Below are 224832 nucleotides of genomic sequence, written 5' to 3' on the forward strand. Positions count from 1 at the left end.
ATAACGAAGAGGACAAATCGCCAAACGTGAACTATGCGTCGTTGAAGAGTTCTGTTCTGATCCATCATCAGCAGTTCCACTTCATCAAATGTCACTTTTTTTATGTATAAATAAATTTGTTGATGAAAATACAAAAATCTCTATACGCATGCCTTTAAGATTTGAGGAGTTCCCTCGATTCCTCATGGATCCCATCATCAGCACTCGAGCTTGACAAAAATGTAGCTTAAAAACTTAACTTGCTTAACAAACATAACGAAGAGGACAAATCGTCAGACGTGTGCTATGCATCGTTGAAGAGTTCCGTTCTGATCATCATCAGCAGTTCCACTTCATCAAATGTCACTTTTTTGAATGTATATGCTTGATTTGTTGATAAAAATACAAAAATCACTATATGTGTGCCTTTAAGATTTGAGGAGTTCCCTCGATTCCTCATGGATCCCATCATCAGAACTGGGTTTTGACAAAAACGGGACCAATCTGTATGCATATACATACAATCAAAAAAATAATTTTCAAAATCGGTCCAGTAATGACGGAGATATGGAGTAACAAACATAAAAAAATAAATAAAAAAAAAATAAAAAAAAACATACAACCGAATTGATAACCTCCTCCTTTTAGATTTGGAAGTCGGTTAAAAAATAAAAATTGAACCAGAGGCATTGACAGACGATCACACGGCGACACTTATAAAACTTACGAATCGTGCATAAGATTAACTGTTCGATTTGTATTTGAGAGTGCGGAGAACCGTGCAGTAGCTGCCTGCTGTCTGGATTAAAGTTTAACCTTCTTTAGGCTCCCTAATACCTAAACGCTGCAAAATGCTAACTACCCCTGCGTGTGGCACGCACGGGACATTCTCTGGCGCAAGGTCACTAAAAAATCAACACATGGACGTATTGCGCCTCACATTTACACGCACGTAATGTTAATGCATAGAAATATATAGTACAGTCAAGTGTAAAAATATGGGTGTAGACAACTTACTCAAAAATATGTCCCATATAGTCCTTAATTACAGATACAGATTTTTATTGGTAAAAATAAAAAGTACATTTTACACGTCAAAATAAAATACAAATTATACAAGTAATAAAATAATTATAGTTCAATATAAAACAAACAATAACAAACAATCATAATTTAATTCGCTGATATAAGAGCTATGGGACATATTTTAGACATGATTAAATTTAGGCACCCATATTTTTAAATACTGTAAATATGCAAAAATACCTAGGTACTGTAAAACCTGCACTAAGGTAGAAACTACTCCCTACTAAGGTAAACCTAGGTGCTCGACGCGGTAACAACATATGCCATCTTGAAACTTAATTAAGTTATTGTCAATAGAGGTGACAGTAGGGTGTCATCTATTGGGCATTAGCATGCCGAGCACTAGTACGTTTACCTTACTAAGGAAGGGTTGAAGCGAAAACAAGGCACGCACCTACCAACGTGAGTCACGCCGTGATACGCCAATCACCAAGTCGATCGTCAAAGGTCGTATCGAAACCAGATCAAACCCATATCGAATTGTTAAATTAGAATCTATCTTCGAGCCTCCGAAATGCTTCATAGACAAACCAAGATAACTCTGCAGCGATTTTGATAGCACAGACTGTGCAAGGGCTAGGTAAAGGTCATAATTTCATACTACGTCATTAACTGGGTCTGGCATGAGGGGTGGGGGAAATGACCGAGCAGAATAGTCTTATGTATCTTTCAGTAGGAGTAGCAGCAAAAGCGCTATTATTGTTTGTCACAGGTCTCGCTTTTTTTTTATTCCCCACCGTAAATTAGTATGGATTATGGTGGGCAAAAAATAGATTCGACCAATCATAGTGTCGCATTACGTATATATGTTTTGTCCCTCACGCACGCGTATAGCACATCTATTAGGATCCTCTACCATTCATTCGTCGTTCGTCATTTGGTCATAGTGTAGCTCATAGTTTGACGTTTAAAATAACACTAAACTTGCATTGCATTAGTCTAGGCTATCTAAATCGCTGCAGAGTAAGCTTAGTCCGACTCTACCTGTAGTACCTCTTGGTGGACATACTTCAACTAGACAATATGTGACGTCCCACGGGTAAAGGTACCTTATGGCGGTTAGCGCTTACGCTATTGCGGTGTTAAGCCGTATCCAGACGAGCTGATACTGGGAGCTGAGAATCGACCGATTTGATCAGGAAAATAATTGGCGCCAATCTCATCTAGCGTCCACACGTACACAATTTAATCACCAATTTGCATTCCATAGAACTTGGAAAATTGGCATTTTTGTGTCCGCTGCTGCTTTGATCGGGGAATCAAATTGGCGTTTACGTGCACGGCCTGATTCGATCGGAAAAATTGGCTCGTCTGGACTCCACTTTATACGACGTTAGCGCCAGCCGCCATAAGGTACTTTTTCCCTGGAAGGTCACATATTATAATGATACACAAAACACGATATCTTTAAACTCTACCCTATGCGGTTACCCGTCACCAGTTTCACATTTCAGCTCTGACAAGGGTCTGTTTTAAATAAATAAAACATTAATTTCCTATCCACAATCTACCTAACGCTACGGCTTACGTAGGCGGACAACGCGCGAACGCGGCGCGGCGCGGCGCGGCGCGGCGCGGCGCGGCGAGGATGAAACAAACCGTTGATACGAGGTATGTCCTACTAGTACGTGAGCGATTTAGACGCGAAGCGGCGCGGAGGCCGCGCGGCGTTCGCGCGTTGTTCGCTTACGTAAGACGTAGCGTAAGGCACCCGACACACACACGAGGCAATCTACATCTAAATACATACCTATCTACCTATTAATATGGTTTGTCTTAAGGGTGACCCACGCTAGACCGGGCCGGAGATCCGGCGCTGTCAAACTTAAAAAAAAAATTAATGCCAAGAAAGATAAAATTACCCAGTATGTTTTATTTTTCTAAGCGCCCTTGAAGTTGTGAACATACTGGGTAATTTTATCTTTCTTGGCATTATTTTTTATTTAATTCCATTCAAAGATCTAACGATAGTAAATGTTACCATACTGAATTGGCCTATCTATCAGCTTAGCACACAAAAAAAATCAAGCATCTACCGCAATAATAATTCACGTCACCATAAATAAAAATCTCATCGTACTCGGCGATAGGTGAAAAATTAAAAAAAAAACATAACTCCGAAAATACGAAAAATCGCGGAACATACATGGGGGTGATTCAGATAGCCCTCTAGGTCCTCTACCTCCCAGCTTCAGTATATCACTACTTCTTGGGACACCCTGTATTATATCGACAGGGATATGAATAACCGTGATTAGTGCATATAGATGTCGTGTGTGGCAAGTTGTCTGGTGCATGTTTCGCATTAAGCAGGTTGGCGCGAATCTTGCCTCACCAGCAGCTAAGGACTAGCTACTTCTCGCTGTTCCATTCGGTGATGTGCTACGGCCTAGAATTCTGGGGCACAGCTGCGGAATGGCAGCGTGTATTCATTTTACAAAAACGTGCAGTACGGATCATATCATATGCCCCACACGGAACCCCCGCTAGGCAACTATTCATAAATAACAACATAATGACACTCACATCACAATATCTATTTTACATAATTAAATATATTAGAAAAAACATACACCTATTTCCAATAAAGACATTTAAAAGTTCACGTATTACACAAAAACACAAAAATATGTTGGACTCGACATGTTGTCGACTTGCAAAATCCAATAAAACGGTATCTATTGCGGGGCCAGGTATCTATAATAAACTACCCGACAACATTAAAAATATTGAAAATGACCTGACATTCTACTCTCAGTTAAAAAAATGGCTCACTAGAAATGCCTTTTATGACATGTCAGAATATAATAATATTAATAATAATGATTTAATTGTAATTTAATTTATTTTATTTATTTGAATTATGTTGATTATTATAATAGTGTTTTATTTTACTGTAACTCATGAATATTATATTAATGAATTGAAATTGACTAATTATAAGTATACATTTTTGACATAAAGTTTGTAATTTTATGAATAAAGAAATATGAATATGAATATGAATATGAATACCTTTTGTCATCATCTTCCTCGCGTTGTCCCGGTATTTTGCCACGGCTCATGGGAGCCTGGGGTCCGCTTGGCAACTAATCCCACTAATTGGCGTGGGCACTAGTTTTACGAAAGCGACTGCCATCTGACCTTCCAACCCAGAGGGTAAACTAGGCCCGTATTGGGATTAGTCCGGTTTCCTCACGATGTTTTCCTTCACCGAAAAGCGACTGGTAAATATCAAATGATATTTCGTACATAAGTTCCGAAAAACTCATTGGTACGAGCCGGGGTTCGAACCCGCGACCTCCGGATTGCAAGTCGCACGCTCTTACCGCTAGGCCACCAGCGCTTCTACCTTTGATTACCTTTTGTATTGTTTATTTATTATTTGTTGTTGTTTTTGGTAATCACGGGCCTTAATACGTCTGTAGGTACCTATGTGTGGAAAAGCCCTTTATACCCAACATTTATTACAACACGCCAAAAGCACACTTGACCTCTCATCGCAAAAAAGTGTAGGTACTTACAAAGGAGTGCAAAAATCGCGCAGGGCCGTGTAAGAACAACCGAAATGAATAGAAAATGAGCCTCGGAAGGAAAGTAGTGCGCTTTTTAGCGAATAGAATTTCCTTCCATGTTTTTATAACGCGGATACTAAAAAATGTAAACGAGGAACAGGGACGGGCGCTTCCCCATACAAACGTAGTCCCCATTTTACTTCCTCTGTCACTCTTATTATGCCTTCATTCGAGTGAAAGAGAAAGATCCAGTTGGAGAGCGAGATCGGTGTTCCAAAAGGTCGCAACTTCGAATCTTGCCCAAAGTGATTTTCCTGACCTATGTAGCAGGGATGTTGCGAACATCCGCATCCGCAACCGCGGAACTACCGCATTATTTTCAACATCCGCATCTGCATCCGCATCCGCATAAAATCGATGCGCAGCTTATGCGGATGCGGATGTCGAACAAGTCGGTACAGGAACGTCTTAGCGGCGGCGTAAGCGCTAGGTAATTTCGTCATTACCTATACCGAAATCGTCTAGACTCTATATAGATCCTGAAAAGTCGGCGAAGTTACTGTTCTTGTTCGTTTCGTTTTTTTTTAATAAAAAAATACTAAAAATGTAATATTTGACGTTTTCTAAGTACCTAATCCTGACATCCGCATCCGCATCCGCGGATGTCAAAAAATCTGCATCCGCAACATCCCTGACCTATATCTGTCTAAAAATAGAGCTCAAATCAAACCAACGTAACCTGACAATCTTCCATTGATGAGTTCGGAAATAGGCCTGTCCCGCGGTCCCACAGATCACTTGCTCATTAGAATCTGAGTTCGCGAAAATCGAAGTTCGCAAATTGCGGGCATTTTTCTCTGTCACTCTTACTACGCCTTCATTGGAGTAAAAGTGAAAGATCCCCGCAATTTGGGAAATTCGGTTTTCGCGGTAGCACCTCTGTTTAAGCTGACTCTGTCCATCGATCTACGGGGCATGGCACACTGCGACCGATTCGCACGTCCGCCCGAAGTTTGAGCGAGACAACGCTATGCGTGTATTATAGCGACGTCACGCTCGCACGTACTAATTGGTCGCAGTGTGCCATGCGCCTACAATGTTCAAGGTTGTCTATCCAAATATCCAAAGTGCAAGTAAATAGGTAGTGCAACCACAATCGGAATGATGTCAAATGTCATTGGAAGTATTGAATTCAGATATCATATGTGATTGCGTTACTTATTTGTTTTTGTAAAGGCTCCTCTACACGATGGGCCAACGCCGGCCACTCCAAGGGACGCATTTATGCGTTAGAGAGAGCAAGTGATATTGCTATCTCATTCTACCGCATGGCTGCGTCCCTTGGAGTGGCCGGCGTTGGCCCATCGTGTAGAGGAGCCATAACAGTATATTTGGGGTTGCTTATGTAGATTGTAGGTATAATTCAAAGATATATTAACCACCCGTCACACTTTTGATATTTGACAGGCAATTTTGTACATTCTAGTCCTGTTCCTGTGATCCAGGCTATAACCGCAAAAATCTTAGTTCGCAAATTCTCTTTTACTTAAAATAAGGTGTAATTAGAGTGACAGAGAAAGATGCCCGCAATTTGCGAACTTGGGTGTTCTCGGTTGGCCCTCCGGAGTCCATGAGAGAAGGTCTGCGCCCCGCGCATACATTAATTGCCGCCATTGCCGGCAGATTCGCGATTCTCGGCCCGACTGGATTGCCAATAAACGTTCAATTGGTTCGAGGGCCCTCTATGAATATTCTGAATTCTGAATTCTGTAACATTACAGCAGCGGTCGGCATGTCGGCAACCATCAGGCCCATGAACCTGTCACTTGCGGCCCTCGGGCCTCCCTGGTTATTTTGTATGTAATATTGACAAACGACAATGTCTGATAAAGTCATAAATATTAACAAAGTACGGCCCGCGTCAACTTCGTTAAAAAACTATATGTGGCCCTTGGCTGCTAAAAGGTTGCCGACCGCTGCATTACAGTAATGGGTCAGTAACTATTAAATTTATAAAAGTTTTTGGCAAAAATTCAATTTTTGATACAAGTTTTTATTGCTGACTGTACTTTTCTTTCCACAGGCAACTAATACTCATCGAGCCAAATCTAAAAACCCCAAACACAATTAAGTAGGTTGCGTTGTTTTATCACCGAGTTCCCATGGCCACCCCCTGTCTCCATCATCAGATCAGCTCGTATGCAAATTTTCAGCTTCATCGTGCATAGGAAACCGGGAAGTGGGTCCAAATTTAACTTGCAAGATTGACCCGTACAAACATAGTTACATTGCAAGTTAATAAAAAGCTTGTATGTAATAAAAACCCTGGTTGATTCTCTTATAAATGGGGTGTGTGTACGATGCCACAGACAGACAGATATTGGCTACAAACCACTTTTTCCGTTGGGGGTTAAAAATGCACCAATAATCGACACATTTATTCGCTATTCTTATTCATTTACTTGTGACCGTAAACACATTGGTAGCGTTCAGTGTAAGATTAGTTTTATTTAATCACGGGTGTACGTGAAACGTGACGTCCCATTCGGCCCGTGGTAGGGTTGCCAGTGTAAGAAGTAATCCTGATTTTTTTATATTTCTCGGTACCGGTACAAATTCGAGAAGAAATGGGAATACGTAGTACTATTCTGGTTTGTGCCCAACGAATCTGTTATTTAGACATTTGTGTTTGTTAGTATTGTTAGAAATTTCATTATTAAATCGATATCGACGTTATTAATTAATAGAACTAGGTACTTTTATTATTACTCAATGAAAACATTTACACAAATAAGAAATTTGTTCTAACAATCCATTTTGTCTTTATACTGACCGTAATTTGCGGTTATGGAACGCGGAATAGAGAGTTATGATATGTGATGTGTGTAAATAAATTACTTAATACATTGAAGTGATAAATACTATGGATTATAAGACCGTGGGTAAGTATTTTAATACTATTACTTATTCTGTGCCGTGGGTCTTAACAGACTAAACTGGCTAAAGACAAAAACGAGTAAGTATAAAATATTTACGACCTTCCATAGTGTAGGTAGATGCTGTTAACCCTACCCTATGCACGTAGCTACAGGCCGATTTATTTCGTTTGCTGCAAATATTTGTTTCCCCCACATTGGCGGGAGTCTGGGGCAAAGCCCCTGCGAATACCGGACTTAGCTGCAAATCCAGAGAATCAGTAGAACTTATACCACCTTACGCGCGGTTCACACCTGTGGGTATGGGTGGGTACTTTAAATGGGAATAAAATGTTTAAATAAATGTTCGATCATTTTATTTTAAGTTGTACAATTTTTTTATGTTAATTTTTAATTTTCTACTCTGAATCACGAGTTCTTTCGATTCTAATAGGAAAACAAAGTGTCCGACAATTTCGATACATTTTTCGTTCCTTAATTCCATTAATTTTACACTACAATTCACTATATGAAATCTAAGTATTACGAGCTCAATTCTTTAGAGGAATTTATTGCAGTCTATTCAGTGCGGTCACAAATACCTAACTGTGTATGAAAAAATATATATTTGTAGAAACTTATATTAAACCAACTCAACGTATATTTCATCATTGGCCTTAGCGTCTATCGTCTATTACACCGCCTGGGACGAAATTAAGGAAACGCAGGGATGCCCAGCACCTGCATTACCCTCTCGGCTTCACTGTCTTATCCCACAGGAAAGGCGAGACAATACGTATGGAGGCAGGTCAGCTGCAGGAATCTGCCGCTTATTTCAGGTTGGACCCTACTCGCGCCTTACGGAAACTCCATTCCGGATTTTATTTTGGAGTATCCTTCTCCTAGATGGATTGCAAACCAATGCAGAGGACCATCTCCCCTGTAGCGTAATAGTACCGTGTAGGTATCTTTACTACTCATACAACACCTACAGGTCTGCTTTGCCTTGCTCACTGGTTCGGATAGCATCGGGAAAAATATTATGAAAACTTTTGCAACTTATCTATACCTACCAGGCTGGAAATCCGTTCTGCTTCTGCAATCATTTCAAGCCCGACGAGTTTAAACTTTGTGTTTCTGTATTTTGTATCTAATAAATATACCTATGCCGCCTATGCGAAGTCTTGTCACAATATTTATTCAATCTGGATGAGGTTGTTTTTACTAAGGGCAATGTGGCTAATTCCGTCATTGGGAGTATTCCGTCCACGAGCGTATACAGGGTGATTCAGGAGACGTGAGCAGGATCAAGCCTACGCATTCAGTAAGTTATAAACAACTGTTTCGTACCAGTATTTGCGAGATTAACTTTAATTAAATCTATACTGTTTAAAAAAAAGTTTTAATTTATTTACGACATTTATGGTCACCCTCTTTGTTTTATCCATAACAAATGCCCTCGGGCCTCCCTGGTTATTTTGTATGTAATATTGACAAACGACAATGTCTGATAAAGTCATAAATATTAACAAAGTACGGCCCGCGTCAACTTCGTTAAAAAACTATATGTGGCCCTTGGCTGCTAAAAGGTTGCCGACCGCTGCATTACAGTAATGGGTCAGTAACTATTAAATTTATAAAAGTTTTTGGCAAAAATTCAATTTTTGATACAAGTTTTTATTGCTGACTGTACTTTTCTTTCCACAGGCAACTAATACTCATCGAGCCAAATCTAAAAACCCCAAACACAATTAAGTAGGTTGCGTTGTTTTATCACCGAGTTCCCATGGCCACCCCCTGTCTCCATCATCAGATCAGCTCGTATGCAAATTTTCAGCTTCATCGTGCATAGGAAACCGGGAAGTGGGTCCAAATTTAACTTGCAAGATTGACCCGTACAAACATAGTTACATTGCAAGTTAATAAAAAGCTTGTATGTAATAAAAACCCTGGTTGATTCTCTTATAAATGGGGTGTGTGTACGATGCCACAGACAGACAGATATTGGCTACAAACCACTTTTTCCGTTGGGGGTTAAAAATGCACCAATAATCGACACATTTATTCGCTATTCTTATTCATTTACTTGTGACCGTAAACACATTGGTAGCGTTCAGTGTAAGATTAGTTTTATTTAATCACGGGTGTACGTGAAACGTGACGTCCCATTCGGCCCGTGGTAGGGTTGCCAGTGTAAGAAGTAATCCTGATTTTTTTATATTTCTCGGTACCGGTACAAATTCGAGAAGAAATGGGAATACGTAGTACTATTCTGGTTTGTGCCCAACGAATCTGTTATTTAGACATTTGTGTTTGTTAGTATTGTTAGAAATTTCATTATTAAATCGATATCGACGTTATTAATTAATAGAACTAGGTACTTTTATTATTACTCAATGAAAACATTTACACAAATAAGAAATTTGTTCTAACAATCCATTTTGTCTTTATACTGACCGTAATTTGCGGTTATGGAACGCGGAATAGAGAGTTATGATATGTGATGTGTGTAAATAAATTACTTAATACATTGAAGTGATAAATACTATGGATTATAAGACCGTGGGTAAGTATTTTAATACTATTACTTATTCTGTGCCGTGGGTCTTAACAGACTAAACTGGCTAAAGACAAAAACGAGTAAGTATAAAATATTTACGACCTTCCATAGTGTAGGTAGATGCTGTTAACCCTACCCTATGCACGTAGCTACAGGCCGATTTATTTCGTTTGCTGCAAATATTTGTTTCCCCCACATTGGCGGGAGTCTGGGGCAAAGCCCCTGCGAATACCGGACTTAGCTGCAAATCCAGAGAATCAGTAGAACTTATACCACCTTACGCGCGGTTCACACCTGTGGGTATGGGTGGGTACTTTAAATGGGAATAAAATGTTTAAATAAATGTTCGATCATTTTATTTTAAGTTGTACAATTTTTTTATGTTAATTTTTAATTTTCTACTCTGAATCACGAGTTCTTTCGATTCTAATAGGAAAACAAAGTGTCCGACAATTTCGATACATTTTTCGTTCCTTAATTCCATTAATTTTACACTACAATTCACTATATGAAATCTAAGTATTACGAGCTCAATTCTTTAGAGGAATTTATTGCAGTCTATTCAGTGCGGTCACAAATACCTAACTGTGTATGAAAAAATATATATTTGTAGAAACTTATATTAAACCAACTCAACGTATATTTCATCATTGGCCTTAGCGTCTATCGTCTATTACACCGCCTGGGACGAAATTAAGGAAACGCAGGGATGCCCAGCACCTGCATTACCCTCTCGGCTTCACTGTCTTATCCCACAGGAAAGGCGAGACAATACGTATGGAGGCAGGTCAGCTGCAGGAATCTGCCGCTTATTTCAGGTTGGACCCTACTCGCGCCTTACGGAAACTCCATTCCGGATTTTATTTTGGAGTATCCTTCTCCTAGATGGATTGCAAACCAATGCAGAGGACCATCTCCCCTGTAGCGTAATAGTACCGTGTAGGTATCTTTACTACTCATACAACACCTACAGGTCTGCTTTGCCTTGCTCACTGGTTCGGATAGCATCGGGAAAATATTATGAAAACTTTTGCAACTTATCTATACCTACCAGGCTGGAAATCCGTTCTGCTTCTGCAATCATTTCAAGCCCGACGAGTTTAAACTTTGTGTTTCTGTATTTTGTATCTAATAAATATACCTATGCCGCCTATGCGAAGTCTTGTCACAATATTTATTCAATCTGGATGAGGTTGTTTTTACTAAGGGCAATGTGGCTAATTCCGTCATTGGGAGTATTCCGTCCACGAGCGTATACAGGGTGATTCAGGAGACGTGAGCAGGATCAAGCCTACGCATTCAGTAAGTTATAAACAACTGTTTCGTACCAGTATTTGCGAGATTAACTTTAATTAAATCTATACTGTTTAAAAAAAAGTTTTAATTTATTTACGACATTTATGGTCACCCTCTTTGTTTTATCCATAACAAATGCCATATTGAATGTCATCGGAGTCTGGTTACTTCTGAAAAATCGTATCTCACTCAAGTGTGACATTTTATTTTCTTCATACTCAAAGCTGTCAAAATGGTTAAAAAGGTTTTATCTTTGTTAATTATTGTAGGGTATCCATGATTGTAGATAATTAAATTTGTCCTTATCAAAAAGTATAACAACAGAAAAAGCGTGATCGTTTTACGTAAATATTGTGGTGAACGATTCTTTTACATTTACTGATTGTGTAGGCTTTAGTCCTGCTCACGTTTCATGAATCACCCTGTATACTTATTTCTTTGATTTTCAATCGTAGGAAAAAAACTATCTGCTTTTGATTGCTGAAACTAAAAGCAATCGCTGCTTTGTCGATGAAAATTCGGTGTCGATGTTCGTTGTTCGAGAAAACGCTAGTAGACGGAATAGTCCCTATGACGGAATTAGCCACATTGACTTTACCACTTTAATCCCTACAACTATAAATGTCAAAGTAACTCTGTCTGTCTGTTACCTCTTCACGCTTTAACAGTTGAACTGATTTAGATGAAATCGGATATGGAGGTAGTTTGAGACCCGGGGAAGGACATATACAATACCTAGTTAGAGAAGGACACGAGGTAGTTTTTAGGGTTTCGTACCCAAAGGGTAAAAACGGGACCCTATTACTAAGACTCCGCTGTCCGTCCGTCCGTCCGTCTGTCACCAGGCTGTATCTCACGAACCGTGATAGCTAGACAGTTGAAATTTTCACAGATGATGTATTTCTGTTGCCGCTATAACAACAAATACTAAAAACAGAATAAAATAAAGATTTAAGTGGGGCTCCCATACAACAAACGTGATTTTTGACCGAAGTTAAGCAACGTCGGGCGGGGTCAGTACTTGGATGGGTGACCGTTTTTTTGCTTGTTTTGCTCTATTTTTTGTTGATGGTGCGGAACCGTCCGTGCGCGAGTCCGACTCGCACATGGCCGGTTGTATGAATTTGGCACCTCTTCATATAATAATACTTGTGTAGGTATACCTACAGTAGTTGTCCGTTTCCAAATGGAAATGTTGGATTGAACATATAGTTGGTCAAACCAGTTTGTCACTAAATAATAACAAAAAAAAACTATACTCATCCTTTACTTTTGGCTGCTAGTACTAGAGTAAGACAAAGATATTATGCTTCTCTCCGTCTATGTTTGAAATGAGACAGTCCTTTGGCAAACTATAATTTGAACCAACAATACTCTGCTAGGATGAATAAAGTGGAATTTTTATAATCCCGAAAAAAAAGTAAGAGTAAAACTTTTCAGAAACCGGTTTTTCCAGCATTATGTCATAGTAGTAAAGAAACCGAACAGAGCAACGTCTTCATACAAATATGTTGTAAGAGACAAAAATAAACAGAAATTTGTAAGATGTACTAAGCTAAGTTTAACGAATACGGGGCTTAAACAAATAAACATAACCCGCAAGCGGAACTAACTTTTTTAAGCACTTTTTGTTTTTTTTTAACTAAAAGTTACAGCTTAACAAATATTTATCAAAAACCTATCTATTTTCAGGGCGCCTATGTTTTGAAGCGTCTTGGGTTCTTATACTTACATACGAGAATAGGCACAGTTTATATGTATAAATAGAAAAAAATAATGTACCCTACTCGCGAGTCCATCTCGCTCGCACTGATGTATTAGTGCGATCGATTCACGCAGCGCAGTCGCCAGCGTAAATGTCAAATACCAACTCATGGTAGCCATGTTACTCTATCACGTTACTTTACTCCCAGTTACGCAATGGCGTCCCGGCAGAGCTTTAATAACGTTTACCGTGGCAATGATAATAAATATGGCCGGCTTTAAATAACATCTTTTTATAACGAAATAACGGAATATTTCCGCTGCATCAGCTGTTCCATAGGTATTTAGGTTGGTTCGTTGCTTATCCTTCTTTAAATGGGTTGCATCTGCGTAAAAACTTTGTCCGTAAAAGGGATTTAGCTAAAATGTATGATGCTGGTTTTTTTAAAGATTAACCTCTAGATGCGCAAAGACCTATGAAAAGGTCTCCCGTTCCAATGAATTTTGAATCTTTGATTTGAGAAATCAAAACTGCATATTGTTGCACATTTTCTGTTTGCACATCATAAATTGTTACCTATAGAAATACTTTTTAGCTTTATTATCAAGATTTATTTTTCATATTTTTTGGATCCAATGCAGCTTTCTAGCAGTCACGGAGCAAAGCCTCGGACAGACAGACAGTCCGACATGGCGAAACTATAAGGGTTCCTAGTTGACTACGAAACCCTAAATAATATGCTAATTTGACTAGTCACAATCAGTTATTTAAAAGCAAGTCGATCATCAATCATCATCCTATATTCAACTGATCTGCGACTGACGATTGGGCAGACCACCGGCAGACTATAGTTTGAAAATAGAATGCATTATTTTCTTACAGCGATTTGAATTAGGAACGTATCAATGCCACTGGAGATATTTATAACGGTATTCAAAACAAGGAAGAGGAACTGAATTCAGTTGATTAGTTTTTTTAACGTGTAAATTCGGTTGGTTGTTTTTAACGTGTGCTCCGAGATATTTTATTATAGCTTTTACAAGCATTTATCTTATTTTTTGCTTACCTTTAAACGCGCAAATCTTGTAGGTATATTTATTTATATTTTGGGGATCTCGGAAACGACTCTAACGATTTTGAAGAAATTTGCTATAAGTATGGGGTTTTCGGGAGCGATAAATCGATCTCTGGGAAAACGCTAATTTTTGAGTTTTTGTATGTTTCTCCCAGATATTATATACATGTTTATTTATTTATATATATATCGGAGACCTCCGAAACGGCTCAAACGATTTCGACGAAATTTACTACATGGGGGTTTTCGGGGGCGAAAAATCGGTCTAGCTAGGTCTGTGTGTTTTCCGAGCAAAGCTCGGTCTCCCAGATATTGAATATGAAGCCCTACATCGCGCTTACGGAGTTCTGTAAGTATGTCAGTTGTAATAAAAGGGCGAATCAACATTTTTAGACCGACACTAATATATATGTCCACGGCATTAAACTGACAGCCCGCATGATGGTAAGCAGTCTCCGTAGCCTATGGACGCCTGTAAAAAAATTTGGCCTTTGTATGCAGGGGAGGGTTGGCCAGCATAGAAAATAAAAACTTTTGTCGTTCAAATTTTTTTTCTTCTACTTTGTCCTACTCAGAGCACAATGGCGAATACATCCCTTAAACGGATCCCCACCATTTTAGTTACATCCTGTATAAAAGCAATAGGTAAGTGTTACTAGACGTAGTTAACGTTCCGCAGCTACCTGTATATATTCTTATTATTTATGACGTATGTCTACACATTATGAGAAAAAAGTCACCCCTAAAAATCCATTACAGAAAAAAAACAACTCACAAAATTTCACACAAATTTTAATTATAAAAACAACAGTAATTTAATATTTTTTAATATTGTTTATGCATGCAAATTATTAAATAAACACTTAATAAAATAAAATGCCAATTATATTTGTGATATAAAGCAAAATAACTGAATAAAAAGCAAAACAGAGTTAAAGCCGGATTATAAAAAAACTAAATTAGGGAAAAAATAAGAAAATAACAGATCTTAACCTCAAACAATACTTACAAATATCAAATCGGTATCTCCAAATCACACACATTTTAACATCGAAACCACAAAAATCCACCAGAAAAATCATTAAACAAAACAATATATTTTACAAAGGACTCATCTCAAGTGATACTAACAGGTTCTAGTCCTTTATATTTTTAATTATACACTGGATTTGCATTTGCACGTTTTTCTAGGTTTTTTATTCATGTTTAGGGCTCCGGAGCGCCGCGGGCGGGACGCGTGTGTTTTCAATCGAGGAGTATTTTTCTAATCGATACGGGAGCGTTGAGGCGACCGCTTAGCCCTGGGCGCGGGCTGGCACTGGCCCGGTGCTGCCCTCTGCTTTAAATTTATCGATGTTTTCCGAGTGACAGGCTGGATTCATTACTCGTTTGAATTTGACGTTTTATTGGAGTGTGTTTTTTGCTGAATCTTGATAGCGTTTATGATAGCCGAGTATTTTAGGCAAAGAGTATAATGCTCAATAGGAGATTTTATCCTCTATCCTCAATACATTTCAGTGTGATTCAGGATTAGCTATTTTCTAGTTGTGTATTAAAATCGTACATTATATTAAAGCATGCATGAATGAAACCTTTATCATTTGTACCTAATTTGGAAAAATAAATAAATAGAAAGGTTTAGCAACTCTCAGGAGCGAGGGATTCTAAAATATAATCTAGATCTTGAGCACAGTGAGGGATTCAAGTGTTAACGCTTGGAGGTAGAAATATTTAAGCCACCACGTGACACTGCTTTTCACGCTTCACGATTATGCTTCAAAATATTCGTTAAGCTAAAAAATAAAAACAGTGTCCTAGAAAAGTGCCACTTTGATTCCTCCTAGCAGGGAAGAAAAAGCCCTTTTCTGGATGTGAAAAATTCTATTTACAACATACTTGTGTCATTCTATGGAACTGGCTAACTATGTAAACAAAATTCACTAGTAAATTCATCATTCAGAGACAATTTCAATATGGCGGTCTGTTTACATAGTTAGCAACAAAGAGTAAAGTGAGTATATGGTTAGCAATTAAGTTCCATAGAATGACACTTTACGGCACATGATGTGCACAGCCCCGGATCTAGGGTAGAGCGAGTGGAGCGGCCGCTCTAGGCGCCGTATGGCAAGGGGGGCGCCAAAATTGCAAAACAGAAGAAAAAAGTTTTAAAAGACGCGAGTGTGGCGGGGGCCCAAAATACGCTTGAAAACTTCAACGAAGGGCGCACAAAACCCGATTTCGCTCTGCCCTGATCAAGGGCTCGGGCCGGCACTGGGCGTGCACTTTGACAGCCTAGGCCAGCAATGTTGTATGAAAATACTATACATTTACGCCGCTGTTTAAAAGCACAGTAACTTTGGCGTCGTTAACTTTATTAGTTACCTAATTAGAAATTTACAGCTCGAGATTTAATAAGCCTTGTAAAACATTATTATGCAAGCACGACAGGCCACTTTAATAAGATAATTGCCTGAACGTTTACCGAATGTGCGGCGAGAGTGCAGCTATTTGCACGACATCTCTGACGATGTGGCAAGTTGCCAGAGAGCCTAGCCAAGATGACAATCACTACATAGTATAAAACAAAGTCGCTTCCCACTGTCTGTCCCTATGTATGCTTAGATCTTTAAAACTACGCAACGGATTTTGATGCGGTTTTTTTTAATAGATAGAGTGATTCAAGAGGAAGGTTTATGTATCATTTGTTAACCCGTGCGAAGCCGGGCGGGTCGCTAGTCCTTGATATAAAAGGCCAATAGTAACTTAAATAATGTATGGAAATAGTCACGTGACATTTCGTAGTAGGAGTAGTACGTAGATAATCACTTTATTGTACCTACACAAACCCAGCTTTATATAAAATTTACAGAAATAGAGGTACAAAGGCGAACTTATAAGGGATCTCATCCAGCTAACCGTAATAGCATCTGGCATCCCGATACATTTTTTTTAATTCGTTTGGCATTTGTCGACTGTCATTTTGGCTAGGCCCCCTTGTCTCTTTAGTTTAGTTCCAATACTTTTTTTAGCATGGCACAGGTGGACAATAAAGAAAAAAGAGATAGTATAAATGCAAAATAATTTATTAATTTTGAATTTATTGTCTTTTGTAAAGGAATGTTTTTTCTTCTGCGTTGATTAGTGCATTAGGGCTCATCCTGAAAAGAAATACGTACGATAATAGGATAGAACAACATTGAGTTACAAAAAAAAACATTATTTCATTTCTAAACACACAATATACAACTCCGAGAAAATCGTCAATGTTTTAGATGACCTCAAAATACTCGTATTTACATTTTAGTATTTGCGTATGAAATCTGCACCAACTGCTATTTATAATTTCGTAATGACCCTAATGCCACGAGGCACCCACTGATCAGCCGGCCTAGCCAAGCTGACAATCGCTATCGCTTCGATAACGAAACGCTTTGTGTCTCTCTATCACTCTTCCATATTAGTGCGACAGTGACAGTTGCATTTCGATCATGTTTCGATCGCTAGGGAGCGTTAGCGATTGGCACGTTGACTGGGCCATTTTATTTAAAGTTGCCCCTACACTTTTTTTTTAATTTGTGAATTTCTATGTTATTGCTACTCAGCTCGTGAGAGCTCTTTCTATCCTAATAGGAGAAAAAAAGTGTCCCAAGGTTTTTTATTTCCATTCCGTTACCATTTTTCATAGACTTTATTTATATGGCGGTCACGGAATGGAAAGATCGAAAAATGTATGGAAATTTTAGGACACTTTTTTTCTCCTATTAGGATCAAAAGAGCTCGTGATTCTGAGTAGAAATAACATAAAAAAATCCCAAATTTGAAAAAAAGTGTAGGGGACAACTTTATATAAAATGGCCCGGTTACGCGGCGAGGCTCCTATGAACCGGGACAACGCTAGGAAGATAATGACTTGATGACATGCCAAATGACACAGCTCCCGTCACAAAACCACCATTTCGCGCGCACCAAATGAACGTCAAGTTCATATCATAACCAAAGATCGAATCGCCCCCCGATAAATCCAAGTTGTCGTAGCGCTACGATCGAGTTTGTAACCGTTCTACGTGCGCTACGCCGTAGCGTTTTACCGTCGTGTAGCAAAAACTGCGTAGAGGCAAAGCGGTCATGCTGGCCTAGAATTATTCTAGGACAGGAGCATGATTATTATAATCAAATCACGCATAACGCGGCGATAACGACACGCTTGAGCAATGGTTACTTAGGGTCAGTTGCACCAAACTGTTTGTCATCGTTAAAGAACTCGCTAAATTTTATTGTATGGAAAGTTTTATAGTAAGCCGCCGCGGCGCCGGGTGACGTTGGTCAGTCTGTCAAGTGCGGATGGTGCAACTGGCCCTTACTGACTTGTACGACCGATTTAATTTGTCATTATCGGGCGGTGACCATAACACAGAAAAAATCTTGAATAAGTATGTTATTTTACCGATAACTAAGTTTCTTACAATAATTTACTTCTGCTTCAATGTATCGATGTCGACAACAACATTGTCAAAGTATGATTAATAATTAATTCTTGTTTTTAAACGGTTTTATTTAGTTTGACCCCGTATATAACTAAATTATTTGTATATATGGACCTTCAAATCTTGCAATCGATTTTTCGGCCACTTCTAGTTAACCGATTTTGATGTTTTTTTTTAAATTTACGCTGGAACTCCCTGCCCTGTTCTTTTATTTATATTTGAAATTAACTCAAGATAGGAAGTAGGCTAATATTCGGTTTTGTCTGTACATTGTGATTATCATATAACTAGCGACCCACCCCGGCTTCGCACGGGTAAACGAATTATACATAAAGCATTCCTCTTGAATCACTCTATCTATTAAAAAAAAAACCACATCAAAATCCGTTGCGTAGTTTTAAAGATCTAAGCATACATACAGACAGCGGGAAGCGATTTTGTTTTATATACTATGTAGTGATTATGTAACCCATGGATATAATTACGTGAAAGCAAGTAAGTTACGCCCCTTGCGTGCAAATCGCTCGTTCTATGACCAGTGCCACAAAAATTAATGTGGATATGGATAGGTATTGGTTATCTCGCTTATTGCGAGCGAATAATTCCGTATACGGCGGGAAGAAGTTGATAACTCGAGATATTTTATTGAAGAAATTAGAACTTAAAATAAATTACATAAGGTTCAAATTTCTTCCATTTTTTCCCGCCAGTTATCAACTTCTTCCCGCCCTGTACGGAATTAAAATAAATCCCGACGCTTGACAAGCGAACCCTTTAGGCCTCATAATCACGAGCGCTTTTTCAACGCGCGTTAAAAAAACGTTTGAATGACACAAATGGAAACGTGTATTTATACACACGATGGCGTTTTTTACCAAGTGGTGTTGGATTTTCGACTTTAAGCCTTGGTCGTTAAATTGAATTTAGCGTGCAGACAGATTCAAGCGCTTTATTAACGCGCGTTGAAAAAGCGCTCATGTGATGGGGCACTTACAGCGTTCGAAACGTAGATCTGTTCGGAAAGAGATAGATTTTCTATTTTCCAGACGTGAGACGTCAAATAATCACATTAAACGTGTCCCATAGCCGCCACCGCGGCGCCAGTCATGCACACAGCTATTTAAATTGATTGCTGCAGTATAACAATTAAATTATATAAAAGCGACCATTTTCAGGTCAAGGCTTGTGATAAATTGTTAGAAATGCTAACTATTTAGGTATTGCATGCAAATAAAAGCCGTATTTTGTAAGACAATTATATTATTTAAAAGGTTACCTAGAATTACTGACTAAAATAATATACACAATACCTATTCCATGGCCAAAGAGACACATTTTAAAAATATATTTACATTTATAAAATATGTAATAGAAAGTCAATCATACAACTTTAAAGTTTATAGTAGGACGTACTAGTAAGTAAGTAAAAATAAAAGCTTTTATTTTAACATTTTTAATGTTGAAAATTTTATTTTTCTAATGGAAAAATCGTATTCCTAAGTTTTATAATTTAGTAATGCCACGTTCTTGATTCATTTTTAATGACATAAAAACTCAAAAACTCAGTGTAAATTATGTACTTAATCTTGATGTTAAATAGGCCGATTTTTTTTTCTATTGTTTTCCGTCAGTTTACGATAATATTTGATAGATAAACAGAGTTCTCTATTCTGTACAACATAATCGTCATTTCAGCATATGTCCTGAAAAATCTTCCACAGAGTTACGAAACAGTAACTACAGCATTTTTGTAACTCAACAGAAAATTACATAAGTTTTTTTCCGGGACTTGTTGTAATTTCGTATTTATTACGCCCAGAATGAAGATCTTTTCAAACCAGCCAAATTTAACCCAAAACAAAAAATTCGATAACGTAATGAAAATCGGCCCAAATACGAATTAAAATGTATATAATAGTACAATTTAAACCGATGGGAAGTACTTATTATTCATTCGTACATACAACGCATAAAATATGTCAGGGAGAGTATTATATATGTGACGTTATCGATGAAAAGGGACCTTATTGTCGATGGCGCTTACGCCATTATTAAAAATGCTCCGATATAAATACAATGCCACGCGACGCTTTGCGGCGTAAGCGCCATCGACAATAAGGTCCCTTTTCATAGATAATGCCCCATATATCTATAATACAGGGTGGGAGTGGGATCACCCAACACAATACAATTGTAAATACCGATATCTAACTGATAAAAAATACATATAATTTCGCCCAAAATATTCCCAATCGTAGAGTACACGATATATAAATATATACACAAATATAAAGCGTAGCTAGCATCCCTAGCGAACCAAAAACCATGAATACTCCAAATGTGTTTACCAAGTTTATACCTTTTTTGATACCTATTCAAAACTACAACATAGATTCACTAGTTTTTAGCAAAGTTGTTCTGATGAACCAATATTAATTATTTTAAACTAGCTTTTGCCCGCGACTTGGTCTGCGTGGAATTAGTGACAGCAGCTAAAGTATAGCGCCTGGATAATGATAAATAGCAATCATTCAATTTGCGCATTGCTTACTTCAATTATTAGGCAATTCATTAACTCTTTCAACTCTTTCATTTCAATTCCACCCCCCTTTTCACTCTCTTTACGGATGATTTCCGACATAAAAACTATCCTATGTCCTTCCCCGGAACTCAAACTATCTCTATGCCAAATTTAAACTAAATCGGTTCAGCAGTTTAAGCGTGAAGAGGTAACAGACAGACAGACACACTTTCGCATTTATAATATTCATTATATTAGTATGGAGGTTTGATGACATTGTACAATTTACCCAACTTTAGTTTATATGTTACAGTTTTTCATACCACAAAGTGGTGTCAGAATAATATTATATTTCGTCGTTATCAGGGGAAAACAACACATTATACTTTGCAAAAAATTATGTTTTTTATCGCTGTGAATAAAATCACAGATCAGGAATAGAAGCGATACCATCAGAGCAAGTAGTATATAATAATATCGTAAATCATCATCGACTATTACAAAAAGGAATTGATTTCCTAACTAACACTTATTTTAAAGTACTTTAACACATCATATAAATTTGCATTATATTGTATGTTTAGGATCAAATCACACTGACACATCCATAACCGAAACCGAACAATATTACAAAATTTAAAGGAAAATGGTACAGTTGGTAATACATTAAAGATTTTTTTTAAGTATCCTGGTCATGGGCACCAAATATGTAACCAACCCCCGGTCACGGTTTCGGTCTTGGACGATCAGGGGCCTTAGCCAGCATGACAATTGTTTATCGATAATCGCCAGTCAGAAAAAAAATCTGGATGACAGATGCCAACGAAAAGTCACGTGATCATTATTAGCCGGGTCCACACAGAACGCGCCGCCTCGTGAGGAAATTGTTGCGTAGGAGCTCGGTCTGTGTAGAGGTGTCTCGGGCCAAGTAATCGCACTCGCGACCGCAATAGGGTATTTTCCTACTAGTCAAATCAGCTTCTTTTTAGAACTGTCAAAACGATTCGGTAATATGGAGTTTATATGAAACATTACAGTGACGTCACGGTCAACTCGCCTACTTTTTATATTTCTATCCGATTGATTAAATAGAACTTGTGTAAAAATAACTGCTATTAATGTTTTCCTAGTAATTATCTGATCTTCTTTATTTCATGCATGGTGTGAAATAATTTATTTTATATACAGTCAAATACCCTATGGCTCGGGCGAGGCACGTCTCCGCCGAGCGAGCTGCTTCGCGCGGCAATTTCCTCGCGAGGCGTTTCGTTCTATGTGAAACCGCTTATTTTAGTTTGGATTGGCGTTTTCTATACACGATTGTCACTTTGCCATGCCCTCAGATATATCCGCACATCCATATGTACAGTCCGACACTAGAACTCTTTGGTAACACACTATCATACCATGTTTCGCCCGTTGTCGCCCGCTATCCGGTTGACGATCTGTAAAAAAGTGGTGTAATAAATATATTGGTGGCAAATAAGTACACGTTCCTAGTATATATATATATATATATCACTGACTTAATATAAAAGAAATAGACACACAAAGCAGAACAAAAACGTCAAGAAATGTGGATCCCAATGACGTTTCGCACCATTTGCATTGATGATAAAAACGCTTACGTAAATTTTGAGTCAAGATAAATGTTTCGTACAGAAAAGAGCTTAATGTCGTAAGCATTAAGTGTCAAATTTGCAAACATAAGTACCAACACTGTTAAAAAATTTAGTCCGATGGCACTAAACGTAACGTATTTACGTCAAACAACGTCAAACGAGAATAATGAACGAATGGAGTCACTTTGGTACACTTTAATATGTATTACTGTACAGGAAAATATTAAAATTGAAGTAATAAATAAAACAAATTTAATTTAATCGGGAGCTCAAATAGAATTAATTCGTGGTTCAAATTCAAACAAATTAAATTTTTAATTCGTAAGTATACGTCTTTAAATACTAATTTCCTTGAAATAAATTCAACTTATTAAATAAAATAACTGTGTATTTTAGATCTACATTTACTCATCGCACGGGTGCACGGGGACATTTAGGTACTGATTGGATTTTTTTTATAAAGTCTACCTATACTTTATAAAAAAAAATCCTGTGGTTGTCACTGTGTTCCGACAGGTTTAGCATTTACAGTTAGTCGATATAAGCCCTTATTGGTGGTGTATATGTCGGAAACAGGGAAATGGGCCAAACACACAAGTGCCGTTTTGCCTTGTTTAAAACTGCATCACCCCTATCTCTTGCTATAATTAAATAGCAGTCCACTTTGCACGTCGCATAGGTTTTCTTGGAAATCTTCAATTTAAACATAATATTATTTCTTATGAATTCCATATAAAAATATAAAAAAATATTGACCTCACATCGACTCAATAGAATTTTGTTCCTTGACATCCCTTCTTTGGTACTAACAAATTAATTTATTCAAAACCATAAAATTACTACCAGATTACATAAATTATGTAATGCTATCCAAAGAACTAACCGAAAGAAATACATTCCATCCTTTTTCCTTGTTTTATCATTGTTATTTTTACATATTTTAACGGCACATTTCGTAATTGTTGACAACTTCACATTTGAGCGTTTCAAACAAGACTAAACGAAAAAGTAATGCATGATCTGTTTTGACATCACTTTTGTGGGGCCATTTTTGGCGGCTGATTGGGTATCCAGTTCTTTATACTATATCAATGATATATATATATAGTCCTCCTCATCGTTTTCGATGACGGCGACCCTAAATAAACATCATGGACGTTGTCTAGCGTGAGCCCTTAAGTGGCTGGCCAGTAACAAACAAACAAACAAAGTATATCCGATATTGATTGATGTATTATTAAAATTCTTTTGCTTGTGTGTAAATTCAATGTTGAAAGGCAATGAAAGTGCCCTTGTGGCCTATTTGCTGAATAAATGTTGAAGTTGAAGTTAAATTGGATCGGACAATGTGGAAACGCTCTTGGGGTAGCGAGCAGGGCAGTCGCCCGGGACCTCAAGTCTTGCAGGCGCATCTCGTGCAACTTGCGAACAGATTTTTTTCTTAGTACAAAAGATGGTGGCACTGTTTATAACACTTACCCCGCTTATGATAGGCAGGTTGAGCAGCAGACCAAACCCGGGCACCATGCGGAGGAAGTTGATGGCAGCTGGTAGGAACCCTCTGAAAATAACAAAAAACTACATTTTATACATCATCAAACAACCTCGTGAATGAAAAAATATATCCCTTGTGTATTTATCTCATACCAAAGTACAAAACATATATGTACAAATCTTTTGTATTAGGGATATAAAAACTGAGCTCAAAATATAATATTATAATTTTTATTATTATTTTTTTTTTAATTTTGTACAAATAATGTGTGTTTTTTCATGATTTATGTGTCGTTTTGTACAATCAATCATGTGCTTTACTACTACTACTACTATTTATATTTAAATAGATAGATATAAATATTATAGGACGTTCTTACACAGATTGACTAAGTCTCACACTCATATTTAGGATTAATCAAGGACATAAACATAGCCATGTGTTACTAAAGTTAGAAGTCAACAATATTTTTCCATTCATCATTAAATCACTAACCTGAACAGTAAAAGAAACCCGTAGATCTCAGCGATCATGCCTATCATAGGCCAGCCCAGTAGCACTATTGTGATGCCTCCGAAGAAGGCTACGGAGGCCTTGATCTTGTGCCGTTGGAAGAAGAAGAAGAATGTCCGCTGGAGCCCGATCACACAGGCTAGACCACTGATGAATAGGATCTGAAATAGGATGTTTCATTGGGGCATTATCTATGAAAAGGGGCCTTATTGTCGATGGCGCTTACGCCGCACAGCGTCGCACGGCATTGTATTTATATCGGAGCATTGTTAATAATGGCGTAAGCGCCATCGAAAATAAGGTCCCTTTTCATAGATAACATCACAATTGTTTATATAACTTATAATGATGTAAATTGAAACATTAATAGGGCTTTTAGTAGTTTAATTTTAAGTAATAAAGAAACTTAGCCTAAACATGGGAAATTTATCATAATCTACATCTACATCATCATTTATTGCACCATGGTAAAAACGTTTTTATAGTTTATACAAGTACCTCATAAATCCTAAAAGGGTACCTATGACAAACGTTTTCCTAAACCATCCTAAACTAAGATTTTAAACAATAGTAAAGGATAATAAACAGGCAAAAGTACCTGTTCTATAATAATTATAATATATTATGTTAATTTTTTGTGACATTTGTTTCCATGGTTACATCGCCCTGAACAACTCTTAAAACGCTGAATTTATGGTATTTCTGTTCGGTTTCTATATGTCTGTGTCTCATGGAGTTTATTTTATTTTATTTATTTGGAAAGCAAACAGAAATAAGTGAGCAGGAGATAAGTTTACTAGTCTGTGGCCATGAGTAACCCCATTAATTATAAAAAAAAAACAAGGACACAATAAGGACATTCACTTATTTCCTTAACAGCTCTCACTAAGACATGTATAACAGAATTATACTACACTTAACTACTCTTAAGGTACTAAATACAATTATTAACTTACTAACACTAGATGCTAAGCTTTTCAGTCAGGTTTTGTGTATAAAACCTTTTTCTAAGAAACTGTGACACCCCCGCAAAGAAATTCATAGCTGTCCCACACATGAATGGGTCAAATTACTTACATTTCCTATAGCCAGCAGGCCCTTGTCAAAAAGCAGCAGGACTCCTAGGAACAGGAAGGCCATACCAAACCCCGCCAGACCCACACCGATCTCTGCAAATTTAGAAAATCACATTTTGTATTTTTTAAAGCCATTGTTTTTAATGATTCAGATCTAGAGTATTAAAGATCGTATTAAATCTTCCTACCAACATTTTCTACCTAACTTTTGTTTTATGAGCATTTCTCAAAAAAATTGTACAATTCGATCACATCTTAGATTTCTATAAAAATTGGTATGCTGGTAAAGTACATGAAGCTGAACAATTTCCTCCATATTTCCCAAAATGTCCAAGAAAGTTTGTATGAAACATCCTTTTTTGTTTCCAGATTTCCTTACACATTTGGTAACAAAAAAGGAATGTTTCATACAAACTTTCTTGGACATTTTGGGAAATATGGTGGAAATGGTTCAGCTTCATGTACTTTACCAGCATACCAATTTTTATAGAAATCTAAGATGTGATCGAAATGTACAAATTATTTGAGAAATGCTCTTATTATGTATTTTTTGTGTTCTATTGGTGACAACCAAAACACACTAATTGCTATCACAAGTTCAGACCCATTGTTAACCATATTAGTAATTAAAGTACATAGATTAATTTTTATTTATGTTTTTGCAATTCATGACTTTTGGTCACCTGACAATTTGTTCCTGAGCTATGGGTATTATCCATAGATAATATATCTAAGCATATATTTATCTGTTTAAGCATGCATATTGTCCTACCTAGCACCCTTTAAAAAAAAATGCTTTATTTTATGTCTGTGTAACATTTTCCCAAAAAACATTTATTATTTATTTATTTAGGACTTTCTTAACTTAGCTTATGTGATGTTTAATGAGATGCCTTGCATGGATTTATTATGAATTCCATACCAGCTAATAAAATACTATCTGTAAAATGCAAGGATTAACACTTGAAATGTATCCATAAGCTGATAGCAAGGTAAAGGTTTTAAGGATATATGATATATTTCGTGATAATGTGAAAGCATGATGACAAGAAAAATAAGAGTTGTTAGTACGAATGTCTAGTCATCAATGTTTTTGGGCATAAGGCAAACAAGAAGTAAAACTGTTATTCATGACGAATACTAATAGAATGATTGAATATTGCTTGTAACAGATATAAGGCATCTACTGTAGATTAATTAGAATTGATAATATGTCGTGATTACAACATAATAATTGGTAATAACTAAAATTGATTTCAAAACTGGAGCAAAACTTAACGTTATATGTTAGTGTATATTCTGGTACTATTACTTACTTTGTACATCACTTATCTCAATCATTGTGATTAATACTTAATTTTTATTACTTTAATTATTGAAGTGGATTCCTAATTAGCCATTAAATTAATTAATTTATCGACAACAAACTTATAACCTATCTCTCCACGTCATTTTTGCTATCGAATATTTGGACTGTCAAAAAAAGGTGCATTCAAATATCGAATCACTATTGTTTACATTTTGTTAATTTTCGAAACAGAAACTCACCTTGTTACCGATACATTGAAATAAATGTAGTGCTTAGTTTATTTTGTGGTCAATTCGTATATAATTATAAAAATCCTTTCATCAGTATTTAGTGATTAATAACATTTCCTAGCTCATATTTATGAACGCGTGCATAATGATTTTGCCACTGGCAACATGCTGCTGCATCAGTAAATATGTTACCAGCTTAAATGTTATCATTTACCTTTTTCTCAGGGTATAACTAACATAGAATTTGCAAACATTCATTTAAAATATTAATTTTAATATGGCTTTTTTCGATTCTTATGAGGTGTAGTATATTTTTATCGGAAATTTTAAATATTACTTTAAAATGCAGGCTAATAATAGTTATCACTAATAAAGGCTATCACTGTATTTTATTCTTTACAAATAGAAATGTGGTAAATATTATTAATAACCGGCAACATTGCTCCTAACCTCCGTTCAATCAATGGAAGACCGCGTCTTTTTTGCAATCTAGCATTTTTGCTTAATTCCTGTGTAAACGTTAATAATTGACGGAATATTGTGTTATAAAGTACATAAGTACTAACCAATACACTCGTCGCAACCTATTTGAGTAAAAACGCTTACCGACAGTATTATCGTGTGATTTATCAAGCGGTCGTGTCGGGGCCGTACTCTTACTAGTTGTAGTTTGTTTTCGCGTATCAGTGAAACATGGTTCGCGGTACGGGTAGAGGAGGCCGTGGTATGCCTGGGCGCGGTGGTATGGGCCGCCCGCCGTTCAACAGGCCGAGGGTGCTGCTGTTGCGCCCTCCTTTTGATCTGGTTATGGCCGAGCCTGCTTTCCCTAGATGTAAACCTGCCCCTGATGACTCTGCACTTACACAGGTACCATAACAATCATAAATTCATAATTACTGTTGATTATTCATATTGTACATGATTCTATGTTCATATATTGCTTTAGATTCAATTCAGCATGTTTATTAAAATTTGGATGAATAGTGAGTATTACATGAGTGTACCTATGTTAAACATTTATTTGAGTTAGACCCAGCTTACTTGGCAGCTTTTTTAATAGCCGAGACTGTGCAAGTGTTATTCTAAACATCAAACTTCTATGAGATTATGACATTTAAATAACACTTGCACCACCTGGACTATCAAAATCTCTGCGAACTTGGTCTAACTTTTATTTCGTTTTTATATCTAAAAATATTTGGTATCAACAAAAGTAAAAGCAACATTAGTGTAATGTGTGGCAGTGGCATGGTATTTATTTGTATAACAAGGCAAAAATTTACATGTAAATTTTTGCAGGCTCTGTTAAAGAGGCATGCAGAGCTGTGCCCGACCCCGGCGGAGCAGTCTGCTGTGCTCAGCCTGGTCACCAAGCTGCAGACGGTGCTCGACAACCTGGTGGTGGCTCCGGGAGACTTCGCTGCTTGTGTAAGTAAAATGAAGATTCGTATTGCATAATTTTCAAGCAAAACACAACATAAAGCCCCGTCTCCATATCGCGCGGCAAACCATCGAACATTGGCAGCCGCGCGCAATGGATTCCGGGCGCATCGAGTTGGCTCGCGCGGCAGCCCGGTATCCATTGCGCGCGGCTGCCGCGCGAGCCAATGTTCGATGGTTTGCCGCGCGATATGGAGACGGGGCTTAATGACAGTCAATGTGGAGCAGATTTGGCTGAACATAGCAAAAACCCTGAAAGTGAAGACAGTAGTCTGGTTGACAAGTTCAAAATAAGATACAGTCCTAAAAATATGTGTCATTGGATTCAAAATTCAAATGATGTCCAGAAAATGTATTCGAAGTGTTTATTAGCACAAAAAAAATGAAAAGTTATAAACAACCATCAATATTAAACTTTCGTGAGACATATTATAAACTGTTTATACGACAACGGTTTCACTCACTTCACTTGATCGCGCCGCCCGCCTCGTCATCAGCGGGCGGCGCGATCATCAGTGCACGAGTTGCAGTCGCCGCGAGCACTCGAGCCTGAAGATGGACCCCCGAAGGGCCCGAAACATGTCGCCAATAGCGACTAAAAATTCAAGTGAGTGAAACCGTTGTCGTATAAACAGTTATAAACAACTCGTAACTGTTATCATTGTTGTAGCAACTGGAGGAAGTGAGGCAGGTTGGCTCCTACAAGAAGGGCACTATGATGGCCGGCAAGAACGTGGCCGATATTGTGGTCATCATGAAGACGCTGCCCACCAAGGAGGCTGTTGAGGGGCTCTCCAACAAGGTATTATAATGTAGCCTAGTTTTATTCCTTCTGAGTACATTACTAAAACCTTCGCGTTTTGAACACATATTAACTCACATTTATAGACGGGTCTAACGCGAAATTTATTCAATTACCTTTATATACCGACGTTTCGACACAGGTTTCACTGGTCATGGTCGCGGCCAACTGATGTCCCAGCAAAATGTCAAAAACAGAGATTTGTGCAACTACCCGACGAAAAGTGTGTGTGTGTGTGTGTGTATTTTGCTGGGACATCAGTTAGCCGCGACCATGACCAGTGAAACCTGTGTCGAAACGTCGGTATATAAAGGTAATTGAATAAATTTCGCGTTAGACCCGTCTATAAATGTGAGTTAATACATTACTAAAACTTAAAGATTGCCTGAATTGCAGTTCAAGTGGGTGAAAATTAAAAATTGCTGTTGTAATAGGGAATATTACGCGAAACTCTGCGCAGGGGGCACCACTTCCACAATTAGTCACAATTTTAAACATAAACGAGAGAGTCGAAATTTTGTTATCTAACCTGTCTATCACTCTTGCATATTCAAGCAATAAAGAGGCAGATAGCTGAGTTTTGATTTCGCGTTTCCCGGTAGGCCCTTTGTAAACAAACCGCCTTCTAGTTTCAATGTCATATTTTATTGTCGGTGAAAACTTGTCAAAAAACAGTTTAAGGCACAGTATGTACAAGTTACTCTATGGTTTACGAAAGACGCCAGTGCTGCACTCTGGCGGCAAAACATTGCAGTAATACCTATTATAGTTTGTAGCTTTCTAATAGACCCCGAAGGCTAATCCTATTGTCTATTGTTAAGAAAAACCGCTCGTGCCACGTGCCACAACCACCTGCATAAAAAATCGGTACTTCGGTTACTGAGTGCCGGCGAGTCGAACGCTACAGAACCAGTCTAAAATGTGTCATCGAGATGCGTAACAAAGGCGCGTTATCGGAGAGCGCACCTACACTGGTTTTTTGAGCGTTGGACTAGCCCGCGCTCAGTTGCCAAATATAATAATTAGGACCCTTTTTGCAGGTAAGTAGCACGTGCGGTTTTACTGAACAATAGACAATAGGATTAGCCTTCGGGGTCTATTAGAAAGCTACAAACTATAACTGGCATTAATTTTCTGGTTCAACACTTTGTAGGTGACGGAGGAGCTGAACAAGTTGCTCGCAGCCGAAGGCGGAGGCTCCGTGACGTGCTCCTGCCACGAGCGGGGCTTCACCGCGCAGGGCGCCGCCGCCGCCGTGCGCGTGCTCGTCACCACGCTGCACCACAACCTGAGGAAGCTGGAACCGGAGGTTAGTAGCCAGGAGGGTTTGGTACCGAGTGAACCTATATCCCGGTAAGGTAAAAATGCTGTGTCAAACTTGAAAGCGGTCCAAATACAAGTCTGCAGGTGATTTAAGTAAGGAAGTCATTATTGTTCCCACATATTCTTATATGCCATAGCTACAATATCTTTTTAGATCTATCGAAGGCCTTTGACATTGTCACTTATCTGTAGTTTGTGTCAAAATTGGAAAAAAATTAAACCAATGTATAAACATTCGAAATATTTGATGATTACTTGCCAATACGTTAAAATTGGGTGTTATTTTGGTAGTAGAAATAATCTAGTCTAGTATTTCCTCTGGAGTTCCTCAAGGATGTCACCTAGGTCAAATTCTCTTTCTTGTATCACATAAAAAGGAACATGCTTTGTAGACTTTTCATAAAATGAAGCAGAAAAAAAGCAAGCTACATTTTACCTTGTGCTCTAAACCAACTTTGTTCTAAAGTTAGTTTTTGTTGTGCAGGTTCACTTGGAGTACAAAGTGATCAGCAGCCACCTGGCCGCCATCCGTCACAGCCGCTGGTTCGAGGAGAACGCACACCACTCCTCCATTAAGGTATACATCATTTTATATATAACTAGCGACCCGCCCCGGCTTCGCACGGGTTAACAAATTATACATAAACCTTCCTCTTGATCACTCTGTCCATAAAAAAAAACGCATCAAAATCCGTTGCGTAGTTTTAAAGATCTAAGCATACATACAGACAGCGGGAAGCGACTTTGTTTTATACTGTGTAGTGATTTTTAGTGAATTGAGGGCCTCCTTCAAAATTTTGAGGTTATCAATTCATTGACATCCTTCCAAAGGGTTTATATACTTTGTCCCATTGTCATCCGGTCAGTATCTGATGATAGGATCCTACTCAGCCATTTAAAGGTAAGATGAGATAAGATAAGAAAAATATCCAGCAATTAAAACAATCATAATACGCTTAAATAGTTACTTAATTAACATATTACATAAATGTACAATCATAGTTTAGAAAACTAAACATAAAATAAAAGATCTTGTAAGATTTTTTTTTAACTGGCTCTAACATATTTTACATCAATCAATACCTAAACTAAGTACCTAACTTAATAGGTACTTGTATCTTAGGTATTTCGCGTTAGTAGGTAAATGTAGTGCAAGTTAGGTAAAGCGGAACAGATGCTGAAGACCTATCATTTAATGGTCTTCATCATTTAAAACTATTTTATGAAGATGTTATCATTTTTAGGGTTCCGTACCCAAAGGGTAAAAACGGGACCCTATTACTAAGACTCCGCTGTCCGTCCGTCCGTCCGTCTGTCACCAGGCTGTATCTCACGAACCGTGATAGCTAGACAGTTGAAATTTTCACAGATGATGTATTTCTGTTGCCGCTATAACAACAAATATTAAAAACAGAATAAAATAAAGATTTAAGTGGGGCTCCCATACAACAAACGTGATTTTTGACCGAAGTTAAGCAACGTCGGGCGGGGTCAGTACTTGGATGGGTGACCGTGTTTTTGCTTGTTTTGCTCTATTTTCTGTTGATGGTGCGGAACCCTCCGTGTGCGAGTCCGACTCGCACTTGGCCGGTTTTATTTTTCAACTGCTATATTATTATCTTACACATTTTCTATGTCATCTACTCATCTATTAGGTGCTTATCCGGCTGCTCCGAGATATGTGCGCGCGCCACGCCGGACTCGAACCCCTCACCCCGTGGATGATCGACCTGCTGGCGCACCACTGCATCATGAACAACCCGCAGCGACAGGCGCTGCCCATCGCACAGGCGTTCAGGTACGCACGAAAAGCTAATTCATATACACAAGAGATTTGGGCCTAGGATGCTTCCTTGTGGGACTCCTAAGATTGACGGCTCAATTCGAATAATGGTTATAAGATGTCACAGCGATACGACATTGATCTGTTAGTGTGACATTTTATTAACATTGTTAAAATTGGGCCGTCAGTCTCTTGTATACACAAGAAAGGAGATTTGGGACTAGAATGTTTCCTTGTGGGACTTCAAAGATTCAGTCTCTTGTAAGACACCGTAAGATTGTGAACCCGTTAGTTTACAATTTAACGCAGGTTAGGTTAGATTATAATCTCCCTACCGTCAGTTTATAATTTAACTAGCGAGATTATAAACTGACGAGTGTTTACAATTTTAAGGTGACATATACACAAGAAAGAGATTTGGGACTAGAATGTTTCCTTGTGGGACTTCAAAGATTCAGTCTCTTGTCAATATAGACAAGAAAGAGATTTGGGCCTAAGATACTTCCCTGTGGGACTCTACATGACACAGATTGGGGCCTAAAATGTTTCCGTGTGGGACTACAATCCATCTAGTTCGCTGCTTGTGTGCGCTATCCTATTTTTATTCCGTTTGTGACATTTTGCAATGGAAATCGTAAATGACAATGATTAAATTCCTTTGTCATTAACACGCTTTTATTAGGTCGACCTGTATGTAACTAACATGTAATGGAATCTTGCAAGTTAAATTTGATCCACTTCCCGGTTTCCGATTGAGCTGAAATTTTGCATGCAAGTCTGAGCTGATCTGATGATGGAGACAGGAGGTGGCCATAGGAACTCTGTGATGAAACAACGCAACCTAATCGTGTTAGGGGTTATTAGAATTGTCTCGATGAGTATTAGTTGTCTGTCGTAAGAAAAGTACAGTCAGCTATAAAAGCGTGTACCAAAAATTAAATTTTTGACAAAAACTTGTTTTGTCTAGACGCTCGTTGTCCCTGCTAGCCGGAGGCCTGTTCCTACCGGGCTGTGCCGGCCTCTCGGACCCGTGCGAGGCCGCGCACGCGCGCGCGCACACCGCGCTCGACCTGCAGGCGCAGGACAACGCCGCCGCCACAGCGCAGACGTGAGTATCTGTCTCTGTCTCACCGTAGCCCGTCCCTCTCGGACCCGTGCAAGCACACCCTGCGCAGACGTATCTTTCTGTATCTCTAATTGTAACCTAGTCTATTGCAGTAGGGCTATAGAACCTACCTACTTTTCGTAATCAACCACATCATAACCAATTTGACTCTGTAGCAGGGATGTTGCGAACATCCGCATCCGCAACCGCGGAACTTCCGCATTATTTTCAACATCCGCATCCGCATAAAATCGATGCGGAGCTTATGCGGATGCGGATGTCGAACAAGTCGGTACAGGAACGTCTTAGCGGCGGCGTAAGTGCTAGGTAATTTCGTCATTACCTATAACGAAATCGTCTAGATCCAGAAAAGTCGGCCAAGTTACTGTTTATTAAATATAACGCACCTATATTCTTGCTCAAATGCTAAACGTTTCGTTTTTTTTTTAAATAAAAAAAATACTAAAAATGTAATATTTGACGTTTTCTATGTACCTAATCTTGACATCCGCATCCGCGGATGTGAGCCTTTAAATATCCGCATCCGCTTCCGCGGATGTGAGCCTTTAAATATCCGCATCCGCATCCGCGAATGTCTAAAAATCTGCGTCCGCAACATCCCTGCTCTGTAGTAAAATTGCCTATTATCAACATTGCAGACTCCTGCGCGTGGTGGCTCGCGGCGGTCACCGCTACGTCCTAGGTCTGCAGCTCTTCGAGGGTGGCAAGGACATCTCCGGCGAGATCACCGTCTGGGACGGAGTAGTGGTCTCCCCCCTGGCACCCGCTTACAGCGACGCCCCCGAGCCCATGGATACTGACGACAAAGGTACACACTAAGCCACGCGTACACAGTGAACCAATTGAGGTCACCGTTTGGGACGGAGTGGTTGTCTCCCCCCTTGCCCCCGCTTACAGGGACGCCCCAGAGCCCATGGATAATGACGACAAAGGTACACACTAAGCCATGCGTACACAGTGAACCAATTGAGGTCACCGTTTGGGACGGAGTGGTTGTCTCCCCCCTTGCCCCCGCTTACAGGGACGCCCCAGAGCCCATGGATAATGACGACAAAGGTACACACTTAGCCACGCGTACACAGTGAACCAATTGAGATCACCATCTGGGACGGAGTAATTGTCTCCCCTCTCGCCCCCGCTTACAGCGATTCCCCAGAGCCCATGGATACTGACGACAAAGGTACACACTAAGCCACGCGTACACAGTGAACCAATTGAGGTCACCGTTTGGGACGGAGTGGCTGTCTCCCCCCTCGCCCCCGCTTACAGCGACGCCCCAGAGCCCATGGACACTGACGACAAAGGTACACACTAAGCCACGAGTACACTGTGAACCAATTGAGATTACCGTTTGGGACGGAGTGGTTGTCTCCCCCCTTGCCCCCGCTTACAGGGACGCCCCAGAGCCCATGGATAATGACGACAAAGGTACACACTTAGCCACGCGTACACAGTGAACCAATTTGAGGTCACCGTTTGGGACGAAGTAATTTCCCCACTCATCCCAGCCTACGACAACGCCCCCGAGCCTGTGGACTCTGATGACAAAGGTACACACTTAACCACGCCAACACTGAACCACCGAACTGGAGGGTATCACCATTAACAACACCATTTTTCACTTATTGTCACAAAAAATGCAGTATTTCATCGAGGAAAACGGTTTAATCCTACGCGAAACCAATGTTTCCAAAATAGAAGCGCAGTGAAGGTTTATTCTAATGAAATCTACTTACGTCTTATAACTCTGTTACGTTACGAGCCTTAAGCTTTGGATTCCTCCGAAAACGGTGCCGTCATATTACGGCCGCTATATAGCGTTGACTGATGTCACTAGAACGTTGTCTATGTAAACAAGATGGCGCGGTTTCCTAGACGGCGTTACGTTACGTTGATTGTCAACGTAAAGATCGGTTTTCCTAGGATAGCGGTGCCGTCATATAGCGGCCGTCTCCATACTAAATAATACGGCTAAATATGGATGTCGTAGTATTTGTATGGAGACGGCCGCTATATGACGGCACCGCTTTCGGAGGAAACCAAAGCTTAACGTAAGATGACGGCCGTCATGACCTTGTCGATAGTTTCGTGAACGTTTTATTAGATAGCGGTGACGCCATTTTGAATAAATGACACGAGATTTGAATAAATGATTCCGTACTACGATTATTTTCCTCTTCTGATGATATTTCATCCTCCAAGTAAATTATAGATGATCAAGCAAATAAGTCAGTAGGAAAAGGCGCGAAATTAAAATTTTCTATGGGACGTTATCCCATCGCGCCTACATTTTTCAAATTTGCCGCTTTGACCTTGGTGGATGACGGTGTGTTATGACGCCGTGGTACTTTCCACATGTCGCCACCGTAAAGACGGCCGTCTATTGCTGCCGCTATATGACGGCCGTCATATTACGGCCGCTATATAGCGTTGACTGGCGTCACTAGAACGTTGTCTATGTAAACAAGATGGCGCGGTTTCCTAGACGGCGTTACGTTACGTTGATTGTCAACGTAACGTAAGATGACGGCCGTCATGACGGTGTCGATAGTTTCGTAAACGTTTTATTAGATAGCGGTGACGCCATTTTGAATAAATGACACGAGATTTGAATAAATGATTCTGTACTACGATTATTTTCCTCTTCTGATGATATTTCATCCTCCAAGTAAATTATAGATGATCAAGCAAATCTTGTCAGTAGGAAAAGGCGCGAAATTCAAATTTTCTATGGGACGCGTTATCCCATCGCGCCTACATTTTTCAAATTTGCCGCTTTGACCTTGGTGGATGACGGTGTGTTATGACGCCGTGGTACTTTCCACATGTCGCCACCGTAAAGCTTTGGTTTCCTCCGATAGCGGTGCCGTCATATAGCGGCCGTCTCCATACAAATACTACGACATCCATATTTAGCCGTATTATTTAGTATGGAGACGGCCGCTATATGACGGCACCGCTATCGGAGGAAACCAAAGCTTTAAGACGGCCGTCTTTTGCGGCCGCTATATGACGGCCGTCATATGACGGCACCGTTTTCGGAGGAATCCAAAGCTTTACTGTGGGACTTGAGTCAATTTGTGTAATAATGTCCTATATATTTATTTATTTTTATTTATTTAATTAATGTTTCTATTCTCTAACTATTATATCTTGTTTCAGAAGAAGAGCAAGACGGCGTGGCGGCTTGAACCAAACTTTAAGCAATACTTTAATTTTAGTATGAAATCTTTAAATAAGTATGACATGCGACCATACTTTAAGATTGTATGAGATCTTTAATAAATTCTTCTTTAACTTTATTCCTGTTTTACTTGTGTTTAGTTTCATCCAAAGAACCCCATAGCAACCGCGGAACTTCCGCATTATTTTCAACATCCGCATCTGCATCCGCATCCGCGTAAAATCGACGCGGATGCGGATGTGGAACAGGTCGGTACAGGAACATCTTAGCATCGGCGTAAGTGCTAGACTGCTAGGTAATTTAGTTATTAGCCAAAAAAACCTATTAGAAATGAGCAGTCAAGCGGGATTTAATGTACGGAACCCTTGGAACGTGAAGTCCAACAAGCACTTGGCCGGTTTTTGAAATAAAAATTACTAAAATGTAATATTTGACGTTTTTTTTATGTACCTATCTTGACATCCGCATCCGCATCTGGAAATGTAGCCACTCCGGATAAAATACCAAGACAGGCCCTGGGTAGTAGGTACCTGTCCTATATGCTTTCAAGAGTTCAGCGGTCAAGCTCTTACTTCAACTAAACAAGCAACAACGGTTGCACTCCGGGAGTGCCGATAGAAGTGAAAACTCACCTCACTATGTTACCGACGCCCGGTAACACGATACATACGTTTAGCGGAGGTATTCTATTTATTTATTATATATTATTATCATTTTCAAATAAGATCACATTTTTCATTGACATGTTTATTTACATACTGCCATGACAACGTCAAATTATTTGAACATAATTAAAGTCTTGAAAATGAGTCCGCAACATAAATGTCAAATAACATTGAGTTTTTCTTTATTGATTTAAATGCCATTTAAATTATGAGTGGCCACCTTACGGGGCTTACGGTCACGTGATCGCCTTACGCCCCTTACGGTCACGTGATTGCCTTACGCTGTTCGAGTTTATCATTTTTTCCCCTCTTCAAAAAGTGCCCAGCGCCGCTAAAGAAGTTTTCACTTTAAAAATGTGGACATGTATTGTTTGGAATGTCTCAAACGCGCCCTCAAGTCTAAAGCGGTATCCAGACGGGATGATCAAATCGACCTCCTAATCCTAATTTAATGTATTATAACCGTCACATTACCTAAATCACCCTCATCAGTTTTTTGCTTCAACTGAGTATAACTACATAGTATAAAACAAAGTCGCTTCCCGCTGTCTGTCTGTCTGTATGCTTAGATAATAGATATAGTGATTCAAGAGGAAGGTTTATGTATAATTTGTTAACCCGTGCGAAGCCGCGGGTCGCTAGTTACAAATAAATAAATACAACCTCCCTTTTTGAAGTTCGGTTAAAAAGAGATAAATAAAATAAAACCACCAGAATTTTATTTAGTTACGCCACAAGCCAACAATTACATGCTTGTTACTTTAGACCCCACATTCTTCGCTGGAACCTTCCTACCCCTCTTCGATGGTAAGCTCTGCCCTGGATGGTAGCTGTTCGTCTTGGTAACCATGGTCAGACGAGGCAGCTTGCTCAGGTTATCTGCGGGAACGTATTTTGGAGAACTGGAGATGGTGACAGGAGTTCTTTCGAATCTTCGGTCTGAGTAGTATGAGTTTTGTTTTCCGTAGATATCTGTAGATTCAGGTATTTATTAAGTGTCAGCCGCAGTCGAGACAATCAACATCAATTTATTAAACGTGATTAAACATAAATATGTTAGGTACTTCCTTTGCTGCCGTTATAAAAAATATACTACGAGGATTTTTTTGTCAATATCGACTGCGTTGCGTATAATTTTCAGGATACATTCAGATTTCAACCACAGCAGCGTTGCTGTTACATATGTGGTCATAAACGGGCTGTGAGGAAACCGCAACAATAAAAAAAGCCTATCTTGTAGGAGTTGTAGGTCAGATGGCAGGCGTTTTCATATCAATTACTGCCTGAACCAATTCTTGATATTAGGCTGCCATCAAGTGTGTCGACTTCTAGCCGAAAGGTGTCGTTTTTCGGAGGTTCCGGGTCATACTGCCGAATCCGACACAAGAGCAGTCGATTCAACGGAGTCACGCCGTTTTATCGTTTTTAGTGTTTAATTTTATAAAATGTATACTTACGTATACTGTATGGTGTACGAGTAAAAGGCAGGGTTTCCCAATCTTTTTTAGTCTGCGGCGCCCTAACCTAGCTAGGCTATTCGAAATAGAGGTTTGATAGGTAACATGGTGATGAGGATTGCCTCACGGCGCCTCTCTACGGTCGGCGCCCCCCGCGGCTCACAGTTTAGGAACCCCTGCTATAAGGTACCTATTTTTAATATGGGCCTTGTTGCCTGAATCCAATTTTAAATAAATACCTATGTGCTGAATGACGTCGATGTCGCAGTTGCAGAGCTTGCGGTCTGCCGGCGCGGCGGCGGCGCCAATGTTGACGCTCATCCTCGATCTGTTCGACCACCAGCAGGCTTAGAACGAGAGCAATGCGCGTGGTACATACATTGGCATAGATATCTAGGGACTGGCTTTACGGGCAATAATAATGAGGCATGACAGGGGCCAGTACAGCGGTGTGAAATCGGTACAACGCGATTGGTTGATGAGTTCGCATCACGCGCGCGATTGGTTGACGAGTTCGCATTACGCGCGCTATTGGTCGCAACTAGTCGCGTTAGACTGCACGATTGGCTGGAATTCGTGGGTAGCACCGCTGAACTAGTACGATGTCTAGTGCCCCATTAGCCCGTCCTTAGATATAATACGTCAATCGCGTGGTAGATTTGCAGTCTTGGCCGTACAGTGAGCAGCAGAAGTTGCTAAGCGGGCCAGGTGTTCAAAATGATCTTGACGCGACTTTATTGTTAAGAGAATAAGAGCGTGTCAAGGTAATTTTGAACACCTCGCCCGCTTAGCAACTTCTGCTGCTGACTGTACTAGAGCAGAGGCTCCTTATTAAGCTAGCCGCCCTTTTCACCTTTTTGTAGACTGCCGGCACTGCCGCCCTAGGCCCGGGCCTACTCGAGCCTTAGGGCAAATCCAACACTGTCAATGCGACAGCATCTCGCACGCGAGCCTTTTGCCCCCGTTCTGATTATTAATTAAAAAAGGACGGGTAGTCTATCTTGGATACTGATGGATACTGTCGCGGCGCTCTCGTGCAAAGCGTACTGATTTGGAAGATAACTCATTCTTGGTAACGGGGCATACAAAATAACAGCCTATTTATTGCAATAGGTATACTTAGGTAGGTATCACTTTACGTACTACTAAAGGTAAAGGTTACTTACATTTCAGGTCAAAGATGCTAGTGTTATTAGCAGTGCGTATTACATCTAGGTTTCTGTTCTAGACATTCAGATTAATTTTGTACTTGAATTATATTTTTGTGATACAGCAGTGTTTTGGCGTTTTTCTGTCAAACTTGATGAAATTTGACACAATTTAGTTCAAAAAATTTTAAAGGCCGAAGCACACTGGCTGCGTGCGTAGACGTGCTCGTGCAGTGGCTCCTGCGCTATATTAGATCACTGGTGTCTTAGGGGGATTAATAATTTATATTATAAATTTTATAATAAAACAAGCAAGTACAAAGTAAGTTCTTTATATTTTGGAAAGGTGTAACAATAATTTACTTTTCATTTTATATGGACAAAAAAAATTAACATTAAAAATGGCTACCTCGAGTTATTACTAACAAATAACATGTTCGACAATACTGTGGTAATCTCCGATAAAGTAATCCTTCAAAATGCACTTAATTTACGTTAAAATATTTACAAATTAAAATAACAAGTAGTTTTAATGTATAGGTACATACATATTCTTATTTTATTTTATTACGTCAACATTATTTTCATTTCATTTTACCGTATTTTAAGTTGGCAACTGTAGGAATATGATGGTTGCGATTTTCATGTCATGCGTCATCTATTACACCGTGATGGCTAAGATAAAAGCGTGACCATCATATGCCCGCTGAACATTTTAACAATACCAAAATAGACGAAAATGGTAAATATCGTTTTATAATGTTGCCTCAAAATTTCTATATTCGCAAGAAAAGGTCACCCGGTACCTTTTTGTTATTACACCACCTGGTTTCGATAAACTGTCTATACTGTCGGTAAATACATACACGACTAATTTAATAGCTGTTAAGCGTTGTGCACACCGGATGCGTGAGCGTTGGCGTGCACGTGCGCGTCGTAATATGCAGACTCGTATAAGAGACGACACACCGCTCGCGTGACGTGGGCGTGCACGGCTTCAACATTTTTGTGCACTTGCACGTCTACGCACACGCAGCCGGTGTTCTCTGGCCTTCAATGTGCGACAAACTGAGGTGACAGATGACATAGGTTCCATTCAGTGCCAATTGACATTATTGGTCATAAACTTACACACTGCGTTAAAAGTATCCAATCCAGAAAATGTGGAATTCAGATCAAATTTTCAGAGCTCATCATTCAACCTAATATAAAAATAAAAACATACCTGTTGATCATTGATGTAAACTTTACTTTTGACGCTAAAAACGGTTACCGAATTCAAAAAAAGACTAGCGCTTTTTTAAAAGGAAATAAACTGTTGTCTTTGGTTTCCAGTTCAGATAAGAGTTTATGGCAGACGAAAAAAGAAAAATAAAAACTCCATAAATTAAGTAGGCACATGTGCTTAAAAAAATACACAAATACTGTACATCTAAAAAATATTTTTCTTATATCTACAAGTCAGTCGAGCTTAACTGACTAATTTTATACTGTACACAATATATACATTATGATAAATCCTATATTAAAACTTTTCAACTTGTCTGTCGCAGCCATCACTTTTAAAAATATATGGGTTAAGTATCATTCCTGCAAATCAAATACAATTATGCTTTTCACCTCCAGTTTTTTTAAGACATCCATTTGTATTAAATACAGGCTAGCAATATTTTTTGATCTTGTAGTAGCTGTACCTGTTTTTCCTGTACGTCTAAATGCTACCTAGTAAGGCATACATTTTATTTACGAAATTATCTATCTACCACCATTTGACTAAGATCAATCGAATGTTGTTGTAAAAACACAAGCATTAAGTAATAAATTTACTCGTAGTCTTTAGCAGTATTTTAAAAATAAAATATCAAGAATAATTTGAATTTATTGAATTTGAATTTATGTACGCGTTAATGTTTAGCTTAGCGCTAAGGACATTGTAAGTTAATCTTCTATTTTTTTTTTCTAAGTTAAATACCTACCAACATCGTTCATTTAGTAGGGAATAAGGATACAACATCGTTTACTTAAGTCTATGGAATTGCTTTATACAGCGTAATTTAATTTAGGCCACTTTAATTTGACTCAATTTCTTTCACTTCAAGCCTTTTTCATAACTACAAGTACCACACTTAAGATTTTAATCAAAAATTGACCAGTCTTCAAACTTCTTCGATATGATTAGACACTGTTCCAATAATCACAATTATTTTCCCACTATCGTCCCACGTAACGGTTTAACTCGTGATTTTTTAGCTAGGTACTTACTTACTATTTTTAAAACTCGATGGGTACGCTGACAGGTGTCATTACAATACAATTTTGCGAGATTTGACGTTTAAGGTTTTATTTTTATATGGAAATTACACCTGTCACCCTACCCATCGAGTTTTAAAAATACTATACATAGCGTGCGACATGTTTCGGAGAGTTGACATAGTAATGACAGTGTCACATCAATACTATTTCAATCAATACATACCACAAGTAGTTTCTGAAACAATCTATTCAAAATTGACATCTTAACTGCTGAGAACTAATCTCGCGATACATAAGCACACCTAAATCGCTTCACATCCACAATAAGCACCTTCAAATAATACAATCAATTCCTTTTCTTTACCAAATACTTTATTGCAACTTAAATGCGTTACTTTAGCGCCATATTATTCTACACACCCACCAGACACAACCTTGCCCCAATGCCCATTTTCTTTACGCCAAAATAGACCCTCGCCTTAAACCAATTAAGTAGATATTTACTGATAAATTGTATAATTTTCAGTTTATTTGGCACTTGATTTAAATGTACCTATTCCAAAAATGCTAACTTTGCTCCTACTTTCGACGGCAATTCAGATTTATTTAGCATAAAACGTGCATTAACGTAATAATACTAAGCATTTCCTAGGTGCGCGTTGTAATATACCTACTAATATACACATCTTGAACACACCGCTTACGTGACGTGTGCGTGCACGGTTCCAATATTTTAGCGCACGTGCACGTCTACGCACACGCAGCCGGTGTGCTCTGGCCTTAATGCATTCACTGCCAACGTTTTTATAGCGCTACGCTCGTAACCGATTCCAGCGTTTTCCCGCTTAATCGGGGAAAGCGACTACGACAAGCGGGCGGGTTCCCAGCACTAATTGTATGTATCAGTACGCTGCATTACCCTTACGTAAAAAAAATGGGCGGCATTTTCGACTATCTATTCATGATTTACATATTTCTAATTTATTCAAATTAATTTGATACTTAGTCGCAAAATAACCTAAACATTTAAGCACCGCACGTGATTGCATAATTTTCGGGATTCTTATTCAGTTTATTTTTAGGGTTCCGTAGTTAACTAGTTTTTATGACGAAGCGCCAAGGGAACATGATTGGTATGCCTAACCTAAATTGAGCAACGTCACCCTACTGACCTTCGACACACCTTTTTAGCTAGAATTTATGACGCCACGTCTGTTACTATAGATGGTCAAGCAAATCGTGTCAGTAAAAAAAGGCGCGGAATTCAATTTTTCTATGGGACGATATCCCTCCGCGCCTACATTTTTCAAATTTGCCGCCTTTTTCTACTGACAAGATCTGCTTGACCAAGTATATCCATACATTCCAATATATTTTAAGAGCCAATAACTAAATATATCGTATATTTTTCACTCAAATGTATAAGGCTTTATTAGTTTCGTATTTATTTATATTTTAAGCGCAGATATTCGCGTCTACACTTTCAAGCCAGTCCAATATATTCAACCTAAAGAAAAAAGCTCCTAGATTAAAGTAGGGCTTAATTGGCTTAAAAACCTAAACTGAGCTGAACTGTTCAAATTGAAGCAAATTTCTTGTAATTATCAAGAACCTCACATTCAAGACCCTTTAGCAAAAGATCTAGGCTTTAACTTTAAATGTAAAGTTCTTAAAATAAACTAATGCCTTGCCTTTATAAACTTCGCTACGCACTGAATTTAGTGTAAGGCCTGAGTGGACGCTCGAAGCGGAGCGTTCGGCGGGGCGTGCAGCGTGGCTGTGGGCTCACGCGTGATGTGAGCAGCGTGCACTAAGGCCGCTCCTATACGCTTGCATTTGTTTAACATGCACGCCGCACGCCCCGCCCCGCTGCACGCCCAACTCGAGCGTCCACTCAGGCCTTATTATTTTTAAGGTGCATTCACATTTGAAACCACAAGCCTATCTGTTTCTTTCTCCGCATAAGTGGTAGGTTTGCCACATTAGATTAATTTATTTTGATGGTTTCCATTGGCGACACTGACACTTTCGTCAGTCATAATGGCTAGAAGCCAGGCTGGTCCGCGACGAGTGAAGCGCGGAGCTGTGTTGCGGCATGCTGGGCGGCGGAGGGGGGAGACGCGCGTTAGCTGTTTGCCGCTCCTGCTCTTCTAGCTGCGCGGCAAACTCGTCTTCTAAAGCCTGTTGGGGATTTGGCTAAAATAAATACTGTGGTTTTCACGTTACATGCTTTTTGAAATGTCAATAATACTCTTATTTTTACTGCAATATTGTAGATAAAAAACTTAAAGTCCCTCTTTCATGGAGTTGTGTACAGTTTACAAAAACGCATAAGGTGTATTGGGATAACTTCGAAGGGTAATTTTGAAAATGGCAATTTTCTAGAAAACTAAAAGCACTTTTTACTGTGGCTACAGTAAGTAAGTTGCCTTGGTAAGCGTTGCAGTAGCGTAAATGTTGCTAAAGTAAGAAGCGCTTCTGATTTTATAGATACTAGCCCAGTGGTTCCTAACCTGGGGGTAATTACCCTCGTGGGGGTAAAACTGGTATTTTACGGGGGTAATAAGCTAACCTAATATAACAATACAACAAACGTACACGTTTTATTTTTTTATTACCATTGGGAGGAGGGGTAAAATCAGGTTCCCTAGTTAGTCATAGGGGTGACCGGACTGAAAAGGTTAGGAACCACTGTACTAGCCATTCACAAAATTGTTCTCGCTTTTGTAAAGTTACTCTCAATTTTAATTTGATTATGATTAACTATAAAACTCCCGTGATCAAACAAATTAAAATTATGCGAGTGACCCGTTTACTACAATTTTTTTGCAAACATCACCACTACATTCAAGAGGGGCTTTCGCTAAGTTTTATTCCTACTCAATTTTAACTACCAAAAAACTGATAAAATCACTATTTAATAAACAAGGTTCAAAATGCATACCAAACACCACTCAAACCATGCTGAATATACAATTGATTAGTAATAGGAATCAACATACCGTATGGGCGTAGTCCGGTTAGGTACCTCGCGCAGTAAGCTCATGCCGCGTTAGCCGGGATGCTAGTTGCTTATTGGTTTATTTATAATATATGCTGGAACCTTGGCAGTTCAATTTAATTAACAAATTAACGGGGGCGCAGGCGAAATGACAATCGTTAGTCGTTAACACAACTGACGATTGCCACCTGTACGGCTGCCATCAGTTTGGCACTGACATAAACGCCGTCGAGAACGTAATTTACTTTCTATACACGCTCGTACTCGCATATTTGTGCAAACGAGATGTATAGAAAGTAAATTACATTCTCGATAGCGTAAATGTCAGTTTTGACACTGTCAGTGACTCATGGTACGGGCTCTGGGACCCGTTTCTCAAAAGCTTGTAACTTATAATCAGTGATCGGCACGACCCGTGACGCACCGCGGGATTGCGAGCAGAAATCATAATATGGACATGATTAGATTATAACATAACTCCGTGATTTTGTTAAATAGAATAATTTTATTGTATGATATATATTTGCAAATATACGATAAAGTGTTAAATAAGCTTATAAAATGTATAATTAAATATTAAATAAAAAAATGATATATTACTATGTGATTATATACCTATTTTGAACTTGATGTCGTTTTATTTAATGGTAAAAATCATTCATCTTCCTGTGTGGAATACCTTTATGTACTACAATCGGAAATACTGACTTCCTAAAAAGACCGAAATCTCGGGGCATATCCATGTTCACATAATGATTGAGGTCATTGACACCGTGCGACACGGGTCGTGCCGATCACTGCTTATAATACAAGCGGATGTCACTTTTTGACAGCTTTTGTTAGAAAGGGCCTTCCACTTGTATTACAAGTTACAAGCTTTTGAGAAACGGGCCCCTGACAATAATTTCTATGATTGGTATTTAGTGACTGATATAGGAATATTTGTTTTTTTTTTAAAGTACAATTTTTTTTACAATGTCCTTGGTAAATTAAATTAAATTAAATATGTGTGTGTGTGTGTGTGTGTGTGTATAATGTTGTACTAATTTATTTTTAAATTGCAATAGTTTGTAATGAAGAGGCCTAACAGAGCGGGCGAATTTTTACTAGATGCTACTTATAGCTGTAAGTTTTGTGTAGTATGTAATAGGTACTTATGGACAAAAGTCTGAAATAAAGAATTTTATTATTATTTCCTTTATTCATTATTATTATTATAAAAAAAATTGGACGAACTATTTTCCTAGTCGACTTTTTTAAAGAAACCTCTGTGGCGTAAAATTTAACCTAAGCACAAAGATAGAAAGAAATAAGTAAGCAAAGAATGCTCACTCCATACATCAGTTTTGTTACCAAAACGACTATTATTCTCATAGTCGACATCTAGCGTCAAGTAGCGGAATTATCAGTAACTGCTATTGGCGTGTCTATTGGCGTAGTTGCTTGCTAAAAACCTAACTTTACCTATACACAGCTGTATTATACAATCTTTATGCCGTACAGCTTTTATGTCTACCGTTCTCCAATTATCCCTCAATTGCTCAAGGGTTAACTGGAGATCCCTGAAAGGGATAAGTTCGCCTTTGTACTAATGATGTGTGTTCTTTCATGTTTTATGTTTCTTTTTGTACAATAAAGTATTTTACTACTACTACTATTATTTATTTATTCTTAAAAAAAACCTCAAATGTTAAAAACTTGGAAAAAGCAGTAAGTTTTCGGGCTCCGTCACCAAAAGCGTAATAAACAGCAATATAGTTAAGAAATGCATTTATTTACATACAATTATAAACTCCGGTTAGAAACAAGCCTTAGCTTTAAAGTATTAAACTCTCAAAATGCAAAATTATACATACAACTGGTAATAAGTTAACAGTTAAAATATCATCGGATTATATAGTCTATACAACAAATACCTTCTAGAACTTAAATTAATGATCTAAATGAAAACCTTAGATGATATAACCAAACGGAGACGCCTTGTCAGTAATTTTCTGTACAAAACAGTCTGCCGTTTTTTGCGGGGGAGGGGCACGTCAAACGTATACGTAACGTAAAAATAGCCATGTCAGATAAACGTCTGTCCATACATTGGTCGCCTATTTTCGACAGAGGGGAACGCCTGCTAATGGCTACTCCGTTTGGTTATATCCTCTATAATGAAAACAGTTTTTGTAACACCAATACAGTCTAGCGAACCACATTGACATCTAAATATTGTTTCAGAGTTAATCAAAAATGTAATATAATAAAGACATTTTTACAAAAAAGGGTAGGACATAATAAGACCCAGAATACGAGTCACGTACATATTCTAAAGCAAATATGTGTTCAATCAATATTTTTAAAATAATTTACAAAAATGTTATCAATCATTTACCCAGACTAAGTTTATTTTATTACAATTTGAGAAATACTTAATGAAAAATCGTTCAGTTATTATGGCAGTATGAAAAATGATAATTCAGTAAAAAAATGTAAAAATGGAAGAACTCCACTTAACAACTTTCTATGGCTAAAGTCAATGTGGGAAAGACCGTATACAAGCACTTTCGTCGCACTCTTGTATTTATGTCGGTTTTCAGAAAAAAAATTAGCACTTTTTTTTCGAAAAACCATCAACTTTAGACTCAGAATCACGAGTACTATTGAATGAGACAAAAAAAAAGTGTCCCCAGTTTTTCATGCAAATTTTGGGTGTCAGTTTTGTAACGGTCCAAACAAAATGTATGTGAAAATGCGTTACAAAACTGTATTTTTTTTGGGACACATTCTTTTTCTTCTTAAATCGATAGTCCTCGTGATTCTGAGTAGAAATAACCCAAAAGTTGATGGATTTTCGAAAAAAAGTAAATGGTACACTTTTAAGTGAAAATGCCCTTATACGCATACGTCCACTAACAGACGGTCGGTAGGGCAGAAGGAGTGAAGCTCATTCTTTCTGACCGTGTCAGAGCGTCGGTCTTCCCTCTTCTAATACATTTTATATGCCGGTATTCCCCGCATTGCCCTTATATTTTATGAATCCTGATCAATAGGAATGGCACTTATTATTTATCCGTCATTTCGTTTATTTATATTTAAATAATCTAAGGTGATATTGTAGGTATATTTAATAAAATGACTACCTTAAATTTTAACAATGATTCGTCATAATGGAATATATAAGGTAACCTTTTAGAAATACCAGCTCTAATGCTATTTATAAAAAACTCGGTTGAAATAATTTACTATAAACTAGCTTAATTAATTAAAAATATCTCCAACGTATTAATAAAACTCGTAAACAACGATGAAGGCATTGGATTCAGGCACATCGAATAATTTAATTCTAAGCACTCTAACTAAAATATAAATGTGCCATTTTCAACCAAAAGGGTACTTATTGTCCGTATTCAATAAGGCGCTATTTTCATATAGCTTCAATTTGAAATTAACCTTATCGACAATGTGGTACCTTTTGGTCGATAACGTCACAGATAATAACTTAAGAAAAGCCCCACGTCTATGTAGAAGTACCGTCATCAGTCAAGTGTTGTTAGTTTACAATACAGTGCCTAATATGTGACACATGTATGAAGTATCAACTATATTTTTTAGTAGTTACGTGTACCACTACATACACGAAGTGCCTTTTTTAAAGTTTTTTACCTATTGCATAGAGAAATTATAGTAAGACAAGAGTGCTCACTCCATACATCAGTTCAGACTATTAATTTCAGTGTCTACATCTAGCATCGAGTAGCGGAACTATCAGTACTGCTACTTGACCATAGATGTAGCACCGACCGGAAAGTCTTATCTCAACAGCATGAGACTTTCCGGTCGGTGCTACATCTATTGTCAAGTAGCAGTACTGATAGTTCCGCTACTCGATGCTAGATGCTAATAGTCTTTTTGGTACTAAAACTGATGTATGGAGTGAGCACTCTATGTATTTTTATCTCTATGCCTATTGTGAACTAGACTATCCTATACTTACTGAAGCCCTCAAAATATCGACCGTGACAATGATAATACTAAAGCAGTTCTTGAATGCAAAAATAGTCGTCGATTTAAGAGGCCGGTATCGATTTTAGTCGCAAAAATGTAAAATTGATAGATTGAGTCGATGAAATTGTCCACCTTTTGTTACGTAATAGAAACAACAAGTACGGGTATCTATTAGCACGTCTTCTTATCTTGCATTTGTACAGATCATTTTTTTGAAAACTGACTCACTAAATTAGTAATGATTTTTTTTCTGATGGACGTTTAGGTAAATGCGCGTAAAGCACTGATTTAGTCGATCTTATTTGTAAATTTCGTAAAGTTTGGACTGCTAAAAATGGTAATTTTGTATTACACATATCCTGTACTCCAACTTTCATAGACTACATTTTTGTTATATGATATTAAACAAGAGTAAATGAAAGTCCTGCTACTCGATGCTAGATGCTAATAGTCTTTTTGGTACTAAAACTGATGTATGGAGTGAGCAATCTATTATTTTTTCTCTATGTTAGAAGATAATACGATGCCAAAATTAACTTCTAAAAGGCGAGCAACATTGATGTAAGTACGCTCCAAATGAGTAGCACAATAGAATGTTACATTATTATTTATAATTAATTGATAGCTACTAATTTATTTAAAAGATTAATTGCATTTTGTTTAAGAACACGTCGAGGAAGCAAAGCGTTTTATACAATTGTAATTTGGCAAGGTAAAGGAAGATAGTGTTAATACTACTTAAACTACTATACTACATATATACTTGTATGACTATACTTTTATAAATTAACATGAATATAGCTGGTCAAGCAAATCTTGTCAGTAATAAAAAAAGGCGCGAAATTCAAATTTTCGATGGGACGATATCCCTTCGCGCCTACATTTTTCAAATTTGCCGCCTTTTTCTACTGACAAGATCTGCTTGACCAAGTATAAATCTAGCGTTGCAAATTAAACGTTCACCGAAGTGCGAAATAATGCAGTCCGTCTTATATTTATTTTAATAACCATAATATAATATACTAGCTAGACCAAAAACAGCACTATTTATCACCCAAATTCTTATTTTTCCTAACAGGATAACTTTTATACTCAAAATAGGAATGTATTATTAATTTAATTAATTTGAACATAAGGCACTTGTAAGCATTCTACTCAAGCCTGGCAAGATTTAAAATTTTACTGACTGGCCTTAGCCCTACACGGCTACCACGAGTTGGCGTTTGATATTTACGTTAGCGTCTGCGTGAACTCGATCGCATTCCGTCTCTATCGCACCAATACATCAGTGCCAACGAGATCGACCGCGATTGAGTTTAACGCGCTAATGTAAACATCAAGTGTTAACTCGTGGTACGGCTACTAGTCTCAGAAACTAGCTAAAGTTTTACAGAATCTATAATGGCGGGCGTTTATATAGCTTTGCACATATGCATTTATGTATGTATAGAAAATACTAAATACAGCCAGTATAAGACGTTAAGCCTGACAAAAAATACCTGTAACTGTGTTTCCTGTAACACGGGCAAATAATTAAATATTGTACTCCTCTTATGAAATCTTTTTTTTTCTTTTTCATATAATTTAGATATTATTTTCAATGTACGCTGACATCAGTGTGTGTTGGCGTTGTTTGTCACGCTTTAAACATAACAAAATTTGCAAAAATTGCATCTTAGAATAAATTTTAAAGTGTACTTAAAATCAAAACAAGTTATTTTTAAAAGTAGCTGAATACATGTTGGTCAGTTTGAGGAGTACAGTCAGCCTACAGTTTAATTTATTGCTCCTGTTATATGCCACACCCGGTATAACCCGGTATAATGGTATTCCCATCGTATTGACATCTTTATGCATATCGATTCCGCACCGGGGCCTAGCTCACAAATGTTGATAACATCACTAGATCCAAATTTAAAAGTGGAAAAATTACTGTCTTGTGTGAGACTTGAACTCACGGCCTCTGGATCGATACTCCAGCGCTCTGCCATCTGAGCCACCAAGACCTCATCCATAGCCAGCAAATCTTTCCACTCTATGGGTCTAGGGGACCCTAGCGACATCTACCGTAAGAGCGTTTTAAACTAGTCTACGCGGTCGTATCCGGGGGTCCGTCATTCTTCAACGTCTTCAGATTGACCGTGGACAGCTGACTGACTGGCACGCTCGCCGAATCACTGTACGTATTGGAACCTCGAACAGGCCCCCACCTACTAAAGTGCTTAGTCAACACTGCATCGTAGTCTAAATCGCTTCCTTCGTGCGAAGAGCACGTGGCTACAGTGCTGGTGCTTTTCACTGTGTCATATTTGCTGTCTATGGATGGGAGGTCTATCATAACCGCTTCCAGCGCTCTGTCTTGTTTCAAACTCTGCTGAGATATGCTGCGCTTCATGCCAGTTTCCTCAGTTAGTCTGAAGAGTTGTTCGGACATACTCTGCCTGTTAAGTTTCTTGTTAATGTTAGGGCTCTTAGCTCTTATTACAGGTTTATTAATAGCCGGTTTCGAGCGTTCTATTCTTCTAGATTCCTCGGCGATGCTGCTCTGTTTCGGTTCGAACTCGTTTCCGTAGGCCATTATCGGGTCTCTTCTCTCGTCTGGGCCTGAGAATACTGAGAAACCTGATATTTTTTCAGATACCAGCTTAAGATTAGATGTTGATCCGTATCTCTGTTCTTTAGTGAGCTTGCCGCGTTTGGTGGTGTTATTGGCGCTGGTCGCAGCGGATTTAGTAGCTCGGTGATGAAGAGGGCTGATGCTCCTGCGTCGGGTCGAGTTTGGAGTGCTAGCGATCAAGTTGAGACTTGTTCTTGAGCGGCTAAGGGAGCCCATGAAGGAGTTTCTCTGGTGGTAGGCTGTTAGGACGTGTTGTAGGACATTCTTGGGCCACGGGGCGTCTAGATAGATAGTGCGGTCGGGGATGGGCCTGCCGTACTTGGCCTCGTGATCGTCCAGCTGCTTGGCGAAGTTCTGAATGAGCGTCTGGAGAAAAGGGCCGGTTTAGTGTGAGCGGCGGTGGACGGCACACACATACAGCCTGGGGAACGTGGTTTGGAACGCGTATCGCGGAGGAATATTGGGTAAAAATTACTGAATTGTCCAAATAATTATATCATACGTATTTAATTCTTAGCACATTGTTTTGGCAAAAGAGGTTACCCGAATAAAAATGGGTCATTCTTCATTCAGTTCTGAGGAAATTTCTACTTTAGTGTAGCAAATCTGACAGCTTTTCTATCAAAAAATCTTCTACGCTTGTATGTTTCTTTGTCTAGTATCCAAAATCTATTTTATTATTGAAACTAGTGACACAAATATTGAATACGCGTTCCAAAACCACTTGGAGATAATAAACGTTACAACCTGCGACGTATACAACCCCAACCTATAAATAACAATACATTTCTCCTGGGCACCTGCAGAGTTCCTGTATGTTTGGACCCGACCACCAATTAGTGAAGCTACAGCATGCCACGACCATGCCCCGTGTCACATGCTCCACATGCCAGGTATGTACAAGATTCAGTACAGTCAACATCAATACAAGTTTATCAAGTACCTGATGTCTCAAATTGATAGTCCGTAAGTTAATTCTTTAGCCTTATCATGAATGTAACGCGACAGTTACTGGCAATTTTTGTATGATTGAAATTAGTAAATTTTGTACAACTAATGATGTTGACCGTACATGCATGGATACATCGCGCAGTTTTAAAACATAGAATATCGTCAGGTGACAAGGAAACGTCACTAAGTACCACCACAAGTTCATAGCCATAGTGAACCATATTACTACGAAAAGAAGGTTGATTTTTGTTAAAATATTTTTTAGTAGTTAGTGACTTTTGCATGTCACCTGACGATATATGGATGGATGGTCTTTTTACAATGTTTTGGTCATGGTAAGAGTGAAATGCGTAAAGTGGGCTAATCTCAAAAAAATGTAACCAAATCAGTGGGCTAATCTAATGACAAACAATATTTTTTAACAATCTATGATAGTACCATATTAATCTTTGTTTTTTATCCTGATTATCATGATATTGACTATCTTTCTCAATATTTACTGTCTCTGCAACATCAAAATAACGTTAAGGTTTTGTTTTGTTATATTAATGATACTAACAAAACAACTTGAGTCGGAAATTTGAGTTTTATTCAAAACTATTAAGGCGAAGAACTAAATTTCACGCTGCGCCTCCGCCGTGCAGCGTTGCCACACCGCTAAGTGGATTCTTAGCCCAAGTGATACATAATAGGAGAATTTGAGGGTTCTTTTGCTATAGACGCAAATACCTATCGTGCCGCTGAATAACGACTCTCGACCGGATGGCATTGCCATTTACATATGGGATATAACTAATGTACAGAAGTTTCAAATTTCTTTAAAGACAACTGATCTGCAACCGCTACTTTTTTTTTAAATAATAATCTGATCGGCGATTGGCTCTAGTCACACTGAGGAAGTGAAGACAGCCTAAGATGGCGCTCACCGATTCAGTAATAGCCTATTCACTCTAGCTTTAAAGAGACCAAGGTCATATTTCTCAGGGAATACAGATGACGGGAGCGCATTCCATTCCCTAGCCGTCCTGACCAAAGACTTGTAACAAAGACCATCCCTCCAAAGCCACAGTAAATTAGACCGTAACGGCTGGTAATAAGACTCACCATCTTGCGGTCGCCGAGCGTGGCGCGCCACTCCTTGAGCTCGTGCGAGTAGCGCTCCTCGACGGCCTTCATCTTGTTGCTCTCGTGGTTCATGAGCGCCTTGCGCTTCTCATTCTGATACTGTTCGAGCTCGCGGAGCAACGCCTGAGGGGCAAAGTTGTAATCAATTTATTAACACATTCATTGCCACCCAGCCAAACAAGACATCCGCGCCAGGCCACATAAATTTCGTCATATAAAGCTGTAGTACCACGATCCCGACTATCGGGTCGTCCGGCCTGGGAACGGAATCATAAAATACCCGATAGTCGGGTTTTCCGCACTGAATGTGTCAATGAACGAATGTTAGGATTTGCTATGATGTTAAAGCCTGACCAGGAATATATGATCGCGCCGCACGCGCCATGTTGCGGAATTTCACGACTAATTGTTTCATACTAAAGCCATGGTGTGTGTAGGTACATTATGTACAGTAAAGCTGCAGAAATGCATAGAAACTTGTTTGCAAAGGGGGTCAGTTATCTATGCATCTTACTGTATCTATAAACTGTTGATACTGACCTCTCCGGCAGCCTTGAGCTCTTCCCTCGCCTTGGCATGTTTGGTGGCCAACCTCTGCTGCTCGGCGCGGTACCGCCGCTTTTCGTTCTCTTGAAACTGTAATAAAATACACATTTAGTGCAGATAGTACTAATAGCACCAAACGTTGCTGACCGATATTAGACCTTATGTTGTTGGTACTAAATTCGGCTATACGATTGAGAAAAAAAAGTATGAAAACAGTAGAATAAATAAGATTATTCGTATGTATCCTGGTCGCGGCACCGCAATATGTAAACGACCCTTCCCAAAATAGGATATTCTTATTGTTCTCAATAAATTTGCTATAAATCTCACTTTCTAGTGCCGACGCAGTATCAGTCTCATAAACAGACATTCGTTGTAGGGATTTTATAAATATTGCAAAGCTAATACAGCCGTACGTTTAGGTTTCCATTCTGAGAAAAAAGTAATTTGTGCTTTATGAATTTGAACTCTATTCTAAAGTAAGTAGAGGCAACCTTCTGACCCGCTCGGACCATTGCCTGTCCTTTGGCTAGCATTTCATAGCTTCTTTTGCTAAACAGATCTGAACCCTATTGTAAAGCACTAAAGTACTTTCTTGAGCCGCTAGCGCTCGTCGTCATCGTGAACACCACCTCGCCAAGGATGTTGGGCCATTTGCATATAAACTCTATTCCAAAGTACTAAGACACCTTTTTCAGCCACCTCCTGTATTTTTACTGACTCTTCATTGCGAATGATTTTGCTGAACAGATCTGAACTCTATTGTAAAGCACTAGGGTACTTTCTTGAGCCGCTAGCGCTCGTCGTCATCCTGAACATCACCTTTCCAAGGATGTTGTGCCATTTGCATATGAACTCTATTACAAAGTACTAAGACACCTTCAGCCACCTCCTGTATTTTTACTAACTCTACATTACGAATGATTTTTTGCTAAACAGATCTGAACCCTATTGTAAAGCCCTAGGGTACCTTCTTGAGCCGCTCGCGCTCGTCGTCATCGTGAACATCACCTTTCCAAGGATGTTGTGCCATTTCCATATGAATTCTATTCCAAAGTACTAAGATACTTTCTTCAATTGCGAATGATTTTGCTGAACAGATCTGAACCCTATTGTAAAGCACTAGGGTACCTTCTTGAGCCGCTCGCGCTCGTCGTCGTGGTGCGCGCCGATGCGCAGCGACTCGCGGAACATCATCTCGCGCGCGCGCATCTCGCCGCGGATGCGCTTGGGCAGCGAGCGCTTCTCCACCGCCTGGCCTTTGGCTAACTCCTCCTCTTTGCGGGTGTTTTTCCTGGGAAACAGTGCAATGTGTTTTAAGATTTCTCTGATTTATTTGACAGTTGTCAAATAGCATGGAAATTTGATCTCACGAAAGCTTATATTTCTGTCACATCAAGCACGATCGTCACATTTGACGTCCTTAAAGGTTCCGTCACACAGGCGCGTCTTGCGGGCGGGGCGTGAGCGTTTTATATGTAAAAGCGGCGCGCCCCGCTCACGCCCCACCCGGAAAACGCGCCTGTGTGACGGAATCTAAACACCCGGCTATGTGTATGGTGTAGTGTAACGTAAGTAGCTTGAACCAAGATTAACAAATCCTGACACAAATTAAAGATGGCAAGGATGAAACTTGAAAATAAAGGTAGATAACCTTAAAATAAATTTAAAAGTGGAAAAATTACTGTCTTGGGTGAGAATTGAACTCGCGGCACTCTGATTCGATACTCCAGCGATCTGCAATCTATGCCACCAAGACCTCATCCATAGCCAGCAAATCTTTCCACCATATGGGTCAAGGGTCCGAGCGACATCTACCGTAAGAGCTTTACACTTCTTATACATCGTTCGGTCATTCGTTAATAGCATCGTTCGCAGACGTTTCTGCTTGTTAAAAATTTAAATAAGTACGTACCTCTTGATCTGTTCGAGTTCCTTGTCGTGTCGGACTAGCATCTGGTGTCGCCGCAGCAGGAACTCCTCCTTGAGCTGTCGCTTGGCCAGCTGGTGCCGCTCGTGGATCTGCTTCTCTTCCAACTCCCAGAGGGCCGCTTCGCGGGTTCGCATTATCTGAGGGAAAGTTCATTAGTTAGCACTTTCACCGCCAAAGACGTTAACAGTTGCGCGCTGCTATTGCCCATACGTCGGAAACGTCATTACCAAACTTAAATGGAGCTGGGCGGGACATGTTGCCAGGCAGAGTGATGGCAGGTGGGCCAAAATGTTAACGGAGTGGTGGCCGCTTTCAGACGACAGGAGTGCCTGGCGTCCGTTGGCTCGTTGGGTGGACGATATTCGGAAGATTGCAGGTCACTTCTGGATGAGATTGGCTCAGGGCCGGGATAAGTGGCGTACTAGAAGAGAGGCCTATGCTCAGCATTGGGCGATAAAAGGCTGATATGATGATTGCCCATTATCAAATTTCGTACTTTTCTACAAGATTCACGATGACACGATAGGCGTGCCGTTGAAAGGGTTAAAAGATGGAATTTTAGGTTAACATAGGTTATAAAGCCTCTCATAGATAGTTGTCCAATAGAAAGTTTGCCAAATGGACAACAAACCAGATCAACATTTTTCAGCTTTGCCACTCCATTATCATATGTGTCGTTATGTCGTCGAGCTAGGATGTAGTTTTTTTTGACTGGTCTAACTCAATAAAAACGTACGCTGAGCTATCGATCAAGGTGCACCTTAGCGAAGCCATTAAATGTTCATTTTTTAACTGAACGCACAAGTACTGCGACATATTTGCTGCGTTCGATTCGAACGCACATTCCTCGGCGGTATCGATATGTCACATCGACAGCTGTCAAGCGGTAGACCTTATGGTGTCGCAGTAAGGTTTACTTTGTCACGGCCAATACCTGTTGCCGCTGCTGCAGGTACTGCGTGTCGGTGAGCGCCTGCCGCTCGCGGTGGTGCTCGTGCATGCGCCGCAGCAGCGCGTCGCCGGCTTCAGCGAGCGACGCCACGAACGAACGCTCGCGCTCGGCGTGCTCGGCGTCGAGCCGCGCTCGCCGCTGTCTGTACGCCTCCTTGCGACGGTCCTTTGATACTAGCTCCACTTCCTGTTGACAAGGAATTCGGACATGAAAATTACACATATGCGAATGAACCTCTCTCACCTTAAGGATATAATTAAACGGAGACGCCTTGTCTGTAATTTTCTGTACAAAACAGTCTGCCGATTTTTGCGGGGGAGGGGCACGTCAAATGTATACGTAAAAATAGCCATGTCAGATAAACGTCAGTCCATACATTGTGTTTGACCATTAGCCGCCTATTTTCGACAGAGGGAAACGCCTCTTAATGGCTACTCCGTCTCTCACACATGAACTTGTCATATATATCATCATATGTGTTCTAAAAATGACGGATGACGGATTATGAACGGTTTTTTAGACCGCTTGACATGGTTTTGAACAACCCCATTACGGTGCAAACTGAACCGAGTTATAGAGAAATATAATAAGACAAAGAGTGCTCACTCCATACATCAGCTGTTAGACTATTAATTTCAGTGTCTACATCTAGCATCGAGTAGCGGAACTATCAGTACTGCTACTTGACAATAGATGTAGCACCGACCGGAAAGTCTTATCTCAACAGCATAAAACTTTCCGGTCGGTGCTACATCTATTGTCAAGTAGCAGTACTGATAGTTCCGCTACTCGATGCTAGATGCTAATAGTCTTTTTGGTACTAAAACTGATGTATGGAGTGAGCAATCTATGTATTTTTTTCTCTATGACCGAGTAGACGTACGAACGGCGCGACCAGCGTTAAAATGTGTTAAATATTGAAATTAACGCCATCTACCCGAGTGTAGACCAAAGGTTATGGCGCCATGACTCGAAAAGATTGCACCATACCTTTGGCCTATTCTCGGGTAGATGGCGTTAATTTCAATATTTAACAAATTAACACATATCAGTGAAAGAATAAGGGTCAAAGTCAAATGGCGTTCTAACCGTTTTAATCTTCGATCAAAAGATGGCAGTAAATTTACTGTGGCTACATAATTTACATTGACAATCCGCCTCTATTTCAAATTCTCTTTGTGTCTAGTAAATGATTACCTGTTTGAGCAGCCGCAGCTCCTGTTTGAGCTGGTCCCTGAAGTGCCTGAGGTCGCGCTCGTGCTCGGCGCGCAGCCGCTTGGCGGCCTGCCGCAGCTCGGCCTCCAGCTGCTGCTCGGCGCGCTCGGCGGCGGCGCGCTGCGCCCGCGCCAGCGTCTCCAGGTCGGTCTCGTGCGCGCGCGCTAGGGACGCCAGCTCCGCTTCGAATCTGAAACAAAAGGTTTACCTTATACTGATTTAAAGTACATGAATACGTGTACTACAAACCAAAGCAAACCCTATTTAATTTACCGATTTAGTGACCAAATTTAGAAAGCTAAAAGAATAATCAATTTCGTCCCCTAGGACTCTATAATTATAATGTTACAGCGCTGGTGGCCTAGCGGTAAGAGCGTGCGACTTGCAATCCGGAGGTCGCGGGTTCAAACCCCGGCTCGTACCAATGAGTTCTTCGGAACTTATGTACGAAATATCATTTGATATTTACCAGTTGCTTTTCGGTGAAGGAAAACATCGTGAGGAAACCGGACTAATCCCAATAAGGCCTAGTTTCCCCCCTCTGGGTTGGAAGGTCAGATGGCAGTCGCTTTCGTAAAAACTAGAGCCTACGTCAATTCTTGGGATTAGTTGTCAAGAGCCCAGGCTCCCATGAGCAGTGGCAAAATGCCGGGATAACGCGAGGAAAAAGAAGAAGATTAGTGGCCGGGCCAGGCGAGGTGGTGCACTCACCGCTTGTCCTGCTGCTCGCGCAGCTGCTGCTCCTTGGCGCTGAGGTCCTGGAACTGCTTCTGCTCCTGCTTCTGCAGCATCTTGATCTCACAGCTCCTGCCTGCGCCTGCCCAAGTGGCCGGGCCAGGCGAGGTGGTGCACTCACCGCTTGTCCTGCTGCTCGCGCAGCTGCTGCTCCTTGGCGCTGAGGTCCTGGAACTGCTTCTGCTCCTGCTTCTGCAGCATCTTGATCTCACAGCTCCTGCCTGCGCCTGCCCAAGTGGCCGGGCCAGGCGAGGTGGTGCACTCACCGCTTGTCCTGCTGCTCGCGCAGCTGCTGCTCCTTGGCGCTGAGGTCCTGGAACTGCTTCTGCTCCTGCTTCTGCAGCATCTTGATCTCACAGCTCCTGCCTGCGCCTGCCCAAGTGGCCGGGCCAGGCGAGGTGGTGCACTCACCGCTTGTCCTGCTGCTCGCGCAGCTGCTGCTCCTTGGCGCTGAGGTCCTGGAACTGCTTCTGCTCCTGCTTCTGCAGCATCTTGATCTCACAGCTCCTGCCTGCGCCTGCCCAAGTGGCCGGGCCAGGCGAGGTGGTGCACTCACCGCTTGTCCTGCTGCTCGCGCAGCTGCTGCTCCTTGGCGCTGAGGTCCTGGAACTGCTTCTGCTCCTGCTTCTGCAGCATCTTGATCTCACAGCTCCTGCCTGCGCCTGCCCAAGTGGCCGGGCCAGGCGAGGTGGTGCACTCACCGCTTGTCCTGCTGCTCGCGCAGCTGCTGCTCCTTGGCGCTGAGGTCCTGGAACTGCTTCTGCTCCTGCTTCTGCAGCATCTTGATCTCACAGCTCCTGCCTGCGCCTGCCCAAGTGGCCGGGCCAGGCGAGGTGGTGCACTCACCGCTTGTCCTGCTGCTCGCGCAGCTGCTGCTCCTTGGCGCTGAGGTCCTGGAACTGCTTCTGCTCCTGCTTCTGCAGCATCTTGATCTCACAGCTCCTGCCTGCGCCTGCCCAAGTGGCCGGGCCAGGCGAGGTGGTGCACTCACCGCTTGTCCTGCTGCTCGCGCAGCTGCTGCTCCTTGGCGCTGAGGTCCTGGAACTGCTTCTGCTCCTGCTTCTGCAGCATCTTGATCTCACAGCTCCTGCCTGCGCCTGCCCAAGTGGCCGGGCCAGGCGAGGTGGTGCACTCACCGCTTGTCCTGCTGCTCGCGCAGCTGCTGCTCCTTGGCGCTGAGGTCCTGGAACTGCTTCTGCTCCTGCTTCTGCAGCATCTTGATCTCACAGCTCCTGCCTGCGCCTGCCCAAGTGGCCGGGCCAGGCGAGGTGGTGCACTCACCGCTTGTCCTGCTGCTCGCGCAGCTGCTGCTCCTTGGCGCTGAGGTCCTGGAACTGCTTCTGCTCCTGCTTCTGCAGCATCTTGATCTCACAGCTCCTGCCTGCGCCTGCCCAAGTGGCCGGGCCAGGCGAGGTGGTGCACTCACCGCTTGTCCTGCTGCTCGCGCAGCTGCTGCTCCTTGGCGCTGAGGTCCTGGAACTGCTTCTGCTCCTGCTTCTGCAGCATCTTGATCTCACAGCTCCTGCCTGCGCCTGCCCAAGTGGCCGGGCCAGGCGAGGTGGTGCACTCACCGCTTGTCCTGCTGCTCGCGCAGCTGCTGCTCCTTGGCGCTGAGGTCCTGGAACTGCTTCTGCTCCTGCTTCTGCAGCATCTTGATCTCACAGCTCCTGCCTGCGCCTGCCCAAGTGGCCGGGCCAGGCGAGGTGGTGCACTCACCGCTTGTCCTGCTGCTCGCGCAGCTGCTGCTCCTTGGCGCTGAGGTCCTGGAACTGCTTCTGCTCCTGCTTCTGCAGCATCTTGATCTCACAGCTCCTGCCTGCGCCTGCCCAAGTGGCCGGGCCAGGCGAGGTGGTGCACTCACCGCTTGTCCTGCTGCTCGCGCAGCTGCTGCTCCTTGGCGCTGAGGTCCTGGAACTGCTTCTGCTCCTGCTTCTGCAGCATCTTGATCTCACAGCTCCTGCCTGCGCCTGCCCAAGTGGCCGGGCCAGGCGAGGTGGTGCACTCACCGCTTGTCCTGCTGCTCGCGCAGCTGCTGCTCCTTGGCGCTGAGGTCCTGGAACTGCTTCTGCTCCTGCTTCTGCAGCATCTTGATCTCACAGCTCCTGCCTGCGCCTGCCCAAGTGGCCGGGCCAGGCGAGGTGGTGCACTCACCGCTTGTCCTGCTGCTCGCGCAGCTGCTGCTCCTTGGCGCTGAGGTCCTGGAACTGCTTCTGCTCCTGCTTCTGCAGCATCTTGATCTCACAGCTCCTGCCTGCGCCTGCCCAAGTGGCCGGGCCAGGCGAGGTGGTGCACTCACCGCTTGTCCTGCTGCTCGCGCAGCTGCTGCTCCTTGGCGCTGAGGTCCTGGAACTGCTTCTGCTCCTGCTTCTGCAGCATCTTGATCTCACAGCTCCTGCCTGCGCCTGCCCAAGTGGCCGGGCCAGGCGAGGTGGTGCACTCACCGCTTGTCCTGCTGCTCGCGCAGCTGCTGCTCCTTGGCGCTGAGGTCCTGGAACTGCTTCTGCTCCTGCTTCTGCAGCATCTTGATCTCACAGCTCCTGCCTGCGCCTGCCCAAGTGGCCGGGCCAGGCGAGGTGGTGCACTCACCGCTTGTCCTGCTGCTCGCGCAGCTGCTGCTCCTTGGCGCTGAGGTCCTGGAACTGCTTCTGCTCCTGCTTCTGCAGCATCTTGATCTCACAGCTCCTGCCTGCGCCTGCCCAAGTGGCCGGGCCAGGCGAGGTGGTGCACTCACCGCTTGTCCTGCTGCTCGCGCAGCTGCTGCTCCTTGGCGCTGAGGTCCTGGAACTGCTTCTGCTCCTGCTTCTGCAGCATCTTGATCTCACAGCTCCTGCCTGCGCCTGCCCAAGTGGCCGGGCCAGGCGAGGTGGTGCACTCACCGCTTGTCCTGCTGCTCGCGCAGCTGCTGCTCCTTGGCGCTGAGGTCCTGGAACTGCTTCTGCTCCTGCTTCTGCAGCATCTTGATCTCACAGCTCCTGCCTGCGCCTGCCCAAGTGGCCGGGCCAGGCGAGGTGGTGCACTCACCGCTTGTCCTGCTGCTCGCGCAGCTGCTGCTCCTTGGCGCTGAGGTCCTGGAACTGCTTCTGCTCCTGCTTCTGCAGCATCTTGATCTCACAGCTCCTGCCTGCGCCTGCCCAAGTGGCCGGGCCAGGCGAGGTGGTGCACTCACCGCTTGTCCTGCTGCTCGCGCAGCTGCTGCTCCTTGGCGCTGAGGTCCTGGAACTGCTTCTGCTCCTGCTTCTGCAGCATCTTGATCTCACAGCTCCTGCCTGCGCCTGCCCAAGTGGCCGGGCCAGGCGAGGTGGTGCACTCACCGCTTGTCCTGCTGCTCGCGCAGCTGCTGCTCCTTGGCGCTGAGGTCCTGGAACTGCTTCTGCTCCTGCTTCTGCAGCATCTTGATCTCACAGCTCCTGCCTGCGCCTGCCCAAGTGGCCGGGCCAGGCGAGGTGGTGCACTCACCGCTTGTCCTGCTGCTCGCGCAGCTGCTGCTCCTTGGCGCTGAGGTCCTGGAACTGCTTCTGCTCCTGCTTCTGCAGCATCTTGATCTCACAGCTCCTGCCTGCGCCTGCCCAAGTGGCCGGGCCAGGCGAGGTGGTGCACTCACCGCTTGTCCTGCTGCTCGCGCAGCTGCTGCTCCTTGGCGCTGAGGTCCTGGAACTGCTTCTGCTCCTGCTTCTGCAGCATCTTGATCTCACAGCTCCTGCCTGCGCCTGCCCAAGTGGCCGGGCCAGGCGAGGTGGTGCACTCACCGCTTGTCCTGCTGCTCGCGCAGCTGCTGCTCCTTGGCGCTGAGGTCCTGGAACTGCTTCTGCTCCTGCTTCTGCAGCATCTTGATCTCACAGCTCCTGCCTGCGCCTGCCCAAGTGGCCGGGCCAGGCGAGGTGGTGCACTCACCGCTTGTCCTGCTGCTCGCGCAGCTGCTGCTCCTTGGCGCTGAGGTCCTGGAACTGCTTCTGCTCCTGCTTCTGCAGCATCTTGATCTCACAGCTCCTGCCTGCGCCTGCCCAAGTGGCCGGGCCAGGCGAGGTGGTGCACTCACCGCTTGTCCTGCTGCTCGCGCAGCTGCTGCTCCTTGGCGCTGAGGTCCTGGAACTGCTTCTGCTCCTGCTTCTGCAGCATCTTGATCTCACAGCTCCTGCCTGCGCCTGCCCAAGTGGCCGGGCCAGGCGAGGTGGTGCACTCACCGCTTGTCCTGCTGCTCGCGCAGCTGCTGCTCCTTGGCGCTGAGGTCCTGGAACTGCTTCTGCTCCTGCTTCTGCAGCATCTTGATCTCACAGCTCCTGCCTGCGCCTGCCCAAGTGGCCGGGCCAGGCGAGGTGGTGCACTCACCGCTTGTCCTGCTGCTCGCGCAGCTGCTGCTCCTTGGCGCTGAGGTCCTGGAACTGCTTCTGCTCCTGCTTCTGCAGCATCTTGATCTCACAGCTCCTGCCTGCGCCTGCCCAAGTGGCCGGGCCAGGCGAGGTGGTGCACTCACCGCTTGTCCTGCTGCTCGCGCAGCTGCTGCTCCTTGGCGCTGAGGTCCTGGAACTGCTTCTGCTCCTGCTTCTGCAGCATCTTGATCTCACAGCTCCTGCCTGCGCCTGCCCAAGTGGCCGGGCCAGGCGAGGTGGTGCACTCACCGCTTGTCCTGCTGCTCGCGCAGCTGCTGCTCCTTGGCGCTGAGGTCCTGGAACTGCTTCTGCTCCTGCTTCTGCAGCATCTTGATCTCACAGCTCCTGCCTGCGCCTGCCCAAGTGGCCGGGCCAGGCGAGGTGGTGCACTCACCGCTTGTCCTGCTGCTCGCGCAGCTGCTGCTCCTTGGCGCTGAGGTCCTGGAACTGCTTCTGCTCCTGCTTCTGCAGCATCTTGATCTCACAGCTCCTGCCTGCGCCTGCCCAAGTGGCCGGGCCAGGCGAGGTGGTGCACTCACCGCTTGTCCTGCTGCTCGCGCAGCTGCTGCTCCTTGGCGCTGAGGTCCTGGAACTGCTTCTGCTCCTGCTTCTGCAGCATCTTGATCTCACAGCTCCTGCCTGCGCCTGCCCAAGTGGCCGGGCCAGGCGAGGTGGTGCACTCACCGCTTGTCCTGCTGCTCGCGCAGCTGCTGCTCCTTGGCGCTGAGGTCCTGGAACTGCTTCTGCTCCTGCTTCTGCAGCATCTTGATCTCACAGCTCCTGCCTGCGCCTGCCCAAGTGGCCGGGCCAGGCGAGGTGGTGCACTCACCGCTTGTCCTGCTGCTCGCGCAGCTGCTGCTCCTTGGCGCTGAGGTCCTGGAACTGCTTCTGCTCCTGCTTCTGCAGCATCTTGATCTCACAGCTCCTGCCTGCGCCTGCCCAAGTGGCCGGGCCAGGCGAGGTGGTGCACTCACCGCTTGTCCTGCTGCTCGCGCAGCTGCTGCTCCTTGGCGCTGAGGTCCTGGAACTGCTTCTGCTCCTGCTTCTGCAGCATCTTGATCTCACAGCTCCTGCCTGCGCCTGCCCAAGTGGCCGGGCCAGGCGAGGTGGTGCACTCACCGCTTGTCCTGCTGCTCGCGCAGCTGCTGCTCCTTGGCGCTGAGGTCCTGGAACTGCTTCTGCTCCTGCTTCTGCAGCATCTTGATCTCACAGCTCCTGCCTGCGCCTGCCCAAGTGGCCGGGCCAGGCGAGGTGGTGCACTCACCGCTTGTCCTGCTGCTCGCGCAGCTGCTGCTCCTTGGCGCTGAGGTCCTGGAACTGCTTCTGCTCCTGCTTCTGCAGCATCTTGATCTCACAGCTCCTGCCTGCGCCTGCCCAAGTGGCCGGGCCAGGCGAGGTGGTGCACTCACCGCTTGTCCTGCTGCTCGCGCAGCTGCTGCTCCTTGGCGCTGAGGTCCTGGAACTGCTTCTGCTCCTGCTTCTGCAGCATCTTGATCTCACAGCTCCTGCCTGCGCCTGCCCAAGTGGCCGGGCCAGGCGAGGTGGTGCACTCACCGCTTGTCCTGCTGCTCGCGCAGCTGCTGCTCCTTGGCGCTGAGGTCCTGGAACTGCTTCTGCTCCTGCTTCTGCAGCATCTTGATCTCACAGCTCCTGCCTGCGCCTGCCCAAGTGGCCGGGCCAGGCGAGGTGGTGCACTCACCGCTTGTCCTGCTGCTCGCGCAGCTGCTGCTCCTTGGCGCTGAGGTCCTGGAACTGCTTCTGCTCCTGCTTCTGCAGCATCTTGATCTCACAGCTCCTGCCTGCGCCTGCCCAAGTGGCCGGGCCAGGCGAGGTGGTGCACTCACCGCTTGTCCTGCTGCTCGCGCAGCTGCTGCTCCTTGGCGCTGAGGTCCTGGAACTGCTTCTGCTCCTGCTTCTGCAGCATCTTGATCTCACAGCTCCTGCCTGCGCCTGCCCAAGTGGCCGGGCCAGGCGAGGTGGTGCACTCACCGCTTGTCCTGCTGCTCGCGCAGCTGCTGCTCCTTGGCGCTGAGGTCCTGGAACTGCTTCTGCTCCTGCTTCTGCAGCATCTTGATCTCACAGCTCCTGCCTGCGCCTGCCCAAGTGGCCGGGCCAGGCGAGGTGGTGCACTCACCGCTTGTCCTGCTGCTCGCGCAGCTGCTGCTCCTTGGCGCTGAGGTCCTGGAACTGCTTCTGCTCCTGCTTCTGCAGCATCTTGATCTCACAGCTCCTGCCTGCGCCTGCCCAAGTGGCCGGGCCAGGCGAGGTGGTGCACTCACCGCTTGTCCTGCTGCTCGCGCAGCTGCTGCTCCTTGGCGCTGAGGTCCTGGAACTGCTTCTGCTCCTGCTTCTGCAGCATCTTGATCTCACAGCTCCTGCCTGCGCCTGCCCAAGTGGCCGGGCCAGGCGAGGTGGTGCACTCACCGCTTGTCCTGCTGCTCGCGCAGCTGCTGCTCCTTGGCGCTGAGGTCCTGGAACTGCTTCTGCTCCTGCTTCTGCAGCATCTTGATCTCACAGCTCCTGCCTGCGCCTGCCCAAGTGGCCGGGCCAGGCGAGGTGGTGCACTCACCGCTTGTCCTGCTGCTCGCGCAGCTGCTGCTCCTTGGCGCTGAGGTCCTGGAACTGCTTCTGCTCCTGCTTCTGCAGCATCTTGATCTCACAGCTCCTGCCTGCGCCTGCCCAAGTGGCCGGGCCAGGCGAGGTGGTGCACTCACCGCTTGTCCTGCTGCTCGCGCAGCTGCTGCTCCTTGGCGCTGAGGTCCTGGAACTGCTTCTGCTCCTGCTTCTGCAGCATCTTGATCTCACAGCTCCTGCCTGCGCCTGCCCAAGTGGCCGGGCCAGGCGAGGTGGTGCACTCACCGCTTGTCCTGCTGCTCGCGCAGCTGCTGCTCCTTGGCGCTGAGGTCCTGGAACTGCTTCTGCTCCTGCTTCTGCAGCATCTTGATCTCACAGCTCCTGCCTGCGCCTGCCCAAGTGGCCGGGCCAGGCGAGGTGGTGCACTCACCGCTTGTCCTGCTGCTCGCGCAGCTGCTGCTCCTTGGCGCTGAGGTCCTGGAACTGCTTCTGCTCCTGCTTCTGCAGCATCTTGATCTCACAGCTCCTGCCTGCGCCTGCCCAAGTGGCCGGGCCAGGCGAGGTGGTGCACTCACCGCTTGTCCTGCTGCTCGCGCAGCTGCTGCTCCTTGGCGCTGAGGTCCTGGAACTGCTTCTGCTCCTGCTTCTGCAGCATCTTGATCTCACAGCTCCTGCCTGCGCCTGCCCAAGTGGCCGGGCCAGGCGAGGTGGTGCACTCACCGCTTGTCCTGCTGCTCGCGCAGCTGCTGCTCCTTGGCGCTGAGGTCCTGGAACTGCTTCTGCTCCTGCTTCTGCAGCATCTTGATCTCACAGCTCCTGCCTGCGCCTGCCCAAGTGGCCGGGCCAGGCGAGGTGGTGCACTCACCGCTTGTCCTGCTGCTCGCGCAGCTGCTGCTCCTTGGCGCTGAGGTCCTGGAACTGCTTCTGCTCCTGCTTCTGCAGCATCTTGATCTCACAGCTCCTGCCTGCGCCTGCCCAAGTGGCCGGGCCAGGCGAGGTGGTGCACTCACCGCTTGTCCTGCTGCTCGCGCAGCTGCTGCTCCTTGGCGCTGAGGTCCTGGAACTGCTTCTGCTCCTGCTTCTGCAGCATCTTGATCTCACAGCTCCTGCCTGCGCCTGCCCAAGTGGCCGGGCCAGGCGAGGTGGTGCACTCACCGCTTGTCCTGCTGCTCGCGCAGCTGCTGCTCCTTGGCGCTGAGGTCCTGGAACTGCTTCTGCTCCTGCTTCTGCAGCATCTTGATCTCACAGCTCCTGCCTGCGCCTGCCCAAGTGGCCGGGCCAGGCGAGGTGGTGCACTCACCGCTTGTCCTGCTGCTCGCGCAGCTGCTGCTCCTTGGCGCTGAGGTCCTGGAACTGCTTCTGCTCCTGCTTCTGCAGCATCTTGATCTCACAGCTCCTGCCTGCGCCTGCCCAAGTGGCCGGGCCAGGCGAGGTGGTGCACTCACCGCTTGTCCTGCTGCTCGCGCAGCTGCTGCTCCTTGGCGCTGAGGTCCTGGAACTGCTTCTGCTCCTGCTTCTGCAGCATCTTGATCTCACAGCTCCTGCCTGCGCCTGCCCAAGTGGCCGGGCCAGGCGAGGTGGTGCACTCACCGCTTGTCCTGCTGCTCGCGCAGCTGCTGCTCCTTGGCGCTGAGGTCCTGGAACTGCTTCTGCTCCTGCTTCTGCAGCATCTTGATCTCACAGCTCCTGCCTGCGCCTGCCCAAGTGGCCGGGCCAGGCGAGGTGGTGCACTCACCGCTTGTCCTGCTGCTCGCGCAGCTGCTGCTCCTTGGCGCTGAGGTCCTGGAACTGCTTCTGCTCCTGCTTCTGCAGCATCTTGATCTCACAGCTCCTGCCTGCGCCTGCCCAAGTGGCCGGGCCAGGCGAGGTGGTGCACTCACCGCTTGTCCTGCTGCTCGCGCAGCTGCTGCTCCTTGGCGCTGAGGTCCTGGAACTGCTTCTGCTCCTGCTTCTGCAGCATCTTGATCTCACAGCTCCTGCCTGCGACTCCCCAAGTGGCCGGGCCAGGCGAGGTGGTGCACTCACCGCTTGTCCTGCTGCTCGCGCAGCTGCTGCTCCTTGGCGCTGAGGTCCTGGAACTGCTTCTGCTCCTGCTTCTGCAGCATCTTGATCTCGCGCAGCTCCTGCTTGCGGAGCGCGTGGTCGTCCCACGTGCGGCCGCTTTCCTCGTCACCCCATATCACCTGAAAGTTAGGGTTTTAATAACACAATGTATAAATAAAATATTAATCGCAGACGAACCCCAAGGAACCTAAATTAACCCTTAAATGCATGAATTTTTGTATGTGGACATGGGATGATGGTATCATGACGTAGGAGGAAACGGGGTCATTCGAAGTTCGAAGCATGATTGTTGGATGATTTTAGGGCGGGGTGAAAATAGATGACATAATTTATGAACAGCCCCTAAGATATTTAAGATATACAAAACAGTGAAGTTAACCCTAGTAAGTCAGTAGTTGGACCGTCATACGGTTAAAATGCCAATCAATCGTCAGTCTTATTCATTGACCACAGAGCACATATTTGAAGTGTTGCATCATCGTCATAGTGTTGTGGAAGGAGTTTTCTCGACAATGTTATCAGTATCATCCAAATTTGATATGCTGCATGCACAGACACTCCTCCTAGACATCCTCTAGACTGAGCATAGTAGCGCTACCTCCTCTGCCATAAATATACGGTAGTTTTAGTCCATTTTCGAGTCAGTGTCTTTGTGTGACGTCCGTGTCTTTGAACGGACCAATCACGGCACGGGACTCGCTCACCTCGTCCCCCGCACCCCAGTATTTTTGGCCGCATCGGTTTCATGAAATAATTGCTCTAAACTCCGTCTAGAGGATTCCTAGTCTATGGCTGCATGTGGATAAGGGGTAACTTACTTTGGAAGTGGTGGTGGTGACCATCACGCCATCTATCTCGAACTTTCTCGTGCGTTTCCTCGTCTTCTTCTTGAGGTTAGCCATGTGGATGTCTTCTTTCGACCTGAAAACACGAATCTCACTGTAAAATAGATCTAAATACGTCCAACATAAAGATAGTTTTCAATTACTGCATAAGAATACTACTCTGTATAAAAAAAAAATACACTGATGTCAATTGAGTCCCACACATTCACGAAGGCATTTACGCGGTTATAACACAGAACCCGCCACGTCAGTATGTGCGCGACAGCATTATGCATGTATACAGGGTGGTGCCCAGTAGTTAATGGATAACCTTCTAACCACCGACAGGGCACCTTAGGCTGGTCCAGAAAATGCACTTATAGGTCTAATAAAAGTTTCGTGGTTTTCGAGATAATCGCACTTTTCTAAATTTGAAGTATGGTGCTAGCTATTAAAAAAGACAGAAAAGTTCGATTATCTCGAAAACAACGAAACTTTTACTAGACCTATAAGTGCATTTTCTGGACCAGCCTAAGGTGCCCTGTTGGTGGTTAGATGATTATCCATTAATTACTGGGCACCCTGTATAGCGATGTCCCGCTCGCACATCGGATCCGGATCTAATGTGAAGACCGCCTTACGACTCGTGCGTTAACACTACGGACATGTATGTGAAGACTGCAACATTTTAATCTTATATCTTTAAACGAGCAATTCTTGTTTATTTATAAATATATTTCAGGGATTTCGGAAATGGCTCTAACGATTTCGATGAAATTTGCTATATGGAGGTTTTCGGGGGCGAAAACTCGATCTAGCTAGGTCTTAGCTCTGAGAAAACGCGCATTTTTTATATTAGTATAGAACATGACACTATCATACTTTTGTATCCTGTTGTTTGGCTGACCATCTTGGTTTTTTCTTCGGAGCACTACATGTTCTTCTTGGTTGCCATTCTCTAGGACTTGGCTGTCCTGGTTCACTCTGTAAAATGAAAAGTTAGGTTGGTTTCGAAAAATTGCTTATCCAGTTTTTTTTCTGTTAATTGACGATACTACTAATACGCAATGTAAATAAACGCCACTGAACGCCACGCATGGCTCTGGGGCCTGAGAATTTTACAAATGGCGAAGCGTTGTCCAATGACCACAAACGCGCTCACTTGCACACGGAGTATGTTTTTCAAAATGGGGAAACCATAGAGTTTCGCGATATCCATAATGCAAAAAGCCCATGTCTATATTTTCGTTAGTAACATACCGTAAAGAAGCATACGCAAGTAACTGCAACTCCGACATACTTCTTGCGTAAGTATTCGGCCCTTTAGTTTGCTACAGCCACATGCGCCGTGTGCAAGCACCACACAATAGACTAGTATACATACATGACGCCGTTGTTGGGGTTAGAGTAGCGGCGCGAGTCGTGCGAGTGTGAGGTGGCGAGCGAGTCCGCGTCGGCGCCTCGCCGGGACCCTTCCGACGCCACCGACCCGCTGTCCGACTGTGATCTCCTGCTGTATAACGAAAATACTTGTGAGTTACTAACTTAAGGGCTAATTTAGACGGCGCGCGAACTCGCATGCGATTTTAGTTACATTGCAGACTGTTGGTTACGTCCAATTCAACCGACCGATCAAAAACCGCAATGTAATGAAACTCGCATGCGAGTTCTCGTATCGTCTAAATGAGCCCTAAGTTACGCACATGCTGCAATTTCAGGGTCGAGCCCTGAGGGTAATATTCCACCACCTCATGGCCTCATTTACAATAAGAGTTAAACATTCATAGGTAACCTGAAGCTGACTTAGGGTCGGTTGCACCAAACTGTTCGTATGTATGGCGTTTATGTATGGAAAGTTTCATAGTAAAGCGCCGGGGCGCGCCGGCTGACATTGATCAGTCTGTCAAATGTGGTTGGTGCAACTGGCCCTTAATCTTTCTCTTTTCTACGAGTTGTGTACTCACTCCGCCATTGGTGAAGTAGGCTCAACGCGGCTTACCCATAGACTAGGAATCCTCTAGTCGGAATTTAGAGCAATTATTTTATGAAACCGATGCTGCCAAAAATACGGGGGTGCGGGGGGACGAGGTGAGCGAATCCCGTGCCGTGATTGGTACGTTCAAAGACACGGATCAATCACGGCACGGGATTGACTCGAAGATGGAGTAACGCTACCGTATGTGTGGCAGAGGGGGTAGCGCGACTATGTTATGTCTAGAGGTTGGATTGTCTGTGGGCTTACCTCTCGAAGCTGTCGGGGCTGAGGCGCGCCACCCGGGCGCCGGCGCCGGGCGCGGCCGAGTCCCGCACGCGCGGTTCCTCGCTGCCTACCGTCACCACCGACACGTGCGAGGTGTCCTGGGAACATACATGCCATATTAATACATGGCCGGTGGCCAGTTGCTGGCGAATTACCCTGGCCAATAACTGGCCACCCTAAACTAAAAGTGAATTCTATTCATCTATAAACAGAATTCATTTTAGTTTATAAGGTTTCAATAACTGGCCAGCCTTCAATAACTAGCCACCTTATACTAAAATGAATTCTGTTTATAGGTGAATAGAATTCAGTTTTAGTTTAGGGTGGCCAGTTACTGGCGAATAGGCTAGATGACTGATTTTCATTTAGGGTATCAATCAATCAGGTTTGTTTTTAGGATCAAATGTCTATATGGGACCCATTGCATTAAAGCAGCGGTCGGCAACCTGCGGCCCGCGGTCCGCATGCGGCCCGTGAACCTGTCACTTGCGGCCCGGTAATATTGACAAACGACAATGTCTGATAAAGTCACAAATATTAACAAAGTGCGGCCCGCGTCTACTTCGTTAACTACTGTGGCCCTTGGTTGCTAAAAGGTTGCCGACCGCTGCATTAAAGCAATACAAAAGTCAGAAATGATAGTCTAAAGTCCGACAGTCGTACTTCACTCGCGAAACGCCCCTAACAAATCGCTATGTGACGTCAAGGTCACTGAGAGCGCATCTCGAAGTATGAACAAAACAAGAAAATTGCATTTTTGTCGGTTAAATATTGCGTTTATGTATATAGTTGCTATACAATCTTTTTTTGGATAAAATGTAAGGAATCGAATGGTAGCCTTACTTATTACGTTTTTGAAAGTAAAAAAAAAAAAACTTTAATTTTGAAGCTTTCTGGTGCTGTATTTTTGTATTATATCCATATATTTTTTTTATATCTATAATATTGTAATAAATTGCTCATTTGCTATCTATTTTACTAGATTTTGTTATAAAATTCAACATGTGTCATCATCCCTATACATACGAGTATATACATTTCTTTACAGACACAACTGTGACTCAACTTGTGCAGGCGTGGCTCACTCCGCGATTTCGTCGCTTTGCTACAGGTAGCTAAAAGTACATCCGTTCCACACCAATTTTGGTGGTTAGCCATAAGCCGCGCGTGGCGCTGTCGCCACCTAGCGGCCATATCTGTGCTGATCGTAACAGACGCGTTTTGTTAGAGAGTGAGTCTTCTGTACCTAGTTATTATTATTTATTATGTGACTTGTGCTAAAATGTATGAGAAGTCAAATACCTCCGGGACTCGAGGGGTTAACTAGGAAATACTCACGTTGATATTGACATTGTTGACGCTGTCATCGAATACGCCCGAGTCGCCAGCGGCGCCCGGGCTCAGTATCAGCACCTCGCTGCTGTCCAACCGGCGGCCTCGAGTTTTCTCTGCAAATAATAACACACCTTAAAAAAAGAACTACACAAAACATTTTGCTTCCCAAGAGCACATGAACAAGGTAATAAATCGATATAGGTGTAACACTAACACAAGCGTTTTGTACACATATTTAATTGTGGTTTTTGTGTAAGGCCTGAGTGGACGCTCGAGTTGGGCGTGCAGCGGGGCGGGGCGTGCGGCGTGCATGTTAAACAAATGCAAGCGTATAGGAGCGGCCTTAGTGCACGCTGCTCACATCACGCGTGAGCCCACAGCCACGCTGCACGCCCCGCCGAACGCTCCGCTTCGAACGTCCACTCAGGCCTTACACTTTCCGTGACCACAGCTGGTGCAGCTCAGCTGAAACGTCGGAATTTAGGGTAAAAACAATGAAACTATATCGCGGTAGACCCGTTTGTGTAATTAAATATCGGTATAGGTGTGCCTACAATGTGTGAAAATCTAAATTAGACAGTGCAGTCTAACGGCCCGGCCACGACATTGCGCGACCGGCGGCAACCATAGGTGGGAACGAAAGGTCCCGCTGTGTCTTAAGCTTTGGATTCCTCCGAAAACGTCATATGACGGCCGTCATATAGCGGCAGCAAAAGACGGCCGTCTTTACGGTGGCGACATGTGGAAAGTACCACGGCGTCATAACACACCGTCATCCACCAAGATCAAAGCGGCAAATTTGAAAAATGTAGGCGCGATGGGATAACGTCCCATAGAAAATTTGAATTTCGCGCCTTTTCCTACTGACAAGATTTGCTTGATCATCTATAATTTACTTGGAGGATGAAATATCATCAGAAGAGGAAAATAATCGTAGTACGGAATCACTTATTCAAATCTCGTGTCATTTATTCCAAAATGGCGTCACCGCTATCTAATAAAACGTTCACGAAACTATCGACAAGGTCATGACGGCCGTCATCTTACGTTACGTTGACAATCAACGTAACGTAACGCCGTCTAGGAAACCGCGCCATCTTGTTTACATAGACAACGTTCTTGTGACGTCAGTCAACGTTATATAGCGGCCGTAATATGACGGCACCGTTTTCGGAGGAATCCAAAGCTTTACTCCAACCTATGGTTGTCGCCGACGCTGGTCGCACAACGTCGTGACTGGACCGCACAGACAAGACATCCTCCAGACTGAGCATAGTAGCGCTACCCCCTTTGCCACAAATATACGGTAGTTTTACTCCATCTTCGAGTCAAAGTGTCTTTGTGTGACGTCCGTGTCTTTGAACGGACCAATCACGGCACGGAACTCGGCCACCTCGTCCCCCGCATACGCATCACGTTAGTAAATGGGGGTTTGACGTTATAGATACCTGTGTATGAGTTAGTGCAGTCGAGCGAGTCGAGCGACGAGGGAGCGAAACAGTCGTCGTCGGACGACGAGCCCGCGCCGACGATTACCACCTCGTCCGCGATGGGCGGCGTCGTTGAAATAGTGACGGCGTTGGGCGGGAGCTGTAAATACGTCATTGGGAGATTAGTCAAGCAAATACTATCAGCCGGTCTAGCATGAGTTGCGTTCTCGCGCGCGACTCCATACATCTAGTGCGACTTCAAGTATGAACTCGCGAGAACGCAACTCATGCTAGACCGCCTGAGCTGAAGTTACTAATAAGCAGGGATGTTGCGGATGCCGATTTTTTGACATCCGCGGATGCGGATTTTTAAAGGCTCACATCACATCAGGATGTCAAGATAGGTACATAAATAAGTTTTAGGCAAAAATTTCATTTTTGGTACAAGCTTTTATCGCTGACTGTACTTTTCTTTCCACATGCAACTAATACTCATCGAGACAATTCTAAAAACCCCAAACACAGTTAGGTTGCCTTGTTTTATCACGGAGTTCTTACGGCCACCTCCTGTCTCCTTCATCAGATCAGCTCGATGGTACCATAATATTGCATTGTCATCCGACTTACATATGTATGCAAAATTTCAGCTTCATTGGAAGTCGGAAAGTGGGTCAAATTTAACTTGCAAGATTTGATCCGTACAAACATAGTTACATAGGTACATTGCAAGTTAAATAAAAGCTTGTAAAAAACGTCAAATATTACATTTTAGTATGTAATTTTTATTTCAAAAAACCGGCCATATGCGAGTCGGACTCGCGTTCCAAGGGTTCCGTACATTAAGTCCCACTCACGCTTGACTGCTCATTTCTAATAGGTATTTTTGGCTAATGACTAAATTACCTAGCAGTCTAGCACTTACGCCAATGCTAAGACGAGTAAGACGTTCCTGTACCGACCTGTTCCACATCCGCATCCGCATTAAACTCCGCATCGTTTTTATGCGGATGCGGATGTTGAAAATAATGCGGAAGTTCCGCGGTTGCGGATGCGGATATTCGCAACATCCCTGCTAATAAGCACCAGTATTACAATTAAATAGCGAGGTGGCTGCTCATGGCACCGGCGTGGCCACGGTCACTACTGTTATAGAGAAAAAAATACATAGAGTGCTCACTCCATACATCAGTTCAGACTATTAATTTCAGTGTCTACATCTAGCATCGAGTAGCGGAATTATCAGTTCTGCTACTTGACAATAGATGTAGCACCGACCGGAAAGTCTTATCTCAACAGCATAAGACTTTCCGGTCGGTGCTACATCTATTGTCAAGTAGCAGTACTGATAGTTCCGCTACTCGATGCTAGATGCCAATAGTCTTTTTGGTACTAAAACTGATGTATGGAGTGAGCACTTTTATGTATTTTTTTCTCTATGCTACTGTATACTCACGGGAGCGTTGGCGGCCATCACGGGCGGGTGCGTGGTGGTGACGGTGACCAGGCCGGCGGGCGTGGCGGCCAGCGAGTTGGGCTCCACGGGCTCCACCAGCAGCGACACGCGCTCGCTCACGGCCACCAGCACCGGCGTGGCCAGGTCACTACTGTATACTCACGGGAGCGTTGGCGGCCATCACGGGCGGGTGCGTGGTGGTGACGGTGACCAGGCCGGCGGGCGTGGCGGCCAGCGAGTTGGGCTCCACGGGCTCCACCAGCAGCGACACGCGCTCGCTCACGGCCACCAGCACCGGCGTGGCCAGGTCACTACTGTATACTCACGGGAGCGTTGGCGGCCATCACGGGCGGGTGCGTGGTGGTGACGGTGACCAGGCCGGCGGGCGTGGCGGCCAGCGAGTTGGGCTCCACGGGCTCCACCAGCAGCGACACGCGCTCGCTCACGGCCACCAGCACCGGCGTGGCCAGGTCACTACTGTATACTCACGGGAGCGTTGGCGGCCATCACGGGCGGGTGCGTGGTGGTGACGGTGACCAGGCCGGCGGGCGTGGCGGCCAGCGAGTTGGGCTCCACGGGCTCCACCAGCAGCGACACGCGCTCGCTCACGGCCACCAGCACCGGCGTGGCCAGGTCACTACTGTATACTCACGGGAGCGTTGGCGGCCATCACGGGCGGGTGCGTGGTGGTGACGGTGACCAGGCCGGCGGGCGTGGCGGCCAGCGAGTTGGGCTCCACGGGCTCCACCAGCAGCGACACGCGCTCGCTCACGGCCACCAGCACCGGCGTGGCCACGGTCACCACTTGCTGGGCGACGGCGGGTACGGGCGGCGCTGATGGCTTGTGGACCTCTTTGGGTTGTGGCGGCTGAAAAAAAAAATAGTTTAATACGATGGGCAGGGCACGTGATACGAATGGACGAGGCCAGATACCCAAACGCCTTCTAGAACGACCGGAGGGCCGCAGAGGTAAAGGCAAGCCCAAGCTCAGATACAGATAGCGGCGTATACCAGGACATCAGGACCTTGGGAGTGAAAAGTTGGAGAAGGAAGGCCACAAATAGATCGGACTGGAGAGACTTGCTTGACCAGGCTAAGGCCCACCCGCGGCTATAATGCCACAGATGATGATGACGAGTTTAATACTGTCACTAATCGCAGTGAAGATTGATCACTATAATTTTTAAGGGACCATACACACTTGAGATTGTAACCGGAGCGGCGGACCGCGCAAATTCGTTTTTATATGCAACCTCACATGATCACATCACAGACAATCCAACCTAGACATAGCATAGTCGCGCTACCCCCTCTGCCACACATACGGTAGCGTTACTCCATCTTCGAGTCAATCCCGTGCCGTGATTGGTCCGTGTCTTTGAACGGACCAATCACGGCACGGGATTCGCTCACCTCGTCCCCCGCACCCCCGTATTTTTGGCAGCATTGGTTTCATGAAAGAATTGGCCTAAGCTCAGTCTAGAGGTTGGATTGTCAGTGGATCACATAGACTGATACTGCACGGACTTGCGGTGCGCTGCCGTGATTGTAACCCCAAGTGTGTACGTGGCCTAATGTCTAAGTATATAACAAAACACTGTATTTAATTTTTAATTTTATTGATTTAGAAACAAACAGTCTCGTATTGTTACATTACACACAATAAATAGTAATTACTACGCCGCTATTCATAAACGTCTGCTAAGTTAATCAGCTGATCAATGATAACAAAATCGTTTCTGGGACTTTGTAAGGGTACTTTGAAACATGATATGTGCAAGTTACATTACACAAAAGGGTTATTTTACATTCCAATAAACCCCAAACTAAATATTTCCGGAAATATTATGAAATGCTTTTTTTTTGTTAGCCTGGTTTAGTGTCCCACTGTTGGGCAAAGGCCTCCCCTCCCTTCCTCCACTCAACCCTGTCGTTTGCATTTCCCGCCAATCCGGATAAAATGCGTCCAAGTCGTCCCGCCATCTCCTATGAATAATATTTTAGAGAAGATAAAAATAGGTAAAATGTTCAAAAGCTCACCGTAACAGGCCTAATTTCAACAGCATTCGTCTCTATACTCTTACTCTCTTCTCTGTGCCGTTCTCTGCTCTTCCCCCTACTCTCCTCCCTAGTTCTGTTCTCAATCTCCACAACCGCCTTCTCTACCGAATTCGTTCTGGAATACTTCTTCCCCTCGCTGGAGTCTGTCCTGATGTATTTCTTTCCTTCCGTGCTGGAATCGCTGACTATGGAACTAGGTCTGCTTTTAACTCTAACGTCCTTCTCGATGGAATTCTGCTGCTCCGTTCGGGGAGGTTCCTTTTCGGGGCTCGGCTCGGGTTTCGGTTTGTCTTTCGGGTCTTTTTTCTGGGGCGTTTTCTGTTTTTCTTCTACCGCTCTCTCCGCCTCTCGACACACCTAGAAAAATAAATTAGGTGAGTATCGGAAGCCCTTTAATACATGTCGGAGGATGCAGCCTCCATAGCATAATAGTAGTTTGTGTTACAAGTGATCTATAATAATAGTAAATAATTTTGATACCGTGTGACAGATACTGCTTTTTACATCAACTATGAGGAAAATAAAAAAAAATGTTAGTGTTGACACAATCTGATGCTTAAATAAATTAATTAAGCTAAAAAAATAATGTGCAAAAAAATTTAAAAATAGTGTGCTAGAACAGAAGAGTGTTACTTTGATCCCTCCTAGCAGGAAGGAAAGGTGCCACTTTGATCCCTCCTAGCAGGGAAGAAAAAGTTCTTTTCCGAATGGGTGTTGCGAAAATATGTTTTTTTTGTCAAGATTCATGTAGTGGTGGTAAAACCCTCCGGGGTTCATAGTTGGGTACCTGATCGACTAGCAATTCGCCGGCGGCCTGCTGCGGCGGTGGAGGTGCGGGGGGCTTGCGGGGCGCGGAGGGGGCGGGAGCGGGGGCGGGGGTAGCGGGGGCGGGCGCGGGGGAGGCCGGCGGGGACGCGCCCGGCGGCAAAGGCGCGGGGCCTTTCTCCTTCTTTGGGGCCTAAACAAAACATTGTTGAAGTTTTATTAATAGTACATTATTGTCGAGGTTCGGAAGTAGCTACTTGCAGCCTGAGGATTCGTTTTAAACGGACGACCTTGGGAGTCCGTTTAATTGAATCCGAAGCCAGCAAGTAGCCTTCCAGCCGAGTCATATATAGTGCTTTTCTCAAAAATGGTGCAAGAAATATTACAGAAGCAACGTTCTAATTTTCACAGAGAAAAGTAAAACCATTAAAAAGATTTGCTTGCCGCCTTTAAAAAAAATAGAAGTGTATTTTTCTGCTGAAAATACGCTAACGTATTTGAGACACCTAAATAGTCGCGGTACCAACATTATAATAATAATAAGTGCTGATCATCTGTTTGGCTGTTTAATGGACCTATGCCTTCATTTGATATGGCCATTTAAAGTTTTAAAAAGATTGGAACTCGTTTAATAATGGAATTTGTATGCAACATTGCAGTCCCGAAATCGAGACTGCAATGTCTTTAACTTTTTAATTTTTAGAATGACCATAAACTACACACTTCGCGACCTATTTTTAACCGGCAACGTCGACTTTGCCGTCCATTTTTGAGAAAAGAGTAATTTGAGTAAAAGTTGACATGTTGTTGAAATGATTCTTGCCATTTATTCCACCGTTGTAGAGTTTAAGGTATGAGTATATTTGACATCCTACGATGAGCATTAACAATCAAATTGCAATGCAGGTACATGATATAAGGTATAGTTTGTAGCTTTCTAATAGACCCCGAAGGCTAATCCTATTGTCTATTGTTAAGAAAAACCGCTCGTGCCACGTGCCACAACCACCTGCATAAAAAATCGGTACTACGGTTACTGAGTGCCGGCGAGTCGAACGCTACAGAACCAGTCTAAAATGTGTCATCGAGATGCGAAACAAAGGCGCGTTATCGGAGAGCGCACCTACACTGGTTTTTTGAGCGTTGGACTAGCCCGCGCTCAGGTGCCAAATAGAATAATTAGGACCCTTTTTTGCAGGTAAGTAGCACGTGCGGTTTTACTGAACAATAGACAATAGGATAAGCCTTCGGGGTCTACTAGAAAGCTACAAACTATACTCACGGGTTTCCTGTCAGCGGGCACATGGTCTTCGGTGTGGGGGCGCTTGGCGGCGGCGGGGGCTGCGGCGGGGGGCGCGGGCGGCGCGGGGGCGGCCGCGCGGGGGGAGGGCGGCGCGGGGGCGGCGGCGGGGGCGGGCGTCGCGCCGGCGGCAGGCTCCTGCTCGGACACTGCGATAGAATAAAACGTCGATATTGAAATTAAACACGGAAACCCCGCCACAGATTAAATTTCCTAAATTCAAATACCTGACTCGCTTGAGATACCTTAAACCCTCGAATGCCAAGCACAAACAAGGACAAAACATTCACACCTTTTATATGAAATTACATGTCCGGTATACCGTCCATGGGACTTACAGGTTAGGTTCTTTTCTGTCATCACTTCCACTGAACCCAAAAATCATAACAGCCAATATCTTTCAAAAATAGCTACACACTACAGTAAGAGCCAGGAACCAGGAAAACTATACTCATCCTTTTCTTTTGAGTACTAGCGTAAGCCAAAGATAGTATGATTCTCTCTGTCTATGTTTGAAATGAGACAGTCCTTTGGAAACGTATATTACAATAATTATTTACTATACAAGTGCGAAAAACAGGAAATTCGAAAAGACTGGCGATATATTAAAACACGACCGAAGGGAGTTGCAAATTCCCTATTCGCACATGTATCGTACAACGTTTTACAGTACATATGCCCCTTTAAATATTTGACATAGCAACGAAAAGTGCTTATTTACGCACTAGTGCGGGAAAGTAGCACCATATGTACTGTAAATTGTATTACTAACTTTTGACGTCCGGCGTGTCCGCCGACCGCACCGAGGTCGAGTCATCTTCCATCTCCATTTGCATCTGAGAGCTGCGATGTTCCTGTAATTAAAAAAAAACATTAGACCATGACACAAACGTGGTTAAATGCTTTATTTACAATTTTTCAGCTTAACCTTTTCGACGCCGTGTCAAACACAAAAGCTGTCAAGCTGACGCCACGTCACCGAAGTGTCAAAACTGAAATTGAACTTTATACATATGCACGTAGGTCTATGTTGCTCTGTGGTCTGTGACCGATTAATCGGTCTTTGGCGTTGAACCTACGGTGCGGATATATCGGTCATTGGCGTCCAAAAGGTTAACCTTCCCATATTTCAAAACGATAAATATTACACAACACAAAGTATTGAGTTACGTGTTCCTTAATTTTCTTCAAGAGCAATGAAAATACTATAATAGGGTATTTGACTATTAGTCAAATCAGTTTCTTTTTTCGAACTGTCAAAACGACTTGCCAATATGGAATTTATATGAAACCCATCTATGTATGAAACATCACACAATACACAATGACGTCACGGTCAAGTTAACAACTACTCCTTATACTTCTATACGATATATATAATAGAAATTGTGTCTAAAATAACTGCTGTCTACGTTTCTCTGTTAATCTTCTGGTGCTTTATTTCAAACATGGTGTAAAATAATTTATTTTAAATACAGTGAAATACCCTATGGACATTTTCTTGTAAAATGACTCTAATTCAAGTATAGGTATATCTTCACGCGGTTCATATCTTCAGCGTAAGGTTGTACCTTCGACGCAGGCGGAGATTCTCGCGGCTGGGCGTCCGGTTCGCATGCAACGTTGCCACACAAACATCACATTAACGTTATTATGATGGTTACATACAATTATTGATATTATGATATGTTAGTAATCACTACATAGTATAATACACAGTCACTTCCCGCTGTCTGTCTGTATGCTTAGATCTTTAAAACTACGCAACGGATTTTTACGGGTTTTTTTAAAATAGATAGAGTGGTTCAAGAGGAAGGTTTATGTATAATTTTAATACAATACAATAGGTAAGCGATGTACTAAGTTGAATAATGACTATGACATTAAAATGATATTTCATAAGGAAAAGTAACAAAAATGGATGGGCTTTAATTAAACCGGGTGGAGCGTTCCCATATGCCGTTAAACATGTGTAAATCTAAAATTTTACCTAAGTCATTAATGTAATTGAATTTAAGGGTGGACAAATTATGAAAAAAAGGCTCCATAGGAGAATAGGAATAGGAGATTGACAATTCGGGAAACTCGTATTGTGCCAATAGGACAAATTTCATAATTTATCGTAAATACAGATAAAAATATGTTGCAGGAATATTCACCTAAATAATTATCAAAATTAAATACTAACCAATTCTCTGGTAATGCTCCCTGTTAGGCTTTTGCTTGCCTTTCCTCGACTTAGTCTGTTGCGTGTCAAATTTTACGCAAATTGGTTTAGTCACGGAAAGCCGATGTTAGTAAGCGTGCGATAGAAGCAAAACACAGTGTTAATATGTTAGTGGAATACAAGTACATATTTGTTTAAATAATTACATTTTTAAATATATTCTATGAACGTATATAAATGTATATGTATTTAATTATGTAATATCTGGGTGACCGAGCTTCGCTCGGAAAACATATAACTCGGAAATGCGCGTTTTCCCAGAGATAAGACCTAGCTAGATCGATTTTTCGCCCCCGAAAACCCCTATATACCAAATTTCATCGAAATCGTTAGAGCCGTTTCCGAGATCCCCGAAATATATATATATATATATATATATATATAATAAATAAATAAACAAGAATTGCTCATTTAAAGGTTTTAGATACATGTTACTAAATATACACAACATCGGAGTAACAGAGAGTACCATTATGATTGAAATAATCTGAGATGATCTTAAGAGCCCATCAACATGGACACTAGCGCCACTGCTAATTAATCGTGATTATTCAAACTAGTTTCTATATTGCTGGATTCGTCAATATATAAACTCAAAACAAAAACGGCCGTTTTAACTTTGGACGCATAGATTGACGAATCCAGCAACATAGAAACTAGTTTGATGTATTCAAAAGGTACTTCAATACAAGATACAGTCCGTAGCGGCCCCCTTTTTTAAATATATTTCGTTAACTTTAAATAATCACGATTAATTAGCAGTGGCGCTAGTGTGCACGTTGATGGGCTCTTAAAACAATTAAAATATCAGCCTTACTGACCAGTAGTCTTAGCACGAGTGTGCTGCGTCGAAAAGCCTACTAGGAATGAAAATGAAATTGTAAGGATGTTAAGCGGTTAAACTGTTAACCCAGTGTTAAATTGTACTGGTATCCATGATAATTTCAGGTTTAACCGGTTAACCCAGGATCAGTGGAATGGTGCAAGTGAGCCTTATAATAAAGTAAGTAATAGTTACCTCAGAATCATCATCCAGAAGTTCTTCCTCAACCACCTCAGCCCGGTACTCGAGCAGCAGGTCCCGGAGAGGCTTCGAGTCCAGGTTGCCGGAGACAAACTCATGCTTGAGCAGCTCGCTGGAGGTTGGCCTCTTTTCAGGGTCCTAGAGAACAGAGAAATGAGAAATAGTGTCTAGATTTATCTGAACTGACCGCTGTTGAACATAGGCCTCTCGCATTGATCACCTAGTCCAGTCCTGCACAAACCATTTTCGATGCTACTGTGCAAAACCCCATCTGGTCTGCTTCTAAAAAGCTGTCAAACGTTGTCGTTATGATTTTTATTTGTATGGATACCCCTTTTAACCAGGTTTTTTTATCGCTTTAATAACAGTAATAACCCACCTAGACTGCCCGGATTACCCGTAAAACTCATCATCAAACATCAACATCAAGGATAGGAACCCCTCAGAGCATAAAATGGGTGATCATGGTTGCTAAAAGGTTGCCGACCGCTGGTTTAAAAGAATGAAACAACAGTTTACCTTGACTAGTGCTTTAGCGATGAAATCGTTGAAGGCGTGGCTCCACTTGCTGGGCTGCTCCAGCGTGGGCGGCCTGCTCTTCTGTATCTTGTAGAACGCACAAAGGCATCATCACAAACAACAGATTACCTTGACTAGTGCTTTAGCGATGAAATCGTTGAAGGCGTGGCTCCACTCGCTCAGCTACTCTATGGTGGTTCCCTCTGTAACTTGTACGATGCACAAAGGCATCATCACAAACAACAGTTTACCTTGACTAGTGCTTTAGCGATGAAATCGTTGAAGGCGTGGCTCCACTCGCTCAGCTACTCTATGGTGGTTCACTCTGTAACTTGTACGACGCGCATCGGCATCATCACAAACAACAGTTTACCTTGACTAGTGCTTTAGCGATGAAATCGTTGAAGGCGTGGCTCCACTCGCTCAGCTACTCTATGGTGGTTCACTCTGTAACTTGTACGACGCGCATCGGCATCATCACAAACAACAGTTTACCTTGACTAGTGCTTTAGCGATGAAGTCGTTGAAGGCGTGGCTCCACTCGCTCAGCTACTCTATGGTGGTTCACTCTGTAACTTGTACGACGCGCATCGGCATCATCACAAACAACAGTTTACCTTGACTAGTGCTTTAGCGATGAAATCGTTGAAGGCGTGGCTCCACTCGCTCAGCTACTCTATGGTGGTTCACTCTGTAACTTGTACGACGCGCATCGGCATCATCACAAACAACAGTTTACCTTGACTAGTGCTTTAGCGATGAAATCGTTGAAGGCGTGGCTCCACTCGCTCAGCTACTCTATGGTGGTTCACTCTGTAACTTGTACGACGCGCATCGGCATCATCACAAACAACAGTTTACCTTGACTAGTGCTTTAGCGATGAAATCGTTGAAGGCGTGGCTCCACTCGCTCAGCTACTCTATGGTGGTTCCCTCTGTAACTTGTACGATGCACAAAGGCATCATCACAAACAACAGTTTACCTTGACTAGTGCTTTAGCGATGAAATCGTTGAAGGCGTGGCTCCACTCGCTCAGCTACTCTATGGTGGTTCACTCTGTAACTTGTACGACGCGCATCGGCATCATCACAAACAACAGTTTACCTTGACTAGTGCTTTAGCGATGAAATCGTTGAAGGCGTGGCTCCACTCGCTCAGCTACTCTATGGTGGTTCACTCTGTAACTTGTACGACGCGCATCGGCATCATCACAAACAACAGTTTACCTTGACTAGTGCTTTAGCGATGAAGTCGTTGAAGGCGTGGCTCCACTCGCTCAGCTACTCTATGGTGGTTCACTCTGTAACTTGTACGACGCGCATCGGCATCATCACAAACAACAGTTTACCTTGACTAGTGCTTTAGCGATGAAATCGTTGAAGGCGTGGCTCCACTCGCTCAGCTACTCTATGGTGGTTCACTCTGTAACTTGTACGACGCGCATCGGCATCATCACAAACAACAGTTTACCTTGACTAGTGCTTTAGCGATGAAATCGTTGAAGGCGTGGCTCCACTCGCTCAGCTACTCTATGGTGGTTCACTCTGTAACTTGTACGACGCGCATCGGCATCATCACAAACAACAGTTTACCTTGACTAGTGCTTTAGCGATGAAGTCGTTGAAGGCGTGGCTCCACTCGCTCAGCTACTCTATGGTGGTTCACTCTGTAACTTGTACGACGCGCATCGGCATCATCACAAACAACAGTTTACCTTGACTAGTGCTTTAGCGATGAAATCGTTGAAGGCGTGGCTCCACTTGCTGGGCTGTTCCAGCGTGGGTGGCTCACTCTTCTGTATCTTGAGCAGGACGCGCATCGGTGTCATCTCGTGGTTCGGAGGCTCCATTTGCGCGAACTCGATCAGGGTGATGCCTAGAGACCAGATGTCCACCTGAGGGACAATTAAACATATTAGTTATTGGCGCCCGTCGCTGCTGCAAAGGCTGCGTTCAGCTTATTATGATAGGGCCGTGTCGTACGGCTGCGATCGTGACCCACAAATGGTCTCGCCGGAAGATCAGCGCTGACTTTCCGGTCAGTATTATGCTGAGGCGAGACCATTTCGTGGTAAACTTTAACGCTTACCAAGTTTTTGAATATTTGTAGTTTATAGTTATACTCTTGTAAGTAATGTTAGTTTCAAGTTTATCACGAATAAAATACCTACTACTTGATACTTATTATTATTGGGGTGGTATTGGGCCTTTGGGGTGGTTTTGGTGCCGCATCGACCAGGCATTGATCTATTGTGACTGTGACGGCCCTTTAAAGTTCATTACTAATGCCCGTTGCATCCAGAAAATTACAGATTCTTTGGGCCGTAATGTTCTGTACCTCATAGGGTTGCAATACGTGCCACCCTAAGTAGGTACTTCTTTTCGACATTAGTGGTCCACAGGAGCAAAGAAACTAAACAGAAGCAAGTATAAGTTGCAATAGATATTCAGGGTTGAAGCTGAAAGACCTCTAAATAAGGGCGCATCGTCTAAATAGGCCCTAACTCTTAGGCGTTGCTGAGCGACTAATAGCAATGCTCTCAACTAGCCATTGATAGCCTTCATGCTGTTGCAGGTGCCGTAGATTCAGAGAGCGGAGTTATTGAAAAATCGTACCGCTTTTTTAGATCTTATCTTGTTGCAATAAGGTTTATAAATCAGTTACGTGTTACTGACCTTGAAATCGTACGGGTTGTCCCGGAACGTCTCACACAGCACCACTTCGGGCGCCATCCAGTACGGCGTACCGATAAACGTGTCGTGCTTTTGCAGTGTGGACTTATTCTTCGCCGAGACGCCGAAATCCGCTGTGAAACATATACTTTTGTTAGTACTTATATAATAATATGTATAACATATAATATAAATGATATAAGATAGTAGCAAAAATGGAAATAACCGTCTATATACTCAACTAAATAGCTAACGGCGACTGTGTAAAGAATGTGGAAAGACTTCTGAACTAGTTAAGTCATAGCGTATTAGTAGTATGTTACCCAGCTTGACGCCGCCCTGCATGGTGGCTAGCACGTTGCCGGCCTTCAGGTCGCGGTGTATGACGCGCCGCGAGTGTAGGAACTCGAGGCCGCGCGTCATCTCACGACACACGTAGGCTATCTGCTTCTCGCTGAGGCCTTTCTCGAGCTCGGACATCACGGAGTCGAGAGCGCCGCCATCACAGTATTCTAGTAGCATCTGGAATAGGGATGTTGACACATGTTGAATTTTATAACAAAATCTAATAAAATAGATAGCAAACGAGCAATTTATCACAATAATGTGGATATTAGTATTATTAGTTGTTAGTTGTAAGTGTATGGACTCAAGGTCTGAAATAAATGATTTTTATTTTTTTATTTTATTTTTTTTATTTTATTAAAATAAAATATTGAAAAATTACAAAAATACAGGACCTGAAAGCTTCAAAATTTAAGTTTTTTTTAACTTCCAAAAACGATAAAAGTAAGGGTACCATTCGATTCCTTACATTTCACCAAAAAAAATATTGTATAGCAACTATATACATAATCGCAATATTTCACCGAAAAAAACGCAATTTTCTTGTTTTGTCCATACTACAACGTGGGCGATGACGTCACGGCCTCTGGCCGTTTTGTATAGGGCGTTTCGCGAGTGAAGTGCGACTGTCGGACTTTGACTACAATTTCTGACTTTTGTGTTACTTTAATGCAATGGGTCCCATATAGACATTTGATCCTAAAAACAAACCCGATCGATTGATACCATAAAAAAAAATTAGTCATGTAGCCTATTATAATATAATTAAGTAAAGAAAATTAAACTACAAAATAGAAATTTCGTTAACTGCCTCTCTTACTGCATATTCAAACGATAGAGAGGCAAATAGATGAAGTGGTTCGCAATAGGCAGGCCCTCAGGTCGCTTGATTATCCTAATAAAGCGTGTATAGTGACAATTTCATCTCATCTGCCAACGGCGGCAGTTAAAACCGAATTTGTCGAATAACTAGGACCGCTATATGTAATCCTTTAATTACTTCTACTAAGTTCTAATTACTAGAAACACAAACCGCCAGTCACAACTCAAGTCGATTTAAAATGCCGTCAGCGCTGAATTTGAAAACGGCGGCCGATCGTACCAAGCACCGAATATAGGCCTTGTAGCAGTCAGGGTTCGAAAGGATAATTATCAATGATAGTTATCTTGACAATTATCGTGATTTTTATGCCTGATAATTATCGATTTGATAATAACCTAAAATTTAAAACCTAAAATAAAAAAAACGCCCCAATATTTTTTTTACTATCAAAGAAAATAAACATAGCACCATCCATACCTGGGATAATTACCCGATATTTATCAAAGACTATAATTATATGGATCATTTCGAACCCTGACGGTCTAGCTAGACCGCCTGGTAGCAGTTCTAGCCTTTCATAGTGCTGCTAATATTATGACGACCCGTGTAGGTACTGATTATTATGTCCCGCAGTACTCACCCACAGCTTGTTCTCGATGAAGTACGCCTCGTGCAGCTCCACCACGTTGGGGTGCCGGCACTCGCTGAGGATGTCGATCTCGACGGTGAAGTCGGCGAGGTCGTCCTCGTTGTCGAGGTCCCCCCTTACGAGACGTGTGTTGATATTATTCTGTACAGTTACTCACCCACAGCTTGTTCTCGATGAAGTACGCCTCGTGCAGCTCCACCACGTTGGGGTGCCGGCACTCGCTGAGGATGTCGATCTCGACGGTGAAGTCGGCGAGGTCGTCCTCGTTGTCGAGGTCCCCCCTTACGAGACGTGTGTTGATATTATTCTGTACAGTTACTCACCCACAGCTTGTTCTCGATGAAGTACGCCTCGTGCAGCTCCACCACGTTGGGGTGCCGGCACTCGCTGAGGATGTCGATCTCGACGGTGAAGTCGGCGAGGTCGTCCTCGTTGTCGAGGTCCCCCCTTACGAGACGTGTGTTGATATTATTCTGTACAGTTACTCACCCACAGCTTGTTCTCGATGAAGTACGCCTCGTGCAGCTCCACCACGTTGGGGTGCCGGCACTCGCTGAGGATGTCGATCTCGACGGTGAAGTCGGCGAGGTCGTCCTCGTTGTCGAGGTCCCCCCTTACGAGACGTGTGTTGATATTATTCTGTACAGTTACTCACCCACAGCTTGTTCTCGATGAAGTACGCCTCGTGCAGCTCCACCACGTTGGGGTGCCGGCACTCGCTGAGGATGTCGATCTCGACGGTGAAGTCGGCGAGGTCGTCCTCGTTGTCGAGGTCCCCCCTTACGAGACGTGTGTTGATATTATTCTGTACAGTTACTCACCCACAGCTTGTTCTCGATGAAGTACGCCTCGTGCAGCTCCACCACGTTGGGGTGCCGGCACTCGCTGAGGATGTCGATCTCGACGGTGAAGTCGGCGAGGTCGTCCTCGTTGTCGAGGTCCCCCCTTACGAGACGTGTGTTGATATTATTATGTCCCGCAGTACTCACCCACAGCTTGTTCTCGATGAAGTACGCCTCGTGCAGCTCCACCACGTTGGGGTGCCTGCACTCGCTGAGGATGTCGATCTCGACGGTGAAGTCGGCGAGGTCGTCCTCGTTGTCGAGGTCCCCCCTTACGAGACGTGTGTTGATATTATTCTGTACAGTTACTCACCCACAGCTTGTTCTCGATGAAGTACGCCTCGTGCAGCTCCACCACGTTGGGGTGCCGGCACTCGCTGAGGATGTCGATCTCGACGGTGAAGTCGGCGAGGTCGTCCTCGTTGTCGAGGTCCCCCCTTACGAGACGTGTGTTGATATTATTCTGTACAGTTACTCACCCACAGCTTGTTCTCGATGAAGTACGCCTCGTGCAGCTCCACCACGTTGGGGTGCCGGCACTCGCTGAGGATGTCGATCTCGACGGTGAAGTCGGCGAGGTCGTCCTCGTTGTCGAGGTCCCCCCTTACGAGACGTGTGTTGATATTATTATGTCCCGCAGTACTCACCCACAGCTTGTTCTCGATGAAGTACGCCTCGTGCAGCTCCACCACGTTGGGGTGCCTGCACTCGCTGAGGATGTCGATCTCGACGGTGAAGTCGGCGAGGTCGTCCTCGTTGTCGAGGTCCCCCCTTACGAGACGTGTGTTGATATTATTATGTCCCGCAGTACTCACCCACAGCTTGTTTTCGATGAAGTACGCCTCGTGCAGCTCCACCACGTTGGGGTGCCGGCACTCGCTGAGGATGTCGATCTCGACGGTGAAGTCGGCGAGGTCGTCCTCGTTGTCGAGGTCCCCCCTTACGAGACGTGTGTTGATATTATTATGTCCCGCAGTACTCACCCACAGCTTGTTCTCGATGAAGTACGCCTCGTGCAGCTCCACCACGTTGGGGTGCCGGCACTCGCTGAGGATGTCGATCTCGACGGTGAAGTCGGCGAGGTCGTCCTCGTTGTCGAGGTCCCCCCTTACGAGACGTGTGTTAATATTATTCTGTACAGTTACTCACCCACAGCTTGTTCTCGATGAAGTACGCCTCGTGCAGCTCCACCACGTTGGGGTGCCGGCACTCGCTGAGGATGTCGATCTCGACGGTGAAGTCGGCGAGGTCGTCCTCGTTGTCGAGCACGCACATCTTGGCGGCGGCGAGCTGCCCGGTGGTCTTGTGTTGCGCTTTGTACACCTGTCACATTCGTAACATGTAAAGACTTAACAGGCTTATCGCTCTCTTTCAAAAGTTGTGAGATTTCGTGTAGATCTCGTAATCTAATGTATTCATCCACGAAACGAGCCTAAACATGTTATTTTGGTAATCCTTGTAATTTTATGTTTACCTAATTTAATCTAGATTTATAGTAATATTGTCTTCGGTTACCGCGATAAATAGTTACTCATGAAATAAAACTATTACAACGGATTGTATTTTGTTTTTGTGCTAACCTAACCAAACTATGGACCCACAGAATCTGCAATAAATGATTTTAATTTGATTGAAATCAACGTTACCTTCCCGAACGCGCCATCGCCCAGCTCGCCGACCATGTCCCAGATCTCGGTGGGGTCGCTGTTGTCGCGGATGTTGTTGAACACCTTTTTCTTCTTCGCGTCATTGCCGCCGCCGAGGTGGAGCACCTGAGGACACGTCATATTTCACATGTTAGTGTAAGGCCTGAGTAGACGCTCGAAGCGGAGCGTTCGGCGGGGCGTGCAGCGTGGCGTCGGGATCAGGAGTAATTTGAGCAGCGTGCACTAAGGCCGCTCCTATACGCTTGCATTTGTTTAACATGCACGCCGCACGCCCCGCCCAACTCGAGCGTCCACTCAGGCCTTTACACTTAGTAAAAGATATCAAAGAGAATAGAGTGTCTAGAGTTACTGTCATGGTAAATTATGTAACCACAGTAAATTTACTGCCATCTTTTGACAGAAGTTTAAAACTGTTAGAACGCCATTTGACTTTGATCCTTATTCTTTCACTGATATGTGTTAATTTGTAAATATTGAAATTAACGCCATCTAGCCGAGCATAGGCCAAAGGTTATGGCGCCATCGCTCGAATAGATTGCACCATAATTTTGGCCTACTGTCGAGTAGTTGACGTGAATTTCAATATTTACAAATTAACACATATCAGTGAAAGAATAAGGATCAAAGTCAAATGGCGTTCTAACAGTTTTAATCTTCTGTCAAAAGATGGCAGTAAATTTACTGTGGCTACATAATTTACTTTGACAATCCGCCTCTATTTCAAATTCTCCTTGGAGATATGGTATAAACACTAAAGAGTCAACTAAATTTAACCAGTTGAACACCACGCTAATCGTACGTGACGCGTCATCGTGAACCTTGTCGTAATGCACGACGGTCGATATTAGACTGTATCCGCGCGCGTCATTTGACTTTTTTGCGGTCAAAAGGTTAACAAGTAGGGATGTACCGACTAGTCGGGAAAGCCGACTATCCGGACACATTTGTAGTCGGCGATTAGTCGGCGACTAGTCGGCAAAAAAGGCCGATTAGTCGGCCTATTATTAATTACAGAAACCAGGACATAATTGAAATAAAAAAGACAATATTAATCAAATGTTACACGCCCATTCTATTCAAATACGTATTTAGGGTACAAAATGTGCTTGTGTTCATATTAAATTCATGTATAGGTAATTATGTAGGTGTATCGTCGCAGTAGCAGGGAACATCTTTCAGTTGATATTGAAAGCGCGACGACGCAAGGAGCAAAAAAATTGTATTAATAATGCATCCGAACTTGAATAAAGCTACTACAGTTGCCATACGAATGTAATCTTTATCATGAAGTAACGATCATGAACTTGGCCGACTAGCCGACTAGTCGGCCGACTAATCGGCCATCCGAGCGCCGATTAGTCGGCTAGTCGGCCAAAACCATAGTCGGTACATCACTATTAACAAGGCTTCGCCACACGCGCTGTGGGATGGCGATGCAGGCACGGTGGGCCTTGAGTGAGAGCGGCAAAGGGAGCATTCTATCTCACTATCAAAACGTGAATGCGTCGCGATGCGTTTCGCGCGCGCTACCGAAGCAGTGCTTCCTTGCACAGAATCGTTTGATTATGCAAGAGCGATAGAGGCAGATAGAGATTTGGATTGATGTACGCGCTAGGCTAAGAGTGCAGGGCGCCCAAGTAACGTTAGAAATGCTTCATGCTTGTAGTGTAGCATACGTTTAACTGATTCGGTGCGGATGGCACGACAGGCGTGTCATCATATTCTATGGCGTAAGGCACGCCTCTCCTGTCATGAAATAATTGTTCGCCGCCACAGCCAAAAGTTTTCGAAAATGGAAGACGCAACGAATCGGTTAACTACAAGTTAGAGCGCCACGCACTCTCGCCGGCGTTGCGCTACTATGTGGTGAAGGCATAAGACCTATAGTAGACACGAACCAAACTGACGACCAGGGTCGTAAAACTTCTCATTCGCACTCGCGGGGTCGTAGGTAGGGTAAGAGAGGTGCTGATATGACGCCGGTTGTCGGTTTGTTTGGATGACTGGGTGTATTTAGACTTACCTTCTTAAGATTATTAAAGAACGACATGTCTGTAGTGGCGCGCGCGGCCGCCTCAACCGCCTGTACTCATCGTGTAGAAGCGCGCGCGCTCCTCTGCAACAAAAAACATAAAATTAAATATCAAGAAAACAAACAATAGTAGGAGTAGTAGAATGTCAATCGTCGCTAGTAGTGTCAGTCATTTCTTTTTGTGAAGGGCATAAGTGTGAGCGTCAACGAACTTAGGTATACTTAGGGCCAGTTGCACCAGCCATACTTAACAGACTGGTCAACATCATCCAACAGAGAACTATTAAAGTTCCTATAGAATAAAATTTAGCAAAGGCTTTAACGATGACAGACGGTTTGGTGCAACCCGAAACCCGACCTTAATATTCGAAGTAGTAGTAGTACGCATAGGAATTTTATTATATTTCAAGAGCGACACGACGCAATAAACAGCCCGAAGGTCGGTGCCAAAGGGAAACACCCTATTTACGAGCAACAAAATCCATTTGCTTATATTACTACATGAAATTTGGCTCATTTTACTTAAGACTAGATCTTATAGAACGTACGCAATCACTTCTTTTGTCGGAGCAGTACCGTCTTTACCATAAGGGCACCACAGGGCCCCCATCCTCAGGGGGGCAGACCCCAAGGACAGACAGTAACAGTATATATGATTACCCATAATAAATAGATCATAGTAGAAAAATGTTAGTTTAATTAGCTTTCTTTACTTTCCATAAGGGCCCCAAATTCTTATGTGCCCAGGGGCCCCAGCATTGTTTAAGACGGCCCTGTGTCGGAGTGTGTTTAACTTGTCTCCCTTTTTCACGTTTATGTTTTTGATAGGATACGACTATTTATGTCGTCTCGTCTTGTGGGTGAGGGCATATCAAATATCAGAGGGGTGCTTACTACGTATGGCTCCCTTGAGATGCCGCCGGAATGGAACCCCATTTACTTTTATTGGTATACCGATAAATTTCCCCCGTTAAAATCGTCTCTGTCAGTAGCGGAGTGTCGGTAGACCTTTTTATCAAACTGACAGTGAAGGGAGTGGTATATTGTTCGTTTTATTTTTTTCATTGGTATCGGCACAAGAGTTAAAAAGACGCACATAATAACATGGCATTTGTTTATTCACAACTTTTTTGGGTTCCGTAGCCAAATGGCAAAAAACGGAACCCTTATAGATTCGTCATGTCTGTCTGTCTGTCTGTCCGTCTGTCCGTCCGTATGTCACAGCCACTTTTTTCTGAAAGTATAAGAACTATACTGTTGAAACTTGGTAAGTAGATGTATTCTGTGAACAGCATTAAGATTTTCACACAAAAATAGAAAAAAAAAACAATAAATTTACGGGGATAGGTCTTCAAAAATGATATTGAGGTTTCTAATATCATTTTTTTCTAAACTGAATAGTTTGCGCGAGAGACACTTCCAAAGTGGTAAAATGTGTCCCCCCCCCCTGTAACTTCTAAAATAAGAGAATAATAAAACTAAAAAAAAATATATGATGTACATTACCATGTAAACTTCCACCGAAAATTGGTTTGAACGAGATCTAGTAAGTAGTTTTTTTTTAATACGTCATAAATCCCCTAAATACGGAACCCTTCATGGGCGAGTCCGACTCGCACTTGGCCGCTTTTTTTGCAATTTGTAGTCGTTGAGACTCAATGTAGCACTTGTAGTAGTTATTATGGTGAGCTGTGGTCTAGCTAGATAAAGGCTTGGCTGCATGAATCTAATTTGTATTACGTTAAGTAACAATGTAATAAATAAACTAGTATTAGTCCTTTTGGGACTCCTTTCAGCTGTCTTCTAATAGAAAATCAACGTCGAATTTCTTTTACACAGATCTGAGATAAATGGTACCTACACTATACAATTTCTGTGACGTTAAATAAAGTTTTTATGTCTAATTATAACTCAGATAACGTTTGAATAATGTTTACAAATGTTAAACAGTGAGTCAAATTAGACATTTGTTTGACTAGCAAGAGTTAGTGAAAGTATGATTCACTTTTAGTGATAAGCACGCCGCATTCGCTTCCGTTGATAATGGTGTAGGATACATGATACTAATTAATCATATGTAATTATATGTATAGTGATACGATGATACTCGTCATCGTTTTTGTCAATTATGTATTAATTAATCAGTCCTTATTTTTTACCAATGTAATAAACTATTGGTAGCAAAAATTAAAAGGTGATTATAGTTAGTCCAAGATAGATGAGTCAATGAGTGCAATGATTTTGGTAGCACACGCAGTGCAAGTGTTATTTATACGTCATAATTTCATACAAGTTTGACGTTATCTTGGTCTAACTCTATATAACTATTGCTATATAGGATAATATATCTTCTACATATCATATGAATACATTTTTCAATATATATTTTTATTTCTGTGTATTTATCTAAAGGCAAATTTCCTCGAGAAATTCAGTTCATTATCAATCGTAAATCGATCCCTGGGTGCAGTATTGTATAAATATGTGAAACAAATACTATCATAACAATACAATATTGACTATTGTGATTGTGATAGATTGGTCGTTAAATAACAATAAGAAATGATAGTAAGTTTTTTATTAGATTGAGTTTTCTTGTAGGTATTTGTGATTTCTCCATAATGGTAAAACATAACCATAAATCATAAGGCCTTTAGGCCTCCCATGAGCAATAAACCGGTTTCTAATTTTTATACATAAACTAAGTTTCCCCAAGTTTTTCACATAAGTAAATGCAAGTAATTCCTCCATTTGTTTTCTACTTCAGCATTATGGCATTTTTTACGAGGATGTTATGACGCATGTCAGTAAACAATGACGGACGAATGGCGAGTTAGCATGAGCTCGTAAACCGCATTGCCGTCTCATTATTGTAAATAGATGTGACGTATTTAATATTAGTCAATTAGCTAAGTAACCTCATAGACCCAGTGGCGTAACTGAGTGCCATGGCAGACTTATGATACAGATTAAAAATTTAAAACCAAAATATTACTTTGCTAATCCGCGAAAAGATAACGTGCTAGTCAATCCGTGCCAATCTGTTATACTTACTTGCGTATTTTTTACATGCAATTAATGTTCCCACCCTCCCACCGCAAAAATAAATACGCAAATAAATATAACAAACCACCACCAAAAGAACAGACCTTAGCAGCATACATTAAGTCGAAGTGGCAAAGGAAGAATAGTGCATGATATTTTTAATTAACCTTTTAGACGCCAATGACGGATATATCAGCACCGCAGGTCCAACGCCAAAGACGGATTAATCGGTCGCATACCACAGAGCAACAAATAGACCTACGTGCATATGCATAAAGTTCAATTTCAGTTTTGACACTTCGGCGTCCGAGTGACAGCTTTTGTGTTGGACACGGCGTCGAAAAGGTTAACCGTGTTTTTAACACACTTCAAGATTTCGAAGGCCTAAACTCAATTCGGGGGAAACTTCTTAGAAAGTACTAGACATATCGACCGGGCTACCCGTGAACAAGATGCATGTAACTGCGTCGAAATATCAGGAGCTTTTAACAATACAAAAGGTAATCACGGTTATATCCCGGTCGATATAAGTCTAGTGAAACTAACCGTAAATCATTCAAAACTGCTATAATCATAATCATAATATATTTATTGTGACTATATGTATACAAAAAAAAGCGGCCAAGTGCGAGTCGGACTCGCCCATGAAGGGTTCCGTATTTAGGCGATTTATGACGTATTAAAAAAAACTACTTACTAGATCTCGTTCAAACCAATTTTCGGTGGAAGTTTACATGGTAATGTACATCATATATTTTTTTTAGTTTTATCATTCTGTTATTTTAGAAGTTACAGGGGGGGGGACACACATTTTACCACTTTGGAAGTGTCTCTCGCGCAAACTATTCAGTTTAGAAAAAAATGATATTAGAAACCTCAATATCATTTTTGAAGACCTATCCATAGATACCCCACACGTATGGGTTTGATAAAAAAAATATTTTTGAGTTTCAGTTCGAAGTATGGGGAACCCCAAAAATGTATTGTTTTTTTTCTATTTTTGTCTGAAAATCTTAATGCAGTTCACAGAATACATCTACTTACCAAGTTTCAACAGTATAGTTCTTATAGTTTCGGAGAAAAGTGGCTGTGACATACGGACGGACAGACAGACGGACAGACGGACAGACAGACAGACAGACATGACGAATCTATAAGGGTTCCGTTTTTTGCCATTTGGCTACGGAACCCTAAAAAGGTGTTACATTTCATAAGTATTACTAAAACCATAGCCTTACCATCTTAATGGTGTACAATATTCTTAGAATGTGTTTTTTGTAAGCTCAGGGCGGTTTCGCACTACGTCCGATCCGAATCCGATCCGAACCCGTGAAAATATGGTCCGTTGTAGCCGTAGAACTATTTCTATGGTAAGTTACGCACTACATCCGATATCCGTCATCCGATTCTTTCCGTCATTCTAGAATCTCCATTCCGGAGATTTTTGACGGACCGAAGTAGCCTTTAGTATTATTTGTATGAACGCTCGCGCACTGCGTCCGAGTTAAAGCCGAGCTGCGTACGAGCAGAGGGTAGCGGGGCGGGCGGGGTATGCAGATAGGACTAGTGCGTAAGCGAATATCCGAATTCGGTCCGAGTTAGACATATTTTCACGGGTTCGGATAGGACTAGTGCGTAAGCGAATATCCGAATTCGGTCAGAGTTTTCTAGACCCATATTTTCACGTGTTCGGATCGGATTCGGATCGGACGTAGTGCGAAACCGCTCTCACAGTTTTGTCAATGGAAAATCTACCTAATAAAAATACGACGATTAGTCTAAGCAAGAAGAATGAAGGTTATTTTAGCTCTAAAGTAAGTTGTAGGATTCCGCGGACGTAGAGAGGGTTGGTCGCAAATACCAATGACTCGAGACGTTAGTCACGGTGATGTCATGCCATCCTTCAGTGGCGGCATAGTGCGGCGCGGAGCGGAAAGCGTATTGTACATACATACATACATATCACGCCTGTTTCCCGGAAGGGTAGGCAGAGACCACGGATTTCCACCCACAAAGCGTATTGTCTATGGCAGAATACTACAATACATAGAGAGAGTACGTGTCACTTTTACGCTACTACGTATGACAACGCTAGCTTTGTACTAGTGTTGAGTCGCTCACTCGTGAGGCACCTCATTTGTACCACTCATTTTGTTAATTTGTCGCAGTACTTCGTACCGCAAAAATGTCTTACTTCGCTCCTCTATTCATTTTACTCATTTATCGTGAGTTCAACTAAGATCGGACACCGAGTAAGATCGTATGATTCAAATTTCTGCCTGTTGCGGGGCTTTTTTTTAATGCTGGCAAGGTGATGCAATGCGCTGTTTTGTCCGCACCCCCCTTCAGGACGCACTTAACGCTTGCGTCTTGACGCAAGACGCGCCTAACGAATAGGTGAATCATACGATCTTACCCGGTGTCCGATCTTAGTCGAACTCACCTTACTCGCGCGCATCACAAACACCTCTTGCCACACAAATCATTCACACACTTCAAATTTCAAAAAACTCTTATCCGATCTAATTCACTCGCGAGTCTCGCGACCCTCAAAACTCATACCCTCCTCATAACTCGCAACAGAGTCCCTGGATCGCGCGAGGCGCTAGGTGCTCGCCTGCTCGCCGACACTCAAAACTCAAATGTCTCAAATGAAGAAACGAGTAATGATCCACACTGTCAACTGCCGAACTACAAATCTTATTGCAACGACAAAAGGTCCACTCACCGCCTCTCTGTGACATGAACCCTTCAAAAATCCTTTCAAAATGAAACAATGAATTAGAAATACCCAAAGAGGGAGTGAGACCGACACGCGACGTATTTCAATATCGCTTCGCGTCACCACCGAAAATACGTTAACAATTAAACACGAAAGACAACAAGCGTAAGCGCTGCAAGCTTTCATACATCTTAAAAAAAAATTGTCGCTGTTGGAATTAATGGAATAGTTGACGCTGAAAATATGCCAGTACCTCACCTCATTTGAAGTAAGACATTGTAACACCTCATTTTAGAAAGTGAGGTACTCATACAAACTCATTTTAAATTGATGTCCTACCCATCACTGCTTTGTACGTACAATAACACTCGAATGCATCAATCCAAAATCCAATATACTGCCAACAACTTCTTTCATTCGGCTATTTGCCTCTTTATAATGCAAGGGAGATAGATAGGAAAGGCATTTCAACGCGAGTAAACAAGCCAGCTGCAATGCATGAATGTTAAGGTGCATAAAACTAATTAATGATACAGATATAAATATGTAGTAAGGAAATAAGAATGCCAAAATATTGTACACTACTATATTTATACACGGCTATATTTTATTTCGTATGAGTCATAGAAGGTAGCATCCTATAGAAGTGGTCTACGCGTGCCTCCGTGACGGACAAAACATACGCAATGCGACGCTATGATTGGTCGAATTTATTTGTTATGGTGGGCAACAAATGAATTCGACCAATGATCATACAAATTTACGGTGGGGAATAAAAAAAAGTGAGACTGACAAGGACAAACAATAATAGCGCTTTCGATGCTACTCATACTGAAAGATACATAAGTCTATCCCGTTCTGTCAGTTATCCCCACCACTCACGCCCAATCCAGTTTAATACTAGATTCATGGCATGAGTACACTATAATTGAAACCCAATTAGTACCGTATTGGTGTTGAAGTTTGTTTCCGAATGTAGTCTATCTGTCTACCAGCAACCAGCCGGCCTAGCCAAGGTGACAATCGTTATCGCTTCGCCATCGAATCGCTATGTGTCTCTCTATCACTCTTCCATATTAGTGTGACAGTGACAGTTGCGTTTCGTTCGCTACGGAGTGTTAGCGATTGGCATGTTGTCTACGGGGTCAAGTCAATAATCTTTACGTTCGACCTTGAGTGGGTGGCCACATTCGCTGTCGCCACGATCACCCGATCCGCGGCCTAATCCAATTTAACCACGATGCGAGAGGCTTGACTCTTAATTGGCTTATCTGGAGACCGTGAATTAATTGTATTTGTATGTATATGTATATGAAGTACGGATATTAAATACTAGCTTTTGCCCGCGACTTCGTCTGCGTGGAGTTAGTAATTTTTACCCAATCCGCTTTTTAACGATTCCCCAATCCCCATACAAACCTCAACCCCAATTTTCACCCCCTTTAAGGGTCATTTTTGGGCTAAAAACTACCCCTATGTCCTTCACCGCGACTAAAACTATCTCCATACCAAATTTTAACCAAATCGGTTCAGCGGTTTAAGCGTGAAGAGGTAACAGACAGACAGACAGACACACTTTCGCATTTATAATATTAGTATGGATGTGTAGGGAAAGAACATGTAATCATCCGTAACTCTTAAATGTGTTCTTATTCTACAAAAATAAAAAATGTGTTTCTTACAATATAGGTTAAAACAAAACATAATTTGCATGCCTAGATTATTGGCGAAATGTGCTGAACTCGCTAAATTGCATGTTACTACCTAATTTCTGTACCTACCACATTTCTAGCAAATAAATTTCTATTCTATTCTATTGCTGTAATTATTTGTATTGTAACTTAATCTTAACCTTATGTATTTTATTATATTATTTAGACTACCGATCTCCCTAGATACTTGGCTTATTTTCATATTTCTACTAATTTCAGCGTGACCTTGTTTATACTTAGTACTTAGGAAAAAAAATAAGCAAGAAGTGGTACGTCTGGTACATGCATGCCGTGTTTACCTGTAATTCGGTGGATACTTATTTTATAATTTGTTATTAACAAGTAAGTATATTTTTTGGCAAACCTAAATAAATAAATGCAGCTATTAAAATGGATCCTCAGTTCATCATGTTTGTTTGTATACAAAAGTTTTGTATGTTTTCGCGTAAGTGTTTCGTTTGTATTTAAGTATTCATATATCTAGGTATTCTAGGTATATTTATTTCACAAGCCTAAAGGGGCCCACTGATTACCAGTCCGCCGGACGGTATCGGCCTGTCAGTTGTTTGGAGCTGTCAACTTTTTGTTCTAACTGACAGGCCGATATCGTCCGGCGAACTGTTAATCAGTGGGTCCCTTTACTGGGGTAATGTGACATTGACATCAGGTACATTTGTTTACTGTCGAGTTCACAAACAAGCCATTTTACTTTACAAGCCATCGTTCCAAAATTATTTCTACGCTCCTTTAAGACACTGACAATTAGGTCGTGTAAACATACATATTTTTGGAACGTTGGGTTGTAAAGATGTTTGTAAACTCGACTAAGACTAAGACTAAGATCCTTTTCATTGTTATTAATTTAATTGTATGTAAAATGCGAAAAGTGTGAAACACACATTTTCGGAGAAATATAACAAATCATTCCAACACCATTTTGGCTGCTCCCAGCCAAAACAAGCTTGTGTGTCTCGGTTGTCTCGATTTCTAAATAAATATAGATGCACAAATTATACTAATCACAAAGCGACCACTTTTATGAAATACCGGTTTCTGTGCTGTATGGTTTGGTTTACCTATTCCGGTTACTCGCAGTGAGAGTGAGAATATAATGCATTCTATAGATAGGTGTTTTTAATCTAAACGGCGCATTAGGGAATAAAAAGTCTATACATCTTTTTAGGGTTCCGTATATCCAAAATAGAAAAACAGAACAGAACCTTATCGTTTCGTCATGTCCGTCCGTCTGTATGAAAACTATAAGTTATTTACATATTATCTTATAATCGGCTATATTCGAACTTTAAGATACGTCAAATACTAGAGATTGAAACGATATGGAATGGATATGTCAGTGTCAAACAAGTGTCAAAAGTGACGCGTTTGTTTGAAGAAACGTCACTTTTGACACTTGTTTGGCACTGACATATCCATTCCATATCGTTTCAATCTCTAGTATTTGACGTATCTTAAAGTTCGAATACAGCCGAATATTTTAATAAAATTCAAAATGATGTAAGGCATCTTTAGGTACGTATATAAGTAGGTAGTATATAAGTATAGTAATAAGAATGATAACAATCATAATACATAGGCAAAGGGATAGATAATACATAGGTAGGGTAGAAAAGGGGTTTCAATCGATGTGTGGAAGGGCGGCACCGTAAGGTATCTTTTGCCATATTTGCTCGTACGCAATTTAAGTTTTTATCATTTTAAATTGAACAGTTACGTGTTAACATTAAACATTGTAAGTGCCGTTTAGCTACAACAGCTCATCTTGTTGCTTTACGTGTGCGATTAACTTTCCACCACCGTGCGTGCGCCGGCGCCGGTCGCACGCAGCGCGAGCAATGGCCGCCATGAACTGAGTACAGTCATAGAGAAATATAACTTAGAGTGCTGACTGCTGAATTTATACATGGATTAAAACTTAATATCTGGGAGACCGAGCTTTGCTCGGAAAACATATAAATACTCAAAAATGCGCGTTTTTCCAGAGATAAGACCTAATGTCTATTTTTTTATTCGGTAGACTGAAATGACAGTTCATAGTATGAACATAAAATGTCATTTCATACTATGAAATGTCATTTTAGTCTACCGAATAAAAAAATAGACTTTAGCTAGGTCGATTTATCGCCCCCGAAATATGTAAATTAATAAATATACATATGAATAAATAAACAAGAATTGCTAGTTTAAAGGTATTAGATGTAAGCTTAAGAGTGCTGAATTTATACATGGATAAAAACTAATTTATAAGCTTTAAGCGAGTTTTACGAAAACTTACTTGTAATCAAATTTAAGCTCACCTATAAATAAGTTTGAAACTCATTAATAATACATTTTAACATACCTCCCATACAACTTATCTTATAACTTTAAACGAGCAATTCTTGTATATTTATACAGAGTGCTTCCTGTAACAGGAGCAATAAATTAAACTGTAGGCTGTACTCCTCAAACTGACCAACATTTGTTCAGCAACTTTTGAAAATAACTCAGGTTTTGATTTTTATTACACTTTAAAGTTTATTCTAAGACGCAATGTATTGCAAATTTTGTTATGTTTAAAGCGTGACAAGCAACGTCAAACACACTGATGTCAGCGTACATTGAAGGCAATATTTATTTTGTATGAAAAAGAGGAAGTCTAAAGGATTCATAATTTTTAAAAATTGCTTAACAAATGTTGGTCAGTTTGAGGAGTACAGCCTACAGTTTAATTTATTGCTCCTGTTACAGGAAGCACCCTGTATATTTCGGGGATCTCGCGGAAACGGCTCTAACGATTTCGATAAAATTTGCTACATGGGGGTTTTCGGAGGCGAAAAATCGATCTAGGACTTATTTCTGCGAAAACGAGCATTTTTGAATTTTTATGTTTTAACGGACTCAGCGCGCAAATGCCTCCAGCCCCCGCCTCGACAATAACGTAATATGAAAAAAAAAAACGAAATCTTTAATTGAACAAGCTAAAAATCTCCGTTCAAGAAGACTTTTCTCGGCGACAGTACGCACTTACACTACACACTACAAAGTGCATTTTATTGAACATACCAAAATTTCCCTTTTCACGTGCCATGTGTGTTCGAGTGTACGCGCACGTACCATCGTCCACAGTCACCTGAGTATACTTAAACCTTATTGCTCAGAATTAAGGTCTACCTTTGGTCAATAACGGTACGAACACCTGAGCCGGTGACACGCTTTCAAACGTTCGCTTTTGACCATTACGGCCGATCCCTAGGCGAAAAGGAATGCATTCTGTACATTTCACAGGCCAGTTAGTATTAACGCGTTTTCGTAAACTTCAAGAGTGTTTTAACGCTTAGCTTTACTTGGTCTAGACACGATCTTGTAAGTTTAGAGCTGTATAATCATAGCAAAAATATTCGCTTTAGACCATTCGGCCATATATCTAATGCGTATTCCATAAATTCACTCGAGAAAGCATTAAAGCTCGGTTTTACTCGTGTTTTTTTAAACTCTTATAAGGTTAATTTAAAATAATCATAGTAAAAATATACAATTTTATACTTGTGACCTACTAGCCTACTAAATTAACCTAATGACCCTATTTTAACGCTCTAAAGGGTTCAAAACGTCGGGATGTATATTGAATTTATTATACGCGATATAATCCATTTGCAGTTTTATTTCTCATTTATTTTCCTAAAGTTTCCCGACTCCATACGAGTATGTATTAGTTTAAACACTTGTTGTAGCTCACGACCATCACTAGCATTTCCCAGTAGCAGTAAATTATTTATCTTAACTGTCCGCTTTAATATTCAAAAGGGTAATCGACCATTACTTTGCATGGCACTGAGGTGCGAATCGGTGTGTTGCGACGATTCATTCACGTAGTGATTTAATTCTCTTTGGATTCACTCTGGTTAACATGTCTAGCAATATAAGGCATAGCATAATATGTAATATAAGGTTTGATAAATAACTGCATACTTTAGGAGAACATAAATATATACCTCTTTTCTCCCCTACCTATGTATTATCTACCCCTTTGCCTATGTATTATGATTGTTATAATAAATGATTGTATTAAATGTGTTAAATATAGGTCGTCTACTTAAACTTCCGCTTAAGGAAGTAAGGTAGAAATATGTAGGTCTATTGAATAGTGTTGTGAATAACGCTCATTTCGAGGCTTAAATACTCGAACCCTAGACTCTCGAGGCTTAACGCCTCAAAGGCGTCAAATACGATTTCTTACATCCATACGCGTAAAATAAATAAATACAATTCTCAAATATAGTCGAGTCTTCCAAGACTTACGAGTCTTGAGGGCTCGAGTCTTTAAGCCTAAAATAAGCGTTATTCACAACACTGGGACACTTACCTAATACCTAACGGATACAAATTGTGGTAACGTAAGTGGTACTAATGGTGCGGAAGTGTAAGTATGTGGCTTTCCAATACGGATGGATCCTTGTGCTTCAAGTGCAATATGGACCTTTTTATCTAAAATTTCATCAGAAATTCTGATATAAAGGTCCTTGTTGCGCAAGAAGCATAAGGATCCTTCTGTGATGGAAAGCCACACTATATATATATATATATATATGACAACAACAGGTGAAATGTTCTTATTTTTTGTTTTAAATTTCTATATATTTATCTATGTCAACGTTATAGACCCCATTTAGGGCACTACAGTTTAAACCTACGGGCCCACATTATCGCCCAGTGGACCATAAAGCTAATCTGCAAAACAAATACTCGAGCAACGGTATCGTATCGGCCGCAGACATGTAATATGTAGTAAATAGACACCGCAACAGGTGCGCGCTCTGTCCGCGCAGTGCCCATCCCTAAATAATTTGCAAGACGTAGAGTCTGTTCGGAAAGAGAAGAGTCGTGGATTCATGGATTGTATTGGACACCATACATTCCACGACTCTCTTTCCGCACAAACTACCTGTGCATGATCGATAACACAATACATAATCGTATTAATGATGTGGATTCATTATTAAAATAATTAATAATTAAATTAACTTGCCTATGTGAAGTTCTATCATAAATTTAATTATCAGAGTTGCTTCGTCGAATAAGTACCTAGACATGAAATAAACACAATGTGGCTTCAAGTAATGTATGGCCTGTAACACATTGAATTTAAGAGAATAGAAAAACATTTTTTTTAAACGAATCGTTCAGAAGTTTTTGTATCGATTCTACTCGTACAGAATGAATTCGAATTTAGTCTGACAAATGAGATGATGCACAGAAAAAATCGAAGAACGTTGGCACGCGTATCGGGTGCGTAGGGCGTCTATTTACATATGAATGTCTGTAGCATTGTCAGATAAACGTGGATTCCGTGTGAAAACGTTATCTACACGTGTATTTTATTATTTCTACATTGTTAGTTATATAATATTGTACATGTTGTTTAAATTGTTAACTATAACTTTGCTTTATTTTTATTGAATGGTCAACTGTAACTACCTAAATGGATAAATAAATGTGTCGTTGATTGGAAAAGGCACCTCCGGTCCGGTACAGCCATCAAAACCATTGGCTGGGCACCCCTGTATATATACCCCTATATTCGTATACAGGGATGCTAAGCTTATAATTTTGCTGATAGTACGTTAGACTTTAAAAAAACAACGGGTTGCACTCAGGGAGTGCCGGCAGAAGTGAAAACTCAATGACTAGTGCAAAATGCACTATGTGTAATTGAGGTTAACGCCATCTAGCGTTATTTTGTCGCATTACTTGAAAGCCCTAAGCACATCACTAGTACTCGAGTTATATTAATACCAGTTAGAGCGAAACTCACTAGATGACATTGAAATCAATAAAGAAAAACTCAATGACATTACATGTAACAGTTTTTCGATCAGGTCACGTGTCCGACTTACGGTCACGTGATCTGTCGCGAGTTTAACATTTTTTCCCCATCACAAAAAGTGCACAGCGCCGCTAAAGAAGTTTTCACTTCAAAAACCTTCCTTTCGAGGTCGGCTTAAACTTATAAATGTTACATATTCAAACAAAATTCTAATTCGCCTTTGCCATTGACCTGGAAATTAGAAGGTTTTCAAAATATTAGCAAAATTAATAAAATTATAACGATATTATGCAAGAGTGAAGGTCGGACGGACGTTACGTTACGTATAGGTAAACAGATTTTAATTAATTCGGTATTGTAAATATTTATACAACGTCGGTGGCAAACAAGCATAAGGCGTATGGTAAGCGTGAGCTGTGGATGCCTGCAACTCCAGGGGTATCACATGCGGGTTGTCAACACTTAAAACCTGTACAGTCGCCATCAGATATATCGGAGTGGCCAAGGTGTTCACAATATCTGAACACGCACTCTAACGCCTTGACAATAGAGGCGTGTTCAGATATTTTTGAGCACCTTCGACGCTGCGATATATCTGATGGCGACTGTACACTTTTTAGAGCTCATGCGAGTAAAAAAGATAGCAAAGAGCTTCCAATTTGCGATTCCCATCTGACCTTCCAACCCCTCTCAACAACCTGTAGGGCTAATGGCTCCTCTACACGATGGGCCAGCGCCGGCCACTCCAAGGGACGCATTTATGCGTTAGAGGGAGCAAGTGATATTGCTATCTCATTCTACCGTATGGCTGCGTCCCTTGGAGTGGCCGGCGCTGGCCCATCGTGTAGAGGAGCCATAAGATGGCCGGCTCTTTATCATTTGTCACCATGGCTGTCACGTTCTAACAAATATGTAAGTGCGAAAGTAACGCATAACATGACAGGTGATAAAAATGCGACCATGATAGCTGGTCTGTCTGTGTGTTGTGTTCATCATTATAAACGGCGGTATATTTACGTCTCTCACGCCTTGTCGTAGGCGTTCGGATAATTAAATTCTGATTATAGCATCACTTTAAAATAGACTAACAAAAGTAACAACAAGCGACGCACTTTTATGAGTTATGACCTACAAACACTGGAAATGACTAATTTAGATGACGACATGTTAACTATTGGCGCCTCTTTACGTGACGAGAATGGTGAAAAGTTTTTTAAATACTCAAGCATAGCGTAGAACGGCTACCATCAGTTTGGCACTGACATAAACGCCGTCGAGAACGTAATTTACTTTCTATACATCTCGCTCGTACTCGCATATTAGTGCAAACGAGATGTATATAGATAGTAAATTACGTTCTCGATAGCGTAAATGTCAGTTTTGACCCTGTCAGTGACTCATGGTACGGGCTCTAAAGATTAGCCGACTCTACGAAACAACACTACGCGTGAACATTTCCATCTTCATTACTTAGGACATAGAGAAATAGCAAAGAGAATAGATTTTATAGAAAGTGAAAGAATAAGGATCAAAATCAAATGGCGTTCTAACAGTTTTAATCTTCTGTCAAAAGATGGCGGTAAATTTACTGTGGCTACATAATTTACCATGACAGTAACTCTGTATAAAATCTAATCTCTTTGGAAATAGTGAACCGGTAAGTCCGGTTATAATATTAGCTGAAAATTGTCGAGTATTAGACTTTTTGTTCGTCGCCACATCGATTGTCAAGTAGCAGTACCTACTGATAATTCCGCTACTCGATGCTAGATGTCGATTAAGAAAATAATAGGCGTTTTCAAATTTCAAATTCAAATTCAAATTTTTCAAATAATTTATTTCAGAATAAAATTCCATAAAACATACACAACAAAATTAAAATTAACTACAATATAATTTAATAAGTTAGTAACATTAAAAATACTTAAAACTATGTTAGTATACAAGAAACAAACTACTTACTTACACTATTTAAAATTTATTTCCCCACTGTAGTATGGAGTTGAATCCATCGCCGCAGTATCGGGGAGTCCCACCTCTCGGCCAGTGTATGTAGGATGGTGTTCGTGGAGCCGCGCACACGTCTCATCATCGAGGCGGCCCGTTTCCTGATTACGGCGTAAAAGCCATCAATTTGCCGCTCCGCAAACATCGCGGAGGCGCTGCAATGTCGCGGCAGCCCGAACAGCACCGTACACGCATCATTATACTGGACGCGCAGGGCGCCGTATGCACGCTGCGTATGTCTGACCCATAGGCTACACGTGTAAAAAGATTGGCAGTACGCCCTAAAAAGGGTTACTTTGACTTCATTAGTACAACGTGCAAACCGCCGGGCCAGCATATTACAACGCACAGCCAGCGCCCTACGTTCCCTCTCTATGTCAAGATTGTCGCTTAAGTCATCGGTGACCCAGTGGCCTAAATATTTAAATTGCTGTACCTGTTTTAACGGCGCCCCACATAACATGACAGGTGGAACATCTCTAGATATGTTTTAGTGCCAGCCTTGAAAACCATGAACTCGCTCTTGTCTGCATTATATTTAAGCCCATGGGCCTCCGCGTATGACTCACAGATGCGTAACATTTTCTGTAACGCACTAATCGAGGGGCTGAGCAACACCATATCATCGGCATAACTGATGTAGTTTATGCAAACTCCGTCTACTGAGCATCCTACGTTGCTAAGCTCCTCGATGAGCCGGTTCATGTACAGGCTGAAGAGCCGAGGCGAGCTTAACCCCCCCTGCCTCACCCCGCACTCCAACCCATACACTTCCGATTGCGCACCTGCCCATTTAACATTGTTTTTCTGCCTGCTGTACCAGTACCTCATAATGGAAATTACTTCACCAGCGGGCTCAGCACGGTTCCATTTTTATCCACTATCACTATGCCCGTCACTTTCGCACTTACATACTTGTTAGAACGTGACAGGCATGGTGATAAACGATAAAAATGCGACCGTGCTACTAGGGCAGGTATGTTAGTCTCTTCCTTCATCTTCAGCCACAGCCTATCGTACGATACCAGGTCAAAAGCCTTTGATAAGTCCAGATAACAGGCAAATACAGGTGTCTTTCTAGCTGTGTAATATTGAACAGTCTGCTTGAGACTCAGGATGGCACTTTCAGTGGATAGGCCAGGTCGGAACCCGAATTGAGCATCATGTAAATGTATGTGCCTATCCAAGTGTCTGTCAAGCAGCCTGTCCAATATCTTAGCTATAACGTTTGCTAGTGAAATAGGCCTGTAGTTGGACACGTCAGAGGCATCTCCGGTCCTATTTTTTAGAATAGGTACAACAACTGTGTGCATCAGATCATCTGGCAGATAGCAATGACTAAGACACAAATTGAAAAACATTGCCAGGACCCTCGGCAAGTGAACCCCGGCGTACTTCAGGTGCTCAATACTGAGGCTATCTTTAACTGGAGACTTTCCTCTTGCCATTTTTTTAATAACAGAAGATACTTCTTTGGCAGAGAACGTGACACTAGTCCTCGGGCGAGCTGTCAGTGCCGGGCGCCTGCGCCGGGGGCCCTAAGGGTGACTGAACACGAAAATGCCTACGAAAAGCATTCGCAATTTCGATAGGCTCATGGCAACCGGCATGGTTTTGGTACAAAAACTGATGTATGGAGTGAGCATTCTATGTAGTTTTTTCTCTATGCTTAGGCTAGTTGGCAGTCCTCAACTGTGCGTTTCTCCAGAAACTTCCTGCCTCGCACAGCTAAACTGAGGAATGAACTGTCGCCCGCGGTAATTCCGGACCGATACAACCTTCAAACCTTCAAGAAAAGAGCGTATTCTCATCTTAAATGTCGGCAACGAACTTTCAGGTCTTGTAACTCCTCTGGTGTTCATAGGCGATATATTCCGCCTCTTTGGCCGTCACTATCAATTTGATCCTGACTGTACGTAAAGTAATTGCAAAGTGACATAAGTGAATTTTTGACAATCGAAAATAGTAGGTATTGTACAGTCAGCAGCAATAGTTGCTAAGCGGGCCAGGTATTCAAAATCATAACGCGACTTTATTGTTAAGATAATAAGAGCGTGTCAAGGTAATTTTGAACACCTCGCCCGCTTAGCAACTTCTGCTGTTGACTGTACACACAAATTAAACATATTTTAACCAATAATCCGCTTGGCCCCACGGGTGTTTGACACCCGCCTGAAACCTATTGATAACACATACTAGTGATAATAGCTTCCGTCGTGAATAAATTTAGTTTATATTTAATAAAAATATTGATAAACAGCTTAATGGATGTTTTTATTGTTTAATTATTTAATCAATTATAGGGACGTTCTTCGATAAGGGTAGGTATTTGACCTGTTCTTTTCTTCTATTTCAAATGGATTGAAATGAAAAAGGTCACTTTGGCAGTCACCAGAGTTGGGCCAAGCCAATTCTGCATAGGATTTGCAATTAAAAAGTGTAGTAATGTCAAATTTATATTTAAAAAATACTAGCGACCCGCCCCGGCTTCGCACGGGTTAACAAATTAATAATCAACCTTCCTCATCAAAATCCGTTGCGTCGGTTTAAAGATCTAAGCATACACAGGGACAGACAGACAGCGGGAAGCGACTTTGTTTTATACTATGTAGTGATAAGACGTTTATAATGATACTCCCTCACTATGTTCTATTCAAATCAGTGAATAGTTAGATAAGACGGACTTATTTGACGCTTACTGTATAAGCAAACCTGACGATTTCTAATTACACCTTCATGACATGACACCCGATCGACATCCGACAAAATAGCACCTTTTACTCGAAAACGACACATAAACTCGTATCTTAGGACGTCGAGAAAGTGCGTAAATAGGGCATCGCTCAGAGCTGGGGAGCTGCACCGGCTATCACTGATAACACACTCGAGATAACGGTGTTATCGTGTCACGTGAGATGCGTCTCAGGCTGGCAGCTTAACTCAGAGGCGTCACTTGTTTTTTGAAGTGAAAACTTCTTTAGCGGCGCTGTACACTTTTTGTGGGGAAAAAATGTTATACTCGAGACAGCGTAAGACGATCACGTGATCGTAAGATTTAGATGGCATTTAAATCAATAAAGAAAAAGTCAATGACATTACCTTTCCCTCTAACTGGTATTAATATAACTCGAGTGATGTGCTTAGGGGTTTCAAGTAATGCGACGATATAACGCTAGATGGCGTTAACCTTAATTATACAGACATTTTGCACTAGTCATTGAGTTTATAATATGACGTAGAGTTGCGGAAACCAAGCCCGCAAGGCTAGAGGTTAAGATATTGGTAACTATGCAGTGACTAAGCTGGTGTAAGCTGTGACGTATCACCTGTCCGAAGCAGTGATGCAGCACGGTTCCTATACCTACACAGGAAGATTAAGTTACATGAGAACAGGAATGACCTAGGAGACTTAGGGTCTAGTTAGTAATTGCCTAAATGAGGAAATCCTATCGATATAGTCACAATAGACATATCACTACAGCTTATAAAACAAAGTTCCACGCCGCGTCTGTTGTGTCTTCTGTTTGTGTGTTTGTATGTTCACGATAAACTCAAAATAATAGCAAAATTCAAGAATTACGAGGCGGAGGTTGCCCAGGCTTATGAATTAAAATTTGGAAATGTCTTATAAGCAAGCATCATATACTTTAGCACCACTTAGCAAGACGCTGTGATAAGTGTTGCAAACTTGAACCACAAGAAAATATAGCGCTTTTATTCTAACATAAATTATTGATATTTATGATAGCCAAAGTTATCCCTGTTTCTAACTAATGCTGAATGCTATTTGCATATCTTTGCATAAATTCTTTAGGTGTGTATTACAGATAGACAAATGTAATCATAATCAGAAATGGCCTTCAGTTTATCAGCTTAATTTTATGAATAAGCCTAAAAGTAAAAATGTGCTTCCTTTTAACAATTTGTCTTCATTAGAGCTTAGTCAGCATAGATGGTAGGATCCTATAGAATAGATGTGGTATACGCGTGCCTCCGTGAGGGACAAAACATACACAATGCAGCACTATGATTGGTCGAATTTATTTGTTGCCCACCATCATTCATACTAAATTTACAGTGGGGAATAAAAAAATGTGAGACTGTGACAAGGACAAACAATAATAGCGCTATTGCTGCTACTCCTACTGAAAGATACATAAGACTACCCCGGTTCTGTCATTTCCCCCCACCCCTCATGCCTTGTCCAGTCAAAACACTAGATTCATGTTAGTCAGAGTACACATAGTAGTAATGTGACATTACTAATAACCTATATTAACACTGTGCATGGGTTTAGGTAGATATGGAAGTAAGTAATAAACCACATTATTCACCTATGAGTCAGGGAGGAAACATATTTGTTTTTTTGTGTATAAATGTAATGAGTGAATTCTTATTAACTAGATATAATGTTCTTTTTGTTTTTATATACCATGACATATCACTAATGATCAGACACCAGTAGCATTTTATGTCATTTTGACGTCCAACGTAATATTCTTATCTAATACCTTTAAACAAGCAATTCTTGTATATTTCTTTATTTATATGTATATATATTTCGGGGATCTCGGAAACGGCTCTAACGATTTCGATGAAATTTTGTATATGGGGTTTTCGGGGGCGAAAAATCGATCTAGCTAGGTCTTATCTCCGGGCAAATGCCAATTTTTGAGACCTTATATGTTTTCCGAGAGAAGCTCGTTCTCCCAGATATTACCTTTAAACGAGCAATTAGTCATTACGTTGGACGTCAAAATGACATAAAATGCTACCGGTGTCCGATCATTATACATCATGTATCTTTGACTATGTTTTCTTTACGTTCAAAAAGATTATAGTGCACATAGATTAGAATAGTTTATAATGTTTATATCATAGAATAGAAATCATAATAGAAATTATATCATGTATGTCTGGCAATCTTAACAATTTGGCAACAGAGATTATAAAGACTGACAATGAATCTTTTCAATGTAAGATTCACTTTCATTTGTAGTTGTTAACATTAGTAATGATCTAATTGATACTATGTATATGAATGTAATTCACTATAATTACGCCTAGGGGCTATTCGTAAATTACGTCATTTCTGGACATTGGGTGATGGTAGCAAGACGTAGGAGGAAATGGGGTCATTCGAAGGGGTGGGTTAAAAATCGTCAAAAATAGACGACGTAATTTATGGACAGCCCTAGAAACTATTCCACACTAGTGTGGATATTTATTATATAGGCAATTATGTGGTACAATAATATTCAATGGAATGTCTACCGTCGTTAAAAATATAAGAACTTTCAAACAAATTAAATTCAACCCAAATAAAACCATGATTCAAACTATGAGTGGCACAAAGATATAGTTGAGTAAGGAAAATTATGTTTAAAATTTGTTGTAGTGCAAAATCTTGAATAAGGTCTATGACTTACTTGTGTTTCTCATGTAAAAGGAAAACGAAGAAATAAACTAGATTCTTGCCTAAACTTGCATGTTTCATTTTTAGAAAAACAGGACCACCCATGTGTAATTATGTATAGCATCCTTAACTTGGCCAATTTATTTCACTAAAACAAGCATGCCAATGGAAACACATTTGAATGTACAAAACAAATTATAATATTGGACTGGTTAACCATGTTAATAGGAATGTATAGAATGTTAGCTCAGTAGGTAATTAACATAGATCAGACATAATTACTTTACTACAGTTTAGTTGAAATATTGCATGATACTCTGTTGCTAATACCATAGCATGAAATTTAAGGATAATCTTGAATTGTTTTTTGATGATTATTTAACACAGGGTATGTTTTATATGTTGTGGATATGTGGCTCATGTAAACCAATGATTAGATACTTTTAGACCTTATTAAAAAATATTGTGCTAATTATATTGACAAATTAATGATGTTCTGTTTTGTTTTTAGTAGTCTAATTTATAGTAAGTAATCTATAGGTGGTTATGATAACACACTATTATTTAATCAAATTTAAAGATTATTATTTATTTTCTCCAAGGCTACAAGTGAAGGACCTGAATGAAATGGCATCCTACTACACGAAATTACCTTAGAGAATGTGAAGGTAATCATCCCGAAAGCGAATTTGTAGTCAAATCACACACAACACTGCAATCCAAAGGTGAAATTGCACAGAAACACTGCATTATCCGCGGAGAAATCCGCATAGGACGCTTCACAACTAATTGAATTAACCACACGTTTACTATCGATGTTAACTTCGCAAATATAGTTTAAGCAAACGGACGGAGGAGCGGCTGCGGCCAGAATGAACCATTCATGTAAAATGACGACCCGGCCTCGCCTAGCGAGTCTTGCGTCCTCGAGAGCGACAAAAAACCTGTTCCACCGATTCACCTACTGAACTAAAGAACGCCGTTTCCGGCACGCACTAAATTAATACCCGCCAACGAGCATTGATATAATTAACATTATCTCTATGTTTTCCCTGCACAATGAATGATAATTTAATCGCAAAGTACTAAAATATGATAGGTGAAAGGAGACATACCTTTGCAAATAGTCCTGTATAGCAACGATAAGAAACTTAAGTCTGAATATTTTAGGCACTTAAATAGTTTGGCACTATATTATTGTTCACTTGTAATCCTTTTCACTTATATTAGTCACACCCACGATAATTAAAACTGTCCAGTGTGCGGCGGATATGCGTTATCCCGTGAAAGACGCCATTTTGATTTCGTCAACTAAGTTGACAAAGACAAGATAGATCATCTACGTTTCATTTCATCAGAAATGACTACAACATAGTCGCTTCATCTTTTATTTTATTTTATTTACTATACCCAGTTTATTTATTTTTATTCACAGGGACTGTTGGTAATGCTTTCACATTGTATGTAAGTTTAAGGAGTGCTTACCAATTATAGCAATGCAATTAATGGGATTCACGCTTCTGGTCTCGTAATTACTATAATATCAATTTATTTTAAATGCAAACTTTTTCCCGTTTATTTTATCAACAAATGGGTAGCAATCGTAGCAATCGTTATTAATACTTAATTGGCAGATTGTTCAAAGATTGTGGTTGGTATTTTTTTCAGGAAAAAATATGTATTTCTAGTTTATGGTAAAATAATACCATAGTTAAAAAAAACTTCTAATGACAAGGAAAATTAAGGTATATTCCATTTACCACTATGCTAAGTCGTATCCATAAATTATTTTAATTCTATAATATAAGATCATAGCTTAATTAGATTCGTTATAGGTAGTGTTAGCAGATTTCCATGACAGTATTTTTTTATTCAAGGACGATTCTCAAAAACATTGTCTTAAAGTTGGGGTAATGTAGTCTACAACAGAGCAACACTGAAAAGTAGTTGTCAAAAAAAAAATAAGCAAATAACTTGGCAGCTGTAGTGAAATACGTGTTTTTATTCGATAAATTAGCGAAAATGGCTGTGTAAAACGACGGTGAATGCATAACTAAATGTGCAACGTGTAATCATAATGTCGAGCCGTCGTTCGATACTCGGTTCGACACTGGACGCTCTACCCGCGCCCACGGATCCACTTCGCGAATTGTTTGAAGCTTGCAAAACTGGTGAGGCTGCGCGAGTAAAAAAGTTAATTACTCCTCAAACGGTGAATGCCAGGGACACAGCTGGTAGAAAATCTACTCCGCTACACTTCGCTGCAGGTATTCACATAAATTATATGGTGTTTGTTTGTATTATTGTCGTAAATATCAAGTTTATTCATAAGTGAAAGGAGAGGTGTGAGGAAGTCGTTAAATTTGGCCATTGCATAATTAGTTACGGTTGCGATTGCACTGAATTTAGTGCTTTATGCGGTCCGAAACTATTGTTGGGGCGTAATTTGAGGGTAACTGCTTACTGTTATGAAATATCTGACACAAATTTTGAATTGGTATATGCTTGCTGAATGTTAGAACGTGTTTATAGAATGATAGTAGTTGTTTTGTTTATGTACACATGTTATTGTGGTCAGGCATCTACTTTTGTGCTGTAGAGTTAGAGCATGTGCTCAAAATATCAATAGGTACCTGTATTGGTTAATCTTTTTTCATTAAGACACAATCTACTTAATAATTTCATAAATGTTTAGTAATGGGGTGGATCTGGATCAACGTTTTTTGTTATATTTCTGTCCCGTCAGCCAGGAGACAGTAGTAGTTTGTTAGAAGAAATGTTATAACTATGTTTTACTAATATGCCAATTAAATGACCCACTATGGGAAGGGCTTATATTAGCCAAAAAACATGTTTGATTATTTTAAATACCATAAAACCAGGGTTTTAAGAGTGACCCAAGAGAAAGTCACCATGGCAACAAGTGACAAGAAAATGTTTATTTACCCATTTATGAAGTTACATACAATGTTTCAGGTTATGGTCGCCGAGAAGTGGTAGAGCTCCTGATAGGTGCTGGAGCAGCGCTACAGGCCCGAGACGACGGCGGGCTCCAACCATTACACAATGCATGCTCCTTCGGTCACGCTGACGTTGTCCGGGCGCTGCTGGGTGCAGGCGCGGCACCCGCAGCCAGGGATAATTGGGGATATACACCGCTGCATGAGGCAGCTGCCAAGGGGAAGGTTGATGTTTGTATTGGTGAGTATGGTCATTTGTGTCTTTTTCACGTATACAAACAAGAATAATCAGTGTAGTACAATAAATAGACTAAATCAAGTGATGAAACTGATGAAAGTGGAAATTCAAAAGAGAAAGATCTATATTTAAAACTATCACATAATGTTAAAATGTTTATGTTCTTATTATTCTTGTTGTTAGGGGCTACATAACCTATGTATCACTGCGACCATTACTGATCTATTGTGATCGCCACGTAAAATGTTTATGTTATATATGAGATTATGATTTATTGTTTAAGAATTTAATTTATAGTCTACTAAGCCCAAGTCATAGTTTTAGTGACATAGCAAGATTTCATCAAGTTTTTTCACCATTATGTAGCCAATTTATTCACAAAATCCTATAAATGCTATTATCTTAGTACAACCCTTATGAGATTGCATATACTTGAGAAATTTCGACCCATGCCACTGTCGCCCGGGTGGCTGGGTGGATTTTGTATAACACCTTTTTCAGTTATTAATTACTTGATTAAAATTCTTAGCACTTCTCCAACATGGCGCGGACCCAAACATCAGAAACACGGAAGGAAAGACGCCCTTGGACCTCGCAGATTCTGCCACCAGGCCTGTTCTCACTGGTAAAGTTAAAAAAAACACTGGTTCGATCACTTTTCTTTACGAAATATTTACATCAAAGTTTTACCAAAATTTTGTATGTGTACAAATAGTACTTTGTTATCCTACTTCCATAATAATTCTACCGCTAAAGGTGTGATTTCCTTGATAAAAACCGATGCCCTTACGGTATAGAGGATATAACCAAACGGAATAGCCATTAACAGGCGTTCCCCTCTGTCGAAACTAGGCGGCCAATAGTCATACACAATGTATGAACTGACGTTTATCTGACATGGCTATTTTGTCGTTACGCATATATTTGACGTGCCTCTCCCCCGCAAAAAACGGCAGACAGTTTTGTACAGAAAATTACAGACAAGGCGTCTCCGTTTGGTTATATCCTCCAAGCCTTACGGGGACTCATCCAGTAAAGTATAAATAGTAGGCATTGCTTACTAGTTTAGGCTACTTGAACAATTTTGAACTTGAATAAAAATTCACCAAACTGATTTTGTCCAGGTGAATACTGTGCAGCAGAAGTGCTAGAAGCCGCGCGTTCGGGCGCCGACGAGCGGCTCGCAGCGCTCCTGACGCCTCTAAACGTGAACGTGCACGCCGGGGACGGTCGCCGCTCCACCCCCCTACATCTAGCTGCCGGGTATAACCGTGCACGGGCGGTGCGGCTGTTGTTGCAGAGAGGGGCGGACACACATGCTAAAGACAAGGGGTAAGTATTAGTGTCAATCTTAAGGTACCAGGGATGTTGCGGATGCCGATTTTTTGACATCCGCGGACGCGGATGCGGATTTTTAAAGGCTCACATCCGCGGATGCGGATGTCAAGATAGGTACATACGAGGGTAATTTGAGAAGTAACTTGTTTCGCCTATGTATAGATGGCGTTGGCGTCAACTCTGTATGTATTGATTTAGTTTAGTAATTAAACATATTTAATATGTGGCGTCATGTCATTTTTGGCAGGAATTTGTCATTTAACAGTAGTTCAAACAAAACTGGTCTGAGTTACGCGGGAAAATTGAGAAAATTGGAATTCGTGGAGTTCTTCAATTCTTTTTTTTGGAAGGCAAAACTGTGAAACAAATCCATTAAAGGATTTTACCTACGTTGGGTAGTTCGTGTCCTTCCTAGGGAACGGTTTGACTTTGGGTAAATGAGTTTAAGCGAGGCAGGACACGCATTAAAGATGCACCTCGCCCTGGAGCCCCGAAAACAGCACTTTTACCCGAAATCATCGATAAAATCCATGATTTAGTTTTAGCCGACCGAAGATTGAAAATACGCGAACTAGCTGAAGCCACAAACATCTCTTCTGAGCGGGTGCATTTTATTTTACACGACGATTTGCACAATAAAAAGCTTTGTGTAAGCTAAGTGCCGCGATTACTGACTCCACAACAAATGCGTATTCGCATGTGAACATCTGATAAAGATTTGCAGGTGTTTAAAAAAATCCAACAGATTTTATTCGCCGTTTTGTCACTATGGCTGAAACCTGGATCCATCACTACATCCCGGAGACGAAACATCAGTCGAAACAATGGGTTGGTCATGGTGAGCCAATTCCAAAGAAACCCATATGCATTCCGTCTGCTGGAAAGGTGATGGCGTCTGTGTTTTGGGACGCAAAGGGATACTTTTAATTGACTACCTGGCCAAGGGAAAATCTATGACTGGAGCATACTACGCATCACTTTTGGATCAGTTACAGGCGGCAATAGCTGAAAAACGTCCAGGTTTGGCTAAATATAATGTGATTTTTCACCATGACAACGCTCCGGTGCATTCAAGCCGTGTCGCTGCACAAAAATTATCGTAGTTACGATTGGAACTTCTTCCACACCCTGCTTATTCACCAGATTTGGCTTCGTCGGACTGAAAACATTTCTCTTAGGGCGAAATTTTAAGTCCGATGACGAGGTTATACGGGAGGTCAATGCGTATTTCGAGGCCCTTGAAGAGACGCACTTCCGTGAAGGCATAGAGATGTTGCAGACTCGTTGGGACAAGTGCGTAGAACTTCGGGGGGATTACGTAGAGAAATAAAATAAATACATTTGCAATATTATTATTTTTTGATATGAAACCAAGTTACTTCTCAAACAACCCTCGTAAAAAACGTCAAATATTACATTTTAGTAATTTTAAAGTTAATTATTATTAAAGTGCGAGTCGGACTCGCGTTCCAAGGGTTCCGTACATTAAGTCCCACTCACGCTTGACTGCTAATTTCTAATAGGTTTTTTTGGCTAATGACTAAATTACCTAGCAGTCTAGCACTTACGCCGATGCTAAGACGTTCCTGTACCGACCTGTTCCACATCCGCATCCGCATTATATCCGCATCGATTTTATCCAGATGCGGATGTTGAAAATAATGCGTAAGTTCCGCGGTTGCGGATGCGGATATTCGCAACATCCCTGGTCTTAACACACACACTTATTGCAAAATGAATGGTGAATGAACGAATGAGATAGTGTGAACAAATGAGTGATTTAAGTGCACTTGGCTGGCGCGATGACCCAAAATGAGTCTTGGCCTCCAACACAAGAAACGATATTTAAAAGAAGTATTATTTTAAAATTCCATGATATTATCAGTTGACAAGATGCTGACAAATCTATCTGAGTTGGTGTCGAGTTTTGTGGATATTACTGAACCAGTTTTGAAAACTAATCTAGCATTAACTGTGCAGATAGATATAATTCCTTGACTTTCGTTTCTGTCCATCATTGTAAAACATAGCTAGCGTCTCACAAACTATTCAGTGACAAAGTGCTACTATTTACGTCAAATTTTCATATAAATTTGACATTTATGCTCGCATTGCGACATTATCTACAGTCATGGGCATTGTATTATAGTTTTCTATGTATTTATCTATATAAGTATGTATATCGTCGCCTAGTACCCATAGTACGCTTTGCTTAGTTTGGGGCTAGGTTGATCTGTGTAAGATGTCCCCTAATATTTATTTATATTTATTCAACGACCATTTTCGTTCCCAGTGGCTTAGTGCCTCTTCACAACGCCTGCTCGTACGGGCACTATGAAGTTACGGAGCTGCTAGTCCGGGCTGGTGCCGATGTCAACGCTACAGATCTCTGGGCCTTCACACCGCTACACGAAGCTGCCAGCAAGGCGCGGCTAGAGGTTAGTAGCGACATCTAGTGTCGAGTAGACGTAGAGTACACTATGATATGGAGCTGCCAGTCCGAGCTGAAGCCGATGTCAACGCTACAAATCTCTGGGCCTTCACACCGCTACACGAAGCTGCCAGCAAGGCGCGGCTAGAGGTCAGTAGCGACATCTAGTGTCGAGTAGACGTAGTGTACACTATGATATGGAGCTGCTAGTCCGAGCTGGAGCCGATGTCAACGCTACAGATCTCTGGGCCTTCACACCGCTACACGAAGCCGCTAGCAAGGCGCGGCTAGAGGTCAGTAGCGACATCTAGTGTCGAGTAGACTATGAGACGGAGCTGCTAGTCCGAGCTGGAGCCGATGTCAACGCTACAGATCTCTGGGCCTTCACACCGCTACCCGAAGCTGCCAGCAAGGCGCGGCTAGAGGTTAGTAGCGACATCTAGTGTCAAGTAGACTTTGAGACGGAGCTGCTAGTCCGAGCAGGAGCCGATGTCAACGCTACAGATCTCTGGGCCTTCACACCGCTACCCGAAGCTGCCAGCAAGGCGCGGCTAGAGGTCAGTAGCGACATCTAGTGTCGAGTAGACGTAGAGTACACTATGATATGGAGCTGCTAGTCCGAGCAGGAGCCGATGTCAACGCTACAGATCTCTGGGCCTTCACACCGCTACACGAAGCTGCCAGCAAGGCGCGGCTAGAGGCTAGTAGCGACATCTAGTGTCGAGAAGACGTAGAGTACACTATGAAGTGAAAAGGGGTACAAATCTCGCGCAGCTTAGGTCTAACAGGGCATAAGTGTTATGTGGAACTTACACCCTTTTATACCTGCGCTGCCCGTGACTTGTACCCTTTTTTCACTAGGACCACAGATTATTTATTTACTAGCGACCCGCCCCGGCTTCGCACGGGTTAACAAATTATACATAAACCTTCCTCTTGAATCACTTTATCAATTAAAAAAAACCCCATCAACATCCGTTGCGTAGTTTAAAGATCTAAGCATACAGACAGACAGACAGGAAAGCGACTTTGTTTTATACTATAAATGTAGTGATAGTGATTACATCCATGTTACATTGTTTCCAGGTATGCTCGCTCCTACTCAGCGAAGGCGCTGACCCTACCCTACTGAACTGCCACGGGAAATCTGCTTTAGATGTAGCGCCCACCAGGGAACTACAGGAGAGGCTAGCGTGTGAGTATTTATACTTACCCACAGAATAAGTAATAGTATTATCATACAGAACGGCCACGCACCGCCCCGCCCCGACTTGCATTACCTCGCCCCGCGACTGACTTCTGGCGGACTTCTGGCGGACTTCTGGCGTCCTCTCAGTATAGCGACTTACCCACACATATAAACGCAAATGATTTTTGATGTATGGCGTGTCCGCCCTGTGACTTAACCTCCTAAGGCCCAAGGTCCTACCTATAGTAGCTATTCAGTTCGATGTAATTTAAACCATGTTCAATTGGAACAGAGTCGCTTTTGCTTTGTTTCGTTCAATTTTACAATTTAGGTGGCAAATTTTGGATTTTTCGGTTGTATGTATGGCTGGGCCTTAGGAGGATAATCAGCATACTAATCTTTGATAATTAAAACGGTCCAACGAAGGACCCAACTTTCATAATACAAAATAAAAAACCGGCTAAGTGCGAGTCTGACTCGCGCACGAAGCGTTCCGTACCATTACGCAAAAAACAGCATAATGTATGAATTTCTAGAAATTCATAGACAAAGAAGTTGACAGTTGCATTGCTTTTTTCATTACCAATACTACCATAGTTGGCTATGTATTTATTTTTTCAGTCGAGTATAGAGGGCACTGCTTGCTAGAGGCGTGTCGTTTGGCGGAGCCGGCCAGAGTCAAAAAACAGTTATCATCACTCAACAACCCACCTGTAAGTTTTTTACACCCTTTCTTATACAATTCTGAGATTGTTTGTTAATATTTGTTATCACTCATCATCTTCCTCGCGTTGTACCGGTATTTTGCCACGGCTCATGGAAGCCTAGGGTCCGCTTGACAACTAATCCCGAAAATTGGCGTAGGTACGCTTTCTTACGAAAGCGACTGCCATCTGACCTTCCAACCCAGGGAAACTAGGCCTTATTGGGATTAGTCCAGTTTCCTCACGATGTAATATCTGTTATCACTGTTAGGAAAATATATCGTATGTGAGCCATTTTATGGTAAAATGCTTCAGGGTGAGATCAATGAGGTCTATGGATTTCGCGAATTAAAAAAAAAACTCAGTTATGGTATAAATATCTGGGTGACCGAGCTTCGCTCGGAAAACATAAAAAAACCCGAAAATGCGCGTTTTCCCAGAGATAAGACCTAGCTAGATCGATTTTTCGCCCCCAAAAACCCCCATATAGCAAATTTCATCGAACTCGTTAGAGCCGTTTCCGAGATCCCCGAAATATATATATATATATAACAAGAATTGCTCGTTTAAAGGTATTAGATAGATAACATTTTGAGACGAGTCATTGTATATTATGACGATAAGGTTCGTGATACTTTGTAGATAAACCCGGAGGGTTCCCCGTCGAGCCCGGCGGCCGGGGGCGCGGCCGGCGCGGCGGAGGCGCTCGCCAACTTCCAGCACGCGGCCAGCGGCGACCGCCCGCTGCACGCCGCCGCCGCCAGCGTCTACCCCAAGCGGAAACAGGTCACTATCTACTCTATGCTCTCTAAGTGTAAGGCCTTAGTGGACGCTCGAGTTGGGCGTGCGGCGTGCATGTTAAACTAATGCAAGCGTATAGGAGCGGCCTTAGAGCACGCTGCTCACATTACGCGTGAGCCCACAGCCACGCTGCACGCCCCGCCGAACGCTCCGCTCCGAGCGTCCACTCAGGCCTTAAACTAAGTGTAAAGCTTTGGATTCCTCCGAAAACGGTGCCGTCATATGACGGCCGTCTTTACGGTGGCGACATGTGGAAAGTACCACGGCGTCATGACACACCGTCATCCACCAAGGTCAAAGCGGCAAATTTGAAAAATGTAGGCGCGATGGGATAACGTCCCATAGAAAATTTGAATTTCGCGCCTTTTCCTACTGGCAAGATTTGCTTGATCATCTATAATTTACTTAGAGGATGAAATATCATCAGAAGAGGAAAATAATCGTAGTACGGAATCATTTATTCAAATCTCGTGTCATTTATTCAAAATGGCGTCACCGCTATCTAATAAAACGTTCACGAAACTATCGACAAGGTCATGACGGCCGTCATCTTACGTAAAGCTTTGGATTCCTCCGAAAACGGTGCCGTCATATGACGGCCGTCATATAGCGTTGACTGACGTCACTAGAACGTTGTCTATGTAAACAAGATGGCGCGGTTTCCTAGACGGCGTTACGTTACGTTGATTGTCAACGGTGTACGGTGGCGACATGTGGAAAGTACCACGGCGTCATAACACACCGTCATCCACCAAGGTCAAAGCGGCAAATTTGAAAAATGTAGGCGCGATGGGATAGCGTCCCATAGAAAATTTGAATTTCGCGCCTTTTCCTACTGACAAGATTTGCTTGATCATCTATAATTTACTTGGAGGATGAAATATCATCAGAAGAGGAAAATAATCGTAGTACGGAATCATTTATTCAAATCTCGTGTCATTTATTCAAAATGGCGTCACCGCTATCTAATAAAACGCTCACGAAACTATCGACAAGGTCATGACGGCCGTCATCTTACGTAAAGCTTTGGATTCCTCCGAAAACGGTGCCGTCATATGACGGCCGTCATATAGCGTTGACTGACGTCACTAGAACGTTGTCTATGTAAACAAGATGGCGCGGTTTCCTAGACGGCGTTACGTTACGTTGATTGTCAACGGTGTACGGTGGCGACATGTGGAAAGTACCACGGCGTCATAACACACCGTCATCCACCAAGGTCAAAGCGGCAAATTTGAAAAATGTAGGCGCGATGGGATAGCGTCCCATAGAAAATTTGAATTTCGCGCCTTTTCCTACTGACAAGATTTGCTTGATCATCTATAATTTACTTGGAGGATGAAATATCATCAGAAGAGGAAAATAATCGTAGTACGGAATCATTTATTCAAATCTCGTGTCATTTATTCAAAATGGCGTCACCGCTATCTAATAAAACGCTCACGAAACTATCGACAAGGTCATGACGGCCGTCATCTTACGTTACGTTGACAATCAACGTAACGTAACGCCGTCTAGGAAACCGCGCCATCTTGTTTACATAGACAACGTTCTAGTGACGTCAGTCAGCGCTATATAGCGGCCGTAATATGACGGCACCGTTTTCGGAGGAATCCAAAGCTTTACGTTGACAATCAACGTAACGTAACGCCGTCTAGAAAACCGCGCCATCTTGTTTACATAAACAACGTTCTAGTGACGTCAGTCAACGCTATATAGCGGCCGTAATATGACGGCACCGTTTTCGGAGGAATCCAAAGCTTAAGGCCTGAGTGGACGCTCGAAGCGGAGCGTTCGGCGGGGCGTGCAGCGTGGCGTCGGGATCAGGAGTAATTTGAGCAGCGTGCACTAAGGCCGTTCCTATACGCTTGCATTAGTTTAACATGCACACCGCACGCCCCGCCCCGCTGCACGCCCAACAAGAGCGTCCACTCAGGCCTTACAATAACATAACTAGGTCAACCAGATCTTGTCAGTAGAAAAAGGCGGCAAATTTGAAAAATGTAGGCGCGATGGGATATCGTCCCAAATTTGAATTTCGCGCCTTTTTTTACTGACAAGATTTGGTTGACCAGCTATATTCAATGACTTATAGTCTTTTTTTTTTCATTTATTTGAATCATTGCCGACACGGGCATCAGCTCAAACATATAATTACATCAGTAGAAAATACAAACCTATCCTTAATCACTTAAAAATACACCAAAAACTTAAAAACTATTAAAACACATAACAAAATCAAAAATTACCTTAGACAGTTCAAAATGTCTTAATATAGTTAACGGACGCTGGACATTTCTTGTCTTTTATAGTTTGTCAAATGACTCTCTCATTTCAAACATAGACAGAATACAATAAGACAGAAATCTTATAAGAAAATAGGTTTTTCTTGAATAGGAGAAGCTATCCGTTCCATCCCGAAACTGACTTATATTAACGTTTAAAATAAAAACAAAAGAATCTCAATTTTGTAATGTGTTTAATCATCATCATATCAGCCCTTTATCGCCCTATGCTGGACAAAATGATTTATATTTGACACTAGCGACTCGCCCCGGCTTCGCACGGGTTAACAAATTACACATAAACCTTCCTCTTGAATCGCTCTATTTTAAAAAACCGCATCACAATCCGTTGCGTAGTTCAAGATCTAAGCATACATAGGGACAGACAGACAGCGGGAAGCGTATTTGTTTTACACAGATATTTTTGTTCCTGAGTCTTGGGTGTTTTCTATGTATATAAGTATGTATTTATCTATATAAGTATGTATATCGTCGCCTCGCGCCCATAGTAGAAGCTTTGCTTAGTTTGGGGCTAGGTTGATCAGTGTAGGATGTCCCCCAATATTTATTTATTTCTTTATTTACTATGTAGTGATTTTTACAGGTGATGGAAATGTTAATAAGAAAAGGCGCCCGAGTGAACGAGAAAAACAAGGAGGGGCAGACGCCGCTGCACATAGCCACGGAGCATTCACATTTAGACGCCATGGACCTCCTATTAAGGCACGGTAAGAGACCTTTAATTACTCACCATAACGATGGGCAACAAAATACTTGTACGTCGCTTAGGACTTTTTAGAAGTAGGCAGGAAGGAAGATTAAAAAAAACCGTAAACGCAAACGCGGTCGTCACCGTAAACGCAAGCTCCCGATGATGCTCCTCGGTACGGAGTGAAACATGTCGAGCGTTTTCGACTTAAAATACGTGAGTGACCTGTTTTTAATAGATTTAACCTTTTAACCGCCGTAGAATACGTCATCGAGCGTGCTCGTGTCGCCGGGGGGAACGAAGTTCCACGCAGTTTTGTTTTATTTACCAGACAGCGGCGAAATGAGCCCGATTTTGTATGTCTTATACATATATCAGTCTACGGCGGTTAAAAGGTTAATAGGCAGAAAGGAAAAGTGAGTTAAATAATATATTATAGCCATTGAGCAACCACTGTTTCTCAATAAATTATTTCAATTTGTATTGACGTACGAGGGGCGTTCAATAAAAAGTGAGAATGAGTATGTTATATACAACTTTTATTAAAAGTTATTTTATTTTTCGACATAGTCACCTTTTAGCATAATACACTTAGTATATCTTTTTTCTAAACTTAATATTCCATTTCTAAAAAAGGTTTTATCTTGAGTACTTAAAAAATCTTGTACTGCAGCGACTACCGCGTCGTCGTCTTCAAATTTCTTGCCTCTTAGGTATTTCTTCAATCTCGGAAATAGGTAGAAATCACTAGGGGCGAGGTCTGGTGAATACGGAGGATGCTTAAGGATATCGAACCCAGCATCATGTATTGCAGCCATTGCAACGGCGGACTTGTGTGCCGGTGCATTGTCCTGATGGAACAACACAATTTTCGAGAGTTTACCTCGCCGTTTTTCACGGATCTCATTGCGCAATGTTGCTATTTGTTTGGCATATAAAGAGCCCGTAATAGTGGCTCCATGCTCGAGATACTCAATCACTACGACCCCTTTACCATCCCAAAAAACAGAGCCCATGACCTTATCGGCAGATGGGCCCACCTTGAATTTCTTCGGAGTTGGAGATGATGGCCTTTTCCATGTCATAGACTGCAGTTTCGTTTCAGGGTCGTAATGATGGAGCCATGTTTCGTCCATTGTTATAAATCGCGCCAAAAAAAGTTCCCGGTCTTGCTGTATCAGGTCCAAAGCTTCTTGACAAATCTCGACTCTAGTTTGTTTTTGCGTGTCAGTAAGCATTCTGGGTACCCAACGCGCTAATACCTTTTTCATACCCAAGCGTTCATGTAAAATATTATGCACGCTCCCCGTTGAAATCTTTACATTTTCAGCAATAAAACGAACCGTGACACGACGATCCGCCAAAACTAAGTTTTCGACTTTTTTCACAATTTCTTCAGTTACTGCTGTAGTAGGGCGTCCGGAGCGGGGGTCATCCATGGTCGATGTTCTTCCACGTCTAAATTCGGCGCACCAACGTGCGACTGTCGAATACGGAGGAGCATTAGACCTTAAAGTGTCCCGTAAATCTAAATTGACTTGGTCCGTAGAAAAATTTTTCAAACACAAGTATTTAATAACGGCGCGCAGTTCAATTTTCTCCATTTTCGCTAACGTACTCAACAGCATCGCAAAGAAATCGCCGTATTTTTTTTTTAAACAAAAAACAGTTAGTTTTTTTTTTCATGGCAATCAGCTAGGTAGATAAGCTTTACCGGCCAGTATTTACTTTCCTAATATTTAAAGAGTTTGCATCTCATTCTCATTATATATTGAACGCCCCTCGTATATCTCAGTGCTGGCCTAAAGCTTTGGATTCCTCCGAAAACGGTGCCGTCATATGACGGCCGTCATATAGCGGCAGCAAAAGACGGCCGTCTTTACGGTGGCGACATGTGGAAAGTACCACGGCGTCATAACACACCGTCATCCATCAAGGTCAAAGCGGCAAATTTGAAAAATGTAGGCGCGATGGGATAACGTCCCATAGAAAATTTGAATTTCGCGCCTTTTCCTACTGACAAGATTTGCTTGATCATCTATAATTTACTTGGAGGATGAAATATCATCAGAAGAGGAAAATAATCGTAGTACGGAATCACTTATTCAAATCTCGTGTCATTTATTCCAAAATGGCGTCACCGCTATCTAATAAAACGTTCACGAAACTATCGACACCGTCATGACGGCCGTCATCTTACGTTACGTTGGCAATCAACGTAACGTAACGCCGTCTAGGAAACCGCGCCATCTTGTTTACATAGACAACGTTCTAGTGACGTCAGTCAACGCTATATAGCGGCCGTAATATGACGGCACCGTTTTCGGAGGAATCCAAAGCTTTACAGGCAATAAGAATGGAGCCAGTACAGCGGTGTGACACCGCTACAACGGGATTGGTTGACGAGTTCGCAACACGCGCGCGATTGGTCGCAACTAGTTGCGTTAGACTGCACGAATGGCTCGAATTCGTGAGTGACACCGCTGAACTAGTACCATTTTTAGTGCCCGTTCGGCCCATCCTGAGATTTATTTTATTTTATTTTATTTAATAGGTCTGCCAACAGCGGTTACAATGATACATTGTTAGGTATAGATACATTCGATAGGTGTCTTAAGTTTATTGCACAGCTAATTATAGGCACACACCACATGTGTAAACTTAAAGTTATATTAATATAAGATTAAGAAACTAAATAAAATAGGAAACGGAAATGCGTTGTAATTCTACGGTTATACGGAGATATACGTTAATGATAATAGCTCTTTCTCTGCTACTCCTACTGAAAGTTCCATAAGACCATCCCGTTCGGTAATCCCCCCCCTTCCCACTCTCTATTCATGGCTTAGTGTAAGGCCTGAGTAGACGCTCGAAGCGGAGCGTTCGGCGGGGCGTGCAGCGTGGCTGTGGGCTCACGCGTGACGTGAGCAGCGTGCACTAAGGCCGCTCCTATACGCTTGCATTTGTTTAACATGCACGCCGCACGCCCCGCCCCGCTGCACGCCCAACTCGAGCGTCCACTCAGGTGTGAGTTGTGCAGGTGCGAAGGTGAACTCGCTGGACGGGCGCGGGCTGAGCGCGCTGTCGCTGGCGGCGCGCGCGGACGCGGCGGCGGCGTGCCGGCTGCTGCTGGCGTGCGGCGCGCACGCGCAGGAGCCCAGCTACCCCGCGCCCATGGGTGAGGATACACCCTCAGGTTATGTACAGTCAACACCAGAAATTACTAAACGGGCGAGCTGTTCAAAAGAATAAAGTCGCGTCAAGATCATTTTGAACACCTGGCCCGCTTAGCAACTTCTGCTGCTGACTGTATTTGTCGTCAATTAATCGAGTTTATTCATTACTTTCTAAATCACACAGTTAAACTGTGGAACCAACTGTCGCCTACGATATTTCCGGACCATAAACCTTCAAAAAAAGAGCAGCCATCTTAAAGGCAGGCAACGCACTTGCAACTCCTCTGTTCACGGGTGTTAATGGACAACGGTTGTCGCTTTCCATAAGGCGATTTGTCTGCCCGTTACACAAAAAAAAAACCTGTGGCACTACCACTCACTACATTTTTGATTTTATTTGTAAATTTGACAATTACTTCTGAATCATGATCAAAAATACTCAATAACTATCGATTTGACGTAATAGAATCAGACCGCGGAGCCAAAGTGCCAATCGCTTACGCTCCGTAACGATCGAAACGCAACTGTCACTGTCGCACTAATATGGAAGAGTGATAGAGAGACACAAAGCGTTTCCTAGGCAGCTGACCTTACAACACCTATACAACAACATTTTCAACATCCTATTAATTACTGTAATCGAACGAGCGAGCGAAGCGAAGCGAAGTTCTTACATTCAACTTTGAACACGCGGCTGGCTAGCGGCACGTCCCGGCATTTCGATGTTTTTAAGCTGAACTGTCAGAAAATAGTTTGATACACAATAACTTACGTAAATTTGTTCTAATTTAAATGAAATTGGGTAAATGTGTAGTCGAGGGCATTATATTTTAGTCATTAAATTATGAGCAGGCTCGATCAAGGGGTTATTGAGCTAGAAGAGCTTAGAAGGCCAAAAAGCTGTTTGTGAGGTGTCTTGCTATTCTGGTCATTTTATTTGCAAGAAAGTATGGTCGAGTTTGGTATCAAATGAAAGTGCTCGGCTTACACTTTTATGATATCGTTTTTAAATTTACCATTTTGAAATAATTAGCAAGATAAAAATAAAATAAAATAAACATAATATAGGTATTTGACATTTGACAGGAAATATTTCGGCTTACCACAGATACAGTATCAGTTAAGGGCTTCACAGACCTTGCAATAAATCGTACGCGGTTTTCGATCCTTTGACGACTGCATTCAATTGATATTTATGGCGAACCGCCAGTTCTCAGTTCGGGGCGAAGTACTAGTGACTAATATGATTTGCAGACGCATGCGCAAACGCGGCGGCCCTTCGTCTCCTGGAAGCGGCGCGGACCGGCGACGTGGAAGCGGCGCGGGCGGCGCTGGACGCGCGGCCGCGGCTCGTCAACTGCCGGGACGTGGACGGCCGACACTCCACCCCGCTACACTTCGCGGCCGGGTGCGTACACACAGACAGACTGAGATGGATATACTAAAGGCAACCCCTACAGACGCATGCGCAAACGCGGCTGCCCTCTGCCTGCTGGAAGCGGCGCGGGCGGCGCTGGACGCGCGGCCGCGGCTCGTCAACTGCCGGGACGTGGACGGCCGACACTCCACCCCGCTACACTTCGCGGCCGGGTGCGTACACACAGACAGACTGAGATGGATATACTAAAGGCAACCCCTACAGACGCATGCGCAAACGCGGCTGCCCTCTGCCTGCTGGAAGCGGCGCGGGCGGCGCTGGACGCGCGGCCGCGGCTCGTCAACTGCCGGGACGTGGACGGCCGACACTCCACCCCGCTACACTTCGCGGCCGGGTGCGTACACACAGACAGACTGAGATGGATATACTAAAGGCAACCCCTACAGACGCATGCGCAAACGCGGCTGCCCTCTGCCTGCTGGAAGCGGCGCGGGCGGCGCTGGACGCGCGGCCGCGGCTCGTCAACTGCCGGGACGTGGACGGCCGACACTCCACCCCGCTACACTTCGCGGCCGGGTGCGTACACACAGACAGACTGAGATGGATATACTAAAGGCAACCCCTACAGACGCATGCGCAAACGCGGCTGCCCTCTGCCTGCTGGAAGCGGCGCGGGCGGCGCTGGACGCGCGGCCGCGGCTCGTCAACTGCCGGGACGTGGACGGCCGACACTCCACCCCGCTACACTTCGCGGCCGGGTGCGTACACACAGACAGACTGAGATGGATATACTAAAGGCAACCCCTACAGACGCATGCGCAAACGCGGCTGCCCTCTGCCTGCTGGAAGCGGCGCGGGCGGCGCTGGACGCGCGGCCGCGGCTCGTCAACTGCCGGGACGTGGACGGCCGACACTCCACCCCGCTACACTTCGCGGCCGGGTGCGTACACACAGACAGACTGAGATGGATATACTAAAGGCAACCCCTACAGACGCATGCGCAAACGCGGCTGCCCTCTGCCTGCTGGAAGCGGCGCGGGCGGCGCTGGACGCGCGGCCGCGGCTCGTCAACTGCCGGGACGTGGACGGACGACACTCCACCCCGCTACACTTCGCGGCCGGGTGCGTACACACAGACAGACTGAGATGGATATACTAAAGGCAACCCCTACAGACGGATAATCAAGCCATACATGCAAAAAATGTTAATCAACAAAAATCGTTCTAAATTCCGCAATAGATTTTTTTTTTAAGTGAAAACTTCTTTAGCGGCGCTGTGCGCTTTTTGAGGTGGGGAAAAAATGTTAAACTCGCGACAGGTCACGCGACCGACAGATTCGACAGATTGAAAATTCGTAAGACGGACACGTGACCTGATCGAAAAACTGTTACAATGTCATTGAGTTTTTACTTCTGCCGGCACTCCCGGAGTGCCAATCCGTTGTTTTTTTTTTCATCCTACCGAGGTGTCTAATATTGAATAATTTTATGGTTTAGACTCACTTGTTTTTAGACGCGCGACATGTTTCGGAGAGCCTAGGTCTCCTTTCTCAAGCACTAACAGTGCGAGCAGCGCTCACGACGGCCGTGCTTCGCGTACTGCACGCTGCGCTCGCGCCGAGAAAACCAGTTGGGGTAGTTCTTGTGCTGTCGTTATAGGTGGGCATAGTGGTGTGTTTGTTTGGGAGATGTCTAATATTGTGGATTTTGTTAATCATTAAAAATATGTCTCCTTGCAGGTACAACAGGTTACCACTTGCTCAACTACTATTACAAAGAGGCGCCGACGTCCACGCGAAAGACAAGGGGTGAGCGCTAAGGAATTCATAAAAAGTCACTTAAGTTAAGGGCAATAGATTTTTGTTGTACCTACTAACTCCCTAGTTTGTAAGGTCTACTTATAAAAATGTGTACATCTGTTACACGAAAATAAAATACTTTAAACTAGTAGAATCATATAGGCCAACAAACCAAAAGTATACAGCTAAGTGTAAGGCCTGAGTGGACTCTCGAGTTGGGCGTGCAGCAGCGCGGCGGGGCGTGCGGCGTGCATGTTAAACTAATGCAAACATATAGGAGCGGTCTTAGTGCACGCTGCTCAAATCACTTGTGAGCCCGACGCCACGCTGCACGCCCCGCCGAACGCTCCGCTTCGAGCGTCCACTCAGGCCTTACACTTAGATACGCGAACAGCTGCGATACCTTCATACTCGTACGCACCCCGCGCCCCGGCGGGTTGGTCAACGACGCATTCTCGTAACTCATGAGGCCCTGGTACTTGCTCCGCGCTAAATTAAATTTTTATGCGGTTTTTTTCTCGACTTTGGCCACCGTAGCCTATGGAGACTAACAAGCAACGCTAAGTGGTTTTCGTAATCTATGGATGTTGCTATATTAAGGGTGTCACATGCGGGTTTCTGACTTATGAAGCACTTATGAACATATATTTCAGCGGTCTCGTCCCCCTCCACAACGCGTGTTCGTACGGGCACTACGAGGTGACCGAGCTGCTGGTGTCGTGCGGCGCCGGCGTGAACGCGGCGGACCTGTGGCGGTTCACGCCGCTACACGAGGCCGCGGCCAAGGGCAAGGCGGACATCGTGCGGCTGCTGCTCAAGGTACCACTGCTGTACTGACAGTGCGACATATACTATACTCTGTGTAACGCGTGTTCACACGGGCACTGCGAGGTGACCGAGCTGCTGGTGTCGTGCGGCGCCGGCGTGAACGCGGCGGACCTGTGGCGGTTCACGCCGCTACACGAGGCCGCGGCCAAGGGCAAGGCGGACATCGTGCGGCTGCTGCTCAAGGTACCACTGCTGTACTGACAGTGCGACATATACTATACTCTGTACAACGTGTGTTCACACGGGCACTGCGAGGTGACCGAGCTGCTGGTGTCGTGCGGCGCCGGCGTGAACGCGGCGGACCTGTGGCGGTTCACGCCGCTACACGAGGCCGCGGCCAAGGGCAAGGCGGACATCGTGCGGCTGCTGCTCAAGGTATCACTGCTGTACTGACAGTGCGACATATACTATACTCTGTACAACGTGTGTTCACACGGGCACTGCGAGGTGACCGAGCTGCTGGTGTCGTGCGGCGCCGGCGTGAACGCGGCGGACCTGTGGCGGTTCACGCCGCTACACGAGGCCGCGGCCAAGGGCAAGGCGGACATCGTGCGGCTGCTGCTCAAGGTATCACTGCTGTACTGACAGTGCGACATATACTATACTCTGTACAACGTGTGTTCACACGGGCACTGCGAGGTGACCGAGCTGCTGGTGTCGTGCGGCGCCGGCGTGAACGCGGCGGACCTGTGGCGGTTCACGCCGCTACACGAGGCCGCGGCCAAGGGCAAGGCGGACATCGTGCGGCTGCTGCTCAAGGTATCACTGCTGTACTGACAGTGCGACATATACTATACTCTGTACAACGTGTGTTCACACGGGCACTAGTAGGTGACCGAGCTGCTGGTGTCGTGCGGCGCCGGCGTGAACGCGGCGGACCTGTGGCGGTTCACGCCGCTACACGAGGCCGCGGCCAAGGGCAAGGCGGACATCGTGCGGCTGCTGCTCAAGGTACCACTGCTGTACTGACAGTGCGACATATACTATACTCTGTACAACGTGTGTTCACACGGGCACTAGTAGGTGACCGAGCTGCTGGTGTCGTGCGGCGCCGGCGTGAACGCGGCGGACCTGTGGCGGTTCACGCCGCTACACGAGGCCGCGGCCAAGGGCAAGGCGGACATCGTGCGGCTGCTGCTCAAGGTACCACTGCTGTACTGACAGTGCGACATATACTATACTCTGTACAACGTGTGTTCACACGGGCACTAGTAGGTGACCGAGCTGCTGGTGTCGTGCGGCGCCGGCGTGAACGCGGCGGACCTGTGGCGGTTCACGCCGCTACACGAAGCCGCGGCCAAGGGCAAGGCGGACATCGTGCGGCTGCTGCTCAAGGTACCACTGCTGTACTGACAGTGCGACATATACTATACTCTGTACAACGTGTGTTCACACGGGCACTGCGAGGTGACCGAGCTGCTGGTGTCGTGCGGCGCCGGCGTGAACGCGGCGGACCTGTGGCGGTTCACGCCGCTACACGAAGCCGCGGCCAAGGGCAAGGCGGACATCGTGCGGCTGCTGCTCAAGGTACCACTGCTGTACTGACAGTGCGACATATACTATACTCTGTACAACGTGTGTTCACACGGGCACTGCGAGGTGACCGAGCTGCTGGTGTCGTGCGGCGCCGGCGTGAACGCGGCGGACCTGTGGCGGTTCACGCCGCTACACGAAGCCGCGGCCAAGGGCAAGGCGGACATCGTGCGGCTGCTGCTCAAGGTACCACTGCTGTACTGACAGTGCGACATATACTATACTCTGTACAACGTGTGTTCACACGGGCACTGCGAGGTGACCGAGCTGCTGGTGTCGTGCGGCGCCGGCGTGAACGCGGCGGACCTGTGGCGGTTCACGCCGCTACACGAAGCCGCGGCCAAGGGCAAGGCGGACATCGTGCGGCTGCTGCTCAAGGTACCACTGCTGTACTGACAGTGCGACATATACTATACTCTGTACAACGTGTGTTCACACGGGCACTGCGAGGTGACTGAGCTGCTGGTGTCGTGCGGCGCCGGCGTGAACGCGGCGGACCTGTGGCGGTTCACGCCGCTACACGAAGCCGCGGCCAAGGGCAAGGCGGACATAGTGCGGCTACTGCACAAGGTACCATTGCTGTACTGACAGTGCGACATATACTATACTCTGTGTAACGTGTGTTCACACGGGCACTACGAGGTGACCGAGCTGCTGGTGTCGTGCGGCGCCGGCGTGAACGCGGCGGACCTGTGGCGGTTCACGCCGCTACACGAGGCCGCGGCCAAGGGCAAGGCGGACATCGTGCGGCTGCTGCTCAAGGTACCACTGCTGTACTGACAGTGCGACATATACTATACTCTGTACAACGTGTGTTCACACGGGCACTAGTAGGTGACCGAGCTGCTGGTGTCGTGCGGCGCCGGCGTGAACGCGGCGGACCTGTGGCGGTTCACGCCGCTACACGAAGCCGCGGCCAAGGGCAAGGCGGACATCGTGCGGATGCTGCTCAAGGTACCACTGCTGTACTGACAGTGCGACATATACTATACTCTGTACAACGTGTGCTCACACGGGCACTACGAGGTGACCGAGCTGCTGGTGTCGTGCGGCGCCGGCGTGAACGCGGCGGACCTGTGGCGGTTCACGCCGCTACACGAGGCCGCGGCCAAGGGCAAGGCGGACATCGTGCGGCTGCTGCTCAAGGTACCACTGCTGTACTGACAGTGCGACATATACTATACTCTGTACAACGTGTGTTCACACGGGCACTAGTAGGTGACCGAGCTGCTGGTGTCGTGCGGCGCCGGCGTGAACGCGGCGGACCTGTGGCGGTTCACGCCGCTACACGAAGCCGCGGCCAAGGGCAAGGCGGACATCGTGCGGCTGCTGCTCAAGGTACCACTGCTGTACTGACAGTGCGACATATACTATACTCTGTACAACGTGTGCTCACACGGGCACTACGAGGTGACCGAGCTGCTGGTGTCGTGCGGCGCCGGCGTGAACGCGGCGGACCTGTGGCGGTTCACGCCGCTACACGAGGCCGCGGCCAAGGGCAAGGCGGACATCGTGCGGCTGCTGCTCAAGGTACCACTGCTGTACTGACAGTGCGACATATACTATACTCTGTACAACGTGTGTTCACACGGGCACTGCGAGGTGACCGAGCTGCTGGTGTCGTGCGGCGCCGGCGTGAACGCGGCGGACCTGTGGCGGTTCACGCCGCTACACGAGGCCGCGGCCAAGGGCAAGGCGGACATCGTGCGGCTGCTGCTCAAGGTACCACTGCTGTACTGACAGTGCGACATATACTATACTCTGTGTAACGTGTGTTCACACGGGCACTGCGAGGTGACCGAGCTGCTGGTGTCGTGCGGCGCCGGCGTGAACGCGGCGGACCTGTGGCGGTTCACGCCGCTACACGAAGCCGCGGCCAAGGGCAAGGCGGACATCGTGCGGCTGCTGCTCAAGGTACCACTTGTCACCGTTCATACGACTTGTCACCGTTACCACTTGTCACCGTTCATACGATTTGTCACCGTTACCACTTGTCACCGTTCATACGACCACTACGACGGTCAATAGTGACATTGTTCATACTACAGCTGAAGATATCTGTTATTTTGTAACGTTCTTGATTTTAAAGTTACAGTGACGCACTTCCCTTGAGGCATAGAAAGATAAAATTACGTATAAAATTCTCTCTGTCCAATAAAAGTGATGTTGAAACTGCGAACGTTGTCCATCTACGAGTTCCATGACATATCTTGCTCATTAGGTCTTAATAACTACTGGGAACACAATATCACTCATACAATGCCAAGTATCAACATTGATTTCATTTCGGTGAGCAATAGAAAATCCCGTATTATACTACAACACCAGCAGTCACAGGAGGCATTACGGCATGACACAAGTTGCTTTTAATATAATTTATTTTAGCCGAATATGTTACATGTTTTACAAGCAAATAGTTAATCAATAATAATGTATACCTGTTTTTTCTGTCCTTTCCTCACGATCACACAATGCGTCTGTACTCTGTATGCATACATAACGCATGTTGTGCTGTTGTTGTAATTTCTTTCTTCGCTGTCCCACATTGCAATTGCGCGTGTGGTTATCTTTATGTAGCTATCTTATGTTATTTATTTCCTTTAATATAATTCCCCTAGTGTACAGTATAAACTTTCAATTATGTAAAAGCATGATCTTCATGGTCAACTGCGGAAACTTTCACATTGACAAAGTAAACTTCACCTCTTTACTTCGTTATGTTGTATCAAAGTTGTATTTGAATTTATCACTTTTGTTGCATGTATGTCTGCACCTAATAGTTATAAAAGTTAATTTCATACGAATGAAAGTTAAAAAAATTTTTATCGCGTTGTACGGTACGGCCATTTTTGTCATTGTCAAAATGTCATTCTCAGCTACTGCTGCTGCCACAGACAGTAGACAAGATGGCGCCCGTCGCTGCTGCAAAGGCTGCGTTCAGCTTATGATAGGGCCGTGTCGTACGGCTGCGATCGTGACCCACAAATGGTCTCGCCGGAAGATCAGCGCTGACTTTCGGGTCAGTATTATGCTGAGGCGAGCCCATTTCGTGGTAAACTTTAACGCTTACCAAGTTTTTGAATATTTATAGTTTTTAGTTATACTCTTGTATGTAATTTTAGTTTTAAGTTTATCACGAATAAAATACTTGATTCTGATTCTGATTCTGATTCCGTATCAAATTCGGCGACCACTAACGCCATCTATTGATCATATGTTACACTCATGTTATAATATGTCCAAATATGGTAATGACAAAGAGAATAAATAGTATAGTCATACTTTAGTCCTGTCATACATTACTCTTTGCCTGTCATAGAAAATTTTGTAAGTATTCACAGTAAATATACTGCCATCTGCCAAAAAAAAAAAATATATATATATATATATGGATAAATGATTTAATATTTTCATATCATTTCGACCCATGTTCTTTCACTGATACCTATGTGTTAAAATTGTTAAATATGACACGGTGTTGTCAACGCCATCTAGCCGAGCATAGGCCAAAGGAGTGTGCGCCATCTATTCGAGAATGACTTTTTCTTGATTGTCGAGGCACGTTTTTCCTTAGACTTTATTCATCTTCATCTTATACGGAGTTACATATGTCTTTAGTAATAGGGTCCGTTTCGTTTTCAGCACGGCGCGGACCCGACCCGACGGAATCGTGACGGACTGACGCCCTTACAACTAGTAAGGAGCGGCGACTCGGACACGGCCGACGCGCTGCGCGGCGACGCGGCGCTGCTCGACGCGGCCAAGCGCGGCGAGTTGGCGCGAGCTAGGTGTGTATAAATATGTTTCAGATAATCCACATACTGTTACACATTTCAGGAAATACATATACGGGTCTTAAAAAATTAATAGGTGAAATTGACGCCCAAAACGCGTTTGACACCTTGAAGTTTGTAAGTATAACGTATCCTGCGATAACGTAATGTAAACCACCCCCCAACTACTACTAGCGACATCTAGTATAAAATTGTAGAAATTCTTGATTGAACATTTGATCAAAGAGTATAGATTTTATAGAGAGTTACTGTCATGGTCAATTATGTAGCCATAGTAAATACACCGCCATCTTTTGACAGAAGATTAAAACTGTTAGAACGCCATTTGACTTTGATCCTTATTCTTTCACTGATATGTGTTAATTTGTAATTATATTGAAATTAACGCCATCTAGGCGAGAATAGCCTGAAGGTATGGTGCAATCTTTTCGATGAATGGCGCACCATACCTTTGGCCTTTGGATATAGGGGCCGTGCGCGTTGGAGGACTTGGAGGATCTGCCATCTCGTGGCTTGAATCGAAATCATAAACATATACACATTAACACATCATGCCAAAGCAAGAGCTGCCAACTACCGTTCTCGTACATTTTCTTGTGCATAGTTCTGCCATCTTGTGGGCTACAACGAAAGCATAAACTACACCTCGCGCCACAAATCTGACGGTTCATGTGCTGCCCTGCTGCCTATACGGTTCATTGATCGATGCTGCGTATAGAACAAGGGATTAAAAAAGGCAATGCCAAAAAACGTGCTTATTGCACAAATATGAATTTTAAAATAAACTGGCATTTTTGTTTCAGGAAATTAATAACGCCACAGAACGTGAATTGTAGAGACTCCCACGGAAGGAATTCCACACCTCTACACCTTGCTGGTAAGATTTACGCTATCCATACTAGATATATAGTTGGTCAAACCAAATTGTCAGTAAATAAGAATAAAAAAAACTACTTATCCTTTTTTTTTGGGTGGTAGTACTAGGTACTAGTGTAAGACAAATATAGTATGATTCTCTGTCTACGTTTGAAATGAGACAGTCCTTTGACACACTATAGTAATGAAATCTTCTACCTTCAGGCAAAGAGAAAAGAGTGTATAGAGAGACTGTCATGGTAAATTATGTAGGTACAGTAAATTTACTGCCATCTTTCTACAGAAGATTAAAACTGTTAGAACGCCATTTGACTTTGATCCTTATTCTTTCACTGATATGTGTTAAATATCAAAAATTAACGCCTTCTACTCGACAGTAGGGCAAAGGTATGGTGCACTCTATTCGAACGATGGCGCCATACCTTTGGCAAAAATTATCGATTCGATCCGCTTTCTTCAAATTAGGTTTATTTATTTTATTAGTAATTTCCGTTATAAAACTAGAGCCTACGTCAGTTCTTGGGATTAGTTGTCAAGCGGACCCCAGGCTCCCATGAGCCGTGGCAAAATGCCGGGACAACGCGAGGAAGATGAGTAATTTCCGCTATAATGGGGAAAAAACAAAGAAACATGTGAAGTATTTATACTGGTTGTTTTATTCTTTTTAAATTTATAAGCCCCGCTTGCGCAGGCCCGCAGGGCATCAAAAAATTCTTATAGACTCATTTGAGTGTGAAATAGGCAGAGTGCCAGGAGGGGAGTAGACACCAAACTCAGATTATAATGTGTTACAGTTTATGTCATGACACTCCCACTACGTGGTTTACGTGTACATACGTATACTACGTGTAGATACGCGCATCTGCGTATCACAAATGTCCCCCTCTACGGAGATCTTTAGTAAAAGGCGAAAGATTTATTCGTTTTGAAGGGAAACCAGAGTAATTATACAATGTAGACCGCGCCACCCCATGTTTCGCAGAAAAATCTTAACACCGCGAAGTAGGAATTTTCGTGGACGTAACAGCGACATCTAGCGGGTTATACAGTAACTAAAATCGGCTTTTCATGAATAATGTGTCATATTTTTTCAACCCTAATATCGAATTTGTTTGTGTATTTCGTCTCACATTTTGTTTAATGAGAGAGTGAGACATTGGACAAACAAATGACATTGGACAAACAAATTGGATGAGTGAATAACCATCCTTGTCATATGACATGAATATATTTTCTTAGTCATAGTTTCTCAGTATGATCATATATTTACATCAACATGGCTAGGGGTTGAAAAAGAACTACCTGTACATATACCTAAAGATAAGATAATAGATAGTTTATTCAAGCAGGCATATTACAATGCGCTTATGAACGTCAAATAAAGCTACACCGGCTCCAACCCTACCCTGCCTCGAGAAGATTTAAATCCCCCCTCAATTGGAGGAGGGTATCCCAATATGGGACCGGTAACAAATATGTAAATTTTAACTTGCCCTTTGTTATGCCTCACCACATTATAAGAGAATGCTCAGCAGTGGGCGATAAAGGGCTGACAAGATGATGATGATGACATCATAAATTCAGGTTCTCACGTTTACTTTTATTTCCAGCTGGGTATAATAACCTAGAAGTCGCCGAGGCGCTCCTCGAAGCCGGCGCGGCGGTCTCGGCGCGCGACAAGGGAGGCCTAGTGCCGCTGCACAACGCAGCCTCGTACGGGCATCTCGAGCTGGCTGCGTTGTTGCTGCGCGCCGGCACGCCGCCGAACGCCGCCGACAGATGGGGCTTCACTCCGCTACACGAGGCGGCGCATAAGGCTCGCACTCAGCTGTGTGCGTTGTTGGTAGGTGCTATAGAAACACGCATGTGACACCCTTATAGCAATATCCATAGACTACGGAGACCGCTTAGCGTAGCGTTCCTCAGATTGGACAAAAAAATGTTACGATGTGGGAACCCCTTCGTCATACCCTGCGCACTCGCTTCTCAACTTCAAGAATCAAGTTTTTTATTCGTGATAAACATAAAACTAAAATTACATACAAAAGTATAACTAAATATTACAACTATGCATAAAATAGGTGAGTTAAAGTTTACCACGAAATGGTCTCGCCTCAGCATAATACTGACCCGAAAGCCAGCGCTAATCTTCCGTCGAGACCATTTTGTGGGTAACGCTCGCAGCCGTACGACAGGGCCCTACCATAAGCTGAACGCAGCCTTTGCAGCGGCGACCGGCGCCATCTTGTCTACCTGTCCTGTACCTGTCCGCTCGAAGCGGAGCGTTTGGCGGGGCGTGCAGCGTGGCTGTGGGCTCACGCGTGATTTGAGCAGCGTGCACTAAGGCCGCTCCTATACGCTTGCATTTGTCTAACTTGCACGCCGCACGCCCCACCCCGCTGCACGCCCAACAAGAGCGTCCACTCAGGCCTTACAATAACTTAAACTTTGTTCCCAGCTGGCCCACGGCGCCGACCCGTACCTCAAGAACCAGGAAGGGCAGACGGCCCTGGACCTGGCCGGCGCCGAGGACGTGCGCTCCCTGCTGCAGGATGCCATGACGTCAGCGACCGCGCCGCCCGCCGCGCCGCCCGCCGCGCCGCTGCCGCCGCCGCAGCTGCCCGTGCTGCTGCCCAGCGGCGACACCGTGCCGCTCCCGCTGCCGGTACGTACCCGTATCTGTACAGTACAGGGGTAGGTACAATACTGCTGTAAAGTCAGCAGCAGAAGTTTCTAAGGCGGCGAGGTGTTCAGAATTACCTTGACGCGTTCTTATTCTCTTAACAATAAAGTCGCGTCAAGATAATTTTGAACACCTCGCCCGCTTAGCAACTATTGTTGCTGACTGTACCACAGAGACTAGTGTTAAATAATACAGGAGCTAGCACTGCTGCACTGCGCGACAATGCCAAGCATATGCAACATTTGCTCTTTGGGGATTTTTCGCAGTGGGATATGGGATCATACTTTATAATTTTAGAAGGCAGTATTGCATATTAAATATTTTCTTATAATAATTTTGTCCTGTGCAGGTGGTGCCAAGCAACTACTGGGCGGAGGGCTCCCGAGGCAGTTTAGAAGACGCGGCAGGCCGACCTGCCTCGGCCCTATCCACCTCTGAATCTTTACAAACTTTCCTGTCGAGGTAAGTTTTGATAAATACACAGAATCTTTACAAACTTTCCTGTCAAGATAAGTTTTGATAAATTCACAGAATCTTTACAAACTTTCCTGTCGAGGTAAGTTTTGATAAATACACAGAATCTTTACAAACTTTCCTGTCAAGATAAGTTTTGATAAATTCACAGAATCTTTACAAACTTTCCTGTCGAGGTAAGTTTTGATAAATACACAGAATCTTTACAAACTTTCCTGTCAAGATAAGTTTTGATAAATTCACAGACTCTTTACAAATTTTCCTGTCGACGTAAGTTTTGATAAATACACAGAATCTTTACAAACTTTCCTGTCGAGGTAAGTTTTCTTTCTAAATCATTGAGATACTGATAAATGCACAACTTTTATTTGTTTACAAGCGATGGCAGCATGGTTCCATTTTTATCGCCTGTCAGTATGCCTGTCCCTTTCACACTTACACACTTGTTGGAACGTAACAGGCATGGTGACAGGTGATAAAAATGCGACCGTGCTACGGCCGAAGGGGACAACACTTGCACTCTTTTTCGTCACTAAAAATAAAACCTTTTACAGTATCGGCTTGGAGCAGCTAGCGCCAGTATTGGAACGCGAGCAAATAACAGTAGACATTTTATCGGAGATGTGTCACGAAGATCTCAGGGCTGTGGGCGTGGCGGCCTACGGCCATCGGCATCGGCTTCTAAAGGCGGCGCGTCAGTCCGCGCAAGCGGCGTCAGGTGGGAAAACTAGCTTGTAACTATCACTTTTAAAAAAGTTACGGGATGTGGTGAAAAGTTGGCGCCATCTTGAATTTTTTTTTTGTTTTTTGTCTGACCGTGTTGAAAATACTTATACTTAGGGACCGCAGAATATATGACCTTAATCTGAATTTTTAAAATGACTAAAAGCACAGAATAAATAATAACACTAAGTACAGAAGACTCACTCTCTAACAAAACGCGTCTGTTACGATCAGCACAGATATGGCCGCTAGGTGGCGACAGCGCCACGCGCGGCTTACGGCTTTCCCCAAAATTGGGGCCGAACAGATGTACTTTTAGCTACCTGTAGCAAAGCGACGAAATCGCGGAGTGAGACACGCCTGACAAAAGGTATTAAAAAAAAGATATTTAGCAACCGAAAAACATTGAATCGCATGTACTATAAAAATCAGGTAGAATTTACAAATATTTGTGCAGTAAAATGGATGAGACTCAGCGAGACCGCTGATTTTCATTCCCCAACCAAAAAACTTAAAGCTAATTCTTAACTAAGATATTAAAAAAAGAACTAACCTAACTTACTAACCACCAATTCGCACGAAGCGCTTTGCTTCCTCTTTTCTTATGCGCATTGCCAAGGAATGTAATTCCTTGCCGGCGTCTATATATCCGAGCTCATATAACCCGGCAACCTTCAAATCAAGGGTGATCAGGCACCTTCTGGGCAGGCTCGCTCCATCGTAGGCCACGTCTTCGCCTCGGCTAGTCTGTGGCCATGAGTAAGCCATTTATAATAAAAAAAACCAGGCGAATAGTTCGAATTTAGGGACATATTATGAGAAATTAAATATTCTGACGGCATGACAAGCTTGTCTATTTTTAATTAAAATGTTTTTCTACTATTTAGAATGGTACGGCGGCACAACGCTAGTCGACGTCACGCCGACGTCGAGCGACGAGTGCGGCGAGAGCGAGCACGCGATAGTCGAAAGGGAGATGCAAGCTTCAGTACGGGAGCACAGGGACCAGGCGGGCGGGAATTACACACATTATAATGTAGTCAGGGTAGGTACCACTCAAATGTGACGTTGTTTACGAAAAGGACTTTTTCACCTCAGCAGCTCGAACAAGGGTACTTTGCTACTTAAAAACAGTGAGCAAAATCGCATTTTGCTCACTGAGTGGGACAAAATTACATTCAAGTCTTAATATTCAAATGTCATTTCAACATGCGGGGTCTAATACAAGTTCGAAATACTTGGATTCTATTATATCTGTCCCTTTCACGTCTTTAGCAAAAAGAAAGAGAAAAAAAAAAGTTCAAACTATATTCAACGGTACATTGACGGTTTATAATAGACCCCCGAAAAACGTCAGAACGCATCGTTCCAAAATACATACGAGTTATGGATTCTTAATAATTAATTAATGAAAATAAAATGTATGATTTCATAAAAACTGATAAAAACACTATATATTTTACGTTATTTATTCTACGATTAAAATAATGAACTCAAAAAATACACAGAATACTCGCTACGCTCGTGAATCTACTATAGAATCTTTCGCTTGCACGGGACTGAAAATAAGCACTCGAAGAAATATCAAACTTTGATCTCTTGTTGTACAAATAACTATTTTCCATGGCACTTCGTATGTCGCTTTTATATCGGAGATTTGTTAATAATAGCGTCTTCGACAACATGATCCCTTTTATAAATAACGTCACAAATAATTTTGCGTACGCTGGAATGAAACCCTTAATTCCCCCCTATATTTAAGGTGCGGGTTGACGTATTTTTTAAATACATCCCTCTCTTGTTATTAACAACATCGTTACACCACTGGAATGGGGTTGGCCGGTCGAAGTATTTGGCAGATGGCGCCATCATAGCTTGCCCTGTCAATCCCTAGAATTGTGTCAAAATTTTGTTTTTTTAATGCCCCGGATGCCAGCCCTTTAAGGCAAATCTCATAGAAAAAGCGGCAAGATATGATAGGCATCTATGCAAACCTTTGACAGTTGCCAACCCCATTACAAGCGTCAATAGGCTATGGTAATCACTTACTATAAAGTGGGCTTTACATTTGTATCGCCAACTTTTGGTAATTGGATTCCTAAACGACTTAAGGTTTTCTATAGTGTTGTAAAACTGTTTAAATCTGTACAGATACAAAAGATAGCGAACGGGCGTCTATGGGAGCGCTACCAGCACCGGCGGCGCGAGGTGGCAGCTGAAGCAGGTGGCGCTAACGAGCGCATGCTGTTCCACGGCTCGCCCTTCATCAACGCCATCGTACAGAAGGGTTTTGACGAGAGGCACGCCTACATCGGTCAGTACTAATTAGGCTACTAGCGACCCGCCCCGGCTTTGCACGGGTTAACGAATTATACATAAACCTTCCCCTTGAATCACTCTATCTATTAAAAAAAAACCGCATCAAAATCCGTTGCGTAGTTTTAAAGATCTAAGCATACATAGGAACAGACAGCGGGAAACGACTTGTGTTTTATGCTATGTAGTGATTTGACAGTATTTAAATTAAATTATTTTACACCATGCATGAAATAAAGCATCAGAAGATTAATAGAGAAACGTAGACAGCAGTTAGTTTTAGACACAAGTTTGATTTTTAAACCCGTAAAAAACTATAAAGAGTAGGTAGAGTTATTCGCCAGTAACTGGCCACCCTTAACTTAAAATGAATTCTATTCACTTATAAACAGAATTCATTTTAGTATAAGGTTTCAATAACTGGCCAGCCTTCAATAACTAGCCACCTTATACTAAAATTAATTCTGTTTATAGGTGAATAGAATTCATTTTTGGTTTCGGGTGGCCAGTCTATGATATGCAATATTTTACATATTTCTTCAGCCATTTCTTTTACAAAGCACAAGTTTTTTTAACTTCTTTTCTAAAACTTTAATTGCAGGTGGCATGTTCGGCGCGGGCATATACTTCGCGGAGCATTCCTCCAAAAGCAACCAGTACGTGTACGGTTTCGGCGGCGGCTCGGGCTGCCCCGCGCACAAGGACCGCAGCTGCTACCTGTGTCACAGGTATTTATACCTAGTATAATATATATATTTGTGTCTAACTTTGGATCGGAAATTTTTAAAGCACCATGCTGCAAAAATGTTCGCAAAAAAATTTGCGGACCATCGGTCAAGACGGTCGACGAAACAAAGTGATGGCGGCGGCGAGTGGCGGGGGGCGGGCGTCTGTTTGCAGGAAAGGGAAGCGGAACTACGTCACGGCGAGGCGGCGGAGCGACTACATAGACGCTAGCGGCATCTATCGGTCACCGGAGGCGTTACGCTCTCAATGAAGATCTCAGACGTGGAGCGGAACACATAATATATATATTTGTGTCTAGTTCATGTATACTGCCCTGGTGGTGCCCTGGCTGACTCGCACAGTACCGCAACATCCGCGCAACTGTTATAGTCTGTGCGGAAAGAGAAGAGTCGTGAAATGTATGGGATCTCGATACATTCTACGACTCTTCTCTTTCCGCACAGACTCTAGAGTCTGTTCGGAAAGAGCTAAGCGAGCGACGTATTCAAAATTACCTTGACACGTTATTATTCTCTTAACAATAAAATGGCGTCAAGATCATTTTGAACACCTCGCCTGCTTAGCAACTTCTGTTGTTGACCACCACATCATACCCAATATTTGTACCTGGTTATTATATGTTCGGATTGAGATTGGTCAATCAGGAACAACCGATTTACAGTTTACAGGATATTGTACTAAATACATATGGTTTGAATGTTGTATCGAAATGAAGTCGTTAGCACTTGAAATGTCTGTGTAATCGGGTCTTTTTAGGGTTCCGTACCCAAAGGAAGGGGCAACAAGGGGACCCTATTACTAAGACTCCTCTGTCCGTCTGTCTGTCCGTCCGTCTGTCTGTTTGATTGTCACCAGGCTGTATCTCATGAACCGTGACAGACAGTTGAAATTTTCACAGATGATGTATTTCTATCACAGACCAACCCCTATAGACCGACCTTATAGGACGACTCGCGGTCATCGCCCGTATGGTGTATAGGTCAAATATAAGATTGTTCGCGCACCGCTCCGATCAGTTGCGCCCAAGGTTACGACCTGTTAGCAGTATGCACGAGTCTAAGAAAATAAATCGTAAACTATTGAATTCATTGGGAAATCATGGGATATTGCAGCGTAAAATGGTGTGGCAAGTCATCTAAGACTTCTACTTACGAAACAGATGGAATAACATGCCACAGGAAAGTCAAATTCATTATTTCATTGAATGTTTCTTGTCCGCGGGGTTCATTTTATACTGGTCAGTAAGCAGAGGCGAAGTATGTCCGTCCCTTTTCGTCAACTTGAAAATGCAATGCGCTATCCCTTTCCCTTTCGACTAGTGATGTGACGATGATGGTTTCGTCAGTTGCGGAAACTTCGTGCTTCGTCATACCGTATTGTACCATTTTAGACATAATATATAGGTAATATGTTGTGTAAGTTTTTTTAGAATCCTCTAGGCCAACGGAGCAGTTAGGCCGCGTGTCACGAGATGGACCTGATGATGAACTTCAAAGAAGTGCGAGGGAACGCGGTGTTGGTTTGTGATAGACATATGTTGTATGGGTTTTTTAGAATCCTCTAGGTGAGCAGTTAGGTCTCATGTCACGAGATGGACCTGATGATGAACTTCAAAGAAGCGCGAGGGAACTCGGTGTTGGTTTGTGATAAACATATGTTGTATGAGTTTTTTAGAATCCTCTAGGTGAGCAGTTAGGGTCTCATGTCACGAGACGGACCTGATGATGAACTTCAAGAAGTGCGAGGGAACTCGGTGTTGGTTTGTAATAGACATATGTTGTATGGGTTTTTTAGAACCCTCTAGGTGAGCAGTTAGGTCTCATGTCACGAGATGGACCTGATGATGAACTTCAAAGAAGTGCGAGAGAACTCGGAGTTGATTTTTAATAGGCATATGTTATTGGTCCATTTGAATATGTTTTCAATACAACCTTCTATGACCTTAATAAAACGGACAAAAGAAAATAATTGTACCTATGAGATTTTGGCGACACTTTTTTCTCGTATCGAAAGAGATTGCGATTCTGAGTGGAAATAATATAAAAATTATAAACTTTAAAATTCAAGTTCTGAGTACTTTAAACAGAAATGCCCTAATATGTTAATTAAAAATTTCAGGTACATTGTTAAATTAGTTAATGAAATATTAAATTAATCAATATAATTATTAAGTAAGTTTACTCTAAGTATACTAAATTGACATTAAATTGGTAACAATTTTACCACAATAAATTTCGGTATCACTGGTAGCAGTACCCACTACCTGTAATGAACATGTCCCATCCCTATGCGTACACGTGTTAGCGCGCCATGTTTGGGACGACCAATCGCAACGCCGTGAGCACCCCTCCCGCACCTTACAGTTTGGTGATTTGCGTCGGGAACAAAATGGCCAATATTAGGTTTCTATAGGCGGTGTTCTGTGATTTCTATTGCCGCTATAACAACAAACACTAAAAAGTACTGAGCCCTGGGTGGGCGAGTCCGACTCGTATTTGTCACGTTTATTATAATTTTATATGTTTTTTAACTGTGCCACATTAATACTCCCTTATCTTGGTACTGACACTTGTTCTACATTGGCAGACAACTCCTCCTGTGCCGCGTGACGCTGGGGCGTGCGTTCCAGCTGTCTGCGGCGCTGAAGATGGCGCACGCGCCGCCCGGCCACCACGCCGTATCCGGCCGCCCCACGCAGGGCGGCCTCTGCTACCCCGAGCACGTCGTGTACCGGGGGGAACAGGTATATACACGTCCCAGCTGAAGATGGCGCACGCCCCGCCCGGCCACCACGCCGTGTCCGGCCGCCCCACGCAGGGCGGCCTCTGCTACCCCGAGCACGTCGTGTACCGGGGGGAACAGGTATATACACGTCCCAGCTGAAGATGGCGCACGCCCCGCCCGGCCACCACGCCGTGTCGGGCCGCCCCACGCAGGGCGGCCTCTGCTACCCCGAACACGTCGTGTACCGGGGGGAACAGGTATATACACGTCCCAGCTGAAGATGGCGCACGCGCCGCCCGGCCACCACGCCGTGTCCGGCCGCCCCACGCAGGGCGGCCTCTGCTACCCCGAGCACGTCGTGTACCGGGGGGAACAGGTATATACACGTCCCAGCTGAAGATGGCGCACGCCCCGCCCGGCCACCACGCCGTGTCCGGCCGCCCCACGCAGGGCGGCCTCTGCTACCCCGAGCACGTCGTGTACCGGGGGGAACAGGTATATACACGTCCCAGCTGAAGATGGCGCACGCGCCGCCCGGCCACCACGCCGTGTCCGGCCGCCCCACGCAGGGCGGCCTCTGCTACCCCGAGCACGTCGTGTACCGGGGGGAACAGGTATATACACGTCCCAGCTGAAGATGGCGCACGCCCCGCCCGGCCACCACGCCGTGTCCGGCCGCCCCACGCAGGGCGGCCTCTGCTACCCCGAGCACGTCGTGTACCGGGGGGAACAGGTATATACACGTCCCAGCTGAAGATGGCGCACGCGCCGCCCGGCCACCACGCCGTGTCCGGCCGCCCCACGCAGGGCGGCCTCTGCTACCCCGAGCACGTTGTGTACCGAGGGGAACAGGTATATACACGTCCCAGCTGTCGGCGGCATATTTTAAATAACTAGATAGATAGATATATAGAATACTCTTTATTGGCACACCTCAGTGCCAATAAAGACTAACTAGTGTTTAGTTTTAAGCTTATTAAATACACATATGTATGTTAGTCTGTAAGGCAGCGGTTCTCAATCTTTTTTTTTTGACGGAACCCTTTTGGAAAGCGAAATACTTGATGGAACCCTACAATAAAACAATAGTTATTAGAAGTGTATTTTTTTATTAATAAGCATAATAATTATGCTTATTTTGTTATTCTAAATTATTCTAAATTCTTGCGGAACCCCTGCAGGGGTGTCGTGGAACCCTAGGGTTCTGCGGAACACACTTTGAGAATGGCTGCTGTAAGGTATTTGTAATATGGGCCTTGTTGCCTGATTAAAATTTCTAAATAAATAAATATTTTGTTGTCTGTGAAAACTTGTCAAAAAACAGTAAGGTACAGCGTGTATAAGTTACTCTATGGTATACTTAAGTCGCTAGTGCTGCACTCTGGCAGCAAAACATTGCAGTAATACTCCCTATAGATTCGTTTCAATATAGATTGACGCGCTATGAATGGCTTGTCTTGTCTGTCTTTACCCTTCTGCGCATGTAACTGTCTTATTTTAATAATGTTTCACTTGTTCCAGGCATACCCAGAATACCTAATAACGTATCAAATAGTCGGCGGCGAGGGCAGCACGGGCGCAGTATAAATACCAAGTATTTCTACCCGGTACCAAGTACCTAGTGCGACCTAGTATGTACCTAAAACCTAAATGAAAATATTTTTGAATATTGTTAAGTTGAAACTTATTAGCTTAGCCACACTTGCACCACCCCACTAACCCGGGGTTAACCGGTTTAACCGTTAACCCAGTGTCAAATTGTTTTGGGAACCATGTTAACTCCAGGTTTAACCGGTTAACCCCGGGTTAGTGAATGGTGCAAGTGGCCCTTAGAAATTAATGTGTCGTTTATGAAAGGTACCAGTTTTTTAGGTTGTCATTATGCAATTAAAAATCATCATTATTGACAACTGTGATACCTTTTTGCCAAAATAACTTCACGAATGATTGTCTTCATTCAAACTTTTGGACTAGACTAGAGTATGTGGTAGTCCCTACGCTAGCCTAGTGCGGGATAGAGATATGTGGCTTTCCAGCAGAGAAGGCTATGCAAATGTGGCATAAGGACCCTTTAGGCATGGAACGCCACATATATAGCTGGTCAAGCAGAAATTGTCAATAGAAAAAGGCGGCAAGTTTGAAAAATGTAGGCGCGGATATCTTCCCATAGAAAATTAGAATCGCGCCTTTTTATACTGACAAGACTTGCTTGACCAGCTTTCTTTGAAAATTTGACTGTTCGAACGACTTTGAAATTCGGCTTTTACGCTATGTTATTAACAAAATAAGCTCATCCTTGAGTCTATATATAGAGATATAGATATACTTGAGATAACATACTAACAGCGCCATCTGGTGAGCGGATCGACAGACTGAAAACGTGTCGGCGTGGGATATGTTTTTCATGTTGCCTTGTCGCGGCAAGTCGCGCTGTGTATGGATAGCCTGATAAAAAAAACTTACCCTAAAAACTGTTAACCAGTACGGCTACCATGAGTTGACATTTGACGTTTACGCTAGCGACTGCGATCAAGATCGCACAGTCGCTAGCGTAAACGTCAAATACCAACTCATTGTAGCTGTACAGATGGCGTAATACCCCTGTATTGGCTTAATTATTTCTGAATATAACTGAATATACTTATTCGGGCATAATATAGAGAAACTGTTATTTAAAGATAATCTTCTTATTACTACGACTTTACTCATTTTGTAGTTCTGTGGGTTTACCGCGAAAATCGAAGTTCGCAAATTGCGGGCATTTGTCTCTGTCACTCTAATTATGCCTTCATTGGAGTAAAAGAGAAATTTCGGTTTTCGCGGTAGTCCCTCTGGGGTTTAAAATTTAAAACTGGATAATTCCCTGTAAAAGGTTGTGTATATTATTGTTATTAGTTGTATATATTGAATTGAGAAAACCAAGCGTATACTATGATTGAGATAAAACTGATAACCAGAATTATTAGCTCAGTATGACACGTCAAATCTATTTTTACTATAGGCTTACTGAAAGCAAAATTGATTGATTGCACAAAATGTGTAAATTCCATGGAAAAATCGTGCCACCGAGTTTGACAGCTGAATAAGATGGCGTCGGACGATGTACTTTCACATCTTATACATACGAACAGTAAATCTTTCCTATGAGGTTCAGTTTATGCTGATTTAAAATCATTGAAAGGGCAGAAATATGTTAGACCTAGTTTTTCTGTAACGATTTAATGACTACTGTAAACCATTTAATTTATCTATAGTAAATTAGCCTATTATGAATACTACTTCGGTGTTACCGTATTTCATTACAGTTAATATGTATTAAAACATACTTATTCAAGTTTATTTGCCTAGTTTTTTTTTTTTGATAGACTATTGAGTCCAAATCCTATTAATTTTATTAATTTTATTTTTCAAAACTAAATATAACATTTTATTCTGTTTATTTTTAACTGAATTATCTATCAATTGTAACAAATCTTAATCATATTGTAATTGTTACATAACTGCTCACATACCTATAGTATAGTGAAATAAAATTGTGTATTAATGATGACATCGCCTCACTTTGTCACTGGTAAGGCCATGCAGAATTAGCTTGGCTTGACTCTAAGTGTAAGGCCTGAGTGGACGCTCGAGTTGGGCGTGCAGCGGGGCGGGGCGTGCGGCGTGCATGTTAAACAAATGCAAGCGTATAGGAGCGGCCTTAGTGCACGCTGCTCACATCACGCGTGAGCCCACAGCCACGCTGCACGCCCCGCCGAACGCGCCGCTTCGAGCGTCCACTCAGGCCTTACACTAAGCTCTAAGCCAATAGCGGGAGCTTTTGAAAACTTGAATATTTACAATGCATTTGTAAAACGAACTTGGCTCGAACTTTGTGGAGGAGAAAAATCGATAGTATGACACATTGAGTGCCGGGGACCCGGTTCTTTGTTCGTAGCCGCTTTCCTCTACAAAGCGGGAACACGCTGGGATCGGCTACGAGCGTAGCGCTTAGCGCTACGAACGTAGGCAGTGAATGCGAAAAAAGTACTGTTCAGGAAAAAATATTGTGGCGTCTATTAAAAATTTCCATGGTATGGAAGGATTTTTTTGCATAATATGTTGCATTGTTGTATTTGAAATTGTAACATCGATTTTTCTTCGAAACGCATTATTTTTAAAGTTATTTACTGTATGCAGTTAGTCGCATTCATCGTCTCAGTCTAAAAATGTAGCTGAAATCACATCTTTTTATTTTGCTAATCGATAAATTATAATATTTGATCATCTGGCACTATTGGTTGGCCAGACAATATTTTTTGTAGTAATGGAAAATTCAAGACTCAATACAGAGCGCACTTATAGAACCTAACAAGTCTGTAGTTTATGATACATCTTTTCTTATCATTCGTTAAATTCGCAAAAAAATACAAATGTGCATAGTGACAAAAAATATTTAACAGATTAGGTATGTAGTTATTATTTCTTTCAGTTCTTAAATATACATAAATAAATCTAGTTTTTCCAAATCTGAAACTCGAAACTCATGGATATTGGAACCTATTGTGTATGTTTATTACAAAACTTTCAGTTATCTTCGTTATATTTTGGTTATTTGCGAGAAATTGCATAGAGTAAAGCATTGTTTCGGTAATTTATCGATATGTGTATATACGCGTTTATAGTGTAGCCGTATAGGAGGTAAGGGATGGAGAAATAGAAATACATTTTGAATTTTTATTTTAACATGTGGTTTTATTTCCAAGATCTAATAAACAATTAGGTATACACGCGATATGTTAGACTTAAATTAATTATTATATTATAGAGGCAGTTAGTCGTTGCTTTCTACACGAAACATTTATCTTAAAATTACATTTGTGTAAAAAAAAAATTAAGTTGACCCTGAAAAAGTTTTCAAAGTATAAAATGTTTTTATTATTCTGTCATTTACTAATATCTAATACTAATAAAACATTTTATTATTCGTTTTTACTTTGTAATTCTGAGTGATTTTTTAAGATTCTTTTTTGAATATCCTTTTTCACAATTTTGGGTTAGTAAAACATGTAAGACAACAAAATACAATTTTAATGTTTTAAGTGTGAAAGCTGCAACGGTTTTAACTTTTTGCCTATAATATTCTAGTATAAACATTACAATTGACAAATTCCTTCAATCCCTAAAGCTTTGGTTTCCTCCGAAAGCGGTGCCGTCATATATGACCGCCGCTATATCGCCGCTATAGCGGCCGTCTCCATACAAATACTACGACATCCATATTTAGCCGTATTATTTAGTATGGAGACGGCCGCTATATGACGGCACCGCCTATCCTAGGAAAACCGATCTTAAGGGGCATGGCGCACTGCGTTCGATTAGCACGTCGCTCCGAATAAGCGAGACAACATTATGCGCGTATTATACCGACATCCCACTCGGACGCAGTGTGCCATGCCCCTAACGGGTTTTACAATTTCTAAAGTTACTAACTCCTACTGTATATAGTACCTATAATATGACTAGAACACTGGTATACATATCGTAAAAAGCGTAATACACTACCCAATTTCAAATGACCCTTAATCCTAACTTATAGGGTACTAATGTAATAAAACTTAGGATGTACTCTGATAAATCGGGCCCGACAGATCGTGCAGTGTATTACGCCTCTTAATATTGCACTATTTTCTTGTTTATTGACAACATTAGGTATTAAAGTCCGTTTGATTCATTATTAAGATGCCAGTTTACTTAACTGTAATTGCCACTTTGATAATACATTAGGGAAATAGATTTACTAGTGTTTTAACACAGACAACATATATATCCGTATTTACTTTATGGTTTTAATTAATAATGTTTTATATGTTCTGGCCAACTGCCCTTATTTTACCTTTTAAGTATGCTGGCGTGTGAGAGTTTACTGGAATGATCATAAAACGTTCCGTAACAATCTGATAGTCGGCTATATTCAGTAAATTCTAGCATTTTAATATCACCTACAACTATCAAGTGACATATCTAAATACAAGGATTCAAATCCCCCGTCATGTTTATATGCGAACACGTGACTTTCTGCCCACTGGGCACCGCAATACGGAACAATTTCCCTTGCGGCATACAAACACACACTTTAAACTGCCCCGTACTGGGTTCCGTACGATTCAACGGTAAGGCTATGGGTAAATTTCTTACCGGTACGTATACTCCTTCCTTACCGCTGAGTACTACGGAGCCATTGATAGATTTAAGGTAGATGTCTTGGTCGGCGGACCAGAAGAGTTCCTTGGATTCCATTCGGGTGCCTTCGGAGCCGCGGAGATGGGCCGAGGAGTCTGATTTGAGTTTCAAGTCTTGGTCGGTGGGGGAGGAAATGCGTTTGGTTGAGATTTGCTGAAACAGAAAGGTGTCTTTATATAGGTAATTGATATTAGGTATTTAATAAAAGTTTTGTAAATCCCTTTGAAGTGGCAGGAACCAGCTCCCGTACAATTTACGGCATTTACATCTGAAATTTGATTACTTCAAATAAAATCGTAATTCCAACTACTAAAAATGACAATGACGTATCATGCATGCCACTTGATGGGATATGAAACTTCTACTGGCTCTAATTCCTTTTTATTACAATTTCTAGCAACACAAACTAGTACCAGACATAGATGTATCGTCAGGTGACAAGCAAAACTCACTAATTACCACCACAAGTTCATAGCCATAGTGAACCATATTAGTACTAAAAGAAGGTTGATTTTGTTTAAATATTTTTTTTGTAATTAGTGAGTTTTGCTTGTCACCTGACGGTATGTTACTTGAATGTTCGTGTCATATCTCATGTTATTTCAGAATTCGGTTTTAAAATGAGAGCGTAACTTGAATTGTATGGAGACGGCTTCGTGTGACTCTTTATGTTACAGACGCAGTGCATAATTGTTTTCCATCGTACTTTCTCGGAAACTTTCGTATTTGTCATGCTACTTCTGTCAACCTCAGTACCTATTATACTGAGACTGACTGAAATAGCAAGACACGTTCGTACGTTTCCGTGAAAATACGATGGAAAATAATTATTCAATGCACTACATCTGGATCTAATTACATACATACATATGATATATATATACATACAATCACGCCTATTTCCCGGAGGGGTAGGCAGAGACCACGGATTTCCACTTGCTACGATCCTGACACATCTCTTTCGCTTCCGTTACTTTCATAACATTCCTCATACACGCTCGCCGGTTTAGGGTGCTCTTGACCTGGCCTTTCTTCAAGATCTCCCCGATCTGTAATTACCTTAGGCCTTGGTCTCCTATTTTATGCTATATACGCGGCGTCTGACGTTAGCATCAACGGTCCTGCGCCTGACCAAAAAAGACGCCAACGTCGACGTGTGAAAGAGACCACACTAATACATCTCTATAGTAAGTATTATGACGCAAACGCAGAGAGTCTCCCCGGACACAGGGTCCTGCAGCCTGCCATGTATCATATTTACCTACTATTTTAAACTTAAATTTTGACTTTTGCTTTTCTACTATTTTTCAATTTTGACCTCAATATTATTTAGACACGGGAATCAGCTTTTTTTATATTAATTGTAATTTTAAAATGTATCCTAATTTTAAATTTTAAGTCTTTCGTCTTGACCTCAATTTTAATTTTAAACGTTTTCCAATTTTAATTCGACATGTAAATAAACTTTGTTTTAATTTTCGATTGATTGTATATATAATTTTAAGTTTAAGTGTAAGTTTATTTGACATGTAATTGGCTTTATGAATAAACGAGTATGAGTATGTTCATCTCCTGGGCGGCGGTGCTGAAGACAGTCTCCTCAGACACAGGGTCCTGCAGCCTCATCCAACACACCAGTAGTGTAGTTAGTACACTGCCATCTTGGTCTGTTGAGACAGTCTTACCTTAGCGTGAAGGTTGTTGACGCCATCAGGGATGTTCATCTCCTGGACGGCGGTGCTGAAGAGTCTCCCCAGAGACAGGGTCCCACAGCCTCATCCAACACACCAGTAGTGTAGTTAGTACACTGCCATCTTGGTCTCTTGAGACAGTCTTACCTTAGCGTGAAGGTTGTTGACGCCATCGGGTATGTTCATCTCCTGGGCGGCGGTGCTGAAGACAGTCTCCCCAGAGACAGGGTCCCACAGCCTCATCCAACACACCAGTAGTGTAGTTAGTACACTGCCATCTTGGTCTCTTGAGACAGTCTTACCTTAGCGTGAAGGTTGTTGACGCCATCGGGTATGTTCATCTCCTGGGCGGCGGTGCTGAAGACAGTCTCCCCAGAGACAGGGTCCTGCAGCCTCATCCAACACACCAGTAGTGTAGTTAGTACACTGCCATCTTGGTCTCTGGAGACAGTCTTACCTTAGCGTGAAGGTTGTTGACGCCATCGGGTATGTTCATCTCCTGGGCGGCGGTGCTGAAGAGTCTCCCCAGAGACAGGGTCCCACAGCCTCATCCAACACACCAGTAGTGTAGTTAGTACACTGCCATCTTGGTCTCTTGAGACAGTCTTACCTTAGCGTGAAGGTTGTTGACGCCATCGGGTATGTTCATCTCCTGGGCGGCGGTGCTGAAGACAGTCTCCCCAGAGACAGGGTCCTGCAGCCTCATCCAACACACCAGTAGTGTAGTTAGTACACTGCCATCTTGGTCTCTGGAGACAGTCTTACCTTAGCGTGAAGGTTGTTGACGCCATCGGTTATGTTCATCTCCTGGGCGGCGGTGCTGAAGACAGTCTCCCCAGAGACAGGGTCCCACAGCCTCATCCAACACACCAGTAGTGTAGTTAGTACACTGCCATCTTGGTCTCTGGAGACAGTCTTACCTTAGCGTGGAGGTTGTTGACGCCATCGGGTATGTTCATCTCCTGGGCGGCGGTGCTGAAGACAGTCTCCCCAGAGACAGGGTCCTTCAGCCTCATCCAACACACCAGTAGTGTAGTTAGTACACTGCCATCTTGGTCTCTTGAGACAGTCTTACCTTAGCGTGAAGGTTGTTGACGCCATCGGGTATGTTCATCTCCTGGGCGGCGGTGCTGAAGACAGTCTCCCCAGAGACAGGGTCCTTCAGCCTCATCCAACACACCAGTAGTGTAGTTAGTACACTGCCATCTTGGTCTCTTGAGACAGTCTTACCTTAGCGTGAAGGTTGTTGACGCCATCGGGTATGTTCATCTCCTGGGCGGCGGTGCTGAAGACAGTCTCCCCAGAGACAGGGTCCTTCAGCCTCATCCAACACACCAGTAGTGTAGTTAGTACACTGCCATCTTGGTCTCTTGAGACAGTCTTACCTTAGCGTGAAGGTTGTTGACGCCATCGGGTATGTTCATCTCCTGGGCGGCGGTGCTGAAGACAGTCTCCCCAGAGACAGGGTCCTTCAGCCTCATCCAACACACCAGTAGTGTAGTTAGTACACTGCCATCTTGGTCTCTTGAGACAGTCTTACCTTAGCGTGAAGGTTGTTGACGCCATCGGGTATGTTCATCTCCTGGGCGGCGGTGCTGAAGACAGTCTCCCCAGAGACAGGGTCCTGCAGCCTCATCCAACACACCAGTAGTGTAGTTAGTACACTGCCATCTTGGTCTCTGGAGACAGTCTTACCTTAGCGTGAAGGTTGTTGACGCCATCGGGTATGTTCATCTCCTGGGCGGCGGTGCTGAAGACAGTCTCCCCAGAGACAGGGTCCCACAGCCTCATCCAACACACCAGTAGTGTAGTTAGTACACTGCCATCTTGGTCTCTGGAGACAGTCTTACCTTAGCGTGGAGGTTGTTGACGCCATCGGGTATGTTCATCTCCTGGGCGGCGGTGCTGAAGACAGTCTCCCCAGAGACAGGGTCCTTCAGCCTCATCCAACACACCAGTAGTGTAGTTAGTACACTGCCATCTTGGTCTCTTGAGACAGTCTTACCTTAGCGTGAAGGTTGTTGACGCCATCGGGTATGTTCATCTCCTGGGCGGCGGTGCTGAAGACAGTCTCCCCAGAGACAGGGTCCTTCAGCCTCATCCAACACACCAGTAGTGTAGTTAGTACACTGCCATCTTGGTCTCTTGAGACAGTCTTACCTTAGCGTGAAGGTTGTTGACGCCATCGGGTATGTTCATCTCCTGGGCGGCGGTGCTGAAGACAGTCTCCCCAGAGACAGGGTCCTTCAGCCTCATCCAACACACCAGTAGTGTAGTTAGTACACTGCCATCTTGGTCTCTTGAGACAGTCTTACCTTAGCGTGAAGGTTGTTGACGCCATCGGGTATGTTCATCTCCTGGGCGGCGGTGCTGAAGACAGTCTCCCCAGAGACAGGGTCCTTCAGCCTCATCCAACACACCAGTAGTGTAGTTAGTACACTGCCATCTTGGTCTCTTGAGACAGTCTTACCTTAGCGTGAAGGTTGTTGACGCCATCGGGTATGTTCATCTCCTGGGCGGCGGTGCTGAAGACAGTCTCCCCAGAGACAGGGTCCTTCAGCCTCATCCAACACACCAGTAGTGTAGTTAGTACACTGCCATCTTGGTCTCTTGAGACAGTCTTACCTTAGCGTGAAGGTTGTTGACGCCATCGGGTATGTTCATCTCCTGGGCGGCGGTGCTGAAGACAGTCTCCCCAGAGACAGGGTCCTTCAGCCTCATCCAACACACCAGTAGTGTAGTTAGTACACTGCCATCTTGGTCTCTTGAGACAGTCTTACCTTAGCGTGAAGGTTGTTGACGCCATCGGGTATGTTCATCTCCTGGGCGGCGGTGCTGAAGACAGTCTCCCCAGAGACAGGGTCCTGCAGCCTCATCGCGCCGACGCCGCGTACGAACACACCGGAAGAGTTCACCGCCAACTTCGTTTCCGTGCGGGACAATCTGCCGACAAGGAAACGTATTTTGAAATTCGAGGTTTGCATGCGACACAACAGAAATCCACCGTGTCCCCGAAATAATTTTTAGTTTATATGATTTTTTTTTGTTTTTTTTTTTTTATGTATGTTAGTTTGTAAGGTATGTACATTAGGTACTTAGTTGTCTGATAACACAGACAACATATATACAGACGATGCTATCCCATACATTCAAATGCGACCGCCTAAAAGCGCATCATTACTAGATGGCGTCACTGAAAATGCACTGTTGCCTATCATGGATACAAGATGGCGCGGTATTATGCACGATTATCACGACATTCTTAACACGTTCGCTGTCCCAACTGTTAACTGTCAAACTTAAGGCCTTATAATAGAGGCTTGCCGTGACCCATATGTGGGGCACAGGACAGTGAACGTACTTTTGAACGTCAAGAACATGTCGGCGAAACCTTATGTGTGCGAAATATGCTATTATTTATAAATAACTGACCTGGTCTGCAAAGTGACACGCACGGTGCCATTCTCGCTGGAGACTTCGACGGGCTTGTCCCTGAAGCCCTCGAGCAACCCGTCACGCTTGTAAACGTGTTCCAATCCTGTGTCTCCTAGCAGTTTGACCGCGTTATGCTCTGGGAGGAGTTCCATACTCTCCATGCCTGTAAAGATCAAAGATATCAAGATAATGACGAATGGGGAATTGCTCGTACAGTTGGTATTAAACACATTCATTGCCACCCAGCCAAACAAGACATCCGCGCCAGGCCACACAAATTTCGTCATAAAGCTGAAGTACCACGATCCCGACTATCGGGTCGTCCGGCCTGGGAACGAAATCATAAAATACCCGATAGCCGGGTTTTCGGCACTGAAGGTGTTAAATTCCGTGTAAAAAAATGTTTTTTTTTTATGCCTTGTATTTTGTATTTTTTTTATACCCATATATTTTTTAAATTTCCATTGTATTGTGATAAATTGCTAATTTTCTATCTATTTAACTAGATTTCGTTATAAAATTCAACATGTGTCAAATGCCCTATTACAAACTGCCCCTGCTGCAGAGGGCGGCCGGTGCGTCCCCGATTACGATAGAGCTAACGACATTATCTATGTATCTATTAACAAATGGCAGCAATATGAAAGCTATGGTATTGAATAACTATGAGTATTATAAACTTTTGGGACGATGACATTGATCAACATTAATGTAGGTCACTGTCTCTAAGTTTAAAATAAATACCTATACCAGGCGTGTCTCACTCCGCGATTTCGTCACTTTGCTACAGGTACCTAAAAGTACATCCGTTCGGCCCCAATTTTGGGGAAAGCCATAAGCCGCGCGTGGCGCTGTCGCCACCTAGCGGCCATATCTGTGCTGATCGTAACAAACGCGTTTTGTTAGAGTGAGTCTTCTGTACTTAGTACTATTATTTATTCTGTGCCTATACCTATAAAGTAGGTTCTAGTTTTCGGCCCTGTTTAAATATGAAAGGAATCGAAGTCCATTAAGGTTAGGTACAATGTAATACTGTAAACACGTGAATTGTAAACGAAACTATTAAGAGAAGGGTAACGTACCTTGTCCAAGTCTCAAAACGGCCAGAATGGTAAATGTAAGAATCAGGTTCCCGATGGCAAGGATGAACAGCAAACACACCAGCGTCCAAAACGCAATAGTCTTCCGCCCTTTATGCACGGATTTAGTAACATCATTGCCATTTTTATCGGAGTAATTCTTTATCCCACTAACGTTGGTTTTGTTCCCAAAAACCTGACTTTGGGCGGGCGTTTTAGTGATAAGCGCCTTTTCAGCGCGATTTCTCTCTAAAGTGCTGTCGGACATAGCGTCGGATAAAGGCGAGACGCCGCGCAGATTGCTCAACATAGCGACTGTCTGTTTTATTGAAAATACACACGAAACATTAAATTTATAAATAGACTAATGTTTCCCTAAATTTGACAATCAAATATCGAGCGAGAATACACGCTTTCTATTGGTTAATATTCTAACTAATCACAAATAGTGCGCTTGTTCGGATTCTAGGAATCGGCAAATATCAAAATGAATCGTACAATCGATTGAGGAAAAGGAACGAATAATCGGTACAAATTTGTATAATCTGTGGAAATCACGACTGTCATATTTCAGTGCTGCCAACATTCAGCAGCAAATAAATTTGACAATCTGCTTTGTAATCATGGCGTCAGAACGTTACAGCTTTTCTCTTACAACTTTTAGGTAAATTTCTATTTATTTACGCTAATTTCCCTACAAATACTCCTGTTCTTGGCAAACAAGATGTAGAATGTAGGCTTTATCGTATTTGTGTAAAAATAAGTGTATTTACATGTAATTTTCAAAGTTATAAGTGCTTCTACTCATAGCGTAACTTTCCTACAAAAAGTTTATAATTTACTTATTTCCCTTTCAGCCCTTCAGGAAAATTAGTGCAAATAGAATATGCTTTAGCCGCCGTAGCCGCCGGCGGCACATCCGTCGGAATTAAAGGTAAGTTAGTTCTTGCAAATGAGGTTATGTTAGCGTCTATGATATTCTGTACCTATTTTTACTACATTTACAATTTGTTATAAAATGAATACATGACTTGTTTTGTGTCACTTATGCCTTTACTTAAAGTTCATTGAAATCTTAATAAAACAACTGTTTTGCTAAAATTTTGTCATGTCATCTCATCATCAAACAAAGTAGTGGAGGATATAATTATTGTTTGCGTTAATTTCAGCGTCCAATGGCGTGGTAATTGCGACAGAGAACAAACACAAGAGCATTCTCTATGATGAACACAGTGTTAATAAGGTGGAAATGATCACAGGCCATATTGGTAAGTCGCTGAAATGTTTTAATGTATTACTTGCTCTGGTCTGGTAGTAAATACTATTAGCTATTATTCATGGAATGTCATTCGAGTCAAAAATTCTGAAATTTAAGCTAGGTTGGGTGAGAGTATGTAATTTTTTTTTCTATTAAAGTTCAAGCAAATACTATGTAATTGTTACCACAGAATGATGAACATACCTACATTTACATTATTACATAAAGTTTCTCAATACAATTTTAACATGTAAATGATGAAAATTAATTTGCAGTAAGTAAACCCCTCATGTTGCTGCCACATACAAAACAATACCTCCTTCAAAATCAGCCAAGAAGTTTAAATAGTACAATCATTTTTTTTAGGCATGGTCTATTCGGGCATGGGCCCCGACTACAGGCTGCTGGTGACACAGGCCCGCAAGATGGCCCAGCAGTACTACCTCATGTACCATGAGCCCATCCCAACGGCTCAGCTTGTACAGAGAGTCGCCACCGTCATGCAAGAGTATACACAGTCGGGGTAAGATTTATGTATTTGGTATTATTATTATGTTAGCGGGTTTTTTTTGGGTGCCATGTCGACCACGCAGTGATCTATTGTGATGGGCTAATGCTTGTTGAATCTAGGAAATTCCATATTCTTTGGACCATAATGTTCTGTAATATGAACTGCCATAAGTGGGTTCTTCTTTTTGACATTAGTGGTGATTGGTAAATTGAAATTTTATATGGCATAGTGTTACCAGTCAGGATATTGATTGATTATTTCTTCTGTAGCTTAATATAAAGTATCAAAGATGACATGGTCAGATGTGTATAAAACCAGCAAGGTAGTAGGAAAACTATGTGACATGTGTTGCTACTGTGTGAAACACTTCACACCTTACCCATTACCGCAGGGCAGACACGCCATACATCAAAAATCATTTGCGTTTATATGTGTGCACGGCACGTCTGTACACGCGTCATTGTGTATATGTGGGTAAGTCGCTGTACTGAGAGGACGCCAGAAGTCCGCCAGATTCATGTCACGGGGCGAGGTAACGCGAGTTGGGGCGGGGCGGTGCGTGGCCGACTGGCCGTTCTGTATGATAATACTATTACTTATTCTGTGCCGTTACAGTGCAACTCAACATTCTGTATTGTACATGTACATTCTTTGGTTCTCCCCTTAATGCTGAGGATCGTAACATCATGTTCTGTTGAACACCAGATTCCACCACAGGCTTTTATTCCTCTAGTGCATGTATAATTATATAATGTATATTTGCAGCGGTGTGCGTCCGTTCGGTGTGTCGCTCCTGATCTGCGGTTGGGAGGGCAACCGTCCGTACCTGTTCCAGTGCGACCCCTCGGGTGCTTACTTCGCTTGGAAGGCCACTGCCATGGGCAAGAACTTTAACAACGGGAAGACATTCTTGGAGAAGAGGTGACTGGTTCAATCTTTTATTAATTATTAGTTCCAAATAGATCATTAATTTATGATATTTTTCTACTCCCGTACTTTTATTTGTCATTTAAAAGGTCGTACACACACCTTTAAACCCCTATGTTATAGTTGTCAAGACAAGTCGTTAGTCTATTCCCGAAAAAAGTATTTGTGCATACACGCAGTATCTTTTTGGTACTTTTACGATACTTCGTGTAATCACCACTTAAAAAATATTGTACGAAATACATTGTTGCCAACCTAATTGTAATTGTCATCTCTGATAGATGAGTACTAACTAGTAGAAACAATAAAATTGCTTAAGAAGTCAGAAACGCGCATGTGACACCCGTAATATAGCTTGCTCCATAGACTACGAACACCGCTTAGCGTTGCTTGTTAGTCTCCATAGGCTACTGTAGTCAAAATCGAGAAAAAAACTGTCCAAAATTGTAATTTAACTGAGAGCAAGTAGCAAGCAAGCCAGGGCCTCATGAGTTACAAGAAGGTGTCGCTGACCAACCGGCTGTGGGGCGCGGGGCGCGGTGCCCGGGTCGCGTATCTTAGCTATATACTTTTGGTTTGTTTACCTACATATATGTCCTATATGATTCCACTTGTTTAAAGTATTATTTTTGTTGAATGAAATAGTTATTTGTACAACAAGAGATCAAAGTTTGATATTTCTTCGAGTGCTTATTTTGAGCCCTCAAAAGCGCTCGAGATGTAAATAACTTTGATCTCGTGTAGTACACAACATTTTTCACCTCAGCAGTGAGAACATATTAGAGAACCCGAAAAATGTATTCCTTCTTCATCACTTACCTCTATTCACTCATGTTTTCTTAAGATATACCAACAATTAAATTTTCACCTCAGCAGATCGAACAAGGGTACTTTGCTACTTAAAAACAGTGAGCAAAATCGCATTTTGATTTTGTGTTCATCGATTTATAAGACGTTATCACGTTAAAAATTTGCCAAGATTTTCCCTCCAGGACCTCAAAGTTGAATTCCTAAAATGTTGAAATCCCAAAATGTTGACTTTCCCAGAATGTTGTTTCTTTTTAGTTTCGCAAAATGTTGAATTCTTATAACGTTGAAATATTAAAAAGTTGATTTCTCAAAATGTATACTTTCAACATACTGGGAAAGTCAACATTTCGGGATTTCAACATTTTAGGAATTCAACTTCCTGGACGCTTTTTTATTACCCTAAAGGAACAAAAGGTTTTGTAATATTCGTTTGACCAAAACCACTGTTAATGGTGCAGGTATACCGAGGACCTGGAGTTGGATGACGCCGTCCACACCGCCATCCTCACGCTGAAGGAGGGCTTCGAAGGGCAGATGAATGCCGACAACATTGAGGTTGGTAATCGGTCTACCCAGCATTACCTGATTTTGGCTGCCCTCAATAGGGATATTACGCGAAAGTCTGCGTAGGGGGCGCCACTCCCACAATAAGTCACAATCTAAGGGTCCCCCGCAAACGAGAGAGTCGAAATTTTGTTATCTATCCTCTCTATCACTCTTGCATATTCGAGCAGAGGCAGTTAGCCGAGTTACGACATCGCGTTTCCAGTAGGCCCTTTGTAAACAAACCACCTAGATGTATCAATCACATATTTGATTGTCTGTGAAAACTTGTCAAAAAACAGTTTAAGGCCCAGTATATATAAGTTAGTCTATGGTTTATTGAAGGCGCTAGTGCTGCACTCTGGCGGCAAAACATTGCAGTAATACTATTATTTTGGGTTATGCCAACTCTGTAAGATAAAGGTGCCTAGCGTCTGTGCGGAAAGAGAAGAGTCGTGGAATGTATGGGGCCCAATACATTCCACGACTCTTCTCTTTCCGCATACTCTATCCTAATATTCCTAATAGAATTTCTATTTATTATAATTTGTTATGTGTCCAGGTGGGGATCTGCGATGCGGCCGGGTTCCGCCGCCTCGAGCCCGCGCACGTCAAGGACTACCTCGCCAACATCCCCTAAGATTTATTTATGGTGCATTAAATGAGCTTTATTTCTAATGTGACTTTATTTTGATCTATGCACGACTGTCGCCATAATATATTACTAGTGTAAGACAAAGATAGTATGATTCTCTCTGTCTATGTTTGAAATGAGGCAGTCCTTTGACAAACTATAGTTAGTGCAGCAGACTGCAATGCTTACTCTAAACGCGGTTACGCCTAGTGACTAAAGCTCTCTTATAGCCGATTTAAACTCTCGCGCGAGCCACGAGACGAGAGTGTAAGCGGTGGGCTCGCGGCTCGTCTCGTGTCTCGCAAGCTCGTCGAGCTAATATAATTTAAACACTAACGGCACGGCATAAGGTTTATAACCGAATGACAAGTCGAACGCGAGTGTAAACGGTGGACTCGCGTCTCGTGGCGCGGCTCGTCTCGTGGCTCGCGCGTTTATTACACAATTATTTCGTCGCCATTTACACGGACGAGCTATTCGTTAAACAGTACAGATATCTGCATCCCACTTCTACGTATTGCTGGACGCACGCTGGACGTCGTCAGTTACTGAAAGCAAAAGTCGTAACATACTACCGTACCATGACCGGTGGTACGGTCGTGTGTTATGGATTTAAGGTGTGTGAAGCGCTTAAGAGGGTTAAATTAAAAATGAAAAGATTTCTGAACGTATAATGGCCGATATGTCTTGGTGACAGTTGACGTCTGGTAAACATAACCTAAAAACTTTTTAATGTTTACTTCTGTAAATATAATTAAAATACTGTTATTTCTATTGTTATTATTCAGTTAAGTATACCAAAATGTCAATCGATGCTTATTTTTGTTTTTGCTGTTTATCTACCAATGATTTAATAAATTTATACAGTGACAAACCAGACACAAACTACGCCGAAATGCTAAAAGATCTTTATTCTATTCTTGTAAGTTTTTCAAAATAATTTCTCCTTTATGTTACTCAGTATTTACGCTGTTGGAATCTAACATGAGTACATTTCTGTCCATTAAATTATCTTTGGTGTATAATACACGAATGGACATGTAATCTCATCTCAAAGTCATGCTGTAATAATTCTAGCCTTTACAAGAAGATTACGAAGATGATAGTTTCGTGTGTGAAGAGTGTGCCCGGGCGCTGCAGGAGGCACGGAAGTTCAGGCGCCAAGTTTTTGACACGCTCAATGCTCTGCAGGTTAATGGATGTAAGTGATTGTTAATGTTTATTGTTTCTTTCATATTTTGATATTTTTTTTTATATGACCATGGTTTTGGTATTCTGCCTGATCATCATGACCAAATTGTGGATAACAATTTCTAAAGCTTATCTGAAGTCACTTATTTTTCCGTGTTTAATGAAATCTTCAAATGTAGGTATTGTACCCTATCTGCTTTGACACAAACAGTATCCCAAATTGTACCACTGACAAAATAGACTCCAGTTTGCCTCTAAACTACTAAGAAAAATATGGGTAAAGCATGGAAAACGCATACTGAACAGAACTACATAATTATGTAATTGATTTTCTTTTCAGTAATTGAACTGGAGACATCAGACAAATGTACAATAGTAAGGAAGGTCTCCGGAGAATTTGTTTTAGAAGCAGATGTCAAATATAATGTTGATAACAAAACGCAGATAGAAGAAGATAAACAAGGTAAGATACAATTTTATGATATATCATATTGTACTTTAAGTCTAACAGTATAGGGTTCAAATCTGACTGGTACCATGGAAAATAATTTTTACTAAGGTACTGAATTTCCAGATCTAAAACATCCAGACTCAACAGAAAGAGACAAAGCACAACCCATCATAGCACTAGAAAGAGAGAAGCGCATCACAGTAGCCCGGAAACGGAAGAAAGAGCCAACTGTCAAGAATGAGGTACAATATGAGGTCACGGAAGATTTCAAGTGTGTCGAGTGCGGGATGGTGATGCCTAACGCATACGTGTACCATGCGCATATGAATAAGCACTTCCCCAATCATATTTGTGAAACTTGTGGGAAAGGTAAGTCAATATTCACAATTTAGAATTACTTATAATGCTAAATATACGTATAGCACCAGCTGAATAGGACCTGATAGGTCATTCTAACCAACTTTGACTATTTATAATATTTTTAGGTTTCCTGACGAAAAAGAGACTCAAACGCCACATGCCGTCTCACATCAAAGGCCCGTTCAAATGCGAGCAGTGCGACGCGGAGTTCCACAACTACAACTCTTTGAATTCACACAGGTAACATTATTATTGTACACTGAGAGAAAAGACCGCTTGAATTCAGAAGGAATTTCATTCCTATTTGACTCAGTGGGTAATGTACCTTCTAGAAAGGAAGGAAATGGTTGTGAAATCTTACCATCCAAATTTTCCCCGATGGAAGGTAATACTAGACTGATACATTTATCACTAACACCTTATAAAACAAAGTCCCCGCCGCGTCTCTCTGTGTATGTATGTTCGCGATAAACTCAAATTAGGCGATTTATGACGTATTAAAAAAAACTACTTACTAGATCTCGTTCAAACCAATTTTCGGTGGAAGTTTACACGGTAATGTACATCATATATTTTTTTTAGTTTTATCATTCTGTTATTTTAAAAGTTACAAGGGGGGGACACACATTTTACCACTTTGGAAGTGTCTCTCGCGCAAACTATTCAGTTTAGAAAAAAATGATATTAGAAACCTCAATATCATTTTTGAAGACCTATCCATAGATACCCCACACGTATAGGTTTTATGAAAAAAAAAATTTTGAGTTTCAGTTCTAAGTATAGGGTACCCCAAAAATTTATTGTTTTTTTTCTATTTTTGTTTGAAAATCTTAATGCGGTTCACAGAATACATCTACTTACCAAGTTTCAACAGTATAGTTCTTATAGTTTCGGAGAAAAGTGACTGTGACATACACGGACAGACGGACAGACAGACAGACAGACAGACAGACATGACGAATCTATAAGGGTTCCGTTTTTTTGCCATTTGGCTACGGAACCCTAAAAATGATGTGCGGCTTTTCATGCGGTTTTCACGTATCAATAGAGTGATTCTTGAGAAAGGTTTAGGTGTATATTTTGTTAAGAGGCCGGTATCGATTTTAGTCGCAAAAATGTAAAATTGATAGATTGAGTCGATGAAATTGTCCAACTTTTGTTACGTAATAGAAACAACAAGTACTGGTATCTATTAGCACGTCTTCTTATCTTGCATTTGTACAGATCATTTTTTTGAAAACGGACTCACTAAATTAGTAATGATTTTTTTTCTGATGGACGTTTAGGTAAATGCGCGTAAAGCACTGATTTAGTCGATCTTATTTGTAAATTTCGTAAAGTTTGGACTGCTAAAAATGGTAATTTTGTATTACACATATCCTGTACTCCAACTTTCATAGACTACATTTTTGTTATATGATATTGAACAAGAGTAAATGAAAGTTAGACGAAATCAATTTTCACCAGAAATTACTTCAAAACAAGTGAACATTTTTCGTGAAAATCGACTTAATTTCAACGTAATTTTGATTCTTAAACAATCTACAACATTTCCTGAAACTGTTCTTATACATCATTTTTTATAATTTATAACTATAATTTTTTGATGAATTTTTAAAAACTGCCCCTTCTCATCATATATTTCCGGTGACGCACGCTTGGGACCTGATTATTAAAAGGCAAGATGAGAAGACGTGTTAATAGAAACTAATACTTGTTATTTAGATATTACGTAACAAAAGGAGTACAATTTCAACGACTAAATCTATCAATTTTACATTTTGGCCCTAAAATCGTTAACGGAGCCTTAAGGTCTTGTGTAACCCGTGTGATACTGGGGCGCTAGTAATATCTATTTAGAGGGATTTTTTTACAAAACAAGAATAAGTAAACAAAAATTAAACAAAATCGTGCATATTCTTCTCCATTTTGAAAATAAGTGAGAAGTTTTTCAGTATACCGCATTTGCTATGTCTTTTGTTGCGGTTTCGTAGATTACCTATTGAAAAATATGTAATCAGGCAACTAATTGCAGTTAGTAAAAAGGCGACCTATGTGAAAAAATTAAATATATAAGCTCTAAAGGTTGATCGCCGTTTTTATTTGAATTGTTTAGTACGCTCAATGGGAAAGTGGAAGAAACCGTTATTTTCAATAATGTTTTATGTAATATTGTCAAAATGGTTAACTTCATATTTGTTTGTGTCAGACAACGCAAGCACAAGTCCGTGGAGCTGTACGCGTGCCCGCACTGCCCGTCGCGCTTCCCCACACTGACGCGGCGCGCGCGCCACCTGGCCGCGCGGCACGGCGCACGCGCACCGCACACCTGCTCCGTCTGCTCCAAGGACTTCTTGCTCGCAGGTCAGACATTATATTGCAATACACATGTTCTAAGCCAGTGTTTTTCAATCTTTTTCATGCGCGACCCCCTTAGTATGTACAACATGTTTCGCTTATGTATTGCCTTACAGCTGGTAGAGCGACCCACAGTTTGAAATACACTGTTCTAAGCAAAAGGCAATTTCTTGCTAGCAGATGATATTACAATAATTGGTGTAAAAGACACAGACTAAGCTTAAGCGTTTGATTCCGTAGATCATAATACTAGTGGTAATACACTTAATGCGTAAGAGTTGTGGTGAATAAATACGTGTCTTAATATTAATAATTAGCAAAGCAAGCATAGTATTAAGTAAAATTCCGATAAATGGTGCGTTTTCATCAAAAGTGTCGGTTAAGAAGGGTGTACCCCAGGGACCTATATTTATATTAGGACCATTCGTATTTCTCTGCTGCTCACTTAGGTTGCCTGGGGTCCGCTCGCCAATTGCCAAGCCAACTTTGCAACAAACTTCTGATCTTTGTTCAGGAAACCTGTCGACTCACATGCGGAACAAGCACTTCAAGGAGAAGCGTCACTTCTGCGTGGAGTGCGGCGCCGGATTCTTCCAGAAGCAGGAGCTGCGCGGGCACATGGCGGCGCACACTGGCGCCAACGACTACCAGTGCGCGCTCTGCGACAAAAGGTATCCTATTACACGGTTGATAAGGTTCACTTTTGAATGTATATTGGTATAAAGGTGTCATTCATACACATCCTTGTAATACACCTATTGAAAGGTATGTAGACGCCGAGTTCCAGTGCGCGCTCTGCGATAAAAAGTATCCTATTACACGGTTGATAAGGTTCACTTTTGAATGTATGTTGGTATAAAGGTGTCATTCATACACATCCTTGTAATACACCTATTGAAAGGTATGTAGGCGCCAACGAGTTCCAGTGCGCGCTCTGCGACAAAAGGTACCCTATTACACGGTTGATAAGGTTCACTTTTGAATGTATGTTGGTATAAAGGTGTCATTCATACACCTATTGAAAGGTATGTAGGCGCCAGCGAGTTCCAGTGCGCGCTCTGCGACAAAAGGTATCCTATTACACGGTTGATAAGGTTCACTTTTGAATGTATGTTGGTATAAAGGTGTCATTTATACACATCCTTGTACTTAATACACCTATTGAAAGGTATGTAGGCGCCAACGAGTACCAGTGCGCGCTCTGCGATAAAAGGTATCCTATTACACGGTTGATAAGGTTCACTTTTGAATGTATGTTGGTATAAAGGTGTCATTCATACACCTATTGAAAGGTATGTAGGCGCCAGCGAGTTCCAGTGCGCGCTCTGCGACAAAAGGTATCCTATTACACGGTTGATAAGGTTCACTTTTGAATGTATGTTGGTATTAAGGTGTCATTCATACACATCCTTGTACTTAATACACCTATTGAAAGGTATGTAGGCGCCAACGAGTTCCAGTGCGCGCTCTGCGATAAAAGGTATCCTATTACACGGTTGATAAGGTTCACTTTTGAATGTATGTTGGTATAAAGGTGTCATTCATACACATCCTTGTAATACACCTATTGAAAGGTATGTAGACGCCGAGTTCCAGTGCGCGCTCTGCGATAAAAGGTATCCTATTACACGGTTATTAAGGTCTATTTTGGACGTATGTTGGTATATCATTTCAAAATAACGCGCCCATCGGCAACGTGTCTCTGTGGTCATTCTTACACATCCTTGCAATACACCTATTAAAGTGCTTGTCACACTTCTGCGCCTTAAGATGGGTGTATCATCACAAATTTCAACTTAATGAGTAGCTCAAGAGGAAATATAGGCTGTGACAGACGAACAAATAGACGCACGAGTGATGCACCGCTTTTTCCTTTTGAGATACGGAACCGTAAAAATGTACCTATACTCTCCTATAAATGTCTATATCTATAAACTCCTCGTATGTACCTCTATACAGTTTATAAAAGAAATATTTTTGTTTCTGATCGATTCGATCTCGTTCAAATATGCATGCGTCTTTCCTCGCTTTTAGGGTTCCGTACCCAAAGGGTAAAAAACGGGACCTTATTACTAAGACTTCGCTGTCCGTCCGTCCGTCCGTCTGTCACCAAGACCAGGCTGTATCTCATGAACCGCGATAGCTAGACAGTTTAAATTTTCACAAATGATGTATCTCTGTTGCCGCTATTAAAAATAAAATAAATATAGGGGGGCTCTCATACAACAAACACGAATTTTTTGCTCTATTTTTTGTTGATGGTGCGGAACCCTCCGTGCGCAAGTCCGACTCGCACTTGGCCGGTTTTTTTATTTTTATCTATAACAAAATTAATTTAATACAAAGTATTCTCCATTCCAGTTATCCTCGCAAGAAGGCGCTGGACGTCCACATGAGGGGCCACCGCGACGAGCGGCGCTTCCACTGCGACCTCTGCGGCAAGAAGTTCCTGCAAAAATGCACCTTAATTACACACGCTAAGACTCACAATCGGGACGGGCAGAAGCTTGACACTTTATAACCTAAAGTTCCTGCATACTTGCACCTTAAGGCCCTGTAGGTTCGGGTTTTTCTCTCCTCTCACTGAGCGTAAACGTGAGCGAGATGGATATGCGTTTAAGACATGAAAAACCTCAAGATTGACAATTAAATTTTTGGTGATTATTACGATTTTTCAAAAACTCCATTCTTAACCTACGGCACCTTGATAACACACGCTAAGACACGTAATCACGTAACCGGTGTGAAAAAAATTACGCTTTTTCACGTGTACGGACAAAATACAAAATAAATTTACCACGTTTATAACTACACTGAGCAACAATGAGATTTTATTTACTTAGCAGTAGTTATTTAATATTGACGGCCTATCGTCAGGCGTGTCTCGCTCCGCGATTTCGTCGCTTTGCTACAGGTAGCTAAAAGTACATCCGTTCCACATCAATTTTAGGGAAATCCATAAGCCGCGCGTGGCGCTGTCGCCACCTAGCGGCCATATCTGTGCTGATCGTAATAGACGCGTTTTGTTAGAGAGTGAGTCTTCTGTACTTAGTACTATTATTTATTCTGTGCTATCGTAAAATCCACCATAGAATTAAATTCATTCATTCATCATGAATTGAGCCGCTTAACTTCAAACTCGTGTAAATCCATGTGTCACATTATGCGATTATGGTCTTACGAAAAGGTCATTTTGTCATTTCATCATATTTCCTAAGAGGGACGAATGGATTTATTCGAGTTTGAAGTTAAAAGACACAATTAGAATGAGTAAACTGTCAGTCTAAAGGTACGTTCCCGTAAAAAGTCACCTGAAACGCACACATTAAAAGGAAACATGACACTATGAATTCGACTTTTGTAGGTACAGTCAGCAGGAATAGTTGCTAAGCGGGCGAGGTGTTCAAAATGATCTTGACGCGACTTTATTGTTAAAAGAATAAGAGCACGTCGAGTTAATTTTGAACTCGTCCGCTTAGCAACTTCTGCTGCTGACTGTACTCGAAAAAAATAAAACCAAAGATTTTTTTAAAGAAAACTGTTTCTTTTTTATCCGAGTGACGACTGGAAACGTTTATTTTATTTGTATGTATGTTTATATATTTTTCTTATTTCATTTTAACAAAATGTTCGGACACTTCCCACAACGCACGAGCTAGTTCTCGATCTTGAACTGTTCTCGAAGGTTTCGCTTCACAGCAGTCCTGGAAGTATCGGCCGCTGGTCGACGCGAGCTCTGGGGCTACCGCGAGCTGCACCGTTGTTTGAGCACCTTCCCACGGACTCTTACAGAAAACCCTAAGCAGAAACAACATATGCTTAACGACGGGTATAGTCGTTATGATGCCAGTATCAACACACCCCGGATGCAAAGAGTTAGCCGTTACTCCAGTGCCTGTCAAACGTCGATCCAGTTCAACTGTCATCAAAATATTGCACAATTTTGACGCATAATACATCTTTCTCACATTTACCGTTTTACCTGTCTCTTTCTCACCATTAAGGTTATTCAAATCAAGGGTGCAATAATGATGGCCCATTGATGCGACATTAATTATACGACACGGCGCTGACAATTTCAGTTTCGGCAAAAGTAAGTAAGTCAGCAAAAATGGTCCGAAATGGTTGACCTGCATGCCTAGTAGCAGTCCGTCTTCGGTTTTTAGGTTTGAGCCGTATATGCCCGCATTATTGATGAGTATGTCCAGCCGTTCTTGGGTGATGTTAATATTCTTGGCAAATCTTCTGACTGATTTGAAAGATGCGAGGTCTAGGTGTAGATAGTGCACGTCAGGGTTGCCGGTGGCAGCGACGACCTGGTTCCTGGCTATGACGCCTCGACGCTCGTCCCTGCACGCCATAATTACCCGCGCCCCTCTCTCCGCTAGATTCTTAGCTGTTTCCAACCCTATGCCCGAATTCGCACCTGTCACTATAACCACTTTGCCCACCAAATGTTTGCTGCTCTTGCAAATACCGCTCGTAAGTTTGATATAAACCCATGAGACGAAGATGAAAAATAGCAAGTATAAAAACCACATGATGAATGCCCCGTAAGTTGTGTATGGGTGAATGCTAGGTACTTTAATAAATATTCAACATACGATTGATTACGACGTAGGTATACGCCTCACAATACATTATTAAGAACATATTTGCAATTTTTTTTTTCAGACATGTCACATTGTTCATTGTCAGTATTTTAAATGAGGCATGTTTACGGGGCGAAAAGCGAAGTAAATAAGTTTTTGGCAAAACAATAATTTTTGGTGCAAGCTTTTATCGCTGACTGTACTTTTCTTACGACAGACAACTAATACTCATCGAGACAATTCTAAAAACCCCTAACACAATTAGGTTGCGTTGTTTCATCACAGAGTTCCTATGGCCACCTCCTGTCTCCATCATCAGATCAGTTCGACAGTACCATATTATTGTATTGTCATCAGAACTACATAGAGCTGCCAATTTTCATGACGCTACGATCCTTGGAAAATAGTTAAATTAGTTACCTTAGATTCCATTACATAGTTAGTTACATACAAGTCGACCTAATAAAAGCTTGTTAAAAACAATATAAGTACCTATCAGCCGAAGCATGCATGCAGTCGGGCCATGTTCACTAGTTCAGTGTAGGGATCCGTAGCGACTACCTATACAGTCTTGAGATTACAGATTACAGACTATGTGCAAGCTGCGGAAGTTGGAAAGGCTCTCGGAAATTTCAGGAAAATAAGGAAACTGAACCCTTCTTTAAAGATTTACCGCCGACGTTTCGAGGACGGCGTTGTCCCCGTGGTCTCGGAGAAGACGTTTTGCGCACTAGGGATGTCACTCTGTTCAAGCGGATAAACAAGACCAAGTGCGGGTAGTTCGAAAAACTCGCGCGGTTAGAAGATGCTGATGTCAACTTAAGCCAGTCTTCTCCGAGACCACGGGGACAACGCCGTCCTCGAAACGTCGGAGGTAAATCTTAAAACTTAGATACGCGATTAAGTCCCGTTGTACAATTTAATAATGTGTAAAAATCTTAAAGTTTAAATCAGTGTTAATTTAAATTCTATAAAACTATCAGGACGTTCGGTCGGCGCAAAGTGCTTTATTGCCGTGCTGATGCTGACGCGAGTACCGCAGCCCCAGCTCGTCCGCCGCCGCCTGTATGGCCGCCAGCGCCGTGTCCAGGTGCTCCCGGGTGTGTGCAGCGGACAGGCAGAACCTGCAACCAGGCGTGGACGCTGATTATCTGAGGACCACCCCACGCTAGCGTCTTTTGAGCGTCAGCGTCTAGTCAGCGCTATGGAAAATAGCGTCGCTGCGCAGTCGCGTCGGGCAGCAGCCATAGAGTAGACTAGACGCCGACCGTCGGGAGACGCTAGTGTGGGGTGACTCTGATGAACCGCTCCGTGGCCGCAACTATCTTGCTAATGGAGTATAATATCTAAACGGTTATAAAGATATGTACACCTGAATTTATGTACATGTAGCCTAAATATTACTATTTGAAGTGAATAGGTATAGGTCGTAAAATTGGACGCAAGCAAAGTATATGGAAGCCGCTGCGCTTCCAAAAAGGGACTAATTTAATACCATCTACACTGCTAACTGATAGTTCCTAAACCTTAGGTACAAAAGGCTTATAAGGTCCACTGATGAACAGTTAAGTGTGTTGCTATTTGTACGGCAGCGCTTATGTGCAGTAACTGCGAGTTCCATGCTTCGTCGAGTAGTTTGTAGTTGAGATAATCTAGTGTGATCAACAATTGGACTCTTGCCCACCATACTGACCGCAGGCGCGCCTGGTACAGCGGCGTGGCGGGGAACGACACGCCGGCGGCCGCGACCCCGGCCGCCGTGAGCCGCTCCACGCACGCCGCCATCTTGCTGGACGAGTACACCAGCACGGGTATCACTGGAGACTGGGGGTGCCCGTGCACCACCACACCCATCGCTTGTAACCTGCGACACGATCATCATGGCAATTTATAAGTCTGGAATTTAGAAGTGCCGTGCAGCGATAGGCTTATATAGCCATAAGCGGAACTGCACTTGCCGTCCCAACCGCTCTTATTTTTATTATTTTTTATTTTAGTTATTTATTACACAAAAGTTACCTACACCTTTTTTGTTAAGGACAAAGCTCCACAAAACTACATTTGTTTGACTGTGGAGTCGCACTATACACAGCGTTGCAACTGCAACAATCATCCATCAGGGATGCAATGACAATTGATGATAAACACAATGAGCTATATTGACCGGAAACTATGTAACAACAAGTAATAAAACTAAGTCATCATCTTCCTCGCGTTGTACCGGCATTTTTGCCACGGCTCATGGGAGCCTGGGGTCCGCTTGGCAACTAATCCCAGTAATTGGCGTAGGCACTAGTTTTTATGAAAGCGACTACCATCTGACCTTCCAACCCAGAGGGTAAACTAGGCCCGTATTGGGATTAGTCCGGTTTCCTCACGATGTTTTCCTTCACCGAAAAGCGACTGGTAAATATCAAATGATATTTCGTACATAAGTTTCGAAAAACTCATTGGTACGAGCCGGGGTTCGAACCCGCGACCTCCGGATTGAAAGTCGCACGCTCTTACCGCTAGGCCACCAGCTTCAAGTAATAAAACTAAGTAATAGGAACAATAGTACTCAGCACCTGCGCGGCGTTACGTCCTGCGCAAACCTAGTTCACGTGTGCGTTTAAACCTGACGGGAGACACTGTGACTGACCGGGCGCGGAAGTAGCGCGTGTTGTCCCTGAGCGCGGCCACCCTTGCCTGGCCGGCCGGCGCGCGCAGGTCGCGCAGCGCGCTCAGCACCTGCGCGGCGACGGGCGGCGGCATGGCCTGCGCGTACAAGTGCGCGGCCCCGTGCGCGCGCAACCACCGCACCAGCGCGGCGGAACCTGGACAGAACCCATCATAACTTTCCTAGAATTGTCCCGGAATTCTAGCTGGAATTGGCGCACCAACCACCAACGCTTCCTGAATGGAACCTGGACAGAGCTATTGGCTAATGGCTACGATACCTTGGACTCCCCGCCGCTTGAAAGCCGCAAAGCTTCGCATTCTATGTAAGTACTGAAATATTACTATTTGATATTTACCTTTTGGACGCCAATGACCGATATATCGGCACCGTAGGTTCAACGCCAAAGACCGACACCTAGCTCTATGTTGCTCTGTGGTCTATGCCTGATTAATACGTCTTTGGCGTTGGACCTGCGGTGCCGATATATCGGTCATTGGCGTCCAAAAGGTTAAAGGCTACAAAATTCAGATGAGTAAACGCACCGGCAATATAACCTCCCGTGCCAGGAAAGCTTTTACTAAAGGTGCCCATAAGCACATCGACGTCTCGCGGACTCACGCCACACGCGTCCGTGGCCCCGCGCCCGCGCGGCCCCAGCCCGATGCTGTGAGCCTCGTCGATGTAGAGGTGAAGGCCTAGCTGCTTCTTCAGCGCGATGGCCGCTGGAAGCGCAGCGAGGGAACCCTCCATGCTGTAGATCCCCTCCATTACCTGTTAATGTGGGCTTTAAATAGTTTACGTTTAGTCTTAAAACTAGTGAAAATCCCAGTTTCCCATCGTGACGCTCTAAATTTCTAGAATACTGTCCGCGCTTAACACAAGATGAAGTTACTTAGCTCGCTACGTGTTTGCTTCTAGCTTCTGATTACATATGTAAAATAATGATTTCATTTAAATCCGTTCAGCGGTTTAAGGCAGAAAGGCAGACAGAGTTACTTTTAGGGATTCGTAGTAGTATTTTACGGATTTGGGACGCTCACGATAACAATCTTCCGCCAGCGTCCTTCAGCGCGCGCCTGCCTCGCCAGCTGCTCGAGATGCCGCATGTCATTGTGCCTGAACACGCGCACGGGCACGCGCGCGAGCCGCATCCCGAGCACGAGGCTGGTGTGGTTGCTCGCGTCGCTCAGCACCAGCGAGTCAGGGCCCAGCAGCGCTGACAGCGTCAGCGAGTTCGTGAGGAAACCGTTGCCAAAGACCACTGCTGCCTGAAACACGCACGCGTTTTTATCTAGCTAACAAGCGTCTTAGTTTCACCTTGTATTATCTTACCTGCTACTTATTCTCTCTTACAGTTACAGGTCGTATTTCTCAACCGATACTCCGGAAATTTTATGAGCAGGTTCGATAACCAGGATTATGGAATACTTATTTTGTTAATTCAGTGCTTGGAAACCTTTCAGGTCAATGTGATAACGCTCATAGTTGACAGAAGTACCGACCTCGACTCCAAAGAACTCAGACAACTCGTTCTCAAGCAGCTCATGCAGCGGGCACGAGCCCAGCTCCGCGCGAGGCGAGCTCAGAACGAGCCCGTAACTTCGTGCCGCGGCCTCCACCTCGTCCTTCCCGCCTCGGTAGCCCACATAGTTGTACGAGCCTAGGTTCACGCACGGCTGCTCGCGGCCTGTGAACCTGCAACATGCCGAGTAAATTCCTACTATAATATAGCCTCACGGGAATCGCCCTGAATTTTTCTGTTTATGATCATATTCATATATTTTATTGCGATCATGTTCATTACAGAGGATGGTATACAAAATTATGTAGTAGGTACATGTACCCCGTTAGGGCATTGCAATAGTCTTAATATCATCCATCAATAGATCGCTAGCTAGCTATGTCTTGCGCACAAAACTTATTACCTCATGGTCCAGTTGTAGTCGTCGCTGGAGCGCTCCATGAGAGTGATCTCTGCGTCAGGCGCCGAGCACACTGGCCGGTTGAAGCAGTGGCGCACGCGGCGGTACACGTAGCGCGAGTAGAACTCGTCGAACGGCCGGTACAGCGGCGCGTAGCCCTGCGCGTAACACACAGTAAAAGCCACCCCACACTACCGTCTTTTGAGCGTCGGCGTCTAATCCGGGCTATGGAAAATGGCGTCGCTGCGCAGTTGCGCCACCTCTGCTTCGGGCAGTAGCCATAGAGCGGTCTAGACGCCGACGCTCGGGAGTCGCTAGTGTGAGGTGGCCCTAAGTTTTTTGAAATAACCATTTTAAGAAAAACTATTTTTTCTCGCCACTGCTCGGAGGTAAGTATATGGTCTAATTCTTGACTAGGAAGTAGCGCTTACATGTACAATAACAATCCAACAACATTTTACTCATTTTAGATGTAAGGTTTTACTAGTAGGTACAATTTTACTTTACACTCACCGATTGGTTGACTTTTAAACTAATCTCAGCATACGATGTTCATTATGTTATTTAGGCAAGTCCACTTAATTCATAGATAAACATAGATGGGTTACTTATTACTTATAGAAGAGTCATCGGAACGCTCTGGATGATTCAATAGAGGCCATAGTGAGTAATTCGTGGAGAACCGATCCTAGGTACAAATCGTTCGGCGGTGTTGCGGTGTATGGATTTAGCCTAAGTGGTTAGTTCCAGATTCGCCAGATTCTTATTGTTTTGCCGGATTCCTGTTTCGCCGGATTTACTTTTGGGATGTTACAATATCCGATTAGGTATATGAAGAGAATCCGGCGAATCGGGCACTAATCACCTAAGTACCTCTCTGTTCCGCTCTTTGGTGACCTTGGGCGGAAACAGCAGTTGGTTCAAGTGGCCGAGGAAGATGAGGAGGTAGAAGCCGAGCCTCGTCAGCACAGCGGTCAGCCGCGAGCAGCGCTCGAACGAGCCTTCAGAGCCGAGCGCGCTACGGTCGAGCGGGCGGACTGGAGGTGTCTTCTGAAATCAGGAAATCGTTTACTGCGGGGCCGGGCCGGGGTGTCCGACACTTCGTTTTCTATGGATCTGTGATTACATGATGCTTTCTATAGAAATCGAAGTGTCGGGCGGCCCGGCCCGGTCTAACTTGAGTCATCCTTTTTAAGTGTTTTTTTTTGTTTTAAATAAGGATCAAAAGAGCTCGTGATTTTGAGTAGAAATAATATAAGATTGACCGAAAATATCGCAAAAAGGACATGTTGTGGATACTCACGGTACTCTCGCAAGCGCTTCTTTGAAGTATCTCGCCATCATCACAAGATTTACATTTTCTACTTCTGCTAGTGTTACTTATATTAATGCTACCATTCGCCTTTAGCGCCATTTCTCGTCCTATTAGGTACCCTTGTGCCGATACGCTTGTTAAAGGGTAGTATTCCACCTGTCCAATTTCTTTGTTCAATGTGTATTTACATCTCACATTCTGCTTAGTGAGAGAGAGTGAGACGCAATGCACATTGGACCAAGATACTGGACAGGTGGAAATGGTGGAATACCCACTTAAGTAGGTACTTTGTATCTATAAGTTTGTTTTTAACCGCCTTCATTAACAGTGATTTCGATCCGTACACGGCGGAAATAAGTTGACAACTCGGCGAGACACAAAACTTAAGAAATTTGAACCTTATGTAATTCTGTTTAAAATTAAAATTTCTCCACTTTATATATCTCGAGTTATCAACTTCTTCCCGGAACGGTAGCAAACAACCAAATGATTGTGTGGTTAATACCTATTTGAATGGAAGAACGCAATGGGCGTTATGGTTTTAATTTACATAAATCAATTATTTAACTTTAATGCCTATTATCTTCCGATTTTCCGAATATAGGGTGCCCCTAAAATTGGGTCTTCATCTTCAAAGCAGAGAAAAGTACACTGTAACTGTAAGATTTATGAATGCTGGCAGGCTGTCACTTACTGCAGTCAATTTGGCCAGAAATAATACTGCGAATTTTACATTTGCACAAATTAATTTCACACACCCACAGTCTATAAAGTCGTTCGACGAAGCCGTCTAGACACAGTAGGGCATCCTTCTATGTAAAACCCTTTTTATGTGCAAATAAATCGCGCGCGCACTCGAGCTGCATATATCGCTATTGTTAGTAGCTCGGTACTACTTACAGGGCTAGCGTGTCTTATTTTAAATGTTTGTAATTTTTGGGCAGTTGTGTAAAAGTTTGTGACAACCCTATATAACTGTTGTTCTTGTGCGGTGTCGACATTTAGGTACGCAAACATCATAGGCGTCCGCTGTTACTTTTTACACTGTGCTATAACCATAATTAATGCAATACGTGCTAATCTTATTGTCGGCCTAAAAAGCATCGCGAATATTTGACAGCTACCCGCCCATTTCTTTGTTCCCTCCAGAATTAATTTCGCCGGAAGAATAACAAGAAGGCCGATTCTTTTTTAACAATTTGATATGATTTTCCTCTCAGTTGGAATACATCCTTGACTCGTGTTATTCGGGGGGGTTAGCCAGGAGGCTAGGACAACCGCTAACAGAAAATACCAATCGAAACTTTTTTAAATAATGTAAGGAAATAGTCACGTGACTTTTATTAACATTTGTCATCCCGATGCATTTTTAATTTTAATTTGTCGAATAGGTAAATGCGAGCGGAACGTCTTATCTCGACGAGTGGCATGAGAAGTAGCGAGGGAACAGGTTTACTCGTACAAATAAAGCATTCTGATTCTGGAAGTAGGCAGAGAAGAGACGTAGTGTTAGGGTTGCCAACCGTTACTATATTATATAGTATTGTACTATATTTTGGCTCTCTGTAAGTCTATATAATTTTGGAAAATAGTACGCTAAAATACTTGTATTTCCGATTAAACGTATTTTACACTTATGTTTAGTATTTTATCTAAAAGTAGGTACTATATTTTTTGAAATTACTATATTTTTGATGCCTTAGTCTGGAAAATACTATATTCCACCAAAAAATAGTTTGCAACCCAATAATTGGTAAGTGTGGCCGCGCTACTCATCATGCCCTCTCTATTTTGTCGGTTTTTTGGCGCGAGTAATGGCTCCTCTACACGATGGGCCAATGCCGGCCACTCCAAGGGACGCAGCCATGCGGTAGAATGAGATAGCAATATCACTTGCTCCCTCTAACGCTTAAATGCGTCCCTTGAAGTGGCCGGCGTTGGCCCATCGTGTAGAGGAGCCATAATAAAGGACCGGCAAGGAGCGTCGCGAGTAGGGCAGTGTGTGGCCGGAGCGGGCGACATCGCGGTAGCGCGAGGAGCAATGCGATGAGCATAGTCTGGCCGAGGAGGACTTCTGATTTTGTCCTCAGCGTGAGCACAGCAGCTAACGCTGACTGGTGCCGTAGGTACTTGATACTGCCCTCCTAAAGCTTTGGTTTCCTCCGAAAGCGGTGCCGTCATATAGCGGCCGTCTCCATACAAATACTATGACATCCATATTTAGCCGTATTATTTAGTATGGAGACGGCCGCTATATGACGGCACCGCTATCCTAGGGAAACCGATCTTAAGCCGAATAGCGCTATAGGAAAACAAATGATTTTGACAATGGAATTCTCAGCTATGGAAACTAAAGTATGAGTTAGCAATGAATTTTCTAGCAACATTTAAGTGAGTTGTTGGTGCTCACGCGGTAAAGTTCGTATTGTGACAACCAAAACTTACTACTCAATTACAAAAACAAACATTAAACAAAAATTAACCTCGTTTTTGTCTTAGTACGGTTCAAAATGGCTCTTAAGTTGTGGTAGTAACTAATGAGTTTTGGTTGTCACCTAACGGTATCAAAATAAGATAAAAACTGTTCAAACAGAATTGGCCTCAAGTATTAAGTCATGCTTCGGTCGTTTTTAGACGCATTTGACGTGAGATTGTGGCAAAATTAAGTCAATTACAAGATGCTGTTGGACGCGTTTTGGAGCGAGGCTCTGTGGCTGCCTCCTAACGTCACGTGGTCCGATGTGGCGCCCGGGCCCGGGCCCGGTAAAGCGGTGCTCTATACCGACCATCGACATCTTTGGCTTACTGTTCCAATGGCGTTGATACTCTTAGTGCTGCGTTTCGTATTGAATAAGTAAGTACTAAATAAAGGACAAGGACCCATATATGTTCTTATCTTTATTGCACGCGTAATTATATTGCTCTCTACCGCTCGTAATGCCCGGCGGCTGAAACTCTGTGCGAGCGGGATAGCTAATTTATATGCTCGTGCGACAAACAAAGATAGGAACATGCGGGTCGTTGTACGCTGTTTATCGTGCTGAGCGTCCTGAGTTTAGGCTACAGGGAGCCTCCAAATTTGTACTTTTAAAATCGACTATAATGCTAATTTTTTGTAACATAAAATTAGATGGATGCGTGTCCTGTGTTTACATTCTACCATTGACATATAATATACCTATCTAAGGACGGGCCATACGGGCACTAAGAAAATGGTGCTAGTTCAGCGGTGTCACTCACGAATTCGAGCCAATCGTGCAGTCTATCGCAGCTAGTTGCGACCAATCGCGCGCGTGATGAACTCATCAACCAATCGCTCGCAACTTGGCTCGAATTCGTGTGCGGCACACCGCTGTACGGCCCCATTCTTATTGCCCGCAAAGCCCGTCCTTAGACATATGTCAATGCATTTTACATAGTACTAACCCCCTCATTCATAAAACTTTACGAGCCTGATTTAGTTAAATTATGTTTTATCCCTTTCTTTCAAATACATAAGTCAAAGTGAAGGATAAGGACAAACGATTAATAGCTAATTGAGATTTGTAGTGCGTTTATGAATAAGGGGGTAACACTTGAGCTTGTTACAGATATATATTTGCTCCGTTCGGCAAGGCACTAGGCATTAAACATGATGATAGAAGTATAAAGGTTCGTCCAAATAACAAGCTGGAAGCTGCATATAAGGCCAATTCCGCGTCAAAACAGGTAACACGCGTATTAGCAGTATGCAAGCTGCATACCTACAGAACTTACCCAAAATTTTAAGTAAGGCCTCAGTGGACGCTCGAGTTGGGCGTGCAGCGGGGCGGGGCGCGCGGCGTGCATGTTAAACAAATGCAAGCGTATAGGAGCGGCCTTAGTCCTTGCTGCTCACATCAGTCACATCACGCGTGAGCCCGACGCTACGCTGCACGTCCCGCCGAACGCTCCGCTCCGAGCGTCTACTCAGGCCTTTCACTTACAGCGTAATATACTCTGCATAGTGTATACGCTTTCAGATATGTGCATTGGCCAAGCAGCTAGACATGTCGGAGCGGCAGGTGCAGCTCTGGTGGCGTCGGCGCCGGCAGCAGGACAAGCCGTCCGCGCTCGTCAAGTTCCGCGAGAGCTGCTGGCGGGCTACCTTCTACCTTTACAACCTGGTGTTCGGCTGGATGGTTTTATGGAACAAGGAGTGGTTGTGGGACGTTGATTACTGCTATATCGGCTATCCTCATCAGGTGAGCTTAGCTTAGTAGCCTCGAACATATACTTCAGAAGTAGGGCTATGCTGTTCTTCTGCAGGCTCGTTCTGTGGAACTAGGAGTGAATAGAATAGAATAGAAATCAGACAACACATCAATACAAATAACACATATTGCAAATACAAGGCAAAGATAAACAAATCAGTGGAAATAGAGATGTGAAGCCGAAATGGTCTCCACTCCGCAATGCAGCTGGCACGACTAGCGTGGTCAACGGCGCTGGTTTTCTGTGGAGCCAGCGGCGTGTGCGGGACAGCATGCAGTGCAGGACACGTTGTGGACGACGGGAGCAAATGATATTTAATACTATTATAAATAAATATATATCAAAATTATATTACCTATATATAAATATACATAACCTAACTGGTGAGTAACTAAAGTACAATAGAGGCAATAATCTTTATTTAAAATATATGGGTTCAGGCAGCAAAACTTTTTGAGTGGATGTGGGACGTTGATTACTGCTACATTCGGCTACCCACATTCAGGTGAGCTTCTGTCTACTACGACGAGTAGCCTCGAACTGCGACCTCACGAGGCGGGCCACTTTCCTTTTGTAATAACTCCATGTCCACAGTCTCTAAAGAAAAATAATACCTATACCTAAAGGTCAATGTGGTGAATATGAATACCGGTAAATAGAGTACTGATAAATTCCGCTACTTGACGCTAGATGTCGACTACGAAATAACGCGCGTTTTGATAAGGAAACTGATGTATGAAGTTACCACTCTTTCTTTAGGTAAGTACTTATATTACTCTATGTCGGGATATAAAATTTACCTATTGGGAAGACCGTCATGTCAAAAGCATCACTCTTTCTGCTCAACCTGCTAACGGTCTCGCCATCCAATTGTAGTGTTAGTGATACCCATAATTTCCATTCCAGGGCGTCACCAACGACATATGGTGGTATTACATGGTCGCGCTCGGATTCTACTTGTCACAGACCCTGTTGTTATACGGCGACGTCCGTCGCAAGGACTTCTGGCAGCAAGTCGTGCACCACGCCGCTACGCTCTTGATGATAAGTATCAGCTGGGTGTGCAACTTTCACAGGATTGGCTCGCTGGTCATGCTTTCACATGACGGCTCGGAGACATTGCTAGAGGTAGATTTAGGTCCTTTTTACGCACCATATTATTTGATCGAAATCGAAGTGTCGGTCGTCTCGGCCTGAGAGGGCCTACCGCGAACCACGTTCGATGTGTTACCTCCCTGTCACACTTACGTACGAATTTACAAGTGCGACAGAGAGGCAACACGTCGAACGTGGTTCGCGGTAGGCGCTCAGAACTTTCTATCAGGGATGTTGCGAACATCCGCATCCGCAACCGCGGAACTTCCGCATTATTTTCAACATCCGCATCTGCATCCGCATCCGCATAAAATCGAGGCGGAGCTTATGCGGATGCGGATGTCGAACAAGTCGGTACAGGAAAGTCTTAGCGGCGGCGTAAGTGCTAGGTAATTTCGTCATTAGCTATAACGAAATCGTCTAGATCCAGAAAAGTCGGCCTAGTTACTGTTTATTAAATATAACGCACCTGTATTCTTGCTCAAATACTAATCGTTTCGTTTTTTTTAATAAAAAAATACTAAAAATGTAATATTTGACGTTTTCTAAGTACCTAATCTTGACATCCGCATCAACATCCGCGGATGTGAGCCTTTAAATATCCGCATCCGCATCCGCGGATGTCAAAAAATCTGCATCCGCAACATCCCTGCTTTCTATCGTGATCCTTTAGCAAGGGTCCGGATTAGCGAGGCTTAATTAGCTATTTGTTTGTTAAAGGCCACAAAAGCGACGAAGTACGCGGGCTACCACAGAGCGAGTGACTATATGTTTGCCGCCTTCACCGCGCTGTGGATTGTGACCAGGATAGGGATATATTCCTATTTCATTCTTGGGAGGTAGGTATAACTATTATATGTTATGGCTTTTTAGGGATCTGTACCTCAAAACAAATAAAACGGAAGCCTTATATTATAAGTAGGAAAACATTGTCTGTCCGTCTATCACAGCCAATTTACTGCTGCTGGACTGATTATTACATATATACATAGGTAAGTCGGTGACCTAAAGGACGATTAACGTAACTAAATTACGGACGTACTTAAATAAATTAATTATAAACATAGAAGCCACTTTTAAGGGGTAAATGAGAAAACTAAAGGCTTCGTCACTGTAGGCGCGTTTTCCGGGCGGGGCGTGAGCGGGGCGCGCCGCTTTTACATATAAAACGGTCACGCTCCGCCCGGAAAACGCGCCTGTGTGACGGAGCCTTAAAATAAAAATAAAGTTTTGCAAACTATAATATATCGTGTTAAAATGTGTCAATGCATAGGCTCATTGTGAAAATCTCAAATATATTAATCCCACCCCGGCTTTGCACACCTTACAAATTATAGACTAAACCTCAAGAATCATTCTATTTATAGGTGAAAGCCGCGTAAAAATCAGTAGTTTATTAGTTTATCGCGAACATGATACACACAAACAGACAGACGCGGCGGAAGTGAAAAAAAATTGCTTGCATCAATTCGTAGTTTCGAAAGCTTTTTCTAATCAATATTTAGGGTTTACAGATACCCACGATACGATAATCTCCAGTACCGTAATTGAGCTCTTCATGAAATTAATAAAAAAAAAGAAAAAAAAAATTAATGACCAATATCTAGAACACTATACAGACCAAATCATACAGTCGAGATAATGTATCAATTATTTATATGTCTTAGGTTAGTTCATGATTAAGAACAAAGAAATCCCGAGAGTTTCCTGTGAGCTGTGTACAGTACGCTCAATCTATAGTTTTTTTTAAATAATCGATATATAATAGGTAAATGTAACTTAGAATTTCGTACACAATTCGAAAATTTGATGATTAGGTCAAAATATAAATCTCAATTGATATGGAAATTTGCACCACTCGGATTCAGTGAGATCTATTTAATGTATTATGTTTTTTTTTATGCTTAAAAAATATCTAACTGTTTATTTAACACGTGTTATCAATAAAATATTGGAATCATAACAAGTGCTTTGCGAGAAATCTAAATAAATCTAATACCTTTAAATGAGCAATTCTTGTAACAAATAATATGAGACCAATACTTTTAAAATTGCCGCTTTTCGCGAACATGCTGGCGTAGCACAGGCCAATTGTTAGATAGTTGGTCAAACCCACGTCAAACCAAATTTGTCAGTAAATAAGAACAAATAAAATATACTCATCTTTTTCTTTTGGGTGCTAGTACTAGTGTAAGACAAAGATAGTATATGATTCTCTGACATTTCTCTCTATGTTTGAAATGAGACAGTCCTCTGACAAACTATACCTACGCGTGTACTATACTTATAGTACTTATTATAATATTGGCGCTTATTCGAAACGCATAACGCCCCCCACATAAATTTTTTAGATTTCACCTTCTTTGTTTATAAGGTGTAGTGATTACATTAAATTTAATCTGCATTAAATCTGCAAAAGTTTCGGTTTCGGCAAAAAAACATGTTTCGGTCGGACACTATAATAATTATGCATTGCATCTGTAGTAAAAATACTTATTTCCAGCGTGACGTTCCGTGCCGCAGCCTACATACCCCCATTCCCGATGTTCCAAGTCCTGGTGTTCCTGGGCTGGGTGCTGCTGGCTCTGAATGTCTACTGGACGTGGCTCATACTGCAAGTAGCGTACAGAGCCATCAAGCACGGCCAGGTGAGTGCTTTTCAACCTACTTCAATCCATACCACAGAATATATAATAGTAGGTACTAGCAGAATAAATAATAGTAACGCGTCTATTACGACGGATATGACCGCTAGGTGGCGCGAGCAGGCGTCCGTTCCGTAGCGGCGCCCCCCTGGTGTGACGTCACTATCCTGTTCAACGAAATCAGCAATTCGAATGAAGTACTTATTACTATTTTATTCAATATAAATTTAATAATAGCAATATTTATGTATTATACATTTTATGACCCGAAATGGATTAGGAATAAAATTTTCACAGATAAAAACGACATATCGTTGCAAAAACTAGTTACGCTACGTCTTACGTAGGCGAGCAACGCGCGTGCGCCGCGCGGCCGCCGCCCCGCTTCGCGTCTAATCGCTCACGTACGAGTAGGACATACCTATACGTATCAACGGTTTGTTTCATCCTCGCCGCGCCGCGCCGCGCCGCGTTCGCGCGTTGTCCGCCTACGTAAGCCGTAGCGTTATTTAGCTATACCGCGAATACAAAAACATCAAAACAATATTCGGCTACAAGTGACGTCACAAAGTTTGTGACTACCTCCTCCCCCATGTCACATTTCCTTGAAACCCTCCCTCCCCCTAAACGTGTGACCACAGAATAAGTAATAGTACCTACTACCATAGAGAAATAAGTGTATTTTTTTCTCTATGCTACTACCCAGAAAGGACTCCTACAAAACCGAAGTTTGATACCGATTCACGGTCGAATCATGACATCCCTTTCTTACTTATGGGCACTATGCCTTTCGGCTATTTAGGGTTGTCAAAATTCATGCCATTATCTTATCTGTGGTCGTGCACGCAAAGGGACGTCAAGTTGTATCAACCCTAATAATTGCTCGGAGCAATGCTGAGCCGAACGGAGCCAAGTTTGCCCGAAGTCAGGAGTGTCTCCCCACGGGTGTGACGTAATTAATGAATGAACCCTTACCTATTATGTTTTTAGGTGGACGGTGACATCCGCAGCTCTAGTTCCGAAGTCAGCGACAGCTCAGCCACCAACGCTCCCAACCGGGACAGGCAAATAGTCATCTAGAGTCCGTCTTAGTGTAAGGCCTGAGTTGACGCTCGGAGCGGAGCGTTCGGCGGGGCGTGCAGCGTGGCTGTGGGCTCACGCGTAGGGTTGCCAACTATTTTTTGGTAGAATATAGTATTTTCCAGAATAGGGCATCAAAAATATAGTACATTTCAAAAAAATATGGTATTTTTAGATAAAATACTAAACATAAGTGTAACATACGTTTAATCGGAAATATAGTATTATAGCGTACTATATATTTTTCCAAAAGTATATAGTACAGAGAGCCAAAATATAGTACAATACTATATAATATAGTACGGTTGGCAACCCTACTCACGCGTGATGTGAGCAGCGTGCACTAAGGCCGCTCCTACACGTTTGCATTTGTTTAATATGCACGCCGCACGCCCCGCCCCGCTGCACGCCCAACTCGAGCGTCCACTCAGGCCTTACACTTAGGGTGGTATCCCCCTGTCTAATATGCATTGCGTCCCACTATCTCATTAAGCAAAATATGAGACGCAAATGGGTCAATCAACTATTTCTTGTTGTTATTCTGTCCCATCAGCGAGGAGACAATAGTAGCATAGATTGTTAGAAGAGCTGCTGTACCATGTTCTACTAACATGCTCAGTAGACGTCCATTTATGGTAAGGTTTTATAACTACCATAAAATGCAAGTTTGGTTCATTTAAATACGAAAAACCTAGAATTTTAAGAGTGACTCAGGAGACCGTAACCATAGCAACGTGTGACAAGAAAAAATTGGACAGGAATACCACCCTTAAGTCACCGATCTTCAATGTACAGGAATAACGCTTCTGCTTAAAGATAATTGATCACGTAAGTATATGAACATTTCACGATAGCGAAAGAGACAGACTACAAATTAAAAAAAAACAACGGGTTGCACTCAGGGAGTGCCGGCAGAAGTGGAAACTCAATGACTAGTGCAAAATGCACTATGTATAATTGAGGTTAACTAATCTAGCGTTAGCGCTAATTACTTGAAACCCCTAAGCACACCACTGTTAGTACTCGAGTTATATTAATACCTGTTAGAGCGAAACTCACTAGATGGCATTTAAATCGACAAAGAAAAACTCAATGACATTACGTGTAACAGTTTTTCATGTAATGTCATTGAGTTTTTCTTTATTGATTTAAATGCCATCTAAATCTTACGGTCACGTGATCGTCTTAGGCTGTCTCGAGTTTAACATTTTTCCCCCACCTCAAAAAGTGCACAGCGCCGCTAAAGAAGTTTTCACTTCAAAAAGTTTTTATTTTTTTACTACTTAGTCTATTCGGAAAGTGAAGAGTCGTGGAATGTATTGGGCCAGATACATTCCACGACTCTTCTCTTTCCGAACAGACTAGTCTCTAATACCTACCTAGCATACTTCGTACTTATTCTATTGGGCTTCAAAAATGTTTTATGATTGTAAATAAACGACAACATAATATTAATTATATATTATTATAACACAACATTACAATATAGGTACTTTCAGATCCAACAAAATAAGTTACTTAAAATTTCCACGACTAAAAGTAGGTCAGTTGTCTATGGTATTAGTCTATGAATTCTATACAACATACTTTTAGCACTAGATTATTTTATTTACAATACAATTATGACCTAAGTACCTAATGTACCTATACTTGTAGCGGCCCACCATATAAGAGAAATGGCAGTCGAATTTGAATCAACGGCAATGATATAAAAAATAAATAAATACTTATACAATATAATTGAATTTGTTTGTTTTTAAAATCGAACCGAGAAAATACGAAAATTTAAATTTCGTTATCTGCCTCTATCTATATAGTTCGAATATGCAAGAGCGATAGCGAGGCAGATAACGAAATTTCGTTTTTCGCGGTAGGCCCTCTGTTCCATTTAATACCGATTCAAATTTCAATGAAAGTAAGGGGCTGTTCATAAATTACGTCACCTATTTTTGACGATTTTTATTTACCCCCCCTCCCTCCCCCAAAATCATCCAAAAATCATGCTACGTCTTGCTACCATCATCCGATGTCCAGACCCCCCCCCCCCTAATTTTAAATGACGTAATTTATGAATAGCCCCTAATTTGTATTAGTAATAGGACCGTGGGACACTAAAGGTAATATACTATAGTAGTTTATGCAACAGTGATATAATAAGGGTTCTTAAAATTCAAGGGTCGAAGTTACAAAACGAGACGTAGTCGAGTTTTGTAAAAAAAGACCCGAGAATTTTAAGAACCAATTATGAGCTGTTGCATACATTACTTTTTCTATGACAGCTGCAGCAAAAAAAAAGAGTTATTATTAAAAAAAAAGAGTTGTTATTTAAAAAAAATTGAGTTATTATTAAAAAAAAAAAAAAGAGTTATTATTGTAAATGAAAACATACCTCTTTCAATCAAGATGATCGGAACTTGTATCTTTAAAAAAAATAAAGCAGTTGTATTATACTCATAAGATGACTGCTAGCAGTCATCTTATGAGCCTATAGACAAATCATTCAAATGACATTGCTTTAGATATCACTGTCAGTCATTTAATTGACACATTTAAGTGCTGGAGTAGAAAAAAAAATTAAGATTTGAAATAGGTACCTTTATAATGCAAACTGGCCAGATGGATAGTTTTAAACACTGTATTGTAATAAGTTTAACAGAAATCACAAAAGTAATGTATTTATGTACTTAACCTTTTCGACGCCGTGTCAAACACAAAAGCTGTCACGCTGACGCCACGTCACCGAAGTGTCCAAACTGAAATTGAACTTTATGCATATGCACCTACGTGCTTCTCTAGCATAGACCTACGTCTATGTTGCTCTGTGATATGCAGTGATCGGGGATTTCTATGCCACACCGCGGGATATCAAGTCGAAATGGTAATATGGATACGCCACTTGGCCCGCGATAGGAACAAAACTGTTCGAAAAGTAAACGCTATTTCGGTGTTGGTAATTCGTTTATAAAATAAAGGACTGTGAAAAAACAGTGTTGGTTATGATTTAAAGAAAAAATATTATTCAAAAAATTATTAAGTTTTCAATTTTTCAATTTCAAATTTTCAATTATTAATATTAATAATATATGCAATGCATGATTAATTGATTAACAGTAACATGCCAAAATACTCTCCTATATCGCACACGAATCCCGGAAACCCGCGGCATATCCATACTAGCATAATGATTGAGGTCATTCACCCCAAGTGGCATAGAAATCCCCGATCACTGGTGATATGTGACCAATTAATCGGTCTTTGGCGTTGAACCTACGGTGCGGATACATCGGTCATTGGCGTACAAAAGGTTAAAGTGTGTGTAGAAAACTTATTAGCTAAAGCCGTTTTTGTATTATGTAAGTGAAGTATTCGGATAGGATAGATGTTCCATTCCGTATTAGTAAAGTTAACGAATGGGCATAGCTGTCGTTAATATAATATATATAAAACTGCATAAGAATATTTTTTATCAATGTTAATATCCAATTATCCACACTATAGTTCGTTTTTTTAGCATTAGAAAGAAGGTAAGCGATCTTGACATGTCTTTTAATTGAAAAACGCTTTTTAAAAATCAGTAACTATTACTTATGAAAGCAGAAGAATATAAATGATCGTATTGGATTCATAATTGTTACATATTTGCCGTGACTTATTTATAAAACGTGTTTTTCAATAAAAAGACAAGTCAAGATTGTTTACCTTATTACTAATGCTACAAAAAAAAAACTGTGTCCAAAGAGGAAAATGAGATTTACGTTTGTATGTGTCAAGCGTGTGTTCCGTGGCGCTGGGTTCAGTGTGGTAGTGGCTAGAGGCCTAGCGGCCGCAGCCGCCGCCCCCGCAGGCCGAGCGCTTCGGCGCGCGGTACGAGGAGCCCCCCGCGCCGCCGCTCAGCGGGAGGAAGCCTGCAATCAACACAACAATGTAATAAGTCACTACATAGTATAAAACAAAGTCGCTTCCCTCTGTCTGTCCCTATGTATGCTTAGATCTTTAAAAATACGCAATGGATTTTGATGCGGTTTTTTTTAAATAGATAGAGTGATTCAAGAGGAAGGTTTATGTATAATTTGTTAACCCGTGCGAAGCCGGGGCGGATCGTTAGTTTAATAATAAATCGTACTCTAGCAGCTGAATGGCTCCACGTCTCTTTTATATCAATGGTTGCCATAGATGCCAGTATATATCGATGGTTGCCATAGATATGACAGTACAACTCACCATCATCGGCGGACCCGAACCGCCGCCCGCCGGGTAAACGGCCATGCTTCTCTAGTGGCTCGAGGACTTCACCTCTCTTCTATATCGAGGGTTGCCATAGATGTCAGTATATATCGATGGTTGCCATAGATTATATTAGTACAACTCACCATCATCGGCGGACCCGAGCCGCAGACCGTTGGCGCCGGGTAAGCGGCCATGCTTCTCTAGTAGCTCGAGGGCTTCACCTCTCTTTTATATCGATGGTTGCCGTAGATTATATTAGTACAACTCACCATCATTGGCGGACCCGAGCCGCCCCCCGCCAGCGCCGGGCAATCGGCCAAGCTTCTCTAGTAGCGCGACGCTTCGCCTCTCTTCTATATCGATGGTTGCCATAGATGTCAGTATAAATCGATGGGTGCCATAGATTATATTAGTACAACTCACCATCATCGGCGGACCCGAGCCGCAGACCGTTGGCGCCGGGTAAGCGGCCATGCTTCTCTAGTAGCTCGAGGGCTTCACCTCTCTTTTATATCGATGGTTGCCGTAGATTATATTAGTACAACTCACCATCATTGGCGGACCCGAGCCGCCCCCCGCCAGCGCCGGGCAATCGGCCAAGCTTCTCTAGTAGCGCGACGCTTCGCCTCTCTTCTATATCGATGGTTGCCATAGATGTCAGTATAAATCGATGGTTGCCATAGATTATATTAGTACAACTCACCATCATCGGCGGACCCGAGCCGCAGACCGTTGGCGCCGGGTAAGCGGCCATGCTTCTCTAGTAGCTCGAGGGCTTCACCTCTCTTTTATATCGATGGTTGCCGTAGATTATATTAGTACAACTCACCATCATCGGCGGACCCGAGCCGCCGCCCGCCGGCGCCGGGCAAGCGGCCATGCTTCTCTAGTAGCTCGAGGGCTTCACCTCTTTTATATCGATGGTTGCCATAGATGTCAGTATATATCGATGGTTGCCATAGATTATATTAGTACAACTCACCATCATCGGCGGACCCGAGCCGCAGACCGTTGGCGCCGGGTAAGCGGCCATGCTTCTCTAGTAGCTCGAGGGCTTCACCTCTCTTTTATATCGATGGTTGCCGTAGATTATATTAGTACAACTCACCATCATCGGCGGACCCGAGCCGCCCCCCGGCAGCGCCGGGCAAGCGGCCATGCTTCTCTAGTAGCTCGAGGACTTCACCTCTCTTCTATATCGAGGGTTGCCATAGATGTCAGTATATATCGATGGTTGCCATAGATTATATTAGCACAACTCACCATCATCGGCGGACCCGAGCCGCCGCCCGCCGGCGCCGGGCAAGCGGCCATGCTTTTCTAGTAGCTCGAGGGCTTCACCTCTTTTATATCGATGGTTGCCATAGATGTCAGTATAAATCGATGGTTGCCATAGATTATATTAGTACAACTCACCATCATTGGCGGACCCGAGCCGCCCCCCGCCAGCGCCGGGCAATTGGCCAAGCTTCTCTAGTAGCTCGACGCTTCGCCTCTCTTCTATATCGATGGTTGCCATAGATGTCAGTATATAACGATGGTTGCCATATATATTACAGTACAACTCACCATCATCGGCGGACCCGAGCCGCCGCCCGCCGGCGCCGGGCAAGCGGCCATGCTTCTCTAGTAGCTCGAGGACTTCACCTCTCTTCTATATCGAGGGTTGCCATAGATGTCAGTATATATCGATGGTTGCCATAGATTATATTAGTACAACTCACCATCATCGGCGGACCCGAGCCGCCCCCCGCGAGCGCCGGGCAATCGGCCAAGCTTCTCTAGTAGCTCGACGCTTCGCCTCTCTTCTATATCGAGGGTTGCCATAGATGTCAGTATATATCGATGGTTGCCATATATATTACAGTACAACTCACCATCATCGGCGGATCCGAGCCGCCGCCCGCCGGCGCCGGGCAAGCGGCCATGCCTTTCTAGTAGCTCGAGGGCTTCACGTCTCTTCTTTTCTTCTTTCTGCAACACAAGCATATTTTACTGAGTGGGATAAACGCGCAAAATCAATGCAGATGGCGCTGCAATCGTCTACGACTCTCGAATACGACGTCTATTTATCACTAATTTGTCGGCGCATATTAATAATCATCGAACGGCATACAACCGATTTGTCATACACACACACATTCAATCTTAAATAGCAAATAAAAATATTCAAAAATCAAAGTCCCACCCAGGGACGGTATATGGTGTGTATAAATAATTGGCTACTTTCCTCTACTTAAAATAAATTATTTCACACCGTACACGAAATAACCGTGCATCAGATAATTATTAGAATAACATAGATAGCAATTATTTTTGAATACTATTTCTATTTAATAAATTGAATTGAAATATAAAAAGTAGGCGCGTTGACCGTGACGTCACTACACACGTTTTTATATAAATTCCATATTAGAAAATCGTTTTGACAGTTCTATAGTTCGTTTTTTTTAGCATTAGAAAAAAGGTAAACAATCTTGATGTGTCTTTTAATTGAAAAACATGTTTTAAAAATAAGTCACGGCAAATATGTAACAATTATGAATCTAATACGATCGTTTATATTCTTCTGCTTTCATAAATATAAGTTACTGATTTTTAAAAAGCATTTTTAATTAAAAGACATGTCAAGATCGCTTACGTTCTTTCTAATGCTAAAAAAACGAACTATAAAAAAGAAGCTGATTTGACTAGTAGGAAAGTAGCCAATTATAGATTATAGACGTTCTTAAGTAAGTACATTTTTAAGTTAAAAAATGGTTACATAAAATGGTCTCGCAATAGAGTCGTGTCGCTCGCGGCACAATACACGTGGGGTCATAGAGCTCTGATCATTCTATAGTTATTCCAGTTTGTTGGTCACCTCTTTCTGCAGCTCGGCCGCGCGCGCGGAGTCTGCCCTGAGTTTCTGTGCCTGCAGCTCTCTGGCTCTCCTGACTGCCTCCTCTCGTGCCAACACACGATCCGGGTCTGAAAATTCAACCAATTGAACTTGTCCTTTCACTGCTATTGAAATTTGAGCTTAATTCGTAATTATCCTTGCTTAGGTTGGTATACCACCTGTCCAATTTCTTTGTCCATGAATGTCATTACGTCTCACTCTCACATTAGGCAAAATGTGAGACGCAATACAAATTGGACAATTGGACAAAAATGTGGAAGCAAGAGAGAGGAAGATTCTTAGCTCCTATAATTTGCGATTTCTTTGGCTTTATGTTATTTGACTAAAGCACTTACCTGCAATAATATGTTTCTCTTTGATGGCCACAAATATATGTGACTCACCCTTACAAATAAGATCGTGTCAGATATTTTTGCGGCCTTCGTTGTACGTGATAGCATTGTGTGAAATTGAGCGCAAAGTTTGATATATTGTTTATGGGCGTTTTTTTTTGTTGTCCCCTACACTTTTTTTTTCAAATTTGGGATTTTTTATGTTATTTCTACTCAGAATCACGAGCTCCTTCTATCCTAATAGGAGAAAAAAAGTGTCCTAAGGTTTTTATTTCTATTCCGTCACCATTTTTCATAGACTTTGTATGGCGGTCGCGAAATGGAAAGATCGAAAAATGTATGGAAATTTTGGGACACTTTTCTCCTATTAGGATAGAAAGAGCTCGTGATTCTGAATAGAAATAACATAAGAAATTCCAAATTTGAAAAAAAGTGTAGGGGACAACAAAAAAAACGCCCTTATTTCATTTCTGTGTACCTGTAATTGCCTTTGTATATAATGTTTTTGTTGCTGTTGGTACTCCTTAAAAATAATAATAAATAACATATTATTGCAGGTGACTGTACCTGTTAGGTTAGTGCTTAAATACTAGCGAGTTCCCTACGTTGCATGTATATTTATAATATAATCCCTGATTTTATATAACTCTTGCCTTTGTGGTAGGCAGCGTCTTCCCTAGCTCGCTTCCATGCCTCGATTTTGGGCTGCAGCCAGTTCCAAATGATGACCGCTATGATGAGCCCCCCGAGGCATTGCCACCCGTAGTTGATCAGGAAGTTCGCCTCTGTAACAAAATGTTGGTGACGAATATTGACTATGTAGTCTTGTTGCTAGTCACTCTGCTTACGAGACTGATGCCGTGGTCATGGATTCTAGGTCAAATAAAAATAAACTGAGGAAAAAAGCAGCCCAAAGAAATTAGGGTGGCTCAATGAAATTATGGCTACTAATACTGGTACAAAATTATATTTTCTATCTATTATTTATCTATTAACCTTTTGGACGCCAATGACCGATATATACGCACTGCAGGTCCAACGCCAAAGACGGATTAATCAGTCATATACCACAGAGCAACATTGACCTAGGTGCACAATTGCACATGCATAAGTTCAATTTCAGTTTTGACACTTCGGTGATGTGGCGTCTGAGTGACAGCTTTTGTGTTTGACACGTTACGGCGTCGAAAAGGTTAAGCTCTTTTATTCTGAGTTAGAGTGTCTCTTAACTCAGTGTGCCACTTGGCGAAGGCCTCCTCCAGCTCTTTCCATTGGGGTCTGTTGTGGGCCACTCTTCTCCAGTTCGGGCCAACTGTGAGTTTGAGTTCATAAAATACTTACGAAAAGTGAACCAATCATCGATCATCCCTGTGCCAGTGTGTATGTGTGTGTGTGCGTATGTGTGTGTGTGTGTGATGTGTGTGTACTTACGAAAAGTGAACCAATCATCGATCATCTGGAAGAACCAGGAGCTCCTCTGCTCCTTCACAACTTGACTGTCGTCCATAAATTCGTAATCCATGGTTCTGTAACAAATAAGGTGAACTGGGTTCACGTTGTTTAAAAAAATTATTCAAATAGACGCAATAACCCCATAGTTGCGTTTAATAAGGTTGACCTTATATATGTTAACCCTTTATAAGGCATAAGGGTGTCAGGTATTATGCAAAATTGAACCCTATCACTTTGAAATAAAGTTCAAAATTAGGTGGGAATTATATTCCCTCGGCCTTATAAAGGCTTAACCCAATGGGTGGCCATGCAGTTGTGTGTAGGTACATGACGGAACTTGAAGGGTTTTGTTTTGCCATTTTCACTATGCTTAATATTGTAAGGTGAAAAAATGACAGGTTCGGTTCGGGTTCAACTCTTAGTACGGCATGTGCAACTAGGTGACCCATCCCACTTCCTATACCAAAACTAAATAAAGCAATTGACTTACAATGTAAATTAATGCAAATAGCTATGTTCACGAAGTTCCTATTCAAATCATAAATACGAATATAATACGAACATCCGTGACTAAAATACTGCGAACTATAAACCAAAGTTGTCTTATCAGGAACATCCGGTTTTTTAACAATATTTCGAAATAATTGTAAGCAAAATATAATTTCAGCCGTCTCGCAGACATTAGAATATAAATGATGTTGATGTTACTAACCTTTTAGATGGCAATCAATGTGTGGATTGTGGAAAAAAGTTATAAAAAGACTCACTTCTGTTTGAATTGGGGAATAGAATAGGAATTTAGAACAATTTTTATTTCGTATTTACTATTTTCGAAGAATGAGATGAGAGCACCGAGAGCACCCAACGACAATGACAGGACTAAATATAATGACGTGCCAAGAAGAGCAGTCCAAATTAATGATAAATATTTTTAGATGTAAATATCATTAATTACACTCATCAACTACTGCTGCGAAAAATTGGGTTTGAATTTAAATAAGGTGAATTAATTAACCTATGGCTCATGGCTTGGATAAAGGAATCGTTTATCTTATTCCTTGTTAACAATAATACTTTGTCTTACAATTCGGACTCACTTTGCGCACAGTATTTAGACCAATCAGATGGCAGTGCGTCACCGTCATATTTTACTTTGGACGATATGATTGGCCATTCTAAAATAGTGACTCTAGCATGAGTATACATTGGTTGAATTATTTATTTTAAAACACGGCGTGTTCATAACTACCTCAAACGATTCTGACTCAAACAAATGATAAAAAAAAAAACAAAAGTAATGCAAATGTCAAACCGAGGACGCCGCGTATTTGCTAAAAGTTTATTTAGTTATCTTTTATTGAATTAGTGGTCTCAAAAGTGTAGTGTACCGGCCAAGATGCCGAATAAGTACTTTATTTACGCCGGCGGGCGTTGGTGCGAGGTGGACACGCGGCGGGGCCGGGTAGAGGGCTTTCGACAACGCGCGCGTTTTTGCTACTTACGCGGCGGGAGGTTGGAAGTGGGGCGCACTGCGACTATCCTGCGGGCGCTACGGTCACTGGCGGCTGGTGCCGGCGGCGCCGCGCGGGATTCTGCGCCTCTACTTCACCGGCGACGTCATAAGTAACTAAGCTAACTAATACTGCTATACTATGCTATGCTGCTCTGCTATGCTGATAAGCGTTTGCTCAATCAAAAAATAACCCAGATGCTACTGTGACACAGTGACACAATAGCATCTGGGTGCACAGTAACTGTGCAAATCAACATTCTTCAAAAATGTGACATATTTTATATGACTACTTGTGGAATGTATTTACTAATTACATTTGAATCCTATTGTATTGAAAGGTCTTATACGACTAACAATAGACTTTCTTGAAGAGCAATTACACAATTATAGCGCTTTTTAATTTGGAACTTTCTTTTATTTTGTACTTGTGTAAGTACACGGGGACTTAACGAAGATAAGCAGATTGGTTGAGTGTTTTATATCCTGACGAGTAAGTCCTCCAGCGAGGGCTGTTCAGCGGAGCGGTAGTTATAGCTTGTACACCTTTTTATTAGGTGCCAAGAGGTCTACAACGCGCACCTTATCATCATCATCAGGATATACTTTAACATTCTACTCTTTAAGCTTTGAAATTACACAATTGAAGGTCCGTAGGGTACGGACGGTACGTCCGGTCATATGGTCCTCACGCTGCTGTTTGACCACACCTGCTGTAAGCGACTGTTTACTTTGTTCACTAGGAGTGGGTGAAATGCCATGCTCCAGCCCAAAAGTGGCCCCTTTCCGTAGGCCCAATCTGCTTCAATTTACCACCCACATGACCGTGAATGTGGATTACTTCTGATTTTGAGATCAATGGTTTTTTTCTTATTAATCTTAATTTAGGTACTTTCAAGATTTACATTCCGCAAACACTGAAGCAAGATTGTTCTAAGACATAAAAATATTGTAGGAAAATTTGGAAATCATCTTTTTAACAGTTATTTTTAACCTATATAGGGCACAATCTGTATTGTAAAGAAAACATGACCACACCATGACTATATGATATTTTTTCTTTCTTACTTTCGATCGATCATCGTTTTTAGGACTATTAAATAGCAATGAGGCTTGGATTTTTTAAATTAGGCTTAGTTAAATAACCATTTTTTTTAACAAGCAGGAAAGTCAGCAAACAATGCTATTAAGCTTAGAATAAATATAAAAGTGATAAAAATTAATGTCTTGGGTGAGACTTGAAGCCAGAGGCCGTGAGTTCAAGTCTCATCCAAGACAGTAATTTTTCCACTTTTAAATATATTCTAAGCTTAATTATTAACTCTATGATAGTGTGTTTATTTGTGTGTTTTGTGTGCAGGCCGCGGCGAGAGAGTGCGCGGGCGCACCGCTGCTGCTCCCAGCATCCCCATCACTCCAGGTATTAACTAATATTATCTTATGTACTAACTTGAAAAGGTGGCAAATACTGCGCCTAGAGTATATTTTAATGGAAGATCTCTCAAAACGCTGAAAAAAGATATAACATCTGGTTATGGCTAAAACAGATAAATTGAGAGAAAAAAAATGTATAAATAGCCTCGTAGCCTAGTTGGTAGCACAGATTAATAAATAGTTACTAAGTCAGTAGTGATCTCATTAGCAAGCAGAAGGTCCCAGGTCCCTGGCTTGGATGCTGGTAGGCCCCTATTTGTGTGTTCTGTTTGCTCCTGACATTTTCTATTTTTGATGCCCGCCTGATGGCAAGCAATCACCGTAGCCTATGGACGCCTGCAACTCCAGAGGTGTTACATGCGCATTGCCGAACCTAATTAGATTTTGTTACAAAATCAACATGTGTCACCATCATTATCCCTATTTGTTTTAGATGCGACGTAAACGCCAACGAGTTAGGTGACAAGCCAACCGCTAAAGCTGTCCAACCACAAGAGGCTTCCCCGCGCAAAAGAAAAAGGTCCTCCAGTGAGGAATCACACACCAAAGCGAAGCAGATTAAGAGCGATGAATTGACACAAATATCTAAGTCTCCGCAAAAGAAGGCAGTCGAAGACAAGGAGGAGCTAATTGTGATAAGTCTTTTAGAAGACAGCAAGGAAAAGAAGTCACCGCAAAAGAAAGCTGGTGTGTATCTTTTTGTATACAAATTTTTAATATAAAAGTATTGCTGTGTACCTAATTTTAGTTGGTGGAGTTGCATAACGGGAACTCCATCAAACAAAATATCCTTTTTTTGACATTCGCAAAATCTACCTTCTTTAAATGACTCTAAAGTAAAAAAAAACATTTGTTTATTACAAACTAAAAAAAGTTAGTTGACACTATGATATTAAATGAGTTACTTGCTTATTACTTAAATTAATAAGTACCGTACTTCAAACAGTTCGGGTTACGTAAAACGTTAATACAATTTTGCAATTTATCCTTATATGTTCTATTATCCAATGACAGTAAAAGTACGAGACCCAGAACAAGAGAAACTAGTACAAAGTCTTCTAGAAAGCAGCTCTTCAGAAGACATAAAGGAACAGACACAGTCACCGACCTTACCTGGACCAAGATCACGCAAAGTTAAAGAAATAGAAAGAAGTCCGCAGAAGTTGCAGAAAGCGAAGACTGTAGATAGAGGGAAAGAAGAACAGAAGTTAGTGCAGTCGCTGCTGCAGACCAGTTCTGATGATGAACAGGTATGGTTTATAAATTATAAAATAAATAAAAAATCTCACCACCTATTCGGAACAAGGCTTTTTTTTCCCTGCTAGGAATCAAACTGATCTAAGTAGCACTTTTCTTCTCTGCTTGGAGGGACCAAACTTTTTTGGTCTAGGACACGATTTTTTTTTCTTTTTTGGGTTCCGTACCCAAAGGGTAAAAACGGGACCCTATTACTAAGACTCCGCTGTCAGTCCGTCCGTCCGTCTGTCACCAGGCTGTATCTCACGAACCGTGATAGCTAGACAGTTGAAATTTTCACAGATGATGTATTTCTGTTGCCGCTATAACAACAAATACTAAAAACAGAATAAAATAAAGATTTAAGTGGGGCTCCCATACAACAAACGTGATTTTTGACCGAAGTTAAGCAACGTCGGGCGGGGTCAGTACTTGGATGGGTGACCGTTTTTTTGCTTGTTTTGCTCTATTTTTTGTTGATGATGCGGAACCCTCCGTGCGCGAGTCCGACTCGCACTTGGCCGGTTTTTTTTAATATTATTTTTAATAATAATATTTTGGAACATAATAATTTCCATGTAGATGGAAAGCATTGTGTCACATGGTAGCAAAACTATTTTCACCTTGGCTTATCTACTATTCTTATAGATAGGTATATTTGTATGGTAAGGCATGTGTTTCTATTTTCGTTGGTTGGACTTCCGAATATTCGGCACAACTAAATTATTCGACCGCATACGCACATTCGGATAATCACCGAATATTCGGCCCACAAACACTAAGCGGCAGATCAAATACCAAGTACCATAGTCACAGAATAAATAATAGTACTAGGTACAGAAGACTTACTCTCTAACAAAACGCGTCTATTACGATCAGGACAGATATGGCCGCTAGGTGGCGACAGCGCCACGCGCGGCTTATGGCTAGCCACCAAAATTGTGTGGATGTACTTGTAGCTACCTGTTGCAAAGCGACGAAATCGCGGAGTGAGCCACTGTCATAGTAGAGTTTGAGTTCTAGTAACTTACCTGTCTCCATTTTGTCCCAGGTTCCGAACAAATCCCCTAAACCTTCACCCAAGTCCCGGCCCCAAGCGGACTCGGACAGCAGTTCCTCGTCCTCAGCGCAGAAAGAGTTGTGCAAGGAGCTAGTGATCGACGACCACGACGTGAGGGTGCTGCGCGGGTTCCTCGCCAGGACTGCGGGGGCTGACGACCTCAAGAGGTACGTAGTGTACATAAAGCACTCTTTGCTTGAGGACTGCATATCCCGTGAGTACTAGCAAAGAGAATTTGAAACAGAGGCGGATTGTCAAAGTAAATTATGTAAATAAATAATAAATAAATATTATAGGACTATACACAAATTGACTAAGCCCCACGGTAAGCTCAAGAAAGCTTGTGTTGTGGGCACTCAGACAACGATATATATAATATACAAATACTTAAATACATAGAAAACAACCATGATTCAGGAACAAATATCTGTGCTCATCACACAAATAAATGCCCTTACTGTCGAACCCAGGACCGCGGCTTCACAGGCAGGGTCACTACCCACTAGGCCAGACCGGTCGGCCGGTCGGTGTAGCCACAGTAAATTCACTGCCATCTTTTGACAGAAGATTAAAACTGTTAGAACGCCACTTGACTATGACCCTTATTATTTCAGTGATATGTGTTAATTTGTTAAATATTGAAATTAACGCCATCTACCCGACAGTAGGCCAAAACTATGGTGCAATCTTTTCGAGCGATGGCGCCTACACTCGGGTAGATGGCGTTTTCGATATTTACCAATTTAACACATACCATTGAAAGAATAAGGATCAAAGTCAAATGGCGATCTAACAGTTTTAATCTTTTGTCAAAAGATGGCGGTAAATGTACTGGGGCTACATAATTTACCACGACAGTAACTCTCTATTCACTCTATTCTCTTTGCTTAAAGGCCCAAACATACCGCGTTTTTGTAACACTCCGTTGACGTGTGTTTTAAAAATGCGTCAATGTTTACTTGTTGGACCAGCTATGTACAAACTTGTCAATACCCGGTGAATGCAGGGTTCGAAATTATCCAGATAATTATAGTCTTTGATAATTATCGCTATATCGGATAATTATCCCGGTATGGATGGTGCTATATTTATTTTCTTTGAATTATAGTAAAAAAAAATATTGGGGTGTTTTTTATATTTTAGGTTTTAAATTTTAGGTTGTTATCGAATCGATTTTATCAGCCATAAAAATTACGATAATTATCGCGATAACTATATCATTGATAATTATCCTTTCGAACCCTGGGCGATTGGTAAGCGTGGTTATAAGTAACTAATAGTTCCTTCCCCCTCATCAGTTCACGCGCGTTCCCTTACACGTTGTAAAATTTAAACTTGACATTTACACTTCGCGCCAACAAACGGACTTCTATATTCCCTACAGTTCTTAGGATGGTATTCCACTTATCCAAATTCTTTGTCCAATGTGTATTGCATCTCACATCTTGCTTAATGAGAAAGTAATTCGCAATGACATTGGACAGGTGGACCCACCCTTACACACTGCAGAATAATCAGAAAATTATGTTATCCAGGTTTGACAAAGACGAGGAATACAAAACCCGAGTGTTCTACAAACTGAACCCGCTGGTGTGCCTGAAACGGTGCGGGCCGCTAGAAAAGTTGCTGACACAGCGGCTCACTCTCAAGGAGTTTGCGAAACACCTGGGGCTGCGGAGCGTCGCTGACGTCACCCCGGAGAAGAGGTAAGTGTAAGGCCTGAGTGGACGCTCGAAGCGGCGCGTTCGGCGGGGCGTGCAGCGTGGCTGTGGGCTCACGCGTGATGTGAGCAGCGTGCACTAAGGCCGCTCCTATACGCTTGCATTTGTTTAACATGCACGCCGCACGCCCCGCCCCGCTGCACGCACAACTCGAGCGTCCACTCAGGCCTTACACTAAGAGTCATAGAGTCTATGGTGGGAGTGTAAAACCCGAGTGTTCTACAAGCTACTGACTCAGCGCCCCACTTTAAAATAAATAAATAAAACGTTTATTTACAAATCTTGCTTACAACTAATTACATAATATATTCTTCACGGAAAAGCATAAATATATTTATATTCAAATCCTAAAAAATATTACTTTGCAGACCCAATGCTCACTTGTTTGTCAAGGTTTTTTTGTATATTAGGTATCGTATGAGACACAGCACGCGAGAGGCGCGCAACACAGCCAGTATAACCAGCGACAGTGAGAAAGAGAAGGTGATAGCCGTCCAGCCGAAGCGGAGGCAGCTGTGGAACAGGAACAGAGAGCTGTTCGACAACTCCCCGTGAGTCTTTCGATAAATAATTTTACTGCCTTATTCATACTTCAACTTAAATGAATTATGTTTGTTTAGTTTTGCAAATGTTTGCCAAGATGATATTAATTTTGTTAATTTTAGAAATCTTTGTGTCTCTCCAGGTCGACCCTGTCCAGCGAGTTGAAAGTCAAGCCGCAGATACACAGACCGGCCCGAATCAGCTCCCGAGACACCACTGACAGCGACACAGAGGTCAAGCAACACATCCGGAGGCATCTTGAGAGACGGGCCAGTGCCAGGCTCAATCCGGAGAGAAAGGAAACGAGATCTAATAAAAATGATGACTCTATCGTTGTAGAGAGTAATAGTGATGAAACTAGTCAATCCGGTAATCAAAGACAAACTAGACGTAAGTCTAAAGGCACAGCAGAAGATAATGAATCTATGCTAGTTAGAGATGATAACAGTAGTAATGCTGATAGTAATGAAAGAAAAATTAGACGCAAGTCTAAAGGAACAAAGGAAGATAATCAATCTGTGCTAGTTAGTGATGAAAGTGATAGTGTTGTCGTTCAAAAACAACGAAAATCTAGATGCAGAATTAGAGAAAAGCGCAAAACTGCTGGTGATGAATCAGTGGTTATTAGTGATGAAAGTGATAGCACTAATGAAAGTGCTGGACGAAGTACTAGGAGGACGAGATCTCAAGATTCAGAAAAGAGAGTGCTAAGAGAACGCAACAAGTCTGTAATTATTAGTGATTCAGATAGAATTCAAAATCGTAGAAATACTAGAACAAAGTCTAATGAGACTGATAAAAGGAATGGTAAATCTATTCTAATTAGTGATAGTAACACAGATGAAAATCAGGTCAAGAATGTCCGAACTAGATCTAAAGATCCTAATAAAGACATGAAAAATATTAAAGCAAATGATACCAATGCAAATAAAGAAAGTGATAGGAAAACTAAAAAAGACGTCGTCAGCTCCCCTGGTACTAAAAAAACAACCAGGCCATCCATGAAGATTATAGAAGATAATTCTAAGAATGACAAGGCAAAGAATACGAAAAACGATGAAAAAGATAAAATAGAAAATACATCTAATAAAAGAAAAGAAGAAAAACCAGGGCCTTCCAGAAGAGAACATAAAGAAAGTCCTAAGAAACCAGAGACCGGTAACGATCAAGATAAGTCAGAAATAAGCGACAGTAGCGACGCATTTGAGAAATCTAAGTTATCACAAAATAAATATAAAGAGAAAATAAATGTAGGTAAGCTTTTGGATAGAAGACGATCAGCTATGAATATGCCAAGAAATCATAAAGGGAAATTCATTAAAAGGCCAGAGAATAGTGATAATAAAAGTATAATTAATGAAAAAGAAAATGCTGATAAAGCGAACGATGATAGAGCTGAAAAGGCGGGTCAAAAAGATAAAAATAAAGGAAATGACAAAAATAGAACAGACACTGAAACTGATAAGGAAAAATATAAAGTGTTAAAAGACAGAATAGATAGAGACAAGGATGAAAGGGAGAGAAGAAAAGGTAGTAACAATAAAAAGACTGAAAATATGGGCAAGGAAAATGATAGAAAAGCAGTCGCTCCTAGGAGCGTGTTTCTCAAACCTGTTAAATTTAAGAAGTAAGTAGACTGTTTATATATTTCCGCTACGCGAGGAGAAAATCTCACTTCCTGTCCATGGCAAGACGTAAAACTTTAGATTTAGACAAACCACGGGCGGTAATTCGTAAAGCCCCAGATCGCATATTTATGGTCCTCACCTTCGGTTCGGGCCACAAACACCTGCGATCTGGAGCATTCACGAATTCACCTCTCTAGGTATGTAATGTACTATTTTTTGACAACGTCAGCCGTGTCTCACTCCGCGATTTCGTCGCTTTGCCACAGGTAGCTAAAAGTACATCCGTTCGGCCCCAATTTTGGGGAAAGCCATAAGCCGCGCGTGGCGCTGTCGCCACCTAGCGGCCATATCTGTGCTGATCGCAACAGACGCGTTTTGTTAGAGAGTGAGTCTTCTGTAGTTAGTACTGTTAATTATTCTGTGACAACGTTAACGAATGTAAATAAACACATTACGAAACTTAAATTACTGCTATACATAGATAGGGTGACTGCTATAGTTATGGCCACTCCTAACAAATCAGAAAGAAACAAGAGAATTGAAGCTTTATTGACACCTTCAGTGCCGAAAACCCGACTATCGGGTATTTTATGATTTCGGTCCCAGGCCGGACGACCCGATAGTCGGGATCGTGGTACTACACCTTTATATGAAGAATTTTTTGTGGCCTGGCGCGGATGTCTTGTTTGGCTGGGTGGCAATGAATGTATAACCTAACCTTTTGGACGCCAATGACGCATATATTAGCACCGCAGGTCCAACGCCATAGACGGATTAATCGGTCACATATCACAGAGCAACATCGACCTATGTGCACATGCATAAAGTTTAATTTCAGTTTTGACACTTTGGTCTTTCAGCTTTTGTGTTTGACACGGCGTCGAAAAGGTTAAAAACGACATGGTTATATTTTTAATACATTTTCAGTAAGTAAATATTCTATAAAGTTAATACATATTTTTAAACGTGCTTATTTTAAATACATCTCATCTGAGTTAGATAATTTTTAGCGTGTCTTAAGTATATCGTTGTTATCGCCAGGTCTTGCGTGGCGAACGGACGTGAATACACGTCATTAGAAGACCACTCTATAGTGGCGTGGATATCCGTCGGCAACCGGATGCGGATGGTGAATGGCAACACCATCTGGCGGGAGCTACAGAGCGAGTATACACGCCTCACGTCGCAGAGTGAGTGGCGACTGTTAAGCTTTGCTTTCCTCCGATAGCGGTGCCGTCATATAGCGGCCGTCTCCATACAAATACTACGACATCCATATTTAGCCGTATTATTTAGTATGGAGACGGCCGCTATATGACGGCACCGCTATCCTAGGAAAACCGATCTTTATTGTGTAAAGAAAGTGTCATTCTATGGAACTTGCTAACTATGTAAACAAAAGTCACTAGTATTATTGTGTAAAGTGTCATTCTATGGAACTGGCTAACTATGTAAACAAAAGTCACTAGTATTATTGTGTAAAGTGTCATTCTATGGAACTGGCTAACTATGTAAACAAAAGTCACTAGTATTATTGTGTAAAGTGTCATTCTATGGAACTGGCTAACTATGTAAACAAAAGTCACTAGTATTATTGTGTAAAGTGTCATTCTATGGAACTGGCTAACTATGTAAACAAAAGTCACTAGTATTATTGTGTAAAGTGTCATTCTATGGAACTGGCTAACTATGTAAACAAAAGTCACTAGTATTATTGTGTAAAGTGTCATTCTATGGAACTGGCTAACTATGTAAACAAAAGTCACTAGTAAATTCATCGTTCAGAGACAATTTCAAAACGGCGGTTTGTTTACATAGTTAGCAAGTTCCATAGAATTACATTTTAGTTTAGGTATTCTGAGCTATGGAAGCTTACCGGAAGTGTGCGTGAAGATATTTCACGTCCTCTACCTCGGCTGATAGCATCCCATTTTTTTTACAAGCTTTTATGTAACTTGCAATGTTTCGTAGGCTCAAATCTTGCAAGTAAAATTTGTCCCACTTCCCGGTTTCCGATGAAGCTGAAAATTTGCATACGTGTGTAAGTCGGGTGACAATGCAATATTATGGTACCACGGAAGTCTCAGTTTAGGAACTCTATGATAAAACAACGCAACCGAATTGTGTTTGGGTTTTTTTAGAATGGTCTCAATGTGTATTAGTTGTCTGTGATAGGAAAAGTACAATCAGCGATAAAAGCTTTCCTCACGATGTTTTCCTTCACCGAAAAGCGACTGGTAAATATTTTAGTTTTTAAACCATGAAAGTAATTAAAATGACTTGTTTGTTGCAGCTCGTTCCTGGCACTCGCTCCGTAACCGCTACCTGCGCTACATCCTGCCGTCCCTGGGCCAGCTGGCGCTGCCTCCGTCGCAGGTGTCGCGCCTGCGCGCCGCCGCGGCCGTCGGTGAGTTGGCTACTCGTCACACAGCGCGCTCCAGATGTCGCAGCTCATGGCACTCGCTCCGGAACCGCTACCTGCGCTACATCCTGCCGTCCCTGGGTCAGCTGGCGCTGCCTCCGTCGCAGGTGTCGCGCCTGCGCGCCGCCGCGGCCGTCGGTGAGTTGGCTACTCGTCACACAGCGCGCTCCAGATGTCGCAGCTCATGGCACTCGCTCCGGAACCGCTACCTGCGCTACATCCTGCCGTCCCTGGGTCAGCTGGCGCTGCCTCCGTCGCAGGTGTCGCGCCTGCGCGCCGCCGCGGCCGTCGGTGAGTTGGCTACTCGTCACACAGCGCGCTCCAGATGTCGCAGCTCATGGCACTCGCTCCGGAACCGCTACCTGCGCTACATCCTGCCGTCCCTGGGCCAGCTGGCGCTGCCTCCGTCGCAGGTGTCGCGCCTGCGCGCCGCCGCGGCCGTCGGTGAGTTGGCTACTCGTCACACAGCGCGCTCCAGATGTCGCAGCTCATGGCACTCGCTCCGGAACCGCTACCTGCGCTACATCCTGCCGTCCCTGGGTCAGCTGGCGCTGCCTCCGTCGCAGGTGTCGCGCCTGCGCGCCGCCGCGGCCGTCGGTGAGTTGGCTACTCGTCACACAGCGCGCTCCAGATGTCGCAGCTCATGGCACTCGCTCCGGAACCGCTACCTGCGCTACATCCTGCCGTCCCTGGGTCAGCTGGCGCTGCCTCCGTCGCAGGTGTCGCGCCTGCGCGCCGCCGCGGCCGTCGGTGAGTTGGCTACTCGTCACACAGCGCGCTCCAGATGTCGCAGCTCATGGCACTCGCTCCGGAACCGCTACCTGCGCTACATCCTGCCGTCCCTGGGTCAGCTGGCGCTGCCTCCGTCGCAGGTGTCGCGCCTGCGCGCCGCCGCGGCCGTCGGTGAGTTGGCTACTCGTCACACAGCGCGCTCCAGATGTCGCAGCTCATGGCACTCGCTCCGGAACCGCTACCTGCGCTACATCCTGCCGTCCCTGGGCCAGCTGGCGCTGCCTCCGTCGCAGGTGTCGCGCCTGCGCGCCGCCGCGGCCGTCGGTGAGTTGGCTACTCGTCACACAGCGCGCTCCAGATGTCGCAGCTCATGGCACTCGCTCCGGAACCGCTACCTGCGCTACATCCTGCCGTCCCTGGGTCAGCTGGCGCTGCCTCCGTCGCAGGTGTCGCGCCTGCGCGCCGCCGCGGCCGTCGGTGAGTTGGCTACTCGTCACACAGCGCGCTCCAGATGTCGCAGCTCATGGCACTCGCTCCGGAACCGCTACCTGCGCTACATCCTGCCGTCCCTGGGTCAGCTGGCGCTGCCTCCGTCGCAGGTGTCGCGCCTGCGCGCCGCCGCGGCCGTCGGTGAGTTGGCTACTCGTCACACAGCGCGCTCCAGATGTCGCAGCTCATGGCACTCGCTCCGGAACCGCTACCTGCGCTACATCCTGCCGTCCCTGGGTCAGCTGGCGCTGCCTCCGTCGCAGGTGTCGCGCCTGCGCGCCGCCGCGGCCGTCGGTGAGTTGGCTACTCGTCACACAGCGCGCTCCAGATGTCGCAGCTCATGGCACTCGCTCCGGAACCGCTACCTGCGCTACATCCTGCCGTCCCTGGGTCAGCTGGCGCTGCCTCCGTCGCAGGTGTCGCGCCTGCGCGCCGCCGCGGCCGTCGGTGAGTTGGCTACTCGTCACACAGCGCGCTCCAGATGTCGCAGCTCATGGCACTCGCTCCGTAACCGCTACCTGCGCTACATCCTGCCGTCCCTGGTCCACCTGGCACTTCCCTTTCTCCCACGGCACCAGAGTTAAACCGTCCGGCCTTTTGCCATCTGACCGACTAAGGCCCGAAAATTACAAAATTACAGGACCTGAAAGTTTCAAAATTTAAGTTTTTTTAACTTCCAAAAACGATAAAAGTAAGGGTACCATTCGATTCCTTACATTTCATCCAAAAAAATATTGTATAGCAACTATATACATAAACGCAATATTTCACCGACAAAAACGCAATTTTCTTGTTTTGTCCATACTACAAGATGGGCGATGACGTCACGGCCTCTGGCCGTTTTGTATAGGGCGTTTCGCGAGTGAAGTGCGACTGTCGGACTTTGACTACAATTTCTGACTTTTGTGTTACTTTAATGCAATGGGTCCCATATAGACATTTGATCCTAAAAACAAACCTGATCGATTGATACCATAAAAAAAATTAGTCATGTAGCCTATTCTCATTTTCCTCTTTGGACATAGTTTTTTTTTGTAGCATTAGAAATAAGGTAAACAATCTTGACGTGTATTTTAATTGAAAAACACGTTTTATAAATAAGTCACGGCAAATATGTAACAATTATGAATCTAATACGATCATTTATATTCTTCTGCTGTCATAAGTAATAGTTACTGATTTTTAAAAAGCGTTTTTAGGGTTCCGTAGCCAAATGGCAAAAAACGGAACCCTTATAGATTCGTCATGTCTGTCTGTCTGTCCGTCCGTCTGTCCGTCTGTCTGTCCGTCAGTATGTCACAGCCACTTTTTTCCGAAACTATAAGAACTATACTGTTGAAACTTGGTAAGTAGATGTATTCTGTGAACCGCATTAAGATTTTCACACAAAAATAGAAAAATAACAATACATTTTGGGGGTTCCCCATACTGTGAACTGAAACTCAAAAATTTTTTTTATCAAATCCATACGTGTGGGGTATCTATGGATAGGTCTTCAAAAATGATATTGAGGTTTCTAATATCATTTTTTTCTAAACTGAATAGTTTGCGCGAGAGACACTTCCTAAGTGGTAAAATGTGTGTCCCCCCCCCCCCCCTGTAACTTCTAAAATGAGAGAATGATAAAACTAAAAAAAATATATGATGTACATTACCATGCAAACTTCCACCGAAAATTGGTTTGAACGAGATCTAGTAAGTAGTTTTTTTTAATACGTCATAAATCCCCTGAATACGGAACCCTTCATGGGCGAGTCCGACTCGCACTTGGCCGCTTTTTAATTAAAAGACATGTCAAGATCGCTTACCTTCTTTCAAGTTCTTTCTAATGCTAAAAAAACGAACTATAGAAAATAAGAGTAAGTAGGTAGTTGGGTTAGTTATAATAACATATTCATTTTTATAACTTTGTCACGCCAGGACAAAGAAAATCTTACGAACATTGGAAGCCTGAAGACCAAGTGAATAACTCGATAGCTCCGTCGCGCTCGCATCTTACTTGTAAGAAAGAGATATCAAATGAGTCTAAGAGTAGGACCAAGCTAACTGCATGGCATTCTGGGACTTAAAAGGTTTAAGTCAATCCGAGCAGCTAGCTATCTCACACACGTATTATAGTTCGTTTTTTTTAGCATTAGAAAGAAGGTAAGCGATCTTGACATGTCTTTTAATTGAAAAAACGCTTTTTTTTTAAATCAGTAACTTATATTTATGAAAGCAGAAGAATATAAATGATCGTATTAGATTCATAATTGTTACATATTTGCCGTGGCTTATTTTTAAAACATGTTTTTCAATTAAAAGACACATCAAGATTGTTTACCTTCTTTCTAATGCAAAAAAAACTAACTATAGCGGTGTTGGCCGAACGTTAATTGCAATTGACCAGTACAAATTGAACCGTAAACTGTAACGGACGGTTACAGTTTACGGTTCAATTTGTAATGGTTAATAAATTTCAATTACATGAACGTTTCGGCTAACACTGCGTACCTACTAGTCAATTGAATATCAAAAACGTCAAAATCTAATTTGTGTGTAATTGTACATTCTCTAATGTGGCCTTACACTGAGTGGACGCTCGAAGCGGAGCGTTCGGCGGGGCGTGCAGCGTGGCTGTGGGCTCACGCGTGATGTGAGCAGCGTGCACTAAGGCCGCTCCTATACGCTTGCATTTGTTTAACATGCACGCCGCACGCCCCGCCCCGCTGCACGCACAACTCGAGCGTCCACTCAGGCCTTACACTTAGTATTTTTATTCCAATGACCGTTATTTATAATCGTTCGTAATTTAACGGATGCCAGTCCGTCTTTTATGTAAGCATAGAGAGCTTGAGGGTTAACCTGATGGTTTAACTCGCCAGGTAAGATAAAGACGGCGCCCCGGCGGAACTCAATATTCAAGAGCGAGCGAGTGATAAGCGCGTTCACCGTCGGACGGTCACGGTACCGGCCCCCGTCCGACTCGGACTCGGATTCCGAGAAACAAGGTTAGTCGACCTGATGTTATACCTGCTTTTGTATACGACGAAAATTTACTCTTAAGCCCCCAATCGCACGGCAGCTTTTTCAACACGCGTTAAAAAAGCGCTTGAATCTGTCCGCACTCTAAATTCGATTTAACGACCAAGGCTTAAAGTCAAAAATCGAACAAGGGTTGATAAAAAGCGCCATCGCTGTCGTGTGAATAAATGTATCCATTTGTGTCATTTAAACGCTTTTTTAACGCGCGTTGAAAAAGCTGCCGTGCGAATGGGGCCTAAAATGGGGTTGGCAACTGTCAAAGGTTTGCATAGATGGCGCCATCATAGCTTGCCCCCTTTTCTATAGATTTGGCTTAAAGGGCTGGCATCCAGGGCATAAAAAACCAAAAATTTGACACAATTCTAGGGATTGGCACTTACGTACGAGAGAGGCAACACGTCGAACGTGGTTCGCGGTAGGCCCTCTGTAACATAGTATTTGTTACAGCGCCATCGCCGCCGCCCTCGCCGCGCCGCCGCCCCCCCTCCCCCTCCCCCGCCTCGCCCCCCCGCGCGACGCGGCTGCGCCCGCGCTCCTCCAACGTAAGTGCCACGCCCACTCCTAAGAAGAGGCGGATTCATCACTTATAAGAAGAATAAATCAGACTTATGTTGTACATAATGACACAGTTTCATCATGTGCGTACTGATTGGTATATTTAAGTTATCTAGGTGCCACTCTGCCACTCAATTATTACGTAAGACGATTTAAGGGGGGAGGGGATCAGGGGACCATGTCTTTTTTTACAATCAGGTGGGTGGGGAGGAAATCTTGGTATGAAGTATTACTGCAAATCGTGTAATATTCCCTCCTTACATAAGCTTACAAAAATGCGCAAATAGGTATACAGATTGATTTTCATATTTCTGACAATACTTGAAGGTTTTGATCATAATAATGTTATTGCTTTAATAGTTTGAGTTACGTTACTTAAGTTACATACTAAAATCAAGGACCATAAAAGACATTTATGGTCCTTGCTAAAATATATATCTTTACAACGCTCTTACGTAAGTAGGTACCAACAAAAAACGAAAGTCTAATAATGTTTAGTTGTTATTTGTGTTTTAATATTGTATATACTGTAATGAATATAATACTGTCAAAAATGTTCAATACTCATGTCATGCTACAGGTGCGTTGGGGTACTTTCGAAAATGAGTAAGAAATTACTAAAAATAAATTTCTCGTAGTGATAAGTTTTAATTGAAAGTGATTTAAGCCATGATTTTAAATTGACGAATTACTAGTAACTAATTTTTGAGGTTAGTTCATTTTTTAAATTTAACCCTAAAGCAGACATACGTTTTTAGTTGTAATACGTTTATTATTAATGTTTGTTGAATTCGTAAATAAAAATGTGCTTTATTAAATAAAATAAATCAGTTGTAATTCTATAACTTGACTTCACATCAAGAATAATTTCTAGACTGCAAGACCTACGTCCAATGACTTAACCTTTTCGACGCCGTGTCAAACACAAAAGCTGTCACGCTGACGCCACGTCGCCGAAGTGTCAAAACTGAAATTGAACTTTATGCATATGCACGTAGGTCTATGTTGCTCTGTGGTCTGTAACCGATTAATCGGTCTTTGGCGTTGAACCTGCGGTGCGGATATATCGGTCATTGGCGTCCAAAAGGTTAAGGTCGAATTTTTCGTTTGATTTATTACTTTTTTTGGTATATTTAATAATTACTATTATTTTATTTTAAGCTGTTTTAAAAAAGCGATCTATCGGTATTTTGTCTCGTATCTCAGTTTATTATATCGGTTCATAGATAATGTTATATATATAGAAACCTCTTCTATGAATCCTATACCCAGAAAATAAATGTCTAAATGTTCTTATTAGTAAGTAAAACATTAAAAAAGAACGATCACATAAATAAGAGAATGTTCTGACCTTTTATTTAACTTGTAAATATTCATGTAACATACATTACTTACACGTCAAAGAATAGAGCTTTCATTATGCTTATGATTTGCTCATAGTCTAATAAAACATGGTCTTCTCTTCCCAGAGTGACACAAGCCTACGATACAATAACATTGCCACTTTATATAGCGCTATTGCAAATTATCATATAGCGCTGTCGCATGATGACGTAGGCTTGTGTCCGTCACGTGGTCGGAAGAGAGTACCAGGCGGGGTATATTATTATACCATGGATTTGCTATTGTATTATGTTAAATCCTGCTTCATTTATTTTAAACGTCAAGAAACATAGATTATTAAAGTAATCCAGCCAGTTCTAAGTGTGACAGCGCCACGAACTTCAAAATACTTATTACGTCCACACTTTGTCATAGCCAAGACGCTGCAGGCTTGACTATATTCATATAGGATAAAGAACCAATTATGAGCGTTAGGCTAGGGCAGGGGTCACGTTCGTTTTTACTTGAATTTATTGAATAAGCAAAAAAATTAAATAGGTCGACGGTCCGGACCCGGACCGCGGTCCGCTATTTGGTGACCCCTGGGCTAGGGCAACGGTACCAGTAATAAACAAAAATGTGCACTATTGGTGCCTGTCATAAACATTGGTGATTTTATTAGTACATTTTTAATTGAATAAAAATAAAGTCTTCCTCGCTCGAGAGTCATACTGAATCGATACTGATCTCAGTTTTGAGTAAGCTCTGTTTTTATATTACAGATACTAAGTTCGATTGTCCAATTTACTGCCCAATCACTCATTTGTACAATTTTTCGACAGATAGTTCAGACAGTAGAGCGCTGGTAGCTTATAGCAGGGGTCAATTAGTTTCTTCTTAGGTCATGTTTTTAAAATAATATGACCATCGTGGTCCGTTTCTACTCGAGTTTATTAAATAAGTAAAAAATATATATGTCGGCGGTCCGGATCCGAACCGCGGTTCGCCATTTGGTGACCCCTGGCCATTGAGAAAAAAATACATAGATTGCTCACTCCATACATCAGTTTTGGTATCAAAAAGACTATTAATTTCAGTGTCTACATTACATCTAGCATCGAGTAGGCTACTTGATCCGCTACTCGGAGTAGCGGAATTATCAGTAGGTACTGCTATGTTGATGTTGATGTTAAAGCAAGGAGGGTAAGCTGAAAGATGTCAATTCAATACAATTTTGTAGGATTTAGCGTTTTTACTGTTTTTAGGTGGTTATAAGTCGTATGGAGATGTCACCTGGCGTACCCATCGTGTTTAAAACATACTATAGCGGGTAATCAGAGCATGTTATTTAATTTACAATACGGAGCTTGCGCGTTCAATTGATATTAAGTCGTTTTTCGGTAAAGGAAAACATCGTGAGGAAACCGGACTAATCGCACTAGGGCCTGCGGGTGCAGCATGGTTCCATTTTTATCGCCTGTCACTATAATAATAAATAATAATAAATTCATTTATTACAGGACCATCAGGGATCATTTTTGTTAGTACTTACGACTATGCCTTATAAAATATTGTTAGTATTATGCTCCATAAACTATACAATGTCATTTTGTAGCAAAATATAAATAAATTAATTGAAATTAAAAAGAAATGAAACTATGCCCGTCACTTTCGCACTTACACAGGCATGGTGACAAGCGATAAAAATGCGACCATGCTTACCGCTGCAGTTTCCACTCTGGGTTGGAAGGTCAGATGACAGATGAGATCGGTTGGATAAATTGGGACAATCTGTCATATACAATATAATCTGTATAATAGTATCTGGTAATATAAAAACAAAAATTAGTTATTTAGCTACTTTTTAGTGACTACGAACGCTTTGTTTTATTTTGAATTAGAAATATTATATTTTGCACACCTAGGCTTGTAAAGTGAGAAATGCCTCGGATCACATGTAATTGTTGGCCGAGGCGAAGCCGAGGTCGACAAACATGACGTCATCTGAGGCTTTCTTATTTACTGGCCGAGGTGTGTATGCTAATTTTCTGTTCGACGGAGCCGGAAAGCGGCAAATTGGTTTAGCGCAGCGGGCCGAAAGTTGACGCTTTCCGGCCGGAGAGCAGAAATATTTATTTCTGTTCATGACTGGTGTGAAAGATACGAACATTATAATCAAGTATGCAGATGGCATGCGGTCTATTTAGGCTGTTATAAAAAAAAATATAAAGTGTAATAAATCTCCGTTATGTTGTTAAACTTTTTGTACTAATAAACAGAAAAATATACTATTTGTTTTTATTTCCATCTTTCTCTATTGAACCGCAAATACCTGGTATAAATGGCAAGATATGTACAGTCGCCATCAGATATATCGGAGCGGCCAAGGTGTTCACAATATCTGAACACGCACTCTGTAAACTTATACTTGTGTTTATTTAAAGAATAACGCCTTGACAATAGAGGCGTGTTCAGATATTTGTGAGCGCCTTGACCGCTCCGATATATCTGATGGCGACTGTACCTAGAGTCATATCATATGGGTAACTTATGTAAGTTAGGCCCGATTTACATGGGACTTGGCTCAACGAACATCATGAAAACTTGAGGTTTTAAATAATTCGAAACGATAATAAAAGTAGGGGAATAAAATTTCACAAATATATTTCTATGAGCTTTTGCATGTCTTCTATTCTTCCCGAGTGTCCTCGTTGGTGGACGGCAAGTCGTATCTTAACTCTGGGTAGTCTATCTTATGAGCGAACAACACTGAAAATTATTAAATCGTTTATTATTTATATACAAATTATGTATATGTATTATATTGTAGGGAGGTCGGTCAACGTTTGCGAACATTATGGCCATAACAGACTGGCGTACCGGACCGCGACCTCGTCCCGGCTCCGGTCAGCATATCTTTCTCGTTCTCACATACAACTACGGCAGACCACCTTCCATCGAAAAATCCTCGGACCGGACCAATCGAGGTCCTGTACGCCCGTCTGTTACAGCTTTTAGCTATTAATTTTATCATACCTGCTTATTCTTCAAGACATCTTCACACACTGATGGTGTTAACCCTTTTCTAGGCATATTACAATTTATCGTGTCATGTGGCTCTCCAGAAGCAGAGACAAGGGAAAATTCTCTTTGCCAGAAGGGTCCTTATGCTTCAAGTTCAATAAGGATGTTTCCATCTTAAATTCCAATAGGAATTCTGATGAAAAGGTCCTTATTGCAGGTGAAGATAAGGACAGGGAATGGAAAGCCACATATAATTTCAACCTTAGCACTTGAACTTAAGGTTTAAATCTGATCGCATTTGAATATATTTGAATTTTCCAGAAAACCTTATAATTTCTTGAGGCCTATAAAAAGGCTAAACAATTTTAGCAAACTTATACACTTTGTATGGGTACTTCACAGACAAGACATCCTCTAGACTGAGCATAGTAACGCTACCCCCTCTGCCACTTATACGGTAGTTTTACTCCATCTTCGAGTCAATCCCGTGCCGAGATTGGTCCGTGTCTTTGAACGGACCAATCACGGCACAGGATTCGCTCACCTCGTCCCCCCGCACCCCCGTATTTTTGGCAGCATCGGTTTCATGAAATAATTGCTCTAAACTCCGTCTAGAGGATTCCTAGTCTATGGGGTACTTACTTTGGACGAACATTACGAAAACGATCAATTTTATTATTAAACCACTGTACATGGCGATTTTTACGCGATCGTTTCAACTAGTAAATCGATAAAATGTGTTGATATGGTCAATAAAAAACATTTCAAAACTGAGTCATAAAAATGTGATTTATTGTAATAAAATCCCTTACTAATATCATAGATATAAGTAAGGATAGAGTGCTAACGCCATACATCAGCTTTCATACCAAAACGCGGGTTATTTTCGTGGTCGACATCTAGCGTCTAGTAGTGGATTTATTAGTATTGCCCCAGGGCGCGCACAGTTTGGGAGCCATGTGTTAATGTGATAGGTACCATAGAGAAAAAAATTCATAGAGCGCTCACTCCATAGATCAGTTTTGATACCAAAAAGACACACAACAAGACTTTCCGGTCGGTGCTTCATCTATTGTCAAGTAGCAGTATTGATAGTTCCGCTACTCGATGCTAGATGTAGACACTGAAATTAATAGTCTTTTTGGTATTAAAACAGCTGATGTGTGGAGTGAGCACTCTTGTCTTACTATATTTCTCTATGTGTGATACCCACAGAATTTTCATTCGCTCATTCATTTTATTCGTGCTCTTGTGAATAGACCTGTAACTTTACACCGTCGTATACGTAGTATGTAGTATCTAGTAATAGCAGGCGTGGCTCACTCCGTGATTTCGTCGCGTCGCTACAAGTACATGCGGCCCACAACAATTTTGGTGTCTAGCCATAGTAGCTCGCGCTTACGCCACCTGGCGGTAATATCTGTCTTAAAAGACGCGTTTTGTTAGAAAGTGAATCTACTGTACCTCTAGTACTATTATTTATTCTGTGGTAATGGGGTTGGCAACTGTCAAAGGTTTGCATAGATGGCGCCATCATAGCTTGCCCCTTTTTCTATGAGATTTGGCTTAAAGGGCTGGTATCCAGAGGATAAAAAAACAAAAAAATTACATAATTCTAGGCCTAGGGATTGACAGGGCAAGCTATGATGACGCCATCTGCTAAATACTTCGACCGGCCAACCCCATTCATTGCATAGCATTTTGCGTACTTCTTTATTTTATATGTTTATCGGTGTAAATAATAAGTAAGGTAGTACAAAATAATCAATTTATTCGATTTGGTTTCAACATCAGCACAACCACATCTTTGTCCAACTATTTACAAACGTGCACAACACAACATTGCCACAAGGTACACAGACCCCTGTAGAGTGTACATTTCACAAACTATAGTTAAGAAATAAAATAATAATGGAAAAAATATCTCTAGCGAGGCTCGAACTCGGGATAGCAGCCCACCGCTCTACCAACCGATGATCATTTCCATTTTTTTTATTTTTTTCTAACAAGTAAGGGCCGTGCACAGAGTGCACACCAGACGCGTATGCGCAGATAGTTCCAACATTTTAGCTTTCGCGCGCGTTTACGCAGACGCATTCGGTCTTTATGGTATAGGGAATATTACGCGAAACTCTGCGTAGGGGGCGCCACTCCCACAATCAGTCACAATCGAAGGGTCTACCGCAAACGAGAGTCGAAATTTTGTTATCTAACCTCCCTATCACTCTTGCATATTCGAGCGATAGAGAGGCAGATAGCTGAGTTTCGATTTCGCGTTTCCCGGTAGGCCCTTGTTAACAAACCGCCTTGATGTATCAATGTCATATTTTATTGTCTGTGAAAACTTGTTAAAAAACAGTTTGAGGTACAGTATGTATAAGTTACTCTATGGTTTACGAAAGGCGCTAGTGCTGCACTCTGGCGGCCGAACATTGTAGTAATATCCCCTATTATTAGCAGACGTCTTTATTAACCTTTTGGACGCCAATGACCGATATATACGCACCGCAGATCCAACGCCAAAGACGGCTTAATCGGTCATAGACCACAGAGCAACATAGACCTAGGTGCATATGCATAAAGTTCAATTTCAGTTTTGACACTTCGGTGACGTGGCGTCTGAGAGACAGCGTTTGTGTTTGACACGGCGTCGAAAAGGTTAATGCACAATTATCCGTTTACCACCAATACAAAACATTACATCTAGATTCTAAATATTATACTAAACATGCATCTCGCGCAGTACCTATAATGTACATCATGAAAAATACAATTGTGCTTATTAAGAACCAGTTTAAACATAAAAAAGAATTTACAGTTTCATAATTTGCTACTAGCTTACACGTACAGTAAGTATCAAATAGATAATGACGGCCAAAGTGGCCAAAAATATCGGAACACATCCTTATTTTTATGGTAACAAAGGTATCTTACGATGCATTTGGTCATTTCAGCCATCCCTATTTCATACTGACTGTACTATTACATATTGCGTGAAATATACACAATTTGAACCTTATTCCATTCAAAATAAGTTCATAATCGCATAAACCAGATGCGGTTGATATTGGTTACTTATTAATTGACTCCATTACATATTTTAAATAAATAAGTACTAATTCAGGTATTACTTAGGCTAAGAAATTTCGCTAAATAAAATTACTTATACATATAAATTATCGATACAAAAACATTGCCTCCAACTTCTATCGCATAAAAAAACTAAACTTAAAATAAAGGTATACATATTGACTAATTAATAAAAATATATGACCATTGTCAAGAGGGCGCTGTTATTCTCATATATAGGGTGACAGTTCAGTATAGTATGAAAAAAATAGTTCCAGTGAAATTCCGCAACATGGCGCGTGATCATATATTCCTGATTAGGCTTACATTGTGTTATTTGGCTCTTTTCCGTAATTCAAGTACATATACTATAGAGCTGCCACAAAAGACAGAACAAACGCAATGCTATCAAATTAAAATTTGATTAAATTTTTATACGATTACACAATTTGATGTATAGATGGTCAAGCAAATCTTGTCAGTAGAAAAAGGCGCGAAATTCAAATTTTCTATGGGACGATATCCCTTAGCGCCTCAATTTTTCAAATTTGCCGCCTTTTTCTACTGACAAGATCTGCTTGACCAGCTTTGTTATGTATACTAGTACTAATATTACCTTGTCATCACTGTAGAATACTTGCTTTTAGCACTTTTCGTAGTTTTATCGAAAAAAATATAAATAAGTACGAAAACTGGTTAATCATGTCGGTGTAAATTGATTCTTCTTCCAAAGATTTAAGGCTGATATTAGAATGGTTTTAATTGTTAAAAATGTACACTATGCCATTGATGTATGTCACATATTATTAAGTAGGTTTTAAATACATTAATTTCTTCGATGACAGATTTTATGTATAAATATTTACACATTTAGCTTACTACGAATTGTGCGTAGGTAAGTACAATAATGATATTAAAAAAACAAGCAAAAACGGTTGCACTCCGGGAGTGCCGATAGAAGTGAAAACTCACCTCACTATGTTACCGACGCCCGGTAACACGATACATACGTTTAGCGGAGGTATTCTATTTATTTATTATATATTATTATCATTCTCAAATAAGATCACACTTTTTCATTGACATGTTTATTTACATACTGCCATAACAACGTCAAATTATTTGAACATAGGTAAAGAGTCTTGAAACTCCTTTTCAACACATAAGTGTCAGCGCAACATAAATGTCAAATAACATTGAGTTTTCTTTGTTGATTTAAATGCCATTTAAATTATGAGTGGCCACCTTACGGGGCTTACGGTCACGTGATCGCCTTACGCCCCTTACGGTCACGTGATCGCCTTACGCAGTCTCGAGTTCATCATTTTTTCCCCACCTCAAAAAGTGCCCAGCGCCGCTAAGGAAGTTTTCACTTCAAAAATATCTCTTTTATAAAAAAGAAGCCAAATTCATCATCATTATGGTCTCAAAATATAAACTAAGTGACAGAAAAGCAGAGAAAAAATAAATCTCTAAATATTTCCATTATAGTAATATGACTATTGTCATGAGTCGATTTTTCTTTATTTAATATCTAAGTCCCTACCGCGAAAAACGAAAACCGATATTTCTTAATCTGCCTCTCTAATGAACAATAAAGAGGCAGATAACGAAAGTTTTTCATGTCAGGCATAATTTTTTACAAGTTTTTAAGGCCTATATTTGTGGGCAGTGGATGCGAGTGGAAAATAAATACATACAGTTATAAAACCATATAAATATATGTATCTAGTTTTATTCTTATTAGACTTACACAAGCAAATGTATGTGAAATATTCCCATTGTTTATTTAGATAAAGTCGTACGTGGTTCGACCACAGACAAGACGTCCTCCAGACT

General features: G+C 42.7%; 12 protein-coding genes and 1 non-coding gene across 14 annotated transcripts; 6 read left to right on the plus strand and 7 right to left on the minus strand.

The window, feature by feature from the left end:
- Positions 1-17209: 17209 nt before the first annotated feature.
- LOC134659573 (vesicle transport protein GOT1B) lies at positions 17210-27327 on the minus strand. Its single transcript, XM_063515237.1, has 6 exons — positions 27159-27327; positions 25844-25935; positions 24749-24927; positions 24238-24319; positions 22543-22581; positions 17210-17289 (listed from the first exon to the last, which is right to left on the minus strand). The coding sequence occupies exons 1-6, from the start codon at positions 27181-27183 to the stop codon at positions 17278-17280; spliced, it is 429 nt and encodes a 142-aa protein (XP_063371307.1). The 5' UTR covers positions 27184-27327; the 3' UTR covers positions 17210-17277.
- A 518-nt stretch (positions 27328-27845) lies between these two features.
- LOC134659490 (interleukin enhancer-binding factor 2 homolog) lies at positions 27846-37157 on the plus strand. 2 transcript variants are annotated; one of them, XM_063515134.1, is made up of 9 exons: positions 27846-28248; positions 28681-28809; positions 29492-29623; positions 30777-30932; positions 31431-31523; positions 32602-32744; positions 33697-33837; positions 34494-34663; positions 37018-37157. In XM_063515134.1, the coding sequence occupies exons 1-9, from the start codon at positions 28075-28077 to the stop codon at positions 37044-37046; spliced, it is 1167 nt and encodes a 388-aa protein (XP_063371204.1). In that variant the 5' UTR covers positions 27846-28074; the 3' UTR covers positions 37047-37157. The 2 variants fall into 2 exon arrangements, with proteins under 2 accessions (XP_063371204.1, XP_063371205.1); XM_063515135.1 differs by having other exon boundaries at positions 37021-37157.
- A 14482-nt stretch (positions 37158-51639) lies between these two features.
- On the minus strand, positions 51640-114986 carry LOC134659894 (serine/threonine-protein kinase 10). The gene is made up of 29 exons (XM_063515601.1): positions 114706-114986; positions 92856-92948; positions 90812-90937; positions 90315-90488; positions 86830-87028; positions 86510-86640; positions 85549-85728; positions 83309-83452; positions 80836-80917; positions 80046-80212; positions 78786-78956; positions 77978-78355; positions 76579-76805; positions 76253-76414; positions 75938-76088; positions 74503-74644; positions 73058-73167; positions 71702-71817; positions 70844-70972; positions 70342-70443; positions 69454-69556; positions 68597-68754; positions 58878-59085; positions 57663-57866; positions 56711-56865; positions 55927-56089; positions 54790-54885; positions 54229-54372; positions 51640-52539 (listed from the first exon to the last, which is right to left on the minus strand). Exons 2-29 carry the CDS (start codon positions 92880-92882, stop codon positions 51646-51648), a joined length of 5043 nt encoding a protein of 1680 aa, XP_063371671.1. The 5' UTR covers positions 92883-92948; positions 114706-114986; the 3' UTR covers positions 51640-51645.
- Positions 114987-115490: 504 nt separating this feature from the next.
- Positions 115491-150924, plus strand: LOC134659709 (poly [ADP-ribose] polymerase tankyrase). Its single transcript, XM_063515401.1, has 24 exons — positions 115491-115857; positions 116567-116791; positions 117318-117413; positions 117913-118120; positions 120420-120564; positions 121644-121752; positions 122368-122459; positions 123093-123236; positions 126141-126264; positions 129286-129423; positions 130676-130829; positions 132539-132607; positions 133252-133417; positions 138602-138747; positions 139557-139630; positions 141240-141472; positions 142088-142294; positions 142662-142774; positions 143341-143504; positions 144397-144554; positions 145661-145823; positions 146427-146553; positions 149159-149315; positions 150818-150924. Exons 1-24 carry the CDS (start codon positions 115668-115670, stop codon positions 150881-150883), a joined length of 3468 nt encoding a protein of 1155 aa, XP_063371471.1. The 5' UTR covers positions 115491-115667; the 3' UTR covers positions 150884-150924.
- LOC134659907 (U5 spliceosomal RNA) lies at positions 140499-140570 on the minus strand. Its single transcript, XR_010097836.1, has one exon. It is a non-coding gene; the product is annotated as a U5 spliceosomal RNA (small nuclear RNA).
- A 4375-nt stretch (positions 150925-155299) lies between the features above and the next one.
- LOC134659823 (uncharacterized) lies at positions 155300-162150 on the minus strand. The gene is made up of 4 exons (XM_063515530.1): positions 161727-162150; positions 160642-160807; positions 159990-160152; positions 155300-155671 (listed from the first exon to the last, which is right to left on the minus strand). Exons 1-4 carry the CDS (start codon positions 162031-162033, stop codon positions 155300-155302), a joined length of 1008 nt encoding a protein of 335 aa, XP_063371600.1. The 5' UTR covers positions 162034-162150.
- Positions 162151-162270: 120 nt separating this feature from the next.
- On the plus strand, positions 162271-166450 carry LOC134659782 (proteasome subunit alpha type-2). Its single transcript, XM_063515486.1, has 7 exons — positions 162271-162387; positions 162581-162657; positions 162893-162991; positions 163348-163504; positions 164258-164413; positions 165688-165784; positions 166335-166450. Exons 1-7 carry the CDS (start codon positions 162347-162349, stop codon positions 166410-166412), a joined length of 705 nt encoding a protein of 234 aa, XP_063371556.1. The 5' UTR covers positions 162271-162346; the 3' UTR covers positions 166413-166450.
- Positions 166451-167098: 648 nt separating this feature from the next.
- LOC134659895 (gastrula zinc finger protein XlCGF57.1-like) lies at positions 167099-173287 on the plus strand. The gene is made up of 8 exons (XM_063515602.1): positions 167099-167328; positions 167484-167607; positions 167938-168060; positions 168172-168417; positions 168534-168648; positions 170618-170772; positions 171281-171437; positions 173128-173287. The coding sequence occupies exons 1-8, from the start codon at positions 167209-167211 to the stop codon at positions 173285-173287; spliced, it is 1200 nt and encodes a 399-aa protein (XP_063371672.1). The 5' UTR covers positions 167099-167208.
- A 1087-nt stretch (positions 173288-174374) lies between these two features.
- On the minus strand, positions 174375-175312 carry LOC134659897 (retinol dehydrogenase 11-like). The gene has a single exon (XM_063515603.1). It carries the CDS (start codon positions 175305-175307, stop codon positions 174375-174377), a length of 933 nt encoding a protein of 310 aa, XP_063371673.1. The 5' UTR covers positions 175308-175312.
- Positions 175313-176337: 1025 nt separating this feature from the next.
- LOC134659898 (serine palmitoyltransferase 3-like) lies at positions 176338-181356 on the minus strand. Its single transcript, XM_063515604.1, has 9 exons — positions 181246-181356; positions 180816-180992; positions 179946-180100; positions 179523-179715; positions 179061-179288; positions 178563-178791; positions 178000-178174; positions 177052-177222; positions 176338-176482 (listed from the first exon to the last, which is right to left on the minus strand). Exons 1-9 carry the CDS (start codon positions 181354-181356, stop codon positions 176338-176340), a joined length of 1584 nt encoding a protein of 527 aa, XP_063371674.1.
- Positions 181357-183935: 2579 nt separating this feature from the next.
- On the plus strand, positions 183936-190310 carry LOC134659899 (ceramide synthase 2-like). The gene is made up of 7 exons (XM_063515605.1): positions 183936-184111; positions 184848-184965; positions 185259-185480; positions 186397-186618; positions 187306-187424; positions 189089-189233; positions 190221-190310. The coding sequence occupies exons 1-7, from the start codon at positions 183936-183938 to the stop codon at positions 190308-190310; spliced, it is 1092 nt and encodes a 363-aa protein (XP_063371675.1).
- Positions 190311-194105: 3795 nt separating this feature from the next.
- On the minus strand, positions 194106-200060 carry LOC134659586 (selenoprotein S B-like). Its single transcript, XM_063515249.1, has 6 exons — positions 199936-200060; positions 199203-199297; positions 198425-198556; positions 197401-197507; positions 196415-196511; positions 194106-194215 (listed from the first exon to the last, which is right to left on the minus strand). Exons 2-6 carry the CDS (start codon positions 199291-199293, stop codon positions 194127-194129), a joined length of 516 nt encoding a protein of 171 aa, XP_063371319.1. The 5' UTR covers positions 199294-199297; positions 199936-200060; the 3' UTR covers positions 194106-194126.
- A 445-nt stretch (positions 200061-200505) lies between these two features.
- On the plus strand, positions 200506-212296 carry LOC134659900 (uncharacterized). Its single transcript, XM_063515606.1, has 11 exons — positions 200506-200846; positions 202094-202153; positions 202601-202854; positions 203182-203417; positions 204455-204630; positions 205999-206169; positions 206595-206735; positions 206870-208354; positions 209397-209545; positions 210649-212139; positions 212241-212296. Exons 1-11 carry the CDS (start codon positions 200620-200622, stop codon positions 212294-212296), a joined length of 4446 nt encoding a protein of 1481 aa, XP_063371676.1. The 5' UTR covers positions 200506-200619.
- Positions 212297-224832: the final 12536 nt, after the last annotated feature.

The sequence above is a fragment of the Cydia amplana genome, chromosome 25, assembly GCF_948474715.1.
Source record: "Cydia amplana chromosome 25, ilCydAmpl1.1, whole genome shotgun sequence".
NCBI lineage: Eukaryota > Metazoa > Arthropoda > Insecta > Lepidoptera > Tortricidae > Cydia > Cydia amplana.

What these genes read in the sequence shown, in the direction of transcription:
- LOC134659573 (XM_063515237.1), bottom strand. Translation starts at nt 27,183, where the DNA reads ATGATTGAGATAAGTGATGTACAAA. An exon ending in TGAGATAAGTGATGTACAAA is followed by an intron (nt 25,936 to 27,158) that starts GTAAGTAATAGT and finishes CTAAATTTGCAG; the next exon opens with AGATCGGTGTGGGTCTGGCG. An exon ending in GCCTGCTGGCTATAGGAAAT is followed by an intron (nt 24,928 to 25,843) that starts GTAAGTAATTTG and finishes ATCCTATTTCAG; the next exon opens with ATCCTATTCATCAGTGGTCT.
- LOC134659490 (XM_063515134.1), top strand. Translation starts at nt 28,075, where the DNA reads ATGGTTCGCGGTACGGGTAGAGGAGGCCGTGGTATGCCTGGGCGCGGT. An exon ending in GCCGCCGCCACAGCGCAGAC is followed by an intron (nt 33,838 to 34,493) that starts GTGAGTATCTGT and finishes TCAACATTGCAG; the next exon opens with ACTCCTGCGCGTGGTGGCTC. An exon ending in CATGGATACTGACGACAAAG is followed by an intron (nt 34,664 to 37,017) that starts GTACACACTAAG and finishes ATCTTGTTTCAG; the next exon opens with AAGAAGAGCAAGACGGCGTG.
- LOC134659894 (XM_063515601.1), bottom strand. Translation starts at nt 92,882, where the DNA reads ATGTCGTTCTTTAATAATCTTAAGAAG. An exon ending in AGCTGCGGCTGCTCAAACAG is followed by an intron (nt 57,867 to 58,877) that starts GTAATCATTTAC and finishes CCTTGTCAACAG; the next exon opens with GAAGTGGAGCTAGTATCAAA. An exon ending in AGCTCAAGGCTGCCGGAGAG is followed by an intron (nt 54,373 to 54,789) that starts GTCAGTATCAAC and finishes TTTGCCCCTCAG; the next exon opens with GCGTTGCTCCGCGAGCTCGA.
- LOC134659709 (XM_063515401.1), top strand. Translation starts at nt 115,668, where the DNA reads ATGTCGAGCCGTCGTTCGATACTCGGTTCGACACTGGACGCTCTACCC. An exon ending in GGACCTCCTATTAAGGCACG is followed by an intron (nt 126,265 to 129,285) that starts GTAAGAGACCTT and finishes TGAGTTGTGCAG; the next exon opens with GTGCGAAGGTGAACTCGCTG. An exon ending in AGCTGCTACCTGTGTCACAG is followed by an intron (nt 146,554 to 149,158) that starts GTATTTATACCT and finishes CTACATTGGCAG; the next exon opens with ACAACTCCTCCTGTGCCGCG.
- LOC134659823 (XM_063515530.1), bottom strand. Translation starts at nt 162,033, where the DNA reads ATGTTGAGCAATCTGCGCGGCGTCTCGCCTTTATCCGACGCTATGTCC. An exon ending in CGTGTCACTTTGCAGACCAG is followed by an intron (nt 160,153 to 160,641) that starts GTCAGTTATTTA and finishes CCTTGTCGGCAG; the next exon opens with ATTGTCCCGCACGGAAACGA. An exon ending in TCAACAACCTTCACGCTAAG is followed by an intron (nt 155,672 to 159,989) that starts GTAAGACTGTCT and finishes TTTCTGTTTCAG; the next exon opens with CAAATCTCAACCAAACGCAT.
- LOC134659782 (XM_063515486.1), top strand. Translation starts at nt 162,347, where the DNA reads ATGGCGTCAGAACGTTACAGCTTTTCTCTTACAACTTTTAG. An exon ending in CACATCCGTCGGAATTAAAG is followed by an intron (nt 162,658 to 162,892) that starts GTAAGTTAGTTC and finishes CGTTAATTTCAG; the next exon opens with CGTCCAATGGCGTGGTAATT. An exon ending in CAAGAGTATACACAGTCGGG is followed by an intron (nt 163,505 to 164,257) that starts GTAAGATTTATG and finishes GTATATTTGCAG; the next exon opens with CGGTGTGCGTCCGTTCGGTG.
- LOC134659895 (XM_063515602.1), top strand. Translation starts at nt 167,209, where the DNA reads ATGTCAATCGATGCTTATTTTTGTTTTTGCTGTTTATCTACCAATGAT. An exon ending in AAGATCTTTATTCTATTCTT is followed by an intron (nt 167,329 to 167,483) that starts GTAAGTTTTTCA and finishes TAATAATTCTAG; the next exon opens with CCTTTACAAGAAGATTACGA. An exon ending in TGCGCGCTCTGCGACAAAAG is followed by an intron (nt 171,438 to 173,127) that starts GTATCCTATTAC and finishes TCTCCATTCCAG; the next exon opens with TTATCCTCGCAAGAAGGCGC.
- LOC134659897 (XM_063515603.1), bottom strand. Translation starts at nt 175,307, where the DNA reads ATGTGGTTTTTATACTTGCTATTTTTCATCTTCGTCTCATGGGTTTAT.
- LOC134659898 (XM_063515604.1), bottom strand. Translation starts at nt 181,356, where the DNA reads ATGGCGCTAAAGGCGAATGGTAGCATTAATATAAGTAACACTAGCAGA. An exon ending in GAAGCGCTTGCGAGAGTACC is followed by an intron (nt 180,993 to 181,245) that starts GTGAGTATCCAC and finishes TCCTGATTTCAG; the next exon opens with AAGACACCTCCAGTCCGCCC. An exon ending in CTGAGTTCTTTGGAGTCGAG is followed by an intron (nt 179,289 to 179,522) that starts GTCGGTACTTCT and finishes TGCGTGTTTCAG; the next exon opens with GCAGCAGTGGTCTTTGGCAA.
- LOC134659899 (XM_063515605.1), top strand. Translation starts at nt 183,936, where the DNA reads ATGCTGTTGGACGCGTTTTGGAGCGAGGCTCTGTGGCTGCCTCCTAAC. An exon ending in GCTCGGAGACATTGCTAGAG is followed by an intron (nt 186,619 to 187,305) that starts GTAGATTTAGGT and finishes TGTTTGTTAAAG; the next exon opens with GCCACAAAAGCGACGAAGTA. An exon ending in TCCTATTTCATTCTTGGGAG is followed by an intron (nt 187,425 to 189,088) that starts GTAGGTATAACT and finishes ACTTATTTCCAG; the next exon opens with CGTGACGTTCCGTGCCGCAG.
- LOC134659586 (XM_063515249.1), bottom strand. Translation starts at nt 199,293, where the DNA reads ATGGATTACGAATTTATGGACGACAGTCAAGTTGTGAAGGAGCAGAGG. An exon ending in CGATGATTGGTTCACTTTTC is followed by an intron (nt 198,557 to 199,202) that starts GTAAGTACACAC and finishes ATTTTGTTACAG; the next exon opens with AGGCGAACTTCCTGATCAAC. An exon ending in AGACGCTGCCTACCACAAAG is followed by an intron (nt 197,508 to 198,424) that starts GCAAGAGTTATA and finishes TTGAATTTTCAG; the next exon opens with ACCCGGATCGTGTGTTGGCA.
- LOC134659900 (XM_063515606.1), top strand. Translation starts at nt 200,620, where the DNA reads ATGCCGAATAAGTACTTTATTTACGCCGGCGGGCGTTGGTGCGAGGTG. An exon ending in CTTCACCGGCGACGTCATAA is followed by an intron (nt 200,847 to 202,093) that starts GTAACTAAGCTA and finishes TTTTGTGTGCAG; the next exon opens with GCCGCGGCGAGAGAGTGCGC. An exon ending in GCGCGCCGCCGCGGCCGTCG is followed by an intron (nt 212,140 to 212,240) that starts GTGAGTTGGCTA and finishes TCCCTGGGTCAG; the next exon opens with CTGGCGCTGCCTCCGTCGCA.